The 283,958-nt window shown below is 36.5% G+C and overlaps 3 protein-coding genes and 1 pseudogene across 9 annotated transcripts; 2 read left to right on the forward strand and 2 right to left on the reverse strand.

Moving 5' to 3' along the window:
• Positions 1 to 2,542: 2,542 nt before the first annotated feature.
• Galk2 (galactokinase 2) lies at positions 2,543 to 122,631 on the reverse strand. 5 transcript variants are annotated; one of them, XM_047538482.1, is made up of 10 exons: positions 122,421 to 122,631; positions 105,111 to 105,199; positions 95,793 to 95,916; positions 85,790 to 85,880; positions 82,688 to 82,834; positions 47,582 to 47,680; positions 45,980 to 46,132; positions 35,535 to 35,745; positions 13,235 to 13,436; positions 2,544 to 4,533 (listed from the first exon to the last, which is right to left on the reverse strand). In XM_047538482.1, exons 1-10 carry the CDS (start codon positions 122,567 to 122,569, stop codon positions 4,326 to 4,328), a joined length of 1,473 nt encoding a protein of 490 aa, XP_047394438.1. In that variant the 5' UTR covers positions 122,570 to 122,631; the 3' UTR covers positions 2,544 to 4,325. The 5 variants fall into 5 exon arrangements, with proteins under 5 accessions (XP_047394440.1, XP_047394438.1, XP_047394441.1 ...); XM_047538485.1 differs by lacking the exon at positions 122,421 to 122,631 and adding an exon at positions 111,480 to 111,640; XM_047538483.1 differs by lacking the exon at positions 122,421 to 122,631 and adding an exon at positions 111,463 to 111,658 and having other exon boundaries at positions 2,545 to 4,533.
• On the reverse strand, positions 101,491 to 102,224 carry LOC124975959 (putative monooxygenase p33MONOX; annotated as a pseudogene).
• A 161-nt stretch (positions 122,632 to 122,792) lies between the features above and the next one.
• Cops2 (COP9 signalosome subunit 2) lies at positions 122,793 to 149,124 on the forward strand. Of its 3 annotated transcripts, none has more exons than XM_047541367.1 (13): positions 122,793 to 122,920; positions 132,120 to 132,233; positions 132,851 to 132,928; positions 136,822 to 136,947; positions 139,259 to 139,369; positions 139,494 to 139,571; positions 141,083 to 141,257; positions 141,726 to 141,904; positions 142,016 to 142,068; positions 144,864 to 144,961; positions 146,275 to 146,357; positions 146,869 to 146,927; positions 147,836 to 149,124. In XM_047541367.1, the coding sequence occupies exons 1-13, from the start codon at positions 122,867 to 122,869 to the stop codon at positions 147,978 to 147,980; spliced, it is 1,353 nt and encodes a 450-aa protein (XP_047397323.1). In that variant the 5' UTR covers positions 122,793 to 122,866; the 3' UTR covers positions 147,981 to 149,124. The 3 variants fall into 3 exon arrangements, with proteins under 3 accessions (XP_047397323.1, XP_047397324.1, XP_047397326.1); XM_047541368.1 differs by having other exon boundaries at positions 139,280 to 139,369; XM_047541370.1 differs by lacking the exons at positions 146,275 to 146,357; positions 146,869 to 146,927.
• Positions 149,125 to 202,786: 53,662 nt separating this feature from the next.
• On the forward strand, positions 202,787 to 248,497 carry Secisbp2l (SECIS binding protein 2 like). Its single transcript, XM_047539875.1, has 18 exons — positions 202,787 to 202,952; positions 211,438 to 211,616; positions 213,503 to 213,827; positions 215,391 to 215,526; positions 218,028 to 218,257; positions 218,536 to 218,560; positions 218,904 to 219,019; positions 224,184 to 224,318; positions 225,688 to 225,768; positions 226,486 to 226,653; positions 226,799 to 226,940; positions 231,062 to 231,231; positions 232,199 to 232,331; positions 233,757 to 233,919; positions 236,332 to 236,552; positions 237,374 to 237,528; positions 241,022 to 241,241; positions 244,703 to 248,497. The coding sequence occupies exons 1-18, from the start codon at positions 202,929 to 202,931 to the stop codon at positions 245,383 to 245,385; spliced, it is 3,306 nt and encodes a 1,101-aa protein (XP_047395831.1). The 5' UTR covers positions 202,787 to 202,928; the 3' UTR covers positions 245,386 to 248,497.
• Positions 248,498 to 283,958: the final 35,461 nt, after the last annotated feature.

Raw genomic sequence — 283,958 nt, forward strand, 5'->3', positions numbered from 1 at the left:
TTATCATCCTCTATTTTCAGTCCTCTAACCATAGGACTTAATTCTCAAACCCTTTTAAAAATAAAACCATAACAATGCCCTTCCCTAGGAAATATATAAACTAGAAAAACAAACTTTTTAGTTGTTCTTTCTTAAGTTAGTTCTCTTTCCCCTTCTGCCCTTGCTGCTTCCCTGACACAAAAACATTTGTCCCCAATGAGACAAGGAAAATTGGGTTCATTTAATTTGTTTATTTTATAAATTAGAGTATAAAAAGGAAAACTATAAAATATTGAGACCAACTCACTTCTTCCAACACATCCACATGCAAAGAGTAAGTATCAAATGCGTATAGCCCTTCGAACGAGCCCCCTCGGGAGACTATGGCTTTGTGCTAGTCATGCTATCCCACTTCTAAATACTCTCTGAACTCACAAAGCTAGTTTCCAAGTCACATGAGAAAATCCAACATATGATTGTAGAATCTTATCTTACCTTTTGCCAAAAACCTCATCAGCTAACTTTGCCCTTTGCAACACCTTTTGGTGTTTATAATTTATTATAAAGTCTGATTCCAGATAATTCTTACAAGGTTCCAAAAAACCAAATCCACACAGGACAAGATTTCTCACCACTAAGAACAAGCAGAAGAATGTAGAATGGTTCTCAGAGTAACTCCAAAGAAGCACTCACATGGTTTATGCAATGGCACATTGTTAGAGAAAGTAAAGGGGAACCTGCTCATTTGAATATTTAAACCCCATGTGCCTGTTAAGTGTATAGACACAGCATAGTAGCTCTCTTCTATAATCTTCAAAGAGATTGATAAAGGGGAAGGGCAATCAGAAAGAGGGAGATTAGATAGTGATGATGGTTGTAAAACTTTGTGAGTATACTAAAATGTTTAATTGTATACTCGAAAAACTGTTTATTTTTGAGAGAGGACAGTAATTTTAAAGAGTTGGAAAAGTGAGTTGATTTTCACAAAGTCAGATGAAACTGAGTCAGAGAATAACTTGGAACCCAAGGAGATTCTAAGAGGGTATCAATGAGAAAGGCAGCAGAGATATTTAGGAGTATGTCTAACTAGAATTATGAACTGTAAAAGTCAGATTTGAGACATGCAGAGAAAGACAGATGAGAGACTAAGAAGGTAATAACTGAGAAGAAAACCCAGGTTGAGGAGATTAAGTAGGCAGAGATAGACAATGCAGGGTGCGGTGGGGTGGTTATTCAGTCACAGAGTACTAGTGCAAGTCCTCTAGCTAGGTGGCCATGCTGTGTTCTTAGGTTTACCCTAAACAATGAAGAAACCTAGAACTTGCCTTGCTAGAGGATAGCTAACCAAACTTTATTTCAGAAAAGTGTATCTTGAATTGTCAAAAAACTGTACCTCCTACCAGTTTTATAGAAAAATATTTTAAAGTGTTTCACATGAAAATTGTAGTGAAATTAATAACCTTATATGCCCTTTTCACTCTTTGTCTCATCTGTTTCTCTTACATGTTCTCTTAATGTTTCACTTTTGTCCCAAGTCCCTACTTTTCCTTTCCTGGCCTACCTCTGCTTTTCCCCTCACTCTAAGATTTCTGGAAGGGTTCCTACTGCCTCCTGAATTGAACCATTCAACGCCTTCATAAATATTTCTCAGATGAATACTTGGTGACAGAAACCATGATATATTCCTAGACCCCTACCCTCAGTGAACTTAGTCCAGTAAGCACCCTTGACTTTTCCATTTCTCTTTTTTTCTTGCTCACATTCTTCCCTTGAGAGTTCTCTTACTCTTCTCTTCCCACCTTCACTCCTTAAAGTTCAAGCTGAGCCTGGTGGGTTCAGTTAAGGAAGGTAATGCTGTGTGTACCATCTGCCTGAAGAGGGTGCTCCACTGCTAGAAGGAAAGTCACACAGTGGTTGGAACTGGGCCTGAGTGCTTGGGTCCACATCATCTAATTTCTAGCTCTATGAATATGGGGGAACTGGGGTTACTTTACCTATCTCAACCCATTTCTTCAATGATAAAATAGGATAAAAGTAGTTCTTACTTCATAAAATTGTCATAAGGATAACTGAATTAATATATGTAAAGTGCTTAACAAATGCACAGCATATTAAACTCTTGATAAATGTTGGCTATTAGATAGTATAAAGACAATTAGTATGGTTACTGATTTTCCTTATTCCATAGACTCAAAAAAAAGGCTGTCAAGGAACCTTTAGAAGTTAAGAAGGATTTGGAGAAGTTCCTACATGATCTGGTATGTTTTCTTCCTGAAAATAACCAAGAATTCTCTATTTCCTCTTCTACAGACCTGACAATATTTCCTAAGCAATTTACAGTCACACTCCAGTTACAGAGGCAGAACAGATCACACTCCTGTTATTTAATCATTCATATGCACATGTAAGATAGTCTCTATTTTACACATTTAGGGAAATCTCATGCTGCTTTCACCATTCCTTGCTTCTGATCAGGGACAATTTATGCAACTAAAAATCTCTTGAGTGCAGTATGAATTACAAAGTAATAGAAAATTATTGGTGTTTGAAATTATATTTTATTTTTCATTAGTAATCCAACAAAGGCAAATTGGTTGACAACTGCCACATTAAATGAAAGGCCCCTGCCCTCAGTTAACACAAACATAAGGCAGAATGTGATAAGGTTCTAAAAAGGAGTCATATGTAGGAGGAAAGAAAAGAAGGAGACTCCTCCATCTTTTTTGTTTTCCTTGACCCCTCCTCATCTGCTCCTCCTTCCCTTCTGGGAGATTCTGTTAAGTGTGAAGGGACTTTTTCCAAAACACAGAGACCCTTGTACAAGAAATCAGAAAGTTGGACAATCTGAGGACAGGAATGGAACAGAGCCCTATTTTCACCATATCAGGTTTCCACTAAATCTAGAGCAATCCCATTGGTGACCAGTATAATGGGTCAAAAATGGTTCAAATAATCAAATTTTTACTTGGGACAATAAAGTGATAGAAAATAAATGAAACAGTTGCATGTTTTATATTAAACGGATGGAATGAGGCTTTACTCCCACACACACACAAAAAATCTTTCTCCCATTTTTCTTCGTCTGTCTTTCCTATTACTGACAGATATGGGCACAGAGAAATACTTATATAAGAAAATAACAGTGCATATGTGCTGGTAAGGAGCAAGTGCCTGTGGAAAGGTAAATGGTGAATGGTCTGAGCAGGAGGGAAACCAGCACAGGGGGGCTGTGCCTCACCCAGCAAGGCGGTGCTGCCTCAGCCCTCACTCACTGTTGCCCTGCAGGAATGGAGGCCCAAGTGTTATCAATCTCCCACTGGTAATCCAAGTTCTTTATAAAATCTCTTGATTTAATCCCCAAAGTTTTAAACATGCAGTGGGCCAAACTACATTTGAAGACCAGATGTGGCCTGTGGGCTGCCTGCTTGCAACTCTGATCTAAATTCTGCCTGGATTTGGAGCTTTTCAAAAGCTGGTTCCAGCCACTACAGCCAATATTATTCTTCAGTACATCCCCAAACAAACCCTTCACTCCCACTGAGCATTCCGCCCACCCCGTGTCTGCAGGTTACACTATGCCATGTTGATCTGCAACACATACTCCCTAGCTTTCCAACTCTACTCATTCATTAGGGTCAAACTTCATTTTCTTCATAAAGCTTTTTTCCAGTGGTCCCAGCCTTATCCTTTCCAGACAAGTTTGATATCTTTCATAATTTCTAGACCACTTAGTGATGGCAGGATTTCTTCTTTTCAAGTCAGAAATCAGAATGGAACAAAATCACATTTGAGTAAAGAATGTCCAGGAAAATCTGTGAATCCTTAACCATGTATTATTTTCATAGGATGCTGAGGCTAAAATTGAGGGAGAATTGGTGGCATCACTATCATCATCATCATCATCATCATCATCAACAGAAGACTACACCTTTGAGGAAAGACGCTTATGGAGAACAGAAAAGAACTTCATTTAAGAATAATGCACAGGATTCAATTGTATCAGTTTAATTTTAGTGGTGTGTTTAATTCAAGTCCAACCCATGTATTAACAGTGTGTTTCACCATTCATCTTTAAAATCTTCAAACCAATAAATTTTAGTAAATCATTCATAAAAGATCTGTCCAAGCACAATCTTGGTTTTTACTGGTTAAAAAAATATTTTAAAATGGAAAAATAATCATTATGAAGTATAGAGAGATTTGAACCATTTCTTTGGAAATACATCTTGATAATAGCAAGCATTCATCATAATATAAAACAGAAAGAGGATTAATTTACTGTGGCATAGGAAGTCCTGCCAGTTCTTAAATGCCCTAAATAGTTTCTCTGAGTTATTTTACATTGTTTAGGCCTCAAGGAAAACCAAAGCTCCGCCTCCAGGTTTGGTAGCAAACAAACTCTGCTTCTCTGGGGCTAAGCTGCGATCGCTCCTCTGGTAATAAGCCTCCTGCACGTTTGCTAGGAAGCTGGGCAACTTGTCAGCAGGCACTATTGATACCGTGCAGCCTCCCCATCCAGCTCCAGTCAGTCGTGACCCAGGAGCCCCAGACTTCCTAAAAGAGTGAGAAAGAAAAAGATTAGCACATATAAATGAAAACAGTGATTTTCATCACTGTTTGATGCTTACAAAACACACAATCCAAGTTCTGAGGAGGGAATAATGGGGAGCTTGCGGGGTACTGCCAAAAGTTTTAGGACATTAATTAAGAAATATTAGGACACTGAAAAATTTATACTGTTTCAGAAGACTGTAAGAATAGCCCACTGGAGTCTTGAGTTCATAAAGTAGCCACCTAACAATGTGTGTGCAAGCCTATAGGTAAAACGGGAAAAGTGAGTAAAAAGAAGACAGGCAATCAGCATGGTTGACATAATGAATCAGAAGGTCACTACCAGGGAAGGCAGGTCAAAATCAAATGTGCACAGTCTTATACAAGTCAGAACTGTTTACTTCAATTGTACTCTTAAGGCTTTGCTATTCAACATAGGAGAATCAGACTCCTGGGGCTGGAGACATAACTCCACTTCCCTAGCATATGTGAGGCCCTAGGTTCAATTCCCAGCACTGGAGAAAAAAAAAAAGAAAAGAATCAGACCCTTAGAATTGATAGACTAGACATGTTCTACACAAATCTATCAACACAGAACTCATCACTGAACTCTAGATTGATTGGTTGGCTGGTTTGATCTCTAATGGAAAATTATACAATCTTTCCACACAGAAAATGGTGCCTGTGCATATCCACACCATTTTCCCACACCTTCTGGAGCTGGTCTGACAACTGAACTAAGAATTTGCCATCAGATGAGATGTGTCTGATTAGGATAGAAATGACTATATAAACTACCACACAGCAAAAGGCAATTTTCGTTACCATCAACCAGGTACAGTTTCAAACCTCAAATTGAACTAAAGTGAAAGACCTTACACAAAGCACAAGGATCTCACAACTTTAAAAGATGCAATTTATCTTGACAATAAAAGTTAACATATACTTTCAATTTATTCTTCCTAATATAATTTACTCCAAATTAGTCACAGATTAAAAACTCCATAATTAACTTAGCACAATTCTGTCTCTTTTTTCCATCTAAATGAGCTATTTTACTTCCTGGAAAATATCAATAGATTACCCCACCTCTAGGACATCAGAATTACTGCACAGCAGTAATTCATTTTCCCCCTCAATGATTTTCTCAATTGATTTCTTTTCATCATGTTTTATTCATTAAAATATGTTTTTCAGATGAAAATAGATGTTTAGGGAAAAAATAATACTTAAAAAGAAAGAAAGATTACTAATTTTCTGTCCTGCAAACATTCAGTTTATGGCCCAATAATTTAACTGAGACCAATCTCTAACATCCAGACTGAAAATTTCTTTGACCCTGGAATTCTGGATTCTGACTTCCTAGGCTGACAAAGGGCCCATTTGCAGTATGTTGATTTAAAACAAACAAACAAAAAAGTCACATACAGTCACATCAAAAACTCAATGTAGAAGACGTTGGGAAAAACTGAGGTGTCCCTGAAGCATCTCTAAAGACCTTAAAATGTTAGTGTTTTGGTCAACCATGGCAAGGTCTCTAGAGGACAACATGCCCTCTCGATTTTCTGACCCCAACTATGCCATTTTGCTGAACTCAATTCACCAAGGCTTTAATGGTCTTCAATAGACTTTGAGGCATGTTTCCTTACACTTTCTCATTTGAACAGTTTTTGAAAGCTGTGGTTTCAAAAATTGAACTTAAACTGAGAGTATTGTTTTTAATCTGGCTGCAAAAACCATAGGAATTGTGCCAGAAGGCCCAAAGAGCAAAAGCTAGAAGACTTATTTTATTTCTATGTATTATTATTTTGTGGGGGAAGGGTACTAGGGGTTGAACCAAGGGCTGCACACATGTGAAGCAAGTGCTCTACTACTGAGCTACATCCCCAGCCCTAGCTAGAAGTCTTTCTAGGTAAACACCTTCACTTCTGAGTCTACAGAACCATTCGGTTACCACCTTGCCTACCACAGAGGAAAAGGGTCTAGATGGTATCAACCACATGGTCCCAATTATCAGAGCTCAAATTTCCCAAATAAAGAATAAGTGCTATTATGAATGGCCTTCTGCCCCTGAGTCAATGGCACTCCTGATCACAAGCCAGAGGCTACCTAGCAATAGTCTGCAGCCTGTCTAGCTGCACCTACCCTGAGGTGGAAAGGAGCCATCTATAGTGCTTCCCGCTAATGCTTAACATGCCCATTAGTCTATATCATTGAAATTCCAAGGGAGGCCCGAAGTTACAAAACCATATAGGCTTTGAATTAAGAAAGAAAGGTAGGTGAGCTGAGGGTATTTAATAAATTTTTCACATTTAAATTTTTTTCTAGAACAACAAAACATTAAAAATATATCACCTGAGCTATTATACATCAGATAGGCCATACAAGAGTTATGAAAAACAATCCCAAATCCCCCAAATACCACTTTGATGATCATGCTGATGGGTGGGAATGATGGAAAGGGCTTGACAAAGCAACCAAAGCAGTCTCTGCCTTATAAAGCATGATTCACATAACAAATGCCAAGGCCATGAGGGCTGTAGATTAAAAAGAATTTCCCTTTGATCCTTTTATTACTAAAAAGAATGTTCATATAATTATTCATGCACCCAATACAGCCTATCTAAAATTTCCAACTTTTAAACGAACTGGTTTACCATAAAGCCAAGTTGCAAGACGCAGGGCAACGAAGAACAAATGTAGGGAATCCAGAAAAACCCAACTGTGCTACAAACTAGAAAGGGGGGAATAAGGCATCATGCTTTGCATTTCAATCAATTTCATTTATTTCAAAATAAGTAAGTATTTACATATTAAACAAATGGATATTAAATTACTTTAGCAAACGATGAATTTAAGGACAGGGCATATCCATCACTCTAACCCCAGCTCAGCATAATTCCAGGCATTAGGTAGGTTCTAATAAATGCTGGGCTATTTGTTTAAAAATATAAAAATACATATTATATATAGATATAAACAGGCAATAGTATATTCTTCATATGGAAAGACTTCTAGTTTCTGTTCTCCAAAAACTGGCAAGTCCTCAGGAAAACAGACCTTCTAGCACAATTTCTATGATTTTTGGTCAGGTTAAGAAACAGCACTTTCCAATCTTCACAGCAAAGGAAGCAATCAAGAATGTGAAAAGAGAGCCCACAGAATGGGAGAAAATCTTGACCACCTGCACCTCAGATAGAGCATTAATCTTCAGAATACATAAAGAACTCAAAAAATTTAACACCAAAACAACTCACCCACTCAATAAATGGGTTAAGGAACTGAACAAACACTTCACAGAAGAAGAAATATAGTTGATGAACAAATAAATGAAAAAATGTTCAACATCTCTATTAATTAGGAAAATGCAAATCAAAACTACACTGAGATTTTACCTCACTCCAGCTAGAATGGCAATTATCAAGAATACAAGCAACAATAAATACTGGCTAGGATGTGGGGTTAAAAATACACTCATACATTGCTGGTGGGAATGCAAATTGGGGCAGTCACTCTGGAAAGCAGTGTGGAGATTCCTCAGAAAACCTGGGATGGAACCACCATTTGACCCAGCTATCCTACTCTTTGGTTTATACCCAAAGGACTTAAAATCAGCATACTATAGTGATACAGCCACATTGAGTTGTTTAGAGCAGCTCATTTCACAATAGCTAAACTATGGAACCAAACTAGATGCCCTTCAATAGATGAATGGATAAAGAAAATGTGGAATGTTACAATGGAATGTTACTAAGCCTTAAAGAAGAAAGAAATAGCATTTGCCGGTAAATGGATGGAGCTGGAGAATGTCACGCTAAGTGAAATAAACCAATCCCAAAAACCAAAGGCAAAATGTGTTCTCCAATATGTGGATGCTAATTCACAATGGGAGGGAGGGGCTAGGGAAGAACAGAGGTACTTTGGATTAGACAGAGGGGAGTGAAGGGAGGGGAGGGGGTGTGGTGGTGGGAAGGACAGTGGAATGAATCAGACATTATTACCCTATGTGCATGTATGATTACACAACTGGTAGAAGAATGAGAAGTTATACTCCATTTATGTATGATGTGTAAAATGCATTCTACTGTCATGTATAACTAATTAGAACAACACCAACAAAAAAAGAAACAGCACTTTCAGATTGTTTTAGATTCAAGAAACCACAGTCTTCAAATACTGCTCAAAAAATAAAGCATAAGAATATGTGCATACAAATCTATTTAGAAATGTAAGCCACTAAAGGCTACTGAAGAACAGTTGCTTTGATTTGAGTAAAAGACAGAGTAGAACACAGAAGTCCAAAGAGAAAGTTCCTAAGGACAGCTAGAGTGTCACTGTTCCTTTTTCTTGGTAGAGTATGCAGATTAGGATCTAAATTTACAGGTTAAAGAGCACATAACTAGGATTCATACTTCATTCTTCCCCATTTGGACCTGGTCAGGAGAATGGGCACAAGAGGCTGAGAAGCTTAGCCATGGAATAAAGTTAAGAAAAGACTTCTGAGGAAGACAAAGCAAATTAACTTTGTACCTATTGTTCATCCATTAAAATCTGTCATTCATCTTTCTTAACAGTTTGGGCAATAGTACAGCAATGAATTGTCTCTAGTTTCAACAAGTGTCAAAACAGAAATAAAAGGCATTAACTGTTTTTTCTTAAGTAAAATCAGGGACCCGATAACAAATGAGCTGTCTCACATTTAATTGACTCGGTTTCAAAATTGTTCTGTGCTCCTCAGTAAGTCTGCTTTAAAATTTAACCATTTTTTAAAAATTTACATTTTGTTCATTTGAAAGAGATATTTTATAATTGGGAAAACATCATCTTTTTCCTTCATCATTTTGTTTCACATAATTAAAGTTCTAACATTAATTTAATAAAAAAATAAACAGTTTAACTACGTAAGTGCAGTTTCCTTCTTCCTCCCTGGTCCTTTCTTTGGATTCTAAATGGATTTTCTCTTGAAGAGCAGTAAATAGCTCCATTAGAAAAAGAAAAACCCTCAAACATTGGTGATCTCTTTTACTTTTTTTCTGTCTCTCTCCTTTCTGATCGGGTCATAAAATTGCTTGCCCTATACATTGTCCTATAGGGTAACTACCTACAGACACCTATTCAAATAGGTCTAGGTCAGATCAGGCAAGGTTTTCACGTGTATATAGTATCTTGGGTAGTCTTAAGTATTCAAGTCCTTCATTCAATCATTCAGTTAGTTATTTTTTTCATGCAAAGTTTCCAAAAAGTTTTCAGAACACAAAAGGAATTTTATGAAGTGCTGCAGGTGGGCCCAGGGAGGGTGACCTAAAGATTACCTTTGGCAGGGCTCCTCCTGGAACCCATTTCCTCTTCCCTCCTCCCTCTTCTCATCTCCAAAGACAACCAGGGGCTCAGGCTCTCAAGCCTCAGTCACAACTTCTGATGTTAACATTTGTCAAGGTGTCAGGAAAGTCTAGAGGTGGTGTGATCCTCCAAACGATGTTCTATCCAAGGTTGAGATTATGGCACCAGTGGCCACACCAGGCCTTGCTGGGGCCCTTTCCAGCACATCCAACATCTCCCCTTCCTGGCCCAGAAATACTCATGGGGCCTCAGAAGGAACTAGGTCTTAAGTGTTTCCACTGTCCTTCTGAATCTTTCCCATTTTTACTACCTATTACTCTTCCATCGTCTGTCTTCCCCAGTTTTTAACCATCCTTTATCTTATTACCATCTTTTACAGTCTTCTGAACAGCTCCTTCCTTCTTGTCTTATCACTTCTCAAATATCCCCACAAAAGAAAGTACCAGTTTTTGAGATGAAGATTAGACTTCAACTTCACATGGTCTACAAATATCCATGTAAAAAACATGTGTAGACTGCAGGGAGGAAAGGCAACAATGACTGTGTCTATTTAATTCTTCCTTCGAGTTTGTTCTGCTACTTAGGACCTTTAGTACTAATACCCACTGGAATATTTGGCTGGAATATTCCCAGATATTATGTGCTAGTCACAGCAACAGCAAAGAAAATATTAATTAAAAAACTTAAAGGACCAGACAACTCTTCTGGTCGATATTTTCTTCACTATGCCAGAAGATAATATTTCAATATGGGAAATTCAGACCTATATGGTCCTAGAATAAATATAAACTCATTTTGATACTTAGTCAGTGGCTTCCAAAGAAAGTCTGCCATGAAAAAAGAAATGGTGCTCCTTCTATTCGAGACACGGCTGATTTTTTCCTCAGAAAATCAACACAGCAAGTGTAGGCCATATAGTCCACCTCGTAGAGTGCCTGACTGTCATACTGGAGGCCCGGGTTTGAGTCCCCAGCACTGTGGGATTGTGGAAATAGCAAAAATCAACACAGCAGATGGAATATGTAGTCAGAAACACTTGAGTTGCCATTTAAAAAGGAATTGCTCAAATAAATTTTTAAAATAAATAAAAGGTGCACTTCCAAACCCATTTAAGACATAGCCACAAAGTCTTTCACTAGAACCATATTTTTAAAAATGTAGACCTGTAGATTGCTAGAACAGAAAAAGACAAGGGAGATCATAAAGCAAGGCAACAGTCTAAAGTTACAGGGCACAGAATAAAAAGAAACAAAGTTAGAACCCAACCTGTCCAGTTATGGTCCAGTCTTACCTAGTCTACTGCCTGCCTCTCTGCTCAGCATGGATTTGCTCAATATTCAAATGCTGGAAACTATAACAACCAAGACTTCCCATCATACAGCTTCAAAACGAGGCAAGAAAATAGGTTTTGAAGGTTCACATTTGAATGTAACCAAGTGGTAGAGAGGCGGGAGCAGCAAAACACTGGTCTGAGAGCCAGTCTTTCCCACTAACTTATTTTGGAATTTGTTCAAATCACTTCACCCCTTAGTGCCTTCTCAGATCTCTAATAAAGGATGGTAATATGAGATGAATCCTGACCCAGAATTGTGAAGAATGGCTGCCAAAGATGTGGCTTTTAGTGAAACAAAAAATGTTTCTCAAGGCAAAAACCTAGGAGTCATCTTGATTCCTCTGTTTCTCCTATACAGCAATTATCTAGAATCTTCCTTGAAAGTGCATGTGGTAGCACTGAATCACTTAGCACTTGCACTGCTGCTTTTCTCTTCTCAAAGCTAGAGTTCTTCCCTGGCCTAGCCTCATAAGGCCCATGGGGTATGGCTCCCCACCACCTATCTACTTCCTCACCTGCTACTCTTTCCTTCCTTTACTGCCTTCCACCATACTGGTGCTCTCACTATGCCTTGCCCATCATGGCCACATGCCCACCTCCAGGCCTATTCACTTGCTGTCCTCACTTCTTCATGTCTTCAGGTCTCTGCTTAAATGTCACTTCCTCAGAGAGGCTTTATTCAACCATTCCATATAAAGAATAACCAGTCAACCCAGCAGTTTCTATCCTAATTTCTGTTCACAGTCACATATCACTAACAAACTACAGTTAACTGTCATTTCTCTCTTTTCTCACAAGAATGTACATTCCATAAAAGCAAGTGCTGGCTGACCATCCCAGGAAAAGAAAGCATGTTAGAGAATTTCAGAAGAATAGCAAATGCTCCTCTATGGCTTTTCAGGTAGGAGTCAAATCATCCCACTTCTTTCCTCATTTCTGCACATATCATTTCACTTCCTTTTATTTCCAGAACTGAACAATATCTGTCCCTTCCATTTACTGGGCCCTTGATATTTTCAGAAAAGAACACTTATAATGAAACAAGCTCTGGAAGGCTTTAGGGCAATTAGTGAGCAAATACTGACGTCAGCAGAGTGGTTCTCATCAATGCTGGGTGCAAGTCTCTCAACAAGTTGGGTTATACATGCCATTTGTGATCACTAGAGCTACTTGGTTTAAAATTTTCAGGCTGGGAGTATGGCATGAGTGAAGCAAGCCACAGGCGCCAAGTGATTAATTATATTTCCATTACTAATTGCATGCAGCTCTATATTATCTTCTCCCACTGAAATAACATCAAGACATTTGAGAGTTCTTCCAATTTCCCTTTCAGTTCTCCCAAGGTCAGTAAGATCCCTCTGGGGAAAGGAGATCACTCTATTATCACAATTCTTTGACAATTATAAGGAAGTTGTTTTCAGGTTTGGTGAAAGAATTTCCCTTTTTACACTTCTGTTTCAATCCTCCATTTATAAACTGCACTTTCTTCAATCCTTATTTCCCCAAATTGCCTAAACTAAACCTAGAAAGCAGAAAATGCTGGCCGTCTTTCAGCAATCTCCCCACATGCTCCTATCAATCTTGAGACCTTCTTTTGGCTGTCTCCCTGCTTTTGAATAAAACTAGTAAACTTAATTAGGACACCTAATAGGAGTTTCTGGCACAGTAACAGTGTAATAATTAAAATATCATGAGAAAGTAATGACAAAGCCCATGTCTGAGAAAAGCTACTTTCCCAAAAGGTGGCATCGTCCAAAGAAGGGAAAGTCTTTCTTATAACATCATAAAGCACTGATTACAAACTAAGACTCTCATAAAACTATCAGGCTAGGTCTCAAAGCTTTCATCCTATAGATATATATAAGGGAATAAGGTTGGGCTCTATATTACGTGAGGACCCTTATAGGAAGGAAAGAAGAATCTTCTTTCATGTAAAAGATTATGAAAATCTTGCATTTTTTTCCCACTGATTTGAACACTATTCTTTGGTGGTATCCTTTGGTCCCCACCACGCTGCTCTCTCAGCCTCACCGACAGATGTCCACCAGCTGGTCCAGCTCAGGGCAACTGCACTCGTACATGTCCCGGCAGCTCCTGTGGCTCTGGTTCATTAACTCTCCTAGCAGCTGGACTATGTTGTCAGGTGCTTCTTCACATATCTTCTTAAACTGGAGCACTCTCGCAGCCTCGCTGTACACGTGCTTTGCCCGCTGGTAGAGTTTGAAGATGAGCACTAAGGAAGCAAAGGCATGGGGAAGATTAGAAAGACTGACTGTACTACTCTGCACAAAGACAGTTTTGAGGCTTCCCTTTTGCCTTCATTATCAAAACTTAGACTTTTAATAGGTCTCTATTTTATGGAAAGATTTCCTCATAGTCAAAATATGCCTATTTGCAAGTCAGTTTTACTTCTTAATTTTGAATAAAATCCTGTAATAATACTTTCTTCATTCAATGCAGAAAAATGTATACAGGTGTGTGCCAGCTAAACCATTCCATAGGAAGGGAGGGTGACAGGTATTGAGTACTCCCTACAAATCAGGGGCTCTAAAAGCACTACCTCATGTGTTTCTCAATAGCACAGGGAGGCAAGCAATATTATTCCTGTTTAACAGAGAAGCAGGCTCAGTGGAGCAAACTGACATGCCTAAGGTCACACATCCAGAAAGCAACAGAAGCAGGACAAATCAGGGATGTATGGCCCTAGAGCATGTTCTTTTCACTGTACCCTCACCTCCCAGAAAGGAAAACTTAAAATGCTCATGCAACTATGTTTATAAAAATGTGTTTAAAGAAACATAGAAACACAATTCTTTATACATGTGTAAATATTTATGAATACATATATCTGTACAATATATACTGCAGCCTTATTTATATTAGCAAAAAAATAAGAAACAATCCAAACTTTAATGACAGGGGACTTCTTAAAAAATATACTATACCCATTAAAATATGTATATTATTGGAGCTGGGGTTGTAGCTCCGTGGTGGTAGAGCACTTGCATAGCAAATTCAGTTCTCAGCACCACATATAAATAAATAAAATAAAGGTCCATGGACAACTAAAAAAATTTTAATTTTAAAAAATTAGAATTATATATACAATTTATATGTATATTATAACATATATATTATATAGATATTATATGGATCTAAATAGATAGAGCCTATAGAATGGAAGAAAATCTTCATCAACTATTCTTCCAATGGAGGAATAATATCCAGAATATGTATGAAGGACTCAAAAAACTTAATACCAAAAGCACAAATAACCCACTCAATAAATGGGCAAAAGAACTAAACAGACACATATCAAAAGAAGGTCCAATGACCAACATATATATTTAAAGTTTTTTCAACATCAATAGCAATCAGGGAAATACAAATCAAAACCACACTGAGATTTCATCTGACTCCAGTTAGAATGGCAATCATCAAGAATACAAATAACAAATGCTGGCAAGAACACAGAATGGGAGGAATAGACCACCATATGATCCAGCGATAGCACTCTGTGTTATTTACCTAGAAGAATTAAAGTCATCATACTATAGGTGATACATCCATACCCATATGTATAGCAGCATAATTCACAAGAGCCAAGTTATGGAACCAGTCTAGGCAGACGAACTATTACAGAAAATGTGGCATAACTACATGATGGGGTTTTACTCAGTCATAAAGAAGAATGAAATTATGTCATTTTCAGGAAAATGGATGGAACTGGAGAACATCAAGTTAAGGAAATTAAGTCAGGTTCAGAAATACAAGGGTCATATGTTTTCTCCTATATATGGAAGCTAAAGAGAAAAGGGGGGGGGGCTTTGAAAATAGAAGGGAGACTAATGGGGTAGTGAAATGAGATCAGGGGAGGAAGGAGGGGAGAAAAAGACAAGGTACTGAGGAATGAAATTCATTATTGGGGAATGAAAAAAGGAGGGCAGACAGTAGGCTCAGAGGATTTATTCCCCAGCTCCTCCACGGAAGGACACTGATCTTCCTTCCATGACTCTCCTTCTCCTGGGTCTGCCTCAAGGTCCCTTCTCCCCTAAACCATAATTACTTTCTCAGAAGTACTTTTACATTTTTATTTATGAAGCAATAAATTCTATTACAGTTTCAGGTTACATTCTTTCTCCTCCACAGCACCATTCTCATAACTCTGCGAGGTGAATAAAAAGGCGGCCCAGGCTAGAAGAAGGAAAGTCAGGATTAGGAACTGCATGTCTGTGTCTTCTCAGAATTCATATGTTGAAATCCTAACCCCTAACTGGATAGAATTAGGGGCTGAGGTCTTTGAGGGGTAATTACATTTAGATGAGGTCATGAGAATGGAGTCCCACAATGTGATTTATTGTTCTTATAAGAAGAGAAAGAAACTAGAGTTCACTTTCTCCACCTTATGAGGATACAACAAGAACACAGTCAACTGTATCCCAGGGAGAGGGACTTCATCAGAGACTGAATCTGCTGACCCCTGGATCTTGAACTTCTCAGGCTCCAGAACTGTAAGAAATAAATTTCTGTTGTTTAAGCCACCTAGCATGTCATATTTTTGTTATAGTAGCCCAAATTAATACACTACTCACGGGACTTGTGCAAAAGTTTAGTGATTATAAGGATGGGGCTAAATTTATTAAAAATTAACAATGGAGAATTAATTTTTCTTTCAAATATTCTCAAATGAGTAATATGAGATATAACAACTATTTGCATCAATGAAATGATGCAAATTCATGTAAACTTTCCTACTCTCTTTACTCTCTTTCAAGGACCTATATTTAGTCTCTAAATCTAATCAGTTCCTCTTTACTAATATATGTCTTCTAATCTACTCTTTTATTCCCACATCTTCAAATTTGTACTGTGTTCTCTTGCCTAGGGACTATTTCTCAGTTATCTGCTAATTGATATCCCTGTCTTGATATTCTTTTCTGCAACCTATCTTCCAGTCAATACTGCCAGATTGAGCTCCCCAAACACAGCCTTTTTCATATCACTACTCAAAACCCTGTCTCCCCAGTAGTCCAAAATCCTGCCCTCACTATGTTCAGCCTCAGTAGGATCTCTTCCCTTCAGCCAAAATGGCCTGTGTTACCCTAACACTCCTTGTTTCTGGATATACTCATTAGTCCCACAGGGAAATAGTTTCTTGACCTTTCTCTGTGTCAAAATTTTACCTCTTTCTGCAGGTTCAAATTACATTTTATATCATCCATGAAGCCATGAGGGCCTCAGCTGGAAACAATTTCTTGACCCTGAACTTGTACCACACTTGCAGTCCGTGGCACTCATGTGGTGCTTATCAAACATTTTCCATAGTAATTATTTCTCATATCTCAACAAAGAATTCAAAATCTGCTGTACCTGCCCCCCAGGACAGTCTCGCCCCAGAGCACTGCCACAGTGCCTTACATGACAGTTCAATGAGTGTTTATAGTCGATGATCATATAGTAAGGGTTTTATTTTTAATCTTAGTTTGAAATCAAAATACTTCCATCTGGTCATTGTTGCTTTAAAAATGAAAGCGAGTTTCCACTATTCACAGCTTAAGGAGCTATTAAGACTGAGGAAAGGGGATAGCAGGATTCCCTTTGCTATTAAATCTGCAATTGCTGACACCAAGTATGGGTGAAAAATAAGAAATGGGGGAGGGAGAGAGAAATTACAAGTTAAATGTAGGTAAGGGAAAAAACCCACCCACACACAACAACAACATGTTTTGTTCCATCAGTAGCAGGTCATGTGAATCAGCCCACACTGCAATGTGAATTTGTTGTTTCCATCAGGCAGTTCCATTGAAATGGGAATATGATTTATTTTAGAGTCTGGGTGTCAAAACATCCCAAAGGAAAAAAGTCTTACCAATACCCAATGCTGGCATATACCCTCTACAAAAATGGACCGTATGAGGAAACAGCACATGAGGATGTGGCAACAACTCCTCGAAATCTCTGAATAGGAAAGGACAAAGAAGTACAATTGATTGAGGTTACGTGCCTGAGACAGTGCCAATCATGTCATACATGTTAATATATTCCAGGTTGTAGAATATTTTTGAGAGGAAAGCTAATGACTTTGGTAACAGTAGTTTTAAGATGATTCTTTTCTAAACCTTGAAGTTGAAATAAAATGTTTAAAATACCAGCTTTGGGATTCCATATGTTTCAGTTTTACTTCTGAACTACTTTACCCTCCACAATCACCAACCAAGTTACAAAATCAGAGTCTGGGGAGGGAAGAGTATTGTTTCATTTTTACTGCAGTGTTCCATGGATAAAGAAATCACCTGGTTTCCCCGTCCACTGTCATTTATGTCTGCAGGACAAGGGGCACAATAAAGTGACGTCCTGTATGATCATAAAACAGTGCTATTTAGCTCACAAATCACAGCACCATGCTTTAATGGGTTAACTCTGAATAATAAAAAAATTTCAAACAGATTGGACTCTGGTGAAAATACTATAGCAAACTCCACAAGCCATCACCTATACTGAACGATTACTAACATTTTCCATATTGGCTTTAATTGATATTTTGCTGAAGTATTTTCAAATTAATTATAGACCACTTACATATTTTCCTCCTTCTCTATTTGAGTATGCCCTCCTATGAAATACTTTTCTTATATAAATACTATATCATCATTACACCAAACACAATAACCACTGATTCCTTATCACACAAAGTCCATATTTAAATTTTCTGAGTTGTCCCAAGTTTAAATTTCAGTTGGTTCATGCCAAGACCCAAAGTTCACACATATATCCAGTTAAATCAGAAATTTACAGTAATTTTGATATTCTGGATTCCCAATATCATATCCAAGCACATTTCAGGGCCATATCCTATAATAAAACTCAATTAAAACTCCATTACATATTCCTTTAGGATTAAAGGTTCTGAAGTAGAAACTGTCTAGAAAGATGTTTTCTGTTAAACCTTCAGACTTGGTGCTTTGCTTTGTGACAAGAAATATTCAGACGGTACTGAGCAGATTACCAGAACTTCACAATCCTGGCAGCTCCTTGTATCTATTCTGTCCCTGCAGAGGAAGTGTTGGACAGCAAGCTTTCTGCATAGGAACGTCTAATGAGGGCTCTTGCTGGGCACTCTGAAGTTGCGTGAGAGATCACCACTGCTCATACTCCCCAACGGTAGAAACTGAGACAACAAGGGGAAAGGGCAGAAAGGGCATCTGGTTTCAATTGTGATATAAAGGTCTTGCCAAAGGCTAAAATAGATTTAGAGACCACCCTTTGGGAGGGAAAGCAGTTCTGTGTTGGCTAGATATCACAAATGCTCTCCGGATCCAGGATTCTGGCTTATTATATGCTGGCAACTCCTCTGAATCCAAGAAAAGATCCAAGAAAATCTGAAACTTTGTCCATAACAGCTTTCTTCCCTGTCCAGTTAACTTTATAACCAGATGTTCTATCTGCCTATAAGTTCTTGTAATCCTTGAGAGCAATTATTATATTAAAGGATGAAGGAAACAGTTTCTTTCTATGTTCACTGCATGTGTGACTATGTCCAAGGCAAATTCAATTCAAGAATACAACACTAGATGTTATTTTCCGTCAATACTACAAGTGGCCTGTCCTACCCAAGGGAAATCCAAGGCTTCAAAGCAGGGATGTACCACATGGATTTTGGAACACTGTTTTTCTCCAACGTGGATCTTAGATAATTACTGAATCTAATCCTAAAACCATGCATCAATTCTGAAATCTAAATGTTCATGACCACATACATTTAAACAGCAAAATTTGTTATATGATTTTCATTTGTATAGTAAATTCCATTGCTATACTTTCTCTTCCTCTGACTTCATCCCTCATCACCTACTCTTTTCCCAGACATTGTGGTCTTGCCACTGTGCCTCCAGAATACAATATGGGCTTCTGCCTTCGGCCCAGTGCAGCAGCTGCTTTGTTGATATGAAATACTCTTCCCCGTGATCTTTGCATAGCTGGCCCCTTCTTGTCATGCAAGACTCAGATGCTATAGTTTTAGAAGCTACCCTCAATTCCAATCTAGAGTAGCACCTCCCCCCACACACACACCACATACACACTCTTCATCCTATTTTATTTTCCCAAAACTTGTCACCATCAATATTTTCTTGTATATTCCTTTTTTCATTGATTTGTACAACTTTCCACAACTAGAAAGTCAGCTCCAAGAAAGCCAGGATCTTGTCTGATATCTTTATTACTGTATCTCCAGCAGTTAGACTAAGATCTGGCACATAGCATGGGCTCAATAAATGTTTGTTAAAGGAGTGGTTCATCTCCCTATCTAATACAACTGCACCAAAAGTAGGCTAAGTGAAGAGTTGCAGGACAAATACAACTGGAACTATGGAGAAGACCTCCTATTTTTAGAATTTATACTTACTAGAATCTTTACCAATCAGTGGGGAAAGTTGGCTAAAATAAGGCTTAGAGGTCATTGACAAACTTCAGTGTCCAAAGTGTATCTTAATATCCCTTATCACAGATAACTGATAATTGTTTTTATTGTATTTTGCTTCATAGATATGGTAGAGATTTCTAAAACAAATAAAATGTGTTTTGAATAAAAGGGAAGAAATAGAAAATAGATAATTATAACCAGTTAAAAGAGACTGGTTTTTGTTTTCCTTTTAGGCAATCTTTGCAACAAAGAAGTGCTTACTAACTTCTGCCTTAAAAAAGGTAGAAGGCTACATATCATCTTATGATCACAACCCATCTCTAATCAATGAATATAAATCAGGGCACAAATAATTGGTTATTTTCTTTCATCTTTGGTGAAGAAGGGTGAGGGAAAGTCTCTGACAAATGAAACACACTGAACACCATTTTCCTCACACAAGTTCTGGGGACAGCAGGTCAACAGTAGATGAAGAACATACCTATTCAAACTCTGAAAGAGTCCTACTGGTTAATTTTAAATTCTGTATGCAAGAGCTGGTGGCCTCTTCTTTATTACCTCCTTTTCTACTAAAGCGATGCCAAAAGCCCTGGGTAAGATGGCCATTTAGCAAGTCACCCAATAGTTCTTACTGAGTACCTGCCACGTGCCCCATCTCATGTTCAAAATGACATGAAAGATACATGAAGTAGAAATCCCTGCTTTAAGGATCTCAGCTAAATAGGGAAAAATATGAGACCTTTGGACAGTGGCCAACTTCAGTATCTATCCAAGTGCTGGAAATGCTAAAGGTATGCTAAGAATACAGGACTTGGTGCAGGAGGACCAGTAATAGGAGATGACATAGGAGAGTGGTCTAAACTACGGAGCTTCTCTGCTGCAAAGATAGAATGGCCAAAGGCCCAAGTTGGGAATTATTATGTATTAGATATTAGGTGTCCCCAAAAAGCTCTCGTGTGAGACAATGCAAAAAATCTAATAGGTGAAATAATTGGGTTATGAGAGCCTTAATGTAATCAGTGCATTAATCTTCTGATAGGGATTAAATGGGTGGTAACTGTACACAGGTAAGGTATGGCAGGAGGAGGGAGGTCATTGGGGTTATACCATTGGGGTATATATTTTGTTCATGGTGATGGAAATCTCTCTCTTTCTTTCTCTCTCTCTCTCCTGGTGCCATGTCCTGAGTCACTTTCCTCCACCATACTTTCCACCATGATGTTCTCCCTCACCTCAGGCCCTAAACAATGGAGTCAGCCATCTATGGACTGAGACCTCTGAAACATGACTGCTAAATAAACTGTCCTCCTTTAAAAATGTTCTTGTCAGGTCTTTGATCACAGCAATGAAAAGGGTGACTAAAATAGGAACAAACAGTGTGTTCATGAGCCTGAAGAGAGCAAGCTGGTTGGAACCTGGGGCAACCTCTTCAGGAAGCTGTTCTCACATCTAAAACTTTAATATCCTCTGCTGCACCAGGCCACACAAAGACTACAAATTAATAACTCATGCTCTATAGTGGGTCTTAATGAGGCTTTCTTGAGTCATATAATACTTAATTTGGGGAAATTTTATGTAAGAATCTAGATTTTTGCTTTCTCTTGAAAACACTGAAAAGTCTGGCTGGGCTGGACCTGCATCCCTGCACAGCAACAGTTGGCTAGAACTGAGGAACAGCTACTTCTTGGAAACTTTATTCCACCCAGACCCACCATTCCCACCATCTGAGATTCAGCCTACCTCACTAGCTTATGTCTTCATGGTTCCCATAGGTATCATGTGGATCTTGTTCCATAAAACTCTCTAAACCAAGAATTCATTGCAGAGAGGAGTATGTCAGCAAAACTCTTTCCCAAGTGGGTCAGCATATCATAATTAGCCAACTTAAGTGTCATAATCAAATGTTCCCTCCTTAGGTGCATCGGTAGCTCCATATTGAATTATAGTCTGTCTTCCTATAACTTTTACTCTTTTGTCTTAGCTCTGTCCCCCAGATATGTAAATGTCAAGTAGTCCTTCAAATACCTAAAGATAACTCCTGTGTCTTATGTCTTATACACACTGATGAAGATCCACCATGTGCCAGTTTTAAAACTGAGGGACCAACAATAATTAATAAGATATTCTCTTCACTCTCAAAAAATAATGGTCTACTAGAGAGCAATCATTGTTAAGAACAATAAAGAGCAACAGATGCTGCCCTCACAGTTGAAGTTGAGGCCCAAAACCAAGAGGGGATAACCTGAAAGTACAGGTGACAGGACTCTAGGAAGCAGGAATCAAGAATAAGGAAAGTGAGTCAGGAAACGAAAAAAGGTAAGAGAGGGAGCTTAATTAGCACACTATCAGTATGGACAACCTGGACTCAGTGTGGACAATGTGGACTCAGTTGTTTGGGGTCTCTCTGAAGAACCTTGTAGAATGTGCCTTAGAACTGGCCCAGAGATAATAGGAAGATAAGCACTAACTCAATGAGACTTCCACTGTTTGAATGTGGCCCCTAAAAGGGTTAACTTCTCCAGAAAGATGTGCCTGGGAAGCAGAGCTGCCTTCAGTGACTTTGGGAAATGCCCCAAGGTCACAAGGAAGAGGCACTCACACCAGCAGCTAGCTTGACTTGGGCTACCGGCAATGTTGGAATTAGGTGGGCTGATGGGACATGCACAGAGATCACAACCTTCACCAGGGAGATGAAACAGCAGAGTACAGAAAGATGAGTAGGTGTTCAGCATACCAATTAAAGGCTGAGTAGGGAGAAAAGAAAAGGACTGAGAACTTAAAGCAGAGAGAACACCATAAGCAAAGACATGGGAATTAGAAACCATGAAGAGCTTCTACAGGACCCATTGTAGTCTGATTTGAATGAAGCATGAAATAAGATAAAGAAACAGATGCAGCAAAGTACATGTTGAAAGAGAATTTAAAGCAGTAGGCAGAGGTCAGAAAATGAGGCCTTGTATATCATGGTAAAGTATATAAATTATAACCTATAGATAAGTGGTTCTGGTTTTTTTTGTTGGCTTGTTTGTTTGTTTGTTTTTAGGGTTATAGAACCTTTTGAGAACAAAATAAAGGCGAATGCGTAGTGCAAAAGGAAGGTCAGGACACGGATATCTGGAAGCAACACTATTAGTGGTGCCATGATCCAGAGGGATAATTTCCAAAATCTGAGCCCCAAGCACAGCAGGGCTTTTACTTTTTATACATAAGCAAGTTTGAAGTACATTTAAGGCAAGCAAGTTGGTGCAATTCTATTTGAGGGTGTATTCTACATTCCTTATTTGGGTGCAAACTTGTCAATAGCCTAGGGACTCAGCTCATACAGCTTGGGGACTTTGATGCACTAAGCCTAAAGAGGAATTGTTCTGTCCCTGTTGCTTTGTTTCTTGCTTCTGCTACTACAGTTATCTTTTACAGGTACCTGTTAGTCACTGAAAGCCTCTATGGTTAAACTAAGCAGAGCTGCTCTGTGTCAGCATGCAAAACCACAATCTATCAACTCTTCTAAAAAGATGAGTAGTAAAGTTCCCATTTTGTTCTACGAAAAATGAACCCTCTCTCTAACATGAGTGTGTGCACAAATAACTAAAATTCTGCATACAGTGCAATACTCACAAAGATGCCATAAAGCTATGATTGTATCCAGATTAAGAGTTCCAGCTAGACATAAGAAAGCACTGTAGGTTTTAACCATTGTATCAGTTAGGATTCTTGTTTGTAAACAACAGACAGCTATAATAATTATGTCAAAAAGGAACTTATTTCAAAGGTATTAGGGAGCTCACTAAATCTACAAGGACTCATGACATAGTTCTGTTCTCTATTAGGATGTGAGAAAACCAGGAGGGAGATGATCAGAAGCCAAGGGAAGCAGGCAGTTAGGACACTCCACAGGAGCAGTCTAGATATGACACTCAACTCTAGATACTTTATCAGCTGATTCATGCCTGCTAGACCCAAAGCCCCAGAAATAAAAACAACCCAGAATGGCAAGAGGAGTCTGGTACCATTGTTCATATCCAGGTTTCAATTGACCTGAGACAAAACTGAGGTTGGTTTCCACCACAGGAAACTGTGTATGTTGGTGAGAGGCACTCACACCACCAGCTAGTTAACCAACATAAACAGTAGGGATTCCCTGATATGAAAAAGGGGCTCAAATGCTAGGGAACACCTGCCATTTGCTCCCTGTAGAATGAATGCCATTACTATTAGCTTTTGAGTCTTCTCTCCAGAACAACCACTCAGCTTCCCTCAAACGATTGAATTTCAGGTCTCCTTTGCCTGCTTCTTCCTATGATACAGCTTAGTCTTTATCTACACTTCTTAAAGTGTGGCTACCTGTCCTGGGAGTCAGTTCAGTTGTGTGTAAGAGAGAGTTGAACCCCTCATCTCCAGGGAGTGAGCCTCTCCATGTAGCCGCATATCACCAAACTGCATAAAGTTTTATAAATACAGAAGAATGCAGAGCATTGGTTTCAGCTAATAAGCTAAAAAGTGATAAATATCTTGGAAATCAGACTTCGTTTCAGGACAATTAATCAAAACAAAATAAGTATGCAAGTCTGAGAGAGTTGGAAATCTTTACCATGTGAGTATATAATTAATCGTTCTGAGACTCTCTTGCTCCAAAATACTTTCTCATTGTTTGGGTGAGGGGCTAAAAGCAGTTGTGGCTTTAGCTGCCTTTGTACAATCATGTAGCTGCCTGCTACAGGCCAATTTCTCTGCAAAGTAGAAAGCTCCAGTGGGCTCAACCCACCATGGGTTTCCAAGAACAGCAATCCAGAGATGGATGGGGAAAACCACTTCAGAATCCACTCTGGAGTCCTCTGTTTTCCTATGCAGCAAAGTTATAATAAGTCCCTGTTCTGAGGCATAGACTCTTTGGAGTATTTAAGCAGTATAATGGAAAAATCACTATACAATCCTCATTGAAGTTGGACTGTGGTTTCAAATTTATTTTCCTAGTAATAATATTTTTCATAAATGTGAAGTTTCTGAAATGGTCAAACCCACAAAAAATAAACTGCTGTTTTCAGCCACATTAGTGTCCCATTCCCATGCTGCAAAAGACTAAATTAAATTAGCATTCTACATTTAAAGGGAAAAAATCTTTAACTACCTGCTTTTAAAAGCAAAACCACCAACAAAAAAATACATATACACTTTCAACACAAACCACATTAATTCATGGAAAACTACATTCCAAGAGGCATTTGTGAGTATTTTAAAATCCACAGTATAATACCATTTTGTCCAGGAAGAGTAGCAGACCCACATGTTTATAGCTTCCCTTTCTCAGATTCCAAAGAAGCAAGAGCCAGCACTGTTGGTTTATAATAAATTTTACTGCTCTGATCTTAAAACTGTTGCTCTAGTCACCCTCACCTGCATTTTACACTCTGGCACTATGCTAAGCTCCTATGAGTAACTCTGGGGTTATTCACATGATAAAACAGCCTATCTCTCCCTTCCCTTCCATTCTACATTCTAATCTTCCTAGTTTGGAATTTTATCATCCCTTGTCTGAACTATTTCACCACCTTCCAAGCACTTTCCCTCCCACCTCTAATCAACCTGTACACAGCTGACATAATAAATTTCCCAAATCACTATTTTATGGCCTTCCTGAATATTTCATGCATTTCAGTGCATGAAAATTCAGCACATTTTTCCACTGTCCAACAAAATGAAGGCCCCTCAATGCACTCAATCCTTCCACACCCCACATGAAATGTCCTGTTCCATTGCTACCTGTCCACTGACAGCACAGAGTCCCAGAGGGAAGTCCCAACATCAGCATCCCACACAGATTGTGCATTCCTCAACATCTCTTTAAGTATCAGCTGGATCCACCTCTTCCATGAAGCTCTCCAAAAATGTAACAGTCAAAGGTATCTGTCTTCCCAACTGTATACATCTTTAACATCTGTGCATTCCTTTCTAATTATAGTTATCACACACTGCTTTATGAGGGCAGGAACTGTGCCCTCCTTACCTTTATAACCCAGATTCTCAATAAATGTCATTTTGCTCCCATCCATCAGCCAGGGAAGAATCTGAAGCTACTCCCTGCATGAACCACATTTTTGTGTTTCCTTCTCTTTCTTGGAGAAGTATTTTCCTACTAACTTCCCAGAATTTCACTACAACTTTGTTCTTGGAAAAAGTGAAAGAAGGAGACAATCTCAAATGAAAAGGAGCCTAGAGAGTTGGAAAGGAGTCTTGGTCAATGCAGAGCTGAATGAAGAACTATGGGAACAATGTCACGCTTGCCTACAGCTAGCCTGTCCTGATATTTTGACATAAAAGGGAATGAGTTCCTGTCTTAGCTTTCTTCTATTAATTGAATTATAGGAAAAAAGAAAAGGAAGAGGAAAAAAGGGATGAAAGAGAAGCAAAAGAAAAATCAGTGCTTATCTGAGAAGTAGAATATTTCCGTCAGAACACTTTAGTAATTATTGTTGTCTTTCCACAAAATGCTCAAGTAAATGAAGGCAAGTATTATGCTGGCCTTGCTGATTATGAATGCATAATATTTAGCACAGTGCTCAAAGAGTTGGCCTGCAATCAAATATCTGTTGAATAAAGGAAGAAAGTCTTCTTCTATTTAATAACCAATGTGATCAAAAAGTAATCATTGAACTGATTACAAGAACAGTTTAAGCAAGTGTGAAGCTGTCATGCAAAAGGGCTTACCTAAAACACATAGGCTGTTGCCCCAAACTTTCTTTTGAGAGGGATGCACTGGAGCACACCAGGAAGAGTGATCTGAGCACTGGATGAGGGTGAGTAGGAGTGAAGGAGCTTTGACTCATGTGCTAAATGTGGTCCTCCTCTGAATTTCCTCATGACAAGTATTCAAAGACAGTACACCCAGCTAGGAGTGTAGCTCAGTGGTAGAGCATGTGTTTAGCATGCTCAAGGCTCTGGGTTTGATTTCCAGAATGGAAGGAAGGAAGCCAGGTAGGCAGGTAGGCAGGCAAGCAAGAAGACAATACCTGAACTTTTCAAAATGCAGTGAAATATTAGGAAGATAAAAATGTTTCACTTGCATAACCATCAAACATCTAATGAGATGTTCCAGTCCTCGAGGAGATGTTTATAATATAACTGGCAATATCCTGAAAGGATAAATGAGGATGCTGCTATTTTACAGTATTCTGTGATGACACATGTGTTTATGTTGCTCTCCGGGGGCAAAGGTGGGAAGTGAGTGCACACAAGGATGAGTTTGTTTGTGGTTTCTCTGAATTTGTGTTTATGTGCTTTTCCATAAGCAAGCTCTGTGTATACATAGCAGCCTCTCTCCAATTATCAGATTCTTTTTCCCTTTTCTTTGTCCCTTTTCATCTTCATCCTCTCTACCACCTTTCCCTCATAAGTCTAAAAGTCAGAAATGAAGTATAAATCTTGCTATTTCTTGTGCTAATTATGCAAAATTTTATATTCCTTCTTCATGGAACACTTTAGAATTTCTCAATTATATTATGTTAAATTATACTGCTTTCCTATGTAGGTGGTCTTTGGTCATTTTGCTGCTATATCAGTGGCCCTTGACAAAACAGGTCAATCTTTGTGTTCTCTCCCACTCCAATATTTCCAAAAGACAACAGGAGGAATCATCTTCCTCAATATTTATTTATTTACTTATTTATTATTATATATATATATATATATATTTTTTTTTTTTTTTTTTTTTTTTTTTTTGCGGTGCTGGGGATTGAACCCAGGGCCTGGTTCATGCAAGACAAGCATGCTACCGACTGAGCTATCCCCCCGGCCCTCAATATTTTTTTAAACTATACATTGCCTCTGTCCAGAATGTAGAGTGGTGGCCTATGACATTTTTATCTGAAACCTACAGCCTAAATGACCATCAATTGAGACTCTCATATAGTTAAAACTATTAATGTCTATACAGATACAATGGATCATTACTTTTGTTGCTGTTCCTTTTTGACATTTGGCAATAATCTGCTAAAAGTCACCAGATCTACTCGTAGTTACTCACATGGAAACAAATGGCACAGTGGGTAGGAACTGGTATATAATTCCTAATTTAGAAGTTCTTGCTAGGAAACTTTTCCTAAATACTTTACAAAAGAAAAAAGGCTAGAGGAAGTAAGTGACTAATATCAAAGATGTTTTTCTGAATCATGCCCTAGACTATTAGAATAACAGACTGCTGAAAAGATACTGTGTGAACTCTATAATACAGGGAATGAAGTGACAAGCCACAAGGTCTAAAAAGACTTTCACCAGACCAATATACATAAAAAGTCAGTATGAGAGAAATACACAACATAATTAGAGATCTATCTAATTCCTGAGTGAAAATAACTTGGAATTTAGACTAGAACAATATTCATTGACCCAGATGTCTGGAAAGAAAGAGAAAAATCATATTTTATATGAGAAAGTAAATTGGTTCTCATTGGTATCATGAATTTGATGGGATAAGACCCAGCTACACAGCATGAGCAGTATGGTTGTCATTAGGGTTGTTTCCAAATATTCCAATTATTCTTACACAGTTAGGACTGTACTCTTCTCTGCTCAGACCCCAACAAAGTTCATTACATCCATGTGATTTGCTTTGGCCAATCAAATTAGAATAGGGGTGAAGTAGGCCACACTGTGGTAGACATTAAGAGACAATGAGCAATGAACAACATTCCCTTCCTTCTGCCACAGTGATTGTACAGTTATGATAGAGCCCCTTGCCCACAAAGCCTAGTCCCTGAGTTTCTCAGAGGAATTGATTCCTTCACTGACTTGTTTTAGATATGCAGAGTAAGGAAGAAATGCATTGTTGGATCAAAACACTGTGACTTTGGAATTGCTACTGAAGCACAATCTGTTCGAACACACCAACAGAGGAGAGAATCAGTATGACCAAAATAAAAGCACTTAACTATACAAAAAGTTGCTTTGTCTACCAAAAAAAAATTGTCTGTATAGAAACATAAAGATGTGAAAATAAAATAAAAGGTAGCAGAAAAAGGAAAAAAAAAAAGATATAATGTTAGCTTACTAGGAAGATAATAGTAGAAGACAGTATTCTATAGAAAATGTTTCCAAACCAGCAGAGGAGTAGCAGAGTAGAGGCATCATTCTTCCTCATACCTGCAGAAGTCTCATTCAACTCACAGCAGTGTTCAATAAGCTACCAACTGACCTTTAGATAGTTTCATCTCCCAAGAGGTAGAGACAAGGCCATGATAACTGCAAGCAAAGTGAATACTGAGTAACATATCTTTAGACTTAAAAACATATATTTCCAAGTTTAAAAATTACAAATGTTCTTCTTTTCTTTCTTGAGGCAGCCATGGATGTCAGGGCCACAAGTACAGAGCCAAAGAAGCAGCTGAGCTGAGGAGGAGCAGGAACTACACCAAGGAAGCAGGTAGAGCCAGACCAGAGTAGTCAGAGCAGAGGAGCCCAAGGGGACAGGTGATACCCAGGCAAGAAGGCAGCAGTGGTGAAGAAGATAAATGGCAGAGTCAGGAAACCAGGTAGATACAGGCAAATCAATACATACACAATGAATGATGAGAGACATGTTTTATGCTTCAAAGATCTATGCAGGGATATCTGGTGCCATTGCAGCTCACATACATTGTTACTTATCTGTTGGCCTCAGGAACCAGAACAACTTCCATTTTTAACCTTATGGGATAAAAGGTAGACCCTAATGCTGGCCTAACTGCCAGTGGTTTAAGTAATGAACAATACACAGCACACATCACTGGTGCTCTTCCTACAGAAGCCAAAAGTGTTAAGATACTCAGTCTTTAAAATCATATTAATATATTCACATTCATCTTTAGTGCCTTCAGTATTTGAAGAAAGAAGATGAGCTAGGGAAAAGGGGTATGTCATACACATCTGGAAGAGGAAAGGAAACCCCAAGAAGGAAGCACCATTCCAAAGCTATCGGAGATATTAGTTCAACCCCTATTTCCCCTTGAATATAAAGTAGGAACCTTTACTCCCAGCAAAAACCTGCCCTCCATGGCCAGACAACTGAGGAATCAATAAAAGCTGAAGAACAAAAAGAAAATACCAGGCAGAGTGGGAAAGGAATAAGGCTAAATGAAAGCAAATTTTCCCCAGGCTTGACTTCCAAAACAACCTAAAGCATAATATCTTTTTTTGTATAACAAAAATAGTTATTATTTGATTTATTCTTTTATATCTTGTTTTACAAAAATATATTAGTTTATTTCATCTGTTAAAAATGAAAACAGATAAAATCAAAAGACACTTTTTGTTTGGCATTATCGTTAGAAGTTCATCATGTAAATTTTGAGGATTTCTCTTCAACCAATATGTATAAACTCTAGAAGGATTTATAATTTCATTTGGGGCTTCTTCTAGCTTTTTATGGAAAAGATTTCCCCCCAAATTCTTACAGGAAAAGCAACTGAATCTGTTGAGATCATAGAGTTTGGTGGTGAATATTTTACAAACTATTTTTAAATCAATTTCCTTAATACCTAAAAACAGTAAATTAAGCATTTAAATTACTGAGCTGATAATTTTTATTCTGAGAATACCTTTATAACTTTCTGTTATATAAAAACAAACTATTATTCTTAAACCTAACCTAAATGGACAATTTATGAGAACTGAAAAAGTTCCTAGAATTTCTCATGGTTTTACAACACAAAAGTCCATGCTCATTATCGTCACATTGAATTGTTCCTTAAATACAGCAAGCTGCTGGATGCCACAGTCTTATCACTTCTAAAACCAAGGTATCAGAATGAGAGTCAAAAGGAAGCTCTTCATCCACAAAATAACCAATCTTCATCACCTTCCTTTAGTCTCAAGAAAAAATCAGAGTCAAGAAAGTCAAGATAAAACATCATCTTCCTCACTTAGAGCAAGATTGCTAAAAACAGCCTACAAGAATGCCAAGATAATGTAATTTCAGAAAAAGTATGGGATTGAGTCAGAAGGCTAGGATTTGGGCTCCAAATACCTACATGGTGTTGACAATCACATAACTCTCTCATCTCCACTTCCTTGTCTATGTGATAGGGATAACCCCATATCAAGCGCTGTGAGTTCAAATCAGATAGGAGTGAAAAGTGTAATGAATAAGCCATAAAGTAAATAAAATAACAAGATGTCTTCTTGTTGTTTAGGGTTGTTTGTTTGGTGTATGTGTTTGTGTGTGTGTTTGTGCTTTACCATCAACTCTAGGTGTCTTCCTAAAAAGCAATCTATGCCAATGCCTTGTACTTGATCAAAGCCATGATTATCACTTAAGATTCTGGAAATCCAAACGGACTGATCAGAAACTGGCCAGCACTTTGTCAGAATATGGTCACAGTCAAAGTTGATAATCCAAGCAATAAAATTTGTGCCCAGTTCAACACAGTGCAGCTAAGCCGCCAGCTGGGTCACCCCAACCTGAAACAGTATGGACATGCTCAAAAATGAAAGTTTTCAATATATTCTCCCTTTTTTAAACTAACATCCGAAGTATCTGCCAATTGTTTTAATTCCCATTTCTTTCATGAATTTCCATGTTTGTCTCTAATGTGTGCCCTTCACTTGCATCCTGTGATTGATACATGTGCCTAACTCTCCTGCCTCTAATCACAGCTTCACCTTTTCCTTTGTCTTAAAAAACACCCTCTCTTGATTAAGTCTGGCCCCTGCATGCACTCTGAGCTTGTAGGATCCCAGACCAGTAGACCACACACTTAAACAGTTCCTACCTGTAGGCAGTGTTAGGCAAATAATTTTTAAACTATTCATAATTGGTTCTTCACAATGGTTTGTAGTCAGTCATTCAAAACATCTAAAAGATTTGAGGATTTTTCTTGGAGTGTGTGTTTAATTTTAATGGTCTCTGAGCATTTCTAAATCTATTTATTAGAAATTTGGAAAGAGAAAATGAAAATTGCACACAGGCCTTTGGGAGTCTGGTTGGTTTAGCAGAAGCTGCAAACCACAGTCTTATTGTACACATCTCTCCCTACCCTGTCCCCTCAAGGTCAACATCTCACAATTCACACTTATATCCAAGTGGAAAGTAATCTTGCCAAAATGAGACATAGGGAGCCTCTGCATCCCTAAAAGTCATGGGTTTCCATGATGGAAAAATTAGTTCAATCAAAACTAAGCATGTTAAAATGTAGGCACCTAGAGTAAAGGGGCAGTGGTACCCTTCAGAGTCCTCTGCTAGGAAAATCTGTCATCTTTCCCTCCAGTAATTTAACCTAAATACAGTGTCATCTTCAGCAAGAGTCACATCTTCTTTAAGGAAAAACATTTGTTTCAAGTCTAAAATCACACAAGTCAAAATTTCAGAAAGGATCAAATGAAAGAGATTTTAAAAAAAGATTTTGATCCTTAAAATTCAGCTGGAAATTTGGCTGGGGCTAGATGGCTAGATTTAGAAAGTAAATTAAGTAACATTAATCAAGGCAACTCCAGAATTCACAGACTAATTTATGTTCATAGTTTTTTAAAATTAATTTTTTCAAAAAGTAAAAGGAAACCCTTTGAGGATGACAGGATTACAAAATGGATACACTCATTCAATATAGATTTATTGAGTACAAAACAAAGTAAATTATAGTGATAAAAGTGGAGCAATATTTTAGATAAAGAGGTAAGGTGAAGCATGCATCATTTTTACAAAAACAATGAAGTTACTATAGAAAAAAACTTGAAAAATTACATAGCAACACATGTCCTACAATTAGCAAAGTATTCTTTGTATTTTCCAAGTTATTCTGGGTAATTAACTTAGTCCAAAAAAATGCAAAAAGAAGCAGGGAAGGAAAGATAGGTAGATGCAGAAATATGTTAGAGAAAGAGAATGGTTTGTGGGTGGAGAAGTATAAAAGAAAGATAAAGCACATTGAGCTTTACAGACAGGTATAAACTACATTTCAGAAAAATGGACAAGTCCAGTCAGAAAATAACTGTGTTTAGTATTAAAAGTCCAAGGTGCCCACATGCCTATGTGTAGACTCAAAAGGCAGATAGGACAGAACAGAGTTATGGCCTGACTGAGAAGAAACCTAACACATTAAGGCATGTGGGAAATTAGGTGATGGTGAACCTTATAAGGCATTACACAATTCTGCTTTAAGAATGTCACTTGATAGTAAATATTGTTAACAACTGTTAAGACTTCCTCACCTCTTCATTATCTCTTCGTTTTTTATTTAGATATTGTGCCATTGCACCAAACTTAAAGATAGATAGAAAACTCTTGCCCTATAACCACTTCCAAAGCTGTAATTCCCTAATTTTCCTAGTTATCCATACCTTGACTTTACTTACCTTCTATTTTTTCTTTCCACTTTCCTCCCTCCCTCCTTCCTACTTTTCCTTCCTCCCTGGACATAGGAAGTCACCAATTCCAACTGAATTCTTCTTTATAATCTTAAGAATCTACCAAATGACTCATCCACCAAAACTTCCCTATCCCCAGCCCTTGTTACCAGCATAGAGTAGTGCAATGGTCTCCAAGGTGGCAGCCATTGAGTCAGTCTTTCTGTCATCACACAGCACACCACACCTCTTGGTACACATTCTCCAATACTTTGATCCTGTGTTTCTGTCTTCACTCAGGCTGTACTATCTGCCTGGAATGGCCTATACCCCTCTCAGTCTGGGAACTCCATAACGTTCTTTCAAGATCCAGCTTAGTCACTCTCTCCTCCATACTCTCAGGGTTCTTGACCAATACCTGTATTTTAGTAGGTATTTGTTACCATGATTGTTGCAGGGCACTTGCAGGGCACTCTCCCCCATTAGACACTAAGTTACCAGAAGGTAGAGACCATGTTCTACTTATCTTCATATCCCAGCATTCATTGTGATACCTAGTCAGAAGTAATTGATGCATATTCGCTGAATTAAAGAAATTGTCTTAGGTCAAAGCAGAAAATGCTGTTTTTCTGGAAGATCTTCCTATCCAGTTCCCTACCCAACCTCTTCATTTAATGAACAGTTTATTAATTCTCATTACTTATGCACATACACACACAACACACAAACACACACACACACAGTATTTAGCAAGTCCTTTGGTGATGCGGGTCTATTTACAACCTCAGTCTGAAACCACCTCACTCGACATTACAGACATTTTGGAGATAAACACTCAACTCTCTGTACTTCTCTGGTCATGTTATTTTCTCTTACTCCTCTCTGCTCTGTACCTGCTGTTTTGTCTGCCTGGAATTCTTTCTGACTGCTTTTCTGCCTGGGAAACTCCTATCTATTATTTAACTTTTGGCTCACTGCTATCTCCTTAGTAAAGCTGACTTTGACTTCTCCTTTCTTATCTCCAAAGTACTCTCCATCACCACACTCATCACTGCATGAGCACCTCCATTACCAAGCATGAATCTTAGCACATTACATGATTACTCCCTTAAGGGAAGTACTCCTATTATGTCTATTTTCATGGCAAAACTGAGGCCACCTTTAGTTTACTGCTTTTGTGGAGCAAGAATTTTAGGTTTTGTGGGCTATCTAGGCTCTATAACAACTATTCTACTTTGCTCTTATAGTGAAAAATCAACTACAGCAAATATACAGCTGTGTTCTAGTGAAAGCTTATTTTACAAAAATAGGTGAAAGGCCTCAGTTGGTCAGTTCTGGAAACTTAATCAAGTTCATCAAATTAAAATCAATCTGGCAATGTTAAAAACAAAAATGCAATCCCTGTCCTCAAATGATTCCCTTATCTTATCCCAAATTGGTCAATAGTGGCAGCCTTAAAGACTATTTCACAGACAAATCCACAATAGGAACTCAATAACCAGTCATAGAAACAAACTGAATGGGATAGAAATGGGGGTTTGAGGCTTGTCTTTTTGCCAAAATCCCACCCTTCCTAACCTCACCCTAAAGGGAAATTAAATCTTAACTTAATGTCCTTGTCACTAATACTGACCTCCCACAAATAGACAACCTTTACTTCTAAGAGGAACAACTACTCGAAGACTCCATACTGTACCTCCAACTTGAACTTGGGCTTCATCTCAGCTTCTGATGTTATCTGTTTAAAAACAAAACTACCGGACTGGGGATATGGCTCAGTTGATAGAGTGCTTGCCTTGCAAGCACAAGGCCCTGGGTTCAATCCCCAGCACTGCAAGAAAATTTAAAAAATTAAATAAAAATAAATAAATAAAAACAAAACTACCTCAAAGCAGCAGGCAAATAGAAATAAACTTCCACTCTAAAGTGGGCCATGGGTTTCAACCTGAGCACTGAAGAAGGCTGGTGTTCCACAGCAGTTCTGAGTACTACTCTAACCTAGATCCTTTTATATAAATAACATAATAACCAGGAAAATGAATAAGGAAAAAATAAGATGAAAAGAGAGAGACTTACTAAGTTACAAACCTCTTGAGGCAGGAATCATGTCTTATTCACCTTCACCTAAACCAAATACCTGGCATATACCAAGAAATGTTTGGTAATGAACGAATTTATGAACCTACAGACCTACGTAATTTAGTTTGTCAAAACACACAAAACTATGCTTAGCAGAATCCTTGGGGAAGTTTGAAAAACTTCCAGTTGTAAGTGGGGGAATAATCCATGCCTTCCTTTCTCCAGCAGACTTACCATCTTTTTTTTTTTATAGACTGCATTTTGATTCATTGTACACAAATGGGGTACAACATTTCATTTCTATGGTTGTACACAATGTAGATTCATACCATTCGTGTAATCATACATGTACATAGGGTAATGATGTCTGTCTCATTCCACCATTTTTCATACTCCCCCTCCCTCCCTTTCATTTCCTTCTACATAAACTAAAGTTCCTCCATTCTTCTCTCACCACCCCCAACCCCCAGATTGTGGAAAGAACCTAGATGCCCTTCAACAGATGAACGAATGAAGACTTACCATCTTGAGTGTTCGGACTCAGGATTTGTGTTCGGAGTTCCTCCAGGCTAATTCCCAGACACCTACAGATCTCCTCAGGGCTATAGGGTTCAGAATGAAGGGCATCCTCTGTGACCAACAGCATTTCTTCCAGACTAATCCCTAGTTCCGTCTGTACCTCCTCCAGTCGCAGAACTTTGTCCCATTGCAAGCTTTTGTACTTAGCCAGGAGCTGTAAGTTCAAACCATGATAATAGTTAGTAATCATTCCACAATCCAATGTATACTATACTAATTAGTTACATTCAACTTTCAGCTGTTCAAGATTTTGTTGTTGTTGTTGTTCTTTGTTTTCTATTCAACCTATCCAAATTTCCCACCCTTGCTTGGAAGTGCAAAGTAGGATCAGATGTTTGGAATTAAATATGACTATATGACACTCACAGGTTAAATACCTGTACTAAAACACATATATACACATGCATGTGCACACATGTGTGCATGTGTACACACACAAAACTAAACCCCCACTGAATTTTTTTTTTTTTTTGGCCTATCACCACTTTACCCCAGGACTATTTATTTGAATAATTTCATTCTTTTATCCCTATTCAGTTCATCTCTACAACATCTCTTTATAAAGTCTAGAGAAAACTACTCAACTCTCATGTGACCTGAGATGAACACTGTATGCCTGATTTCATTAGAGCACTTCCTGTTTACTACATGCCTCTTTGAAAATGCCTAATGAGTTTAAGTATCTGGGCGTTTGGAGTAAAGTCCCAGATTTTAAATGAAAACCTCATTGGTGACCTTATGAAAAATCCTTTCATTAGGTCGCTGGTAGTAGTAGGGCTGTATGTTTCTCCACCCTCAAGAAAAAGAGCCTGGCTTTCAATTGTGTCCTGAGGCAGATCCACAATCTGATGGAGAGGGTAGAATACAAATCAAGTCTTTCTAACCAGATCCATTTATGGGAACCCCAGTCCACAATATATTTCTCTAATTTTCCCCAAACCACTGACATTCCTTCAGAGCAGGTGACAATCAAAACAATGAAGATTTCACTCCCCGGATATCTAAACAATTCATTGCCTGGGTGTGAGGACAACAGGTGCTAAAAGAAGCAAGCAAGCAAGCAAGAGAAGGGGAAATTAGTCTTCAAGGAAATGTGCATCTGATTTGCTCTTCTATTTTGTTAATGATTTGATTTTCTCTCTTTTAGAGAGGAAGCAGGATTTACCAAAAGACCATTGTAGTTTGGTTAGGGCCACTCACTTCTGAAGAATGTTAATAACAGAAGTTCTTATATTTATTAATCATCTTTTTTAAAACTCTGGCTCATACATTTGAAAGGAGTTAATGATTTTAAGGCAGAACTGGAAAAAGAGACAATAGAACTATGTTTTTCTACTCAATTATTTTACAGAACATGGTGCCATTTTTAAAGCAAAGACATAAGCTAAGACCTTTCTTCTGGCTTGTTTGCTTAGCACATTTAATTAGTGTTTATTAGCAGTGATGGGTTGATAGCTCTACAGACTCATTCATTCATTAAACTCAATCATTCATATTCTATATGACAATGTATTATAAAAATACTCTGACAAAACTTATAAACAAAAGAACAAATATACAATACATTTATTTTATGTGGAAAAAGAGCTGAAGTCAGTGATCTCCTACAATAATGCTTTTTGTGAAATGTATCCAGAATCCAACCACGATAAGTAAAGAAGCTAACAAATTTGGTTTCAATGTGCTTTTCATTTCTTAAAATGTTCGACAAACTTAGCTGGGCAGCAGCTTGGGAGGCTGAGGCAGAAGAATCTTGAGTTCAAAGTCAGACTCAGCAATGGCAAGGCACTAAGCAACTCAGTGATTGAGTGCCCTGGTTCAAACCCCAGTACCCCCTCTAAAAAAAAAAAAATCTTCAACAAACTTATGAGATAGGTATTATTACACTATTTGAGAGATGAAAGAAACTTGTTCAAAGTCACCTAACTAGTAAATATTAGAGTTAGAAATTAAACTCAGGTCCTAGACCTCTTTCTTGCTTCCCCCCGGCCACATTCTCAATGAGATATTCATATTAGTTCAAATCACCACCTAAGTATTAGAAAGGCATTTCTAAGCATAAACTAAGGTTTGTGTTAGACCTGAACATTCCAGTAATTTACAAACACTTTAACAAATGGATTTCTTTGAAAATAAAGAAAAAGGAAAAACATCAGACAACATTTCCCTATGATAAAAGAGGGCACTTTCTAAGAAATTTTCAGTCACAAGTTCCCATCTTCATTCTCACTTGAACTAGTCACATTACCCTAGACACTTGATTTTTAAAAACAAAAAACAAAGAAAAACTGGGCCAGTGATGTATAGGAAGAAAGCCTATTAGGGATGCCTGAAGCCCACGATTCCATTTTCACAGGACCCCACTATATCCTTTTCCCTAAAGACAAGAGGTACTAACATACAGCTGTTCACATTCACTCCAGCAATATCTCAGTTTTCTGTTAGCCCAATCGTCCACTTAGTCCTCACTGAAGGGTCTACACAGCCAAGTTGGTGTGTATTTCAATTAAGGATGAAATCTACCACATGTCCTCAACAACAGCTGCACAGTCCATCATCTGTTGAATTGCACTATACTGGGAGGGTAAAATAGGAAAGCCGCTTAAGCCTGTTAAAATTTGGCTCAGGAATCAGAGAGATGACTTGCAGATGAGGGAAGTGGGTGGGTAAGATTGCTGTTACTCAAAGACAGAACTTCATGAGGGAATTCATCACTTGCAGCCCTGATGACTGGCCTACTTCACATTTGTGGGGCAGGGCTACAGGTCATTTTGTCACAAGTCCTCACTCAATAGCAGGGTGGGGAAATAAGAAAAAGCAGTTCTTTGTCAACATTTACCATTTTCTTTTTTCCATAGCAAACTCATTAGGTGTTCACATCAGAAACTATTTCTGGGAGGTTCCTAGCTCTGTTTCATGATCCATGGACATAAAAGCAGGCAATAAGTGTTTTGTTTGGTCATGGAAAGAAGCACTGATATACAGTGATAGGACAATGTCTCAGGCTGCTTTCTCTCAGAAGCAGACCTTCAGACAAGAATCTGGGGCAAGAAGTTGGGGGAAGGTGATCCTAAAGACCACTGGTAGAAAAGTGGAAAGCAAGATGAAAAGAAACCAATAGGAAGGGCACTGATTGACAGATGAGGTTAAGTCTGCTGGGCCCTCTGGGGACCTGCATGTATAAACCTCAGCTGGGACTTACACAAAGGGCAAGAGAGCTGAGGTGTTTGCCACGAGCTCTCAATTATGACTGGTTGAGGATACTCTCAAGGGAATGAACTCCCTAGCACTTCCACGTTGTCTCAGATTCAAAGTAAAGTACTAAGCACTCTCCTACAGCCAGAAAAAGTTCTCAGCCCCAAAAATGGTTCCATTAAGCAAAGTTCAAAGATATTGACCCTATCAGAATCTACCTCTATTCAGTTATCTCATTGTATTAACCCATAAATGGAAAAAGTACCAAGTTTTCTCCTCACCAGGTCAGCAAAAGGAAAAATTACCTATAAAAACAGCAATTCATTCAACAGGCTGTTTTCCAGACAACATATATGTTTATGATAAAAATTTCAAACAATACATAAAAGTTCAAAGTACAAAGAAATGAAATAAAATCATTATAAAATCATTTGTAATCACCCTTAATGAACTAACCATCAACTGCCTTTTTTTTTTTTTTTTTTTTTTTTGGAATCAGGGATTGAACTCAGGGGTGCTTAACCACTGAGCCACATCCCTAATCCTTTTTATCTTTTATTTTGAGATAGGATCTCACTAAGTTGCTTAGGGTCTTGGTAAATTGCTGAGATTGGCTTTGAACTCGCAAAGCTCTTGTCTCAGCCTCCTGAGCTGCTGGAATTACAGGTATGTGCCACCATACCCAACTGCCATTTTGATAACCATCCTATCTTACTTTTCTTTCTTCATGCCTACATATAAAGTCTGACATAAATGGAATCATACATAGCTGCTTTTATTGTGGATACTTTTTAAAAATCATTCTCCTCAGCCCTCTTCCAACTACACAGAGCCTTCCCAATGTTCCACACTACATGGTGACTTCTGTGTTCATGTACTACCATGTACTACTTCTGTGCTCATAACTACCAAGAACACATTGACCACATTGACCTTCCCCAATCTTAGTCATCCCCATTTTCATGTTTTCCATATTAGTTTGCAGGCCACAGAATAATTCTGGTCCTGCAAATGGACCTACTACAATCCTATCCACACCCTCCCTCAACACGACCTCTCTTCTCTAAGGCAACCCTCAGCATCATGCTCAGGATCCCATTTATACTTAATTCCTAAGCGGATACAATGGAAAGAACAGAGGCTAAGACAGACTTGGACTCTTCCACTCACTTAAAAGAAGTCACCACAATACTTGGCCTGAAATTCCAAGTATGTAAAGTGAGGCATTCACAAGCAATTGTGAAGATTAAATAATAATTAAAACACAAGTAACACCTTTCCTGGCTCAGAAGAGGTACTCTGGGAGGATTAAATTTTCTTTCCTCTGTACATTCTTCTGACTTTTAGCTGGTTCTTTTCCATCTGACTCCTTCTTCAATATACAAATGTTTTCTATCTTAAAATTCCTTATTCTTTATTTTTCCACTGCTTTTGCCATCCAACAACTAGAATAAGTGGCCATTCTCACCACTTCCAGGCCTTCTCTGGCTATTTTAAGCACTATGGCCTCACAAAGACTTCCTAATCTCCAAAACCACTTGCAAATCCATTGGTCTTTTCTCAGACCCCCTTAATATTTATTTACTTGTTTATTTATGTTGTGTGTGTGTGTGTGTGTGTGTGTATGTGTGTGGTGTGGTACTGGGGATTGAACCCAGGGCCTCATGCATCTAGGCAAGCCACCAAGATATTTCCCCCCTTTTGAAACTTTATTTTGAGATAAGTCTTACCAAGGGAGAACCTGCAAATCTCCTGCCTCAGTCTCCTAAATAGCTGGTATTACAGGCATACACTGCAGGGTCTGGAAGTTCTCTTAATTTTTCATTAATCCATGATCTTAGATACTCTTTAGTACCCACTTTTGAATTCCCCATTGCATTGGTTTCTATAGCATTAAATTTTCCTGGTTTCCCTCTTGCCTCCGATGCATATACCATTTCCTTCCATGACTCACCTTTTTTTTTCCTTTTCTTATTTAACTGAAGTCATCTCCAAGCTTATCCTGACCTTCTGAGCTTCTCTTTCCATATTCTTCCCCTCAGCAAACCGAATTTAGCTGTTGGTTTCAACTACAACCTTAAAACAACTATATCTGAAGGTTATATCCCTGACCAGTAGGTACTTTCAAAGCTGAAATTACCAAATACTTGTAAGAACATCCCAGTCACCTTCGATCCTACCTTCATCAAACCTCACAGCAGCAGCACCATACTTTTCATTCGTCATTTCAACTTGAAATTGCAGCCCTTATGAACTCATTGCTTTTCCTTCATGCATGCACATCTACATGCAGTGAGTGTTTACTGAGTGCCTGCCACTTCCCAGGTCCCGGGCAGACAGGCAGCAATGAATAAGGCACATATGCCTCCTGACCATAGGGAGCTTACAGCTACCAGAGGAGAGAAAATGTTAAATAAACATTACACAGCGAAAAACTTAATCCAACTGTGATAAACTGTATAATTGAAAAATATAAGATGTGCTTAGAGTATATACAAAAGTGTCAAATCTAATGAGAATGTCCTAGAAAACTTTTTAGAGTTATAGCAGGCATACAAAAAGGAAAACAGAAACACAATCAGGAGATCTTGGATTCAACCCCTTACGAGGTCCAGTAATAGTTTCTTTCATCTCTCTTTGTATCCCACCCAAAACTGTTAAGACACACTTCTCTTCAATCAAGTCAAAAGTTTCTGCTGTTCAATTAATATTTCTCAAATCCCCTGCTAACAACATTAATGGTTCCCTGTTATTTCCAGGACCAAACCTGGGTGATCCTTAATATATTCAGCACTGCCACAGTCTGTTTCCACTGTACATATCACCAGTTTCCCAGTATGTAGACCCCCCTGCCATGCAGCTTGGACTCACCATTCTCTGAAAACTCCATGCTAGAGTCTTGGCAGTGTGCTCTACTAAATCAACAGAATGAGGGAAATTGGCTACATTCTTAGGTATTTGGTTTTTCTCTGCTCAAATTAAGAAAACTGCCAAGGACCTGAGAATATTATGCCAACTCCTACTCACATTCTATCAGACAAAGAATAAGTTCCATATTGATTGCTAAGTGAAAAAAGCTGAAAAACTGGGTGAGGGATGGTCCCTGACCAGACAGGCCCTCAAAAGAATCGCTGGAAATATTCCCTGAAGTGTCAAAGGACCACATGAAACTCTCTCCTTCATTGCTCCACATGTTGCCACAAAGAGTTCAGGATATGCAAAAAGCAACTGTATAATTTCTCTTCCCTACTTAACTTCCCATAATGCTTATTATTGCCATCACAATTTTATCCCTCAATGTAACTAAAGGATATTCTCTTTTAGAGACATAAAATATTTCTGGAAAAATTTAAGCCACTAAATACATGAAAAATATGAAGAATTTTGTGCCCATTAAAGATTCCTACCACTTTAATTTAAGAACATAAAAATGTGCCTCACTTAAAAGTATCATTTACGCAAGTAATAATTATAAATCTCTACTGAGTTTTCTTTGAAATGTTTTTAATTTTAGTCCAAATGCTCTATAAGACTCTGACTTTTAATGAATCTAAATCAATTAGTTTTTGAAAGCTGGTGGAGAGAGGCAGAGACAAAGAGAGACAGAGAAAGGAAACAAGAATAAAAGAAACTGTCAATATTAAAGCAAAACAAATAAAAATCACCTTTATTGGTTTAGTGTACTTCCCTGTGCTAAAGAGATATGAAAGATATTCAATATCAAAAAAAAGGAGTTTAGGAAGATAGGAGAAGAAAAATAAGTGTTATTCATTACATCTTTGCCCTGTGGTGCTCTAAAACTATCCTAACTAGCCATTCTCCACTGACACATTATTATTGTCTACAAACACAAAAGTTTGTTCTGATTGAGATAAGTTTCTTTACCTTTTAACATGAGTTTATTTTCTTATCTGATAAGACTATTTTCAAACAAAAATTAAATCTACTCATCTCCTACCAAAAAAATGAAAGAATGGAACCATAAACCATATTGGCAGGAAAATATGCTTTACAGGATCTCAGTCTATCTTCCTAAGCAAAAGCATATTCCTAACATCAACATCTCTGGATGCAGCTCATATCAGCAGTCTTATCTTCACTTCCCTATTATACAAAACCTTCAAGTATAATTATTTTCTACATCCTGATATAGAAAAATTTCTCCAGTGTGATAGTCTTCTACTTTTCTTCACATTTGAGAGAGAGAAAATATTACAGTATTTAAAACAAGTGTTTTATCTACATCATTTGGGGAAAATAGGTAGCCAGAATCCAATTTCACTGATCAAAATACCTTTAGAATGAATATGGAGATATGTGTTAAACTCAAAAGACATCTTCCAGAATAGGAGGTTGTGTAGTGGATTAAGATCTTCAGTTACTACTGTTTCCAAGTGATTTCCTTTTTCTAGTAAACTTTCAAGAGACATTTCCCCCATATCACAATTTTATTCCTCATTTTCTTCTTGCTTCTTTGGACTACAGTAGTGATAACATGGACCTTTTTAAACATCACCTTTGGCTCTAGTAGAGGATATCTAATTTCGTGATAGAACTTTTAAAATAATATTGTGTATGTCTGAGGTCTCCTGAGGAAGACAACACTTACTCATCAACCTCAAGATAAAAAGTCAACAAGAGTAAACCTCAAACAAATAAGACTAATTTCTTCCATCTCCCTAAAAAGGAAGAATGTCCTAAGGGAGAAAAAGTTCATTGACCCCTTGATATTAAAAAATTATCATACTCCTTCTGCATATATATACTGATCAGATGCTATGAATACACCAATGTTAAAACATTTTTCTACATAGGCTTTAGAAATTATCCTAACAAACTTCAAAGATAAAACATTTAAATCTTGATTTGTTTAGGAACAAGGCATTAACACTAAAAAAAAAACTTTTATTTTTCTGGCTTATCATATCTCTTCTCTTCCCAACTTCACAACCTTGTAAGGTAGGAGTAAGAAGAGAAGTGTGAAGTAGGTCACCTTATACATCCACACAGGATCACAGGATCTAGGTCAGTGCTGGGCACACAAAAGGCACTTATAAAAGAAAAATTTTGAAACAGAGTGAAATAAGTGGGACAGAACAGGTAAAATAGGAAGTAGTCATTCATTTATTCAGCAAACGTTTATCCTGTACCTATTTCAGCTTAAGCGCCACATTGAACATTAGAGATATAGGAGTTAACAACATGGATACTGATTCAGTTCTCAGGCAAAATCAAATCTGAAAAATGAGACATACATTAAAAAAATAATTGTGATATGTACCATAAATGACATGCAAAATATAAAGGAAACTTACCTTAGTCTAGGACTAAGAAAGTCAAGGAAGTTTTCCTTCAGGAACATTTAAACTGAGACTTCAGAGAGGATTGGGAGAAGAGTACCCTGGATGTGTGCAAAGTCCCTGAGCTGAGAATGAACCTCATGACTGGAATATAATGAAAGTAGGAGATACAAGAAGATGAAGAAGATGAGGTATACAGGACTCAGGCATTTTAGCTTTCCAGTTCATCAACAAGGATTTTTTATCTTATTCCAATGAAATGGTAAGCTTCTGAAAGGTGGTAAGCAAGGAAACTGCCAAATCAGATATAATTTTCTAAATCATCATTCTCACTGTTATTCTTGAGAGGTCTTTACTTATTTATTTATTTATTTACATGTGGTGCTGAGAATTGAACCCAGTGCCTCACACATGCCAGGCCAAGTGCTCTACCACTGAGCCACAACCCCAGCCCTCTCACCGTTAAGTGAAGAATGAATGGGAGAGAGACAAGCATGGATTTAATAAATAGTGAAAAGTCTAATGCCATAAGTAATGAATGATGATAGGGCAAAAGATAGAAGAAAAGGTTTGTGAGAGAAAGATGGAGATCGGTTTGAACATTCTCAGTTTCAGAGGTCTATGATTTATTCAAGTACAGATATTAAATAAAGTGTTGAATATACAGGTTTGGAGCTCACCCAAGAAAGCCTGTATCAAAGATGTTCACTGGGAATTCATCAGCATAGAGATGGAAGTTGAAACTCTGAAAGGGCATGAGATTATTTGGAGGAAAGACCAAAAGAAATAAGAAAGCCAAGGCAAAGTCCTAAAGAACTCTAAACAGAGAGAGGCATGTAGATATTACAGCAAGAAGACAAAGCCTGTGTGACCACATCTGTTTACAACAGAAAACAGAATAAAATCACTTTTAGAACTAGTCAGGCTGGGGTGGGGAATGAGAGTTCAAGAGGAGTGAAGAAGGTATGAAATTGTTACTATAGACAGAATAGAACCTGGTAAAGGTTGGTGATCATTAATCTTAGGTAATATCCATCAGCTCAGAAGGAAAGAAATCAAAGGAAGAGTAGAAAAAAACACAGCTTCTGACTCATGATCCATTCTTTAGCCTCCAGCCTCAGGTTTCTCCACCTTTCTATTCATATTACATGCCACTGTGGATTCTCCATAAAGTTTAATTCCTGTGTCCCTTTAAAGAGGACTAGATTACTTACTACCTGATCACATAGTAAACATTGCCTATTGGCTATCCCCCTAACTTTAAATCCCTACTTTATTCTCTACTCTCTCTAACACTATGTCCTGGATGAACTCTTGTTTATCATCTTCATACTGCTATGTGTACAACAGCTACTCAATGAACACTTCATAAATAGATTTAAGGTTTGACTGGCAAGGATCTTCTAAACTATGAAACTGAGAACTGCCAAAACTCCCTTCTGGTTTGTGTTTCCCTGATAGACATGAGGAACTCTTCCTTCTAGTCACAGGAAATTTGCACCAAGTCTGTATTTCTGGAGTGCCCAGTACAGAAATGGTGCAACTGAGAGGACCAGGAGGGGTGAAGCTGCCCAGAATTCTTTTGAGGAAACAAGACCAGGTGTTGTCACTTCCATCCTATGCACAACTGTCTTTCTCCACCTATAGATTCAACTCAGTGCCACCCCAGAAGATTTCACTATGAAGTTTATATAACTTCCAAAGAGCTAGAGGGCAGAGGGCACACCTATTGACTTATCCATTTCCTAAGTCTGCAGTCCAGTTGCTCTGTACCCAAACATCTTCAGTTAGAATGTTGCCCTAAAATGTGTGAAAAGCTACCAACTAAGAGGGAATAAGCAGAAAAAGAAAGAAAAGCCTACAAAGAGTTTCACTAGTTTTCCATGTTCATACCTTTGCAGCCAGTCGACACTCCATCACTCTGGTATTGAAATGGGAAGTTGCTGCCTTATTCATTTCCACACAACTGTTGGCAATCACAAATACTGCTCCACTTGGGAGTTTCACATCAGTTGCCCTCAGAGGACTAAATTCTATCAACTTGGCCTATTGGAAGAAAAATGACAGATGAGATATAATTGATTAGGATTCAGAAAATGCTTAAACATTTATGTATTTATTTATTTTACCAAAGTCTTCTCTCAAAATACATTCATTTAAATAGCATGTATTGGCATCCAGTCACTGTACCAAGCACTGGAGATAGAACAGTGAACAAGACAGATAGTGTCCCTCCCCTCACAGAGCCTACAATATAGTAGGAAAGATAGTCAAGTTGACTGACAAATACATTTCCAAGTTGTGTTACAGTGGTGGCAAAGCACACGATACTATATACTTAGTTGAAGCACCTGATCAGATACATCCTAGTGTAACTCCTTTAAAACAGGAAAATCTAAACTGAGAAGTAAAAGATGAGCAAGAGTAGGGCAGAAAGAGATTTCTTTCCTCAAATGGGACGTCAAGAAGAAGAAAAAGTTTATGCAAGTCCAGAGGCAACAAACAATGTAGGGTATTAAGAGTTTTGAATATTGAAAGTTGGCTGGAGTTTAGAGTTTGAGGAGTGAAAGGTGGTGAGAAGTTACAATGAAGGGGTAAAGTAGGGGTCAGAGGATGAAGTACTTTGCCAAAGTCCAAAGAATCTGGACTTTGTTCAGACTCTATACCTAATTTACATTAACATCAGTACTCTTGTCATCGTGTCTCTTGTCATGTCTCATCCAAAACACCTAGAGTATTTTTTTAGCATTAAGCCAAATTTCCTCATGCCTCATGTCTTTGGCTTAGGAAAATCAACAACAAATATTCTTAACAAGAAGGAATCCAGGTGTTCTCTTGGAAGATAGCCAAGCCTGTAGGAATGTGACGAAAAACTAAGAAAATATCTTAAAGAAATGTCTGCTTCTATTTTGGAAATGGGCAGTTTATGGGTAACAACAAAAACCTCTGTCTTGCCTAAAGGAGTTGATGGCCAAGGGGAAGTAATATCCAGTGAAGGAATTCATTCCTGGCTTACTGTCAACATTCTTTTTCCCACCACTGAAACCCCAAAAATGTTGACAGAGAAAAATGATACCAAAGAGTAAATTATAAAAAGAGGAGTTGTGAATACATGTGGTAAGAAAACTAACATTTAGGTTTAAAGCCAACATGAGACTATGAAAATGCCATGAAATGAAGTGATTTAGGACAGGAGCAGGAAAGGAGGTTTCAGTAAGTAGGAGTTGGGAAACCTCATCTTAAGAATGAAGACACGGGTCAGGGAAAAACCCACAGGAGAAAAATAGACTTGAGATATGATTCTGGAGGAGACAGAGGCTATCAACATGAAACGGAGTAAATTAACCAGTGATACAAAGCAGTTGGGAAAGAACATTCTATAATATAGCCTAAAAGAAAATGTTGCTTATAACTAAGCATGCTGGGAAGTTCAAGGCCTTCTTCTCCTATGGATTTTTCCCTGTTGATATTTCCAAATAATACAATGACACCTACAGTTCCTTCTTCTGCAAGAAATGATATGGACTGGTCCATGCCTCCTCCTTCAGTTCCAATATAACGCTCACTCTTGGCACAGATTTCTGCAAGCTCCACCTGGAAAAGTAAAAAACTGATTTAAACTGTAAATCATTTTTTATTCCAGACATGGCATATAGGTTTGAATTTCAGTGCCAACTCTGATCAATTAATAGCAGCTACCTGGAGCAATGTGTTAACAAGAGCTCCAGAGTACCATTGAGTCCAATATGAAAACATATCAACATCATTTAACAACTGTGCTATGGATATGGAATGAAATATTGACTGTGTATATTGTTCTTACTCTCTCTAAAAGATTCAGTTTCTCCCATCTTTCTCTTTACTCCATATCTCTCTAGACTGGTATTACTGAAAATCTCATATTCATTTATGCCTCAGCTTCCTTTGTCTCCCAACAGTGAACTATTCCAGTCTTGCCAAAGTCAAAGTGGGATCAAATGGGTCCCTAGTTGCTAGTATAAAAGTAATGCCATTTCTTTGACATCTCCATTAAATGTAAGAATATAACTTCCAAACAAGATGAAGAGGTCCTACAGACGAACATAGTTCTAATCTAAACTGAAATCTCAAAATATCTATTTAAGAATTTTCAATGACTTCCTACTGATTAATTAGTAAGTCCAAACTCCTCAACCTAGCATTTCAAAGCCTTCCAAACTCTGGAACCAATCTGCATATGAAAGTGTATTATCTACCGTTCTTTTCCCATTAGCTATGTCTCTTGGATCACTCACATATTTATACAACCTAGTATCACTTCCCATCCTCTTCTTTATAAATCCTGTTTCTCCTCAATATCCAGCTATAGGCGAGTCACTGTGCTGGCTGCTCAAGTCTTCTTCCATCATGAAGTCTTCCTGAAATATTATTTGCACGATGGTGTCTACTTTCTATGAACTCCTACAACACTCATAGTCACTATAATCTATTTACTCACATTACTACTCATTCATTCACCCTTTTAATACTTGATCCAGTCCTTTATTTCTCATATATGAATTGCAAGATGTTTACGGTGACCATCCTGAAACACTAACAGTGCAGTGCTTGCCTGCTTGCTTGCCAACATCTTAATGCTCATACCTCTCAGTCTGGTCTTTAATGACTTAACCCCTGCTCATTTCTCCAACTCACTCTCCCACCACGATTCCCCATAACCCTAAGCTCCAGCTATGAGAAATACTGAACAAATGCTCTTCTTTCTCACCACCAGGCTCTCTCACTTCTCAGTGTCTTTTCAAGTATGATTTTTTGTCCTCCTCATTCAATCCTCCTCTATCCCCCAATCAGCTCCCCAAACATCATCTCCCTCAGGAACTGACACCACCACCCACACTTACACATACCACATAATTCTTCCTCTTTACCCCTTATTTATAACTCTATCATCATTTTTGAACTACTCTTTAAATGTTGGTTTACTTATCTCTATCTACCAGGCTATGAAAGCCCATATGAAAACACCTATTCCAGAGTGCTCTAGACTGGATCACAGTATTTATTATTGTTCTTTAATTGTGTCACTTTTCTATTACATCTGCTTTCCCCAGAAAATTCTGAGTCTTGTGAAAGACAGAGAATGTACCCTTTTGTATCACCTACTTCACACAAGGCCAAGCATGTAGCAAATACTCAGCAAACACCTGCTACCGAAATTTTCTGAGAATAGCTACCCAAACATCATCTGACAGATTCCACAAGTGTCATAGTTCTTGCTGGTCATGTGGATTCACTAACATTAACTCTGTCTTGTGACATGAAGTAAACTTGGAATTTTGACGTAAGGGGCATTACACATGGCCTGCTGACCCACAGAGCCAGTGACCTGTCCATAAAGGACAAACTCAAAATAAATTAGTAACCTAAATGTCAAAACTTGGATTTAAAATATAGAGAAAACATACCCAGATGAAGCAATGTATGCAGCATTCAGTGAGGTCTGGGTACCCACCTAACTGTGACCCTGAGCCAGTATGAAAAGTCACCTCCTTCTGAGCATGGTGCATGCCTGTAATTCCAGCAACTAGGTAGGCTGAGGCAGGAGGATTCCTAGTTCAAGGCCAGCCTCAGCAACTTAGCAAGGCCCTAAGCAACTTAGGAAAACCCTGTCTCAAAATAAAAAAATAAAAAGGGCTGGGGATGTGGCTCAGTGATTAAGTGCCACTAGGTTCAAACCCTGGTACCAAAAAAAAAAAATGTCATCTCCTGCTCAACAGTAATAATAGCCATATTTACTGAGTATCAGGTGTGTGTCAAGTATGCTAACCGTCTCCTTTAAACCTCCAAACAATATTCTGCTTCTCACCATTATACAGACGAGGACAGTTTAGAGACACATAATGGACACAGAGGAGCCAGGACCTGAATTTCATCTGTATGACTCTAAAGCCTGTGTTCTTTTAACACTGAACTTCAATTACTTTCCCCCAAAATGGAGCTAATATAAACCATTTTTTCACTATTTCAAAGGGATATGAAACAACATATGAGAGTCACCAAAATTTAAATATTCTTCCTCTTTAAAAGGAAAGAAACTAGAGCATTGAGAGGTTTATACTTATTAATTACTTTTTTTAAAAAATCTCTTGATGTATGGCAAAAATTAAATGCTTTAATAGAAAGAAGATGTTAATTTCTCAAAACGATTTATCTGGGCAGAATTCAGAGGGCAATCAGGGGATATCCCTGCACCTTAGTGTTAACTCTTCTGCTGAATTCTAACAAATCAATCCCATAACTGGAAAGACAATATTCAACAGGTATAAATGGGGAGAACACAAAGAAAGTGAAGATAAAGAAGTTAAAAGATGGAAGACAGGATGAATTCAATTATAGCGCCCCCCCCCCGAATGTGTAAGGAATTTAGATGTAAAATCAGTGCCAGAAATCTCCCAATCTCAGTTCAAACTCTAACTCTCCTGTTTACTAGCTGTGTGACCTTAAATTGCTCCACTTTTTTGAGCTTCCATTTCTTTGTATATTTTTACCAATAATAATAATATTAATTATAATAAGACTCGTTGAGCACTACTACATGCTAGGTACTATTTCATTTGCATTGCCTGAATTATTTACCTCTCATACAACCATGTAAAATAGGTATCCATATTACAGATAAGGAAACCAGGCAGGTTAGTGTAGGTAGGTAGTGTCAGTTAATACTGACACTAGGCTAGAAATTACAAAAGCTAAAATTCAAATTCAAATTATCTAACTCCAGGACTCATACTCTTAATCATTATGCTATACTACCTGCCATTTGTAATATGGAGAAAAAGATCCACCTCACCAGTCATGGAATTATTTTGATAATTCAAAGAATTAAATAAACAACTTCAAATAAGAGTAACTCATAGTGCTCTAAAATACTATTCAATTGTTAACATTATTTTTACAAATGTAAAAGGAATCATTTGATTTAGGCAAGAAAGTAGTTAAATCTCAAACCAAATAAATGTGAAGACATTATAACTACATGGAATACAGATCCATTTTTTAAGTGTTTAAGGAAAAATAGAATTTAAAAGATTCTGGATGCCCCTAAAAAAGTCAATTCAATGAAAGGGAATAATGAAACCTGAGGTAAACAGAAAAATTTGTGTCCTCCTTAAAGCATTTTGGTTCAACTGAGGCAAATATCTAAAATTCCTTAATCCCACTAAGCAAAACATGCCCATACTAAAAAATTCAACTACAGGGTCATTGGCTGACTTTCCCAGTGCCCTGACCCCTCAACCCAGTATTAAAGCAGAAAGGTCAAATCCTAAATGGTCAAGAGATGTGAAGAAACTAGAAACATTTTTTTTAATCTCAAATTCTATTTAAGGAAAACACTTGCTCACTTTGGACAGTAGTCAACAATTAGTTAGACCCAGAGCCTAAGCCAGAGAGGGTATGACCTGAACTCAAAGAATCATTAATGGAGGGACCTTAACAGCACTATGTTGTAAATGGAAGCAGAGAATGCCTGTCATTCTGGATGATGTGAAGGAGGCATGTGAGCCTAACCACGCCTTTGCAGTCTTTTGGGACACTAGAAATAGAACCATAAAATATCCTCCAGGAATTATACTCAGAGTGACTTGCAAAGGCACTAAATCAATACTCCACACTGAACTTATATTGTGCAAAATCTTCACAGGAATAAGAAGGAGCTGTCAAAACACATTAATGAAGTGTATGCAAAATAAGTCTAAGGGAAGCTAACCACAGAAAAAACTGAAATGAATTCAGGGACCCAATTATGTTTGGCAAAAGGCACAGTCATCTTTGCACCTGATAGCTGAGGAATCCTGAGACTTTTCCACTTCTTCCCACCTCCCAAACATGCACAACCTGAAAACCCTCAAGCAGGAAGAGCATAGCTCTAACCAGAGGGCTTCCTTCCCCTTTCCACCAACCTATTTTTTTTGCTCTTATACTGATCACCTCAAGAACCTCAAGGACCTCCAAACCAGTCACTGTAGTATTTGACTCTCTATCCTTCCTTCAAAATGCTAATTTCTGAGAATCATCAGGGAAGAAATGTGACTGCCTGAGAAATCGCCAACATTTGTGCCCAGTAAGTAGTATCTGTTTTGACTTTTGCCCTCTGGACAATTATAAGAAACCTTACGTTGTTCACAGACATCACTTAAAACTACTGAAGATGGTTAATAGGGCCAGTTTAGTCCTTTGAGTGATATTATGATTTAGATATGAAGTGTCCCCCAAAAACTCATTTGTAAGACAATGCAAGAATTTTCAGAGGTGAAACGAGTGGATTATGAGAGCCTTAACCTAATCAGTGGATTAATCCACTGATATGGATTAACTGGGTGGTAACTACAGGCAGGTAAGGTATGACTGGAGGAGATAGGGAATGTGCTTTTGGGGTTTATATTTTGTATATAGTCAGCGGAACTCTTTCTCTGCTTCCTGCCTGCCATGTCTTGAGCTGCTTTCCCTCACCACACCCTTCTACATGATGTTCTGCCTCATTTCTGGTCCAAAGCAATAGTGTTGACCATCTGTGGACTGAGACCTCTGAGACTATGAAGCCCAAATAAACTTTTGGTCACAGTGACAAAAAAGCTGACTAAAACAAGTGGTTTTCTCAAAGCAGCCTGGGAAGGAACTAAAAGTCATGTGGGCTCCCTAAATAAACAGCTTACCCATTTGCTGGCCTGAGAGACTCTGGGTAAAAGGAGAAATAACAAGGTTAGATTTAATAGTCACTGAGAAGGGCCAAAGATTCATGAATATTTTGCCTAGCTAAACCTGAATATTTATACAAACAATAATAATTTTAAACAACTCAAGATAATACAATGAACTCAACTTTGTTTAGCAGTTCTGCTAATAAGATTGTCAAAAATAGAATTACATAGAAAGGAACATTAATCTCTTTGAGTTAGTTAACCAAGCCTATGAGAAGCCTAACTATTTAGAACAGAACCTTAATCAAGACAGAATCTGCTAATGTCACAAGGTTGAAAAGTTCCCAATAAGTAATGTAGGAAATAAAAAAGGAGTTCAAACATTAAAACAATCAAAAACTGGGAAGAAACAGTGAGGAAGTTCTCAAAAGTAAATCTGAAAAATCTGCTAAAACCTGGAATCACTGGAGTACTTATTAAGCACTCATGAGTGATGATATCACAAAAGAACAGAAGTGGACACTTTCTGTAACAGGATTTAGTGAAACTGGAAAAGGCAGTAGTTGCAACATGTGGCTCTAAAACTCTCTGAGATACTCAGTGAGAGCAAAGTCGTAGTCTTTGATTTCCTCCAAACCCGAAAGACACAGAGGGACACCACTTCTCTAACCTACTGAACTGCAACTGAAGTTGTTAAGGGATCCACATTCTGAAATGGGGCCTTCGCCAAGGCAAGACACAGCATTTTATGGGAACTAATTTGGGATTCTTGTCCATGGAGATCCTGAGAAAATACCTATGACAGGCTTCTTCTAGACTTCAACCATCCCTGCCTGTACTACATGAAAAGGAACCTTCTTGGTAGATAGATGACAATGTACAACCTTTGATATTTCTACAGATATGATCTGGATAGGCAAGGGTGTGTGGCAAAATTATTAAAATATTAATATGAATCTAATAGGCAAAAATGAGATGCAAAGGAAAGCAAGAGTATAGTACATTTTTTGTTCCTCCAAATATGATCTTGAGATGAAGTGTCAGTGTCTGCTGGGAACTGTTTAGAAGTACACAATCTCAGTCCCCTCCCCAGACCTGCTGAATCAGAATCTATAATTTAACAAGATCCCCAAGTGATTTGTAATCACAATGAATTAAAAAACACTCCTTTAAATGATTTCTTGCACTGTGAGTCTTTCTTGATAAACTGAACAGAGAGGAAAGAATCATATGAAAAAAGAGAGGAAAGCTAACAAATGACAAATATTTTCCAAGGGTAGACACTATAGAGGGTATTTTCTATATGCTATCTTATTTAATTTCCAAAATAACCCTGAAATGTCAGAACTATTGCTATTTCATAGAGAAGGAATTGAAGCTCAAAAAAGTCAATAAACTAGCCTAAGGTAAGACTCAATTCCAGATAGGACTGACTCCAAAGTCTACCAGGCTACTTTATCACTCTGCTTCATAGAACAGAGACTGTGCCCAGACACCAGGCTCTAGTGAGCTGATGGTACATAATTTTGGCATACTCACATTTAACTACCTTTCATTAGAATAAACAAAATTGATCATGAGCCCTAAAATACAGACATTGTTGAGTTATTACAATTTCACTTTGTTTTCTCCTTGGGTTAAAAGAAAATTACCTCACTGGATGGTTTGAGGCATGGAGGACTTTCCCATCATCCACACCCAAACACAATCCCAAACAAGTCATTCCCAAAGAGCCCAGTGTTTTTCATTGTCCCATATCCCACAGTGATCTCAATATGAGGTTGATATCTTGGTGTGATTTCAGTGGCCTGGAAGTGACAGCAGTTTATATGTTGACCCAGACTCCATTCTAAGCATTTTTCATGTACCAACTCCTTCAAATTCTTGAGAGAAGTTTCTTTACTAAATGGATTTTATAATGAAGAAATTGAGGCAAAGAGAGGTCAAGTAAGCTGCCCAAGATCATTCATTAGTAAGAGGCAGGGCCAGGACTTGAACTCAGATTCTTGGCTCTATGCTTCCAAGTACAATAATAGAACTTATCCCTAACAGGAGAGAGATTTTGGGGGTGGGCCAGGTACCCCAAAATTGGAACCCAAAAAAGCTTCCTTCCTTATTTATCTCTCACTAGTACAGCTAATTTATTCCCTTTCATTGTTGAAATTCTAAAAGAAATTTTATAAAGGTGGGAAGTGGGGAGGCAGCAAATACACATCAGGGGTAACTATTATAGGGAAGAGGGGAGGGAGAAATGCCAAGAAAAAAAAATTTATTGTGGGAAGACAGCAGGAGGCAGATGCCTGACCAGACTGATGGAATCAGACAAGAATATGACTCAAGTCACTGCTACTAAATACGAATGGGCCTCTAACGCCTGTGGTAAAGGCTGGTGTCGCTTCCGTGGCTGGTAGATTGCTTATTTTGGCTCTGACCTTCCAAAAACGCTAAATAATGATGATAACAGTAGATGGGTGGCAGGCCTACAATATCTGTGGTTTGGCAAATGTGTCTTGGAACTGCATGTCCCTTCCCATGGGACCCTCCCACTTCCAAGGGAGTGCTCTTCATACTGTGCTTTGAACAGCACAGTTCTGTCTCACCCTTGAAAATCAAGCTGCAGGAATTCTGATAGTAAACCAATCTGGACCCTATGGGAGAAGGCAAAGAAAAGAGGGGACATTCAGTAATCGATTATTGTTTTTCCTCCAGTATAAGAATTATTATTAGAAATAACACCTGATAATTTTCCTAATAGGGATCTAATAAAATATACACAGACACAACCAAAGAGAAAAAATAACTACTGTGAATCATCATTTGAATCAGTCAAATACAAAATGTAGTCCTCACATTCACCTAAGGATTCTATGTAAGTAGCAGTCAAATCATAGATTTTGACACAAAGAGGGAAAACTCTTTAAAGAAAAGGCAAGGTTGTTCAAAGATTGTTACTCAAAATAGATTTTACTGGTTTATGCTCAGATGTTATACCAAAAGAATCTACCAAATGTCATCATAAGAAATAGTTGTGTGAATACAACTTCTGCATTTTTTTTCAGATTGTTACAGAGGTCGTTTTCATTATTAATAAGGTTTTAATATGGCTTGTCCCTACCAAAACTCATATTGAAGCTTGGTTCCCAATGGAAAGGTATTGAGAAGTGCTAGCGACTTTGAGAGACATCTGGAATCATGAGGGATATACTCTTATGAGTAGATTAAGGCTTTCCTTGTGGGAATGGGTTATATATCACAGGAGTTTGGTCCCCATTGTGATGCCATCCACCAAGATTGGATATAGCATGAGGCCCATACCAGATAAAGCTAGCCAATCTTGAACTTTCCTGCCTTCAGAACTGTTAGCTAAATAAACCTCTTTTCCTTATAGATTACTTAGTCTTGGGCACTCTGTTATTGCAATAGAAAACATACTAAGACAATTGCGTTTTGTATGCTCTAAAAAATTCATGTAAGAAATGCCTTTTAAAATTTAGCACACCTGGGGTTAGGATTGTGGCTCAGTGGTAGAGTGCTTGCCTAGTATGTGTAAGGCACTGGGTTGAATTCTCAGCATCACATACAAATAAATAAATAAAGGTTCATCAACAACTAAAAATTTTTTTTTTTAATTTAGCACACCTAAACATATTGCCTCTTCTGAAGAATCTGAATGATTCCCCCAACTTTGCAATTTCCCTTTTCACCTTGTCTTCTAGAAATCTTAGTAAATAATATTAAACAGAACAATTACATCAAGTAATTAACAGAGTGTCTGTATTCCTCTTTCTTTTGCCCTGGCTTACTACTTCTAATTTATTGACCTTATTGAACATACATTCTCGATCATACAATCTTGAACTTTTGTTAAAGTAAACAAATAGGCAGTTGGCAATAGGAAGAGAAAAAAGTGAGACAAAACAGGCATAAAGTGAAATAGTTGTTAAGAGATGCAATGATAATGGAGAATACTTTTTAACAAGGGAGAATAAGAATGGTGAAGAGATTTGGTAACCATATTTCATAAGAAACAGTGAATGTGTGACCTAAAAAAGAATAAAAGGAGCCAGAAGAGGTTCCCTCAAACTCTGAAGGATCAATATCAAAAGAAGAAAAAAAATGGGGATTTAGGTAAAAAGGGTAAATTTTGATTAAATATAAGAAAAATCTTTCCAACGACTACAGTGGTCCACAAATGAAAGGAACTAATTTGTCAAGCAATGAGATCCCTAGAATTCTCAAACAGAGGCTAGAAAATTATCTCTTGTGAATGTTGAAGAGCAGAATTCTGCTAGGGTTGGGATGTGACTAGAGTAAATATGCATACAGGGAGAGAATCCTGAGATCTGGGGTTCAGATCTGGGGCCTCTTAACTGCAGGGAAAACTGTACATTGCTGACAGCCATCTATGAACCATGTATGTGAATTGAGCCATGTTCAAGTCATAGGCAGGAAAGTTGCTGTCTTGGGAACTTCCAGGCGGAAATCCACTGGTTCAAGACCTTCCACTTCATGCTGGCACCCTGACCTGCTCACCACTCAAGTTCAAGCATAGGTGTAGCTTGCCAAACACAATCAACCATTTACTGCAAGACCCCTGCCACACCAGCAAACAAACACTGAAACAAAACTCCTCCCACTGAAACCTTATCCCTGCCTTTGATGTATTCCTCCTTAAATAAAGAATTGGAAACTTTTTCAGCTGTTCAGTTCTGGTTCCTATTAGGACTGGAACACTCATCAGGTACTCCACTTTTTTAATATAATCTTTGGTTTTGTCTCTTTTACTGATTATTTCACACTTTTCATTTTCTCAGGCAGCTCACACCTCTGAGCAGGAATCTGCTCTGTCCAGGTACTGGCCACTCTGTCATAGTACATTTTCTTGCTCTCTCCCAAAGTTTAAAATCTTATAAATATTGTGCTCAACTAAGGATAAAGGTGAATGTAGACACGCTAGAGACAAAAGGATCAAATTCTCTGCCCTTTATGGGCCCGGTAAGTTAAAAGAGAAATTCATGAAACAGGAAATTTTCATTTTGCCCTCTCCCCCAAAATGTGGATTATTGGGGACTCTTGTCCATGTCATTGCCTCAGGCACATGCTGAGATGAAGCTTCCTTCACCCTCCATGCATTCCACCAGGTCCCCCTTTCTGCACTGCACAATGTTCCCCAATGAAGGGCAGCTCCGGACAGATTCATTTGGTCTTTCAGGCAGCATTTCTGTATATGTACTCAGAGCTCTACACCACACACATGGGAGGACCAAAGTGCCAAGACCCATATCCACTTTCATGAATGGGCACTCTTACTACAAGTCCCAGCCCAAAGAGAATCTAATGTAGAGGTTAAAAAGCTGTTGGAGAAAACTTATCCTTTGGAAAATTGTCTCATTGCAATCTCTTACTCTAGAATTTCATTCCTTGTTGAGTACCTACATGTAGTGTAACACTCTCCAAAATATAAGTGTTATAAATACTGTATTCAACAAGAGATTAATGTGGAGAAACAATATTGCAAATGGCATTGCATAATCACTCTTGGATGTAAATATAGAAATGTGAGGCAACCGTTTAACAGACTATTGATAGAAAAGCTCAAAGGAAGGGAAAATAATTTCTATGAAACAGGAATTAACCAAGATCAGAAGATGTGCCCAAATGGAGCTAATAAGACAAGGGGTTAGGCCCAGTGGTACACTCCTGTAATCCCAGCAACTCTGGAAACTGAGGCAGGAGGCCGGCAAGTTCGAGGCCAGTCTCAGCAACTTAGCAAGATTCTGTATCAAAATAAAAAATAAAAAGGACTGGGGATATAGGTCCATGGTAAAGCACCCTGGATTCAGTCCCCAGTATCAAAAATAATAATAATAATAATGAAAAAGAAAAAGAAAAGGGAAAAACTCCAAGGGGGAATTGATGATCATTTCCAATAGACACCAGTCAGGGCAGGGCCCTGGCTATTCTGAGAGGTGGCTGTGGGCTCTACTATGGACTAAACATCACCCTGCATCAGCCACTGTCCAGATATTACCTGTGCCTCAGAATGCAGCTCTGCTCACTTTCCTTCTTCCCCTCACGATTCTGTCCTTCTACTCCTTTTGGGAAGATAAAAATTGCTTATTTCTACAGAGGAAGTTTTAATTCTACATAGCGTTCTGGAATACTTGTGTTTTGTGTTAACACATGACATAGTAACTTTTAAAAATTAGTAAATTTTTGCCTGGCACCTCCTACATGGCTTTTGCATCTCAACTTACTGCGTAACGCCTTCCCCCAAAACTACCCCTTCCCATATGAATGGGATTCTCCCCATTTTTCTCAATGTCTGTTTCCTTCATAGCATTTATCACCCTCTGTATATAAAAATTTACATGGTTACTTAATATTGGTCTCCCCTATTAATCTAAGCTCCAGGAAGGGAGGAAGTATTCTGTTCACCTCTGTATCTCTATACCTAATCTAGTTGTTAACAAATAAATGTTGAGTGAAAGAATCAATGAGCATACAATGTGAATTTCCTGTCCTCTTACTAATCTCCCATATATAGAGATAAAAATTTGCACCTTATAAATGAATATGTACCAAACAGAAACCCTGGGACTATTTATTACTCAGTCATTGCATGACGTTGGCACATCTTGGAAAGTGGAAATCTAGAATCTGGTTTTTGCCTTCAGTCAGGTACCTGCCCCTGGATCTACAAACTGTGGTGGGGTATGTGTTTGGGTAAGTCAATGGGAGATATGGGATTATTTGTGTGAACCGGGCAATCAAGAGATAAATTGTTAAAACCTTGTAGTAATTGGAAGGGATGGGAAAGAGGACAGTGTTCCCAGAAAACGTTAGAGATGGGAAGGGAGTAGCCAGACACAGGAGTTCATTATACTGAGTTTTATAAATAATGTACTAATTTAAGGAGACTGAGAGTAGTGGCTAGCATGAGATATGATGAGAGACATATGCTGCAGTCATCTCCATTATCCCAATTAACAACCAGCCAATCTAGAACCAGCACTGCCTAACGGACCAGCAGCTGAGAGAAGATATCTTAGCCTAGCCAAGATAAAAAGAACTACTATAAAGCTAAAACCAGTTCAAATGGTTGTTATTTTAAGCCACAAAGTTTAGGGGAGGTTTGATACCTCAGCAAAAGCTAACTAATATAATTAATACCTGCCTTTTTATTTCAGGACATACACCTAAAGTAAATATCCCTTTTTTTGTTGTTGTTTTTTGTTTGTTTGGGTGGTTGTTTTTGTTTTTATGGGTTGTTTTTGGCAGGGGGTTTGGTACTGGGAATTGAAACCAGAGGCCTTAATCACTGAAAGACATCACCCACCCTTTTTTTTATATTTTATTTAGAAACAGGGTCTCAGTGAATTGCCTAAGGCCTCGCTAAGGCTCTGAGGCTGGCTTGGTGATCCTCCTACTTCAGCTTCCAGAGCTGCTGGGATTATAGGTATGTGGCACCGGCACCGCACCTGGTGCTAAACATTCCTTTTTAATCAAGTGAGCTTCAATGGCCTATCTTCCCTTGCCAGCAAAAACATTAATAATTCACATTTGCATTTGAAAATATTTTATTTTCACAGAAGCCCAAAGAATATTCAATTTTAAACATTTTGGGTTTAAGAAAATGAGACTATTCACACAATTACATATGTGCTGGACACTTGGTCTCCACTATGTCAGTGTTGAAGTTGTGGAACCCCTTGTAGGGTTTAGTGGGAGATAATTAGGTCACTAGGGACACAACCTTGAAAGAGGTTAATATAATTATCTTGGGACTCTGGTTAGTTCCCATGAGAGTGGATTGTTTTAAGAAGAGTGAACCTGGTCCTTGGATCTCTCCACCTTCTGTCTTGCCATGTGATCTCTCGCTCTCACATGTGCTCCTACCATGATGCCATCTGCCATGTTGTGATGTGAGCAGATTCTGGTGATATACTCTTGAACCTTCAGAACTGTGAGTTATGTATCTTATCTCTATGTACCTAGCCTCAGGTATTTGGTTACAGCAACACAAAATGCACCAAGACACATATTACACTTTCCAAGGCTCCAGGGTCATCTCTTCTATAGTACATCAATTTTTAGATTATATTTACTACCAAATAAGTATTCCATTGCTTTTCACAAAAATAGATTTATGGCCTAACACCTGCTTACCTCTACCAGATGTCTACATTTGATTTTATCACATAAGCAGTGATCCTGTCAAAATGAACTAATTTAAACTTTCTGATTATGCCATGTTCTACTCTGCCTCTTATCTTTGTAAATATTCTTGCTGTATTTGTTCAATAAATATAAAGGGCCAACCATAGGCAAAGCATTGTTATAGTTTCTAAGGGTACGGTAGGGGAACGGGGAACAAAAAATAATTCTAAACCTTTCTGCCCTTGTAAATGCTCTGTAATAAACTAAATTTAAGCAATGACTATTCTAGGAAGTTTTCCTGATTGCCTGGAATCTGAGTTACTCTCTCTACTCCATCATAGCAGTTATCAGGATAGCACAGTAGTTAAAGCATGTGTTTCCTCATCTGCAAAGTGGGAGTTGTGATAATTACTCAACTTCCTTGGGTCACTGTAAGGATTTTAAAACCCTAGCACATTATTAGTGCATAATTAACATTAACTATAATTATTGGCCAATCAGGAATCAATGTCCCACTGCCTCCGGATCTTTACACCTACTGTTCTCTGAATCTGAAATGCTCTTGTCTCAAAATTTCTGCTCAAATATCACCTCATTAGATGGAATATCCCTGATGTCCCCAAAATATCTTAATACCCCATGCCACTCTCCATCTCATACCTGGCTTTTTCTTTGAACAACTTATATTATCTCTTTTTTGTTTTTGGTCTCTCTTCCACCCCACTCAAATGTAAGTTCTATGAAAGAAGGCACTTCATTATAATCACTGTTCTATCCCAATGCCTAGAATGGAATCTGGCACAAAATAGATATTCTATAAAAATTTAATTGAACGCATGTGAGACAAATGTAGTTTCCTTGAATTGTAGGATTTAAAGAAGGTACACATATTTTATTTTCATCCCAATACTCAAGGTGATAATAAATCCAATCTTTGGTTAAGATTATGGGTTATTTTTAAATTTAATTTTAAATATATTTTTAAATTCCGTAATGTTCTATGATGAGAGAACATTACTTTTCTGGTACTAAAAATGACTTTTAAGGAATCTTTAATCATTCCTGATGATATTTAAAAATTCAATTTTTTAAGAAATATATTTTTACCCTTTTAAGATGTTACACTGTATTTCCTATTTCTACTCATGGCTTTGAGAACCCCCAGCTCATGAACTAGCCCTCAAGACTAAAACTGACACTTGAAAATGCTTCTCATGCCATTACTTTCTGTCGATAGGTATGTTTTTTAACTAAAACATCCTAATTAGAAACTACTTGATTTTAAATTTCTGGTTAACAAGTAAAAAACACTCACTGTACTACTTTGTATCGGCTATATAATGCCCATCTCCTTTCTCCAAAGGAAAGAAAATTAGAAAGCAGAAAATAGGAGAGCATGAATCTTTACACTCAAAAAGATTATAATTGGGGTAACAAAGAAAGTTTCCTCATTGCCGAGCAGTGTACATCTTTATGAACTTCTTCATTTTTGGTAGCCTATTATGTACCAGAGGTGCTTATTCTGTGACACTGCATCTCCTGCTCAATTACTTCCTCCATATGTAATAACTCCTTCATCTAAGAACATAAGAGGTAAGATAAAATTCAGGAAATTCAAGTGAGGAGCCCAAGAGCGTCTTTACTAGTACCATTACTATGACAGCTCTACTAATTCACATGTTTGGATTTATGGGACACACGTTCATATCTGTACATAACAAAGCCTATTAACAACTAGGAAGAACCCAACACCCTGTACAAATGCCTGAAACTAGGTACATTTTTAACAACTATGATGGCATACAGTATGGCATGTAGCCATAGGAGAGAAGGTGGAGATATGGGTGTATCAGCTCTATCTGGAACAGAACTCTTCAATAAATGTGAACAAATGAGTAAATTCTCTTAATTAATTAAATAAAAGCCAAAATCATTATTAATGTCATCAGGAAATTATGTTGCAAACAAAACCACATTTTTATCTTATTCAGTTAGGGACCATACTGCCTATTTGAATCAATTATGATTTGGGTCCATGGGGATCCAAAGATTTAAAAAGGGATAGTCTCGATGATTAAAAATTTCACCAGTTTTGCAATTGCAATCTAAAATGAGAAGCACTAAAGTGAGGTCCTACAGGCCAAGGAACTTTAATTTAGTAGGGGGAAATCCATTAAGTCATTGTACAACTATGGACTTAGCCACAGTCCGAGTTTGCCATCTCACAAAAGCATGCTAGTAACAAAGATGATACAAAATGAGCAAACACATGTGAATGGTTCAGTGCCTAACAATACAGGATCTGCCTACTATGGATGAGGCGTCACCTCATTAGCAAAGGCTGGCACTATTTATATTTTCTTTCTTATAACACACTAACAACATGACTAAAGAAACCTAAAAAGATCAGATGACAGCCCTGACTTCTATCAAATCCACCCACCTGGAAAGAAAAAAAAAAAAAAAACAGTCAATACATAAGAACGCATGCAGATGACAGGCAGCCTTTGCCCTTGTCAGGCACCCTCAAGTTCACCTGTTCCCTGCAGAAACTCTGGTTTACACCAACATTTATCCAGACAGACTGCAGTATCATTTTTACAGTTATATATACTACTGATCAACTTCTTTTAATCTAACATAAAGCTTTAAAGAATTAAGCCTTGTAGTATAAACCCCTTAAAAGATTATAATAATTAGAGATTCAGAGACACGTAAATATTTGTTAGTCAAACCAAATTCATGTTGCCTGGTATTTTCTTTGGAGCCTGCCCATGTCATTATGCTGAAATGTGATATATACAAACCCTGAGTGACTGCAAGTGAAACAATGTGACCCTATATATACAGTGACAGCTTAAAATTACATTTGCTTTGGTTATTTTTATGTTAGATATCTCAAGCAGTTTATACCAAGCTTAGTACATTTGTTTCCTAAACAAAACAATGGAGGAAAACATGAAAATACTTAAATAGCATTACAACAATAAAGAATTTTTAAATTTTTTGACAAAGTTGAGAATTTGAGACTTTTAAGTCATCAGTATTTTCATTCATTCAACAAATATGCATTGAGCATTGGATTTATTAAAACACACAAGAAGAACTAAACACAGTATCTCTGACACTTCTAACCATTTTTTTCATAATTGTTATTAATAGAAAGTCCACCTTTATGAAAGAGAATTTGTCATATACCTAAACTAAGACAGTCTTTTGGATAGGCAGCAGATCTCTACCTAGCAATTTGTGTTTTTTAAAAAAATTAATATTTCAAGAAACAGAACCCATATAATATGATTCACTAAGAAGGTCATTCATTATAGTATTCTTCAGTGGGGAAAAAGTCTCACTCCAGTTATAAGGCAACCATTTAACAAACCCAAATTGAGAAAATGTTACCCCACCTCCAAAAAAATTGGTCTGGACTCTTAAAAATGTCAACATCAGGCTGGGGCTATAGCTCAGTGGTAAAGCACCTGCCTGGCATGTGTGAAACTGTGGGGTCATTCCCAGCATTGCAATACATACATATATAAATTCAACATCATAGAGGAAGACTGAGGAACTGGAATAAAGGAATGAAGGAAAACTAAAAAAAAAATTAAAGAAATACGGTTATTAAATGCAATGATTGATGCTTGAATAAATTGTGGGTCATAAATTTTTAAAAGGAAAAAATAACAGGAAAAATTGTAAAGGATATTATTCAGGTAACTGGGGAATTGAATATATAGCTATAGGATAACAGTATTGTACCAATGTTAAATTTTCCAAATATGACAATTAGATTTCAATTTTGTGGAAGAGTGCCTTGCTCTAAAGAGATGTATGTAAACTGAAATATTTAGGGGTGGTGTCTATAATTAATATAATTAAGGAAAAAAGTAAGAAGATAAAGACAACGTGACAAGATGTTTATGTGGTTTTAGATGAAAGATATGTGAGTTCATTGCCTGTCCTTGAACATTTCGGGTATGTTTAAAATTTTTGCATAATAAAAAAATATAAGTGGTATATTAAGTCATTTAAATTGTGTTTGTGTGCATGTGTGCAAATGCACAGGTGTGAGAGAAAGAGAAAGAGAAAGGAGAAAGACAGAAGAGAGATTTAACACTGTTGTCAATAATTTCCCCAAATACTGAAGCAAATCAATGAAAATTTCTAAATAGAAAGACATTCTGCATTAAGTCATAATTTTCTATGAATTGTTCCAAAAAGAAGTTTACATCTTCTAAATTTTTCTGATAAATTTTTTGTCCTATCATTAAATTTTCTTTTCCAAGTTTTATAAAACTTTTACCACCAAATTTAATCATCACAATCTATTTGAAGAATTAAAATATTAAATCTGACAATTATAATATTTGTAGTCATGAAAGTAAACTTAAATATAACATGTTATAAAATTAAAAGGAGCATTTTCATTTTCTTTACAATGAAGAGTCCACAGCACGTAAAGTCCTAATTGCTTGAATTTTTGCATATATTTTACAAAGCAATAACACAATTTTTCAGAAGAAACCCTAATCAGTTATTCTCTGGATGCCCTGAAACCACAGGAATCATGACCCATTTTACCTTCCCTGTAACTTGCTTAAATCATAGGAGATTATAGGCTTTAATGACCACACATACTGTTCCACAGGCCCTGCTTCCACTTGATTTAAATAAACACTGTCAAAATTAACAAGTGGTTAATAGCCCAGAATGTCTTCTTATGTGGGATATTACCCAAGATCTTTGAAACAATTGTTATTTTATTTGCATGCTTAAAAGAATTAAATCAGCATATTGGTCAAAGAGTAACCTGGGTGGTACTCATTAAAACCTATTATTTGAAAGTGATACCAAAAAAAGCCAACCTACTCTATATGTTGTAAGATCAGACTGGAGTTGATACAAAGCAGGGGACACACGTGTGTTAACAGCACATCCTGGGTTTCTAGAAGACGAGTTTTATAAACTCTCCCTGTTCGTTATGGAAAATAAAATGAAATAGGATCCTTATTCCTGCTTCTACTATTGCTCCAAGATGTTCCATGGAAAAGAGGTTAATTACAGATAAAGACTTTCACAGGGTAAATTATTTGAATATGTCAAATAAAGTGAATAGTCTACACATATGGAATGAAATTTACAAAACATTAATTTTGTCACTCACCCAGAAAACTAAACCTTCCTATTCTGAAAGATCTGTTCTTTAAAAAAGATTAATTATTGAAGAAAATTAACAAGAAAAACAGTCTAACAACTCAGGCTTTTACATTATTCGTTTTAGTAATTTATCATGGGATCTTTTATCATGTAACATTGAAACAATGGCTGGCAAAATTCGAAGTTGTGAGATAAGAGTTAAAAGCATATGGTATACCACACTGTACAAAATAAAATATTTTATCATAAAAATCAAGCAACTCAAGGTAATTAGCAATATTCATGCACCTTTAACCAGAGTCAAAGACCTGGAATTTTGTCAGGCCAGTTCTCCAGAAGAGTAGCTTCATAATCTAGTATTTTACTAATGACTTGATTGAAACATTCAATAGGCACAATATTTCCTTTTTGATATTTTTCCCCTGAATGTTAATGCTATAGCCTAATGATGACCATCTTTGATTTCCTAGGATACATGAGGGAAATGGTATTCCTCATATGGTTCAGTTCCAAGCAAAAATTCTATGAAAAGTGGGAAGGGAAAACAACAAAGCAAATTTGGAAATCGACTAGAAGATTCTAGTCCCAAAACATGGAAGACTGCCCTTGAGGCTACCATTCCTACGGACTCTACTTTGCTACCATTCCTACGGACTCTACTTTGATCCAAGCTCAGATATCCCTCAAGATGGAGAAAGAAGCCCACCACCAGGACCTTGAAGTATTGTCACTCTGCCCTGGGGTTCTGTGCACCAAGATGACACGGGGGTCAGTAGAAACAAGACTATATCCAAAGAATAGCACCAATTTCCTCAAAAGGAAAATTTTGGCAAGTCAGCAAAGTAGATGTTATCAGAGAAGAAGGTTCAAAGTAGCTAATAGTTGAATATTTAATAAAATAATTCAACCCAAATGACATTTCCTACATCCTCATGTTATCAGCTACCTGTAACAATACTTGATTTTGAGAATAATTGATGATTGCTTTAATTTGTAATATTTTTTCATCTAAATTTCTTTTCCTTTAATTCTTTGTACTAATCACATAACCTAAAAGTAGCCTTTCACTAAGTCTTTCTTCATCATTTCTAGGCTTCATTCTCCTAAATAAACTAACCCCATGTAAAAGTATCTGCCCATCTGTTTGGTTATTTTATCTGTCTCTCCCATCCAGAATATAAGCTCTTTGTCTACCTTACACTTTCAGCCCCAATTTCTAGAACAGTGCATGCTTCAATAAACAGTGCTGATTAAAGGAATGGAAAGTAAAGTTCTTTTTACTATCTAATCCATTTCACTTTGTGGTACCCCTAAATCTCAGGATTAGAAGGAAAATAAAAAGGTTTTCAGTGAAACTAGCCTACTCATTTTCCAGTGAATCAGAACGTCTCACCTGCAGAGGAAATCTACCTTTTAATAATTGGAATGAGAATTATAGATTGTTATTACTATCATCAACATCAGCATTGTAATAATAATGTGGTCATGACAATAATGATCATTACCATTTACAGTGAGCTGGGGGCCCTGTGCTTTATAAACATTATCCTCACAACGAAGTTACCAAGTAAGCATCATTATACCAATTTTGCAAAGAAACATGTTCATAGAGATTGAGTAATATACCCAAGATCACACAGTTCTTGAGGCAATGAGTGAGGAGATCAGGGTCTTTTTGACTCCACAAGCCCTGTTCTTCCCACCATTCTGAGCCATGAATTAGTGAGTAAAATCAACTCCTTTAAATTATGTCCTTTAGACTTTATGATCAGACCAAGCTGCTTTCCTGTCTCCTGATCCTTACCACTGTGGCTATTATTAAAATTAAGAATTATATCCATACACCCAAATTCTAAATAATCTCTAATAGTACTTCTTAAATATCTGGTATATTCAACAACCAAGGAAAACTTAATTTGTAAAATACTTCTTTCTCTTGGTCATTGATTTGGGGGCTATCTACATAAAATACAATTAAATTACTTTTATGTACCTATATTATCCATTAGGCACTAGTAAATAATGTAGGCACTGACTTCATTAAAGTCTTTCATGAGGGGCCAGGGTTGTGGCTCTTTGGTAGAGCACTTGCCTAGCACATGTGAGGCACTGTGTTTGATCTTCAGCACCACATAAAAATAAATAAATAAAATAAAAGTATTGTATTCATCTACAACTAAAAAAGTTTTTTTAAGTCTTCTATAAATACATTGTTTTTCTAGCATCAGTCCTCAGCATTATCACCTAGGAGTGCACCCAGTCTCTTACTTTCAAAGACATCAAAGCCCCGAGAATATTAGAGTTGGAAAAAGTCACAATATACTAGTAAAATACTTCCCAACTCTGAAAACATATCAATACTTATAAATTGCTCAATGCTTTTGAGAGTAAACTACTAAAAACTTAATAGAAAAAATACTCAAAAAAAGAAAATAGAAATTATGTCTATAAAGACTAACCCTAAAAATTAAATTTGAGAAACAGGAAAATTTGATAAATGAAATGTTCTTAGATTTTTCAAAGATAATAAATTAAATATAATCATTTCAAGGAATGTGGATATTTGTAAATTAGGTCAATGTACTTAGTCTTTTTATTGTTGCAAAACATTTTAATTAATGCATGTTTGTTACAAATGCCATTAGAGTTGATAGTAGCAGTGTCATACAAGTGTAAGACAAAGTTTCCACATTATATTCAAGTGGAATTATACTGATTGAATTTAAACTTTATTAACTTGAGGAGTATACGTTTGAAAAATAAAACATTTCTAATCATCTGAAGTTTCCCTAAGTATTTGAGGTGATGCATATGTTAACAAGTTTTATTTAATTATTCCACATTGTATTCATAAATGTATTTAGTTTTAGTGGCAGGAAATATGCAGTGCAGCTTTGAAAGGCTTTGCAATGATTTATAGTGTACAGTATTTGAATCTGTCCTCAGAGCCATGGGAATCTGGGTTTCACTCTCAGTCCTCACACCCTCACTTTTTTTGTTCCTCTCTTTTTCTTTCTCTTTTTCATTTATTCAGTTATTTTAATTAAAACTAAGAGCACAGTGCCCAGAAGTAAAAATATGTGTGGTCAATTCAAAGTGTGCTCAGTTACCCCAGTATCCCCATCTAGTGGGCATTGTAGTTTATTTCATCCAATAAATTCCAAATGGTCAAGTTTATTAAACAAAATAACTGTGAGCAAAAAAACAGAAGAAAGGTAGTAGGTATCTTCCTGGGGATGGAACTCTCAATCAGCATGACCAAGTGAGTTGAATTACATCATTAAACTATGACAAGTACCTATACTCACAGTGTTTCAATTTTATTTAAAATTGCATATAGCTTTTCATTGGTTTGGTTTTGTTTCCAATAAGATCTAGAATCTTGAAATATTTATTAGAAGATTTAGAGGCAAACACAAGTTTAACTAACATACAGTTCTTCAAAAAAATGTAGCCTTAAAAATGGCTTCACCTCTTAGATCACAGAACCTTAGTACTAAAAGGGACTTACTAATAATAGTCTAAATTTGTTTATTTTATTGTAAGAAAACTGCAATTTAGAGACAGGAAGAGACATCACTTCAGTTATAAAACTGGAGAATAATGGAGCCAAAATTCAGACAGCTCTGTTTTGTAGTCCCACAGTTTCACAACAAAACTAGAAGACACTACTTCTGTGGAACAAAGTATTCATTTTGTGTGTTCTTTAATTAATCAAAATATAGTATATAGAAGGAAATGGCTGTTTCATAGATGATGATAGTGATGATAATTTAATCCAATCTAATTGCCCCCTTTATACCAGGCAAGATGCCCATAAGTAAGTGATGTAATCATTTCTTTCTTCAGGGAGAGAAGTCTGTGAATGTATTTATTATTTACCAGACTTGTTGCATTTGTTCTAATCTTAATGGATATATATATCCCTCAAGATTAAAAAGTCATCCCCATTATCAGTTACTGGTGGTTTGCCTGAGCACTGGAAAGGTTGAATGAACTTGAGTCTGTCCACCAATTGCTGTACTTTCCAAATAGTTTTATGTAGTTTTGTTGTTGATGATGGTTGGAGGTTTTAGGCCATAAGGGCAAGTGAGGGCAAAAGAAGTGAAATCTGCATATCTATTTGATATAATGTACAATCCAGAGTTCCAAGTAAACAATCCTGTAACTAGGCTCCATGAAGTCTCTGAGAGGCAGAATTCTGGTCTAAAAAGCTGGCAGTCATTCCTCATTTTACAGAGTTGAAGTGGCCTACCATATGGATCATGGTAAACTCTGAGATTTTCCAAGTGCTAAACAGATGCTAGGTTGCATTATCCATGATTCAAAAGTGTATATCTTATGGCACAAATGCAACTAGAAAAACATTCCTATTTAAAATACAAAATAGTACCAATTTTGGTTCCATTAAGTAAGCTTCTGAAGATACAAAATCAAACATGGTAGTTGAGAGAGCCATGGAGTCCATTTAAAGGAGAAGGTAGCTCTGAGAAATCTTTACCAAAATCTTTGAGTCTATCAGGCTTTTTTGTGAGCAAGTCCTTCATTTCAATATGAAATGAAAAGATGTAGAGCATGTTCGACTCAATGAAAATAAGATTGAATCCATCCTATGTATTTACTCAAATATGACTGAAATGACTTTGGCTTCAGAATTATTAGTTTAAAAGAAACAAAACAGAAATGTGGTTTGAAGAAGGATGAATATTTGCAACATATAATAGACTAATGGCTAATATGTGATGAGCTTATAACAAGATGTTTAATGACTATTCCAAGAGAAAATGAGCTGAGTAGATAAACATTCAAATCAAATAAATGCAAGTGACCATTAAAAGATATGGAAAAAGAGCCTGGGGATATAGCTCAGACTTTGCATGCACAAGGCCTGGTGTTCAATCCCCAGCACTAAAAAAAAAAAAAAAAAAAAAAAAAAAAAAAAAAAAAAAAAAAGGAAGGAAGGAAGGGAGGGAGGGGAAAAGATGTTTATGCCCATAATAGCATCTATCAGATTATAAAATATTTTTAAATCAATAGAGTGTTAATGAGGATGTAGGGAAATATATACTTTCATACAATGTCTCTAAATATTAATAAAATCTTTCTAGATGGCAATTTGGCCATGTATTTCAAAAGTTCAAGTGAGAATATCCTTTAATCCAATCATTTTATGTCCCAGGATTTATGATAAGGAAAGAACTGAATAAGTGTGAAAATAATCATGTACAAGAATACTTATTACAGGGCATTTTTTTTAATAATAGTGGAAAACTGGAAACAACCTAAATTTCTAATTTAGATTGACGCAAAACTAGAAATACAAAAGTAGCAGTCTAGTTAAATAAGGTACATCCATAAAAAGAAAAATTATTAATTATTAAAACTAATGTCATACAAAACTCTAGAAATAACTGATAAGTCTAATAATAGCATCAAATGAATTATATTATGATCATGTATCAGAAAACAACGCATCCATTAAAGATAATTCAGCAAATGTATATGTGCTAACATAGACAGATTTTTGATATATAGTTTTAAGTTAAAAACAAATGAGGGAGAAAAGCATATAAATATAGATATATTTATGTACAAAAATATATGTATATATAATTTTCTTATGTGTATCACAAAAGGGGGAAATACATATATATTACATTGGATAGAATACTTTTGCAAGGATTCATTGAAAAAAAACTTAAAAGTGGTAAATTGTGAAATTAAAGGAAATCTTACTATTTTTTCTTTTATTGGAATGTAACACATTAGAGAAAAAGTGTATTAAGCATAAAAATAAAACTCAATAATTTATTACAAAGGGACCCTCCTATATCTACCATCAAGGTCTTACTTTACTGAATTTTTTTAATTTTCTAAAGAGCTTTATCCTGTTAAATCTTATCACAATTTCCTTTATCTATCAAGATGACCACGTTTTAGTCTGTTAATATGGTAAACTACATAGATTTTTAAATGATAAGCCAAACTTTAATTCTTAGAATTACAATATTATATTATCCTATTATATTCCTGGATTAAATTTGTGAATACTTTGCTTCAAATTTTTTTCATATAAGTTTATGAAAGAGATTTATCTGTGGTTTTCTTTTTTGTTATGTACTTGGCAAGTTTGGTATTAAGATATTACATTTCATTTTGTATCAAAATTATACTGGCCTCATAAAAGAAGTTGGAAACAATTCTTTTCATGTCCTTTGGAGGAAATTGCATATGCTACTTTTGTATGACATTTCTAGATTTATGTTAATCTAATTTCTCCACCTAAATTATAAATTCCTTAAACCCCAGGATAATACCTAGGTAGGGTTTTTTGTGTCCTTATTACAATCTTTTGCTTTTGATGCAGCAGGATTTCAACAAATAATCATTATTACCTTAACAAGGAATATAAAATCTGTCACCTATAAAATATTAAAATCACATTATTAACCATATGCATAGAAATTTGTGATTTACTTCCTCCATTTTTAGGACATCAGAAAGACCCTAGAATGTTAGGACTGAATCTCACCTTCAGGGTGTTCCCCAGTGTCTATAATACTGGTAAATTACAGAATGTCATATAATTACATTATACTAGGCAATAGTGTGGCTGAGTAGAAAAAACAACTATTGGGGGTAGGGGTTGGTTGGTTTTGTTTTTGTTTTTGTTTTCTTTTCCTTTTTTGGTGCACTATAATTATACATATAAGTAGAATGCATTGTTACATATTTGCACATGTTCACAAAATAAAAATATACTTTGGTCAATTTTGTTCCCTCCTATCTCCCCTTTCCCTCTCCTTCTACCTCCCTCTGGTCCCTGCCCTCTATTCTACTGATCTCTCTTCTATATTTTCATGAGATACCCTCTACACTGTTTTCCTTTCCTTTTTTTTTCTATCTTCCATATATAAGATAAAACATATGACCCTTGACCTTCTGAGTTTGGTTTATTTCACTTAATATAATGGTCTCTAATTCTGTGCATGTTCCTGAAAATGACACAATTTTACTCTTCTTTATGGCTGAATAAAATCTTATTTTGTATACATACTACATTTTCTTTATTCATTCATCCATTGTTCTATAGTTTGCTATTGTGAATTGCGCTGCTATAAACATAGGTATGCATGTATGGCTATAGTATGCTTAGAATACTGACTTTCATTTGTTAGGATAAACACCAACAGATGGTATAGTTTGGGGGTTCCTAGTCTTTATAGTAACCTCCATACTGATTTCCATAGTGGTTGTACTAATTTATAATCCCACCAACTCTGAAAAAGTGTTCCTTTTTTCCTACATCCTGTCCAATTTTTTTTTTCCCCCTGAGGCTAGCCTAGAACTTGCAATCCTCCTGCCTAGTCTCCCAAGTTGCTGGGATTATAGGCATGTGCCACCATGCCTGTGGAGCATTTATTATTGGTATAATTGATGGTCATCATTCTAACTGGAATGAGATGAAATCTCAGTTTAGTTTCAATTTGAATTTCCCTAATTGCTAAAGATGTTGAACATTTTTTTTATGTATTTGTTGGTCATTTGTATTTCTTCTTTTGAGAAATATCTGCTTAGTTCATTTGCCCATTTATTGATTGGGTTATTTGGGGTTTTGGTGATTTTTTTGAGTTCTTTAAATATTCTAGATATTAATCATCTGTCAGAAGAATAGCTAGCAAAGATTTTTCTCCCATTCTGTAGGTTCTCACACTCTTGTTTCCTTTGATGTGCAGAAGATTTTTTATTTGAGGCCATCCCATTTATTAATTTTTGGTATTATTTCCTGAGCTTTAGAAACTCTGTTGAGGAAGTAGTTTTCTGCACCTATATGTTGGAGTGTCCTCTGGCAGAAAAATAAAACCATTTTTGGATCAAACACATCTGAGCTAGAATTCAGACAACTCCACTCTAAGTGATTTGTCTTGGTCACATTATATAAATACTCTAGCCTCAATATTTTCCTCTGGAAAAAAATTAAAATAATAAAATATGCTTTACAAAGCTACTATGGGTTAGAAATTATGTGTTTAAAACATCTAGGTGATTAATTGGAGGGGAAAGGGCATCTTTTAGGGCCCATAAATTCTAACACAGAACCTTAAATTCTAATACAGAACCTTTTCAGTAGCAACCTCCAAATTTTGTCTCTAAAACTGTAGTGCATACCTTAAATAGTCTCCAGTTGTTAACCTTTTCCATTTGAGTTCCTTTCTTCTTCACATGATAGTTTGACTTCTTACTTTTCCCACAATCAATACACTTAGAAAAGTTCACATAGTTACAAAAACTTCACTGCTAATTTATTTTCCTACCTTATCTATGGTCTTGATAAACACTTTCCCTAAACTTTTCTAAAAATCTCCTACCAGGAAGGTCAGAGAACTGGAGGTATTGAGCCAATTTAACTGACTTTCCCCTGTGAAGTTAAAAGAAGTGTTAATCTTACTCTCATTTTAGAAATGAAAATGAGGCATAGGAAGATCATCACAAGTTACAGATAAAAATGGTCACAACAGAGGACAAGGTCTAGACAGTCTTTCATCATCCTCCTTACACTATCAAATATCAGTCTGGGGTCAGTATAGGGTAACACTTGACCAAGATGGCTCCCAACACCCCTGTGAAACATAAATGTAGGGAAAGAGATGACAGGAACTTCTGAATTTGGTAGGGGGATTACGTGTCCTTGTATTTTCATCATTTAGGTATTTTCAATGCTCATAATAAATGTAAAGGTAAGGGCTATCCACATATGTGGTGTACTGAATTCCACCTGCATTGTTCCAGTTAAATTTTTAACACTAAATAATATTCAACTTTATTGCTGGGTGCAAGTCAAAGTTTGGACTCAAAAAACAGTGACCTATTAATAATACAGATCTATGATCACAACAAAAATTCAAAACACAGCCAGACATGCACATGAATTTGCTGCAATACTCATTTCATTTGAAACCACTCAGAAACATTTTGAAACCACTCCTCCAATCTGCTATACCCTAATTCATCTTGTTTGCCTTGGTTTATGCTAAAGGTAAACATGTGTTTATCCTAGCAAAGGAAATGGAAAAAAAACAAAGGTGACCTAAACAATCTCTGCAGAGCAAGCCTTCTAATACGCAGATAGCTTAGTCACATCACCCAAGTGAATCCAAATTGCTCAAAATTCTTAAATAAATGATTCAGTCCCCAATCCTACCTACTTTTTTTAAAAAAAGAATCCACCCAGAGATACCAACACCATCCACATAACTGAAAGAAATATGATTCTCTTTTTATTGATAAAATTATGTGAATGGTTTTGTATATACAATACTAACTTAAAATTTCAAACATATTGAAACACAGGCCACCCAGGGCTAACACTGAAGCTTCCTGGGTTTTGTACCAGTGAGCACATGGCTTTAGTCCATGTTCAACACTTAATTAAGAGATTCTTTTCAAAGATTATATTCTGGATTTACCATCTTCTCAGAGGCTGGCTGCTGCAGTTCATTAGCAGCCAACATCTGGCTGGAATGTTTTAAACTACTATTTTCCTTAACTATAATATGGATGAAGTTTTTGTTATTCTAAGAAAACTTAAACAATGTCCTTGTATGGACTTCTAAACATAATAATTAGTGACAGTGCAAATTGGTTTCTGATTTTTCTTATACCATGTAGCAAACTGCTATTAAAACATTGAAGTTACACTTTAAACCTTTGGATAATTGTGAAATTCTTTTCATTTTATAAAGTAGATGTTATATATTTTATAATGTAGTTATAGTCTTTAGTTTTTAAGTACAAGGTTAACAAATATTTCATTCTGAAGGTTAACAAATATCTCACTTAAGTGCAGCTATATACAAAGAAAAACATAATCTTAAACTTTCTCAAGAAATTGGCCATTATAAACTCAAGAAAGGGAAAACTTGGACTTATTTGGCACAGAACTTTGAACATTCCATGTATTCTGCTTCTGAACCTCAGAGGTCCCCTGCACAGTATGGATTTCAACTTCAAAAACACTTCTTTGAAAAGAGTATCAACTCATGTCTATACAACTAATTTGCCCCTGAAATTAAGTTAACCAAATCTGTTCAGGGACTTAAGCAACTAGAAAAATACATACATATTTACATCCCAAATCTTCAGTATAGCAATGTTAAGAAAACAGTAGGTTTAGTACTGGGATACTAGGGGTCAACAGAGAAGACATAGATATTACTATGTAATTGCTTGTTAACAACCTTATTGTTATTGTTCAAGAAAATTAGTGTTTTTCATATAACATCTGTGTTACTTACATAGAGAAAATTTTACTGTGTTTTTTTTAACTGTAGAAAACTAGAGGTTTTAAGTTGTGCTATACTTTTTCCTATTGAAAATAATAGTAAGTCTCTGCTTAATAATTTTGTGCACAGCATTTGTCTTTCAGAATGAACTACTGCCATTAAATGGATTATGCCTGTATTTTCTTGAAATGTTTCACCCAAAACCCATCAACAAGCTTCTCCCTAGTACTTTCCGATTTGCTCACATTCCAGCAGCTCCTCTATTCTCAACTTCTATCCATGATTCATGAAATCCCTTCTTGCCTCCTCATCTTCCAATTCCCCTGACTCTGGTCACTCAGGTCATCTGCCTCTCTCATCCTATTCATTTCTCCTTTCTATTCTTGCTTTATTTTACTTTTTCCAAAAAAATATTATACATAATCTACAAGAATAAATGGAGCTAAAAGCCTTAAAACAACAATAAAAACAGTCCCTAGTTTGGAACCTCTCATCCTATCCCCAGTGTGGGGTGCAAAGAGGCAAATATTTTCAACTCTTCACTTTCATCTCAAGTTACCAAATAATCTGAGTACGTTATTTCCTGGTTGATCCATTTACACTTCATCTACTGCTTTCTTATTATGGTATGAGGTTTTGGGCTCTCTTACAGCCACCCTTCCCCTACCAGTCCCAGTTTTCTCGACAAAATGATGTCAAAAATTTTGTTTAAAACTTTATTCAGTGTGTTAGTTATTGAACTATTATTCACATATGAGCCAGATACTGGAAATTTTATTTTTATTTCTAGCAGAAATGTTTTCCTATATTTAATAGTTACCTTATTTACTTACCATTATTTGTATATCTAGCTAAGCCTTCCATACCCTATGACAGTTCTATAAAAGCACTCTTAATCCATTTTTCCACATGGTTGAATATGTTTATTTACTTATCAGTTCTTTCTTTTTTAACTGATAAGATTTATTAGTTAGTTCCATTTTTCCCCTCCCTCTTTTCATTTTAATCTGCATTGTTTTCTAAATTGCTGAATGTTATGGGTATTGTGTTGGGATTTCCCTTAACCAGTATTCTATAAATAACCAATTATTCTTTCTCTTGCATAGGATTTTCCATTTCCTAGTTTCAATATCATTTTCCTTCTTGGTTTTCTCTCTGATTATGGTAGATTATGTCCCTTTCAACTTTCAGACTTTCCATCTTAAAAATGTCTTACTGTAGCCTCACATTTGATTAGTTCATTTAAACAGATATTCTAAACTAAAATTCATTGAAATTTTAAAGACATTACTGTTGCCTTCTTCTATCTTCCAAAGCTGTTTTTGACAAATTAATTTTCATTCCTGATTCATTTGTAATCTCTTTTCCTTCTGTTCTTTTGCTTTTCAATCAGCTTTTAGTGTGTTTTCTATTAACACTTGAGTTTCAAAATTCTCAGAGGGTATACTTTGGTTTAGACTTTTTCATTTATTATGCAAACACCCATGGCCCTTTCAATCTAAGGAGTCACATTCTCACTTTGGAGACATACTATTTTAAAAAAAATTCTAATGACTGTTTCCTCTGTTTCTCCTAACTAGTTGGAGATTTTCTGGAACTGATCCATAAAAAAAAAAAAACTCCTATTTTTCTCTCTTATTGTCCATCTCTTCTTTTTCCCTACTTTACCAGATCTTCCAATCCTTTTATGTTTTGGCTATCATATTTGTAATATCTAAAAGCTCCATCTCACTGCTCTTTTTTTTAAAATTACACTGTTTTTAAGGATTTAACATTTTCTTTTATCTCTATGAGGACATTGTCTTCTTTGAAGCATCCTTCTACCCTCAGCATTGTCTGTTTCCTCTGAATTCCTGTTTTTTCTTTGTTTCTTCATTTGTTCATTTAATTTTGGAAGACTTCTTCCAAAAACTGATTAATCTTGCTGCCCTATCATATTTAAGAATGAGTCACTAAACAGCTGATTAGAAGCTTTGAAAAATGAGCTTATAACAGGTCACAGAGTAGCTGGAGAGTTTTTATGGTGGAGGAGGGGGTGGCAGTCACCAAATGTCAGTATCTACATCAAATATCAGATTTTTCTCTGGGATAGCTCCATTTCTTCCAAGAAGGATCCTCCAACGATCCTGGTGGGATGTAGGGTAGTAAGACTGTCAGTGTGCTGGAGTTAAAAAAAGAAAGGAAGAATCTTCTGTTCAGATGCAGCATGTCCTATAATTCCCCAGTTTTCACAATCTATGTATTGTCCTGCCTTTCTCAGTGTTCAGTGTTTCCAAGTACAGAAGATCTCTGGTTGTTTCTCCAGGGATTCCTGCATAGACAGAAGGAAATGGTCCCAGGTAGGAGAGGACTTTGAAGGTCTAACTAATCCTCAAAAGGACTTTCCAATAAAAACCCATTGACCAAATTACCCTCCTTTCTTCCTACGCCTTCCAGAGAGCTGTGGGATGAGTCAGCTGCTTCCATCTATATCTCCTTCCACAGGCACTTGGCTTTGACCTTTCTCCATCCTGCCAAGTCATGCACCATTCTTCCATCCACTTTCCATCTTTGTGTTTTGTGGTTAAGGGTTATTTATGTCTCCTTGGTTTATCAAAGACAGAGCTTGTACTCTCTTTTCTTAATTTTCCCTGTTGTTTGGAGATAACTTTTTAGAAAAAAAAGATTTGAGTAAAGGACAGAGAAAGAAAGAACAGATATGACTTCATTTTGAAATCTTGAAGCCAGAAATCTCTAGTTTTTTGTTTTTGTTTTTTTTTTTTTTCATAAGTATTTTGCCACTTCATACTCTTTTCTACCAATATCATTCTGGTTCCTAATTCTGGCTTCTGGATCTCAATGTGGCTAGACATTTTGTTAGGCTGATTTCAGACATGTGACATTTAGTTTGTTAATGAATTAACAATTTCTACATCTTCTTATCATATCCTATTTGCAATAATTGTCATCTGCAACTAAATGAGGTCCACTGAATATAAACTAATTGAGAGGCTATTAGTCATCAATCTCCCGCAGGACTTAGTATACATGTCAAACAGAAGATTATTCCCTGTTTGTTCCCTGGCCCCTGCATTCTCACATTTCTGTTACCCCAGGAGGTTGACTTCTTTGAACAACTCCCTCAACCATTTCCATTTATTGCCATTTCCATCCATGTCATTGTTTTTCCCCCTGTCCTGCTGGGAAAATGTAGAGAGAGATTATTCCAGAGCCTCAGCTCTTAAAGTTTAATGGCTTCCAGCTTCACAAGGAAACCTTTCCCAATTGGTTCTCTTGACCATGCCACATCTATAAATAATCTCTTTATTAAGCTCTCTTCAGTTATGCCCTATGTGCCATTTGTTTCCTGATGGGGCACTAACTGATACATAAATGAGAAAGAAGATTTTAAACTAGCTCATCTCTAAAATTCCTTGAGTCTTATGCTCTATGATTTTTACAAGTCACAAATACAATTGGCACTTAATTAAAGACTATAAATAACAGGCCTCCTTTTGATCAGGATTCTGTCTCTCTCCAGGAAAAAAAAAAATACTCTCCATAAAATTATGCTCAGTCCATAGAAAATATTAGTATGGTTAGTATAACTTAAACTAGCAGGGAAATCCAGGATATACATATCATTTCTTTTATGCTGTAGGCATTTTAGTTACATAGCTCCAATAAAAATATATTTGCTATTTTTTTTGCTTGGAAAATAGAGACTATCAGAACTAATTCCAAGAGTTCAAGTGTTTGTTTATCTTTTTTTTTTCTTTTCTTTTAGCCATTCATATTATCAAGTCAGAAAATGCAAAAAAATAAGTTTCACCAATCCTCCCATTAAAAAAGAAGTGAATTCCTTGACTTCAAATCTCTCTCCAGTTATCAGATTATCTCTTTCCATGAATAGTCAGGAATTTTTGATTCAACAAACTTTTCCACTTTTTTGCCTCTCACAGATCCTTCAACCCAGTCCTGTCTTAAATTATTCTTGTCAAGGTTTTATTCAACTTCTTTGTTGCTATATTAAATGACTAGTTCTCAGGCCTGTCTTGTTTAACCTCTTGATAGCAGTGAACAACACTGCCATTCATTTCATGAAACATTCTCTTTCTTGCCTTTGCAGTGGCTTCACCTTTCCAGTTTTCCTACCTCTTGGACTATGCCTCAGTCTCTTCAGTGAACATCTCTTCTTCTGCCCATCTCATTTGCTCATGATTCTTGTGGTTCTGTCCTTGTCTTCCTTATCCTTCCATCTATACTCCACCACTGGACGTTCTCATCCCCTCCTGTGGCTTCAAAAGTCAATTATACATTTAATGATTCTTAAATTGATCATCTCAGGTCCAGATCTCTCTCCTCACCTTCAGAGTTTGTTTGTTCATTTGTTTGTTTGTTCCGTTCTTTCTTTCTTTTTGCAGTACTGGGGTTTGAACCCAGGGCCTTGAACATGTAGGCAAATGCCCTACCTCTGAGTTACATCCCCAGCACCTCCTAGATTGTTTTTAATTAACTAAATACTAAAAAGCTCCATTAGTATGCACACAAGATTCCTCACACAATGTTTCAGCTTGCCCTCAAACCTAATTTCCATCTATATTCCTTATTCCAAAGAATCACACCAAGCCAGAAACCTGAATATAATCCTTGATTCTTTGCTGTCCCCTATTCCCATACCCAATGACCAAGTCCTACTGATTCTGTCTAAAATATACTTTGATTCTATTATCCAGTTCTCTCCACTCTCACTACCATTTTCCCGGACCAATCATCTCCCTACTGTTAATAGTTACCCTCAAATCCAGACTTTATAACACACTAGCATGATCTTTCAAAAAAATAGATGTGATTATGTTACCCTCTTCCTAAAACCCTAAAGTGGTTTCCTACTACTATCAGATGAAGCCCAAATTCCTCAACATGGTTCACAAAGCCCAACACCTGATCTCAAAACCAGTACCCAATTATCATATGCTCCAGCCATAATGAGCCCATTTTAGTTCCTCCAACAAGCCCATGAACATTCTTACTCTAGATAATTTACATTCTTTTCCCTCAACCTAATAAATGCTTACCTAATGTTATCAGTGTTATGCCAGCAGTATTTCCTACAACTCTTTGAATTCTTGGTACCTTAGCTTAGATCCTATTCTAAAATGGGGTAGATTTGCTTCCACAGCATACTAATTATTCACTTATCACATTCTATTATAATTATCTATTTACTTGTCTCTTTTAGATCCTTAGTTTGGTGAGGGTTAAGATTATGCCTATTACATCTCCAATATTTTGAATGTTACATAACACAAAGTTGTCACCAAACAATGGTTGAATAATGAACAAACCAACCATCAGATTAAAAGTTGTACCCAGGAAGGCATATTTTACATAGACTTCCTTTCCCTCCCTTTCTCTCCTCATAAAACAAATAATAAATAAGCTATCCTTTCTCCAAATAAATTATTACTTACAAATGGATAATAATGGATATCTACACATGAAAATTAAATAGAATTCTGTCTGGGTCTTTACTTTCTCCTTCATTTCTCCCTGTCTGATGACATATAAATTTTTCAAGCTGAAAATTTAAACATGCTTAAAAGAAACTAAGCTGTGGTTGACGTTCTCTTGATCTGCCTGGTGCCCAGTCTGTTCCCAAACCATCTGTAAACTTGATAGTTTATACATGGAATAAAAAGAATCTATGAGAACACTTTATTTGAACCAGAACACCAAGTGTTAATTAAAGCTGAGCACACCTGCTCTGAACGGCAAAGTCAGAGATTTATGTGAACTTGTAAAGTTAAGGCTTTCTGACCTCTTGTAGGATTTATATTTCCTTTAAATAAGCATTTCCCCTTTGAAATGCAATTTTTTTAAGTTTATTTCAGTGACTAACCTACTCACATAAACAAATATGCTGCTCACTTCCTTTATTTCCTATTCTTTACCCTTCTTACCCACTGCTTGTCAAATATTTAATTTAAGGTTTTGGGTGAAAATAAGCAGGCCCAACCATGAGGCCTACAATTTCTTGCTCTAAATTAACTTGTTAATGAGGTAATCTTTTTTAAAAGATATTCTTGCATTCAAACTTCATATTTAATCCAAGAGCGTTTTAATACAGTAATTCACAGACCTGTTCACCTAGTTTAGAAAGTATCAGTTACCTTTTAGTATTTTATCACAAGCAAGACTTGTTAGGCTGCAATGCTTGCCCATGTACATAGTCCTTTCGAGTAAGATAAAGTTGTTCAATCAAGGAAGACATTCTGATTTTGAGATTTGAATGCTAATGCCTTCAAAGGGATTCTGTGAGTTTGACTATGAAAGGCAGTTACCTTGGATAGGTTCATTCCCAGCACTGTAAGTGTCACTAAGCCAGCACAACAGACCAAAGCACTAGAGCTGGAGAGGCCTGAACTTGGTGGGATATTTCCGTCTACCAGACAGTTCATTCCAGTCAGGTTACTAAGACCAAAGTGTTCCTAAAAATATAAGGAAAAACAGTAATAATAATTTCATAGTTGGATTCAAAATCTTCTTTCAAAAGTTCAAACAAATTTACTATCATATTTGTAAAATTAGTTATGTACTCAAATTAGTGGAGACTACACATGTTATTTGATTTAATGACTCTTGTCCTTAGACTAAGGTAATCTGAAGATTACTTTTTACTTTGTTCAACAAAAAAGCTACTGGTTCATTTCCTAAAATTGCCATGAATGTTCTGTTTCTTGACTATTGATTTAAACAATATGGAAAAAACATAAAAAATAGTTATAATTCAGCTTACCAAAGACAAGAAAATACACGATTATTAGCAAGGTAGGTTAAAAATTGTGAAACACATCAGCAGCACTGTTATTATAAAAGTCTAACCCCTATGCAGTGGCATGTTTCCATGGAGTATCTTGCTTCAGAAAGACCTCTGAAGAAAATAGCTCCAAATTTTCTCAGTCCTGTTTTACTTGTTTAAAAGAGAGAGAGAGAAGAAAGAGAGAGAGAGAGAGAAAAGGAAAAAAAAGAAAAAAGAAACCTAAGCATCAACGAATTCAGAGACTTTTCCAAGATCATACATACAGACCTGGCAATAGGGCCCAGGTCTCTGATTTTCAGTTCAGAACTTCTCCCCCACAATTAGAAACCTAGGCCAGAATACTGTAACTATGATTTAATATAAATCAGCTATATGAGGAAATCCAGATTTTTTACTAGAGTTTATAGATATAATTTAGCCATATGGTTGCTATAAAGACAGTCAAATTATAATTCAGCCTTAAATGAAAATGCAGACTCCAAGGAGGTAGGGAAACTCTGTTTCTACAAATAGGAAAGACCAAATTAGTAATCAGGCTGATTCAAAGGTGGAAAGTTCTAACATACTTACATGAAGATCTAAGACTAGGACACTTTGAATGGTATCATAACCTCTGTAAAGTAGGATTAAAAACAAATTCAAGGCCAACACCTTCTTAAGAAAAAGTACCATCATCTTCACACATTACTCAAACAACTCAAGACCAAAGTATGAAATACTATTATATTGCCTAATTATGCATTTCATCATACATATTATTCTAGGGAGAAATTTCAATAAACTAGTTAGAATAACCAAAGTAACAAAAAACTGCAAATAAAAGACCATTTTTCCTTAATTTTTTGTCCTTTTTTCTTAGTTGGCAAAACTCATGCACCACAAAAGAAAAGATTCACTTGGATGTACTTCTCTTCTTGATTTCAAGTCATCTAAAAATTTCTTTCCAGAAATACAAACAAATTATAAACTGAAACACTGCTGTTGCCAATGCCCTTTCATACCAAACATCAGACAGTTTGTTTTAAAAGAGTAATCCTTGGGGAATACTATATATTTAACTATAAACTAATCCACAGGGTGTCTTGAATGTGAATCGTACTTACTAACTTATCACGCAATGTTTAAATTAAAATGTACAACAGATTCAAAAACGCAAATGAGTTGTGCCAAATTCTGTGATAGCTCTATCCCAAAAGGATAACATGTTCAATTTCATATAAACAGATTATCCTCTGGAACTTTCTAGTATTAAGATTTCTGAACAGGCTAACATTTAAATTATTCTTCTGCCAAAAGTTCATTGTACAACTCAGCTTTTCTGCACATAAGTTGTCAAACCAAAGAGGAAGGCTTTAAGCCCTACAAGGCTCAAAAGCAACACAAAACATCATACATTATTTAGGCCTCTTTATCCATCTCTACAAAAAAGCATGTTGTTATAAGGAAGACCATATTGCATTTACCAGGCAAATGCTTCCAAATACTGTAATCCCCACTAATGTATATGATAAACCAGATGATTTTTAAGATATAAAATCCACCAATAATTTTTTCCATAATTTATTACCTTGTGTCTGGGAGAAAGACACATACACTACAAAGAAATAAATGAATGTGGTAACTTTAAGACCAGAATTAGAGTACAGGACTATACATCAGATAAAATTTTGATACATTTCTGTAATGGGTCACTAAGTTCTAGGCTATTCATGACAAAGTTTCAGAAAAGACCATCAGGCAGTTAGGAACACAAGGTCTCTAAAATACAGGTTAGGTTGTTTGTTACTGACTCACTTCTTAATATCATTTACCTAAACAAGAGTTTCACTATATTTGAAACACATACTGAAATATGAAAGTGGTTCTAAAAACAGCAAATATTGATTTTTCTGTTTATCTTCATTCTTTTTTTAATTACAAGAGAAAATGGAGGTATCTTTCATAATTTTTTAATTATGAGAGAAAATGGAGATATTACATTTTCCTGTTCTTGCACATGGCATTAGAGATATTCAAGGTAATTATGCAATGTTTCTAGGAAACTACTTGTACTAATACATTTCACTATGTCTTTTTTTTTTTTTTAATCCCAGCTGGAGTAGCAATAACAATACTAGTTACCATATACTGAAGGCCTACCAGTATCAAGCACTGTGTCATCCTTGTAACAACTCTTTTGAGGTAGCAATGACATCATTTTACACGTAAATCTGAGACTTAGGTTAAATTAACACAGCTGGATAGAACCCAGATTCAAACCTGGGGCTGTTCAACCCTAAATCCTTACGGTATACTCCTATATAGTCAAAGAGCAAAATATAAATAATTTATTAGAATGTATCCTTAACAGAAACATGATTCAAAGATTTAAAAACCAAAGAGATGTTTGTCAGATGCACCTGATTTATGAACAGTCAGCTGCATGAAAGCCCACTGTTGCCCTCTGTGAATACTACTAGAAACAGTCATATTTTCCCACGCTTTGAAGCATAAGTGAGCAAAATAGAAGAGAAACATCAGTTAGCATTGAAAGGAGACCAAAATGATACAGTAAATAAAATAAATCTGACATAATACACCCCATAATCTCAACGGCTAGCAGTTACCTTATAAACCAATTTACCTGAATTCCTTTAAATCCACATAGGAAATAGTTGTGCCAGAAAGGTTTTGTTTTGTCAATCTGAATGTTATTCGCACTAGTACTGAAGTCCCTGCAAAAACAAAAGGCCCTGTTAATTTAAACCTTAGGCCTCGAACTACAAAATCAATGGCTGACTGCTGCCATCTTGTGCCAACACAGTGATACTGACATCTCCTTTTCCCTTTACTTTGAATCTATGTACTACAGTCTACCCCAAAACAATGAACATCTCCAGCTGCTAAAAGTTAAGGAGGAAGTTGTAGTAGCCTTAATGACTACACTGCCTTTAACTGACCCCTCTTATTTCCTGAAACCAGAAAGGAACCAATATATTTTAGTATAATCTACAACCATTTTCTCTTTCATGTTGGTCCTTGTTAAGCTGGTGTAAACCACATGAATGCTTTATCCTCTGGGCCTGCAGTTTGGCAGACCCCCAAATGAAACAGGAGTACTCAAAGCCCTCTTTCCCCACACTCTCTGCCACCCATCCTATTTGACCATCTGTGGTGTTTAAGAAAAAGAAATAACAATCAAAACAAATAATTATTCTAATGGATCATAACCCATTGAGGGAATAATATTCTGTGAATCTATACTGATATAAATTAACAAAAGAATAAATAGATAAATGATAGAGAATGGAAAAACTCTTCCCTGTAGCAAAATGCCAACCAATAAATGTAGAAGAAATTATAGAAATAAAAAAATCACTACATGCTGAATTCCAGGATAACTGATTCAGGAAAGACTCATCAATGGATGCTAAAATTAAAGTAAAAGTCTGATGAGAAAAAAAATATTTACACAAAATTTAAGTACTTCCCTGACAAATTTTTTTTTATTTATTTATTTTTTTTTATTTTATTTTATTTTTTTACGTTTACATAGGGTAATGATGTTTATTTTATTTTTCCCCTCCCCCCCACCCCTCCCACCCCTCCCACCCCTCTTTTCCCTCTACACAGTCCTTCTTTCCTTCATTCTTACCGCTCTCCTTAGCCTAACTCTAAACCTAACCCTAAACCTAATGCTAGCCCCTCCCACCCCCCATTATATGTCCTCATCCGCTTATCAGCGAGATCATTCGTCCTTTAGTTTTTTGAGATTGGCTTATCTCACTTAGCATGATATTCTCCAATTTCGACCATTTGCCTACAAATGCCATAATTTTATCATTCTTCATTGCGGAGTAATATTCCATTGTATAAATATGCCACAGTTTCTTTATCCATTCATCAACTGAAGGGCATCTAGGTTGGTTCCACAATCTGGCTATGGTGAATTGAGCAGCAATGAACATTGATGTTGCTGTATCTCTGTAGTATGCTGATTTTAAGTCCTTTGGGTATAGGCCAAGGAGTGGGATAGCTGGGTCAAATGGTGTTTCCATTCCAAGCTTTCTGAGGAATCTCCACACTGCTTTCCAGAGTGGCTGCACTAATTTGCAACCCCACCAGCAATGTATGAGTGTTCCTTTTTCACCACATCCTCGCCAACACCTATTGTTGCTTATATTCTTGATAATCGCCATTCTAATTGGGGTGAGATGAAATCTTAGGGTAGTTTTGATTTGCATTTCTCTTATTACTAGGGATGTTGAACATTTTTTCATATATCTGTTGATTACTTGTACATCTTCTTCTGTGAAGTGTCTGTTCATTTCCTTAGCCCATTTGTTGATTGGATTATTTGTATTCTTCGTGTAGAGTTTTTTGAGTTCTTTATAGATTCTGGAAATTAGCGCTCTATCTGAGGTATGGTTGGCAAAAATATTCTCCCACTCTGTAGGCTCTCTCTTCACATTTCTGATAGTTTCCTTTGCTGAGAGAAAGCTTTTTAGTTTGAATCCATCCCAGTTGTTGATTCTTGCTTTTATTTCTTGTGCTATGGGAGTCCTGTTAAGGAAGTCTGATCCTAAGCCAACAAGTTGAAGATTTGGACCTACTTTTTCTTCTATAAGATGCAGGTTCTCTGATCTGATTCCGAGGTCCTTGATCCATTTTGAGTTGAGTTTTGTGTAGGGTGAGAGATAGGGGTTTAATTTCATTCTATTGCATATAGTTTTCCAGTTTTCCCAGCACCATTTGTTGAAGAGGCTATCTTTTCTCCATTGCATATTGTTGGAACCTTTGTCTAGTATGAGAAAATTGTATTTATTTGGGTTTGTGTCCATGTCCTCTATTCTGTACCATTGATCTACCTGTCTATTTTGGTACCAATACCATGCCGTTTTTGTTACTATTGCTTTGTAGTAGAGTTGAAGATCTGGTATTGCAATACCCCCTGCTTCGCTCTTGCTACTGAGGATTGCTTTAGCTATTCTAGGTTTTTTATTCTTCCAGATGAATTTCATAATTGCTTGCTCTATTTCTGCAAGGTACATCATTGGGATTTTAATTGGAATTGCATTGAATCTGTATAGCACTTTAGGTAGTATAGCCATTTTGACGATATTAATTCTGCCTATCCAGGAACATGGGAGATCTTTCCATCTTCTAAGGTTTTCTTGAATTTCTTTCTTTAGTGTTCTGTAGTTCTCATTGTAGAGGTCTTTCACCTCTTTTGTGAGATTGATTCCCAAGTATTTTATTTTTTTCGATGCTATTGTGAATGGGGTAGTTTTCCTAATTTCTCTTTCTGAAGATTCATCACTTATGTATAAAAATGCATTGGATTTATGAGCATTGATCTTGTAACCTGCTACTTTACTGAATTCACTTATGAGTTCTAAAAGTTTTCTGGTGGAATTTCCAGGTTCCTCTAAATATATAATCATGTCATCAGCGAACAGGGATAGTTTGAGTTCTTTTCCTATTCGTATCCCTTTAATTTCTTTGGTTTGTCTGATTGCTCTGGCTAGAGTCTCAAGGACGATGTTGAATAGAAGCGGTGAAAGAGGGCATCCCTGCCTTGTTCCAGTTTTTAGGGGGAACGCTTTCAGTTTTTCACCATTTAGAATGATATTAGCCATGGGTTTAGCGTAGATTGCCTTTATAATGTTTAGGAATGTTCCCACTACCCCAATTTTTTCTAGTGTTTTGAGCATGAAGGGATGCTGTATTTTATCAAATGCTTTTTCTGCATCTATTGAAATAATCATGTGATTCTTAACTTTAAGTCTGTTGATATGGTGAATGACATTTATTGATTTCCGAATGTTGAACCAACCTTGCATCCCTGGGATAAAACCCACTTGATCGTGGTGTACTATCTTTTTAATATATATTTGTATGCGATTTGCTAAAATTTTGTTGAGAATTTTTGCATCGATGTTCATTAAGGATATTGGTCTGAAATTTTCTTTCCTCGATGTGTCTCTGTCTGGTTTAGGTATCAGGGTGATATTGGCTTTATAGAATGAGTTTGGTAGGGTTCCCTCCTCTTCTATTTCATGGAATAGTTTGAGGAGTATTGGAATGAGCTCTTCTTTAAAGGTTTTGTAGAACTCGGCTGAGAACCCATCTGGTCCTGGACTTTTCTTTGTTGGTAGGCTTTTGATGACCTCTTCTATTTCATTGCTTGAAATTGGTTTATTTAAGTTGTGTATGTCCTCCTCGTTCAGTTTAGGTAGTTCATATGTCTCTAGAAATTTGTTGATGTCTTCGAGGTTTTCTGTTTTGTTGGAGTATAGATTTTCGAAATAGCTTCTAATTATGTTTTGTATTTCACTTGTGTCTGTTGTGATGTTTCCTTGTTCATTCCGAATTTTAGTAATTTGAGTTTTCTCCCTCTTTCTCTTTGTTAGTGTGGCTAAGGGTTTATCAATTTTATTTATTTTTTCAAAGAACCAACTATTTATTTTGTTAATTTTTCCGATTGTTTCTTTTGTTTCGATTTCGTTGATTTCGGCTCTGATTTTAACTATTTCCTGTCTTCTACTACTTTTGGTATTGGTCTGCTCTTCTTTTTCTAGCGCTTTGAGCTGTAGTGTTAAGTTGTTTATTTGTTGATTTCTACTTCTTTTTTTGAATGCACCCCATGAAATAAATCTTCCTCTAAGTACTGCTTTCATAGTGTCCCAGAGATTTTGATATGATGTGTCTTTGTTCTCGTTTACTTCTAAGAATTTTTTTATTTCCCTCCTGATGTCTTCTGTTATCCATTCATCATATAATAGTGTATTATTTAGTCTCCAGGTATTGGAGAAGTTTCTGTTTTTTATTCTGTCATTTATTTCTAATTTCAATCCATTATGATCTGATAGAGTACAAGGTAGTATCTCTATCTTCTTGTATTTGCTAACAGTAGCTTTGTGGCATAAAATATGGTCTATTTTAGAGAAGGATCCATGTGCTGCTGAGAAGAAAGTGTATTCGTTCTTTGTTGGATGGTATATTCTATATATGTCCGTTAAGTCTAAATTGCTGATTGTGTTGTTGAGATCTATAGTTTCTTTATTCAATTTTTGTTTGGACGATCTATCCAGTGGTGAGAGAGGTGTGTTAAAATCGCCTAGTATTATTGTGTTGTGGTCTATTTGATTTCTGGAATTGAGAAGGATTTGTTTGACGTACGTGGATGAGCCAATGTTCGGGGCATAGATATTTATGATTGTTATGTCTTGCTGATTTATGCTTCCCTTAAGCAGCATGTAATGTCCTTCTTTATCCCTTCTGACTAGTTTTGGTTTGAAGTCCACATTATCTGAGATGAGGATGGATACTCCAGCTTTTTTGCTGTGTCCGTGTGCATGGTATGTTTTTCCCCATCCTTTCACCTTTAGTCTATGGGTGTCTCTTTCTATGAGATGAGTCTCTTGCAGGCAGCATATTGTTGGATTTTTCTTTTTAATCCAATCTGCCAGTCTGTGTCTTTTGATTGATGAATTCAGGCCATTAACATTCAGGGTTATTATTGTGATATGATTTGTATTCCCAGTCAATTGACTCATATTTGTTTTTGACATGATTTGGTTTCTCCTTTATTTGGCTATTCCTTTAGGCTAGCGCCTCCTGTTGCTGATTTGCATCGTTGTTTTTCATCTCTTCCTCATGGAATATTTTGCTGAGAATGTTCTGTAATCCTGGCTTTCTTTTTGTAAATTCCTTTAGCTTTTGTTTATCATGGAAGGATCTTATTTCATCGTCTAATTTGAAGGTAAGTTTTGCTGGGTATAAGATTCTTGGTTGGCATCCGTTTTCTTTCAGGGCTTGGTATATGTTGCTCCAGGCCCTTCTAGCTTTTAGGGTCTGGATTGAAAAATCTGCTGATATTCTTATTGGTTTCCCCCTGAATGTAATTTGATTCTTTTCTCTCGCAGCCTTTAAAATTCTGTCTTTATTTTGTATGTTAGGTATTTTCATAATAATGTGCCTTGGTGTGGGTCTGTTGTAATTTTGTATGTTTGGAGTTCTATAAGCCTCTTGTACTTGGTTTTCCATTTCATTCTTCAGATTTGGGAAATTTTCTGTTATTATTTCATTGAATAGATTGTTCATTCCTTTGGTTTGTTTCTCTAAGCCTTCCTCAATCCCAATAATTCTTAAATTTGGCCTTTTCATGATATCCCATAATTCTTGTAGATTCTGTTCATGATTTCTTACCATCTTTTCTGTTTGGCCAACTTTACTTTCAAGATTAAATAATTTGTCTTCAATGTCTGAGGTTCTGTCTTCCAGGTGTTCTATCCTATTGGTTATGCTTTCTATGGAGTTTTTAACTTGGTTTATTGTTTCCTTCATTTCAAGGATTTCAGTTTGGTTTTTTTTTCAGTATCTCTAACTCTTTATTGAAATGATCTCTTGCTTCCCGTATTTGGTCTTTTAACTGTTGATTGGTGCGATCATTTAATGCCTGCATTTGCTCTTTCATCTCCTCCTTCAATGCCTGCATTTGCTCTTTCATCTCCTCATTAGCTTCCCTGATCGTTTTAATTACGTACATTCTGAACTCCCTTTCTGACATTCCTTCTGCTGTGCTGTCATTGGGTTTTATTGATGTAGTATCTAGGTTTGTTTGGGACATTTTCTTCCCTTGTTTTCTCATATTGGTCAGTTGTCAGTGGGACCCTGAGATATTGCAGTTTTCTGCTATTGGCTTATAGTGTCCCAGTAGATTTCCAGTGTATCACCTCCCAGCCTTCAGTAGCCTGATGGAGGAATCTGATAAAGCAGCTCATCCGAAGAAAACTGCCCCTAGCCCCCTACTGGTTCCACGGTTTGGAACTGGCTCTGTGCAGAAATGCTCTCACTGTGGGCCTGCACCGTGCAGCTGGCCGTGTGGGAAGAGCCCACTGCCGGAGTGTGGAAGGCTACCTTGGGAAGACTCTAGCTGCCCTGCCCGGCTCCAATAAGCCACCTCTATCTGGGCCTGCCACCCGGGCTGAGCTTTACCCAGTGGGCAGACTCACCCGTGGCTCTATTTCAGTCCGAGTCTCTCTGTGCCTCCCCCTCTTAACTCCTGGGTTCTGGAGCGACTGGGGGTGCAGTCTCCCTCTAGGCCACCATCTTGGATCGCCCCGTGAAGAGAGCCCGCAGCCGGAGTGGGCAGAGCCGCCTAAAGAGGTCTCCGGCTGCCCTGCCCTGATCCCTGAGGCTGCTTGCAGATCGAGGCTCTCCGCTGGTTCTTTGCAGGAGTACACTGCACTGCAGCGGCTCCAGGACTCGGAGCCTGCTCTGTTCAGACAGGCTCTCACTAGCGGGCCAGTTCCGTTCCGAGAACCTGGAGAAGCTGGCTGTGTGGGCGGGGCCCACCGCCGGAGTGCGCAGGACTGCCTGTGTATGACTCTAGCTGCCCTGCCCGGCTCCGATAAGCCACCTCTATCTGGGCCTGCCACCCGGGCCGAGCTTTACCCAGTGGGCAGACTCACCCGTGGCTTCACTTCAGTCCGAGTCTCTCAATGCCTCCCCTTCTTAACTCCTGGGTTCTGGAGCGACTGGGGGTGCAGTCTCCCTCTAGGCCGCCATCTTGGATCCCCAAATATTTTTAATTAAAAAAAATAATAACTTTATGGTAGAAAAATCTGGCAGACACCACTTTAACCAAATATTCAGACTTAACACCACCAATAAAAGGACATCATGTGCCTCCTTGATATGATGCATTGAGGATATATATTCAAGGATATGTGTGAATTCTTTGTGCTATTTTGTGACTTCTTTGATGAAGAAAACTTGAAAACTAAAGATAAATAGATAAGACAGACTCCTAAATCAGTCAAAGAATAAAATCTATGAACTTGGCAAGGAGCAACAGAAAAGGGGAAAGCAAGGCAACATCCCCCATGTTTTAATTAAAATTTTTTATTTGTTCTAATTTGTTTTATATGACAGTAGAATGCATTTATACATTTTGATAGATCATACATAAATGGAGTATAATTTCTCACTTTTCTGATTATACATATTGTAGGATCACATTGGTCATGCAGTCATATATGTACATGAGGTAATTAATGTTGGTTTCACTCTATATCCTTCCTACCCCCATACCCTTTCCCCTCCTCTCCCTCCCCTCTACCTATTATAAAGTACCTCTATTCTTCCCTATCCTCCCCTCTTATTGTGAATTAACATCCACATATCAGAGAAAACATTTGACCTTTGGTTTTTTGGGTTTAGCTTATTTCACTTAGTATGATATTCCCCATCTCCATCCATTTACCAGCAAATGCCATAATTTGATTCTTCTTTAAAAAGCTGAGTAAAATTCCATCATATATATATGGCACATTTTCTTCATCCATTCATCCATTGAAGGACTTCTAGGTTGGCTCCACAGCTTAGCTATTGTGAATTGAGCTGCTATAAACATAGATGTGGCTGCATCACTATAATATGCTGATTTTTAAGTCCTTTGGATATAAACCAAGGAGTGGGAGAGCTGGGTCAGATGGTGGTTCCATTCCAAGTTTTCTGAGGAATCTCCATACTGCTTTCCATAATGGTTGCACCATTTTGCAATCCCACCAGCAATATATGAGTATACCTTTTTCCCCACATCCTCACCAACATTTATGTTGCTTGTATTCTTGATAATTGCCATTCTGATTGGAGTGAGATGAAAATGTTTTCCATATAATTTACTAAATATCTACTATGTACCAGTTATTGAAATCTATACCTTCCATGTCTTTCTTAACTCAGTAATGTGGATACATAATCTCTATCAAAAAATATTTAGTGACTGATCACTTAAGTGCACAAGATATGCAGAGGAATATAAAGGCAAATGGCAGAGGACTTGTCTTTTAAGAATTTGTAATCTAGCCAAGATGACATAAACACAAATCACTACAAAACAGTAAAGTTATGTGATAATGTGTAATATGAAGTGGGACATGAGGCTGAGAGGGTACTGTTTCCATAGACCAGCAGTGGGTGAAGAGGAAAGACCTTTCAGGAGACTCAGAAAGGTTTAGTGTCTTTCCAAGGATACAGCCTGATTCCAGCTCACAAATATTTCATTCTGTTGTTAACTATGGAAGTTAAATATGCTATCTACAGTCAACAAAGGGTTACAGAATTTGGAAGCAGATAAAATATATTAGCAAATCTGATGGGTTATGTTCCTAGTTAAGAGAGGATCTTGTAAGTCATTAAAAAAAAAGAGAAGAAAAGGTGTGTATTCAGAAAAAAAGAGGAGGAAATTTGCCTAGAGGTAGAAAGCAAGATAAGCAACATAAAGGGAAAAGGTGAACAGTGCCAATTCCTACAGAATCAGAGGTACAGGCTAAACCTTCATAAGAAAAAAAAATCTGTTCTTTAATTAGCTATTTATGTTCACTCTTTCTAGTATTCTTATCTGGCCTTTCTGCTTAGTTGTTTCCTAAATTTCAAAAGCAGTCACTCATTTTTCTCACCAACCTCATTCCTGCATTTTATCACCTATATGTTTTCTCTACTCCTACCCCCACATTGTAGAATTCTGAGAATAAAATTCCTGAAAATAAGTCTACAGGAGTGACTACCTAATACATTTCACTTACACACTTTATTCATTCATTCACTTGTTCCTCCAACATTTTCCCAGTGTCTATCCTGTGTATATCTGGTATAGGGCTAGAAAATGTACAGTAACAATAGTGTCAAAAATGTGAAATATTTAGAAATTTGACAAAAGATGTAAAAGACATGTATTCCAAAAACTACAAAATATTTCTGAGAGAAACTAAAGACTTAAATAAATGGGGAGAAAGATTCAAGGACTGAAAGATTCAAGATTGCTAAGATCCAATTCTTCCCAAATTATACATTCAATACAACTCTAATCATAATCTTGGCATACTTTCTCATTGAATTTGAATAGCCAATTCTAAAATTACTAAGCAAACACCATGAATTAGAATAATCAAAATCACTTTGAAAAAGACAACATTAGGGGACTTATACTATCTGATTTCAGGATGTGTTATAAAGCTACAATTATCAGATAGTATGTTAATGGAATTAAGATAAGTCAATGGAACCATCAAATGTTTTAATCTTAGTAAACTAGAAATTTAAAAAAAAACAACTTCCTTATCTTAACAAAGTACATATACTAGAAACCCCTATTATGCATCAAATTGTCTCATACTGAGGCTAGAACATGAAAGAAAACAACAATAAAGTCAAAAACCTTATACTCTACTGAGAGATACAGGTAAATAAACAGAAAATCATAATACCTTCTAATTAGATGTTCTCACAAGAGAATTAAAGGATGTCATAGTAACAAAGGAAAGACAACACAACAGCCTTTGCTGGAGACTGTTACTTCAGTAGATGATAAGTACCTTCTGGGCAAGGAGAGATTGCCCAGTATCTAAGACAATGTGTAGTACATGGTTAAGTCTTCAGTAAATGTTTCTTAAATGAATGAACAAAATGAACAAACATTAAATAGTAGCCTTAAATAGTAAATATCAGGTAAAAATATCAATAAATTACATAACTTTCTATAAATTTGATATCTTCTAAAGAGTCCATTTGGGTACAAATACACCACTATACTTCACAAACACAGATTATACACACATCAGGCAATCATAAATACTCACGGATACAAGGGATTTGTGTTGGCCAATTGGAGAATGTGTGTTTTCACGGGTTCCACAGCTATTAACATATCTTGTTCTACAGCCATAGGAAGAACAGAATATCCACAGTAATCTATGTGCTCTCCTAGAAAAGAGATGGCATTTTTTAAAATCATTGCTACCATATGAAATAAACAATGCCCAAGTTAAGTTGACATACAGGAAAAACTTGACCACAAGTCATGTTTTAACAGGAAGTAAACATACTATAGGAAGAAAGTTATTTGGTTTTCTTTTTACCCCACACATCTGAGCTAGGAACTTCTACCAGCCATAAGTATATTAGTTAGTTTCTGTCAATGTTTTAAATTCCTTTAATTTTAAGCTTTTCTTCCAATTTCTAATTCGTAATGACCATTTTCAAAATTTATATTATGTGACTAGCTATATGAGCATCAAGAAAAGTATATCTCCACCAAAAAATCAAGTGACCCAAGTAATATATGGGCAAATGAATTAAACAGATACTTTTAAAAGAAGAAATACAAATGACCAACAAATAAATGAAAAACTGTTCAACATCATTAGCAATTAGGGAAATGCAAACCAAAACTACCCTGAAATTTCATCTCATACCAATCAGAATGGCAGTCATCAAGAATACAAGTAATGATAAATGCTGGAGAAGATGTAGAGAAAAAGGAACATTTTTACATTATTAATGGGGCTGTAAATTAGTACAACCACTAAGGAAATCAGTATGGAGATTTCTCAAAAGACTAGACATGGAACCACCATATGATCCAGCTATACCACTCCTCAGTATTTATCCTAAAATAAATATGAGTATGTACATGCATACTCATGTTTATAGCAGCACAATTCACAGTAGCCAAACTATAGAGCCAACCTAGGTATCCATCAACCGATAAAAGAATAAAGAAATTGTGGTATATATACACAGTGAAGTTTTACTCAGCCATAAAGAAAAATGAAATTATGTCATTTGCAGGAAAATGAATGAAACTAGATAGAGACTATTATGTTAAGCGAAATAAGTCAAACTCAAGGTTAAGGGTCATATGTCATCTCCAGTATGTGGAAGCTAGAGGTAAAAGGAAAAGAAAGGTGTGAGCAAATCTCATTAAATCAAAAGAAGATCAGTAGAAGAAAGGGACCAAGGTGTGGGAGGTGGTGAGGGAGAGGGAAAGTGTTGGGGAGATCTATTGGCCAAATTATATTGTTATATTGTATGCATGTACAAATATGTAACACCAAAACCCATCATTATGTGCAAGTATAATGCACAAACAAAAAAATGTGAAAAAAAGAATGAAACAAAAAAAGTAGTATCTCCTTTTCTGTTGCTTTTTTTGTATTAACTTTTAAAATATGAACAATGAAGCCTTAAGTACATTCTCCCTTATATTAGCATTATTTGAGTTCCAGCCTCTTCCTTATCAGCCAATGAGCTCTCCAAATAAGGATTATGGTTATCACTGTGACCTAACCAAATGTTTAGCAATTAGATCAGCTCTGATAAGTTGTGTTTAATGTGCTAGACAAGGCTAAGAAAAAGAAAAGGAAACTATAAAAAGATATTTAAACTGTACTTGCAACAGGAAACAAACTATTCTTTTCATTCAAATTCTTGTATGAATCACCAGCAGGAATTTTTTTTCCTATTATAGTATAATATTTTACCCAAATTACCACTTAAACTCAAGGTCATTATACATAAGACTTAAACGCAAAACAGCAAATTCAAGAAAGATGAGTTAAGCAAGTTCATTTATTTCCCTGGTTACAAATTTTTTATATCTGATTGCTTCAGATATAAATCAACTTCAGATAATAATCAACTAAGAAACACAAATTTAATAAAAGACAATTCAATTGCATAATTATATTATTATTCTACGTATTATTACAGGGAATAAGTATTTTCTTTCCACATTAATTTGCTCTTTAAAATGACATAAAAAAGTTTTGTGGGGGATTAACAATGATAACTGTAGAGCTGGTTTTCAAAGTTATCTTTCTCCAATTACCTTCAAAAGGACAACAATATAAAACAAGTAGAAAACACATATTCAAATAAACAGAACTCTAGGGAGGCATCATTCTGTTGGGAAGGTGGCAGCATGAATGGTAGCCTTCTGAAAATTAACAATTTCTCCCTTTGTCAAAACTGATTAAAAAAAAAAAAAAAAGAAATCACCCCAGTTGAAGGGGTGGGGAAGGAGCAGAAACTACTAGAAAGGAAGTATAACAAAACTATTATGAGGTACAAAAATATTATTGATGGAAAGTATAATAGTGTTTTTAAGAAAAACTGAAATTCACTTTATCCCATGTACTAACTACTTATGTTAGAATCATTTACAAACCTCCTACACCTTTTTAAATCAGAAAATAGTCAACAAATTTACAAGAATATGAATTATTTTTTCAGGAAAATCCTACCCCCAAAACCAAGTGAAACTTGGTTCTTCTCTGAGGATACTGCTTCTTAACAATCTTCTGGCAATTGAGAGAAGTTGATGTCCTCCTCCTACTCTGCATTTCCAGACCCTTTCCCTGTATTTCTTCTGAGGCTTATGCCACATTCTCTCCTCCTCACGACTTTCATCTATGACTTCTTAGCCACACCAATCCTCACTAAAGACCTCAGCAAGTGGTTCCATTTCCCTCTTCTTCACCATCCTGCAACAAACTGGGTAACATCCACGCAAATCTTAGTCCAAGACCCCAGCTTCTCAATTTCTTGGCCTCCAGAGAGTCTGACCTCCTCTCTACCTCAGCCATCTACTCCCATGGCCTTGACAAATCCAATAATGACTGTAGACTTTCTTATCACTTGGAATTTTTTACCTATGAAAATTATTTCAAATCTCATACTTTTTACTAAAACTTCCATCCTACCATTTCTCACTCAGTTTCTCCCATTCACCTGCCTTTCACATTTAGTTCTTTGCCTTCTCTACTTCATAAGTTCCTACTTTCCTTTCTTTTTCTGCTCAGCATAGATTCCAAGGTTTACCTGCTCTCCTACCAATATTATTAACTTCTTCAGTCTACTGTCATTCTCTTGTAACCTTTATCTATCTTGTATCTCCAGCTTTTAACTAGATCTCGGTCGTATTCAGCAAACCTTTCATTTATACAATCATTTCCCTCTCCCATTCTTCACAAGAACTATTTATAATTTTTTGCCTTCCTAAATTTCCAGTTCCTTCCTTCTACTACCCCTCACACAAACTCCCTCAATCTTCTATACTAAAATTATTCATTTACCGACTTCCACAGACATACTTTTCTTTCTTGTCTTCTGTTAAAAGTCAAAGTGGACTTCTTCCTATGCTCTGGACACCAGTCCTTCTTGCCTTCATGGGCATTCTGCTTTACCTGTTCCTCAGTTATCTTCACCCTTTCCCTTGACTTTACTCCATTGTGACCCTTTCCCCAGTAACTATACCAAATATCCTATATTTTTAAGTTTTCAATAATTGGCTTCAAAATAAAATAAGATTACCTGAATTGATAATAATTGAAGCTAGATGATAAATACATGGGAGTTCACTACACTATTGCAATTTTTTATATATTTGTATTTTTCATTATGAAAAAGATTTACTTTTAGTTCTCCCCTGACACCTGGATTTTTTTTTTCAGCTCTCAATTCCATTTTCTCATGATAAAACTTATTCATCCTAGAGTCACGACTTATAACTTCCTCCAAGAGACTTCTCTAGCTCTTCAATTCTGGATTGGATGACCTTCCTATGAACTTCTATTGTACCCTGCACTTCCCTATCAAAAATTTTAAGAAGTATTTTAGCTGTAGATATTCTTGTTCAAATGGAATTTTACATGGATGTGAAAAAAGTGAAAATGTTAAACAAGAGGTTCTTCTTGTTGAGCTGTTTGCATGGGTGGCCTCCCTACTCAATAGTAGCCCCGGAGGAAACCCCAATGAATTCCGAGGGCTCTGCTGGACACAGTCTGAAGGCAACGCTATCAAAGTGCTTAAGAACTCCATCATAATTGCCATTAGAGGACTGGGGCTCAGTAATAGAGAGTTTGCCTAGCATATGTGAGGCACTGGATTCGATACCTAGCAACACATGAAACTAAATAAACCAAATAAAGGTATTGTGTCCACCTGCAACTAAAAATATTTTTTTAAAAAATAATGCCATTAGATTGTTCTATGAGGGTAGAACTATGCCTTTTAATTTTCACCAAGGCTATTCTCATGCCTGCCACATAGAGGATACATAACAAATCTTTAGCTTCAACCCCACATTTCCCTCAATGAACTTCAGAAGGTCATATCCTAGTGCTTTTCCTGGCTTGCCAAAGGCATTTCAAGCTGAAAAATAAGTTCTTAACTTCCTCCCCTTCCCTCACTTAGAAAACAGTACCACTCAGTTGTCCAAACATGGAGTTCATCACTTAGACCTTAAAGTTAACCATCTTGTAACAGAGGACTATAGTGAAATTTAAAAAAAAAAAAAAAAAATGCTTGCTGCTTTCTTCCTTAGCACTGCCCCTACTCTAGTACACGTTTCCATGAGACTCGGTTGTCTTTTGGCTTCTGTTTTTGTTTTTTGTTTGTTTGTTTGTTTGTTTGTTTTGTTTTGTTTTAGGAAAATACTAAGGATTTTTATTATTAATACAAGAGATCATAAGTGAAGGCACAAATAAGCTAATTGTTCTTGATAATTTTAGACTCTAGAGTCTCTCTATGGAAAAGTCAGCTCCTTAAGTAGACAAAATACTATCCAAAACAAACAAAAAAGAAAAAATAGCAGATATTCAAGACAGTGGTCAAGACAATAACTGAACATAAACACAATAAGGTGAAACAGAAATGTACTGTTTCCTTTTCTCAGTAAGGTATGTGTTGCATAAAGATATAAACCTTGTTTTGGTGGGAAATGCTTTTGTATAGGACAATTTTGAATTCTTCTACCTGTCATACAAAACAATGCCTGAAGAACTGGCTGCAGGATAAAGTGATACATTATGTCTACCAGGAAGCAAGGAGACTCCAGTTTCAGCCTAAAAGATGGTCCCCTCCCAAATCTGGTTTTTAGCTATACCCAGACCTATCTGACAAGGCAGGAGCACAGCAGTCAAGAGGGCCAGAACCACTCAAACTCATCAGAAGGCACCTCTATACTGTGATATGTCAATGCTCATATTGATGGTGGTAAAAGAATCAAGAAGCCTAGGTTTCAGAGTAGCACAAACATTCTTTAAATAGTAAGAAATAATTGAAGTTCTTGTCTAGTGTAAATGATATGAAAATAGGTAATGAGGTCAACCACATATCACTGCTGAGATTATTTAGTCTGACTTTAAAGCAGTATAAAATGTTATCTTCCACACAAGTATAAGCTTTGTATTGAAATTTCTGAGAAACCAATCATGTCTTCATGTCTAGCCTAAGTTTAAATGTTTTCAATTTGGATACTTTTCTGTGAAATTTGAATAGAAATTGCACCTATTTCTTCAGGTTTTTATGAAAATACAATGTCTTATTTGTAAATTCTTACTTGAAAGCCCTTTATTCAAGATTTATTTAACAAATATTTCAATAAAAGATAAATATATGTGTGTGTATATATATATATTTCCTACATCAGAGACAAGGTAAAGCAAGTGAGGTGCAAGAAACCCTCTACACAGAGTCCCTGGGATAGAAAGAGCTCTAAAAGCCAATGAGCATGAGCACGTTTAAATTACAAGTTTGAGATTGTGGGTCCATGGCAGTTGCTTCTTCCCTCTTATCACTGGGATGTCCATCTTAGGCCATTCTAAGGTTGCTGGACTTATAGCCACTCAGATAGACCAGACACAAATCTAATCCCTTGGAGAAAGCTCCGGGCTCCTCTGTAGACCTGGATGGTAAAATCTCCAGAATCAGACTTCTACAGGGATCTTAATCCAAAAAAGGCCCCATTTATCTGATGGGTTTCTTTCCTTATCCCCATTTAGAGAATACATGGTGCTAGGACTTGGACCAGGGAAAGCTATGGGGGAACCACAAATAAACAAGCCTCTGGACTTTTTTACTTAGGGAAAGAAAGGAGGGTGATGCTTGAGGTAGACTGGGTTGATACAGGCTGCTCCTCTCCTTTTTTACCTCTTCACTCTGTAGCTTTAGTTTATGGAATGCTTCTGCCACTCAAAAGTACTTGGTCTCCACGGGAATATGTAGCCAACATCTCTCAATATACTCAATACTCAAAATGCTGAATGCTTTAATGGATCTGTTTTGAGGTCAGAGAATTCACAAAGACATGAGTAGTTTTAGCCTTCACACCAAGACCTTGTCTATATTGTCAATGGCTGATAACAGAATCATGGAAGAGGAGGATACACTGGAATTTCCTTCCTCCACAGTTCCTTCAGAACCACTGGCTTCCAGGGAATGCTTCCCATGACCAATGGAGGAAAAATCATGAGTGTAGGGTCTTTGAAGGCATTATCAAAACTGAATGTCCAAGTAGGCAGGACATCTTACTGAAAAGACCACTAGGCTCAAGAACAGGCATTTCTGATTGTCTTGAAGCCACCAAAAGACTGGGTTCCTGTTGCTTTTTTTCCATAGAATTCCAGATGAGTTCCGGCCATCACAGTGAAATGAAGTGACAACTATGCTGACAAATAGATGTTAATAAGAAATCATTGTCCAACTGCTGCAAATTAGAAAACAACTCAAGAAGTACCCATTCCAAGGGTTCTATTCTCCCACTGTGGCAAAGCATGTGTGGCCTGAACTACAACAATAAATAGGCTCAGAGGACCTACATCTCCCAGGGAGTTCTGACAGTCTAGACCCAAGTTATGTGGAGAGTAACAACAAAGGTTTTCATCATGTACCAGGGAGCACTATCACTGACCTTCGGTTTTTGTTTTTTATCATCATCATCATCATCATCATCATCATCATCATCATCATTATTGTTATTTTGTTGTTGATTGTGGTACCAGGGACTGAAACTAAGACCTCAGTTTGCTGAGTAAGTGCTCTACCACTGAATCACATACCCAGACCCTTGTTGCTGTTCTTGTGAGACCTTCTCCTTCCTTATTGCTACATATACTTAAACATTAATTCTTTTTTACTTAAACTAACCATATAAGTTATTTTGTTCTTGTTGGGGTCAAAGAGAAAAAAAAAACTTACACAAGGCTGATTTCTATATGGTTAATTTCCTTTAACAGCCTTCAAACAGATCATAAAACCAAATTGCACAATTTAATAAAGCAATTCTAGTAAAAGCCAATGGTGCATTTATTATATGAAACTCTCTAATGATCTGGCTTAATACAACAATGAAGTCTATGCTATGAAAATGAGTGCACAGCATAACTTTCAGGACATATTTTATGATGGGGTCATTTTAACAGAATCTTAAAGAATGGGCAGAAATTAGGCATGGCCTGGATATGGGGTAAAGGTATTCCAGATAGAAAAAAGGGAAAAAGGAAAGTCAAAGATGGACTGACAAAACACATGAGATTCAACTCAACCTCTCAAGCATTAACTATGTCCTAAATAGGTAAAAATATAAATGAGACCGATATCCTTCAAAGTTTTAAGAGTTAGCTGGCAGCCACAGTTCCTTATGCTCTAGACCTAGAGAGGAACTAGCCACCCAGGTCAGTTTCAAGGACCACACAAGTGATACAAACTCAAGATTGATCAGAGGTAGCTTCATTCCTGACTTTTCTGGCAACCAAAACAAACTTTTAGAATGTCAATACAGTTTATAGAATGTTCAGGAATATGAAAATGTTCTATGTCTGTGCTATCTGATATAGTAACCACTAGCCACACATGGTTACTGGGCATTGAAAGGTAACTCGTGCAAGTCAATTTAAATTCTATTTTACTTTAATTAATTTAAATTTAAACAGTCAAATGTGGTTAGTGGGTACTTAGCAGATAGTACAGACATATATAATTCATATCCTTAGCAATACAAAATTTCTCCTTTGTATCTTCAAAGAAAGGCTAGTGACATCACAACCAATATCCTATATAATGTCTTTACAATAACCTTGATAATGAATCTCACAAAATTATAGATTAATAAGAAGGTAAAACCTGTTGAAAACAATTCTATACATGAAGATATATATTTCTGAAATCTACCTTGATTTTGAATAAATTTAGAAACCAGCAAAATAGGTTCCACATATCCTCAAAATAATGTTCCACAAATAATATCTATCTCAACAAGGCTTATGATAAAAATTCAAGTGATAACAATTTTGCTTATCAAAGTAAAAACAAGTACTTAAAAGTTCAATATTCTTTTGTGAAAATGAACAGCTTAAGTTCCATGAAAGAGGGTACATCCTCTATTCTACCTATTTCTCCTTTCCACCTGAAAAATCTCACCAGAAATTAAAAAAGAGAAAAGACAGAATGAGTAATGCCATTCTCCTCTGTTTCTTTTCTATCAAATGGTTATAATACTGAAAAACTAGAAATAACTTTATATACAACGGAAGAAAGTTGTTAATTAAATTATAAAATATCAACTTAGTAGGCTATTATGAAGTTATTAAAGTAATAATTATGACCTCTATAGAAAGAGGAAAATATTTATGACATATTAAACCAAAAGAATAAAAATTATATGCTATATATTAAAACTATACCTATTATTATATGTATACATGGAGGTGGACAGAAAGACAGTAGATGAAATTGTTAAAAGGCTATAATTGACTACTAAAATGTACTAAAATTCAAAAGCATTTCAGAGAAGAAACATAAAATAAAAATACACCTGGAAAACCTGAAAAATCTGGGCACTTTTAAAAGCAATGAATTATAAGATTTCCGAGCATCTCTCTAAAATGAGAAAATGTACAGTCATCAAAATTACTCACCAGAGTTTAAAAATATAACCTATGGCACAGAAAAAAAAATCATCTTCCATTCAAATAATAAAAACAACTGGGTTTCAACAAATTTATAGATTTAAAAAATGAATGGAAAAGGGCTGGGGTTATAGTAGCTCAGTATTAGGGCACTTGCCTAGCATGTGTGAGGTACTGGTTTCAATCTTCAGTAACATCTACAACTAAGAAAGAAAAAAAAATTTTAAATATGAACAGAAAAAAAGCAACATTAATTATATGAATTGGGAAGGATGAAAGTAAGGAATTGGGTAAAAGTGTATCTTAATAGATATCTGTGTAAAATATGTAAAATATTCAGTATGGGGCAAAATTAAGAAAGAAATATATCAACAAAATTTGTATCTTATTAAAGGATGAGCAAAAAATTAAAAGGAATGTTTAAAATACCTATTATGTTGACTCTTCCTGGTGCTCGAACATAAAACTTGGGAATGGATCCAAATTTAGAGTTAAACATCTCCTTTAGCTTCAGTAATCTGAAAACAAGAGTAGAACATTTCAAAATATCATATATTAGAAACTCATAGTGGGGGTGTAGCCCAGTGATAGAGCCTGTCCTTAGCATGTGTAAAGCCCTGGGTTCAATTCTCAGCACTGCAAAAAAGGAGAAAAAAAAAAAAAGACCCATAAAAGGCACAGTCACTCATCCATGCACACATTTCATGTAACTGCCACCACTGCCACCACTAATTCCTCAAAAGAAAAAAAAAAGAAAAGAAAAGGGGTAAGCTTTTCTGGTAGCATACTACCTTTAAAACTCCAGGACAACAGGATGCAAAGTATGGTGAAGTTCACTTAAGAATTCCCAATAAAGTCACATTCCAAGGTTCTAATGGACAAGAATTTGGGAGGATACACCATTCAACTCAATACAGGAAGTCATATGAAAACTATCAGGAGACCACAATACTAATCTAATGGGTCCTCTGATTTAATGCCAAAGTTTGGCAAATCATTTTCCCTTGGTCCCTGGTTCTCTAAAGAATTTGAACTAGATATTCCTCCTAGGTCCCTTCCAGATCCGAAATTCTTATAATAGATTTAATATTCTGATACTGTCAAAGTATCTCAGGTTAATTCTGTGAATAGCTCCACTGTTTATAGTCTCACATCGTATTGTGCCTAAATAATAATACCAGGACAGTAAACATTTATTAAACCTACCATATTCAGGAAATTGAGTAAAATTAAGTAATTGGTATTAGGGATTAATTAGTTGTAAGAAACAAACACACAAAAAAAGTTCAATAAGGAAATTTATTATAATGATAGATATGTTGAATATTTTCAGAAATTATTCAAGCTAACCTCCGGGAGAGTCATCAGAAACTGCTTATATTCATGTCTTTGGCCCTCTCTCTTCCTTACTCATCCCCTTATACCTCCAAAGATACCATCACTGTTCTGCTTTTCTCAGAGCTTTTTGCATTTTGCCTGCCTATCTGAGCTCCTCCACATCTTCAGTTTCCATGACACTGTGGCCTTGATGCTACATGACTTAATAGCTCTAGTGTCTTCTACTATCTATCCTTTACATCTCTATGTCCTTGAGTTCAAATTCTCAAAAGATATAATGTGTTTGGCAGAGTTTAAATGTAGTATCTATCCTGGTCCCCATAATCTATGGCCAAAGGGATAAGGCATTTGTTACAAACAAGACTGTATGTTTTAGTTACAAATATGATCACTTGGGTCCACTTCTTCAGAAGAGGCTATGGATGACAACAGACCTCAGCAGGAGACAATAACTGGTTCTCTAACATTTTAAGAAGCATTTACTTGACTATCATGTATGTGTAGACAATGGTGACTGCCTAATTCTGAGTCTCCCTCTATATCCTCCAAAAGCAATCAGAACAAGAACAAATAAAACTATACAAAAAAAAAATGTCTCCAGTGTGACTAGAAGACAGAGACTATTAAACTTTAAGTTATAAGTAGAACAAAAAGGGAAAGATGAAGAAAGACCACCATGAGCTACTGGAAAAATAATAAGTGAAAGAGCCAGCAAAACGAAGATTAATATAAAACAACCACCAGGAAGAAAAGCTCACTCATTGAAAAATAGAAGGTGTGAGGAGGAAGAAGTGAAAGTGCAAAGAGCTCATAGACTGTTAAATGGGCAACAGGTAAAAATAAAAAATAAATTAAAAACTGACAAAGCAGTGATTTTTTTTTTTTTTTAAGTTCTGGTGCAGGCATTATGAGGATACTACTAAATCACTTTTTTAAAAGTTATAGAAAGGGCTGGAGTTGTAGCTCAGTGGTAGAGTGCTTGCCTAGCATGCGTGAGGCACTGGGTTCACATATAAATAAATATAATAAAGGTATTATGTCCATCTACAATTTAAAAATTTATTTTTAAAAAGTTATAGAAAGACCATGGCTTGTGTAGTCAGGCATACCTGGGCTTACATGTCTTTACCATACATAATGAAATTCATTAACCTCACTCACCTTTACGTGGGGTGAAGACATACATCCATGGAGTTGTCAAGATTAAATAAAGTAATGTAGGCACAGTGTCTAGCCTAGCGTTAGCATGAAATACATGTTTAATAAATGGTAGTTACTATTCCTGATTCCTAGGTTCACTATCATTTCTATTCTGTAGCATATAAATAAGAATTTTTTAGAAGAAATTAAAGATAATAGATAATTAAATGTTTATCTTGTGTCAGAACTGGAAGTATTATTAGGGCATTCAGTAATTTTGATGATGCCGTTGATAAACTTTGGTGCTTTCTACCCACTTCTTTTCATATTATAGAGGATGAGAAAACTCAGGTTGTTCATCCAGATTCTAGATTGAATGATTTAAAATGCTAGTGTTTTTCAATAGAAAATAGGAAGATGAAGAAGGAAGAAGAGGAGAAATAACTGACATAGATAGTAAAACAGGAAAACAGTCCCCTATTTCTTAAGGGCGCTAAAAAAGATAAAAGTACAAAAGTAACCAGTAGAAAAAAATTATGTTTTCTTAAATACCAAAAAAATTTAAAAAATAAAGAAGCAAAGAAAAATTTAAAGGAAAACAAAACACAGAAAACATATTATAACATGGTTATCAAATACTATGACAGAATTAAAATCAAACATATCACTATAGTTCTAACTATAACTATAGTTATTTCACTATAGTTCTCTGTTACAAGATGGTTAACCAAGGACTGAGTAAAGTTACATCAACAAATGTGACCAGGCCTAACATATCTCTTTAAAGAAAAAGATTTGCAATTTGGATCCTAAATCAAAACTGAACTACATGTTGTATACAAAAACACAACTAATGTCTAATAATTTTAGATATTTTAACTTAGAGTGATTCAAAAAAGCTAAATATCAAGGAATGGGTAGAAATATTTCAGGAAAACAGAAATAAGAAAACAATGGGAATATCCTGATATCAGACATTGCAGAATTTACGCCAAATACCATCAAATGTGCATAAAAGAATCCTTAATCCTGAGAGCCACAACTCAAAATAAAGATATGATTATTAAGTAATGCCCCAAATGAAACAGCAATAATAATTTTATAAGGCAAAAACTACACTACAGGCAATGTAAGAAAATATGAATAGAAATACATCAATAGTGACGAACTATATGATACCTTCTCATATCATATAGACAAAAAATGAAGAGAAAAATGCAATATTGATAAAGAACATTTTATGGATGTATACCATATATCAAACATTACACCATGATAATTTGTGCACAACAGCATAAGTATTGACCATATATTAGATCACAATAAAATGCTACTGAATTTCATAAGGTGAAAATACTATAAACAACACTGAACTCGATGCAACAAAACTTGAAATTATTAACTGATAATAAGTCACAAAAAGGGTCTCCTATACCTACTGCAATGGCCCATGCCTGTAACTCCAGCTAAAAAATGGTAACAATTATATTATATGGATTCACTGATATTACACGGATTTGAACCAAATGAATAATTTCTAAGAAGAGAAGTCGGAACTGGGCAGCTCAGGGTAAAAACCAGAAGCAATAACAAAGAAAGTAACTGTGGGATTTTTCAGCTTTTACTGATTATACTTTTGACTTTTATTTTTTTCTATTTGTTCTTTTCAGATATATATGACAGTGGAGTGTAATTTGACATATTATATATACATGGAGAATAATTTATTCTAATCAGGATCCCATTCTTGGGTTGTACATGATGTGAAGTTTCAGTGGTTGTGTATTCATACTGAATAAACTTTTAAATAACCCAAATCTTTAATATTAAGAGTGTGTTCAGGATCACCTAGTTGAGTTGGCAGAACATTGAGACTTTAAAGGTGGTCATATGGCATCATATACAGCAGCACTATTCATAAGAGACAAAAGATGGAAGCAACCAAAAAGTCCATCAACTGATAAATGGATAAACAAAATGTAGTAATCCATAGGATAGAATATATTTGATGATAAAAAGGAATGACATGGGGCTGTAGCTGTAGCTCAGTGGCAGAGCACTTGCCTAGCATATGTGAGGCACTGGGTTCCATCCTTAGCACCACATAAAAATAAACAAATAAAGGCATTCTGTCCATCAACAAAAAAACAAATTTTAAAAAAAAGAAATGACATACTAACACATTTTACAAAATTGATGAAACTTGAAAACAGGCTATATTTTTTAAAAAGACAATCCAAAAAACTCAAACATGTTTTATGATTGCATTTATTTTAAAGTCCAGAATAACCAAATCTATAGAGACAGAAAATACATGAGTAGTTGCTTAGGGTTAGTGGGGAAGCAGGAGGGGAGGGTATGGGGTATCTGAGGTGATACCTAATGGGATACTGGGTTCTTTTTGAGTGAAGAAATGTTCTAAATTTAATTATGGTAATGATTTAACGACTCTGAAAATACTAAAAACCACTTCATTGCAAACTTTAAATGGGTGAATTATATGGTATATGAAAAATTAACAAAGCTATTGCAAAAATAATAATCCAACAATTTAAAACTTAATCCAAAGAAAGGGAAAAGAGAAGAGATACTGCTGTTTAGAAGGGAAAGAAAGATAAAACAATGGAATTTGGCACCTTCCAGTAAAGGGAGGAAGCATGAATGAGACGCAGAAATAAAATCTTAGAGTTTCTATTTGTAATTGATTTTTATATAAGAAGAATACAAAAGAAATTATTTTTATAATGTGGTTATATTTGTATAATGTGGTTCACTAATGTCTTTACTCAGAGGATCTCCTGTCCTGTGAGGTTGATAAGGCATCTTAAGGAAAGAGTAGGAGTTACAGTAGGAGACAGGCTCCCACGGGGGCCCTCAGGAATTGCAACATGTGACCAGTTAATTAGATTTATAGATCACACTACCAAGATTTAAGAAAACTATGCTTCCTAAAATGACTATGTGGTTTCAAAAGATTCCTATGAACAAAATGTTGCTTGAAGTTAATCATCACAGTGCACACACAAGTGAAAAACAATAGCAGAATTTGACCACTTTTATGATGTCCTCTGTGGCTAGCAAAGAAAAAGAAATATTAATATTAAATATATTTTGCATGAATAAATACTATAAAATCAGGAAATACAAGAAAGAACACTAAAGAAATTTGGTAAACAATTCCTCATTTCTAGTGCATGTAGTTGTATTAGTTACCACCTCCCCATTGCAGGGTTAACTATAGAAATTGATTTTTGTGATTTAAACCATATAAAATGGAAACATTGAAATACACAATGGATATATTTTACAAAATAAAAAGTTTAAATTACAAGGGGATGGATTTATTTTCATGTAACAAATTCCTCCTTACTCTTATATGAAGCATGCCTTTAACGATGTGTCCTAATTCAATCATATATATCAGAGCAACATTAAAACACTCAAAGTCAAAGACATTCAGAGGTAATCCAAAACTGTGCTGGTCTCCAGAATTAAACATTAAGTTTCTTTCTGGTAATTAAAGACACAGAGTTGGTTTAAGCATGAAAGAACATCTTCAAGTTATGGTAAAGTATAAAATGATCAACTGACCCACAATAGTAAATAAACAAGGAAATAGAGGAGCTTAAAGACTTGATGTTAGAGAACACAATCAGAGGGGGGAAAGAGTTAAGAACAGCAAAGTGGGAAAGAAGTCAAACTCAGACAAGCCCTTAGATTAATGCAGCAAGTGAAAGACATCATTCAATGAGATTTTAGCCCTACAAGTCAGAACAAAGTGTTTCTACACAAAGTATCTGTAATTTAAAATATCCTCCACTAGTCATCACCAAATTACCAGTTATTCTGTAGCAAGCGATTGGCAACAAATTCCCTAAGTGACAATTCGGATATTCTGGGTTTTTTTTAAGATGCAGAGACCAAGGAGGTTTCTGTGTTTGCTTTCAATGAATATTTAGAAAGACGACTTTTAAAAGCAATTATCAACTGGCAGGCAAGGCAAAGGAGGAGTTTTAATTTATTTTTCTGAAGCCAGGTAGAAAGAAAGGCTCTAACACCTTCAGCCAGAAACGGAAAGAAAAATCTGCAGGAATAAAGCAATACACAATCCTTAGGAGCAGCGAAGGAGTGACGTGTTTGACGCAGGTTCTTTCTTGCAAGCCCGGCCTTAGAGAATTACAAGAGTTCTGTCTGCTCCCTTGGGACAAAAGCAGCGCCTCAAGGAAGCAGCCAAAAGCCGTGGGCCCTATCTGCAACCAGTCAACCTATGAGATCCCCAAAAGTGGCTTCTCCTCTCCCCCACCTGGGATGTTCTGCCACCTGGACTCGACGCGTGGGAGGACCCTCCGTAGTCATATTTCGCTAGATCCTTTTTTCTTCTGCAGTTTCGAGTTGCGAAGAAAAGCTTCTAAGGCAATCACGAGATAACCGCCTGTCAGTTGCCCCTTTCTTCCGGACAACACTAGCTCTCACCCTGCGGAAATCCTGCAGCTTCGCTGAGGTGGCTGCTTCCAGTCGGCGCCGCCTCCAGCTCCTCCTTCTGGGCTCTGAGCCAGAGTTCCCTTCCAGTCACTGACAAGTGCAACCACAGTCCTACACTAAGCTCACAGGCACTGGGGCTCTGAAGCCCCTGCACAAGCAAGTGCCAAGCTAAGGAGGTTTTCTTTCTGCGACCTATGGATAAGTCTGAGTACAGGGTGATAACCTGGAGACCAGCACACACCTTGGTCATCTGATCTAACTGGGGCTACAATTTTTCTTCTAGGTTAGGGATTTTGTTTTTGTTTTTGTGTTTTCTTTAACGTCTAGCAGCTACTTCCAAACAATACTGAAACGTTCACCAAATTTCCTCTTATGTGTATTATTTCCAAATCAAGCAGCAAAAAATTGATGCAGCATCTGATGCAAACGTATTTGCATTTATTTCCAGAAAAAGCCTTTCAAGAATACAATTAACAGGAAAAGAAACATATTTTTTAGTCTACATCAGCCCTTAGCAACCCCTTAGACTTCCTATTGCCTAGAAAAATCCCAGATGCCCTATCTATAGGTGCACAACATTCCCAACACATCACCCTACATTATTGCTGTTCTTAGGTCTCAAAATTATCAAAAAAAAAATTACCCTAGATATTTATTTTCTTATGTGTTTATTGTCTGTCTCACCACCTCCACCATCACTATCACTAGAGAGTAAGTAAGCAATTTGAGGGAAAGGGCAGAGTATCCCTGGCACCTAGAATAGTGCCTGGTAGATTAGTTTTTAATAACTAGGTAAGATAAACTGACTGATGACTGAAAGGTGAGATGATATTCTTAAGTTCACACTGTTCATCAGCCCCAAAACCAAGTTAAAATTTAGCTCTCTTAATTCTCAATCTAGCACATCTTGTACCTCAGAACACTAAGATTAAACTCAGTAATATTCCAAGATATTGGACTGGGATGTAGCTAAGTGGCAAAGTATCTGCCTTGTATTCCCAAAGCCCTGGGTTTGACCTCCAGTTTAAAAAAAAAAAAAAAAAAAAAAAAAAACCACCAAAATATAAGATAAAATATAAATATATGTATTCCAAGATACTCCAATTGAGGAAGTTTGAGACAACATGCTTGTATTACACAATTTTCTTTTGCTATAACAAAATACCTAAGAATACAGAAAGAAAATCTTAGAGATGGATATTTTATAAAGGTTTATTTCAGTTTTTGTTTTATTTTTGTGGTGCTGGGAATAGAAGCAGTGCCTTGTGTGTGCTAGGCAAGCACTATGCCACTGAGCTACACATTAACTCCCAGCCCAGAAATGAGGTTTATTTAACTTAAAAGTTTGGAGGCTCATGGCAGATGTCATCATAATGGTAGAAGTGTGTGTACAAAAGATCACATGGTAAGACAAGAAGCCAAGAATATTCTGGGTCAGGATCCCTCTTTTATAACAATCAGTTCTCTCAACAACTAACTCACTCTGAGAGACCAGTGTTAATTCCTTCCCAGGACAATGCCCCTAATGACCTCCCACCAGGCCCACCTCTGGAAGGTTCCAACACCTGAGCCTTTGGGGAACACTCTCAAACCTGAAATACAAGTGTTAGTAGAATAATTAGGAGAATCAATGCCTGACATACTAGGGATGGGATGATAGCATAACTTAAGAGAAATCTAGTATGTTGCTGTTCTACAATTGTGTCATTCTATATGTGTATGTAAGAAGGGGAAAAGGAAATAGAAGCTAACATACATACACATGGATGGTATCAGTTTAGCCCAAGGGTGGAAGACCATTGGCATCCCCTTGAGTTATTACTGTAAATGGCACAAAATGGAAAGTTATTCTGTTTTCAGAGCTGCTTTTTTATTGTTAAGGTTTTGATCTCTAATGTTCCCCAAAGGCCATGTCTTAAAAGCATGGTTACTAGTCCATGGCTCTATTGGAAGGTGATAGGACCTTTAGGAGGTGGGGCCTAGTGGAAGGGTGTGTCCTTAAAGGGTGGGTTAGTCAATTTTTCATCGTTATAATCAAAGTAACTGACAAGAATAACGTAGAGGAAAAAAGTTTATTTTTGTTCACAGTTAGCATACTCCACTGCTCTGGGCCTGAAGGGAGGTGGAACATCATAAGAGTGCTACTTACCTCATGGCAGCCAGGAAACAAAGAGAGAAGGGAAGAGACTGCAAGGAAGATGAACCCTTTTAAGGCATGCCCCCAGTGGCCCACCTCCTCCAGCCACACACCACTTCCCTACAGTTACTGCTCATTTAGCCCATTCAAACAAGGAAGGACTGACTGGTTGCAATGCTCATGATCCAATCAGTTAACTTCTAATAATTCCTGCATTAACACAGGAACTTTTCGGGGACACCTCATATCCAACCATAGCAAAGGGGATATTGGGACCCCAGCTTCTTGCCCTGTTCTCTCTTTACTTCCTGGTTGCCATGGGATGAGCACCTTTGCTCCAACAGGTGCTCCCCACCACCCTTTTCTGTCTCACCACAGGTCCCCAAACAAAAGAGTCAACCAATCATGAACTGAAAACTCTGGAACCATGAATCAGCATAAATCTTTCCTCCTTATAAGTTGATTATCTCATTATTTTGTCACAGTAATAGAAACCTAACACATTCACAATCATACAGTCCTTTCTAATCATTTCTAATAAATTAATCATAACTTCTTTTTTGAACCCCAATAAAAATAATATTGTGGCTTATTCTTGAGTAAGGGACAATATCATTGTCACTTCCTGTAAATAGCTTTGGATAAGGAGAGAATCTAAGTAAGAAAAAAATATAAACTTTTTAGGAACATCAGTAAATATGGAAATGGACAGAACATTTTTTATTCAGATGTTTGTAATATATCCTTTTAGATCAACTGAAAAATAATCAAATTGTAAAACTTTGAAAACATTGTTTCTTAAAAAGTAGTACAAAATAAACTCATTTTATAATGGGTAAAATTAGTGATAAAGGAAATTGTTTCATAAAAGAATATTTCCTACTGAATGTATATTTCAGGACCAAACATTAACTTTGCTAAATGAAATGCAGTGTGAAATGATTAGCTTGGGTCTTGGATGCATTCCTATTACAGTCTTATCAAAACTGATACAGATTGGAAAGACCTTATAATGCAATTATTTAAAACATTCTTTTTTGAAATAACTGTCCCAAACTAAAAAGAGTATAGTGGAACTAGAATTAAAACCTACATACAGCTCTGTATTTGTAGCCCAGAAATCACACTACTTCTGAGTATTTTACCTTTCATGAGATCTCAGCAAAGTGTGTTTTAAAACAAATTATTGAAACAATTAGAATTCTTGTCCCAAAGCTGAAATATGCACATAATTTTCATAAAGTATTACTCTTAACCTACTATCAAACTTCTAGAGACTCCTACCAGACACACACACACACACACACACACACACACACACACACAATTAACATTACTTTCTATGCCAAGCATCTTGCAAGGAAAAACTTTGTGTATTATATTATCTCTTTAGATTTTCTCAATAATCCTTAAGGGATAGAAAAAATACTATTTCTCTGTCAGTTTTAAGGAGGTATTCCTTTGGTTTTTATTAGACATAGCTGGCAGTGAAATATTTAAAAACATAAATTTTATATTATTTTTATATCCACAAATCTCAAACCTTTCATCTTTACTTTTCTGCATATGGGCATACTTACACTGAGGCTTAAAGTCTAAATTATAAACTAATAGGTGATGAATCATGATAAGTTCTTAAACAGAGACCTAATTGATAAGTTAAAATCATTTTTCTTTCAATGGTATTAGCCCTTGCTCAGATAAAATAGCAAACCAAATACAAATAAAATAAACACCAAATGGAGTAATTTTTTTAAAAATTGACCCAAAATAAAATAGGGTTGCTAGAGTCACATGAATGTGGCTATCTGGCTGATATCTACAGATGTTTATTAGGTCTTACCTTAGAATCACTTCCTGTGGGAAGTTTCACTGTTCCTAATGCCTATCTTGACCTTCAAAATGAAGAATGTAAGGCCACAAAGAGACCAATCATTTACCTGATTTGTTACTCCTGTGACTTAGTCTATTTAAACAACTTCTGAGAAATATTTCCTATTTTGAATTTAATAAAAAAGTGTTATTTGAAATTAGGAGAATTAACTGGTGAATTATTCTGGTGATTTTCCCATTATGGTAAATAGTAAATTTCTTTAATGTCTCCTTTAAAATGATTATTCTTCTGAATATATCTCTACCATGTAATTATTTAAGCCAAAAGGTAAAAGATAAACTCATGAATCAGAAAATACATATTTAAATAGTTAAATATAGTATTATAACCTTTTAAAAATCAGTATGCAAGGAAAAGAAATCGTGCAACAAGGCTTTAATAGAATATAGATTGCTTTTAGAATGAAAAATAAAACAAAAGTATCTCTAAGCACCCTCTGATTGTCCATTCATAGTAATTATCACACCAGCACTGGGATTACTTGTGTTTTTTCTTGACTAACAAGTCTAAAACCTTGCTATTCAAAATGTGCTCCTCAAACCAGCAGCATCAACATCACCTGGAAGATTTTTATAAGTACAGAATCTTGGAACTAGATCTATGGAATCCTAACCTATAATGAAAGCCAAATATATAATTAAAATATTTAGAAGCCACTTTAAAAAGATAAGATTTTTACTAATAAATTTTTATAGTAATACAAATTATCATTTCAAATATAATAAAATGTAAAATCATTCAACTATTTTACTTTTTCGCAATAAATTTCTAAAATCCAGTGTATATTTTACATTTAAATTAACTAAATGTTAACTCCAACTAAAAACATGTGGTTGTTATGTTGGACAACATGAATCTAAACTGTAAGTTCCCTGAAGGCAAGGACCATTCTAAAACCCTTTTAGGGTTTTAGAGTCTCTGGCTCAGTGTGTAGCAGGCACTCAGGGAATGTTTAATGAAGAAATTAATGAATGACCCTGCATTAGAATGGCCCAACCGCTTACTAACTTTGTAACTGGAGGCAAATCTAAGATCTCTGCTCCATAAAAACCATCCCAATATTCTCTCTGGTCATTCTCTTTGCCTTAAATATGATTTTTTGTCTTTGTGGCTATTTAAAATTACATTATTTATTGATTTTTATGTGTTTATTATCCATCTCCTCCATTAGAATTAGCATTCCAGGTTTCATCCATTGTTCTATCATCATTCATTTATTTAACAAATGTTTATCTGTGCCACCATGTTCTCATTTTTTTTTTTTTTCTTTTTAAGACAGAGATCTTGCTGTTTCCCAGCCTAGTCTCAAACTACAGGGCTCACGGGATCCTCCCACCTCAGGTTCCTGTGAAGCTGGTACAACAGACATGGGCCACTACCCTGGTCTGTGCAACTAAGTTAAGTTTTAAACACTATTCCAGGTACAGTGGTGGATACAGTGATAAATTTTTTTTAAGTTTCTGCTATTATGGCAAGTAAATTAGTTGAATAAATGAACTGATTATAAAAACTGATGTGAACTCTGCGCTATAATATACATTCCATCATTACAATGAAACAAGAATTTATAATAACTTTATTTTACAATTAGAAGTTTGCATGTCACACTAACCAAATTGCAGACGAATTGCTACAATTTAAAACTATATGCTTTTTCCTTTTACTTCTTGATCGAGAAACTGAGTATAATACAAGCTTTTCAAAGTAGACAATATTTTTCCTCACTCTGTCACAACAATCCAATTGTGCCTAGCTCAATAAGGGGTTGATTATTAAACAAATTTTGTCTTTTTCTTTTTCTTTCTGGATTACTTTGGCAAGGGATCTTAGGTGACTAATGTAATTTAAGGACTTGTTTTTCTAGGAAAGCAATTGAGATAGTCAAAACAATCTACAATATCTAAGCACACTGCACTCTAGAGAAGCTTTTTTTTTTTTAAGTTCTGATTCTCAGATCAATCCATGAAAGTAAATACAAGCTACAATACAGAAATAATAGTATTAGTATCTCACCCAGAATGCAAAGCCCTGAACTAAGTCCTTAACTGGGGGTGGGGATGAGGTGGAGGCACGGATCAGGATAGTGAAAAGACAGGTACAGACTCTGAGAAGTAAGTAAAAACTGGGAGAAAGTAGGAAAACTTTGTTTTAAAAGGAACCAACAGGGAAAACAGGAGTTTGTAGGATCTGAAACAGACTTGGTTAAATAGCAAAAGTCTGGTAATCTCTAAGACCAGGAGGAGATGGAATGGAGAGTAGCAAAGGGAATTTGGGTACAGTATTCCTTCCTATGTAAGAATGGTTCCTGTCAATTCCCATTTGAGAACTGAGTACACAGAGGAATCATAAGAAGATTGTTAAAAGCACTGAAAAAACTTATTAATTACAGTAAAGAAATAAAGACAGTTTGGAATTACACTATGTCAGTCCCTTGCTTTATCGCCACACTACATTTTACTGAAAGACTGGTTTGTTTCACAAAACTTGCAAGGTGCAGCCACCACTCTGGGTGGCAATAAAAACAATTGGGCATTAGAAATACCAAGATGGCAAATAACAAAATTGCTAAAGTTGGGTAATTGCAATTTCAAAAAAATAGATATATTTTTACAATATCAAAGTCTATGTAAAGAATGAAACTTGGAGCATTCTGTAGAGGAGAAAAATTTTTTCCTGTATTCTCTTAAATTTAGTAGCTGGGGACTTATATTAGTCAGCTTTCTGATACTGTAACAAATAATCATAATAAAATAATAACCAAATAATATAACTAATAAAAAGTTTATTTTGGCTCACTGTTTCAGAGGTTTTAGTCGATGATGAATTGGTTCTATTGCTTTGCGCCTGGATAAGGTCCCTCATCATGGATGATGCACATAGTGGAACAAAACTACTCATGTCATGGCCAGGAAACCAGAGAAGAAGAGGAAGGATTTTGGGTCCACTATTCCCTTTTAGGGTATATTCCCAATGACCTGTGACTTCCTACTAGGCCCCATCTCTTAAAGGTTCCATCACCTGCCAGTAACACCAGGCTGGGAACCACTTATCCAAATCTTAACAGGACCACAACTCCAACTGACAAAAGAGATTAGCAGGAGAAAAAGCATAGAAATTTTACAAATGTTTTTAGTTTTATGTGAATGGAGTCTTCATAAAAAGACATGAAAAACCCAAAGAAGCAGCTGCACTTAGGGGCATAAGAAAGGGCAGTACATTGTGGAGAGGTGACTAGGAATATAAGAAGGAACTAATGGAACATAAGGGTTGTTTTAGTCAGCTTTTTCACCGCTGTGACTAAATGACTCAACCAGCACAACTGTAGAGGAGGAATAGTTGATTTGAGGGCTCACAGATTCAGAAGTCTCAATTCATAGACAGCAGGCTCCATTCCTTGAGGCTCAAGGTAAGGCAGAACATCCTGGCAGAGGAAAGACATGGAAGGAAATGGCTCACATCAGGATCAGGAAGCAGCAGTCTCCACTTGCCAGATACAAATATGTATACCCCAAAGCCACGCCCCCAATGTCCCACCTCCAGTTACCACTCAGCTAATCCCATCAGGATTTTGAGTTAAGGCCCTCACATCCCAATCAGTTTTTCTCTGAACTTTCTTGCATTGTCTCACTCGTGAGCTTTTGGGGAACCCTCACATCCAAGCCATAACAAGGGTTTAGAATAGTTTGTTTATGCAAATTCAGTACTACTGCTCATCTTCCTGGTATAGAAGGGGAGTATTTATACCAACTTCACAAAAGGAAATTTATAACCTATTTTCAGGCAAGTAAGGAATCTTTGCCCTTGATTGTAGGCAAAACTCTTACAACTCAATGGTAATAAGACAAACAACCCAGTTTAAAAACAGGCAAAATAAGTAAAGAGATATTTCACCAAAGAACTACACAGAATCCATGTAAGTACACAAAAATATGTTTAACTTTAATCATTAAGGAAATGCAAACCAAAACTACATTTAGCAGAAGTACTAAAATACTCCTGCTACAGTGGCTAAAATTAAAAAGACCACACTAAGTATTGGCAGGTACATGGAACTACTAACACTCTTATACACTACTAGTGAGTGTACAAAATGGTAAAACCATTTAGGAAAACAAATTAAAAGTTTCTTTAAAACTTAAACACACATCTACCATAATATCCAACCACCAACACTAGGCTTTTATCTTTATGTGTACCCATAGATGAATAACAATATTATCGCCAACTTAGTGGTAAAATTCAATACATATTATCCCATAATTTCTATGACTAGGGAGTAGATGCATCCACTACTTTAGAGACTCGCAAGGCTCAACTAGAGAAGGATTCAGATTCAAGTGGCTTTAAACAGCAGTCATTTCCTTGTGGGTTTTCAGACTAAGGCCACAGTTAATTGCTGGCTATTGGTCAAATGCTACCCTCAGCTCCCTGCCACATGTTCCTTCACAACATGGGTGACTGCCTTCCTCTAAGTCATTAAGGGAGATAATCATTGCTAGTCAGGTGAACTTTACAATCTTGCATAATGTAATCATGTACACATAATCTTGAACATTAACTTTTCTATCAACTCTTCTTGATTATTAGCTATAATCAAGTCACAGACCTCACCCAAACTCCAAGAACAAAGAGTTATCTAAGAGCATGTATAATGGAGGAAACACTTTAGAATCAACCTAACATTACCCAGGATCAATGAAACATATACACATTAAAAACTCCTACACAAGTGTTCTTAGAAGCTTTATTTATATTAGTCACAAAACAAAACAAAACTCAAATATCCATCAACAGGCACATGGGTAAGAAAAATTGTAGTATATACATATAATGGAACACTGATGGGTAAAAGAAACCACAATGCTGCATGAAACAACGTGAATGAATCTCAAAATAATTATACTGTGTTAAGCCAGGCAAATGAGAGTACACGGTGTATGGTTCCACTTATATAAAACTGCTGAAAATGTAAGCTAATCTACAGTGACAAAAAGTAGATCAGTGATTGCCTAGGAAAAGTAAAAGAGAGAAGAGATAGATTACCAAGAATCTACAAGGAATCTAAAAAGAAACTTTTGCAGTGAGAAATATGCTCATTATCTTAGTATGGTGCTGGTTTCACAGGTGTACATATATGATAAATTTCATCAGATTGTGTACTTTATGTGCCACTTAATGTACCCCAATAAATCTGCTACATTGTACTTTAATAATGCTAGTTTTTAAAAGCATTTTTCAAAACATAAGATTTACTTGCAATAAGGACACTATGTTGCACCAATACATCCTGTTAAATAAAAACTTTTCAGCTATTTACCACTGAATAAAATTGATTTCAAGAAAAATTTAAAAATATCTTAGCTGCACAAAGTACTCAGGATAGACTATGTGAACCAGGTAACAAAAATGGACTTTTATGGACAAAAACTATTTGATGTGCAGAGATGGATACAAGCACATTCACTAAACAGAAAGATCTATTTATAACATATTTATTTACTCAACAAGTATTCATTAACATCTGTGTATCCAAGTAGTATGCTAAGAGCTGTGAAGTCCTCAATTTCTCTTAGCAAACTTTCAGACTGGGCTTAATAAATTTAGATACGATGAAGGAAAAATTATGATCAAATTTGAGTTGTCATTTTTCTAGTGATATCTAGTCATCTATTTATTTGAGTAATTCTTTTCCCATAAGGAATAAGGTATTTCATTGAAAAGCAGCAAAACATGTAAATAAATTCAATGTAAATCAACATGTGGTTTTATACATGCAATCAGCATTCACAAGGTTAATAATCACTTTCAGAATTGGTATCTTGACTAAGAAGCAAAAATATAAGCAAATGAACCTCTTAAACCTTGGGGTTCTATAATACATTATTTTGAAGAATTATGAATTACAGGTAGAGTCACCATGTGATTTATAGTTCTAATTTATGAGTTATGAGTGCTGTTAATTACAATGCTGGGTCACTGTACTAAATCAGCTCTGTCCCAGGAGTACTAGGATGTAGTCATTCACCCTAGTTATAGGGAGGTTTTGCTTTGTTTTAAAGTTTCAAGTACAGACTCCTGAGCTCCACCCCAGAAACACTGAATCAGAATCTCTAGTGTGAGATTCAGGAAGCTTTGGGTTCTAAAATGATATCATTAAAGGCTCTTCCAATTCTAAAATTTTATGTTTCACAGAGTAATTTTGAATATGCACTCGATATTAATATGAAGAAAGTATTAATCTTATATGTAATGATAATGTTATTATTGTATGGAATTCCTAAATTTTAGGAAATACACATAACTGCATTTAGGGGTGATGTCATGATATCTGCATCTTCCTTTCACTTGATTCAGGGAATACACACACACACACACACACACACACACACACACGAGTAAAGCTCATAGTGCAAATACACATGTCCACTATACTATTCTTTCAATTTTATATGTTTGAAATTTCTCATAATAAAATGGTAAAAGAAAAAGGCTATTAAGGAAAATATCTGTTACTCTATGACAGAACAGATGAGGCAGGATTATTGTTACAAACACGACATACAAGAACTGGGCCTTAATCGATTGAAGCATACCTAATTTGGGATATCCAGGGAACTGTTTTGCCAACTACAAATAGAACAAACATTACGTGTAAATCGTGTTGCTGAAAAGATCTCCAAACATCACAGGACCACTCATAGTAACGTGTGGCCTAAGTACACATAGATAACGGTGGCAGAAACACTACCTGTCACATAGGACTGGCATGTCAGCCTTTTCTCCGCGAAAGGCTTCTGGTCCTAGGCTGACCTTACTTTCACCAGAATGAGATGGTTCCAGAGTCCCAAGCAAGGGAGGAGACTGCTCCCCGACCCAAGAGGCTAGAAACTGTTCCATCTGAGAGCAGAGTTCCTGAGACCCTTAGATGGAGATCGGTAGCAACAGATTCCCCAGTTGCTATGTTTAGTTGCTAAGGCACAAATCGTCTCGCAGGAAGAGTGGGGTGGTGCACTCTCTTTTAACGTCGTAGCAAATCCTCTAGGTGCTGAAAGCATTGGTTCCGGAAAGAAACTCAGCTCCTCTAAGAGCGACGAGCAGACGAGGAGACGCTGGGAGTGACGCCTCTGAGCCGCGGAGGATTGTGGGAAGAGGTTGTCTCCAATTTCTCCTCCCCTCCCCCCCCTCCCGGCCAAGATGTCTGACATGGAGGATGATTTCATGTGCGATGATGAGGAAGACTACGACCTGGTGAGGCGCAGGGAACGGAATTCTGGGGCTGGAGATGGTGCCTGCCTTTCAGGAGGAGGCTGAGGAGGCTACAGCGTCTCCCTGTAAAGCATGTGTCCCTTTGAACCTCTCCGAGTGCAGTGACAGGACGGGTTTACCTCCTCCCCCTTCCCGCACCGGTCCTGGGCCCTGCTTCTCCAGCTTGGGGGAGGGGAGGGTGAAGGAGGCCGAGTAGGGGGTCCTGGGCTTTTACGCTCCAAGTCCAAACGCCTTCTTGGTTTACACGGACGTCCCTGGTCCGGCGCGTCCGGTTCTCGGTGCCTCCTACCTCCTTTACCGCGCGAGCCGCCTCGGGGACCGTGCAGCGGTCTAGGCCCTAGCTTTCCGCTTTGGGGCCCAGCATTCCGAGCCCTTCTTCACTCTTGAACTGAGCGGGTGCGAAATGCCAGAAGACCCTGAAAACTGGGGACTATACTATTCCTAGACCCGACCGCGAAACGCTGCTTGCGACTTTCCTGGAAACAGCTTAAATGTTTTTGTCCGGGGTCAGTTTTGGTCAAAGGTAGGGGTAGAGTGGAGAGTTCAGAGCAAGGATAAGCTGAAAAAAAAGTTGAACTACTTTTTCAGTTCTTGAAAGAGAAAGCTGGGGTAGGGGGTAGGTTTTGCTTGTTGTTGTTGTTGGGGCGTTTTTCTTAGAGGGGGAAAGGGAAATTAAACCACGGGCCTTTTCCTTCATTTAAGAAATTTCCCAGTATTCAACGTTTAAAACGTAAACAGCATAGAAATAAACGAATTTATCTAGTTCAGTGGTGATTTTTTTAAAGATTCAAGGTTTAATTTATTGATGGATTTACAGGTTTTTAAAAAATTACCAACGTTTCAGGTTCATATTCAAAAACAAATGTATGGAAACTAAGAAAAATTATCATGACTAAGAATTAGCATCAGCTTTATTTGGGGGCGTTTTGTTTGGTTCTTGTTTTGAGAGCGGGGTTTGTTTTGTTGTTGCAGTGCTGGGGATTGAACCCCACAATTGGCAAGTGCTCTACCACTGAGCTACATCCACATCCCCGACCCTGGTTTTTTTATATTATGATGATGGCGCATTATGGTAAAGTTGTGAAGTAGGTGATTTGGGAAGTCTGGCTCATCTTTTTAAGTGTCAGAGATTCTCAAGATATTTTTTTTTTTTTTTTTTTTTTAGTTTATATATAAAACTTATTTGTATACAGGAATCTAGAAGTCATTTCCAGTTAGTCTTTGCATTTTAGAAGAAGGTACATTTTGCAAAAGGGAGAAGGATATGCTTGCTATTTCTTGAAAGCCATAGTGGTGATTTTGATAATTATTGAAGTTAATTGAAGGATATTGCTAATAGTTATGGTTTATGCCTGACAGGTTTGCAAGACCAGCGGTAGGCAGTGCCTTCAGTTCTTTACGAATGTAACTTGTGGTATCTATGTATTTTTATTACATGTTTATTCATATTACAGGTGTTAAAGTGTTGTTTAAATGCGTTTATATTTTTAGTTGATGTTTTTAAATATTTCTACTCATCTTTCCGAAGTAATAATATTTAAATACACTACTTGTTAGCCTAAGATTAACTTAAAGATGATCATTGAAAATGGAAGGTTGCAGCGATGAGAACCTTATCATCCCATGAAGTGCTTGATTAATTTTTGCAAGATTTTAAATTAAACATGTAATGTTTGAACTGTTTGCCCAACCTTTAAGGGCCTAGTCTACATGAACAGTAGAATAAGGTTGAATGTGTAATTGTTTTAACTTTTTTTAAAATTTTCTTTTAAAAAACAAAACTACATAATTAAATGAAATTTGGGGGTCTTTCTTTTCCAGCATTCTGTTAAATAACTCCTCTTCTTCACCCATCTCTGATGTAGATACCATTCTAGATCCCCAATCATGTCAAATAGAAGTTGTTACACTTTGTCTACTAACAGTTAAAACTTTGGTTACATTATTTTACCTAGGTCCTTTTTCTATTTCTTCATATTCATAAATCCTGCAGAATTGATTTGCTGCCTTAGGAAGATTTCTTTTTTTAAAAAAAGGTATTGTTTGTTGGAAAATTGGTTATCATTTCATTTTAGTTAAAATATTAACTAGTGCTATGCATTTCTGACAGCTCATTGATTGATGCTCATCATATCTTTATAGGCTATTCATTGATACATTTTAACATCTGAAATCACTTTTTGTTCTTGCCCAGTGGAACAGAAATAGGTGATTAACCTGAAAAATTTAAAGTTCAGTTTCTGTACTGTTTTATCCAAGAAAGTAAATAATTTGTGCCCAAGGTCTGAAAGAAAAGAGAAAAAATTAAAAGAAAGTCAATATACTTTACCTCTTATTTTTAAGATGTTTGGTTTTTATTACAGGCAGAAGCAGGCATTTTCTAAGGATAATAATCCGTATAGTAGTAAAGGAGACACAGGATATAGTACTAGTAGATACCTTTTAATCTAGTATAAGTGTTATAGATTTATGGGTTATTTGCTGATCTCATAATACTAATAACAGTGCTGTTTATTAAGTTGATAAGGCAGTTTATAGGTTATTTGCTATAATTGTTCAGCCATTGTAGCATGAAGTAACTTAGTACTTCTAATATTTTTAGAAAAGATTTAAGACAGACTGACTTTATACCAAAAATATTTTTTAGTAAGTTCTTCTATATAGGTAGCATGTTATATATTTGAATATAATTGAATTAAAAGGAAATCACTGTCTAAAACAATAGAATAATTCCACTTGGTATATATATTACCAAACTGTGAGCCTCATTATATTCCCCTAGTCTAGTTTTTAGTTGGAATTAGTGAATGAATATTTATTAGTGTTATTTTTCTTTTCTAATTAGTTATACATAACAGTAGAATGTACTTTGACACATCATGCATAAATGGAGTATAACTTCTTCTGCTTGTGCATGATGTAGAATGACACTGGTCATGTAGTCATATATGCACGTAGGGTAATAATGTCCAATTCATTCTACTGTCCTTCCTTCCCTATCCCTCCTCCCCTCCCTTCACTCCTCTCTGCCTATTCCAAAGTACCTCTATTCTTCCCTAGCCCCCACCTTATTGTGATTAGTGAATGAATATTTATTAGTATTACCCTTCTTGTCTTTTTTTTTTTTTTTTTTTTTAGTTGTAGATAATACCTTTATTTTGTCTATATTTTATGTGGTGCTAAGGATTGAACCTAGTGCCTCACACATGCTAGGCAAGCACTGTACCACTGAACTACAACCCCAGCCCATTTTTCTTGTCTTAACATATGACAATTGTAATATCCTAAAGTTTTGCTTTTATCCACTTTTTTGAGGGGAGAAGTGTGGAGATGAGTCTTAGCTACAGGGTATCTTACAGAATTTCTTACTTATCTCCATTTTAATAAAATCAGAGAAGCGAAGGGTCCGTCACCAGAGCTGTACACGCAGTGCACACATATCCACTGTACCTTTTGAATTTTTAAAATATTGAAGACCTGATAATGTAATCATTACTGTCCCAATTTTGTTATATTGGGGGAAAATATAGAAAATGTCTAGAAGAAATTATTTGTGATTTTAATTTTTAAAAATTGTTTTTTATTGCAAACATTCACAGCTTCTTAAAAACATTCACAGCAAACTATAGTACTTTTATTTCTGGGAGTAGGGTAGATAGCAGGGAGCAAATGATGAATAAAATTGTTACTTTGGGGAGTAGGAATATAGCTTAGTGGTAGGGCACTTGCCTAGCAATGTACTCAATCCTGGGTTTAATCCCTAGCACCACACATGCACACAAACATTATTTGGTCTTCGGAGACTAAGCAGTGATTCTGTCATTGCTCAAAATTGTTTTAGAGTTCCTCTTAGAAAATTGTCTTCAGAGCCTTCAACATGTTTAGCTTTTTAAAATAGGTAATACATAATAAGCATGATTCAAAACCAGAAATAAATACATTAAAATTTCCTTTCTATTTGTGTTCCTCTCCTACTGCCCAGTTCCCATCCCCCACCCACCCAACCAAATATATATCCTTATCTGCCTCCTCTTTTTAAAGCCCAGGTATAGAATATTTTAGTTCTATACAATGCATTAATTTACATATATATTTATATTATATATATATTTCTGAGATTTTTCCCCTAAGTATACAAAGAGCTTCCTCTTTTCTACAGCTTTCTTTTATAGATTGCATGGTATACTATATTTTGTTGACAGAAACACCTGTCTGATGAAGTTTCCTTGCAAATTTCAGAAGTATTACTATAGTCCATGTATTTATTATTGTAAAAAATTTTACTGCCTTGGGGTCGGGGGTAAAGGGAATTAAACCCAGGGGAGCTTTACTACTAAGCTACATCCCCAGCCCTTTTTATTTTTTATTTTGAGACAGGGTCTCACTAAGTTGGTTAGAGCCTCCCCAAGTTGCTGAGGCTGACCTGGAACTTGCCATCCTCCTGCCTCAGCCTACTGAGTTGCTGGGATTACAGACATTTGCCATCATATCCAGCATTATTTTACTGCCTTTTAAAGCTACTACTTCAAAGAAAAATATTGATTTGGAATATAAGTTTTGGTGAATTTTTTAAAAGGTCTGTTGCTTTACCTCATTGGTATATCTTATATAGTGAAATTAGAAGTTTTCAAACAAAGATAGCTAAAATAAATGGGAGACACCTTTTATATGCCAAGAACAAAATAAAATGCTTCTAAATATATGTAAAAAAGTTAATAAATTTAAGATTTTTCACAATAACTTAAATCTCCAACAAATCTGTAAGCTATAAAGTGTATTTTAGAATATACAGTATTCTAAAATGAATGCACATACCTCGGTGGGAATTAGAAACTTCCCACAGGGTTCAATCCCAAAACTGACAGAAGAGAAACTAAACCATCAAGGGTGAGTGACATTCTTAAATTTGCAGGACAAATTAGTGGGAGAGTCAGGTCTAATGATTTTTATGATGTCTCTCCTTGAAAATTTTGATTTGACAGCTGAAAGTTTGGGACAAATAAAAGAACATCCCAATGTACATCATAGAACTTTAGTGAAATTTTTTAAAGTTTACATAATTTTACAAATAGCTAAACCACAAATAGCTACTGAGGATGTGTATTATATATGATATTTAAGGATAATGAGGCATTCCCCAGACATCTCAGTGTACCTACCATTTGGTACAGCTGCCTAGATATGATCAAGTCTCAGAAAGCATTATTAATGAGTCTTGTTTTCCTAAAGTACATTTCTTAGGTCCTGTATTGGCAGCAGACACAAGAGTAAGTTAAAAGTAGATGAATTATGGAAGCAGGAACTACATTCCAGAATGTAGTCAAAATTTACCGTAGCTATTATGTTATTATTTTGGAATAATCACTCTCTTTTCATATTATTTAATTTTGCAATATCCCAAGTTCTGGGAATGTAAAAGATGAGTGTGAAAATTCCTGCTTTTACGACGTTCACAATTGGAGCCAGGTGCAGTAGCCCATGTCCTAGCCACTCAGAAGACTGAGGTAGGAAAATCAGAGTTCAAGGCCAACCTCAGCAACTTAGCAAAATCCTATCTCAAAATAAAAAATTAAAAGGGGCTGGAGATGTAGCTCAGTGTCAAAGCACCTCTGGGTTCAGACCCCAGCATCCCTTCCCGCCCCCCACAACAAGAGAAGTTCACAGATGAAAACTGTGGAGAGGCGGGTGGGAATAACATATACACAAAAGTTCTGTTAGTTACATGTCATGTAACTGCATAACCGTAGACAAACTGATTTTGCCGAGAAGAATTGAGGAATCACAAAGGTAAGCATTGATGAATACGTTTCCCAGAACTAGGCTGGGGAGCACTATAGGAGAAAAGCACAAATGTTTAAAGGTGGGGAGGTGATTTAGAATTCCTAGCAAAAATAATAGTTTATGCTAAAGACTTTAAATTTTGTGGCATATTTGGGGAAAGAGGAATAGATTTGAACAGTATGTATGGGGCAGAGATGGCTTTGGGGAAATGTTGGGACATGATTTATTGAATAAGTAGGTTGAAACTATTATTGAACTTTAAGGTTTTTAAATTCCTTTTATAGCGTTCATGTGTTTGTTTATTTTACATAAATTGCTTAATTCTTTTTTTTAAAGCACTCTGCTTATATTGGTTAAAATTTCAGTTTGTTTTCTATTAAAAAATTTTAAACTTGCAAATTGGAATCTCAGTCAACATAAGTGTGATTTAGTTTAACAATTTATTAATATATCTCTTATATTCCCTATTCTGATTAATGGCACCTTTTGATACTAAGCCATTGATGGTTATTATTGATAACTTTATTTTCCTTTATCCTGTGCCCATGTGGTCTCTATTTTTATTCTATTCATATTCTCTTTCTTTCTCTCTCTCTCTCTCTCTCTCTCTCTCTCTCTCTCTCTTTCTCTCTCTCTCTCTTCTCTCTCTCTTTTTGTACCAGGGATTGAACTCAAGGGCACTTAACTAGTGAGCCACATCCCCAGCCCTTTTTACTTTTTTATTTTGAGAAAGAGTATCTCTAAGTTGTTAGATCCTCACTAAGTTGCTGAGACTAACTTTGAACTGGATCCTCCAGCCACGACCTCCCCAGTTGCTGGGATTACAGGCATGTGCCACTACACCCAGCATTCTCTTTCTTTTCTCCTCATTCTACTACTTGGGATCAAACTTCTGTCATGTCTTGTCCAGACAGTTGTGTGAGTAGCCAACAGGGCTACTCTTTGCTACCAGAATGCTCTTCTTAAAATACAAATCTGATTATTTCTTTATAAAATCTTTTAGTAGCTCTTCTTTGGATCTAAACTCTTTGCTAGATTTCTGTTGTCCTGTTCCTCTGTCCAATACCAATTCATCTCTCCTCAGCCCTTTGCATACATCCTATGTTTTAGCCCAAACTATTCATGATTCTTCCAAATGTGTATAGTTTTTAAGCTTACTTACCTTTGCACCTTTTAATTATTTTATTTTAGCTGGCAAATTATTTCTCACTGCTGGCACTTTTATACTTGACTCAGGTATCTTTTCCTTCCTCCAGCTCTAGAATAGTTAATACTCCTTTTTTGAGATGTCACTGAACCTAGTATTTGTCTGTTACTATTTCTATTGTGTTATAATTCAGTTTCATTTGCATATCTCTTAAATAAACCCTGAGTTCCTTGAAGGGAAGGACTTAATTTGCATTTGTGTGTACTAAATTGCTGGCATATACAGTCATGTGCCACATTATGACATTTGGATCAATGATGAACGATAGATATTATTGGGGGCCATATGATTATATCCCTTAGCAATGTAGTAGTTTTCTTAGTATAAGTACACTCTAGTTCACACAATGAGGAATTCCTCTAATGACTCATTTCTCAGAATATGTTCCCATTGTTAAGTGAAGCATGACTGTATTAAAGGTCATGATTGTTAAATATAAACAATAAAAGCATCTGAACAATATAGTGTTCTTCTAAAGACTTTAAATTGTCGGTTTAAAAAATCAGGCCTATGTAATAACTGAAGAATAGTTTTGCTTTCATGAATAGCTTGAAGAGATGATTTGACTCACTGAGCTGCAGTTGACAGGTTAGTGATGTGATGATGACTGGTTCAAACCATATGAACATGGTATTAAAGATCATAAGGGGCTGCCTATTCTATAACCATATATGACAAACAAAGAATATATCCATAAAATGTTGAAGACTGGGTGAAGTCTATTGTCAGTCATGATTTTTCTGGAGTTACACAGTGTAGAATTTAGAGATTGCACTAATCTGAAATCAGTCAGGTTCCAGAAGTTGGAGGTAACCAGTCTTGTACTATAATTATTATTTGGTGAAATGGTATGCCTTGACTCCATGTACAAATAGAGAAACAACATGTATCCCATTTGTATACAATAATAATAATTAAAAAAAAAAAAAAGGCACCATATGAGCCATGGCGGGAAATTTAAAGGATTTTGTTTTCAACAATGTTGTAGTTGGTTCAGTAACTTATAGATAATTGAAATTAATCCCCTTCAATTCATAAAATATTTTCAGTTTCCTCTTTGCAGGGGAACTCCATATTCCAGTCCTGCTGTTATATGTAACTTTCAACTTCTGCCTCCCTCTTGTGTCCTGGCCTACTTGTTTTTTCTAATATGCACAAGGAAATAATTATCCTCCAGAGGGCGCACATTACAAAGCTACTTTTGATTATTGAAAAATTCATCCCATGTTCATGATATATTTTGAACTTTCTAAACAAGTACTACACTCAATATACCTTTCTGCACTCCTCTGCCGTTCTAAGGCTTTACAGAATTTTCCATAAATCTCTCATGAAGAAATTAACTGTATTCAGATTTTAAAATAACTTAATATTTTTCTTGTCTTTTTTTAAGTAATACTTAATCTTTCACTGTACTATTTTTAATTTAACATAAACTTGCTGCTCATGGCTGAGGAGGAAATAATCTTTATCTTGTGACTTCCTAAAATAATAATTTTCATTGTACTAATGTATGTTTATTTTGTAGTTCTCATTATTAGATTGAATACCTTGAAATTACTTAAAACTTATTTATACTTCACATGATGTTCATTTTGTTTTCCATTCTGCCTTATTATTTTTCACTGAGGATCGAATTTATATGATGGAAAAAAATTCATAAGTTAAATTACATTAATAGAAATAATTTGTAACATGAATGCACATAAAACAAATATTATAATTTTTTTAATGTCAATTATATTTGGCATTAGACTACTCTACCATATATAGATTACCATCCTACCTAGATAGGATATGTTAGAACAATGAAATTTAGACTTAAGAGAGTTGAAAAAAATTAGATTTCTAAAGCAAAGATTAATAATTAGAACTAATTTACATTAGATTTTTGTCAGGTTGAAATAGGGGGTCATTGATGCATATTCTTTGCATTCTACTTTTGTGTTGATTCTATGGAAATTGTAGTTTTGATCTGAAAGGAAGAATTCTGTTTTACTATTTATTTGATTCCTCCCCCATTTAAAAATATTGGTTAAATATCAGTGTCATTTTATTTATGTTCAAGGTAGTTTTCTTTTTGTGTGAATATATGAAATTTCCTATTCTAACAGTATTCACTTTTTACAGTGCAATGTGTGTGTTCCTTTTTTTCCCCCTAATTCATTTAACTATTTCTTTCTTACCACACAGGAATACTCTGAAGATAGTAACTCTGAGCCAAATGTGGATTTGGAAAATCAGTACTATAATTCCAAAGCGTTAAAAGAAGATGATCCAAAAGCAGCATTAAGCAGCTTTCAAAAGGTTTATATTTTTTTCCAGTCAACTCTATCTCTTCAAGTTTGATATGTTAGACCAAACTAAGTCCAAAGTGATTTTATCTCAGAAATCTGTTTTGAATATTTGGTGATAATCCTTAAGATAAGTTTGTGTGAGGGAGTATATCTTTCAAAAGGGCCTGCCCTATTGTTTTTCCCAATCAAGCTGCCTCTGAAGCAGAGTTATTGTCCCGAAAAGCACACTAGCATACTGGCAGAAGGAGAACCAACTTGATGGTCCTTAGGTGTTATCACTAAAATCTTGTTCTTTTTGGAGACAGATCATATTGTTTTCTTGACTTTATAGAACACTTTTGGGTCACTCTTATCAAAGGTTATTCAGGAGAAATATTCTAGGCCCATATAATCAAGTAGTAGTTCTTAATTTTTTGACCAAAGAACTTCAAAATAAGCACATTATACATAAAAAGCATCTTAAGATTTATCTCTATTATAAGCCTTTTAAAAATGACATTGAGGAAAGGTGGAATTCTTGGGGAAATGTTCGTAAGTATGATGTAAAATAAATTCCAAACTTAGTGGTTGTCATTTTAAAATAATGTGTTAATATTAAGTTAAACTAAACTTCCTTCCCTTTTTTAGGTTTTGGAACTTGAAGGTGAAAAAGGAGAATGGGGATTTAAAGCACTGAAACAAATGATTAAGATTAACTTCAAGTTGGTAAGAATTGTTTTGAGGAGAATTAAACTAATAATGAGTGAATTCTGCAGGTGAAAACCTCATTGTGACAAAATGCCATTTTATCTACTTCTCTAAAATGGTTCTATGACATTACCATATTTAGTCTGCTTGGAAGTTTATAATACTAATATTCATTAAAAAAAATTCTGCATAGGATACAAAAACTTACCTTTTAGGTAGCAACCACATTTGCTACATTTTTTTATAGAGTGACTTTTCCACAAAATATTATTTTGGAAGTTTATCTTGGAGCTTTAAAATCCTTCCACTGACTAAGACCAAAACCATTAGTGTTGTGCCTACCACCTTTTTCTGTCTTTCAATCCACAAATAATCCATTGGTAAATCCAGGTGATTTCATATATCTTCAGAATATATCCAGTGTCTAACTGCTCTTTACTGTTTCTACCTTCTTTGCTCTGGTCCAAAGATAGCATCATCATTCACCTAGATTATTGCAGTAGCCTCTTGTCTCCTTACTTCCCATTCTTAGTCTGCTATAGTCTGTTTTTTACAAGTTGACTGCGTGATTCTTTTAAAATGTAAATCAGATTATGTCATTCCTTCGCTCCTAATTTTTTAATGTTACCCCATCTCCTCAATGAAATCCAAAGTCATTAACATGGCCTACAAGACATTATAAATACTGTCTTTCTGGTCTTGTTTTCTTTTCACTCCCTTACTAACCTTGCTGTTTCTCAAGTCATCCTAAGCCTACTCCTGTAAAGGCTTGCTCTTGCTGTTTCCTCTGCATCAGAGATTCCTAGATAACCACTGGCTTTTTGTTTGATTCAAGTCTCTGTTCAAACGGTACCACACATCAGGATGGCCTTCCCCTGACTACCTGATATAAACGCATTTTCCCCCTCATCACTTAATTACCCTGCTGTTTTTCTCCTTTGTAATTTACTTATTTATTAACTCTCTCTGCACCTTTCTCCCCCAGTAAGTTGTAAGTTCCATGAGAGTAGGACTTTATTTTATTCACAGTCATATTCCTAGCAACTGTGATAGTGGCTGGCATTTAGTATATACTCAGAATTTTTGTTGAATGAACTCAAAAATAAACTGGTATTGCCATGACATACCTTTATAGAATGCCAAACCTCAAATTTCTTTAAACTGACCAAACAAAATTCAAGAGTACAGGGTAGAAATGGGGCGGCGGGGGAGAAGTTTGGAGATGAGTACTGGGTGTAGACATGAATCTTAGATTGCTAAGGGTAGAAAAACTTTTAAGAGAAAGATAGCAGAGTTCAGGATAGCAGAGGGGCAAGCACCTGGAAGATACAGGAGCGTGGAAAGTAGAAAGATAACTGGTAATCTGCGACTTTCCACTATTTATGTCCTATAACCTTCTCTCTCATTAGCTTCTCTCTCCCATCTGAAATTGAGCTTTCTGATTAGTACTATAATTTATCCAGTTAACTTCTGCTATTCTTACGTTTCCTGTTTTAACATATTCTTAGTCTGGTATATAGACTACCCCCTTTAATGGGGATGGCCCTCCATAGCATCTTCTACAAAAACTATCCGTAAAATGTTTTAGCTCATCTCTTACCCCCAAATATCAGGACTATTCAAAATATGTTAAAATGTTATTAAGTTTTTTGTATGTTATATTTAAATCTAGTTGAAGAAGGAAAAGCATCTACATTGCATTTGCCCTTTCAATTTCTGCTCTAGCATTCTCAAAGCATTTTTATGTTGCACAAAGCTACTGTGCTTTCTTGCCATTTACTGATTTTGAAAATATTAAATATTTTCTATATTGAAATTAATAACTTTGAAGACTATGGAAGCAGCCCTAAGTGTCTTAGGAGGAAGAGATTTTTTGATTAAACAATTATAGTGCCTTAAGAGCTAAGTGTTCAACTCTTAAGTTTCTATGATTTGAGATATTATCAAAAGTTCCTGTAAAAATCTGCTCTTAACATACCAGAAGTACTGTAGTTTTTAGTCCTTTTAAACTGAACGCTTCCCTTTAGACTTGGTTTGTTAGCTTTCTGTCATGTGATAAAATACCTGAGAAAATCACCTTAAAAGGAGGTAAGATTTATTTTAGCTCATAATTTCAGAGGTTTCAATTCATAGTCAGTTGACTTTGTTGCTTTTCAGCCTGTGGTAAGGCAGAACTTCATGGTGGAAGTGTGTGGAGAAGCAAAGCTGCTTACCTCGAAGCAGCCAAAAAGCTTAGAGAAAGGAAGCATCTGGGGCCCCAATATCCCCTTCAAGACCACACACACCCCTGCCTTCCTTCCACTAGGTTTGATCTCCCAAAAGTTTCCAGTAGTGCCACCAACTGTTAACGAAGCCTTTAACACTTGAGGCTTTGGGGAACATTTAAGATGCAAACCATAATGCTTGGGTTTTGCCATTTTACCATGAAGGAAGTAAAGGAAAGGGTTATTCGAACTTTGTTATTTTGTCTGTCTATCTTTTATTTATTCTAACAGCATCTGAATAAGCTGTGGTTCACAAGTGGTGTTTCTAGCTTCCATCCTTTCTCCCTAGTTTTCTAGTTAGATTCAAAGCAGAGATTACATTGCTGTATAATTTAGACAGTAAAAAGTTGGAAGGTTCATTATCAATTACTTTGTGTATTCACCATGCCTATAAGATCAGTTTACTTAATCTTCTCTTAATCTTCAATTACAATAACTTAATTTTCAAAAAATGAGCTTTAGAGTTATAGCATAAGGAGATTAATTCAAAATGTGCTTTTTTTGCTATAATACTGTTTTAATACCAATATATTATATCAAAGTTGGGATAGCCTTATTTCTCTGATCTGTCTTTTCTATATATTGTTCTAAAGGGATTTTTGCACATCACCAATAGGATGTTACCTGTTACTTATTCCCACGTGAAACTTGCATATCTAGAGACAAAAAATAGTTTAATATATATAGGTATCATCGTTTATTCCTCACCCTAATAAACACATGTTCAATTAGTCAAGGAAATAAACACTTATATCTGCCAATGCTCCATCTCCCCAATTAAAAGAATAGAAGTAGAAATTATTAAAATATGGAATTAATGACAGTTGGAGATTGTGGAGGCTGGATGCAAATTATAAGGTTAGACTCATGAAATGACTGAGTAAATCTCCCATCCAATATTTAGCTGCTGAACATTTCACTAGCACTCCATTTTTTCTTCAGATCTTTCATGCTTCTTGAAATAACCCACAGAAGAATAAATAGACATGCAAAGAATAGCAACATTAACTATGTCTGCTATTGAGTTGGAGCCTTAGTTAGGAGGACTTATTTGACATGAAACGAGTACTGTGGCTTGAAATTCTTTTACTTTATATTTTTATGTAGAGCTGGCTAACTAGGGAGAAAAAGCACATATGACTCTTGTTAGAGAACTTCCTAAAAAAGGGTTAAATCTTCAGGGTAAGATATATGTGCCCTACAATGAGGAATAATATCTGAAATTTGGAAAATGAAAAAGTTATATTTGTCTTGTATGCTGTCTGGATAAATTTCATTTGTATGTCTGAGTAATATAGTCATTTGAGTAAATTTTAAGATAAAATAGCTATAGCATTCTGGCCATTATATGTGGTCCCTCTTTTAAAAGTGTATTATATGGGCTGGGTTGTAGCTCAGTGGTAGAGCACTTGCCTAGCACGTGTGAGGCACTGAGTTCGATTCTCAGCACAATAGATAGATAGATAGATAGATAGATAGATAGATAGATAGATAGATAAATGTCCATTGACAACTAAATTTTTTTAAAGGTATATTATGAATTATATGAAGTGTATTTCAATTAGGCATAGCATATACTGTATCTTAATCATGTGTACATGTTTTAGTACATAAATATGTGTCTAATACATTTATCTTCCCTCACAGACAAACTTTCCAGAAATGATGAATAGATATAAACAACTATTGACCTATATTCGGAGTGCAGTCACAAGAAATTATTCTGAAAAATCCATTAATTCTATACTTGATTATATCTCCACTTCTAAACAGGTTAGACTCAATTTTTTCCTCTTGGTACTATCATTGTGTTTATTATTTATAGTAAGAGCTTTGTTCTTTATAGAAGAAAAGGCCTAGAGATTACGTCAAAGCAATTATGCCAGTTATTAGTATACTTCAAAAAAAAGTACTATTTTCTTGATAAGAGTACTAATTACGTTAACACTAAAAGGTATTGACTCCCACTTAATCTCTTTAAATATTATCTTCAGGTACAAAAATAATCTGTAAACAACTTTTGCAGATTTATATTTAGACTCCCGTACAGTTACTATCATGGTTCTTACATTTCCTTCTGCTTTATTTTGTTTTCTCTAGAGCTAAGAGCTCAAGCCCAGGGCCTTGCACATATTGGGCAAGTAACTCTACCACTGAGCTACCCAGCCCTCATGGTTTCTTCTAACAAACTATTGCTGCCTTAGCTAACCTTTGGGAAGCATTTAATACAGATTGTATGTGCAGACTTGATTAGCATTCTGGCCATTATATGTGGTCCCTCTTTTAAAAGTGTATTATATGGGCTGGGTTGTAGCTCAGTGGTAGAGCACTTGCCTAGCACGTGTGAGGCACTGGGTTCAATTCTCGGCACAATAGATAGATAGATAGATAGATAGATAAGATAATAAGGTCCTTGTGAAGAGCCTTTTCTTATATCAGTTATTGCTTAGTAGGTGATATGAACCTTTTCTCATATCAATTATTGCTCAGTAGGTGCTCAAAAATAAATGCTTCTCCAAAGGATGGGTGACTGATAGTTAATGAAAGAAAAGGCTGATGAAAAAAATGGAAAAAAAAAAAGTGGGTGTTGGGAGCGATAGTACTTTCATTATTCTAGATTTTGGTTGTTAAGAAAAGCAGTGACTTTGTGTGTGTGTGTGTGTGTTTTGGTTTTTTTTGTTTTTTTGTTTTTTTTTTTAAGAACAATTTTGTTTCATTTATTTTTATGTGGTGCTGCTGAGGATTGAACCCAGAATCTCGCATGTGCTAGGCACGCACTCTGCCACTGAGTTACAGCCCCAGTCCTTGTTCATGTACTTTTAAGCAATATAATCTTAAGTTTTAGCTTTCTTTGATATTTGAATACAAGATGTATTCACTATATCATTTGTATTTCATAGAACATTTGATACTTTTGTTTTTAGAAAAAAAAGTAATCTCAGAATCAGTTTCCTGTCTTTGCTATTACATGTCATTTTTATTTCTTGAGTTAGTTTATTTCTCTTTTTCATGTTTAAAATGTGATGGGAGTAGAAAAGGCAAATTTGTGTTTTGTTGAAACATTAGCACTTAATGGTGCTAAATCTGGAATTAAGTTATATATCAAGAGCCTTTTCTTAAGTGGAAAAGTGTTTTCCAAGTCTTATACAAACAAGTGTCATCAAAACATTCTTGGTACACTATTTATGCCAAGTTTTGGGGGGAGGGAAATTAAGTGCTTTTAAAAATTGAAAATCATGTGCTTCTGTCTGCTATTATACATAAGCTTTTTTGCCTTTTGAAAATAAGAAATGGGTAAGTGGCACTCTGGTTTATTCCATATTCCAATAGTAGTCATGAAAAAATAGCCTTTCCTGAACCTGTCAAACTTGCCAGTTCTCATAGAGGTCCTCTTTCTCTTGATCCTGCTAAGTAGAGATTGTTCAAACAAAGGTAGAGCCCAAAGTAGAACAAGAAGGTGAGCAGAGGAGCTTATGATAAAAAACAAAAAGTGATTTTCATGAAAACAAATTACACTCAGATTGGTGAATTAGTGAATTGGTGGTGATCAGACACAGCTAAATTATACTAAACTTTCTTTCCACCTAGCTCCAAGGTTTACCAGTGACTTAGAAGCTATGCAGTTCAGTTAGTTAATCAGATACATTTTAAGAGAAGAATTCTGAGGGAAGGAGCTTATTCTTTGTTAACCTAGCAGCTTGCTTAGTGTTTGCCATATAGAATATATCAAATAAGGGTTGAGTGAATAAAATGCACACTACTAATAACAGTGCAGCACATCATTTACTTATGTTAATATAAAATGAGTTATTAGATTGGGAAAGAGACCTATACTGTTATAGCATCAGAGCTTATAGCAATAGAGTTTATATAGTAAAATGTTTTCTTGGTGTTATAAAACAAACATAAAAACAGATCAAGGCACTTATCTTTTTATAAGTTTGGTCTGTGTTTTTTGGACTATAGAAGACATTTGGTAAGATACAAATAGTGTATCTTATGTGTATTAAAGTTCAAAGATGCACTTTTAGGTTGTTCAAATTAACTTTATTAACAGGTACAAATTTGCTGTTTACAATTATAGAATTCTGATTTTTTATGTCAGATGGATTTACTGCAGGAATTCTATGAAACAACACTGGAAGCTTTGAAAGATGCTAAGAATGATAGACTGTGGTTTAAAACAAACACAAAGGTAACAATTACAATTAGATTTCTTTTCTTTTGAAGAGTGGGTGGGTGTCCTTAATAATCTCTCCTAAAGCTATACATCTTTTCATGTTGAAATCTTTTTATTTAATAAGTTTACTTTTTTACAGCTTGGAAAATTATATTTAGAACGAGAGGAATATGGAAAACTTCAAAAGATTTTACGCCAGTTACATCAGTCATGCCAGGTAGCATTCCCTTATTTATTTTTAATGTTTCTTTCTTCATAATTAAAAGCATAACAAATAATTGTATTTAAAATATTGTTTAGGGATTTTTTGTTTAAGCATCATCCCAAAAATAAAATTGGGAAATAAGTTTTGAAATACTAATTTCAATTCTTAATCTTTGGTGGAATGAGGTATAGAAATCAGAAAACAAATAGGCCTGTTATAAAACTTAGTAAGAATAAGCCTTGAAAATTTGAGAAGCAATATGGTCAGGACAGCACATCTCTAAGTTTAACTGGGCTCCCATTTTATACTCCTTTTCTCTTCATCAAATAAGTCATTTTGAGATTAATTTATATTCTACATAGAAGTTCTGTTTCAAATATTTTTAGCTCTTCTGATACTGATACTATGTACTGTTATTTAAATATTACATAAGTCATTTCTGTGAATGGGGACTTTCAGGAAACTACTTTAATTATCTGCAGATATTTTAATAGTTTTGCATATCAGTCATTTATATATGTTTGTTATATACATCTTGTCTTCTAAGTTTAGTCTGATACATAGCTGTAGGTCCAAATTCATGTTAGATGAAAATGATAAGAGAAACCATTTCTGAATAGAGAAGAGTCTTTCGATATGTTTGTAAAGAATAGGGGGGGAATGTTGGAAATGTTGTGCTTGTCTTGTTTGTTTTGATTTGGTTTTTTGTTTTTGTTTTTAATTGCAGTACTGGAGGTTGAACCCAGGGCCTCTTGAATGTTAAGCCAAGTGCTCTACCACTGACTTATATCCCTAGCTCTTTGCTTGGTTTCTATAGGAACATAGCAGAAATGCTGTCTGGATTATAAATAGCATTATAATACTTTGTATTTGATGGAATTAATATTGAGTTAGATACATGATAATCTGGACATACACATTGTTTTGCATATCATGTCTGATTATGATTCATTAGTGAATTTTAAATGGAATTTTAAGTTGAAAGACCCAACAAGCAATAAATTCTGGCTTAGTGTATATTAATGTTTGATAACTCTTCAAGTTGAAAATATAAACATCAAACCAGGTCCAGTGGCACACACCTGTAATCACAGCTACTCAGGGGGCTGAGGCAGGGGAAATCATAAGATTGAGGCCAACCTGGGCAACTTGGTGATACCCCTGGCTCGATGAAAAATAAAAAGGGCTGAGATGTAGCTTAGTATTAAGGACCCCTCAATACTGGGTTTCAATCCCCAGTACCAAAAAATAAACAAAAAAAACAAATACCAAAGTATTCATACATACAAAAAACTTGTGATCACTTTTTACTTTTCCAGTAACTAGAAAGTAAAAAGGTTATGTTGATCCCTTTTGGCCATTAAAAGTCATTTTCTGAATATGGTACTTCTCCATTAAAATGTGTACTGCTTTTTTAACACAAAAATAGTATTATAAATGTCACACTCACTGACTGATTCAAATGAAAATGATTAGGTTGCCTGAATTCTATCTTGACTAAAGTAAAGTATTTGCTTTCCTAGACTGATGATGGAGAAGATGACCTGAAAAAAGGTACACAGTTATTAGAAATTTATGCTTTGGAAATTCAAATGTACACAGCACAGAAAAATAACAAAAAACTTAAAGCACTCTATGAACAGTCCCTTCACATCAAGTCTGCCATCCCTCATCCACTGATCATGGGAGTTATCAGAGGTAAGTTTGGTTTGGAGAAAGTGGGTGGTAACATGGGAAGATATTCAGGTGTCATTGCTTATGACTGAATGACTAAAGGTTTTTTCTGTTTTTCTGAAACTAAATGGCAAAATATTGAAGTCAATGAAATGGTCTAGTCTTAGAAATTAAGATAATTCTTTTCTTGTCAAAGTTTTAACAGTAAAGATTTTATTAGAAAACTCAGATTATCAGAAGTTCTTTTCCTGTGTTGTAATGATATAGAAAATTACATTCATCTGAGGATAAAGATTTGCAAATGATTGTTTGACTGATGTTTAATGAAGAGCTTGTTCTTTATAAAGCATATATCCTGGGGACAGTGCTAATCAGCTATAGAATTAAAAACTGAAAATCAATGAAATAGTTTTCATTTGATCTTTAAAATTGATTAATCTTGTTATTATAGAACTGCAAATGTTCTTTTTCCTCTTGTTTCATCCTTTACAGAATGTGGTGGTAAAATGCACTTGAGAGAAGGTGAATTTGAAAAGGCACACACTGATTTTTTCGAAGCCTTCAAGAATTATGATGAATCAGGAAGTCCCAGACGAACCACTTGCTTAAAATATTTGGTCTTAGCAAACATGCTAATGAAATCGGGTATAAATCCATTTGACTCACAGGAGGTGTGTGTACTTTGTTAGTTTCTCTTACCAGATATTTTTTTGTGGAAATAAATGGTATTCTCTCTTTGTATGTATACATAATTTATTTGTTTTGTTTTAACTTGTGTTTAGGCCAAGCCGTACAAAAATGATCCAGAAATTCTAGCAATGACGAATTTAGTAAGGTAAGATTTAATGTTTCAGTTAAGGTAAATTTCTTTACAATTCATAAAGGACAAAAAACTTCAGAATTCCATTAGTATTCAGCATTTTATTTTGTACTTTTATGTGAAATATACAAAGTTCATGAAACTTTTATCTTCCTTTTTTTTTTTAATTTTTATCTTCTGAAATCAATTGTGCTATTTCTGTCAGTTAGAAAATTTTATAAATTATCAGCTGTTTGGTTTTCTTGTTAGCCATGTTTGTGTGTGTGCTCATGCTTGCTGTTTTTCAGTGGAAAAGTAATTGTGGATATCTTAAAACGTTATTTCATAATGTATACCCCTGGCTACCTTAATCCAAACTAAAATTGTGTATTAATTCATGATGAGTTTTTCAGTAAGGAAAAACTACATAAACATACTTCCTTATTCATCTTTTTTCTTAATTACAAAATGAAAATATTTTTAAAGAATGTTCCATGGGTAATTTTCTGAGGTGGAGGTTAAGGAGGCAAAGGGGTCCTAGTGATAAGAAACCCAAGAATTTTTTGAGTACTTCTGTGGAGAGAAATAAATGATAATGGTTTGCCACTGAAGAACTTGCCATAATCAATTAATATTAAAGTTGTAGAAGACAAGACCAAACAAAAAGCCTAAAAGAACAGGTATGTTTTTGCAAAAGAAATCAGGTAGCAAGAGAAACTTTCCTCTGGGCCTGGAATAAATGGAACTGTAGGCTTCTGTGGACTTTCTTTGTAAAAAAAGGGATAAGAAACATACTGTTTCTTCAAGTCCTTTGTTTTAGGTTGTATCAAGCCTGAAAAAATATGGTTAGGGCAAGAGGGCAGGGTTTTTTAATATATACATTTAGATAATTTAGATAACAGCTGTTTCTTAGTAGTCTTTTTTCATTAAAAAATAACATAAGTTGTAAGTCATCTGTATATAAATTTTGTTTATGGAGAAGACAGTTTATTTCATCACATTAAGTTTGTAAAATGTTCCCATTTATTCTGTCTTCATTTAACTATGACTTCAAGTTTTTTGTTTTGTTTTTAAAAATTCTCAGTGTAGCCGTAACAAATAAGAATCAGATTTTTTCAAGGGAACTAAGAATGTCCGGGGGATAAAAACCCTAAATTGTCACATTAGAAATCAATTCCTTTATTGTTTGCTACTTTAGTCTATTTTAATATCTGTGTGGTGAATCAGGTTTAGGAGAGTTACGTATTTCAAGCAGTTTATTTCATCTACATTTAGCCACATAGTTAACTAAGAGCTGATTTTGTTAGAGATTAACTTCAAAATACTTTTAAAATATTTTGTTCATAACATTAAATTGCTAAACAGCTGCTTTATCTTTTAAATAGTAAGAAGTTTGCCATCGACTTTAATATTTTATATAAATTAGGTTGGTTAGATATAGTAAAATGAAATAAAGGACTGATTTTTTCAGAACTGTAAGAAGTATTGATTGTATTTATGTATTTGTTAATCTTACTCTATTCCAGTGAAGCCTCTGTGTTGGTAGATTTTTACCCAAACAAGTGACAAATAGTGTCCCACAATTTTGTACAAGATTTTTTTTAAATCTACTTAAGTAATGGAAAAATGTCTTATAGTTTAAAAATATATATGCAGATATAATTATTGTGTGCAAATGTTTTCACTATTTGAATATATCCTCCTATAATATATTTACAGTATTATATTGGGTAGGTAAGAAAGTAATGCTTCCTAATTTTATCTTCCTAGTCAGTTGCCAGCAGACTAGAGGAAAATAATTCCTGTTGAAGCACTTGAATCACCTGTCCCTAACATGAAGTTACATTGCGACCCAACAGATGGAAGCACAGCAGAGGGCGTGCAGAATGGTTGATGATATGTCTTACATATAAAGCACACAGTGGTGCCATATCCAGAAGGTTGGCTTCTTCCTTCTCAGCACCTTTAGCAATCCCCATAGTGCCTTACAGAATTATTTCAAGAGTAGATGCTAGATTCCTCAGAGAATTATGAACATAAATCAGCCTTTGACCTTCTGCAACAGGGGATTCCATCACTCTCTATTTTGTGTGTATGCTCATCTGGCACTAATTATCGCCACTGATATTTCTGCTGAATAGTTCAGTGGAACTTTTAAGGCTGGAGAGACTAGAGAATCACATTTTCCTTAAAGTTTTGGCAGTTGCTGGTAGCTTTCTAGAAGATAAAAATTAGGAAGCTGCATTTTCCAAATAACCTTGAGAGAAGGTATACTTTCTTATTTGGAAGATAAGCCAAACTCCACCCTTAGTGTGCATGAAACCTGATTTCTTTCATTAAGAACAATTAGGAATTAAATGCACAATTTAATTTGAAAATATCAAACATTAGTTATTAAATGTTTTATTGTCACCTTTAAACCAAACTCAGATTTTGAGATTACTGTAATTAGCTATGTATAAATAAGTACATAAACCCCAAAAGATTTATTTACTCTTGCCTTTAAAAAAAAAAAAATGAAATCATTAGAAAAAATATTTTGTGTGTGTCTGTGTCTGCATGTGTGTGCCCGCACATACGTGTGTGTGCTGGGGATTGAACTCAGGGCTTGCACGTGCTTAAGTATGCAATCTACCTCTGAGCTATATATTCCCAGCCCAGAAATTCAGTTATTTGCAGAAGGATATGAGTTTAATTCTGATTTGCGTGGTAGAATCAGTAACGTAATTTAGATTTTTCCATGTGAATTTGAGAAACAGGCTCTGGATTATCTGATTTAATACTTGATTTCTTCACATTTGACAAAATTACACCTTATTTTTTTCTATCAGTGCCTATCAGAATAATGACATCACTGAATTTGAAAAGATTCTGAAAACAAATCACAGCAACATCATGGATGATCCTTTCATAAGAGAACACATTGAAGGTATGTTCTTTCTGCTAACTGAATCCTGTTGCTTTCTTTGCTGCTATTAAATATTTCTTAATGGAATTAAGCTGTTATTGCAAAGTACAGAAATTTTTCTGAATGCTGTCATGGAACAGAGAACTCCTTAAAATTATAAAACTATAGTCAGGCACGGTGGCACATGCCTATAATCCCAGCAACTCAGGAGCCTAAGGCAGAAGGATTTTGAGATCGAGACCAACCTCAGCAACTTAGCAAGGCCTTAAGGACTTAGCAAGACCCTGTCTCAAAATGAAAAATAAAAAGGGCTGGGGATGTGGCTCAGTGGTTAAACGCCCCTGGGTTTAATCCCTGGTATCAAAATAAATAAATTAGCTGATTTTATAAGAATATAATCAGGTTCTTACATGATACCGTTTTGTTTGGAGTGGCTGTCACATTTAACTTTTTATTCTAATTAGGTACTGTTTCTTGTTTATTGATGCGTAGGTTCAAAGTTAATTTTTATGATTTATTTATCAAAAAGCTTTAAAAATATCCTGCTATAGCTAATCCTGAGATGCATTTACTATAAAAGGTAAGATAACATTGGGAAGTTTTCATACCATTAAGTGAATGAGATTTTTAATCAATTCCATTGAATTACCAAGAGCAAAAATCATCTGTTTGTTCTGGGGTCTCTTTTAGCTCCAGTGTACCCACCTGTATGGAGCTTTTGAGGACCTTTAAATGACTATTTGGAACAACTTATTTAAGTAGTTAAATTCCAGATGCATCAGGAAAATTTTTTTCTTTCTTTTATTCAGTAGACATTTTTTAGAAGTTCTTTCATGAACCTGGAATGGGACTGTGCTTTATAGATATAGAAAAATGTAGAAGCATTGTCCACGAACTCCAGACTAGTTTTAAAAAATTAAAAAGACAATTTTATGTGAAGAAACTAGGGGAAATTGTGAATGTCGTATATAAAATACAGTTTTTGAGAACTATACAAAACAAGGAACTTGGCAGGTATAAATCAGAACTTGTTGAAAGATTAGTTACTCTTGAGAAAATGATGGACAGAATGTGAAGGCAAGAGCATGTTTTAGAAGAGTAAGACATAAGCATAATAAGAAAGATGGGAACAAGAAATTATGGGAAAGGCAGCCTCTAAATATACTGTGCATCTATTGGATACATGTATTTTTAGATCTAAATACTTTATATCCTTGCAAAGCAGAATTCTGTGTTTTGAGAAGATATGTATTAATAAATATGATTTAGAAGCATATGATTCATAAAGATATACAAACAACTATGATTGTATTAATTTTTGTCTTTTCTTTCAGAGCTTTTACGAAACATCAGAACACAAGTGCTCATAAAATTAATTAAGCCTTACACAAGAATACATATTCCTTTTATTTCTAAGGTACTTATATTCATTGATTTTAATGATGTGTACAATTTGTACTTATAAATGTAGCGTATCTTCCTTTTAAAAGACTAATTCTAACTAGAATGTAACATTATATAGTGTTACATTTTTAAAATTAAACATAACTTGGAACTTTGATTTTAATGTGAATTGTGTTTTTGGGTTTTTTTTTGTCTTGTTTTGCTGGGGTTTTTTTTGCATAAAATTGATATCAGAAAAGACCTTTAACATTGTAGCAGATTACTTTCAACCTCAGAAAACTGTAGAAAAGGAATAGTAGCTGAAATATATCAAGACCAAACTCAACCACAATAAAATTGTAGTAGGAATATTCTTCAAAAGTTAAATTGTTATCAGACCTGTGTTTAAAGTGATAATGAATTTACAAATCTTCACTAATTTTCCTTCATGTTGTAGAAATGACTTTAAATCAAAATGATTATATAAAATCATGAAGTCTTCAAAAACGTTAATTAGTAGAATTATAATGAATCTTTTGTCTTAGGAGTTAAACATAGATGTAGCTGATGTGGAAAGCTTGCTGGTGCAGTGCATATTGGATAAGTAAGTACTTTGCATTTTTTTTTTATAATCACAAGGTGTTTGAAACTATCTTAATAATGGTGACAAAGGTAGCAGTAAAATTCTTGATTTTTCATAAAAAGCATTGTGGCTTCAATTTTCTATTAGAAGAGGGGTGTTTATGTGTATGATTTTTTTTGATAAATGAACATATTAAACATAATTTCTGAAAAAGTTCTAAATTGAAAGATTTTTCATTCAGCATATTATCTATGTATAGCAAAGAAATTATTTAATGAATAGTTTTTTTATATGCTTTAAGTATAAGATATATGGTACAAAACAGTTTCCATATACCTTAAAAGCAGTATGGTATTTAAAGCTTCACAAATAACAGTTTTATTTTGTAAATCTATGCCTAGTGATTCTTTTAAGTAAGACTGATGAAAGATAATCAAAATTCAGTTTCATTCTAGGTTTGAATGAGGCAATAAATATTATAACTAACACTAAATTTACTCAATATAGGCAGCAGGGTTTTTTGTTTTTAAGTGTTTTTTTGTGTGTGTGTGGGTTATTTTTGTTGTTGTTTGGTGATTTTTGTTGAGTCAGGCAAGTATGGGAATTGAACCCAGGGCCACTTTACCACTGAGCTACCTCCCCAACCCCTTTATTTTTTATTTTGAGACAGGGTCTTGCTTAGTTGCCGAGTCTTAGTTAGTTGCTTAGTTGCTTAGTCTTACAAACTTACTGAGGCTGACCTTGAACTTGGGATCCTCCTGCCTCAGCCTCCCCAGTTGCTGGGATTACAGGCGTGCACCACCACGCCTGACAGTTTTTTCTTTACAATATTGATATTGTGGCTATCTAATGAAATGTTAGTACAGGAACTTTTCTTAGTGAAAATGATTTGTAGACACATTTTCTTTCATTTATTTATTTATTTCCAGCACTATTCATGGCCGAATTGATCAAGTCAACCAACTCCTTGAACTGGATCATCAGAAGAGGGGTGGAGCACGATATACTGCACTAGATAAATGGACCAACCAACTAAATTCTCTCAACCAGGCTGTAGTCAGTAAACTGGCTTAACAGAGAACATGCTTTTACAGACATACTTAAGGCAACAGTGCAGAGATGTAATCCTTAAAAGAACTGGGAATGGCAAAACTACTGTCGGTTGATGTGTCCTGAAAATTATTGGAGTTATGGCAGAAGTGCTTTTTTGATCAACTGGTTTGTGTTTTGCTGCTGCATTTATCCCAAGAAAAACAGCTTTAATCTCCAGAAGAAAACCAAAATACCATGGGATTTATGCTGTATTGACATCTTGCCCTAAACATACAACATCATAGTAATTTGTCATGGGCAACATGACCAGAGAGAAGATTTTTGTCATGATTTTAAATACACTGACACGCTACTGTTGGTTAAATTTAAACATGTTTTACCTGCAGAAATTCTCTCACAAATAACCTGCAATAACTTGAAATGCATACCCTTTTGAACACTTCCTTTTCTCATGTATAAATGAAAATGTTTGCTGCATTTTGCAAAATGTCAATTCTCCAAAAATGTGTCCGTATATTTCTGTACCTGCAGTGTAGTAAAGGTTTAGATGAAACCCCATAATTATAGTGGCATACTGTCACTTAGGTTTCAAGCAGCAAAATAAACAGTGCAGCTCAGAAATTGTAGTTTGGTTCTTGATGTGTTTTTATTACATTTGGGGTTGTTGTTTTATTTTTTAGAGATTTCAAATTATTTTATCTTCAGTTAATGATTTAAAAACCTGGAGGCAAATAAGTTGGTTATTTGCTTTCAAGTTTTTAAAAGTGGTCTTATTGGTAAAGTAAGGAGAACTACTTTCTAACAAAACACTTGCATAGTATTTACTTTGATAGTGATGCTTTAAAGGAATACAATTCTTTTTTCTTTTTTTTTAAGAATGATATTCCTTTTTAAAAGAGTAAATTTTAATTCTCAGAATGTCACTTTAAACAAATATGCCAGAACATAGACAGCTAAATGAATGTTACCCTGCTTAGTGATCATGCTGGAAGGTTATTTTCTAATGCCAGCAATCTACCATTGCCCAAAACCTCATGGGTGTGCTCTTTTAGAATTGCATTCAAAGTTAATTTAAGTCATACATTGTTAACTTTATGATTATACATTGTTTAAAAAAAAAACAAAAAACAAAAAAAACAACTATTTCCAAGCCTGATTGTTTTTAGTTACTATTATTTGGCACCAAATGACAGTTTCCAAAAATTAAAACTAACTTTGAGGTAATGCAGAAAGTGTGCAATTGGCTTTGAAAGCAATACCAAAAGGGTTTTAAAGGTATTTTGTGCAGTGGCAGTATAGGTAAGAGAATGAACTGTGGCCTTCCAAGGTGACTACCTTAAAGGAACTCAGCTCATTTGAATGTATTGAGTTTTGGATATGTTTGTTTCATTTTTTTAAAAAGCTCACATTATTTTATAGTGTCAAAAGGAAGAACTAAGATTAACATAATTTCTTTGGTTTTTCTATTGCTTGTTATTATGTAAAAAGTGAGTGGCAGTTCAGAAGGAAGACTGTTGTAACTGAAGAGTGACAACCAAGAATTTTTGATCATTAAATCAGATTTTATAAACAGTAGAAGGAGCATGGACTTCACATAAGGCATGCTTATTCGGTTTTGTCAAAATTTTACAAAAATATGTGATATATATTTATACTAAAACTATATAATCCTTAGATTTAGGAAAGCAATCAGTTAATGTCTTTAGCAGATTAAAGCAGTATTAAATACAGGTATAAGTTGGAAATTGTAGAAACCTGAAAGAAACGAAAGACAAAATTAATGTCTATGATAGGGAATAAAAAGTTTAAGATATTATAAAATCATGTGTATTTTCTTCTCTTTTACTTAAGTCATTTGTGAAAAGTGTGCTAAAAATTTTTTACAGGAGTGATATTAATTAGGATTTATTTTTCAATATAATTTGGAGACCCTTTGTTACCTAAATAAAAATGACAAGTTTCTGTGCCTGTATTCAAATATGTATGCATGTGATAACCCTGAGAAGCTAAAGCCCTGCTTAACTTTGAATTGATAGAATTAGAATTCAAAGAATTTGAATGATATAACGTTTACCCTCCAAATGCCCAGTTTTACTGTGATATCTTTGCTGCTTGCAATGTTGCATCTTCTGGTTTCTAGAAAGAATGCTTGTGCCTGTAGTTCATTGGAACACTGGGTCAAGTATATAATAATATTTAATGTTATACCATAACCTTTAATTTAATGTAATGGTATGTGTATCACACAGGCTTTACTTACTGTATAATTCCCCAGACACAGGTTTTTTGCTGTTTTCTTTTGGGTTTGTTTGGTTGGTTAGTTGTATTTTGTCATTGTTGTTGTCACTCATTTGTCACTTTTCTTCTAGAACACAGTTTTTGACCTATCTTAACAGTCTAACTTGATATTTTTTTCTCTAAACATTTTTCTTTTTTGTGAGCATCAGATATCTTACCAAAATATAATTAAGGGAACTAAAAAGTTGATCAGTAGATTTTGCATTTATCCATTGATTTAATCTTCCACACTTTTGTGAAAATGACAATGTCATGTTGCAATATGTTCGTCTCATTTTTCTTTTTATCTCTATAAACATGTTAAACTTATTCCACAGCAATCATTGGCTGCCCCAAGTAGCTGTAGTCTACTATCAGAGCTGTATATTCTATTATTCTTGCCCTTAGATTAATTTAAAGTTGTTGATTTAAAATTTTTTTCTTTTCACATCTTAACGTAACATAACTGGGATTTTTTAAAAGATGAGATGAATATATACGTACAAAATTTTGCTTTCCTTATATTAGTTCCTTCTATCTAACTAAAGATGGTAGTGACAATATATCTTTTAAGACTGTTAAGAACCTCATGGGAGTTTAATTTGTGAAGCCTGTTTTAGGTGGGCTATTATGGGTGATGTGATACTCTCTGTTACGTAAGATACAGGTTTGTCTCAGACTAAAAACACCTATTCTTACTATTTTTAATAGCCATGTTACTAGAAATTTTCTTTTTAAATTGATAGTTTTTATAATTTTTCAGGTAAGTATTCTTTTCTTTTGGTTTAAAGATGTCTAAATCAGCATATGAAGCAGATTAATGATGATATAAAGCTCTAGTCAAATAGTCCAAAAGATATAGTATTTGCCTAGTGAATTCCTCTTATCTATTAAGGAGTTCAAAAGTCCTCTAATTTATTTACCAAGGTCTTTTTTTTTTTTTGTACCAGGGATTGAACCCAGTGGCACTTAACTACTGAGCCACATCCCCAGCCCTTTTTATTTTTTATTTTGAAAACAGGGTCATGGTAAGTTTCTGAAGCTGGCCTCCAACTTGTGATCCTCCTGCCTCAGCCTCCTGAGTTGCTGTATTTGCAGGCATGCACCACTGAGTCCAGCTTACTGAGGCTTTTTTTTTTTAAATATCTTTTAGTCACTGACTTAAATAAACCTTAAAAGTTTTTATTTAATCCAGATCCTTTTTAGTATCATGTATTTTCTAAAAACCTGAAATAATTAAAGATCTTATAGTCATCAAATCTTAGAGTAAGAAGATAGATGCCAGCTCCCTGTGACAGGCAAGGGAAAAAGTATTTCTTAAATACTTTTCTTACTATTGGAAGCCAACTTTGTTTCATGCTGACAAAATTGTAAACCTTGGTAGAAATTTCCACATAAGTGACTGGCCAGTACTATATTTAGTGGGTATGTTTGTGTGTATACATATATAGAGAGAACATTGTAAAAGTACTAAATTCACTTCCTGGTCTATCATAGTAAATTTTTTTTCTGGTCTCCATTACTCAATATCACTTTTTTCTGATTCAGGCAAGTGTCAATGCCATGAAAGTAATTGCCAGTGTACCAGTAACTTCTGTGTTGAGTTAAGTTTTACATGAAAGACTGTTCAACTTTACATAGTAATCTAAAAGAATTTTTCATTTTAATTCTGAAATCAGATCATTTTTTAAATAGTTTGTAAAGGCTGTTTTATTGAACATTTATGTGAGTTTGAGAGATTTAAAAATGTGATCTTTTTTTTTTATTCATCCCATGAAGCTGTCAAAAGTTTTAGCATGCTTAATTTTTAACAGCATATTTTAGTGCTGCATGATGAATACCTAATATTTGTTTAAATGTTTGCCTCTCCCTAGTTACTACTAAGTTAAACACTTTGAGGATAATATTGTCAATTATACTTCAACCAAGAAATTGAGCAATGATATGGAAAATGCAATGGATTTTGCAATGTGTTACATAATTGGTTGTTAGAAGTTTTCTCAATTTTGCTTAAACTAATGATAAAAATTGACAAATTCCTTGAGTTCACACTAACTAGATGGTAAGAAGTAGGTGACTAGGAATGTAGCAGGTGTTTACCTGGAATTGGTAGGTCTACAAGTCAATACTTGAGAATCAACTAACAGGTGCAGGGGTGAATGATAAGATGCTATGAGGCTTAGGTGTTCAAGAGTTTTTGATTCATCTGGAAGTACGAATTCCTTATTGGTAATAAAGATTACATAATCTGCTTGTGAAATATTTACTATGTAAATATTAGTTACAATTAGTTTAAGACCAGAACAGTGACTTTGAACAGTACAATTATATATACTTAATGAAGTATTTCAAGAATGCACCTCTGTAAAATAGCTTGCATATTTTAAGAATGTTTCTCGGGAAATACTATCAAAAATCTTAGCCATTTGGTTTGAAAATCAGTTTTAGTGTTCTTTTTTAAGATTACCTTCTTATTCTTCTTTGAAGCAGTCATGGAGGAGTTAACCTCTCCTGAACCCAGTTTAATTATCTGCCCTGGCATAATTCATGTTGCAAACCAATGTCTCTTAGAAATTATTCCTTCTATATAAAACTAAATATTTCCAAAACAGGAAATTCAGCCAAAGGAAAAAGTAAGGGAACAAATGTACTCTTCCAAATCCCTAGTATGGTTCTTTAAAGTGAACAATTTAAAAGCTGTAACATCTTAGAAACCACTTGTGAATTTGTTTTGTGTGTAAAAATAATACTGCTTTCAATAACCTTCAACCCAGTGAAATGGGCCAAATCTTATCTCAAAGTATAATGATAATGCAATCAGATAGCTTTTGAAAGTCAAAAGAACTTTCATATTGATAGTTATATGACCCAAGTTACAATGTAAACTTCTAAAATGAATTTTTTTGTGTGCCGCAAATCCTTTGGCCTTCCAAGTTGGGGGACTGGAAGAGGAGTGAAACAGGTTAGCCACTTCCTATTTCATAAAACTGCATTCCAAAATGCAATGGTAGGTGGTATTATGTTCATATCATTAGTCCAGCAAGGAACTACATATGCAGTATACATCTAACATTTTGAGTTGTGTTATTTATTGTATTTATTGTTTTATATTCACAACTTCTAATTTTTAGAGTACTAAGTAGAAATTTTAGTTTTCTTTCTGGAATCCTGTTTTAAGTTTTGTATTGTGTTTGATCCTCCGTAGATTAGTGGTTTTCAACTGAAGAAGGGTTACCTGTCTTCGTCTTGTTAAAGTAAGCTGTTTCATGAATAAATATAGATTACAAACTGATGTAATTTATTGGATAGGGTGAGATTGTTTAAGCTTGGTCACTTTCCGTTCTCATTATTGTTGTTTTAACTACCATGGTAGTTAGGGAAGGAATCCAAACATGCTAGCATACTAAAAGATACATGCCCTTTCTCTACCCACCTTCATCTTTTTGTATAACATTGAGTGCTTTCCATGTGCTAAGGACTATTCAAAAGCTGAAGAATACCAGGTAAAACAAACTGTCCTTTTGCTTAAATTGTGCTATAGAAAACAATGGAAAAGATTTTACCAGTCAGCAAATAAATTGATTTCACACAATGAAGGAAAGAAATAGACAGACCAGTGAAAGAGAATTTTCAACAGAAGTTAAGTGCATCTGAGTTGTGATGGGTGTATGTAATATTAAAACTGCAGAAGTGAGCAGGAACCAGATCATGTAACCTTAGTTTGAGGTAATGAGTTGTGACTTTATCCAGATGCAATGGGAAGCTTTTGGAAAATTGAAAGATAATTTTGATTATTATGTGAAGAAAGTATTGTGTGGGGCAGGAATGTCACAGAAAACAGCAACCATTGAAGAAGTGTGAATGAAAGATGATGGAGATTTTGGACTAAGATTTGCAAGGGACTGCACACAATTAGGATAGGGCCAAAATCTGCTTATCTGAGGTGAAATCATGAGTTAAAGGAAAGTGACATCTAGTATGGATTTTAGGTTTCTTACTAAATAACTGGTAGATGGGTGTTTGTCATTAAATGAAATGTGAAGACTGGGAAAGCATTTTTTTAAAAAGGCAGCAAAAAACAGTGAACTACAAGTTTGACAATAACAGTGGTCTCAGAAGCTAGGCAATTTAAATGGAAAATAATGATTGGCAATGCTGCTGAAAGGTTAAATGAGGGCAAAGAAGAACCCTAGGATTTTGTAAAATGCAAGTCTTTTGGTTTATTAATGATTGTGTTCATGGAGTGATGTCCCAACCCTTCTATTTGACTTTGAGGAACTTTATTTAAATAGTCACTGAATTTCCCATTATAAATCGAAGGTCTAAAAAAAAATGCATCCTGCCTCCCAAGTCACTGGGATTATAGGTGTGCACCACCACACCCAGCCTCTTAACAGATTTTTAAGTGTACAAAACAGTTTTGTTTACTATAAACATGGTCTTGTACAGCAGATCTCTGGAACTAATCTTGCTTAATGAAACTTAGTCATTATTAACAATTCTATTTTTCCCCTTAGCCTCTAGTGGCCATTTTACTCTCTTGTATGAGTTTGACTGTTTTTCATAACTCATACAAGTGGAAGCTTGCAGTATTTGCCCCTCTGTAAAACTTCATCCTTTTACCCCTACTAAGTGTTAAACAGGACTTGGAAAATTTTGAAAGTGAGCACTCTATAACTTCAAACATTAAATATTAAAAATACAAAATATTTTAATGTTTTCCCCTTCCAATACTACATGTTTATAAAATTTTAACTTTTAAAATTTTCTTCGATACCTATTAACTATTGTATGAAATCCATGGTTTTAATCAACATTTTTATATCCCCACAAAAGCTGTCACTCCTTTCTAGTGCTTATGAAGAATGAATTACTTATATGTGAAAATAAGTTCTTTTAGCCTTACCAACTTTTATTATATCTGAGAAAATCGGTATAGTCGGAAGTCAGTAATTTCAATATCATGAATTTTTTTGTTTTCCAGCTAGTTCAAATATAAGCATTACTATAACATTTAGAAGTTAATATTTTGAACAATATACCTTCATCTGATACCAATTTTTATCTGAATGTGCACACTTACATACTTGAATGCCCCTGAATTAAGTAATAATTAATATATACAGATCATCATATATCACAAGGATATGGCCATTTTTATCCAATCAATTCAGGAAACAAGAAGTGGAGTTGGATATCTGAGGGCAAAACTACATGAACTCTTAAGAACAGGCTGCCATCTTAAAACTTTTTAATCCATGTTATTTTTTAATTTAGTCCATTACTTCCATCGTCACTTTCATCTCATACCTGTTTACTTGATCATTTCTCTAGTGACAAATCTGTTTCAAGTTGCATATCCTTACTCCACTAAATAATTCTGTGGTGAATATTTTATACATATTTCCTTAATTTTACCAAGTGCTATTGGATAACTCATCAAAGTGACTATCATTTATTTCCTAGCCAGTAGCACTTGAAGTTTCCAACTTTCTCCTATCCATGACAACCCTTGATGATATCCAACTTTCTATAGTGGCATGTTAATTCACATTTTTCGCAATCACTAATAAACTTGAACATCTCCTTATAAGCTACTCAGTTGTCTCCTGTGAACTATCTATTTGTGTTAGCTTTCCATCACTGTAGTTTACATAGAGGAAAAGTTTAATTGGGGTCACACTTTCAGAGGTTTCCAGTCCATGGTTGGTTGGTCCATTTGATTTGGGGCCTGTGGTGAGGCAGTACATCCTGGCATAAATGCATGGTGGAAGAAGATGCTCACCTCATGGCAGCCAAAAAGTGAAAGAGAAATAAGAGGGGCCAGGCAGGGTACGGACATCCCCTTTAAAGGCATGCTCCCAATGACCTGACTTCCTCCTAAGAAGACCTTACATTCTCAAGGTTCCACCACCTCCCGATAACTCCACAGACTGGAGAACAAACTTTCAACAGTAGGGCCTTTGGGGAACATAACAGATCCAAATTATGGCACTACTGTTCAGTCTTTATTGTTTTCTTTTTAGTTATTTGTGGTAGGTCATTGTATATTCTACATATCAACTTCTTATCTCTTCTATTTTAGACATGCAAATTTCTGAAGCATTGTTTCTTAGATCCTTTATAGAACGTAAAGCTTTCATTTTGATTTTAAATCAATTCTTTTTTTCTCATCACCCATGCTTTTTGGTGACTCTTGTTTAAGAAATCTCTCCCTACACAAAAATCTTCTTTTTCAGTTTTATGGTTTCCCCTTTTATATAAGTCTTTACTTGAAGTTCATTTGGGAACATGATTTGCAGTAAGAATCAAGTTATCTGCGTTAGAAAATTATTTTGGTATTCTTGGACCTTTATTTTTCTTTATCAATTTAAGAATTAGTTTGACAGGTTTCTTTAAAGTCCTTTAGTTTTAATTAATTAGAATTGTATTGAATTTGGAGATGAATTTAAATCTTTTATGTTATTTAAGATAGTTTTTTAGTTTTTCTCCATAAAGATTTTGAGTGGTCTTAATTTCCAGATATTTATAGTTTATAGTCTCTTATTTTCTAAAATAATTTCTAGTTGGTTATTATTGGACTAGAAGAATGTTATTAATATTTGCATACTGGTATTTGCATTACCAACTTTGCTGAACACTCTACTACTAGTTGTTCTGTTGATTTACCTGTATTTTCTATATAGATAATTATCAATCAAATGATTATTTTTTATCTTTTTTTTTTTTTTCTGTCCTGGGAATCGAGCTCAAAGGTACTCTTACCACTGAGTCATATCCCTAGTCTTTTTTTTTTTTTAATTTTTTATTTTGAAACAGAGTCTTGCTTAATTGCTGAAACTGGCCTTGAATTTGCAATTCTCCAGTCACTGGGATTACAGGTGTGTGCCCAGCCCTCAGATTTCTTTGTCTTACTGCATTGCATTGCAGAGGATCTCCAGTAAGTGAAAATAGTATCCTTGCCTTGTCCCAGCCTCCAAGATAAATTGTTTCTCCGTTAGGCATGAGGTTTAGCTTTCATTAAATTAAAAGCATTCCTTCTATTTCTAGTCTTCTAAGAAGTTTTCTTTTTTTTTTTAATCACAGTGTGTTGCTTTATTAAGTGTTCCTAAAACTAGGAAGATGAACAATTTTTTTCTTTTGGTCTCTTCATATAGTGAGTTACACTTGGGTGTTCTGATGTTAAATCATCCTTACATTCTGGAATAAATTCAGACTAATTATATATCCCTTTGTAATGTTGGATTTATTAACCAACATCTTATTTAAAGGTTTTTCACTTTTTTTCCCTTTCTTTTCTGAACTGGGGTTTGATCCTAAGGCCTCACACATAATACACAAGCACTCTACCACTAAACTACATTCCCAACATTCATCTGTGTTCTTAATTGGCTATCTTTATGGTCAATTTAGCTATCAGTAAACCTTAGTTACAAATAATCTTGAACAGGTTTTATTTTATAAAATGAATAGACAGCCTTCACACTTTCTATTTTTAGACCAATATGTAGCACATGAAAATAATCTGCTCAGAATCTGGCCTGACGTTTTACAGATAGAAAGATTTTTAGATTACTACATCAATTCCTTTAATGATAATTCATCACTCAAATGTGGTTATTCATCTATTCAAGTGTTCTTTCATCTTATGCTATTTTGGCTGGTTGTTTTCAAAAATCTATTTTGTCTAGGTCTTATTAAGATATAGTTTGTAACAGCCTTTTGATTTTTAATATCCATTACAGTCATGGTTATTCCTCATTTTTGTTCTGTGTTCGTTAGGGCTATCTTATTAACCTTTTCAAACTACCAGGTTTTGGTTTGTCTTTACTTTTTGTTACTGTCATTGTTATTTTTTGCTTGATCTGCATTATTGTCTTTATTCTCATCTCTGTCAATGTATATTCTGTGTCTTGTTCGCTTCTTGAGTCATTTTTAAGCTTCATTATAATAAATTTTCTCAAAACTATATAAGGGGCTAGGGTTGTGGCTCAGTAGTAAAGTGCTTGCCTAATATGTGTGAGGCACTGGGTTCAATCCTTAGCACCACGTATAAAATAGAATAAAGGTATTGGGTCCACCTACAACTAAAAAAAAGTATTAAATAAACTATACAAGTACTGGTCTATTTGCCATAATTTAATGTGTAAAGTTTTAGTTGACATTGTAAGGAATTTATTACTCATCATTGTGGGTTTTGTTTTTAATTTCCAAACATAGGAAATTTTTAGCTACCATCTTTTTATTGCATTTTCATTTTAATACACTATTTAGAGAATATATTATATATGACATGGGTTCTTTAGAATGTACCAACCACAGTTTGCTTTTTGGCTTAATATAGATAATTTTTGTGACTGTTCCATTTATGCATTAAAAGAACTTTTTGAGTTTTGCATAATAGCCTCCAAACTATTTGGTCAAGCATTTTAGCTATAATTCAAATCTTCAAGTTTTTTGGTTTTGTTTTGTTTTTCTGCTTTGATATATTCCTTTTATAGAAGAATTTACTTAAATCTTCAACTCTAAACTCTTTTTTTAATCTATTTCTTCCTGTAAGTCTATCACGTCTTGCTTTATATATTTTAAGACATAATTGTCAGTTGCATATATGTTCATGGTTGTTATATCTTTGTTTTTTTAATAGTAAATGTATCCTTCTTCATCCCTTATGGTTTTTGTCCTTATGATCTGTTTTGTGTCCCATTAAAATCTTCAACTTCTATTGTTTTTATTTACCTGGTATCTCTCCCTTTTATCTTCAACCTTTTCATATATATATGATTTTTTTTTCAGTACTGGGTGTTGAATCCAGGGCCTCATTCACACTAGTCAATTGCTGTATCACTGATAAAACTTATCTCAATATTTGTCTATGGCTTTTCAACAACAAAATAACCTCATTCCCCATCTCCCACTGTTCTAACCATCTAACCATCTATTGGAATCTTTTAGAATTTGTTTCAGAGGCTGTTACTGTATTTGAATATTTTGATCATTGCTTCTTTAGGTTGTAAGAAACAATCTGAATTCATTTCTGAGCCTGAGTGCATTCAGAGAGGTCTTTGATAAATTTTCTGAGTCCTTGATATGCCTGTGGATACCTTGCTTCATCTTTATATATAAATTAAATTTAGCTTAAAAATAAAATCCTATTTTCAGTTTTTTCCCTCAAAACTCCAAACACATGACTCCCATTGTCTTTGCATCCAGTATTGCAATAGGGCAATATGAATTGGTCTATTGTTCCTTTACAAACAATCTTTACACCCAGAAAGTGAGAGTATTTTTCATGTTTATTCTAATTCTTATATTGATAAAGTTCATCAGTTCTCTTGCTCTGGTATAGACTTGTTTCTGCTTCATTTATTTTGAGGCCATGTTTTTAAAACATATAAACTTAAAATGTTTTTCTTCCTGATGAATTAAGTCTTTTTATGAAATATCTCTTTTTATCTCTAATAATGCCTTTTGCCTTAAAGTTTATGCTTCTATCTCCTTTTATTAGTATTTACATATTATGTATGTGTGTGTTTCTGTTCCTTCCAATGTTTTTACATGTTCATGTCTTACGTGTGTCTTATAGGCTGCATATAACATGATTTTTATCAGTCTGATAATCTTTGTCTTTTAATTGGAGTATTTAGTCCATTTATATTTAATATAATTAACTATATATTTAAATTTAGTACCATTCCAATATATACTTTCTACTTTCCACCTTATCTTTATTCCTTTTTCTGTATTTAATTGCCTACCTTTGGTCTTATTTTTCTTTTTAGTGTGTTGATTACCTTCTATTATTGTGGAAATTATATACTGTTAACATTTTTAGCAGCTATTCTAGAAATTACAACAGATTTTTGATGTATCAAATTTTAAAGTTCCCAAACATTGCAAAGAACTTTATATTCCCTGTCTTAGTTAATTCAATATTCTCTAACAGAATACTACAGAGTAGGTGGCTTAGATAACAGAAATTTATTTTGCACAGTTCTGGAGATTGGGTACTCCAAGATCAAGATGCAAGCTGATCTAGTGTCTGGTGAGGACCCACTTTCTGGCTTGTAGATGGCTATTTTCTCTTTGGTGCCTCACATGGTGGAGAACAGAGAGGTAGGAAGCTAGTTCTTTTGTACTTTTAGTAAGGGCATTATGAAGACTCTTCATTCATGATCTAAGTACAGCCAAAAGACCCCCAACTTCCTAATATCATCACATTATGGGTTAGGATTTCATCATATTATTGGGAGGGAGGAGGTACAAACATTCAGGCTGTGGCATTCCCTCTCCCCATAACTTACTTGCTATTGTCACATTTTTAATAGTCTTTTCCTCCCTTCTCTAATATCCTTAGATGGGCATACACATATATAGCCCCATAAGACATTGTTATTATTTTTATGTAGTCCAGTATTTATTTTTATTTACCCACATACTTACTAATAGTCTGTCTGAGATTATTTTTCCTTAAATTCCAGCCTGAGTTGTGTTATTTGACTTTTTTTTTTTTTTAAGGATAGATCAGCTGGTGATGAATTCTCTTGGTTTTTCTTTCTCTAAAAATACATTTATTTCACCTTAATTTTTTGAAGGATATTTTCATTAGATAGAAACATCTAACTTTGATGTCATTTCATCACATTGATGATATATCATTGTCTTGTGATTTTTATTACTTCTATTAGGAGTCAACTGTCAGTGTTTTGCCTTTGAAGATTATCTGTCCTTTTGTCTTTGTTTTTAAGATGTTCTCTTTGTCTTTGGTTTCTACAGCTTTACTATGATGTATCTTGATGTGAAAGTTATGTTTGGCATCTGTTGGCTCTTTATATAACCCAACTTTTACAAAGTTTTAACAAAATCCTCCCTTCAACTTTGTGTATTCCATTGTTAAGCCCATTATAGTGAGTTGAATAGTGTTCCCCAAAAACGTAGACCTCAGATATGACTTCATTTAGAAACAGGGTCTTTGCAAATGTTATTAGTTAAATATCTCAAGATGAAAAACAGATATAGATATAGGATGGGCTCTAAATCTAATGGTGTCTAGAGAGAAAGGAGAGCAAGATTTAGGCACAGAGTCTCAAAGAAGGGGGACATATAAAGACAGGCAAAATTGATAATGCTGCCACAAACCACGGACTGCAAAGAGTCACCAGAAGTTAGGAGAGAAAAAAGAAAGGATTTTCCCATAAAACCTCTGAGGAAAGTGTGGTACTGCCAGTACCTTGATTTTGGACTTCTGCCTCTAGAACCATGAAAATTAATTTCTGTTATTTTCAGCTACCAAGTTTGTGATAATTTGTTATGGTAGCCCAGTGAAACTAATATGCCCATCTATTCAGTTATTCTCCAAGAATAAAGGAAAATTCCTGAGTCGGTTTGCCAACCAACCAATCATGCATAATCTTGTTTTATATATATTCCTGTTTTCAAAAAAAACTTATTTAATGTATATTATTGATTCATTAGCATTAAACTCATGGCCAGTGGCACTATAATTCATGTCCCAACAAAGCTTATCTAGTACATACATTTTCTTTGAAGAATCATTGCAGTTTTTGTGCTTAGTAACACTAGACAGCACTTCAGCATTCTGCTTGAGAGCTATTTTAAACAGCAAAGTCCCTAACAACACAAAAATGCAAAAAAAAAAAAAAATGGCACTAAGTAAATTACAAAAAGAACACTTGTTTATATAGTCTGAGAGCTAAAGCAAGAAAGCAGAGCATCAACCCCAACTAGGAAAAAGCACTTTGAATGACTCAACTTTTTCATTAGTCTGCAATGTATGTCCATAAAAGACCATGAAATCACTGGCGAGTATTGATTTTCAAGTTACAAATACATTTTACATGAATAGGTGAGTTTGCAAATTTGAAATCTGCCAATATTGAAGACTGACTGTTCAAAGAAATTCAGGTAAGCATTAACTTGCCACTAGAGAACTCAAGGTAAAGAGCTAATTAATATAACTTCACATATGAAGCTACAGTATTACACAGGGTTCGAATACCACTCATTGCAATTAGTGGTCTATTCTCAATAGACTGACTAACCTTTCCATGGTCCCAATGCTAAAAATTCCCATTCTAATTCATCTTCCACATTGTGGTAACCAAATACAAGCAAAATAAACCTCCATTTTTCCCTTCCTGTTTCTCTTCCCTTCCAAGTTATTCCCTTACCTTTCCCCCTTTTCTTTTGCAGAATCACCAGTTCTCCCCTCCTTGTCTCCTGATTTCCCAGTGACAAACTTGGGGTCTCCCATCCATCCCCACCACCATTATAATTTATTTGCAAATAATGTGGCAAAAGAAATCTGAGCAGATAACTTGGCTTAGACTATCTGTTATCAGAAGAGTCAAAAACTGAAACTAATCCTGTTCAATCACCATACCATTGGTCTTCTCTCTTGTTTTCTCTTGGGGTACTACTTGTTAATATATATTTTGCACTTAGGCCAGGGGCAGAATTTAGCCATTTTCCTCTTTCCTGTGTCTTTGATTTAAATATTTAAGGGTTCGTTTTTTGGCTTTGTTTGTTTGTTTTTTGCAGTTTTGCTATCTGGGAAATCAGGCTTAGAGGACTGACTGGTTTATGTGACAGTTTTGGAAACTGCAGAGAGGCTCAAATGCAACCCAGGAGTTCACAGTGATTAAAGGCATATTTTTGCTACTTTCTTGTGAATCTCCTTTGCAGAAAGTTCTATACTTATTCAGCCCAAATCAACCAAATAGGAAAAGATTCAACACACAGTGTCCTGCAAAGAAAATGCCGGAAATTCATATTGGCCAGGTAGTCTCTTTCTGTAAACATGAACTGAGTTCATGTCCCATAACTTCTTTTCACACTACCGGGTATAGACTCCCTCACTATCCTGAAAGCAGTTTACAAAAAAAAAAAAAAAAAAACAAAAAACAGTAGAGGGGCCATAAATTTCTGAATTATTTGGTAGGGCAAAATATTTACTGAGGACATTTACAAAAGAGGTTATATCACTTCTGCTTACTTTAGAAGGACTCTATCCCCCAAGATTGGCATTTTGTCTTTACCAACGCTACTCCTTTCTGAAAGGTTTTATATTTGATCACTTATTGCTGTACCCCCAAATCAAAAGACTTTTTACCAGGACATTTTAAATTTTCATTATCTAAATGTGTAAGAATGCAGGAATTTTTAGCCATACACAAGTTATTTGGTTTTTCTATCACAATGCTGAAGAGTTGGAATGAAGGTACAAGATAAAAATCAAAGTACTTAGAAATATGCTTGTGAATTCCCCTTATGATACAGCTACAACCCTTAAAGTAATTTTTTTTGGTGGGGGGCGGGGGAGAGTACTGAGGCTTGAACTCAGGGGCACTCAACCACTGAGCCACATCCCTAGCCCTATTTTGTATTTTATTTAGAGGCAGGGTCTCACTGAGTTGCTTAGTGCTTCACTTTTGCTGAGGCTGGCTTTGAACTCACAATCCTCCTGCCTCAGCCTCCCGAGCTGCTGAGATTACAGGCATGTGCCACTGCACCAGATGCTTAATGTAATTTTGACTCAATAAGGAAAGAGTGCCACACACATTTCAACAAGGCAGCAAAGATTCATCCAGATTGCTATGGTTTGGAAGTAGTTTGTTCCTGAGGGGTCCCTGTGTTAGAAGCTTGGACACCAATGTGGCAGTATTGAGGTGGTGAAACATTTAAGAAATGGGGCTTAATGTAAAACAATCTGGTCTTGTAGATACCACCCTGGGAGGAAATCAATACTGGTCTCTCAAGTGATTAGTTCCTATAAGAATGAGTTGTTATATAAAAGCAAGCCTACTGGGCCCAGTGGCACACTCTGTAATCCCAGTGACTTGGGAGGCTCGTGCAGGAAGATCATAAGTTTGAGGCCAGCCTCAGCAACTTAGCAAGACCCTGTCTGAGAATAAAATAACTGGGGCTGTAATTCAGTGGTACACCCTGGGTTCAATGTCCAGTTCCAAAAAGCAACAACAAAACGTAACAAGCCTGACCCCTGAATCTCTCAGGCATTTTGTCTTGCCATGTGATCTCTCCCTTTTGCACATGCTCCCCCATGGTATGCACCAAGTCACAATGCAGCCACAGGCACTGTATCACCAGAGGCAAGCAGAGGCTGGTGGTATGTTCTTCAGCCTCCAGAACTGTGAACTAAAAAGCTGCTTTTCTTTATGAAGTATCCAACCTCAAGTATTGTGTTAAAGCAATAAATGAACAAATATACTAGTGGACAACTAAGCATAGCTGGTAACTATACCAGTAGAGTTCCTTCTGGACTGAATTCAGTAGGTTAACTCATTTTTGCAAAAATGCAGGGGTTAGACCCTTACATTTAGAGAGTAACCCTGGGAATGCTTGAATGTCATTGTTAATGAGAATTCCTTCTTCTTAGCATGAATTAGGTTATAGGTAATATAATATTTATGCACACACATTTATTTTATTTATGCTGGTCTTTCATCTTGAATGACAAACTATTTCAGATGACAATTTTTTTTTTTTTGGGTGCTAGAGATCGAACTCAGGGCCTTGTGCTTACAAGGCAAGCACTCTACCAGCTGAGCTATCTCCCCAGCCCCCTCAGATGACAATTTTTTAAGTCTTCTTCCTAAATTCTTATTATTCATAGAACTGTGTAATCTACGTAAGTATAAATTTTTTCTGTGTGCATTTTCATATGACTTAGAAAGCCATTCTGTAAATAATTCATTTGTTATTAAAAAACTAAACTCAAGAGTACCCAGGGGGATATATAGTAAAAAGAGAAAAATTTCTGATCTCAGATATAAAGTTATATCAACAGATTACTGTCTCTTCTTCCAGAAATTACGCATCTAAAGGCGTATAAATTTTGCATCATCAAGGTCTGACTAAATGTTCTGCAACTTACTTTGTAACTAATGTGTATATTTTAAGCTGATATAAAAATGGCATTGCAAGTCAAGGTTCACAATGCAGTATGACATTTCATAGCTTTTGTTCTTGACTACCACATAAGTGCCTTTAGAGTGAACTTTTGTTTTAGTATGTATGGCAGGAGCACAAGGGTTGACAATAAACAATATCTCACAATAATGACTCATTATTTGGAGAAAAAAAAAATCCAGCAAATGTCTTGGGAAAATGTCATCATGCATCTGGTGGTCAGCAAACTTGAAGTGGGATTCCTGTCTAGTTCTACTACATTCCATATCCAGTCTCACAAAGAATGGGATTGTGAGAAAACTCATTTTACCAGTGGGATGTTTGACTAAAATTTTTTCCACCACGATACTCCTACTATTCTCAAGACCTCTAAGACCTCATTTCTTTTAAATGAGTTCCGCAAAAAGTGTGCATTATTTTTAGCACCGTAAATGCCTTTACTTCAAGCTCTTAAAAAGCAACCTCTACCAGTTAATTATTTTAATGCCTACTCCATGCCAAGCAACTATAAATATTTTAGGCATATAATCTTCTTTAATCCTCACAGCCACCTTTGGCCTAAGCACTGTTCTTTTCTGGTTTCCTCTCAGTTAAAGAAATAGGCACACAACAGTTTTTAAAAAAACATGTTCTAGACCACACCTGTATATGGAGAATCTGAGATTTAGAGGGAGGGCAGTCTGACTCCAGAAACCACATATTAACATCTGGGCTATCTGACTTCTCTTTCTATGTAAGCCCTGTCCCTTCTCTTCCTACCTAGTGCCCTTGTTCTGCTGGTATACCTCAATCAGCATATCTTCTGTGTTAGCTTAAACAGTGTATTGCCTTTATTTTTAAACTGTTATTATTATTTTTTAACTCCCTTCAAGGAATTCTTTTCCAAATACAGCCCAGACTACCTTAGCAGAAAGTTCAGCAGACACTGCCCATTGAAGTGAAAGCAGGGATTTCACGTGGGCAGGTGGCCTCCTTCTGAAACCTGGATCAGGATGATGCAACAACTCTATGCCACACGTACCTGTTCCCCAAACACTGGTATTTAGTGTGACCTATATCTACAGAGCGATGGAGTTTAACTTGGTGAGCAGAACAAGTTAGGAGAAATTCATTGCATCTGGTCATGAATCCTCTCCTGGGCTTCAGGAATCGTGAGTCACTATTCTCTTTCTTAACTGGCGTGCATGAGCTTGGCCCTCCCTCTGAACCACCCAGTCTTTTTCTCTCACAGACTTATATTGTGAGTTTATTCTTTTTCTTCTGAATTTTTGTCCTTGCATTATTGTCATAGATTAACACAGATAAGCAAATGGGTATGAGCGAGTTAAAGTGATGGGTGTGCATGGGTAAATGTATTTGTATGCCTGATGCACACGCTGATATATATAGTCTGGCATATACTCCATAAATGTGATAAATGAATGGGAATAAGGATGTAAAATTCCTTTTCCATAACAAAAACATGGTAATAGAGCTAGGGAATTCCTCTCACTCTCTTCCTGGCTAACTAACTTCTCTATTTACTAGCCATGACTTGTTACATTTTTATCTTGATCTTCAAAATATTTCCATATTGATCCTTACAAATAGCTTTCATATTAGTCCCCTAAACTTTTCTCTCTCAATTTACCCTGGTATCCAATTTCAGATTCATCTTCCTAAAGCTCACTACCTAAGAACCTAGATATTATAGACAGAACAACACTGCCATGTGAATGAATGTATTTGGAGATAAGACTTTTAAGGAGGTAGTTAAGGTTCAAAGAAGTAACGAGGGGGCCCCCCATCCAATAGTATTGGTGCCATCATAAGAAAAGCAAGAGAAACAGTGCTTTTCTCTCCATGCCAGCACAGAGGAAAAGCCTTACTGTGAAGACACAGTAAGAAGGAAGGGGGCTATCAGCCAGGAAGGGAGTCCTCACACTAGGAAACAAATCAGCTGACACCTAGATATGGGATTTTGTGAACCAAATAACTTCTTATGGCATTTTCTTGTGGCAGCCCTAGCAGACTAATATATAAGGGTAACTCCCTATTTTTCTGACTCAGGACTCCTTAACACCCTCTACCAAATTCAGTCTCAGCATAATTACCCATCATCTCCAACCTCTCCCCACTTGGCATTGTCTGCACCAAACTCTTCCAGGGGTCCCTGAATACCTCTGTCTTTAATTCATGGTGACTCCCTGCTTCAAAACACACTGAAGCCAACTATTTTTCATCACCTCTGCTGCAATCACCCTGGTTCAAGCCTCCATTGCCTTCAAAGATGAGGTCAATAGCCTCCCAAGTGATCCCTGTGCCTTCACCCTTCAGTCTACTCTATTCCTAGCATAACTGCCATGGTGATTTTGTTAAAGTGTGTCCAGCTATCTTACCCCGCTGCCTGAAACCTTCCATGGGATTTCCATCTTCACAGGGTAGAAGACCATGTTCTTAAAATAGCCTCTAAAGCCCTACCCAAACTGCTCCCTCATTGTGTTTGTGATCTGCCCACCTGGTACTCATGTCCTTGCTCACTGCAGCTATGCTATCTCCTTGTAGCTTCTCCAAACAGATAGGCATATCCCTCCTCTGGTCATTGCACTTACTGTTCCTATGGCCAGAACACTATTTCCACTGAATAACCGGTGATTGATTCCTTTACTTCCTCAGGTCTTTGTGCATATATATCATCTTCTAAAAGACATAGTCTTTGACCATGCTACTGTAATTTACATCCACCCAACTTCTTATCTCACTTTCTGGCTTTAGTTTTCCACTGCCACTATGTAACATACTATGTATATTGCTTTTTTGCTTATTGTCATATCCTTCTGGAATATAAGCTCTCTAGGGGTAGGGAGTTCGTTTACTTTGTTCTTTCTTTATATGACTAGAACAGTTCCTGACACAAAGTGAGTGCTTCTTCAAAACAAATAAATCCCAGGGCCTCTGCTTTCCTGTCTAATATTATATTTCTAGTTCACTACCCCAAACCACAGTACTATCATGCCAGACCTGTTACATGGTTTTAGTTTTGTCTTTCCAGCCAGGTTGTAAGTTTCTTGAGGGAGAAAACAATACAGGGTTTCTTTTCCATAATGCACAATTCCTTGAAGAGCACTGGGCATGTGCTTGATTAGATTGATTGATTCTTGATTCTATCTAAAGTCAATCAGAGTCTTTCAAGGTGAGACTGCCTATTGGATAACTATAAAAATTTTCCAAAGGAGGCAATTGGGCAAAAGGTACACTTCCTTCTTGGATAGTGAGATCCATTGTGATAGAAATTTCCACAACTCAGAAAAAACAAGTGAGAGTCTTGTTTATTGGGAGTTTAAGGAAATATGGAGGCTGTATAGGAATCATTAATAATGATTCCTATAATAATGATATACAAGCATGGTCATAATTTTTATAATAGTTTGTCTCCTCATTCACCAAATAATCTGCTGAGGAGATGGAAAAGCCAGATCCAGGTGTATATCTAAATGCTAAGAGGTAAATTCTAAATCCTGGACAGAGTCTATAAAATTTAATGTAGTCTCTTTGGAAAACAGTTTGACAGTTTCTCAAAATGTTAACATAAAGCTTCCTGTATGAGCATACATTTCATTCCTACCTATCTACCTAACTATTCACATGTAAGTCTTTATGTGGACATATGTTTTCATATCTGTAAAGTACACTTCAGGGGAGGCAGGAGTAGAGGTTCACCATATTGAAACGGTAGCGGGGAATGGGGGAAAGTGTTGGGGGATGGAAATGGGAAAGGCAGTAGAATATATTGGACATAACTTTCCTATGTTCATATATGAATACACAACCAGTGTAACTCCAAAGTTAATGTACTTTTTCTGGTTGTATTAGAAAGTACAGAAAAGCTTTGAAGAGAAAATAATCAGCACCTAAGAAGAAATTAAAACTTAGTGTACTTCCTTCTGGTATTTTTTTTTCTTTTTGTTGTTTCAGTGCATGTGTTTTACGTAGTTGAGATCGTTCTCAGTAAGCAATTTTAAAATTTTATTTATTTTCACCAGGTGCAATGGCACATGCCTATAATCCCAGCAGCTTGGGAGGCTGAGGCAGGAGGATCATGAGTTCAAAGCCAACTTCAGCAACTTAGCAAGGCCCTAAGCAACTCAGTGAGACCTGTCTCTAAATAAAATATAAAAAAGGACTGGGGATGTGACTCAGTGGTTAAGTGCCCCTGACTCCAATCCCTAGTACCACCCCCCCAAAAAAATTTCTTTTCCACATTATTTATTGGTGCATTATAGTTGTACACAATGATGGGATTTTTATTGTTACATATTTGTACAAGCACACAATATACAATATAACAATATAATTTGGCCAGTATCACTCCCTAGCACTACCCCCCAACCCCCTGCCATCCCTTGGTTTTTTTTCCTCTACTGATCTCCCTTCGATTTTCATGAGATCCACCCCCACCTTTTCCTTTTTCCTCCCTCGCTTCCACATATGAGAGAAAAATATGTCCCTTGACCTTCTTTCTGAGTTTGACTTGTTTTACTCAACATAATGGTCTCTAGTTCCATACATTTTCCTGCAAACGATCTAATTTCATTTTTCTTTATGACTGAATAAAACTCCATTGTGCATATGTACCACATTTTCCTAATCCATTCATTGATTAATGGACACCCAGGCTGGTTCCATAGTTTCGCTATAGTGAATTGTGCTGTGATAAACATAGGTATGCGTGTTATCATTGTAGTACGATGACTTCAGTTCTTTAAGATAAATACTGAGGAGTGGTATAGCTGGGTCATATAGTGGTTCCAGGCCTCAGCAGGCAAGTTTATATCCTTATTTTCTGAACAAATTTTACGCTATAAGTATTTAAATTCATCATCGAAGCCTTTTAATAAATATCAATGGCTACATAATATTTTGTCATGGAAAAATATCATAATTCATTTAACCACCCTCCTTTTTGGATATTTTCATTTTATAATTACTGAATATCCTTTACAAAAAAAATTACAAAAGTTTTTTTTTTTTTTTTTTTTTTTTTTTTTTTTGCGGTACTGGGGATCGAACTCAGGGCCTTGTGCTTGTGAGGCAAGCACTCTACCAGTTGAGCTATATCCCCAGCCCTCAAAAGTTTCTTTTTCAATTTAGATTATTCCCCTGTTCTTAGTCTATTTTTCAAATCCTTAATTTGGAAACATGACCTTTGAAATAAGGACTTTCTTATCCTTAATTGGTGAAGTGAACCCTGTTTAAGTATAGAAAATCACTCATGATTTCAAATTATTCAGCATATGAGTTAGATCTAAATAAAGCTGTTGAAACTGTAAGAGGGAAGAAAGATAAAGAATTGACCATGAGGGGCTTCTCTTTAACATCCAGAACAGGGGGCCTATGAATATCTCCCCATGTTCAAAATCTCTACATCTGCTTACCAGTGACCCTAAGTTTTCAATACCAAAGACTGATTCCTTTGGGTCATTCCCTTGCTTCATTCTACTCTTAAAATACTCTGGGAGACTCAACTTAAAGGAATGATGGTCAAGCAAACTATGCCTCTTGGCTCTGGGGATTAGGGCATGGCCACTAAAGGCTGTGTAAAAACATTGAAAAACAAGAGGAGGAATTCACACACTGTATTACAACCAAATGGGAAAAACCTATGCAAAAAAAAAAAAAAAGAGTTTAGAAGAAATTAAATTAAAATGCTAACAGCAGTATAAAAGAGAGAATGATACTTTTTGCTAACAATTTGCATTTTAATGTTTCTTTGTCTGTCAAGAAATAACATTCTGTAGTTCTTAATGATGAATTATTCTAGAGAAACAACAGTACATCCAGTTCTGCTCATAGAACTTGCTTCATGAGACCTGGCTTTCTTCATGACAAAAGAAGTCTAAGGAATTATGGAAACACATGGGGCTATCAGTGCTTCTAGGGCAGAAAAGACAGAGCAGGGGTGGGGGAAAGAAAGGGAGCAGATAAACTCACCTTTTGTTTTTCTTGTTTAGAGTTCATATTTGTTTTTATCCATGTACCAAAAAAAAAAAAAAAAAAACAGTTTTTAAGATTATAGATATATAGAACAACCTGGTTTATCTTCTCTTGACCTCTTCTACTTCAAAATGTTTTCTTTATGAAGATACCAAATACCAGCTACTAATCTCCCTTTCTTAGACAACTTGTACTGGGTTAGGTGGAGTGAATTCAACCTTGTCTTATTTGCAATGAGAATAGCAAAATAAAATACAAATAACCACCTTTATCTAGACACCTTGACTAACTTAATGTGAAAGATAAATGTTAGCCTGTGCTCTGGCTCGCTACAGGTTCCATCCATATCAGGAAAGGTCTGTGCTGGTATGAGGTGATTTATTCAGTTCTGATTTGACAGGTGGTTTCACATCTGCTAAAAAAGAGCAGGTCGTTCAATGGGAGGGGTCTTGAACATAGTCTAGTTGAACTGTTATTTGAATTAAAGCCCAGAGAAGTGATAATCTATCCAAGGCTACATCAATGGCAGAGCCAAAATCTTATGCTGTCACCTGCCATGTAGCCCAGTGCCAGGCTTTTCTAAAGCAAACTTAAACCTGACTCTAGAAAGAGCTAAATGTGCCCTGTCCTATCTCATGATCCTTTGAAGCCAAACTGCTTCTTTAAAATTGGAACATTCACTCTGAATGGTTTCTGCAAAAAGTGTTAGCATGGTTTATGAAAATCCCCAAACAGACAGACTCTTCACAACTTAAAGATAGATGCAAGTCTTATTTCAAAGCCAGGATATAGTGTGACTATTTCAAATAAAATTTGTACCACTGGAAAATTGAATCTTTCATTATTCTAACCAAAGTCATGTTTACAGAATTATAAGAAATCATCTCTAATTCATGAGCTTAATCTGATTATTCAGGAAATATTTTCATACAGTAAAACATTCATTACTGTTTACATTTTCTAATTTCATACATTAGGTTAAAATGTGTTTCAGATATTTAAAAAAAGAGAAATGCATGCATGTGTATAATTATTTTGTGTACCATTTTAAAATGAAAGTTAAATATTTCTAAGGAGTCCACATGAGGAGTTTTAAAGGTGAATTGAATAATTTTTCATCACCATCCTATTTTTCATGAACTGAAGAATAAAGATGTCTGCTACTTTTATCATTTGAATTGTCCTCTCAGTGTATTTCAAAGGCAGGAAGACAAACTTGGAGAAATATCTAATGTAATGAATTCCAGAATAAATATTTGGAATAAAGCAAAGTAATTGAGGAAAGCAAGGCAGGGAAACTTAACAGTAATTGATAGCTGGGTTAGAGAAAGAGAGTTGCATTATTTGGAATTTTTAGCTTAGTTCCAAGAATGAGGCATCGGCCTGGCTTGGTATTGCTCTAGAAGTCAGAACTAGGAGGCCAGTGGGAGGGAGATATTGGACTATGGTGAAAAATAATTTCTTTCGATTACAGTTGAAGGTAGAGGAACGTGCTGCCCTGTTAATGGCAAGTTCCTGCTGCAGAGATTTTAAGCAATAGTTGTAAAAGTATCTAAATCGCTATGATTTGAGGAAAATAAGCTAACCATTACATCCACCCCCCACTCAACCCTGCTTCTTCCTAAGGCCAGCATGATGGTTACACATGACAAACCCTCCATTAATTTTTTTTTGAGTAAGTAAAGTCCTAAATATGGCTTAATGCTTATTGCTGCATAACAGTAAACTTGTGGAGATATAAGAAATTAAAATCAAAGTATGTAGTATCAAAAACCAATGAAACATTTATAATCCTTTTTAAGTTTTTAAGCATTCTGCTAACAATGAAAAATTTTTGACTTTTTTCTCCTCTGCATTGCTTTGAACTCAAGGCTGTGCAAGATATTAAATAAAAGCCTCATAGCAGAGTGCCTTCTGGACTACAAAAGAATCCATTTCTTTCACAACAAAATCATATTTAGTTTTAGGCCACTAAGAAAGCAGTCAACCCACAGCATCACATGATACAACTTAAGCTATTTGTAGGTAGGGATGATATTGTTACTACTGGGAAGAAAAAAACCATAGCTATAACCTGTGTGCATTTTCTAAAAGCAGCATTATTCCCCCAGTCATAGAGAAGGGACCAGTAAAACAGGTTCACTACTACACACAGACATACAGGTCATTCATATATTCTTAAATAAATAAATAGAGAAAATTGAGAAGAAATAAAAAGAAGCTAAGTTCTGAAATTCTCCCACAGTATGTGGAGGTCTTCACTATAAATTTTCATATTTGAAATAAGCAAACCAAATAGGCATTATGTTATATATTCACTTTGACTCCTGTTCCTTTTTCACTTTATGTTATATTCTGGTTGGGTCTTTGATGTTTTATAAAAAGAATTCTTTCCCCTACTTCATCCCCATGTGTCACCACTTTGAATATAAAGATTTGAAGGCATTTGTCCATCTGATTTGAATGTCATTGTTCGACATTACAGACTGAAGAATTTGCAAATTCCTTAAAGAGGAATTTAAGAAAGTCTTAAACGTTTCATAAGTCATATCCTATTCAATGTCCTATTTTCAGTCTATTTTCCAGAGCAGACAAATTCCCCAGAGTTATGCAGCGTTCCAGAGCATCCTCCTTTTTATTTAATTATTTTGGAGGATGAAAAGCTTTTTCATAGCACCCCCACAAAATCTGTTATACCAAGCACCACAAGAAGTCACACATAGCATTGAGCCCAACACAATGCCTGTGATTGTCACGCTCCTCCTCAGCATCCTGTCTCTCCATTCTTTGGGCTTGTCATCTGTACACGTTATCTCTTCTGAATGCAGGCTTAACACTAACACCCAGTCATCACACACATCTTCCTGAGGCAACCCCCAGGAGTTGGAGAGTTGTTCTTTCAGCATACCCTACCTTGGAAGACAGAAGATTAAATTGTCTTTGATCACATATGAGCCAGGTCTGGTGTGAGATGGTGGCGGGGGGGCACCTTACTTGCAAATCACTAACAACTACTCTCAAGCTAAAACTGTCCATCGTGGCAGCTACCTCCCATTAGACAACAGACTTCAGGACTACATTCAGCTATACTTTTGTCAAAGAATTTTATCCAGAAACTTCCCAAGAAAGTATGCTGCTCATAGACTTTCTGTGGAGAGCCATTAGTGTGTGCGTGTGTGTGTGTGCGCGCACTCACTTTTGTGGTTTTGGGGAAACCTGTTTTAAAAATGTTTCTCACTGATCTTATTTCTTCTGTGCTGCTATGGCGCAGGTTAGGACTCGGATCACTGATTTGTCCCAGTATTGAGGGAAAGCCAGGTCTCAAGTGAGATAAACCTCCCCAGCATGTCTGAGGGACTTCACCAGTTTCTCTCCCACAGTCCTATGAACCCTGGTAAATGACTACACCCCCCTTAGCTGCCAGAAAGATCAGACTCATGTTTGTGGCCCCTCTCTAGCAAGTATGTAGGACTTTGAGACAAATGTACTAATCTCATGGCTTGTCTAATTTTTTCCACTGTATTAATTTGTGATAACTATTATAAGAATGTCATATATTTTTAAAACAACCTAATATTCTTTCCAGAAGTGGTAGGCAATAAATAATTTTAAATAAACTTCTCATACCATATAGCATAGAAAGAGTTCTGATTGATTTTTCTCATCTTGAAGAAGCATTTTTATTCATTGGTATTTAAACGTCAAATAGACTACCACTATTTGGAAGTTGCCTTTATTTATTTACTTAATTTTATTTTATCTTGGCACTGGGAATTGAACTCAGGGACACTTCACCACTGAGCCATATCATATCCCCAGTCACTTCTGTTTTTTATTTTGAAACAGGGGCTCACTAAGTTGCCAAGGCTGGCCTCAAATTTGTGATCCTCCTGCCTCAGCCTCCTGTTTTACTGGTAATAGAGGCATGTGCTACCACACTTGGCACAAGGAAGTTGACCGTATTTAAAATCCATTATCTTCCTTGCAATTCCTTCCCTGCTTCTTGTAGCAGAATTGAAAAGATGATCAGGACAGACAATGTTAAAAAGAAAAAGGGGAGAATATTAAATGTACAAACTCAAATTCACTTAAGTTTATTCATAAATGTCAGATATATTTAAAAGAATATGCACATTGTTTTACTGAGCTAAGATTGTATTATTCTGAATGAACTCCTATAATTCTAACAAGTAGATAGGTGCTAGAGGCTAAGCAGATATGATACAGTATCTATTTAATAAATTAAAGACACTAAATTATCTTAAACATATGGAAGACATATATATAACATAGGTTATATCCCATACACAATTTGATGTCAATTAAACAGTTTAATTGCCTGGAAAGTTTAGGGCAATATTTTGTTTGGTGGATGTTTAAGAGTCTAGCTCTGTTTTTGGTTAGGATGTGACTGAGATGTTCAGTGGAGTCAGGGGAAAGAGTTAACAAGTCACTGTTCATCTTTGGTGGCAAAACAAAAAAATGGTGAAAAGCTCATCTCATCAGACAAGTTTAGTATAGAATAGAAATTCTTTTGTAAGATAATCTGCTACCAAAGTTGTGATTGAAGAGAATTTATTTCACTAGATCAACAGAATAGTATTATCCAAGACAGTAACAGTTATCCTTTGTATATAGAAGCCAACAGTTCTTTTTTTCTTCTTTCTTTTTTTTTTTTTGGTGGGGGGGTACTGGAGATTGAACTCAAGGGCACCTGACCACTGAGCCACATTCCCAGCTCTAATTTATATTTTATTTAGAAACAGAGTCTCATAGAGTTGCTTAGTGCCTCTCTTTTGCCGAGGCTGACTTTGAACTCGCAATCCTCCTGCCTCAGCTTCCCGAGCTGCTAGGATTACAGGTGTGCGCCACCACGCCCAGCATTAAGCAACATTTCTTTTTTTGTTTGTTTGTTTTAGTTGTAGGTGGACATAATACCTTCATTTTATTTTTATGTGGTGCTGAGAATTAAAACCAGTGCCTCTGCTGAGAATCGAACCCAGAACCTCACATATGCTAGGTGAGTGCTCCACCACTAAGCCACAACCCCAGTCCCTAAGCCAACATTTCTTATAACATATACACATATACATTTTTTTACAATACACTCATATATATTATATATTTCCATGAACTCAGATATATAATTAACATATCTTTACTTCTATTGATAAATGCAGAGAAACTTAAATAAATAGAGTGAGAGTCTGATGGAGAATAAAAACTGAAGGTTAATCTCAATCTTTCTCCACCATAGCCAACTTTACTAGCTGAATTGAATGATGAGGACCTGGAGAGATTTAATTTAAAATGAGCTATTTGTTGACTCTCTTCAACTACTTTGAAACATTTATAGTCTTTACAATCCTTTGAGTAACTGTAATCTATCTGGTTCACATTGGGTACATGTAACAAAGCTAAAACTAGAATATATTAATCTTGAATATTGTTGCTTTCTGTTCTTGACTAACTATCCGTCTGCAGGGAGCATATTTTGATTTTCCACATTACTCTTTCTTACCAAACACTTTTTTTCCAGCTTCACTCTGGTTTTCTATGATTTATCTGATCCAACTACTTTAGTTTTCCTCTCATTTCTTGCATAGGGTAAAAAGTTTTGTCAGGCAGGACACGGTGGTGCACGCCAGTAATCCAAGTGATTTGGGAGGCTAGGGAAAGAGGATTGCAACTTCAAGACCAGCCTCAGCAATTTAGTGAGGCCCTAAGCAACTTAGAGAAACCCTGTCCCCAAAAATAAAAAGGTTGGTGACATAGCTCAGTTATAAAGTGCCCTTGGGTTCAATCCCCAGTACCAAAAGAGGAAAAAAAATAAATAAAAGCTTTGTCAGTTGTGTGAATAAACATTGTGCAATTTTTTTTCGATTTCACAAATAAATTCTCTATAATCTTACCTTAATATCTATTACAAACTTTGCTAAAAGTAAAACAAACAGCTTAACAAAGTGCTTGAAGTGCAATGCTCAGTATCCTTCATGCAGTTTGATTCACTCTAATTTTATTAGCAACAAAATTTTACGCAAAATTTCAACTTCTATTTCTCAATAATCTCTAGTTGTTCTTTCATCCAGAAAGAACCTGCATTTTCTTTCAATAAAAAGGCAGCATTTTGTTGGGTCTAATTAGTTTGGCACAACCCATTAGCTCCACTAACAATAGACTAATTGTCAGTGAAATTAGCCTTTTATCTGTCACTCTTCCCCTCCTCCATTTTCTAGCTGACGGTAGTGGCAAGAGCAGGCTCTGCTGGCTTGAGATACAAGATTCCATCCCTCTGAGCCTCAGTTTTCTCATTCGCAGAACAAGTACAGCGATACACACATTTTAGGGTTGCTGGGAAAATGGGTCCAATTCCTTCAATAGCGTCAGCACTCAATAAATGTGAATTTCTCTACCCTCAAAGAAGCTTATAGGGGTACTGGGGTTGTGGCTCAGTGGTAGATCACTTGCCTGGCATATGTGAGGCACAAGGTTTGATTCTCAGCACCACATGTAAATAAATAAATAAATGAATAAATAAATAAAGGTCTATCAACATCTAAAAAATATTTTTTAAAAACATTTTTTTCTGTTTGTTTTACAGAAGACACTTGTAGGGAATTATACAAGCAAAGCCAAGACACTGAGAAGCAAGAAGTTACTCTTAGTTTTTCACAATATATGTGTTTTTTAAAAAAACCACTCTCCTGAACAACTTTCAAAAATTTGTTCAAACTGGAACTTGGAAAAGACAGCTTTTAAATCTGACCCCTCACTTAAGAGTAACATCCAATTTAACATCACAATTATAATACATTCATTTTCAAAGCACTTTGTACTATTCCTTTGTAGTATTTACCAAGAGGGTGATTAAATGCCTTTGGGCCCTGGTAGTTGATGAGTTCTATCTGGAAGGGAGGGACTGGGTCTTGGCCACCTTTAAATCCCCCAATGACATACAGTGGGTGATTTTATAAACATTGGGAAGTCAATGAGTGACTGTTTCTTTTTAACACAGCCTGTTTCTTTTTAATGCAGTGCTTTTAAAAGACTGTAAATTAATCCTTTTTTGGGGGTGGGTACTGGGGATTGAACTCAGGGGCACTCAACCACTGAGCCATACCCCCAGCCCTATTTTGTATTGTTTTTTAGAGACAGGGTCTCACTGAGTTGCTCAACACCTCACTTTTGCTGAGGCTGGCTTTGAACTCGGGATCCTCCTGCCTCAGCCTCCCAAACTGCTGGGATTATAGGCATGCACCACCACACCCAGCAGGTGAATCCATTTTTAAACCATTTTATTTATCTCCCAGGGACTTTTGGTGAAAAAATTGCTAATGCTTTCTCCCCATTTCAGACTGCTCTTCACTTGGCCTTATCTCATTAAAAGAATCTATTGATCTCCTTCATGCTCTGTAAATACATGTTTTACTACTTGGAGGAGATAGGCTAAGAAGCAGAGGCTTCTCTCTGAAGAAAGGCCATCACAGGATCGTTTTATTAAATGAAAGTTTTACCATGTGAAAAATTGGTCTTCACATTTTTGCATAGTGATATTTCTATATATTTTCTTGTAGTAATGTGTGGTAATTTTGGTAAAAAGACAGCATTTTGCACCTGTTGCAACCTCATTTAAAAAAATGTGCACTGATGTTTCCTCAAGACATTCAGTAAGTGTTCTTAAATTCTTAAAACATTTTCATAAAAGAGCAAGAAAACATAGTTTTAGGCAAATTCCATTTTAGTTTCTTATTCTAAGCCAAAAATCTATTAGTTACAACTACTCTTAATTTCCATTTGTCTTTTAACTAAAAGTGCATTGGAAAATCCATCTCAAAATCCATCAGTAGAAAAGGGGAAAGGATTTAATATTTCCATGAAACTGGGGACTGGGAATGGAAATGTTGTAATGAATTTAAAATCTCCAACTGCTTTTTTCCTAAAGGTGGGGGCTGGAGGGGGTTGGGGAGAAGAGAACTTTCTGCAAGAATTATTGTGATGTGATCTTTTGGCAAAGGCAAGATCTTTTGTGATTGTTTTTCAGACCTGAATGGGTTGGGATAAGGACCCATGGGGATGGAACATACGCAGACTAAACCTGGGCTTTTTATATTGCGCAGGAATCTCTGAAGAACATGAGATACTTTTGCTTTGCGAAACACAGTTTGAAAAACACTCTTCTAAATCTGAATATAAGTAGTTCCCATCTTACCCCAGCCCTTAAAGCAAGGCTCTCTATGTACTTAAGAATCACCTTGGCATCTGTGAAGGGTGCACGTTCAGTAGGTGTGGGGCTGGGCTCAGGCGCTGCACGTTAACCGGCATGCTTTGAAAAATGGTGATGTTAACATAGAAGAAGGCAACTGGTTTTAACTGACCTCTGCCATTTTCCTGGTTTTTCTTCTAATGAGTCAATGCCTCACATGACTTTCCCACACATTCTGCATCTGTTTCTCATCAAGATCCTATCCAGGGGAGGTCCATGATAGGTTGTGGTCTCTCCTACTCCCAACCTGGTCCTCACTCCATGGTCCTACCCTGCACTTCCCTTTAAAGCCCATTTGCTTACCATAACCTTAAAATATGTGTTGTTATTGTTTTGTGCCTGTGTGTTCGGCAACAGGGGTAGAATCCAGAGGTGCTCTACCACTGAGCTACATCCCCAGCCCTTTTGATTTTTTATTTTAAGCTGGTCTCAAACTTTCAATCCTCCTAACTCAGCCTCCTGAATAGTTGAGATTACAGACCTGCACCACCCACACCCAGCTCAGAATGGTCCTCCATTTCATTCGTTCATTCATCTACAAGCTTGCCATTAATATTTCCCCAGTCATTTCATCCTGGACCTCTGTGAAGATAAGAATGCATCCAGGGTGAGGTAACCATGGAAGCCACATCCATGTGGGACAATATAGGAACTGAGGTGTTAGAGAGGATTTAGATGGTCTGTGATGTTATCACTGAGGGGATGGATGTTTGGTGGAAGTTGGCTTAGAATCATTCTGTGCAGTTCTATGACTCCTAAACAGAGCAGCTTAACAGAAATTACACAAAAGCAGATTTTGACTAAGTACAAAGAAAAACTTCCCAAGAAAAGACAGCCTTACAAAGTTATAAAAATCTAGTCACTAAGACTGTTTAAGCAGAAGCTGGAGAATTTTCTATTTCACGAAGGAAGACATTCTCTTAGTAAGGGTCAGAAGATATTCCTTTGTTTGAAATTCAGTGAACGTTTATGGAGCAGCCACTCTGCAATGGTGCCCCAAACAATGGTGATGCAAAGACAAATAGGATGTTTCATGTTCTGGGGCCTCAAAGTCCAGCAGATTTGTTTGGACGTTGAACAAATATACTGCAATATAGTTTATTGACTGCAATAGAAGATAGCTGGCATCTATCGCATGTGAATGAGCAAGCTCCAGAGGTTGTGCCTCTCAAACTCTGAGCTGTCCTAGGTAACACAAAGTGGGGCAGCAACAATCTCCTTGCAGCCCCCAACCCTCACCCAAGCTGCAGGTTTGGAAGCAAAATATGTATTGTTGTTGTTGTTGTTTCCTAACTGAAATTTTGTGTCTTTTTATTTTTTTACTTTTTAATTGATTTTTTAAATTTGTTCTAATTTGTTGTAAGTGACAATAGAGCATTTGCCATGAAATAACAGAAAACTGGAATAAGGATGAAGTGATTTCATCTATGTAAGGAGCAGAGAACAGTTGCCCAGCACGTGGCAAACAATCATTAAATATTTAATGTGGCTATTATTTTCCTACTACTTATAATTGATATAAACATTATTTTTAAAAGCATTATATATTATGAGCTATATCAAGTTATTCAACTTTATCATCCCATGAGCTGTCTGCTCACATTTTCTGCCTTTTTCACATGCCTTTTTCCTCCTTCTTCTTTCCATTGTCTGCATAGCTCATGACCTCACGGGGTATATTGGCAAGGAGCTAAGTATTTCACATTTACCATTTACCTGACCTAGACTATTGCAGTAATCACTTTCCTGGTCAAGCCACTTGGAGCTTATTCTTTCTGATCCATTCTCTTACATAGCTACCAAATATATATACATATATGCATGTATAATACATATATACACATATAAACATTTATAGATTTATATAAATATCAATTTTTTATTTACCTATATGTGGTGCTGGGAATTGAACCCAGTGCCTCACACATGCAAGGCAAGCACTCTGCCTCTGAGCCACAACCCCAGCCCTAAATATCAATTTTTTAAATTCAAATCTGACAATACACTCTCCTACTTTAAATCTTTCAGTGGCTTCCACCATTCTTAGAGTACAATCTCCAACCCTAACCTTGCTTCACACCCTCTGTGGTCTGCCCTTCACTCACCTCCCCAGTCTTATCACCTTAGCTCACTGTGCCCCAACCAGCCTGGCCTGCCTGTACTTCCTCTCTTGAATGCTTCTAGGTCCTGGAACACTCTGTTCTCTCTCTGGTCCTGAGGCTCTTTGAAGAGCCTTTCAACTGGGTTAACTCCTCCCTATCTTTCAGGCACCATCTTAAGTTTCACTTTCTCATAGCAGACCGAATGCTCTATAGCATTTCTTAAATGATAAATAAAAGATAATAGCAACAATCACTCTTGGTGTCATATGACCTATAGGTTTGAACAAATATATAATGACATACATCCACCATTATAGTACCATACAGCACAATTTCACCACCCTAAAAAACTCCCACACTCTGCGTGTCCATCTCTACCTCCCCCCCACTCCTAGCAACTACTAATCATCTTCCTTCCTTCATAGCTGTGCCTTTTCCAGAATGTCCTTGAGTTAGAACCATACGGTATGAAAGACTCCTAGTTTTAACTAAACTCATCTCTTCCTGGACTTTATGCCAATAAACTTTTTTTTTAAACCAGCAGACATCATCCTAGTCCTCAAAGAGTTCATCATTAACTAGTGCAGAATCCAACAAGAAAGAAGAAAGAGAGGAAGAGGGAGAAGGAGTGGAAGAAAAAGAAGGAGAAAGGGGAGGTGGAGAGAGGAAAAGAACCGTAAACTGTGTAGCAGCTTATCCTGGCAGGGGTACAAAGAGGTAGATGGATCAAGGAGACTTTCTTGAAGGAGCTGGAACCTCAACTGGGGTTTTAAAATGAGTAGGATTTAACCAGTTGAAGATGTTTTCGCTTTGTTTCTAAGCAAAGAAAATAACACAAGGAATAATATGGGAGTTAGAAAATATATAAACATTTTCTGGGGTACTGGGGTTCGAACTCAGAGGCACAACATCCCAGGCCTTTTTATTTTTTATTTTAAGACAGGGTCCAACCAGCCTCAAAGTTGCCATCCTCTTGCCTTAACCTCCCAAATCACTGGGATTACAGGCCTGTAGAGCCACACTGGTAAGTAACATCTTTAAAAACCAGGAACTGTGCTAAGTGCTCTGTTAAGTTTGTTACCTTTAGCCCTCACAACCACCTTGGCACAGAGAAGTCACTAAGCTCATAAGAAACAAGCTGGGATTTAGACCCAGCGACTTTAGGAAAGAGGTATTTAGCAGTTGCCCTAAAAGCAGAATCTTCAAAATCTGTTGTATTTCAGGTGAAGTTAAATTGACCTAGAACAAGGGCAGAGGGATTGAGAAAAGTGAACAGATTTAAGGACTATTAAGAAAATAGAGTAAAAGAAGTTGGTGGAGAAAGAAGTAAGAGAGCATCATCGGTCAGGATGCTTTGAACAGCAAGGAAAAAGAGGACTCAACTATAAAGGGCAAAAAACAGGAGCAGGGCAGCTGGGAAAAGATTTGGGGCCTCTAAGACATCATTAAGGGTCATCCTCAGCATGCTGGTGCTGGGCAAGAGTACAAGCAGGCCAGGGACCATAGGGACCCTTCTTTACACACATGCAATGTGGACCCCCCAGTGCATCTCCTCCTGCATGCAGCCACCTCTGGGGTCCAGGGATGGGCATGTCAACCAGCCATGTGGGCCCCCACCAGAGGATAGTTGTGAAGGGTCACTCTCAGGGCCCTGGGGGCTCTGGCAAAGAGCTAGGGAGTTTGGAGAACAGGGTGCTCTGAGAATAGTATGGAAGAAAGCTACAAGCTCTGGAAGGAAATGTCCCCTCTATACCAAACTCTACAACAAGGAGCACCAAGGAGTCCTTCTGTTACATCCTCAGAATTCTACCCACCTTCTCATTCCCTGCTGGCTCTTCAGGCCCTCACAGCCAGGTGGAGCCACATGTCCTGGTCATAGATGCAAAAGTAGCTGGGAGAGCAAATGTCATCTTTTTAACCCTGCAGAGGAAGAGGCAGTAAAGAGTAAGGGGTGGAATATGAGATAGATGGTAGACTGGACACCAACCGTCACTGCTACGGAGTCAAAAGTCACACTTAGAAGTTTCTTTAGAATGTAATGTATAAAAACATGTCTACCATATTACCCAGATATCCCCCTTCTAAAAATTTAACCAAGAGAAATAACAGTATATGTTCATACAAAGGCTTGTGCATGAAATACTAATTTTATTTGCAATAGCCCAAAACTGGAAAAAATCCAATGGTCATGAATGAATGAACAAATTAGGTTATGTCCATACAGTAGCTTGATACTCCTTAATAAAATTAATGTACTATTAATACACACAATTATGCTTAGTGCAAAAATCAGACAAAAAGGATTATATGCTATATCATTCCATTTATATAAAATTGTAAAAACAGAGAAATATCTTCATTACCATGTTGATTTCAGCACTATTCACAATAGCCAAGAATCAACTTAAGTGTCCTTCAATGAATGAATGGATAAAGAATATGTGGTACATATATACAATGGAATACTATTCAGTCATTAAAACAGAATGAAATTCTGTCACTTGCAGTAACACAGATGGAACTAGAGAATATTATGCTAAATGAAATCAATCAGGCACAGAAAGACAAATGTCACGTGTTTCCACTCATTTGTGGGAGCTAAAAATGTTGATTTCATAGAAATAAAAAGTAGAATAGTGGTCACTAGAGAGAGGCTAAAAAGGGAAAAATGGGGAGCAAGGGTAAAAGGGAACTACATAAAAGTAACCAAAATACATTTAGATTAGAGGAATAAGAATCAAGATATTGTATGGATATAGCCTAACTAGTGGGGTGACTATAGTTTATAACAATTTTATATATTTATAAAGAAATAAAAGAAGAGAGATAAAGATTCCCAACACAAAGAAATGATAAGTTTTAAAGAGGTGGAAATGCTAATTTCGCTGATTTGATTATTGCACTTGTATATATGTGTTGAATTATCACAATATACCCTACAAATATGTACAATGATTTTGTATCAAACATTTAAATAATTCTACAAACTCAGAATTATTCTGTACTGACAGAAAAGCAGATCAGTAAATATGTGCAACTTACTGAGGTGCGTCAAGTATGCTTCAATAAAGTTGTTTAAAAATAAAACAAAATATATTGCCTGAGTGATTCTTATTTGGGTAATTTGATGGTTCATCAAAATGGGAGACCACAGGTCTGGAGGAAAATTATGAGTTTGGGGCAACCATAGAATATCCAACTAGAAATGTCAATAAATATGGGGGTATAGAGTTTCTCAAAGGAGGAATACCTGGGCTGGAGCCTGTTTTGTTTACATGTTTGTTGACTGGGGATTGAATTCATGCCAACGCTTTTTATCTTTTATTTTGAGTTAGGGTTTTACTAAGTTGCTGAGACTGGCCTTGAACCTGTGATCCTCCTGCCTCAGTCTCCTGAGTCACTGGGATTACAGGTGTGTAGCACCACACCGACTTGGAGTCATTCTTTTACATTGAATTTTGTGACATCAACCATTAAGGTAGAATAATGAAGACAGAAACCAGACTGTAGTCAACTAAAGAAGCAAAGAAATGTAGAGAGAAAAATAGGCAGTTACTTTGGTTTCTTCTGTTGTAACTCCTGGGTTCATATGCAAGGGACATGTGCTCAGGAATTGAAGGCAGGTAAGACAACATGCTATGCTTATTGGGAGGGCATCTGCTGCTGACCTAAAAAGATTTTAAGAAGAGGGAATAATATGATCATTATCTTATTCTTTAAAAACAGGAGCTCAATACACTCATTAGGAGTCTGGTGCACTCATGGTTCAACTTCAACAGTTATCAACTGATATAGCCCATCTTCCTTCATCTATCCCACCAGTCTCCAACTCCCCATCCAGATGAATTTGAAGCAAATTCTAGATTCTTTCAAAAAATATTTATAATTACTTTACCATTACTCAAACTAAATAAAAATTAACAACTCCTTAATATCTTCCAGGATTTAGTTGGTGTAGCACCAGACTGTTGACCCCACCTACAGAGCGGTTATAGGTAGCATCCTTTGGAAGAAAAGAACAGAGATTCACACTGACATGCGCATTGGCCCCTCACTGCAGTACTGTCATGAGTGCCTCCCCAAAGCCGATGAGCCCTGGGCACAAAACAGGGCCATACCTAAAACCCTGGGTGATCAGAAAGCTCAAGTCCCAGAGCTTGACCTGTGGCAAGTCCAGAGCTGCAGTCTCGGCAGGATTTATCCAACCTACTCATTCATTAAGTATTTGCTAAGCACTTCCTTTGTGCCAGGCACTGTTTAAGGCATTGGCATATAGAAGCTGGCAAACCAGACAAGGTCCTTGGCTTCTCAGAGCTTTTAGCCTACTCTCATTGCCTCCTAGGGAGAATCCATACCTCATTCCTCCCATTTTAGCTCACATGACATTATCCTATATTCCAATTTGCCAATTTGTAGTCTTTTTTCTTTTTTTTTTTTTGGTACTAGGGATTGAACCCAGGGGCATTTAACCACGAGCTACATCCTAGTCTTTTTAGATTTTGAGTTTGAGACATGGTCTTGTTAAGTTCCTTAGGGTCTTGCTAAGTTGCTGAGGCTGGCCTTGAGCTTGCAATCCTTCTGCCTCAGCTTCCTGAATTGCTGGAATTACAGGTATCCACTACCATGCCTCAAATTACATTCACTGTTAAACAATTAATGATATTAAAGAAATTTTTTAAAAAGTTTCATCTAAAATTGCCACGTTTTTCTCATAATTGTATTTTTTCACATTTTCTTTTAGAGTTTGGTTTCATATTAAAATCAGAAGCAATCTATATGTTCATCAGTATGGAATCATTATATTTATACAACCATTAAAGATGATGAAGTAGATCTGAATATGTATACACATTACAAATGTGTATATATACTCAAAGTTTGCTGAAGTCAGGGGTCTCAAACTTCAGCATGCCTCAGAATTGTGAAAGGCTTGGAGCTAGTGATGTAGCTCAGCGGTAGAGCATTTGCCTAGCCTATGTGAGGTCCTGAGTTCTGTCTCCAACACTGGTGGGGGGGGGGCGGATAAAAAGTCTTATCTGGAGGGTTTGTGGATGGTCTTCATACCAAAAAGGTCTATGGTGGGACCTGACATTGCAATTTAACCCAGGCAATGCCAATGCTGATAGTTTGGGAACTACACTCTGAGAATCATTGCCTGCTGATCTGATTCTATTAAGGACAAGGTTTATTCACTTTGATTTTGAGGAGCTGGGGACTGAACCCAGGGTCTCACACATGCTAGGAAAGTGCTCTACCACTGAGCTACATCCCCAACCAATGAAGGCATGTTTCAGAGTCTTTATTGCTTTGTGCTAAGTGTAGTGTTTTAAAGCAAATGCCTATTTATTTATAAGTACCAAAGTAGGCCAGGAGCTGAGTTTGGAGTAGAAGCAAAAGGTACCTCACCCTGCATAATGATAAAAAAAAAAAAGGAGCATATTTTGAATTCTGAGGAAAATTGGGGGAGAGAAAAAAAGAGGTGAGAAAAAAATGACTAGTGAAAAATGGTCAAGGGAACTTGAGAACAAACTGAAATATTCAATTTTAAGTTATTCGTTCTCCTATACTACCAATAGTTGTCTTGAAATATTTGGATATTACTTTGTCAATAGTATTTGGGGGAGTAGGGGAATCAGATATGTCCGATATAGAATGATGTGGTACAGAAAGGGGGATACAAGGGTCAGATCAGAGCCAGGATCAAAGAATTCAGCCAAAGAGAATGATAAAATCAAAATTGACTGGGAGAAATGCAAACCCTGAAAGTGTCTGGGAGGAAAGATGAGAGATAGTGCTCAGAGCTATTTGTGCTTAATATTATGAAAACGGGTGTGTCCAGAATGCTTGGCGATACCATCAGCTGGTACTCAGCTGGAGGTTGATATTGAGCATCAACAACAAGGCCAAGTGTGACAACGTGTGTATGTTGCAAACAGTGGAGGCAGAGTCATGATTGTGGCAGAGAATTGAGACAGAACATCATTAACAGAATACTTAACCCCAGAACAGAGTCCCGCCCAAACCATGATAAGTTTAAATTGTTGATGTTTAGTTAGAGAAAACAACTCCCTCATCCCAGCTATGGTCAACAACTATGTGGCTCCAAACAATAAGATTGTATCTTTAGGTACAATCTGTAGCTTGGTGCCAAGTGGCATTAATGGCCAAACATAATACCAGTAATGTAAGGAGAAGCAATCGTGATAACAGAGCTCTCTCTTTTTTAAAAATTATTTATTTATTTTTTTAATTTTTTACAGACTGCATTTTGATTCATTGTACACAAGTGGGGTACATCATTTCGTTTCTATGGTTGTACATGATGTAGATTCATACCATTTGTGTAATCATACATATGCATAATAAATTAGCATGGGCTGTGAAATCCACCACTGCTTAACATTCTGAAAAGTATTGCCTTTGCATAAAAATTTTCATTTCCACTAGCAATACAATAACTTAACCTTTTGTGGAAGACAGAATGAGAATAATGAGCACCCCTCCAAAGCTTCCTTCAGTTGGACTGATTCAAAACCTATGCCTGTTCTTAATGACTCTGAGAAAAAAATTGATGCAGTTCATGGTGGTACATGCACCTGATTCAAAGAGAACTTGTTTAACAAGACAACCATGCTCTTTATAGGTTTTTCTAATTGCAAAAGTATACCCATCTAGGTTTCAAGCAAATGAGTGCAGCAACAAGGTCTAGTTGGCGAGCAGCAACCACAAAGGAGATGCCAAACTTAACCCAATTAAAGGGAATGAAACTACAGTGAGTTGTATAAGCTCCAGGTGTCTTAGGAAAAACTGTGGGGAATCTGGTGATAATGTGTTCAGTAAGACTTTCCAATGGCATAGCTGCTCTGAACCCAGGTCCCTATATTTCTAGAAAGGACAGGCAATTCCCTCTCCATAACGGAGTCTTTGGCAAGATCAGCTATATGAGAGCTGGAATGTTGAAGGAATCCTGGCTTATTTGGTAATTTTGACAAAACACCTCACAAAAAAAATCATGAGAAAAACTTTTATTGATTATTGCAATGTTATGCCATGCTTCATCCATTCACTCATTTATTCACTCATTAATCCTGTTGTACACTCCAAAGTATCCTAAGGTATGTATCCTCAACCTTCTGATATGATGTAACCCTTGGATCTTAGTGTCCTGTGAATAATCCAGATCATCTGATATCAGGTGATGTGACCCTGTGGCATAAATTCTGGGCTTCCATTCAGCAGCATTTAAAATAGTATGCTCTTTCAAGGTGGTCTTTCCTCATCCAGAATCCACACTCCACATCTTAAGATCTGTGACTCACCACATCTTCCAAGATGTTAGCACGCCTGAAACATCTACACTTCTTACAGAACATGCACTCCTTTTTCTCAGCTGTCTCCATCAGTCAGTGTTTCTACCTACGCATGAACTGAACAACCTTTAAGGAACACATGGTCTCACTAATTGAGTCCCTTCTTAAGTGTCAAATTTTAATTGCTCAGGTGCCACTATTGCAGGATCGTGAACTCCACAAATCTGGTGATCCCTTAACATATCATCTAACTCACCCCAGCTGTAGCATTGAAACAGCCATCAGAGCTCTGCAAGATGGAGTACAGTGCCCTCACTAGGGAATGAATTTCTATTTTGAAATTCGAATCTCTAACTACTTACTGACCAGTGGTGGTGATTAGTAAGTGTCATGACACATCATCTTTCAATGAGCTCCAGACTTGCTTTACAGCTGCCTACTTGGATATCTTAGGGCATCTCAATGTGTCCCAAACTGAACACTGGATTTATTACCTTTCTCCCAAACCTCTAGGTTTTTGCTCAGGCTGAAAACCTAGAGGTGATATTGAATCTTCTCTTTCCCTCACATTCAAATTATCATCATGTCCTTTTGTTTCTATCTACAAAATATATCACAAACATGAAAGCCTGTTCTCTCTTACCTTGATGACTCCAATAGCCTTCTAGCTAGCTTTCCCTTTCCTACCCCTGTTCTCCTATATCTAAAATTTAACCAGAGTGATCTTTCTGAAACATAAGTCAGATCATGTCACTCTTCTGCTCAGATCCTACCATGTTTTCTCATCACATTGACAATACAATCCAAACTACCCTTCCCTTGGACTGGGGATATAGCTCAGTGTCAGAGCACTTGCTTAGCACACATGAGGCCCTGGGTTCAATTCCCAGTGCTGCAAACAAACAAATGCCAAGCTGTAGCCTGCAAGGCTCTGCATAGCTTTGTGGCCATAGGGGTTTGGCTTTCTTCCTAGTCTGTTCTAACCTGACTACCTTATTGTTCGATACTCTCCAAGTTACTGCCATCTCAGGACCATTGCACTTACTATTCTTTCTATCTGGAACATAGTTTTTCCCTACTTGTTTGCCTAGCTAACTACCTCACTCCTTTCAGGGTTCTGCTTAAATGTCACTTTTTTAGTGAGGCCATTCCTGACTATCTAAAATAGCCTTCGGACATTTTTTATCCTTTTGCCATGCTTAATTTTTATTCAGAGGAGATTATCACTTCTGACTTATTTAACTGTGATTTACCAATGGTGCTAAAGGTGAATTTTTATGACCTAATGTTGTCCAACTTTGTGCATAATATCCCTGCATATTTTCCCTCTGAATATAGCATGTTACCCTTAGAATGTAATTTTCCCCTGGCAATGTACTTTAATGTTTTTAAAACTGTATCCAAACTAATCACATCAGCTTATAATTTCAGGAACACAAAACTGAAAAAAAAAATCCATCTAGATCTTAAGAAGGAATAAGAGAAACAGCACTTATGGGGATCACAGATTCCCATAACTTGCAAACATCTTTCCTCCGCAGCAAGCAGTAGAATTGCAAAATGTTATACATCAAAGGTTGCCACAGGGTCCGGGGTGGAGTAGGCAAGGACTCAGGACTAAGTTACACCACTGAAAGTACTGCAGTGTTATCAAATTTGGACCCATGGAACTTGACCTCAGTGAGAACAAGGACACTGAATGCTTTGGAGTTCAATGTCTCACTGAATTCTTTTCCTAGTGTAGTATTGTAGTAAGTCATACTGCAGATCCAGAATAAGGGCTAGCAACTCTTTTTATTTATTTAATTATTTGATACTAGGGATTGAACCCAGGGGGCTCTTAACCACTGAACCACATCCCCAACCCTTTTTTGTATTTTGTTTAGAGACAGGCTCTCACTGAGTTGCTTAGGGCCTCGCTAAGTTGCTGAGGCTGGCTTTGAATTCAAAATTCTCTTGCCTCAGCCTCCCCAGTAGTTGGGATTACAGGCGTGCACCACGGTGCCCAGCCAGGGGGCTAGCAAGTCTTTTGGTGCTGCCATCCTGGAGAAGGGTATTTATAGAGTGAGAAAAGTGAGAAGAAAGGGTGAATGATAAAGAGATGGATAAAAGAGAGCGGTAGAATGGAGAAGGTTGGGAGGGAGAGAAACAAAGTGATACTTGAGCAGAGGTGGAACAGCAGGGAAGGGTAGGTGTGCATGGGGTTCTATTAGAACCCCCACCCTCAGCCACTGTAGACAATCCTGGTGTGGGCTCTGTGGTCAAGCTTTGGAACCAGGTATGTTGAGAATCAGGAGCACTTCACATCCAGGGCCCAGGGTGTATCCTGAGGCTTCTCTTTTTACTCTACACTTGAGCTTCTTATTTCTCCTCTCCTTTCTTTGTTTTCTGGGCAAACCCCTTGCCCCTCAACTTTTTTTCCTCACAAAACAGCCTGTTTTTCCATCATTTGGAGTGCAGACATTAACTTCCTGCAGAGGAGACTGAGTTTTTTTTAACTCCCTAGGAAAACATATGAACAGATACACAGATGTGGTGCCTCTTTAACAGCTTTGCTACCATGGCTGCTGCTGCTCTCTAATTCCAGTTGATTGGGCATCAAAAACCACTTCCTCGTGCTGTGAAGGGTTTGTGAACTTGTCAGAATGACTTTTCCCCTAGATCCTTAGTTCCTCTTTCTGTCCCAGTTTGAACGTGTCACTAGTTTGTCTTCTATGCCTGGGCAATTCCTGCTGGCATCAGGAGTAAGCAGGACACCTCAAATCCTGAACGGTACTGTCAGGCAGCTGTCTGGTCAGAGCACATGGGACAAGGTGAAGCATTTCAGAGGTCTTGCTGAGCTCAGGGCATAATAGCCCATGATTTCCAAGGCAACCTGCTGTGTCCCTGGCATTCGTCTCACCATCAGGAAAGAGCGGTCCCCTTCTGTATAAGACCCTTTGCTTGCCATATTCAAATTACGGTTTTGACACTACTTTTATTTATTTATTTTTTTAGTTAGACACCAATATCTGTATTAGGTATTTTTATGTGGTGCTGAGAATCAAAACCCAGTACCTCACACGTGCTCGGCAAGTGCTCTACCATTGCACTACAGCCCCAGCCCCTAGTTTTGCCACTACTAACTGAAAAGGAGTTTGTGTATACCAATTAAGATATATAAGCGTCAGTTTGTCCCTTCTGGGAATAAAAAAGGACAATGATTCCTACCTCAAGGAGTGTTGTGAAGGTTAAGTGAGATACTTTCTACAAAGATCTCAGCACTGTTTCTGACAGAATTGGTGAAAGGTACGGTTATTGTTACTACTTGGTAAGAGGTCATTGTGAACAATCTCTACCATTTGCTGTTCTTGACTGCCAGGTGCTGCAGTTCCTATTGTTTCTCTTTCAGAGATCTTGACCACCTCAAAGCTTGTGAATTTTAACCTGGTGGAACTGGGAATCCAGAGATCCCAGGGTCATCTAGCAAGTGAACGGCTCCCCTGCCACCAGTCAACATGAAGAAAGAGGGCAGGTCAGCCAGAAGCAACAAGCCAGTATTGCTACAGGAGTGTCTTTCTTAAGAGTTCTGCCAACTCAGATTGTAGAAGGACTGGGGAAGAGGCTGGGGTTTTATAAGCAGGTGTAGTTTCTTGTTGACTTTTGTTGTTGATGGGTCTTGGATGAAAACACAACACGGAAGTTTTGATGTCCTTCTCTGTTATCTTCAACACAATTTCAGAATTTTATATTATTACCTTCTTCTCCTCTCAATATTTATCTAATACTACCTTCTACCCCCAGACCCAGATAATGCAGTGCCTAGATAGTAAGGACTTTATAGAATGGTCAACATGAGAGCCCAGTTGCTCTTTAAGTGGATGGAAATCCTGTTCTGTTCTGGGGTCAAGACTGGTCTCTGTTCTCCCAAGTCATGTATCAGGCTGAGTGAAGCATACTTTGGGGTCCATTGTAGGTCTCATCTCTCAGATTTCCCTAGGCTGTTTCAAGTTCTTCCCAAGTTCCAAGATCTTATTTATACAGGCCCCAGAGTTAGATGCCACAGCTTCTTCCTACCCCATTTCTAGAGAGCAGATACTTTGTTGTACAATAGGCCTGAGCATGTCTGTGTTACATGGAGAAAAACTAAGTCATGTAGGTATCTATTCATAGAGATGAACAGAAACCAAGAAGGGAGAGGAGAGTTAGCCTCCTATTTGTTACAAAAATGAGTTGTGAGTGATTTTCTCTCTTTTTTATTTTTACTGCTTTGAAGTTATTTATGTAAAAACATTTAAAACTCAAGAAAAGGAAAAATCACAATGTCATCTATACTGTATGCTTTTTTTTTGATGGTATTCTTTGGAGTGGGGATTTTTTCAGAGGAGTTAGTTCTGCTGATTTGAGTTGTTTAACTGGCACTGCTTATTTTCCCTCTGAAGCCAATGCTCAGTCAGGTTGCTTGGAAGCCTTGGGGAAATCTGGTGATATGCCAAGGCTAACAAGAGTTACATATTCACAGGTAGGTGCAACTTCGTAAGTTCCTGGTTCTGAAAATCAGGTCCTGCTGATGAAGTAAGTTCCTGTTAGTTCAGAAAGGACATTCCAGAAAGTACCTAGATTTGGGGGGCTGTGGACATGAGTCAATGACTTGAAAAATCTCAATGGATTGTTTACAAAGGTTTTTAATAACAAAGTGAAAAAACATTGACTTGAAAGAGATTTTTTCAAGTCAGATTATATGACACTTCCAAATGAAGGGCAACCATCAGTGATTTACTGTTTTCACTATCATAAAAGTAGTTTCCTATAAAGAAAGATTGAGATTTAGAATAGTTCATGAAAATAATCCAAAGGCATAATAATAAATCTTAGAAGTTATTTCCTGTGTTTAGTTGGTGTGGCTTGATGACCTCGCTGTCATAAAAAAAATGAATGCCATGTTTAACTTTTCAACCTGGGTCACAGAGTCAGTCCATTTATGTAATAAATCCATTCTTTTCCAACTCACTCTTACCTAAACTAGATTATTCACAAGACTTCTTTGTGGTTGATCTTCACGCAATATTTCCACCCACAAATCAGTTTTTGGATGGTATCTTCTGTGTTAGTTAGCTTTTCATCACTGTGACCAAAATACATGATAAGAACAATTTTGAGAAAGAAAGATTTATTTTGAATCATGGTTTCAGAGGTCTTAGGCCATGGTCAACTGACTCCATTGCAGAAACATCACAGCAGAAGGGAGTGGTGGAGGAAAGCTACTCGGCTCAAGGCTGCTGGGAAGCAGGGCCAGGAGGGCAGGGAAAGCATATACCTTTTCAGGGCATGCCCCCATTGACCTACTTCCTCCAACTAGGTCCCACTTCCCAGTAATCCATTCAGTTATCCACTGATGGGGTCAGAGCCCTCATGATCCATCACTGCCTAAAAGACCCACCTCTGAACCTTGCACCATTGGAGACCATGCTTTCGACACATGAGCTTTTGGGGTGACATTCCATAACAGCTTTTTTTCTTTTTTTAATTTACTCACATGCAACTTGTATTCTCAAAAAAGAGTCAGAGGGTTTTTCATTTAAATCCACCATTTAATTACATCTCTTCCTTCTTTCAGTGAATCCATGTCAGCTATCAAGGCAAGCTTATTCATTCATTCAACACTGTTGAGTAACACTGTTCTCAAGGGTGTACACTCTTAGACAGGAAAAAAATTATATATATAATTATACACAATACATAATTTAAGACAGTATGTGACGCAACAAGCTAGAGGAATTTTGAGGATCCTTTTCATGCAGGAAATGGAGGAAATAATTTTCAATGTGGGAAGGCCATACTAAGTAGGAAGAACGTCAAAAACAGAGTCAAGGAGAGTCAAGCACATTTAAGGTAGGCAGCAATCCATCACTGAAGTTTTCAGATTGAGAAGGGTGTATGCTCAGAGATTCCATGTGGAACAGCAACAAGAAATATATAGTAAAAACTTCCTGTACCAGGCAGTGATCAGGCAGTGATCTAACCTCTGGGAGTACCCAGCAGTGGGTAAAACAAAATACAGAGTCCCTGCCCTCATGGAGCTTACATTCAAGTAGACATTGATAGTCAATAAACAAAACAAAATACATAGTATTTAGATGGTGATAAGTACCATAGAGAAAAAGCTGTAGAGGGAGGAGTGCATGTTTATCTGCTGTTTTAAAGATGGTGGTCAGGGAGGGTCTCCCTCATAGTCACATTCAAGCAAAGGCCTCAAGTCATGACAGAGCCAGCAAGACCAATGGCTCGTAGGTGGGAGAGTTCTGGAATGATAGGGGAATAGCAAGGAGGTTAGCCTAGCTGAAGCCAAGTGAGAGAGGGGAAGAAGCAGGAAATGAAGCCAGAGCAGGGTGTGAGCCCCATCATGGTGGCCTCAATGACTAATCTAAGGACTTTGGCTTTTACACTGAGATGGGAATCTCTATTGGAAGGTTTGAAGACAAGAATGACATAACCTGATCTAAGATTTTATGGCTTACTCTGTTTGATTGGGAGATTTTTCACCTAAGGGATTCTGACTTAGTTTAAGGAAAGGCCTGAGCATCTTACTTTTAAAAGTGTTCCAGATTGGACTGGGGATGTAGCTCAGTGGTAGAGTGCTTGCCTAGCATGCACAAAGATATAGATTTGATTCCCAGCACCTGGGAAAAGAAGTACCCCAGATCTAAAGTCATGCCTCTAGAGCTTGCAACGTGATCTCAAATTCATTATCTCATCTTGAACTTCTCAACAACCCAATGCAATGTGTGGATGAGGAAACAGGCCCAAGGAGGCTCAAGTGACTTTCAAGCTTGCATGACCTCTAAGGGGTATAACTAAGATTTAAACCCAAGTTGTACACTCTTTGTCTAATAGTGCTCTTTCCTTCACTATGATGATATCATCAGTGGGACCTTCATTCCAATCAGTTTGCCACTGATATAAAGGAATTTTGTGATTTATTTTATACACTGAAATCATGCAGGTATTAAGTATTTTTCCTTATTTCATATTTTTATTTCATTTTATTATAGTTGTACATAATGGTAGAATTTGTTGTTATATATTTGTACATGCACACAATATGACAATGTAATTTGGCCAATATCATTTTCCATTTCTCTTCCCTCATCCCTCTCCCTGGTCCCTTTACTCTACTTTACTGATCTCCCTTTGATTCTCATGAGCTCCCCACAAGCATACAACCTGTGACTTTCTGAGTTTATCTTATTTTGCTTAAGGATATTCTCAAGTTCCATCCATTTTCTTGCAACTGATATAATTTCATTCTTCTTTATGGCTGAATAAAACTCCATTGTGTATACATGTATCACAGTTTCTTTATCCTTCATCCATTGATAGACACCTCGGTAGGTTCAGTTTGGCTACTATGAATTGTGCTGCTATAAACCTCGGTATGCATGTGTTACTCTAGTACTCCAGTATAACGACTTTAATTTTGGGGGGCGGGTACTGGGGATTGAATTTAGGGTTACTCAACCACTGAGACACATCCCCAAGCCGTATTTTGTATTTTATTTAGAGACAGAGTCTCACTGAGTCGCGTAGTGCCTATCTTTTGCTGAGGCTGGCTTTGAACTTGCAATCCTCTTGTCTCAGCCTGGCGAGCTGCTGGGATTACAGGTGTGCACCACTGCACCTGGCAGTGATGACTTTAATTCTTTTTTTGGTGGTGCTGGGGATCAGACCCAGGGCCTTGTGCATGAAAGGCAAGTGCTCTACCAACTGAGCTATATCCCCAGCCCCGATGACTTTAATTCTTTAAGATAAAAACCCAGGAGTGGTATAGCTGGGTTATATGGTGGCTCCATTCCTAGTGTTTTGTACCTCTAGTAATTTTTGATTAACATTATCTTTACTCATCTTTGATTTCATGGTCCATCACCCTTAATTACCCTCTTTAGATCATTTTCTTCTCCTACCAAAAAAAAAAAAAATAAGAAATATATATCTTGTTTATATATATATATATATATATATATATATATATATATATATATATGAAATCAAGTTCAACTGTGTTTTGGCATTTGTGATTAGCCAAAATCTAATCTTTCCAGTTTCAACTTCAGCCTTGACCTTTGGAAGGCTACATTGTTAAATTCCTATTTCACCTTCTGGAAACTCTAAACTTGGTATGGCCCCATGCCCCCACATCAGGTAATCTCACTGGATAATCCTTACATCTAATTAGTGTGACTAAATAAGTTATAAGAACAAAGTATGTCAGTCAGAGTTAGTGAATCTATGAATATGCACTTACAAATAAGTAAGCATTTTGGAAGTAGCTCCTTTTATTGAAATTCCATTATTGTTTAAATATAGAGTAAGTTGCAATAATAATGGTGGTCATAAAAATTATTATTTTAAGGAAAAATTTCCAAATAGTTAAATAGAGAAATAATTGAAAGGCAATACAATTATAAGAAAGTTTGACTAAATAAATTTAGGATGAAAATTATATCCTTTTGAGTCACAAAGATACACACTATAATTAATAATGAAAGGCATGCCGAAATATATACATATTAAATGTTAATTCACTAAATGAGAATAATAATCTTAAGTCTTCATCTGAAAATATTTATAAAGTATCTTCAATCACAGCATTAGCTTTAGATTCTAGTGGCTTCAGTGAAATTAAATCACCTCCATTAGTCAAACCTTCACATACAGGGATTGAAGAGCAGATCAAATTTTACCTTATTCAATTTCTATTAGCAAGGAAGGGAAGAACAATAAGTAGTAACATCACTATCAGAAGTATTCTATACTTAGCAGAGCTAGCCAAAAAATATCTTGCTCCTTATTTGACTTTAGTTGAAAGTAGACTTTTATTAAGATCACAGTGTGTAGTATCTGGTTATAGGAACACCTATGAATCAACAATGCTAACAAGTTGTTTGCACTACTTCAAATTTCTAAAGTTTGACCACTAAAATTTTTAACAATAAAATTATAATAATGACCCAATTCTTAAATAAACATTCAGACTTATTTTTATATCCTAGAAGCATTAATTTTAACATTTGGTTCTTCAGTATTCAGACAAAATTTGAATTCAATGCACCTCTTCAAAATCCTCCAAATGAGCCAGGTGCAGTGGCCCTTACCTGTAATCACAGTTACTTGGGAGGCTGAGGCAGAAGGATCACAAGTTTGAGGCCAGCCTCTACAATTTAATGAACTTTGTCTCAAAATCAAATAAAAAAGTGTTGAGGACATAGGTTAGTGGTAAAGTGATCCTGGGTTCAATCCCCAGTACCAAACAACAACAAAAATCCTCCAAATGACTTTTTACTTAAAATTAAATTCAAAGCCCTTATCATGGTCTACAAATTCCTATATGATCTAGTTTACACCAGTCTAGTTTAGACTTGTCTCCAGTTACATCTATTCTTTTCCCACCACTTTTTCTTTTGTGTGTGATACTGGGGATTGAACACAGGGCCTTGTACATGCTAGGCTAACGTTCTACCACTGAGTTACATCCCCAGACCTTTGCATTTATTTTGAGTCAGTTTCACTAAGGGCCTAGGCAGGACTTGAACGTACAATCCTTCTGCCTCGGCTTCCTGAGAAGCTGGGATTAAAGCCATGCACTACCTTGCCTGGCCCCCACCATTCTTTATTCACACTGTCTCTTCTTTCTGTTCCTCCCATGCAAGATTTTTCCCCTCCTGGGGTCTATGCTTTGTCTTTTCTCTCTTTTTTCCTTTTATATTATTCAAATTAGGTATCATCTTCTCAGAGGTCAAACCATTAAAAGTATTCCACCTCCCTCTCCATCTGCAGTTATTGCATTAGCATATTTTATTTCCTTCATGGCATTCATCTTATCTGAAATCATCTTTTTTTATATGCTCATTGTATATCTCCCAGACTACATTGTAAATTCCATGCGAGCAGGAATGTTGTCTTGTTCACAGCTGTATCCTCACTACCTAGACCTATGCCTAGTAGAAAACAGATAATCCAGGTATTTGTTAATTAAATGACCATGTAATATGATATTCAATAAGGATCATCTCAATTTTGAGCAGGTACTCAAAAGACAACGCATAGGTACCACATGTTTATATCCTAAGCCAAATGTTAGCATACCATGCAAGATAAGCTAAGAAATTGTGATGTGGTATTAATCATCACTCACTTCCAGTCCATGGTAACTAGTGGGGAGTGGACCTGATGACTTCTGAAGAGCATGACTTTGGGGGCTATCTGATACTTACCAATACCCCACCCCACCCCCGCAACACACGTACCATGGGAAAAAAAGAGATGCCTCTTCTTACCTCAAGCTATATGAGAGCAGTTTTCATGGAAGCATTTGGAGAACTTGATAATATATATTCTGGAGGCTGGGAGAATATAGGGACCAGGGATCTGATACTTCTCTGAGAAAACCAAAGGAGGTATAAACATAAAAGACAGAAAACAAAATTAAAAAGGTAGGCATGGTGGTGCACACCTGTAATCTCAGCACCTTGGGAGACTGAGGTAGGAGAATTGGAAGTTCAAGACCAGTCTCAGCAACTTAGTGAGACCCGGCCTTAAAATAAAAAACAAAAATGGCTAGGAATATAGCTCAGTGGTAGAAGACAAAACAAAAGCAGACATGCCATATCCCTTACTTCAGACTTCTAGTTTAAAGCAGAGCTAAACTGGAGAAAAAGAAAAACTTTGACCTGGAATGAAGTTTGTGTGCCCTTCATTAGATTTCATCCAGGGCAGGAAAAAAAAAAAAAAAAATTAGCATTCAGAGATTGAGAAGCTGCAGTAAAAAATAATATCTTGTTTATACCTAGTTGAATCCTTATTCAGTAAAATGCACATGCCTAATAAAACCCCAACTCTGGGTGAAAAAGCCCTGAGTTGATATTATATCACATGATAATTTATTCAGCAACTAGTAATTCAGCACCTGCTACATGCTAGGCATTGGTACAGGTAGTAAGAATACAAATGTTTGTAGAAGACAAACATTTGCTGTAAGAAGAGAAGTTTTTAAAATCACTGGGGGTAATAGTAACATTTTGTGTCTTAATGGAAAAGATTTGAATTATATAGGTGTATGCATTTGTTAAAACTAGAGTTGGTTATGTTTTTTTTTCTTTTCTTGTAAAATTGCACATTATGACATATATAAGCCTTAAATATGTCTGCTGAGTTTTAACAAGTGCATGATCACAACGCTGCCTCCTTTCACTGTAGCAGATAGCATTGCTTCCCGCTTCCCTGAGAACACAGAAGCCATCAAACAGGCACTCCTTCAACTCTCAGCATCACACCTGTAAATGTATCTGCAGCCATAGCTATCTTTTATTTCTTCCCTTCTGTTACAGGGGATTCTATGTCCCTACTTTTATAAGAGACCAATTTCTTCTCCTGACTTTTGTATCCCACCACCTCCAAATTTCTCAGAGGACTTGCTCTATGGCATCCTAACACAGGTCATTTTCTCTTCCTGAAACAACGTTCCTACCGCTTCTCTTTCACCCATCGCAACTCCCATTCCATATCTTTGTTTAGATGCTATTTATTCAGATGTGCCTTCTCTGACCTTCTCTCTCTATACCTATTAAACTTCTTTTTTCATGATACTCACTCACTTCTAATTACTTGCTGTATGTGTGTCTTGCCCACAAGACAAACATGGCCTTTGCCCTTAGAGTGTCTCCTTAACTGCTGTACCTCCAGAACCTGGCATAGTACCTGGCACATTAAATGTAATAAATATATGTTGCTAAATAAAATAATTATTTTAAATTCATTTATATGATTTGTAAAATGTATTATTAATGGCTTCATTTTCTTAATAGATTTAATTTTTAATAGCTATTTTTTGACATCCTTTTCAGGATTATATTAATAAAGGCATTATAACATTGTTTCTATAATAATTAATACATATATATATTTTGGAACTGGGGATTGAACCCAGGGCTGCTTTACCACTGAGCCACATCCCTAGATCTTTTTTATTTTTTATTTTGAAACAGGTATTCACTAAGTTGCTAAGGCTGGCCTTGAACTTGTGATTCTCCTTACCTCAGCCTTCCAAGTAGCTGGGATTACAGGCGTGTGCCACTGTATCCATCTTAATTACTATAATTTCTTATGATTCTCTTCTTATAATTTAAATGAATGTCTTATACATAAAAGATTCTCTTTGAAGAAAAGTTCAGTCCTAAAAAGGCTATAACAAGAAAGATTCTTGGATATTCTATATTTAAATGTCCTCAGATCATTCCTCAGAAGAAAGAAAAACCTCAAAGTATTGTAGTAGTACTGTAGTATTTTCATAACTGCATTATTATTATGCTTTTATTCAGATGGGGGTATTTTATGGCTATAAATCACCAAATTCAGAGTTAGTTTTATCTTTTAGTTGTGGAGGATGATCATCTGTTAGTTTACATAACTGCACCTTATAAATAGCTTAGTTTTTCTGAGCAACCCTAAATGCATTCAGCATTCATTGAATCACGACTAGGTGTGTAGAAGGCACTAAGGACTTAACATTACATTAAATATACATTTGTAACATTCATGCATATATGTGTGATTTAAATATACATGCAAATAGATATAGTTATAATTCTTCTGCCTCCTCCTAAATTTAAGAAGACAGAATTAATATAACCAAATGAGAGATCTCTATGTACAAGTACAAATGTTTCTCCTTAAAAACCATTTCTACTGCCAGCCTTGATATAAATCTTATTGACACACTATAACTCCTTTCAATAGGCCAAAATAAAGTATCAACACAATTACAGTTGGGGACTTTACAGACCAGCCTCATTTTGAAGTGTTATTCAAATAAAACCAGACCAACAACCTAGACAAACTGAAAAGGCAATTCCAGTCTTTACTGACATTTCCTGAAGCATGACAGAGCAAATTTTTAAAAATTCTCTTCCCCTTTCCCAGTCATGGATTACTTCAACAGTACCCCAAACAGCAGTCACTCTACCCTTTTTTTCTCTTAGGTCTAATTTAGCTTATTCTGTTTATCTGTTTATATTTCTTCCTCCTCCCAGAGCTTACCAGAAAGCAAGAACTCTTCAGGGAGGTCGTGTGTGTGTGTGTGTGTGTGTGTGTGTGTGTGTTGGAGGCTGTGTCTGAAGAGATGCCCAGAAGGAACAGGCCATCCTAAGGGAAGTGGTCAGTTCAAAGGCAGGCTCTGTCTTCAAGGAGCTAATGATCTACATATTAAAAGGAATAATTAACACGTGTAGTGGTGAAAGCAGCATACTTGAGTATGTAATTACTTGCTGGGTAGTATTACATAGATTCTGGGTACAATTAGGGTTCTGAGATGGTGAAAATCAGCCTGGAAGCAAGCCTAGAGGTGGGGCTGGATCCGGACAAGGAATTAATTAATCAATAAGTATTTGTGGAGTTTTCTAACAGGGTTTCTTTCTGATAGCTACTCTGCGTATGCATTTTTCTGGGGCAAGATTCCGTTGTTTTCATTCCTTTCTAGTCATGACTTCTTTTATCTGGATAACACGAAGGATCACGTGTACAGTGGGCAGCTAAAATCTCTTCTAACATCACTTAAAAGTGGTTTTGGACCTGAGGTCCCTGACCACTGGCATCGAGTGTCCTGGGTCCCTAGTGGCCTGACACTTCTCCGGCTCAAGGAAAAGGAGCGTGGCTGGAGTCATCTGCTTCTGAGCATCTCCATCTGGCTTCAGCCTGTAGGCCAGCCAGCGTTCCAGCCGCCCCAGCTCCCTCCATTTACGGCCACTCGGCCCACTGCCTCGCTCTGCCTTCCCCCCTCCTCCCTGCCCTTCCGCGCGCCTCCATTTCCGACTACGCCTCCATCCCGTTTCGGCCCTCCTCGGCTTCCGTCCCAGATGATCCCTCCCCGAGCTTGCCACCGCCTCCTCCATCCCCCGGAGCTGGAGCCGCCTCGGCCAGTGGCGTAGCCGACTTGGTGTCGCGGATAGCTAGACAGTGGCGGAGGTCCGGAGCACAACCTGGACCCGAGCGGGGGGCCATGGAGAAAGCGGCCCGAGGCGCTCTTCATATCTACTAGAGCAGGCGTGTTGCGGCTGCAGGCGCCATGGACCGAGCCCCAACAGACCAGGTACGCGGGCTTAGGCTGGGCCCGTCTGGCCACCGGTTGAGGGTCGCCGCTTCCTTTCAGGCCAGGCTCTAGCCTCCGAGCGTGAGGCCCGGTGGCCGGAGACCTCGGGCTCCTGCGGGAACCCACCCGGTCTCTGGCAGCCCGGCTGCGCCGCGCTCTTCTGCATTGTTGCAGCTGCTGCTTCGGCTCGGGGCTTTCCAACCCTGCTCACCCGTCGGGTTTGGCGAGTCCCCCCTGCCCTCCTGAGGAGGGGGGGCTGTAACTTCCAGCTAACCCCGCTCCTTTGCCTTCAGTTCTGGAATGCGTTTTCCAAGGTGGAAAGGCTTTTGAAGGCTTCCTACCCTGGAAGTCAGAGAAATGTGCGGTAACTACAAATGAAGAGGGTCATGGGCCTTTTACATCTATGCTCAGTTGAGCAAAGCATTGTTTTTGTTATGGCTTAGGGAGGTATTCCTTTTTAAGAAACGATAGCTACGGTTTCCCCACGTTCTCCTGTATGATTCTTTTGCAAAAAATTGTAATTAGTGTTTTTTTTTTTTAAATCGAGCTCATATTTTTAAGGCTATAGGAGCATGAGTTCATTTCCAAGGCCGTTTTCACAGTCGCAAAATAGTACCATTAGTGTTGTTTTATTTTTAATTGCATCAGATTCTCGATAATCCGTGCTAGTAGGTGCTGGTAGTCAGGAACAATGATAATGTAAAAAATAATCAAAGATAATAGTCGCCCCCCCCGCCCCCCAGTATTTTCCAGTCTTAGGATCACTTCGAAACCACTTAATCTGACGAAGTCTTAACGTTTATTCACTGTCCATTCCCTCTTCCAAGGCCTAGCGCAAGGATGAATTAGGCAAATGGATGAAGGAAGAGAGGCTAGTGATTTGCTGTTTAATTTAGAAATTTATAATTAGCACTTGAATAAATGAGACAAGATTTCCTAAATTCCTGGTATATGTCTATACCTAGTAAGAGCCAGTTGGATTTTGAAGTCGAATTCTTAACAGGCAAAACACAGCTTCCTAATTGTGCATTTTTTATTTCACACAAACTTTAATGTTTTTTTTTTAAAAAAGCTTCATGTGAAGACAACTCTGAAAGCCCAAGAGTTTCACAAAACACTACATGAGTTACCAAAGCAAAATTGATGATGTGCTCTTTGCAAATGCAACCTTTCCTGTGACCCAGAGTTTTTTTTTTTTTTTTTAATACAGCCTGTATCCAATTTAAGGATTGTTTTTGAAGATATCAGAAATACCTGACATTTCAAAGTTCAACTGACAAATAGGAAAATTTCCGTGAACCATTTCCTTGTATGTCACTAATGAAAGGGTCCTACATTTTGGTCCTTCACCAAGATGCTAGAACTGTAACCAGTAATGCCACCATAAGTATACTTATGGTTCCTTTCATCCTAGAGGAAATGTAATTAACTATTTAGATGGTAACTTTTGACTTAGCTGTTTGTGTTTTATCTTAACAGCAGGTGTTGTGAGGAAATTGTTTAGAGAGTCTCTTCCTTTTTCATCCTACTTTCTTCCAAAGCCCCCAACCTTTTAAAACCTTGTAGAAATTTAAGAACTAGAGAGAAGAAAAACAAAAAAAAAACAACAACAACAAAAAAAAAACCAAGTCATGAATGAGATAAAAATCTTCTTTTGAAGATTTTTTTCCTCTGGCATCTCTTGGCTCTTCCCCAACCTAACCCTAAATGAGACAATAATTTGAACTCTCCCACTTTCCCAAATACAAAACAGATCCAGAAAAGTGATGTGTCTTTATCTAGCTAATGCATTAGGCAGTTAATTCCAGGATCTATGGTTGACCTAGAAGGAGCACACTTCATTTTTTATGCACTTTTCTGTGTAAGAGTCCATTCTTTTCACCATATTCTCAAAAGGGTCTGTTCTTGGAAAAAGGGCTAAGAACCATTAATTGTAGATGAGAGGCTGAGATTTTTCAGCTTTATGGAATTCTTGATTCTTCTTACTGTACCAGAGTAATGTGATGGCTATTCCGGGTTATTTAGAGTATACTGTTACGTTCCTACAATTTTAAAAGAATTTTTGGTACCTTTATTTAATTTATTTATTTATAAGTGGTGCTGAGAATTGAACCCAGTGACTCACACATGCCAGGCAAGCACTCTACCACTGAGTCACAACCCCAGTGCATGTTCCTACTATTGAAATGAATTTAAATAGGTACAAAACATTAAAAAGTTTATGTGGTATGTGCTGAATTCCCTGCCCCCTCCCCCACAAATTTTTTTTCCCTTTTAAACTAGTGTTGACTTGTAGTGGTTAGCAATTTATAAAGCTTTATTATCTTTTTAAAAAATTTCTTGTGGTTTTGGGTGTTGAACCAGGGCTTCATGCATGCTAAGCAAGTACTCTACCACTGAGCTACACCTCCAGCTAGAAGTTTGATTTTTAAAAATAGTACTTAATAGAGACTTTCTGCATTTCATCTTAATCTAATTAAGTCCTTGAAGAATTATACAAATAAGACTTTAAAAAGTCTGTTTTGTGTATGAGGCATTCATGTTGCTGTTCTTGCAGATTGCCTTTTTATATAAAATGTTTATAAAAAGATACATTTTGTATAAATTGATCATGATTATAAAAAGTAACTCACTGGGAATGCAGTGCTAGATGGATAATCTTAATTGCAATAATGACCATTTGAAAGAATGTTATAACTAATCAAGAGAATTTTGGGAGTATTCTCTTTTAGCAAGACTATTAAATCGAAACAGGTAGTTAAATTTTAACTGCTAGAGTTAGATGTTTTAAAAAGGGACGTTACTTGGTATAATGCATTTTGTTTTTCTAAAAAAGAAAGTTATGTGAAAGGATGTGAAGAATAAATCATGAAGTTCATTTTGTTTATGAAGGTTTAGTGTCTCTGCTTTTAGGAAATTTAGAACAGTGGTTGGAGATTTAATAAACAATGGGCTTAGAAGTGATAGAACACTTGCAGTTCTCTTCCCCCTGACTCTCTCTCGTTCTCTGGGTATTGTGAATTGAACCTAGGGCCTTACACATGATAGGCATCTTTCTTTCTTTCTTTCTTTCTTTCTTTCTTTCTTTCTTTCTTTTTTTGCTGGTGCATTATGGTTGTACATAATGGTGAGATTTGTTGTTATATATTTGTACATGCACATAGTATGACAGTATAATTTGGTCACTATCACTCCTCAGCACTTCATCCCTTCCTTCTCACCTCCCATTCTATAGTCCCTTCCTCTAGTGAGCTCTCGCCTTTCCCTTACTCCTTTTTGGAACAGTTTTATTTTGAGACAGGGTCTTGCTGAGTTGCCCTGGCTGGTCTCAAACTTGTGATCCTCCTGCCTCTGCCTTCCAAGTAACTGGGATTACAGCCACGTGCTTCCACATCTGGCTCACAGTCTCTTTTGCATTATTGCAAACAATTTAAATGTTGGCTTAACTTTTAGTATATTAACATTAGATAATTTTTAAAAAATAAATACAGAATTGCTGATATTTCTTACATCTTTCTTAGAAGAACAAACATAATGAATACATGTCATGCTATGTTGTTTACCAATAAGAATACAAAATTGTTTGACTTACAACTGTTCCTTTTAAATAATTTATAGACTTCGAATAATATCAGTACTCCAAACTTGATATACAATTAGTCCTCTTATCTGCAAGTTTTGTGTCCAACTATGGACTGAAAAAATTGGGGGGGAAATTATATGCGTATACGGAACATGTAGAGACATTTTTCCTTGTCCTTATTCCCTAAACTGTTTAACAGCTATTTACATAGCATTTGCATTTGTATTAGATGTTATACATTATCTAGGGATGGTTTAAAATATACAGGAGAATGTCCATAGGTTATATGCAAATACTATGTCATTTTATATAAGGGACCTGAGTATCCACAGATTTTAGTATCTGTGGTGAGGATCCTGAAACAAATCCCCCTTGAGTATTAAGGGATAACTGTATTCTAAATAAGTTGCTGCAGGGAGTGGTGGCACATGCCTGTAATGCCAGCAACTTGGGAGACTGAGGAGTATTTCAAGTTTGAGGCCAGCCTCAGCAACTTTGCTGTCTCAAATAATAGGAAGGACTGGGAATATGCTCAGGGGTAAAACTCCTCTGGGTTTAATCCCCAGTATCAAATAAATAAGTTACTATAAAATGTTTATTATTCAGTAATACTTACACACTGTATATGGGTATATATAGGTAAATAAATAATTGACCTATCTTAATAGATTTTAAAAAAAATACTAACAGGGCATGATGGTGCACACTTGTAATCCCAGCAACTGGGGAAGCAGAGACAGAAGGATTACAAATTCAAGAGCAACCTCAGCAACTTAGTGAAGCTTTAAGCAACTTAGCAAGATCCTGTCTCAAAATAAAAAATAGAAACCACCGGTGAAATGGGTTAAATCCCTGGTACCAAAAAAAAAAAACAAAAAAACAACTTTTGTGATTGGAGAGTAAATACATGCTAATTTAGAGAAAATACCTGTTTTGAAATTTAAAAAGATATTTTCAAGCCTTAGGTCAAAGAACAAATAAAAATATATTTATTGAGAAAGTTTTACAATGAAGTACCATGTATGAAAACCTTTGAGATATGGCTGAAGCTATACTCTGAGGCAAATGCATAGTCATAAAATACTTTCATTGTTCAGCAGTTTAAAAGAAAAATAAGAATTATCCATCCACAGCAAGAAATTAGAAGGAAAGCTCCATTAAAACAAGAGAAAATAATAAATATAAAAACAAATTAATAAATTAGATAATCTGAAAACTAATATTATATCTAGAAAGCTGGTTGTTAGAAAGAAACCATCAGATTTTAACAGGATTAGATTTGCTGTGTTAAGGAAAAGGGCAAAAATATGTGAGTAACAAAGCAAATGAGCAGAGTCTGTTAAATTCTTTGATTTTTTTTTCCTTAGTATTTTCTGAAGTCTTAACAAACTGCACTTTGGTTTGGCAAGTGATTTACTTTCAGTACGAGCCAATGTAATCATAAAACAACGTAACTAACAGGTTTCTCTTAAGCATTAATCCTTTTCCTTCAGAAAACATTTATTTATCTTTGACTATGGGATATAAAATATTTTAATGTTTGATATTTTTACCTTAACATAGAATATGGAGGGTTTTTATGATCATATTTTTTTCTGTGGGTGTCTGGTACATACTCTGAAGTTTCACTGTGGGAGAGTGTTGCATTATGTTCTACTTCAGTTTTAAGTGGGTGTCTTTTTTTTTGTTGTTGCTTAATCTGGGAAAATTATTTACATTCTCTTGGAGGTTCTGTGTCTGAGAAGTTTAGTGTGCATTGTCTACTGATGTGTGCTTCTTAGTAATGTTTGCCCATTTCCCTTAAACTGGTTCAGTGCAGTTTTCTTTCCAGAACATGTGGTCAATGCATATTTGTTGAATTATATAATCTCTTGGTGATCTAGAATGCATTTGTCTAATAATCTCTTCTAAGCAAGGTTTTTATAGTTTCATGTTCTAAAACAGTTTATTGGATTTTTAGATTATTCACATTAAAGACATTTTATTTATTGCCATTTGCTTGGATATATACAGAACTAAAATGAGTGAAACTGCTTAAATATGTTTTCAAAGATAGGTTTCTGGAAATACTTTAATTTTTCATTAATTTGGAAATTTCTGAAATAATTTCTAGAAGATAAATTTACCATGTAGATAGTTGAAGCAAGATGGGAGTACAAGAATGTCTAGACTATATTCAGTGTAGTTTAGACTTACTCCATATTTACATCCTCTTTTCTTTTTGGAGCTCCTGATATAACATTTCTGAAACCTAAGAAAATAGTTCATGGGAAAGATAGACTAAACATGGAAATTCAAACTGAGGAATAACATGATACTAAGTAACTATCTTAATTTTTTCAAAACATTTTGTTGCCCACTATGCAAAACATTTTTCTTTGATATCTGTTCAAATGTCAAAATATTACCAGAATCTGTCATTTACCTAACATTATCTAAATGGGTTTTATTATATGGAATTTTAATACTCATTTGGGATCTTACCATTGCTTTTCAGGACCAAGAATAACAGATGGTGCATTTTGATGTTTTATAAATACTGAAGGTCTCAAAGTCAAAATAAACAACTTTTGAGACCATACAGAGCTATAACTATAGAGAAAGTTTGTCAGTCTGTTCCTATTAGTGACATCTTCTGTTTGTTCAGCTGTTGACTGTAGCAGCTTCTCTCTCTCCCTCTCTCTCTGTCTCTCTTTCTCTCTCTCAAAACAAAGGATCATTTCAGTGTTTGTTTTATTGTTGAACTCTAGTATCTAGAATTGCACTTAGAACAGAAACCAATACAAACTTTAAAAATAATATGCTATGTATATGTACAGACATTAGTTACAATGTTACACATTTCACTTTTTGAACAGTGGATTGCCTAAGATCATAGAACACTTTTTTTTTTTTATCAAGTGTAAATGAAGTGGGGTGTAAAAGTTTGTTACAACTTATGACCTGAATGAGAATTGGCATTTATTGTTACCAAAGTAATTGATAAATTGGGGATTTTTTGGGAAAGGGGGCCAGGAAAAGTGTTATTAAAAAAAAATTATATTTCTGTGGTTCTTTTTCATTTCAGACTATTTGATGTACCCACGTTCCTTGCTTAAAAAAATGAATATAGTCCAGATACTAGTCCAGATTTATAAAACTGTTCAGAGAGTTTTCATATGTTAAAAAGGACTACTTGATTTTTATAAGAAATTCTAAAAATTACATTTTAATACAGTTAAAATGTGACTTAAATTTCTTCCTTTTTTATGCATATGTGTGAACTATATATAGCAAGTTTCCATTAACTATGTGTTATTGAAGCCTTCTTCTCAAATTGGGGAAGCATTTACTAGTTTGATATAATATACTCTATGTAAATGAATCTTGAGTTCTAATGAATATCACAGTGAGAATTACTAATTTATTAGCATTAGAAGGTTTTTTTTTTGTCTCTTTTTAAAATTCAAGGAACCAACTTAATTTCACAAATGTTAAAACTTAACTACTTCAGGTTTGGTTAATAGTAGAAATGTAGATTTCAAAGTTAAATCTGGTAAGGAGGAGGTATGTTGAATTAATACTGCTTTATCGTTCAGATATCCATCTCTTCCCTCTACCTCCTTTTTTTTACAAGCATTTCTACATATACAGTGAACTCTTTAGATAATTTAATTTTTCTGAACAAAGGCTACATATTAAACATAACAAGACTTGTCTTTAGTTTTCATGGATTTATTACTATTTTTTTGTGAAAAATGAGAGTTATGCTTTGGTGGGAGCCTCTAATAAATATCACCCTAGTGAGTTTTTTTGAGGAAAGTTCTGATTAGGACTTAATTGCTTTTAAGGCAATTATTTTATGTAGTTAAAACACTGGCTTATATTTCACTAACTTGTTTCACTAAAAAGTATTTAATATTTTTCTAGTATTTACTTGGTTTTTAACATTCTTATAATTCAAAATTTTAAATTTGTTAAAAATCTCCTGCAGAAAACTACTTAAAACCCTTATACAACTACTTGAAACCCTTGTACGGCTTAATAAATCATTATAAGATGAACACTTTGTAAGTTTCACCCCATTTAAGATACAGAACTTTGCTAGGCACTCCAGAAACTCTCTAGCTCCCTTTTTCCTAAGAGTAGTTCCAGTTCTGACATTTATGGATCTTATTTACTCTTCTTCACATAGTTTTGTCACTCATATGTGCATCCCTAAATACCATAGTTCTTATTTTAAGTTTTTAAAAACTCTATAGATTTATAAAAAAAAAAAAAAAAAAAAAAAAAAAAAGTAGGAAGGAAACCAAAATGGAGTACATGTCATGGATTACTTTAGTTTGCTCAGATGTCTACTGGGAAACTGAAATTGTTCTCATTTTTTCCCCTGCTTAACTATGAACCAGAAATTGTTCCCCTTGTGTTAAGGTTTCTTTTGTTTGTTTCATTTTAGACATTTTCCTTCCTTTTATTTTAGGGATACTAATCTATAATTTCCTGAAATGGACAGAAACATTTTTAGACTATTGAAACAAATATAATTATCCTTCCCAAAACTATTTAGTGATTTCTTTCCCCAAACAAAATTAGTTAAAACCATATTGTCTAAAGATTTAAGATTCTTACTACAAGTTTTGTTTTTTGATACAGAAGTATGACTTCCTTGCACTCTTGATTGTTTAATGGCTTTAATTATATAAGAAAGTATTTCATTGAAACATAGTAACCTTTGATACAGAATTTTTCCTTATTTTATTGATCACTTTGTCTAAATAACTTCATCATTATTCAGTTATTTTAAATTGACTTTGCTGTTCCTTTCTGATTACTGTTTGTAAAGAGAAACTGTTCTGTTAAATTGTGAATTTGCATTAAGTTGTTTGCTTATTTGTAATAACATATTCTACCTTTTCTTTGAAGAATGTCAAGCTTTCAGCTGAGGTAGAGCCGTTTATTCCCCAGAAGAAGAATCCTGATACGTTTATGATCCCTATGGCTCTCCCAAACGATAACGGAAGTGTTTCTGGTGTAGAACCAACTCCAATTCCCAGCTACTTGATTACGTGTTATCCATTTGTTCAGGAAAACCAGTCCAATAGGTAATTTATTTATTTCTTTATTGTGTGTGTGGTTTGGAGTCTAGAACTTGGCAAAACATTGTAACTTTTAAACATTAATCCTTTGTTCATTTTTAAGAGGAGTAAATGAAACCAAATGATGTAGAAATTTGAAAATGGTTAACATGAATTATTTCTCATTCTTTCTGTGAGAAAATGGAGTTTTTTGGTATGTTCCCTTTATTAAGTCATGAAATTTATTTGAAATAAATTGACCAGAGGGAGGAATTGAAATATTGAGAGATCTGATTTTGAGATTAGATGTCTAAACCCATAATTTCAGGAATAATCTCTGGCAAAATACAAGTTTTCATAGTTAGTTAGCATGTATTTCTAGATGCTTTTGGTTTAAACTCAGTGTTTGTGCTATAGTCACAGGATGGTTTAGCAAAATGCCTGCAGTTCAGACAATGTGTGATATAGTGGTTAGGACGTAATTTGTGGGTACTCATGATAGCCTTGCTAGCCCTTCTGTGATGGTGATTATCACTTCATTGGCACATCAGTTCATTTTATTGCTGTTTAGAAGTATTTTTAGTCTTTTTCAAGTTGTGTAACACACAGAAAATGGTATTTCCCCAGTACAGTGGGATAAATGGGTGAGGAGCTGGTGGCTATGGGCTCTGCCTAGCTTTCATTTAAATGGTTACAGGTACATGATGATCTCTGATGATAGCAGAGAAATTGATTGCCTCAGCAATCAAAATTTCCACACATCTATAACCCATGTGGCATACTAGTGTGCCAACGCACAGTGTTTGAGAAATTCTGGATGTATATGAGGCCACTGAACTACCTTTTCAGATATTAGACATTCATGTTAATATTCTGAGATCTTAATAAAAAGTTTTGAGGGTTAGATAAACAGAAAATAAAGGATCACTGTTGATTGAAGTTAGAATTATATTAAAATTATTGACCTACTAAATAATGTGTAAGTGGATTGTAAACTAATAATATTTTTCTGTTTGACAACCTAGTTGTATACAGTATGATAAATTTAATTTGATTTCTTTTCTTGCCTTAGCAAGTAATTTGAGAAATCATGAGTAAGCCAGGCAGCATATTTTAAATATTTTTAGAATTATGTTAGTGAACATTTTTTCATTTTTCTTTGCCTTGACAGTAGTGAGTGAGGAAAAGCCTATGTTTCAGTTCTCCACTCCCAAGGTCCTCCTCATTCATCCATAGTGCTAGGGAGGCTGTTGAGACAGGAAGAATTCTTGCTGGTTCTTTATAGCAATTGCTCTAGAAGAAGCTCTAATGTTGAGGATAATATGTCAGTGGAGAGTCTTGCCTTTTCTATTTTTTGTTCCTGGATCCTGCTTCTTTTGACAGAGAGAAAAGCTAGGAAGAGCTGAACTTAACCAAGTAGTTAGGGGATTGTAGGAGAGGAGTAAGAGGCCCTGGAATGGACATGAAGAATGAGAAGTAGAGAAAATCACCCTATGTAATTATCACCTTACACAATGATCACCTTACTCTGCATCTTACAGAAAGCTGTCACAGTTGTTAGCACTGGATAGAAACTTTGGACTGACATTGTTTACAAACCCAGCAGCTGAATGTTTCACTTTTAAGCAGAAATATCTTGAAGGAGTTGAGAGCAGAGGTACAAATAATGATATGTGGAATGTCATAAAACTATCAGCATGATTTCTTTATACTGTCATTTAAATGGTTACAGGTACATGATGATCTCTGATGATAGCAGAGAAATTTGTAAGATAATGTTAAATTTGTCCCCTTTCCCATAATTAATATGAAGCCACATTTTTTTCTTTAATTGAAAAAGAGATGAAAGATTTGCTTTAGCATTGCTTTTATACTTGTCAATAGACTTGTTCCTTTTTGATTTGGTTTTGCAGGCAATTTCCTTTATATAATAATGATATACGATGGCAACAGCCCAACCCAAATCCTACTGGACCATACCTTGCCTACCCCATTATATCTGCTCAGCCACCTGTTTCTACAGAGTATACGTATTATCAGCTGATGCCAGCACCATGCGCCCAAGTTATGGGTTTCTATCATCCTTTTCCTACACCTTACTCCAACACCTTTCAGGCTGCAAATACTGTAAATGCTATCACCACAGAATGCACTGAGCGTCCAAATCAGCTTGGACAGGTCTTTCCGTTGTCCAGTCATCGAAGCAGAAACAGTAACAGAGGACCAGTAGTACCAAAAGTAAGTGACTTTCTCTGCTGGCTTTTAAATTTGATATTTGTGTTGCTAATACTAGTATAAGTAATTTATTACTTGGATTGCTTGTCCTTTAATGCTGAATTTACTAATATAAAATGTAAATGAAGTCACTAATATAAAATGTAAAAGGTTCGTGGTTTAAAAATTTATTTCTCCTGTGATAATTTTTCCTTAGTCTTATAGTTGTCTTCATGTTCCTTCAGAGTGTTTTATGTAAACATAATGCACAGTTATTTCCAGATTATTTCAATTTAGTGATAACAATTACATAGTGACATCAATAATAATAAATGGATTTTATAGTGTTGAATGGCTAATACAGTTCAAGATATTCTAGTCTTTAGAAATCAGGAGACATGGAAAAGAACATTTGTGATTCATTATATTCCTTCAACTTCATTGTTTCTATTCTGTGAATTTTTAGTACAAATAACACTTTGTTATTAAAGAGGTACTTTGCTATTATATGAACAAAGGATATCCTAGGACTGAAGAAACTGAAAGAAACATGTGAAACCACTTTTATTCAGGACCAGCCATTTGACTAAGTTAAAAAAAAAAAAAATTAAGACCTTGAAACTACAAGAGAATTAAGGTTCATTCTAGGCAGCTTTTCCACTGAGGTCTTAAATATGGAAACTAAAAAACTAATAATAAGAAAAAAACTTTGTAGTCAGCATTGTAAGCTGATGGAAGACACATCTTGTGACTGTTGTCAGGGAGTTGTTGCTTTCCCTAAATTCCCTTAGCCCAGCTTCTTCAGTGAAGTCTTTACTGCTTCCTGCCATAATTTTTACAAATTAAAAAACAAACAAGCAGCAGAGGTTACTTTGAAAAGCTTTTTGTCTTTGTTCATGGAAATAGTGTGGGCCAAGGGAAATCCTTTTGGAACCTCTGAGAATGAAAAGAAATAAGTATTGAAAATAAGATAATAGTATATAATTTCCAGATGTTGAAAGAATATGATTTCTCAGAATGCATTCCCAGTGGTTCAACTTAGAAAGTTAAAGAAGTTAAATTCGGAGTTCTATTTATTGCTATTAGACAATAAATACGCAAACTTTAAAAAGTGTAAAAAGGGATCATCTTTTTAATGTTTTCTTTTTGAACTCCAAAGCAGAATTTTTTGCTCATCATTGCTATCATGAAACTAAATTTTAGCCTTGAAGTAAGTTACCATGCTTACTTCAAAAGCAAAAATTTACAACCCTTTATATGATATGTTTATACCCTTGTTATTTATTAATTGTTGATTGATGAAATAAAAAAATTCAAGTAGTAGTTACAAATGAATTAAAAATGAAAAGTGAATGAATAAAGTAGTGTTAGTAGTTATTTGAAAGTAGTATGTAAATGTGTATAAAGTAAATTATTTGGCCTATTATGCTTAACAGTAGATAATTTCATGAAAACCCCCTAGTACAGAACCTTTCCTCATGGGTTTAGAGCCACTAATTTGTTGTATACATTTAGGTGTTTTATAATGAATGTATATTCTGTGTTTAATAAATTGAATAGATTTTTTTTTTTTTTAACTTAAATCAGCAACAGCTTTTACAGCAGCACATAAAAAGCAAAAGACCACTGGTGAAAAATGTAGCTACTCAGAAAGAAACAAATGCAGCAGGTCCTGATAATCGATCAAAAATTGTGCTTCTGGTAGATGCTTCACAACAAACTGGTAAGGCAGGGGTTCTATACATCACTGAGTTTTCTGTTTTCATGCATGGACTTTATAATTGCAGACTATACTCCCTTCAGGGTTCTAGACTTTCATCCTTCCATTTTGTTCTGCCACTTTGTTAAAGTCTATTGAAGCATAAAACAATCCGTGTTCTTAATGTTCTTTGGAGCTTATGTACATCTTTGAACAGGGCTTACATTTCCCTTGCCCCTTGTCTTGTACTAGTGGAACAGTTCAGAGATGGGATTTTGCAGGTACTATAGAAATTCGAGGAATTCGTTTTGCTAGAAATCAAAATTGTACATGTTTTTACAACTGGATTAAAGCTCTTTTTGAAATATTCTAATGTCTTATAACATCTTCACATCAAGTTTTCTGTGCCATTTAAGCATAGATCTGAACCAAATCTGTACGTGATACTTATATTCTATCAAAAAGTAAATATTTTAGTCAGATTTTTAAACTAATTAGTTGAAAATTTCTTAAAGTACTATGTAAGCATTAAATAAAACAGCTTTATCTTGACAATAATATCCTTTTTGTTCCCCCCTGATACTGGGGATTCAGCCTGGGGTGCTGTACCCCTGAGCTACATTTACATCCCCAGTCCTTTTTAATTTTGAGACAGGGTCTTACTAAATTGCTGAGACTGGCCTTAAACTTGTCCTGCTTCAGCCTCCCAAATTACTGGGATTACAGATGTGCCACTGCATTCAGCTAAGAATTAATATCTTGTAATGTTCTATTTTCCAGTTTATATCAAGAAATTCTAGTTTATATCTCTGAACTCAGCTTATTGTCTGCAGAGTAGATATGTATCTCTTTTCACCCATTGTCACTGACACTGGTTAAAAAAAAAAAAAAAAAAAGATCCTTGTAAAGGATCCCAGGCCAAGAAAGATTTATATCTCTTCAAGGCACGGTAGCTTTTTTTCCTCTTTCTTTCTTTTTTTTTTTTTGGTGGCAATACTGGGAATTGTGCATGATAGGCAAGTGCTTTACCACTGAGCTACATCCTTAGCCTCCAGTTACTTTTTAATCTCTCTATTATCTCTATTTAATAAAATTGAAATGAACAGGATGGCTTACTTTTCTTTTTTTCATTTGGGCTATACTTTTTTTTTTTAATTGGATATCTATTCATAATGTCCTTTTAAAATTGCTTAGATCCTTTACCAGAGAAAGGATCTGGGGATTGGTTAAAAGTATCGCTCTTGGGATTGTTGATAGTATAATTGTAGGGTTTGTAGGGCATAAAGTTGTGAGATTGATTAACAGACCCCAACAAATGCTTGGAGTTGCCAAGGAAAAGAATCATTGAGTAATATATCCTAAAGTTTTCTGTTTTAGTTGTTCCTAGTCATAGTGATCCATTTCTACATTCTTTCAACTCTGGGAAGGCTTTTAAAAACAAATTATTCTGCTTCTTTAGTTTGCTCATTTGGTCACCATAAAGGCAACCTTTTGAAGCTTAACAATTAGAAAATGAGAAGATAAAGGCATCTATCAAACATTTTTATTCTTTGGTTTGTTTTTAATTTCTGAAAGTTAATTGGTATTAATAAGAGTCGAATATTATAATTTGATAGGAAAATGTCTTTATAGTTGTAACAAATATTTACTTTTGAACACAAGCTTGTATTATCTAGGAAAAGTTTAATATGGGTAAGTATATACAAAAGTTAAATGCATTTCAGTATACCACTAAAATTTAAGAAAAGATATCATTTATAATAGCAAGAAAAATATAGAGTTTCTGGGAATAAATCTTAAGAGATGCATGAGACGTATGCAGAAACTATAAAGCTTTATTGTAAACTCTTTAAAAAAACCGTGAATAATCCTATTTATGAAGAATGATATTGCAAATGTCATTTTTCTCATAATTAGTCTGTAGATTCAGTACAGTTCCAGTAAATATTCCCACAGGAAATTTTGGGGAATTGACAAACTAATTTGAAAATAAAGGAACAGTGGTCTGAGAAGAGGCAAGATTTGCCTGGAAAACATCTTTTCCTCTAGATTTTAAGACTTAAAATGTCATCTTAATTTCTGTAGGTTTATGTTATCAGTGTAGTGTACAAGAACCTTCAAAAAAGAGGCTAGAAAGGAACCCCACGTGTGGAAATACATATGTAGAAAACAACAGAGATAACTTTGCAGATCCCTAATTTATAGTCCACTCAAATCTATTCCAGGTAGATTAAGAACTTAAGTGAGAAAACTAATGGTAGAATAAAATATAGGCAGATCTTTAGACTGTAGGGAGTGAACTATTACTAAAATTAAGAATTTTTAATTTTTTTAAAGTGAGTAAAAGAGCCAGGTGCAATGGTGACACATGCCTATAGTCCTGGCTTCTCAGGAGGCTTAGGCAAAAGGATCGCAAATTCAAAGCCACCCTGTTTCTCATTTTTGTTTTCTTAAAACATATGGATGATTTAATGAGAATTTATTCAGTCATCACAAAGAGTTGTCCCCCTTTCCTTGCTTTGTAGATTTTCCTTCAGATATTGCTAACAAGTCTCTCTCAGAGAGCACTGCCACAATGCTTTGGAAGTCCAAAGGCAGGAGGAGAAGAACTTCCCACCCCACTGCTGAATCCTCTAGTGAACAGGGGGCGAGCGAAGCCGACATTGACAGTGATAGTGGTTACTGCAGTCCCAAACACAACAACAACCAGCCTGCTGCAGGGGCTTTGAGAAATCCTGATTCTGGGACCATAAATGTATGTAACATTGCCTTGATTTATCTATCATCAACATCATTATTATTCTTGTGTCCTTTGGTAAAGTTTAAGTATCTATTACCATTACCAATTTATATAATAGTGAGATGTTTAAAATGTATTTGTGTATTTTATTAATAATAAAAGAATTTATGGAGTAGTATTCTAAGATTGTAATAAGTATGCTTCTAACTAGAGTAAATTGTGAAAGATATTGCAAAGTATAATGCTCACTTTTAAGGAGAAAATAATTGCCTTTTTTTGTTTCTTTTTTTTAGCATGTGGAATCATCTGTATGTGCAGGTACTCATTTCTGTATATTATTTTTGCTGTATTTTCTTCTTTTGACCATGTCAGAGTTTTCCTTTCAAACATGAAGCTTGCTGATGCTGAACAAATACAAAGCAACAACAACAAAACTATAAATCTTTCAGATTCAGGTTAATTTGAAAGTATAGTTTAGCCAAAAGAATTGGGAAAATGCCAACTGGAGATATTTTGCAAGATACAATTTGTGTTATTGGAATACCATTAAAATTTTCAGTGTTAAATTTATATTGCCTTAATTTTAGTATGTGAAGTTAGGGGGCAATTTAGATTTTGACTTCTTTTATAAGCAAATCATATTGTTACATTTTTGTTGCAGGTGGTGTAAATTGGTCCAGTGTAACTTGCCAGGCAACTCAGAAGAAACCCTGGTTGGAAAAAAATCAGGCGTTTTCCAGAGGTGGAAGGCAAACGGAACAAAGAAATAATTCACAGGTAATTTGAATTAGTTGGGAGAAATTTGATTGTGAGATGAATTTTTTTCCATTTGTTTTAATAATGGTATAGTGATTATGGAGGACAGTATCCTTAATTTTTGAAAATGCATAATAAGTTATTTAGAAATGAACTAGTGGTGTCTAGTGGCTTAGCCAATAAGACTTACTTAAATAATGAAACAAAATGGTAAAATGTTGAATGAATGTAGTGCGTATATGGGTATATTTTGTACCATTTTTCTACTTTCCTGTATAGTTAAATATTTCATAATTTAAAAAAGAATGCCCTCCAGTACTGATTCATCTGCCATGATTTTCCTATCCATGTTAACATGTTAAAAACATTTTTGACTTAAATATTCTTTGACTATAAGGACTGGAACTTTGTTCATGTTTATGTTTATTTGACCATTAACACCCTTCCGTGTTATGGCATTGCCATAGTTCTTGCTGCATTGTGCCATAAGGGAGAAGCTGCAGACTGGGTTGCTTCCGGAAGGTCTTGAGGAGCAAGATTAAGCTTCAGTACAGCAGAATATGCTATAAATGAACTTCCAGTAACTTACATTGGTTGGTTACGAAATTAGGAAGTTGTTTATTGGTTGCTATTTTCCATTTTGTTTTTAGATAATTTTCCTGGATCCCCTAAGTTAAGGATTTAAACCATCATATAAGTAGATCTACAGATGGGATCAAAGTAAGGAGCAACTTTCTAGTGGATTAAGTATGCCACCCACTTGCCTATTCTTTGCCTCCCTGAAATGGAGTACTTTAGAAATGCCTTAACATTAATTGGTCTGTCAGGAAAACAGGCAGAATAATGTCCTCCTTCTCTGTGGTTATTGCAAAAATGACTTGTTCATTACTGGCTTGTGTGGCTATCTAGCTATATTTGATTAAAAACAGAAGAACTACAGTGGTAGGTTGCGCAAGCCCCTGGTTTTCAATCCCCAGTACTGCACAAAACAAAACAAAACAAAACAAAAACAAAAAAAACTAAAACATTTGTTTATATGGATTAGATAAAATCTACAAAATGTTTGTTTATGTGAGGAAATTTTTTGTTGAAACTGCAGACTGCTAATCTTGCCAAGTATGTAGCACTGTTATTTTTGGTACCAGTAGCCCACTGGAGTAGAAATAATCCTGAGATGAAAAACATGAACCTTTGAGGGGACAAACAACATCCAAACCAATCAGCATGCCAATTAGGTAGAAATTTTATCTTAGTATAGTTGAGCATCTTTCCATGTGCTGAAAGGCCATTTGAATTTCTCTTTCTGTGAACTTACTTGATCATGTCTTGAATATTTTTTGAATGTCATCTATTTCTTTTCCCCTTTTTTGGTACATTTAAAAATTCATTTGGACAAATTTCTTTCAAATTCTTAAAGTTTCTAGGAGCCTTTAATCTGTAATATGAGTTAGAAATATTTTATTAGATTTTCATCTTTATTTTTTACTTTACTCTGTATCACTGTCATGCACAATTTATATTTTAAATAACATTAAAAGGTTAGTTTTATAAATTGACTTTTTAGTCTTTTTTTTAAATGGCTTCTGAATATTTATTTATTTTTGATGTACTGGGGCTCAAACCTAGGGACACTCTGCCTTTGAACTACATCCTCAACCCTTTGTATTTCAAGACAAAGTCTCACAGAGGTGCTGAGGCTGAGCTCAAACTTAACCATTCTCCTGCCTTAGGCTCCCAAGTGTCTGGGATTGCAAGTGTGTACCACCATGCCTGACTGGCTCCTGGTTTTAAATCAGCTGAAAAGCCTTGTTCTAACATCAGGTTTATGAAGAAATATGCCTGTGTTTTTCTCTTAAGTTGTTGGGTGTCTCATTTTCTTACCTTTAAAGCTAGCTAGCATGTTGACAGACACTTGTAAATTTCAGCTCCTAGAAGGCTAAGGCAGGAGGATTGCAAATTGGAGTCAGTTTGGGCAACTTAGCAAGACCCTGTCTCAAAAATAAAAATTTTAAAAAGGAAATGAGGCTGGGAATGTAGTTCAGTGGTAGAGTACTTAACCTAGTGTGTGCAAGGCTCTGGGTGCCATCTCCAATACTGGGGAGAAAAAAAAGAAAAGAAAAGAAAGCTTTATTCCATTTGGAGTCTTTCCATGTATATGGTGTGATGTATGGATCCTATTTTGTATTCCTGGTAGCACCCAAATCTGCCAACATCATTTATTGAAAGATTCGTCTTTTTCTCTTTTTCAGAGATATGAGACCACCACCTGTCACTTACTAAATTCCCACATGTATTGGAATCTACTCTGGTGTTTTCTGTTCCATCAGTTTTTCAATTAATCTATAAATTTAGGGAGAATGAACTACCTTAGTGATGTAGCTTCTTTCTATACAAAAACAGTATGTCTTCCTGTTTTTTGAGTTGTCTTTTTGTGTTCTTCAAGAGTGTCAAAGTTTTTCTAAAATAAGTTGGTATATATTCTTCAAACATCATTTCCTGTATTTTTTTAATTAATTACTTATTTATTTATTTTTTACAGACTGCATTTTGATTTATTGTACACAAATGGGGTACATCATTTCATTTCTATGGTTGTGTACGATGTAGATTCATACCATTTGTGTAATCATACATGTACATAGAGTAATGACGTCTGTCTCATTCCACCATTTTTCATACCCCACTCAGATCCTTCTACATAATCTAAAGTTTCTCATTCTTCTCAGTATTTTTGTTGTTGTTGTTATTTGTGTTAATGGCATATGAAAATAATCTTTTTTTTTTCAGTGCTGGGGATTTGAACCCAGGGCCTTGTGCTTGCGTGAGGGAAAATAATCTTAGAAGTTGTAATAGGTATTTGAAGCCATAGCTTCTGCTTTGCTTTGTTCAGTATGCCCACTTTTCTATCAACAGAACTCTTTCTTAGAAGTGACTAAGTATTTAGACATCATGAGGTTATTGGAATACTTGCACATTTATTCAGGAGGTTATTGGATACTCGCATATCAGGTTCTCATGAACTTTGTTAGTACCATTAGTTTGGGTGTTTTAATTTAAAATCTGGCACTTTTGTCTCTAAGAATCAAGTTGTATTTGTTTTTAAAGAAAATTGTTATGCCCATTTATGCTTATGTACTAACTCCAATTTATAGTAATAAAAATAGGAATAGCCAGGTTGTTGTAGGTCTTTGCATGTATGAGTTTGATTTCAGAATCAAAGGCTTATGTACTAACACCTACTCTCTAGGTCTGCTACAAATTCTATTTATTGTTAGAATTTTGGGGTAACTCTTAATGAAGATGATATTTTTGCATCTTTTCAATTCTTCAAGTTAAGAGAGTCATTTATTATCAGGTATAATGGGTATTTAAGAGAAAGGCCTTAAAATGTCTTTTAAGATTCTTAGAACAGTTAATATAATTTATTTTGCGGTATTGGGAATTGAAACCAGGGATACTTTACCACTGAGCTATACTCCCAGTTCTTTTTTATGTTTTTATTTTGAGATAGGCTCTGAGTTGCAAGACTGGTCTCCAACTTATGATCTTCCTTCCTCAGCCTCCCCAGTTTGCTGAGATTAGTCGTGTGCCACCACACCTGGCTTAATTTTTTTTTTTTCTTGACCTTATGACAGTTACACAATTCAAAAAATTTCTTAGTAAGATATTTCATTGCACTTGGGCAGCTATCAAAATGTACTGTAGACAAAGCGACTTATAAAGAGAAATTTATTTCTCATGATTCTCGAGGCTAGGAAATCCAGGATCAAGGCACTGGTAGAGTCAGTATCTGGTGAGGGCCTACTTCCTGGTTCATCAGTGGCTGTGTTCTATGTCCTCACATGGTGGAAGGGGTGAGGGAGCTCTCTGGAGTCAATTTATTTTTTTGTTTATTTTTCCAGTACTGGAAGTTGAACCCGTGGTCTTTTGCGTGCCAAGCAAGTTCTTTTACCACGGAGTTACACCCCCACCCACTGGAACCCCATTAGGTCACTTTTGTAAGGTCACTAGTTTGTTTCATAATGGCTCTGCTCTCATGACCAAATCACCTACCAAATCTCCACCTCCAAATGACATCACATTGGGGGTTAAGATTCAACACATGAATTTGGAGGATACAATAATAGTTTATGTGATTAAATGAGAATATTATTTTTGCACATCTGTTTTCTTAGAAACAAAAATTTTATTAACTACTTTTCCTTAGGAAATAAAAAATAAATAAATGGTAGGTATCAGAAGACTTACTTAAATAAGAAAGTAGAGTCTGGGATTATAGCTCATTTGTGGCTCAGTATTAGAGCACTTGCCTAGCACGTGTGAGGCACTGGGTTTGATCCTCAGCACCACATAAAAATAAATAAAGTTATTTTAAAAAGTCATCTAAAAAAAAAAAAAAAAGAAAGTAACCTGCAATTTCTTGAAGTGTTAATAACATCTTGCAAAACTGTAGTACAATATTATAACCTGGATATTAACATTGAAACAGTTAAGTTATAGAAGCAATCCAACACAGAATCTCACTTTCTGTTATTTTGTTTCAAGAATGTTTTATAGCTGGGCATGGTGGTGCATGTCTATAATCCTAGTAGCTTGGGAGGCTGAGGCAGGGGAATCACAAGTTCAAGGCCAGCCTCAGCAACTTAGTGAGACCCTGTCTCAAGATAAAAAATAAGAAAGTTTGGGGGATATAGTTCAGTGGTTAAACACCTCTGGGTTAAAAGAATATTTTATGATTGTACTTGTGTAATCCTTTTGGGATTGGCTTTTTTCACTCATCTGGTTCTCTGGGGATCCATCCAGGTTGTTGGGCTTATTAGTAGTTCATACTTTTACGACTGACTACTGACTAACCATACTTTAGTGTGGATGTAGCAGTTAGTTTAACTGTTCACTCATTGAAGAACATCTGGCTTATTTCCAGTTTTTGGCTTTTGTAAATAAAGCTGATATAAATATTCATATACAGGAAAAGGAAAGGTAAGGTGTGTTAATTGTCACATTTTTTATTTTCCTTGTAATTACCTTATTTGTCAGAAATTTTTTAACTTTTTAAAATAAATTATGCATTTCAAACATTCTTTGCATTGTATATTTTTGTGTAGTTTTCTGTAAGTATGTTATATTTACATAAAATATATACTTAAAAATAATATTTTCTTTTCCCCTTCGGCATTTATTTAAGGTTGGATTCAGATGCCGAGGCCACAGTACTTCCTCAGAAAGAAGACAGAATTTGCAAAAGAGACAAGATAATAAGCATTTAAATCCTAGTCAGACCCATAGAAGTGACCCGAATTCTGAGTCTTTATATTTTGAGGTATACTTTCCAAAATCTATATATATACTGTTATAGAAGATTTCTCATTAAGAAATTAATTTGTCATACTGTAAACATTTTTTAACATGTGACTCTACTATTAAACTGTAAATTATCCAGAAATATTGACTCATTTTTGTCTTAGTTATATATATTTAGTCTAACATTAACTTCACTGATGTTTGTTTTTATAAATTTTTGCCTGTGTGTTCATTTTGAGATAGTATATCAAAGTAGAACTCAATTTCATGTGGACTTCATCCAGTATGAAACTTTTTCTTATTAACTTTGTTGTTGTTCAGTCCATTTGTAAGATTTTTCATATTTGAATAGTCTAGTTAATTTGTGCTGCTATTCAGGTGTGTCTTGGAGAAGGAAGAAAAATGTACTCTCTAGTACTACTAGTATATGGTAACCTTCCTGTGGAGAGCATCCACTCACCTAGTAGAATGTGGAAATGTGCATACCTAATGCTTGGTTGGGTGTGGTTAGACTTGAAAGTAGCCACAAGTCACATTGGGTTTTGGGCAGGTTAGGACTAACATTTGAAATGGATTTTAAGGAATTAGTAGAATTTGCTTATGTCAAACATCCCTGATGATTTGTATAACTTATTTTGGTTGGATCATAGATTCTGTAAAATAGGCTAATAGATGGAGATTAAACTGGAATTCTTGAGGGTCAGAGGATACAGATGAAAAATATGTTAGATAAGCTTAGTAATTTCCCCAAAGTACTTGAGAGTACATCTCAATTATTCTATGAAAAATAGTTTTAATACCTACAAATGTGGCAGCTTTTAAATACGCACTTAACTATATGATTGGTTGCATCCTTATGTTTAGTTAAAGATATTAGATACATATTTTCAATGTAAAAATATATATTAGATATGTATTTTTCAATGTAAAAGATGATATTGGTTAAGAAATTAATTTGAATAGAAAAGATTTAAAAATTTTTAAACTTTTAATCTTATAGTTGTATATGCGGGATAGGGAATATATTAATAAAATTCATATTAAACTGCTTCAGATCTTTTCTAAATGATCTGAATGTGATAAAATCCAATTTAATTTTTTTCAATTACCTACCTGTTTGGGATATAATTAGTAGTCAAAATGGAAAATAGGTGCAGAAATCCAAAGGATGAACTTAATGTGGCTATGCTCCCATGCTTTAATAATTAAATTGGGTGGGATTTAGCATGTAAGAAATGTGGTTTCCTTTTTAAGACTAATTTTAATTAGTTCAGCAGTAGAATATGGAAAATTATTTCCTCATTTGTCATTACTCTTAGACAGTATAAAAAAATTTTCTTAGAAGTTTTCTCTGAATCATTTTTACTAAAAATGTGAAATTATTTTAGGATGAAGGTGGATTTCAAGAACTACATGAAAATGGAAATGCTAAGGATGAGAATATTCAACAGAAACTTTCTTCAAAAGTAGTAAGTGATTCTTTTTAAAAAGATAAGCAAAATAGAGCATCTTTTAAACTATGGCTATGTGAAAAGAAATGTTAAAGATCAATATAAGGAGACATGGGGCAAGGTACTGTACAGGAAACAGTATGTTTGGTATTTAACTTTTTGTATTTTGTTTTTGTTTTTGGTACTAAGGGTTAAACCCAAGGTTGCTTTACCCTTGAGCAATATCCTTAGTCCTTTTTAAAATTTTTATTTGTTTAATTTATCTAAAAATTATATTTAGCCTTTGCTAAGTTGCCAAGTCAGGTCTTGAATTTGAGATCTTCCTGCCTCAGCCTTCTGCATCATTGGGATTACACATGTGGGCCCCCACACCCAGCCTGAATGTTTCTTTTTAACGTAGCCAAAACACTTTCTTTGAAATCCATAGTTTCATTACAAGACCAGAAAATACATTTAATTACATAAATGAAACATGTAACATTCTGTACAGAAATTTTCCCAATTAGTGAAAAATTTTACTTTGGAGATATTTTGTTTTATTTCAGAGATCAAAGGTCAAAACATGTCCACCTATTGCAGTAGGCTGTTGTCCTTTTTTTCCAGGCTGAAATGATCCACTTTCTTCTTTACGACATCAAATCCTTGTGTTACAGAGCATGCCTTATTCTGGATTTCTTTCTTTATGATTAGACTTTCATGAGATCACTAACAAATGTTTTTCTCTGGTTATCATAGTTGGATGATTTACCTGAAAACTCACCAATCAATATAGTTCAGACTCCAATTCCCATTACCACTTCAGTTCCTAAACGTGCAAAAAGTCAGAAGAAGAAAGCTTTAGCAGCAGCTCTTGCCACAGCTCAAGAATATTCAGAAATAAGTATGGAGCAAAAAAAATTACAGGTATATAGTCATTTGTATGAACAATTATGATAATTTATTTGCTAGGTTTGATGGGATAGATAGGAGTGATAAGCATATAATCATGGTAACTTGTTATACTTTCATACTACATCAAAAAATAAATATTTTCATATTCACCTTGCAGGAAGCTTTATCAAAAGCAGCTGGAAAAAAGAATAAAACACCTGTGCAGCTAGATTTAGGGGACATGTTAGCTGCTCTGGAAAAACAACAAGCAGCAATGAAAGCGCGGCAGATTACTAATACCCGACCTCTGTCATATACAGGTAATGATATCATTCGTCTGGGTAATTTGTATTTGGCTTTGGCAGTATATTTTGGATATTGTTAATATAAATTTATATTTGTATAGATGTATCTGTACATGTATGTGTGATCTAACTTAAATTGTGTATATATGTAAATATATGGATACATATATATTAGATATATATGCATTTTAGATATATATGCAATTTAAGTTAGCTCAAACCACAAGCCTCGAAATTGTCCATGTCTCTTCACTTTCCATGTCAAGCCAAGTTCTTCAGCATATCCTCTCTATCTTACCTTCAAAATATATCCATAGCCCGGCATGGTGGCACACACCTGTAATCTCAGTGGCTCAGGAGGCCGAGGCAAGATCATGCATTCAAAGCCAGCCTCAGCAAAAGTGAGGCACTAAGCAACTCAGTGAGACCCTGTCTCTAAATAAAAATATAATATAGGGCAGGGGATGTGGCTTAGAGGTTGAGTGCCCCTGAGTTCAATCCCTGGTACCCACCCCTACAAAAAAATATAGGTATATATCCATAATGTACTCACCAGGTCCTTTCCTGTCACCCTAAGACTGCCCATCATTATATTATACTACAGTAGTTCCTGACTGCTATCTACCCTTCCCTCCCCCAGTTTTTTTTTCTCTCTCTCTTTTCAGTACTGGGGATTGAACACAGTGGTGCTCTTCCACTGAGCTATATTCCTAGAAATTTTTATTTTTATTTTGAGACAAGTCTTGCTAAGTTGCCCAGGCTGCCCTCGAACTTACTATGCTCTTACCTCAGCATCCTGAGTCACTAGGATCACAGTTGAACACCACCATGCCTGGGCCCCCCAATTTATTTTAAAAGAAGTGATCTGTTTAAGATATAAGCTAGATTATATTGTTCCATGACTCAGAACCCTCTAGTACCCCTTCATCTCACTTGAAATAAAGCTTCATTCTGCCCCTCTTACCTCTTCACCTTTATTACCATTCTCTCCTGACACTCAGTATCTTTGGACTTGCTGTTCCCTTTTCCTAGAATGCTGTTTTCCTGGATGTCAGTATTGTTTGTTTCCTCAGGTCCTTCAGATCTCTGCTAAAATGTCAATTGTGCATTTTGAACCAACCAAATTTTTTTCTTCAGTGGTTAAAATAAAAATCACAAGTAATTTGGTTCTCCCATTCTGTTACCCAGTTTAAGTAGCAAACAAGTTTTGATCCAATTTTGTGTGCATATGAGAAAATGGTCTTACTTCCTACTGAAACAGTAATTTCTGTTTTAACAAACCTTGTCAGTTTTAGAACTCTCAGCAGTTCTAATGTGCTCCCTCATTTCTTTTTTATAGTGTTTGTTTTAGCGGGTGCAGAATAGGACAAAGGGAAGGGAAAGGCATTAATAAAAAGTACTAGTGCTGAATGATGGAATGAATTCTATTGGTTCTGTTCCAGTGTTGCTTATTAGAAGACAAAAAGATAAGTAACAGTGCATAACTGTCATCTGTATGAAGAATGTTTAAACCTATAGCTAGTTACCCATCCAGTATACAACTTTGCTTTGAGTCACTATTAGTAAAAGTAATATTGGATGTGTACAAAGCTTTAGAGTCACATGTTATTGAGATGGAGAGAGTGGCAGTAACAACTTCCTGTAGTCTTTTCCAGAACACAGCAGTGTTGGGGAAGAGGTATGAACTTGTAGCTAAAAGCAGGGTCTCTGAAGTCAAGCTGTGTTTGAATATTGCTCTTCTATGTATTTATTTGTGAAGTTACTGTGCTTCAATTTCTTTACATTAAAATGAGGGTAATGATAGTACTTACTTCAAGATTGGGGGAATAAAGAGATGATGCATGTAAAGTGCTTAGAGACTTTGGGTTATAATCACTAAATAAATGTTAACTAGTATTATTATGAAGAAGAAATTGTTAACCTGTGACATTTCAAATGAGTTATCATTACAACTTTGATTCATTTAGCAAATGTTAATCAAAAGTAAATAACTGCAAAATATGCTGTCAGGATCTATTGGAATTGCAGAAATGATTGAGATACACTTTTGTTCAAGAAGTTTAGTCTGGTGAGATTAGAAAGACATACATAGCTAATCAAGGTTTTGTGAACCTGTGGAAGAGAGAGTGAGTGATGTATGTCAACATGAGGCTATAGTAACAGTGTTATAAATTATTTCATTTAAGATAGCATTTGAACAGAGCTTAAAGAGGGAATAGGATTCTCTGTTTTTACACTCTATTGATTTAGTTATTTATTTTTTTGATAGTGGGGATTGAGCCCAAGGGCACTGTACCATTGAGCCATACCCCCAGCCTTTTTTTACTTTTTATATTGAGACAGCGTCTCACTAAATTGCCCAGGCTGACCTCCAACTTTTTATTGTCCTGCCTTGGCCCTGGAGTTGCTGGAATTATAGGCGTGTACTATCACACCCAGCCAGGAGTAGACATCTTGATAGATAGAAATGAGATTAACTTCTAACCAGTCACAGGGTTTAAATTGGAAAGTGTTGATTACAAAGAATGCTGCTGGAAAGTTCAAGAAAAGAATGAGACTGTGGTAGGGATGAAAAAAAAGAATTGTAAGGAATTGATAGACTTTTTTAATGGTAGGATGTAGAAATGGGTATGGGTCAAAGATGACTCTACTCTGGCACAGACTGTGTGGTGAAAAGAACTATGATGGTACTACACAAAGATCGTGGAAGATTTTTCTTGGGAAGAACAGACAGGGGCCTTGATTTCAAATGCAAGCAATGAAATTCCTGTGGTTCCTATTTGACATGTAGTTATGAATGTATAGTTTAGGTTAGAAGTTATTGAGTTTCAAATAGAATTGTTGAACCTATGGAAGTAAGATTGTTAGAGGAAGGGAAAATTGGAAAAAAGATGCTCTGGGATAGAACTTTTGGAATGTGCAAATTTCTAGGACAAAAGAAAGAAGAACCAGAAAAATACAATTTAAAAAGAGTTTAAAAAGTCGAAATCACAGAAGGCACAGAAAGATTTTCGAGGAAAAGGATAGAGTGTCAAATGCCAAAGAAAATTAGAAGAGAGTAAAAGCAGAATTTTATTCGGCAATTGCAAGGTTATGTGTGATCTTTACAATAACAGTTTCAAGAGAGTGGGTAGGACAGAGACCAGATTGTAATGATTTGGGAAGTGAAGATGGGAGAAAGACTATTCAGAAATTTAACAGGAAAGGAAAGAGTAACTGTGGCACCTTAGCTTGAAGGGAAGCCAGTCAAAGGAAGGACTCTGTCACCTTCAGCCCCCTTTCTTTTGCTTATTGTGAGGGGTCAGGGAAAAGAATCAAGGATTAGGGAGGAAATTGAAAAATGTAAGGGGAAAGGGGAAAGCGATAGAGCAAGATCCTAGAGGAACTGAGATGGGAGTAAGAGCAGAGGTAAGGATAGGAGTAAGTTGTAGAAAAGCTCTGACGGAATAAAAGGATGAGGTTATCATTCTTTAGGAATATTAAAGGGTTGGAGATAACCATTGGAAAATGAGAGTATTGTCCAGTCATAAAAGAGCTCTGATAGTTTTACACAAAGATCATGGAAGATTTTTCTTGGGAAGGACAGGCAGGGACCTTGATTTCAAATGCAGTGAAGTTCCTGTGTTTCCTATTTGACATGTAGTTATGAATGTATAGTTTAGCGCTATATGGTACCTAGAGTATAGCTGATGGGGGGAAATCAGCATTTTTACTGACATTAAAATAAGGAAAGGAGTGATAGGTTTCATAAGTTTCTTATGTAAGAATGAATAGGTGATTAGGAACAAGGAAAGGTGCAGTTTTGAAAATTCAGGTGAAATGTTTCTGACTGAAGACTGCTTGTAAGGAAATGCCAAGCTTAAAGGTTGCTACAGTAAAATAGAACTAATTTATCCCTTCTTTGGACCTCTAAATTGGCTAGTGGCTTTGGCTTTGTAATTTTTATCTTATGGAGGCTAAAAATTTGGAGATTTATCATAGGGACACTGTATCTGAGGGACACCACTCCTACGGTTATGATGTCTGATTTTTCTAGTGGAAAAGGATGTTCTTGTTTTTGTAGATTTATCATTGGAAATTTTGAAAGTATGTGAAATTGACCATAATAGTAAAACTAGTTTCTTTTTTGTTTTTAGTGGTTACTGCAACTTCTTTTCACACTAAAGACTCTACTAACAGAAAACCTTTAACAAAAAGCCAACCCTGCTTGACATCTTTTAACTCTTTGGATATTACTTCCTCTAAAACAAAAAAAGGAAAAGAGAAGGAAATTGCAAAACTAAAACGACCTACAGCACTTAAAAAGGTAAAACAAAATCTGGGGATGTTTATTTTATAGGATGAATAAGGGTTTTAATCTGTTTTGCAAAACTAATTGTGGTGTTTTAACCAACACATTTTTGGGAAGTATTCATAAACATGCATTTTTATGATAACTGGTTAATTTGAAGCTTGGGATATCATGATTGTCTGTGAGGAACAAGGCCTTAGAGAATGATTCTTTTTTTCCCATAAGGAAGATTTAAAAAAAAAAAAAACAGAAAATAGTTAAACATTTAATATCCAAAAGTATTAGACCCTAAGAATCAAAATCTTTGTGGATTTTTTTTTATTGTTGTTTTATATTGTGTGTGTGTGTGCGCACATCTGTGGCAATGCTGGGGATTGAATTCAGGTCTTTATGCATGCTAGGCAAGCTCTCTACCACTGAGCTATGCCCCTAACCCCAACACTGAACCTTAATACTAACTTTGTCTTAGTACTAACTTAAGTGCTTGCTCTGTACATAGTTTTAGGTAATTGTTTTTTTAACCTTCATTTTCCTCATCTATAAGTTGAAGGTGATATTTGCTTTGGTTAGCTCATAGTTCATATCAGAAGAATTAGAATGACATAATCCATGTACAAATAATTAAAAATGGTGAAATGTAAATCAGTTATATGGTTTCCAGACTTTTAAACTTAAGTCACTTTTTTGTAAACTCCAATTTATCACCCAGGATTTAAAGAATGAAGCAGATATAGTTTGATAAATATTCTCAAGCACAATCGCTTTCCTTTATTTTTATGTACAGTATTTCTTTCAATCTACAGTGCCTAAAATTCTATTTACCTTTTTCCATTTAGTTTGTATTTTAGCCACATAAACACATAACCTATTAAAATCCTCGTGTCCACATGTAAGCAAACTATATACCTCTGTTTTAGTGTACATTGTAATCATTGTAATCAGTACATAGTTGATTAGTAAAGACTGGCATAATGACTTTTAGGTTATTTTGAAAGAAAGAGAGGAAAAGAAGGGACGTTTAACTGTGGACCACAATCTTTTGGGATCTGAGGAGCCAACAGAAATGCATTTAGATTTTATTGATGATTTGCCACAGGAGATCATTTCCCAGGAAGGTAAGGAGGTCTTTTTTCTCCTCTTCTCATGGAATGGTCTAGAGCATTCTAATTGATAGATGAACTATTGCTGGTTATGCTCCTATGTGGAAGAAGTGCTCCATATTTTGGATAAATTTGATTTTGAGAGTGGTTTCTTTTGAAGATGCTTTTAGATGGAGACAGCTGGAGGATGGGACAAACATTATAGTAAATCTGTGACATTTTTGAGGCTTACATTTAGAATTTGTAATAAACCCTCAAAATTAAGATCTCACTGGTTCCTCTGGAAGTGGCAGATTTTTCCCCCATTTTCTCTTCTTTTATATATGAAACTCTCTTGGTTATTTTTCTTCATGAGGGTATTTTTAATTGAGTTATTTTTGTTGATTTTCTTTCTTGCTTTTAGGAAATTGATACTTATGTGTGATGGGTAGAGAATTGCAGAGCAGAGCCCAATTAGTCAATAAGATTCAGTTCCATATAATAAATACCCACCACATAAGATTTTGCCACACATTTAAGTCTAATTGATACACAGATTAAGTATCAGGGTTTCCTTGTTTTTGGAAAAATGAATTTGCTTCCAAGGATTATTCACCTAGGCCATATTTGGTTAGGATTCCCTTTATTCTCAATTTAATATGACTCCCTTTGTGTTTAGGGTTATTCATCCATCCATTCATGCAGCAAATGTTTATTGAATACCTACCACACATATTTTATTTACTAGTGGGAGTAGAGAGGTTGGAGAATGTAAAGAAGATATATAGTGGGCAGGTCCTGCTATCAAAGAGCTGATGATCCAATAGGGAGATAAGATAGATATTTGTGCAACTTTGTTAATTATTGAACTGGATGTACAACATGAACTCATTTCCTGAGCTATTTAGGGAAGAAGCCATAATCGAACAAAGGAAATGGTAGAGTCAAGGGATAGCATCTAAAAACGTGGCTTCCTGAGCACTGAAGCAAATGCCACATTAGAGAATCAGGAGTGGGTATGGAGAGAGTGAGATAGAATTTATCATTGCCAGCAACAATTGGAACTTCAAAAAGAAAGAAATATTTCTAAGAAATAGTGGACAAGTAGAGATGTAGGAGATAGGTAATATCTGAAAATAGGTGCAGATCTTTGTTCTTTAATTTAAATCCCCTGAGAATTCATGTTTTGGATAATTTGGCCTCTCATTTCTTTTGTGGAGACTTTAAGACTGGGCTTGATTTTTAAGAGCATATTTTTTATAGATAATGAGAAGATTTAATTTTTGTAGTATATGAGGAGAAATGTTTATTTGTGAAAGGAAAAATGCCCAACTTATTAGCTTGCAGAGAGTTAGGAAATAGCCCAAAAGACAACTGCCATTCTAGATTGTAGAGAGCAGTATAGAACTTTTCAGCATTTGAGGTTTCTAAATTATTTTCCCTCATTTGAAATTTCCACAGATACTGGACTGAGCGTGCCCAGTGATACTTCACTTTCTCCAGCAAGTCAGAATTCTCCATACTGCATGACACCTGTGTCACAAGGCTCTCCTGCCAGTTCTGGGATAGGCAGTCCAATGGCATCATCAACAATAACCAAAATCCATAGCAAAAGATTTAGAGAGTAAGTTTTTATCTCTTTACTGAGGTTGAATAGTTTAGGATCTTTATTGTGGTTCCGAATTTAGTATTGTCATTATTACTCCATGAGTTGAGCATGCAAAACACCAAAAATATTTTTTTCCAATTTTGTTTAACAGCTAGTTTTGCTATATTTGAAGCATTCCCTTGCCAGTGTTCATGGAGAGTGATTTGACCGTAAATATATTCTATTTATATCAAATAATGTTTCTACCCTAGAATCTTGGCCTCTTACATCTTATACCAAATGTTTTTGATTTTATATATGTATTATTAACCCTTCAAAAATTTCTCTCTTCATTTAATATGTAATAAAGTTGTAGGACCCTATTATGTGAAATTAATCTATTACATAAAGCTAATATTTTATTTTTTTTCATTGCTGGAAATTGAACCCTGTGTCTTGTGCATAGTGAGCAAGCACTCTACCACTGAGATACACATTCAACACCAGCTATTTGTCCTTTGTTTGTTTTTAAATTCTTTTACATATATATTTTTAGTTGTTGATAGACCTTTATTTTATGTATTTATATGTGGTGCTGAGACTCAAACCCAGTGCTTCTCACATGCTAGGCAAGTTCTCTACCACTGAGCCACAACCCCAGCTCTAGCTATTTGTTTTTAAGCAGATATTTATAGGTTTTAGAATTGAAACATTTAGTGAATCACAAAATGATAACCTTGTCTGTGAATAACCTTAAACTGACAGTTATTGCTGTGAAGCATTTTAGGATTTTAACATTTGCTTAGATGAATTACACAACCTTAACTGCCTTTATTTATTTAATTATTTTTTTGTGGTACTGGGGATCAAACCCAGGACTTCACACATAGTAGGCAAATGCTCTATCAGCAAGCTGCATCCCCAGCCCTCTTAATTTCCTTTAAAGATGGCATATGGAAGAATCCCAGACTGAAAGTATAGTCTTTGAGAGGCCAAACCATATCAGTTTGTTTTGTTCCTTTTTCTTATTCCATTGTTTTTGAGCAAATATTTTGAGAAGTTAATTAAATGTCAAATAACAGATGTGGAGCAAAAGAACCATTTAGGGAATAAAATGTTGCATATGTATGAAATAACAGTTTGAAAGAAAAAACAAATGAAGAAAATTGCATTTTCAATATTCTATTCAATTGTCTCTTTAATTTTGAATATTTTATGACATTTAATCTTCCTACAGTGTGTCCAGTTTTCTCTTCTGAAGTAATGTCGTATTTACTTAAACATTTTTTACATACATCATAAAATTCCCAACACACAAAAAAATTTTTTTTCCACTAAAGAAGGGCAGGCCTGAATTTTTCCACTGTATAACTTTAAAATAGAAGTCTTCTATTTTCCTTGCCTAGTCATTACTAGATTAGAATTTATACCAATTCTCATTGTTAAATGCCTGCTTATAGTAGAGATGAGGGATGAGAACTAGAAAAGATGGAAAGGGTATATAAAAAATATGCTTGGATGATTTTCTTATCCTAGAAGTTAAGTACTATAGTGACATTACATTTTTTCCTGTTTTCCATATGATAACCATACATGATCTCACAAAGAGCCTCATTCAGTTGCTTTGTCTGATATAAAGGTATATGACTTCTACCTCAAGGCCTCTTTGATTTTGACCTCAGTTTAACTATTGAGTTCATTCTCCATAGTTGTAGATTTTCAGAGCTAACAAGGCCATGAAGGTCATCTCACCTGACTCATTTTTGTGGTTGAGAAATACCCAAAGACTTAATCCAAACTCAGGATAAATTGTTAAGACATTCATTTAAAAGTTAGATTTATTTTTTCCTTGTGGAAGCACCTGTAGTATTCACTGGACTGAAATAACTTTGTATCTCTTTACTAGAAATATTTCATCTGTTTTCACCTCATGGCAAGCTAACATTTGATTTGTATCTTTAGGAATTTAATAATTGGAGTTCATATAGTACTTCATAGAGGTTATGAACCTATCCTTCACTAAAAGCCAGTTTGTTGAAATTCAGTATCAAAGACAGTCTATATCACTCTTGTTTCTAGTTGACTGAGGGATTTAGAGGCTTTATTTATTTATTTATTTAATGGTACTGGAGATTAAACCCAGGGATGATTTATCACTGAACTACATCCTCAGCCCCCAATTCCTATTTTTGAACAGGGTTTTGCTAAGTTGCTAAATCTGGTCTCCAATTTGTAATCCCCCTGCCTCAGCCTCCCAAGTCACTGAGATTACAAGTATGCACTACCATGTCCAGCTAAGGATTTAAAAGTTTTAAAGACTTGACTTTTCATGAAAACCTTTTATTGAATGTAGTTTCTTAAAGATGTTTTCCTAATATATTTTTTAATTACAGAAAAATAGGATGCAGTTCCTATTGTTTTTTATGTTTGTTTGTCTTTCCTTTATAGGTATTGTAATCAGGTTCTTTGTAAAGAGATTGATGAATGTGTGACCCTTCTTCTCCAAGAACTTGTCAGTTTTCAGGAACGCATCTACCAAAAGGATCCTGTAAGAGCAAAAGCACGAAGACGGCTGGTTATGGGTCTAAGGGAGGTCACCAAACATATGAAGTTAAATAAGATCAAGTGTGTTATAATATCTCCAAACTGTGAAAAAATACAGTCAAAAGGTATCTACACTTAGATTTTGAAGTGTTTTGATATTTATTTGGTATAATTGTAGGGTTTTTTAAACATTAGTCTTTCTCGTAAAGCATAATATAAAACAAAACATTGAGCATGAGAATAGAATGAAATATTTCAGTGACTAAAATTAACTAGGATAATTGGAATTGGGTTATAAAGGAAATCCCCATGTATGAATAGTGGTAAGGGGAGATACTAAGTGTCCCCACTGTTGTGATCAGAGTGGAGACTAGTCAAAGTGTATTGTGCCTTGTCATGCATCCTTACTTGTCCTTTTTTGATGGAGGAGCTACTTTAGATTGGAGTAGACACATCTGTCAGGTAGCAGTGGTAGCAAATGCATACATAGGATAGAAAAACCAATAAAATCAATAATATGTTATCTGTCTCACTGCATTGTGATAGGTCATTACTTGAACTGAAAGATTGAATAAAGGGGTTAGCCACTATTAACAATTTTAAATAATTTCTTCATTATAAATGTCTGTGAAATTGAAATTTCATTCTTGCTCTGCTAATCTGTATGAAGAGACAAAAATACTGGGTTTGAAGGAATTTAGAATTTAATTGGTGAGAAAGAAAATTGTGTGTGTGTGTGTGTGTGTGTGTGTGTGTGTATTTAAAATATACATGTACCCATACGTAATATAAACTCAAATAGGATAATGTGTGTAACAGTGTAAGTGCTATGAGAATTTTCATAGAATCCTTTGCTCCATGTTTTATGCTTTAACTGTTGGGTGCTAGATTAGCTCCATTTAGGAAATAACTAAATTAATACCTCCCTATGTGTTGATTTTCATAGGTGGACTGGATGAGGCTCTCTACAATGTCATAGCTATGGCACGGGAACAAGAAATTCCTTTCGTGTTTGCTCTTGGAAGAAAAGCTCTAGGACGCTGTGTGAACAAGCTGGTTCCTGTTAGTGTAGTGGGAATCTTCAACTACTTTGGTGCTGAGGTAGGAATTTGGGCAACACACTCTCTTGTTCCTTCCAATCCCCACAACCCCCAGATCGTACATTTTCTGTGGACACATACCTGAGTTATGTTTAAACATTTAAAGGGGAGTGAGTTGATGACTCTTAAAGAATAAGTGGAAATTCTTAAATATTACGTTTTCCTTTGAAAGCAGTGAAAACATTTATGTAGGTTAAACTCACAATAGTTTGAGAAGATTTTAGTTTCTCTTTTGCCAAGATGTTTTTTTTTTTAAATTTTGAACTCAGCTGTTTAGTACTTGATAGTTTATTTAACTGCTAGTTGAAGATATCCAGTATTATGCAATGTGAAATAATTTCTTCAGACTCTATAATGACTATATTTTGTATACTAGGAGTTAGAAGAAAAGAATCCTTTAATTGAAGGAATTTTCCTTTAGAAAATGAAATACCTTAAAAAAAATAAAATGAAATACCTAAAACAGTTGTCAGAATAGTTCTGCATACATGATACCTTCACCTCTGGCAGTTTGCTAATACAGAGCTTACAATACAACTGATAAAATGAAGGTTATTAGTTTAGAAAATGCTTGTCAACTAATGGCATTTTAAGACTTTTTTTTTAGTGGAGTTGACTCTTAAGTAATTTGTGATATCATGAGCAGATCATTTTCTCTTGCCAACCATACTATTTTTATATATTTAAGTGTCTCTCCCTGTCTTTTCACTATGTTTGCATACATCCCATTCCCCCATCCATTAAGTTTCTTTTCCATTGCCCTCAAAATTATCTACCCACCCACTTTTTATGAATATAATTTGTGCTCTCACAATTGCCCTTGCTTTTCTCATTTATAGCTTATCACATTGCTTTGCTATAGTTTATGTGTGTTTCTTTCTCTTTCACTGACTTCTTTGAAGGCCGATAGGCCCCTTGTCTTTGTGTGCCTGATACCTTTCACACAAGGGAGCATGAACAGGTGACAAATGTTTGTTGAATGAATTGTGATAGATGTTATCTGCTCTATTAAACTATATGTGGGAATTTGGGTGCCAAAAAAGAAGGGTCACATATAGATATTTGATAAAAATGTCCTCTTTTTAAATTCACTGTTAGAGTTTATCAAATAGGAATAGGGTCAGGATTCAGAAAAGTGGATTTTTTTTTAATTGTATCAGCTTCTTCATGAATTATGTGTGTTAACTTATATAATTTTATATTATAAAATATTTGTCAGCTTTGCACATTTTTTTACTTGTCCTCTATAATATTAAGGTAGGTAAATTATTATTTAAACCAAGTTTCTTAAAAGAAATTTTTAAAAAATATTAGTATATTGTCAAGTATATCCATTTGTGGTAATGTTATTTAAGTGGTAATGTTATGTAAGTTATTTTTATCATCTGATAAAACCTTTGATTTAACTTCTTGTCCTTACTCTCACATTTAATACTTTCATTCCACGTTCCTAGCTACTCTCCTTAGTTTTTCTTCTCTTTCCTTATATTCTTTTATTCCTAATAATCTTTTTATGTGTAAAACCAATATGAATCTCAAAATCATTTATCTTTTTGCCTATTTTCTTGTTATTGGTTGCACTCTAAATGCATTATTTGTTAAACACTGCACAAATATTTGTCATGTCTGTTGCATGTTACACATAGAGGCTGTTTTAATCATCTTCCTTTTTAAAAACAAAGTCTTAATACTGCTAGTTGTTAGCACCTGCCTTCTTCAAAAAGCAGCACAATTAGTAACATTGTTTATTGCACCTACTCCTTTAAATAGTTTAAAAAGCATGGTACTTAACATTTTTTCTATTTTGGGGGTGCTGGGGAATAAACCCAGAGCTTTACCTATGCTAGGAAAGTGCTCTACCACAAAGGTACATCACCAACCCTTTTTAAATTTTTGAGATAAAGTCTTCCTAAATTACCCAGGGTGCCTTTGAACTTGTGATCCTTCTGCCTTAGCCTCCAAGTAGCAGGCCTAGCTACATTTTCTTTCTTGAAGTTAATTTTTGGACATTTTAGTTGCACAGTAATGTGGTACCTTTTGTCATGCTTTTATCTTGTTAAGGTTTATTATACTTAAAGGACCAGTACCATGATAAGAAGAAAAAGAATCTTGGAATACTTTTCCTTCATGTCTGAAAGTATAATTTTATGTAAAATTAAACATATTCTTATAAATATCCAGATCGTGTTTACCAGTTGAAATTCTGTATTTAATATTGTGAGTATGTTTTGTTGTGCTACTAAATCAAGACATTTAACAGGAATAGGTTATTGTGTTATATGGCATAGGAACCACTGGAAGTTGTCCTGCTCGTGGCTATAGACACTTGAGTTTTCTTTGAACATCATTATATACAGTTACTGAAGTATAACTTTAGTACTGTGTTATTTGCCATTTTATTAAAATTCAAGTATGTTCTTTGTACCTGCCATTTCACTGGAATTATTCTATTCATACCAACTTTTGTTCACTGGTATAGGAAATTCAATTATTTAGCTTGATGTTCTACATTCAGGTTCTATATTCTGGTGGTGTTTTTGTTGTTGTTAGTTTTTATTCATAATTATAAATTTAACTGTAATCCAGCTAGATTAAGGAAAATATGGGAAGTTTTGTTATTCATTTTTATTCATAATCATAAACTTAGTCCAGCCGGGTATACTGCTTTTATAATTTGCCTTTGACTCAATAATCGTGCTTACCTCTTTTGTAAGAGTCATATTTTTATCATTTTCAAAACCCTGGCTGACTTCCTTTTGGTCTTCTTCATGTTCTTCCAACAAGTGAAATTATTGGGAATTTTTAATTCATGTGGAGACTGCCGTCTTCTACATCTGTCTGTAAATGTCTGCCTGCATATAGTCATCCCTTATTTCCTAATCCATGTATGATTCCTCATTGCTCTCCAAATAAGCCCCCTACTTTTTTTATGTCTCTACCCTTATTTATGATTTTGTTTGTTTAGCTAAGAATGCCCTATCTTTACCCCTCAAAAATGTGTAGATATCAGATGTCATCTTCCTTCATGAATTCCAGCAGTTAGAGCTGATGTCTCACCTAAAAGCCACAACATGTTGTACCTCTCAAGGCATTTAAGCTATCATGCCTTGAATTACAGCTGTCTCTTGTCTTTTTACAGCCACATAGAAGGTTCCACTAAAGCAAAGTTGGTTTTCCAGTCTTTGTAGTCTCTGTGATGCCAGACAAGACACGAAATGAACTGCATTTAACTTGTTTTGTTGTTGTTGAATTGATAAACTTTGGAAGAACTTTAAATATGTATCACAATTGGTGGCTAGTGTTAGAATCAAGGAATTTCTTCAGAGTTGTATGGTTCTGTGGTTTGCATACCATTCAGATTTTGTCCTGATTGAAAGTGTATCTGATCCTAAAATAAAAAGATATTTATTGCTGAAAGTAGAAATAAAAAGTATAATAAAAAAATTGACTAATTTGAATCTTTAAGGATTAAAAGAATCTTTATTTCTTTCTAGAGCCTGTTTAATAAATTAGTAGAACTCACTGAGGAAGCCAGGAAAGCATATAAAGATATGGTTGCAGCAATGGAACAAGAACAGGCTGAAGAAGCCTTAAAAAATGTGAAAAAGGTACCACACCACATGGGGCATTCTCGGAACCCCTCTGCAGCAAGTGCTATTTCTTTTTGCAGTGTTATTTCTGAACCTATCTCTGAAGTAAATGAAAAGGAATATGGTAAGTTGTTGCATACCATTTGAATGACTTAAACTTTGAAATAATTTAATTAAAATAATTTTGTGCGTAACTTTCCATTCTACCTTCTGTTCTTACCTTTATTTTTATAACTTTTTTAAAATTTTTATGTGGTGCTGAGAATCAAACCCAGTACCTCACACATGCTAGGCATGCACTCTACCACTGAGCTACAACCACAGCCCACCTTTATTTTTGATTATCCAAATTTTGCTTGAAATTTTGGCTTAAAAAATTGTATCAAACATTCCACTAACCCATAAAATTCCAAGTTTTCAATTCTGTATAGAACAGTGGGACATAATGGGTTAAAAACCAAGAGAATTTTTGTGACAAACTTTCTATGAGACCCTGGAATTTAATCACAGTTCCAAAAACTTAAAATAGCCAAGGTGGATCTTGAAAGCAGAATGTACCATACATGTGACCTATCACTAAGTAAATATTAGGAAGTTTTATTCTAATAATTTATACTCACTTATTGAAATTCTGTATTTACTAAGTAAACTAAAGAACTGAATACTACTGAGTCTAATCTTATAAAACCTAGACATATGACATTTACTTTGAGTTTAATCTGATTGAGGTAAAAAAGAAATACAGACCCATGGTATTTGTGTTTAATGTTTAACATTATTTACTACAGTCTACATTTTAGTAATATCTTTGCCTTGTTTCTGTAATACTTTGAACGCTCTAACTTCTCTTCCTTGAACTAGTTTCTGATTCATCTCCCATATCTTGCTTTTTCTTTCTCTCTTTTTTTAAAATAACACCCTCCTTCCTTTTGGCATCTTGTTCTTCTTTTCTTTTCTCATGTTAATCTTATCTGGGAATTTATCAAATAGCTTGTTAACCACCTAAAATTTAATATATAGACATCTGAGTTCCCATTTTCTTCCCATAGTCCCTTCCTTGGTCTCCCTGTCTGTGATTGTAGCTAAGTGTTATAAATGCCTTTGATAAATATCCAGGCCAGAGGCAATTAGCAAGTTGTTTTCAGCCTTTAGGAAACTGTTGGTCATGGACAAATGTCCCTGGCCAAAGGGAGCCATGTTTCTTTTGCTGGATGATAGTTAGTTGAAAATAAAATGAATTAAATAAGTTCACTCTTCTCTCTATCTATATTTAGTAAAAGACTAGATCTCAAAAGCAGTTTGCAAAATAAATCTATAAAGCAAAGGGTTTGGGCTAATGAACAGATTGATAAATAATCTTCATGTGAGGATGTATGGTGAAAAACAGCATGAAAAGAAACTCTCAGATTTAGTATCAGATTTAAACTGTTCAAAGATTGAAAACTTGGTTTTTCACCCTCTGCCTAGGGGATTTAGGTATACTCAACTAATCTCTGAACCTCAAATTTCTCTTTAGGAAAAAATTGCTTGAAGGAAATGTAAATATGCCCTAAAATTTTAAGAAATATAATGCCTTTACAGTTTTTTTGCATAACTAAACATATATGTGAACTTTTTCATTTTAAGTCTCCCCACCACCAGTACTTAGTACATGGCAACCATAGGGGCATGGGAGTGGGAGTAAGGAGGATTGATGGTGGAACAGCAAACAGAACAAATGCTTTTTGAACTGTGTAAAAATTGTGGGAGTTCAGGTTAGTGAATGCCTCACAAAGGAACTGACATTTGGGGTGGTTATCAAGGATGAGAAAGAATCTGAGGGGTAAAAGAAAACACGAATTGAACAGAAAGAACATTGTATACTAAAGCATAGCTTATGCTATAACTTCAGGTAGCATTGAGAATCCAGTGATACAGGATGACATGCATGGCTGGGGTCAGGATGAAATGGGACTGGAAATATAGATAAGGGTCTGTTTTAGTCAACTTTTTTTTGCTGCTGTGACTGAAAGATCTGACCAGAACAACTTTAGAAGAGGAAAAGTTTATTTGGGGATTCACAGTTTCAGAGGTCTTAGTCCATAGCAGCGGGCTTTCTTCCTCAGGGCTCAAGGTGAGGCTAAACATCATGGCAAAAGAGTGGCAGAGGGAAGTGGCTCATATAATAATCAGGAAGCAGAGAGAGTAACTTGCCAGATACAAAATACATAAGCCTAAGACATGCTCCAATGCCCACCTCCTCCAGCCACACCCTACCTGCCTTCAGTTACCACTCAGTTAATTCCATCAGGGGATTCATTCATTGATTGGGTTAAGACTCTCAAAACCCAGTCATTTCTCCTCTAAACTTTGCATGGTCTCACACATGAACTTTGGGGGATAACTTACATCCAAACCATAACAGGGTCAGATTACAAAGGACTTGGCTGTGCCAAGCTGAGGGATTTGAATCCTGTCGTAGGGTGATGGAAAACCAGTTAGATGATGATAGAATCAATTCACAGAACCAGTTAGGAAGATATAAGACATGAGCTAAGGCAGTAGTGATCAAATTAAGTAATTTTTGAGCTTGTAGTGACAGGATGAGTTCAGGGGAATGAAGGTGTATACTAAGGGAGAAAGAAGACAAGGATTAGTGTGAGGTTTCTTCAGCTTCAAGATTAGCTGAGAATGAGAATATAGGAGAAAATTTTGTTTTCATTTGTAAAAATGGGAAGGACTTGTTCTTATATTGAAGTAGTTAACAGGAAAGCCATTTTTTTTTTATAAACCATGTACCTGACTCAAAGTGTCACAAATATGTCTATATGAATGTATAGTCCATGGATGATAATCTTATTGAATACATTAATATGAGTTGGTTTCTTATTTCACTACAACTTGATGAAAATATACCTATAAAATATAAGCCAGAATTGGAGTGTAATTAAATATTTTAATTTAAATAATAAAATAGAGGGATGGGAGAACTGTGTTTTATCTACTGATTCCTGGAACATTTTTTGCTCTATACTGATTTCCTGATACTAAAAATAATTTAGATTGTATGATATTGTATGATAACTATATTGTATGATAACATTTTTGGCACTCCAGAAGCACTGTATAAGCCCAGCTACATATATTATTAAATAAATCTTCAGAAATATTAGGAATGCAAGGACAGATTCATTGCTTATAAATGGAAATACATCCCCCAAAATATTTTAGTAACTTGCTGACCAAATGTGGTATAAACTCATGAAATCAGAATATTTTTGCTGGATATCTTGGTTCTGCCATCTGTAAGTTGTGAGTACTTGAGCTCAGTACAACCCTAACCTGCCAACTGCCCCCTTCAAAAAGAAAAGAAAAAAAAAAAAAAAAACTTTAGATAATCCATTGATTTTTATGAATATATGGATTTTATATATGAATGTCAGTGGGTTCCTATTGGTGTAAGAGCTTTTGCTTTAATTTATAGTTTTTCAGTCAGTTTCTGAAGACAACAAATTTCAGTATTTTGTTTGCACTCTTTTTGCATTTTTAGGCTCCATGATTTTGAAACAGTATTTTAGCTTTTAAAAATCTGTTTGCTATTTGTAGAAACAAATTGGAGAAACATGGTGGAAACTTCAGATGGACTGGAAACATCAGAAAATGAGAGAGAGGTTTCCTGTAAGCACAGCAGTTCTGAAAAACCCATTAAACTTCCACTTGACACAACTCATGTTGGTAAGCAACCATCATTAGTGTCTGCAGGCAGTACTACCTCAGCTACAGATCCTGGGAAATCTACAGCAGGCGATAAAGAGGAAGTGAAGCCAGATGACCTGGAATGGGCCTCACAACAGAGTACAGAGACAGGCTCTTTGGATGGCAGTTGCCGAGATCTTTTAAATTCCTCTATCACCAGCACCACCAGCACTCTTGTACCTGGCATGCTTGAAGAAGAGGATGATGAAGATGAGGAAGAGGAGGAAGATTATACTCAAGAACCCATATCAGTAGAAGTGCAGCTTAATAGTAGAATTGAGTCATGGGTCTCAGAGACCCAGAGAACTATGGAAACCCTTCAGCTTGGAAAAACCCTTAATGGTTCTGAGGAAGACAATGTAGAGCTAGGTGGAGAAGAGGAAGCAGAAGCATCTGAAATGTTGGAGCCAGGGATGGACAATGAAGCATGGACTCCTGACCAACAAGCCAATCCTGAGCAGGAGAAGTCCAGCAACTGCAGCTCCATGAACAAAGAACAGTCTGATTCTAATTCTACACCCCAAAATATATAACTCAGGAAATGTCAGCTATCTCCCAGCCATGTAAGGGTTGCAGCCATTACCTTTTATGCTTCATCTCAACATTTAGCACTGTCTAGTAGTTATATGTGTTTAATACCCAACAAATATTTTTGTAGCTTTTATGTGTTCATTATGATCTATAGCTTAACTTTTAATTAGCATCAAAGTGTATTTCTAAGGACTGTGCAGAAAATTCAGATCTGTTTCACCTTATTTTATAATGAAAAATGATTTTAAAAAAAAGACAACCAAGTTTTAAAGAAAATAAATTAAAAATGCCTATTTAAGGTCATTTTGAAAGCTTAAGATGAAAGTTCTAAGGATAAAAGCGGTTGCCAATGTTTGTTTCATGACTACAACTCCTTTACTCAATATGTCTGATTAAAAAGTTTAAAAAAAAAAAAAAAAAAAAAAGAGGTGAAGTTAGACTCAAACTTAAAGACTGAAGTTAACAAGTCCACAAAATGTATACATTAAAAAATTGATGAAGCTATCATTTGACCCACAAATGCTTACTTTAGAGGTCACTGGTCATTATAATCCATTAAAGGGATGGGCTAAAACAGAGCCTCCAGAATTTAGCAGTGGCGCCACTCAGATAGATTAGAACTGGCTGGCCTCATTTGTAGAAAATGATAAATGTCATTTATGATAGTGAACAGTCACCCATGATAGGACCTGTCAGGTTCTATCTTGTATTTGCTTCTTACTTACCTCAGGAATGCTTTTGTACATAGTCTTATTTACATAAAGTTAGACAAATTTTGACAGGTGAATAACTGTAACTGATTGTATGACTGCAGCACTTACATGTAAGCTATCCTGAAAAGTCTATTCTGGTATGTTCTCTTGCATGCTTCTGGTTCAGGACACTCTTGATTTGAGATATGGATTTGATTGGGCATTCAAACTTGTCCTGAGTGCAAAACCATTTCATCTTTTTTTAAATATACATTTCAAGCCTAGCCTTGAGAACCTTCCACATAGCAACCACCATAGTTACTGAAAGGAAAAGGAATTTTGCACAATTCATAACATGTATCCTAATAATCAAGGCTCAGAAGAGGAAGTTTTAGAAGAACAGAGAAAGTTGTTCTAATTGTGCTGAACCTATTAGATGACTTATATACAGGTATTTTTTATTCACTATTATTTATCTCTGCCCTTCTCTAAGAGTGTGTGTACTTGCTTGGGAGAAATTAAACTTACTGAGCTTAATGTTTTATTTGCTAGCCCATCATCACCTGAACTTTAGTGATATCTACAAGTTTATGAAATGGTAAGAAAATTACAAATTATCCATTTCTCTGTCTTCCCTCTACCACCTCCTCCATCTCCAGCTGACCAACATGCATGTGCTTGATCAGCTTTCCACTTATAAGCTCCCATAAGCAGATGCAAAATTGAGGAGGGAGTGTTATTTCCTTGCCCTGATTATATGGGGCAGGGTATTGCCTCACAGAGGCAGAAGAGAAGAGTTGGGCAGATTCTTTACTGAACTTATTGGGACTACTGTGCTAATTTTGATGTTTTATGATGCTGGCACTTAATTACTGGAGAGATTAGATTCTTGGTTGGTAATATAGTACTTGTGACTTAGGAAAGTTTAGGAGCGTTGCTGTATAGAAAACGTCAGTCTGTCAGCTTTATTAGTGTTCTAAATGGAGACATTATTATGCTGTCCTGTCAGCACTGTTCTCCAGTGTAGACTTCCTAGGCACTAATTATCCAATACTTAAAGGAACACAGCATGTAAGGAATGAAGCCTCTGAAATAGTTATCATGGATTTATATGTGGCAGATCTTACTGTCTCTACACATTTGGAAGTGTTAGTTTGTTTAAAGAAATGATAGAGGTTTTGAACTACTGACAGTCTTAAAAGTGAATTGAAAAACTTTACATACTTTTTATGGTGTTAATTTCCTTTACTCCATGTCAGTGATTCAGATAACTCTTGATCTTGAGGTAATGGCTTTTCAAAGGTTTCTTATATTTTGTATCTCTTCTGAACATGAATCACCATTTTAGATTTTTGACATTTGTATCAAAAGAGAAGTTGGGGAAATCTTCAAAACACCAATAATTTAATTTTGCTATAGACTTTGGAAGTATTTGATTATGTTTGATAAATGCTCTCACGCATGCAGTACCTCTTCTGCCAGCAAAACCAAGGGACCATAGCCTTTTTTATATGAGACAGGTCACTTCTAGAGGACAACCCAAGATTTATTAAAGAAAATGCTATTATGTTGAGAGTATACTTAAATATGTATTAATGATGTCTTTATAATTTGTTTCTTTAGTTAAATTTTGGAATTTGTGTATATTGAACTATAGGCTTTGGGTGAGGTATGAGAAATATAAAAGTTTTATTTTTGGAAGTTGTGTGGTTCACTCTTTGGAGACCCAAAAAGAGATCTCTTGGTAAGAGTAAGGGTTCATCAGCACAAGAAGTAAAAACGTGGTGATTTTTTTCTTAGTGTATAGTTGTTTTACTGGCAATTCGTAATGTTAGATTTCTATTTCAGTACATAGGTATATCAATTACGGTATGAATTACACTCCCCAAATTAGATTTCTGCTTCAGTAGATTTGTTTGCTGTGAAGATTACTTCTCAAAAGACAAATGTTCATATTAGCTTAATTTTTTGGTTTAAATATGTTTGTAAATGATGTAATATATTTCTTTTGACTAAACATGGAAAAATAATGTGTGTTATATTGAAAAGTTTTTACAGGCTTTGACTGGAGGTCATTTTTGCAGAGATGGTATTTTATATGCTTCCAGTATTTGGAAAAGAATTAGTCAAAAGGAATTCACATAGTTTAAATATTGATAAATTAATATCCAAATAATGTACTTGTTTGATTTCTTAATGAACTGGGGGAGGTGGGTGGGGTGGGAATTATAATGTGCAAATGAGTAGTGATCTCTACATTAATTTTCAACTCTTAACATAAAACTGCTAAACCGTAACACATTGTTACTTTAATATATGTATAAAGAAGTATTACTGTTTGTAAAGCTGCCGTTGGCTTTAAAAAAAAAAAAAAGAACTCATCATATAAGTATTTTCTGTATGTTGTGCCAACAGGATAGAATATTAATCTGCTAAAAACTTAATTATCTTCTTTTGGTTTAAAAAAATTTTTCTGTCAAGTAATTTATTTATCTTCTTCTTCTTCCCTTGTCCTTTCAACCTTTACTATACACACCACAAAATCAACCAAACTTTTTCTAATCTGAAACTGAAACCTAAATCTTAATGATAAAAATTTAAAATTTGTTGGCACATCACATCTTTAAAGTATGTGTATTATTTTGTAATTTAATTTCCAGATATACCATATGAGTTTATAATTTAATGTCTTAATTGTAATGCTCTAATAAAAACTAGCAACATTAGTTGAATTATAACATGAAGGGATTTTCATCTTGCTCTTTTGCTGTATGAAGAATAATTGTTATGTTGGGGGTAATAACAGCTTTTTTGCACTATGTAAATTCTAGTGGGGGTTCTTCTGTACTAATAAAATGATATTGAAATGTAGTCTTATCATTTCAGAATAGATACTCATCCAACATGTAGAATAGTGAAAAAAGAGGTTTAGCTCTTGGTAATGTTCAGTACTCACCTATGTTTGCCAAAGAATATTGTAAAATCTCCATATGGTTGGTGTGAGCTATGGCAAGGGCCTAGGCCTCTAACCAGAGACCATCTTGTTGTTAGAAGACTCCTGTAGAGTCGTCCTTTTTCTGAGTTCCTCTGTGCCAGACCCTGTTCTAAGCCAAGTCCCAATATTAACATATTTAGTCCTCACAACAGCCCTGTAAGGTAGATGCCATTACTGCTTCTCACTTTTCAGGTGGTGAAACAGTCATGTTGACACTAACTTGTCCAGGATCCCACAGCTGGTCAGTAGCAGAACTGGAAACTAAATTCCATTCCAGAGTGCTTGATTTTAATCACCACTTTGTTGTGTCTCGGCACAAAGTGCTGAGGATGTCCAAACTGAGCATACTCCTTCACCTTCTTTAGGTGTCCACTCAGTGTGAAACAGGAATGAACTGATTGCTTTGGAGACTGGATTTATTGGCCCTTACCTGTCACTTTACCTAGAGCACTCCCAGACATTGCCACTGTCACAATGAAATGCAGGGAATCTGAAAGATTAGAGTCTTCTCTATTAAAAACAGTAAGACACTTAAACTTCATTTCTTTTATGAAAATTTTGTTGATCACAAAGGAGGGGTACATCATCAATGTATCAGAAATTTCCTTATTTTCAGTTATACATGACAGTAGAATGTATTTTGACATATACATACATGGAGTGTAACCTCCTATTCTTGTGGCTGTACATGATATGGAGTTACACAGGTCATATATTCACATATGAACATAGGAATGTTATGTGTGTCTGATTCATTTCCCTGTCTTTCCCATTCCCATCCTTTCCTTCTTCCCTCCATTTTCCCCTGTCCGATCAGGTGAAACACTACTCTTCTCCCCCACCCCCACCCCGCCTATTGTGAGTCAGCATCTGAATATCAGAACATTAAGCCTTTGGTTTTGGGGGATTGGCTTATTTCGTTTGGCATGGTAGCCTCCAGTTCCATCCATTTACCAGCAAATGCCATGATTTCATTCTTCTTCATGGCTGAGTAATATTCCATTGTGTATATTGTACCATGTTGTCTTTACCCATTCATCTGTTGAAGGGCACTGAGGTGGTTCCATGGTTTAGCTGTTATAAATTAAGCTGCTATGAACATTGATGTGTCCACATCATTATAGTATACTGATTTTAAGTCCTTTGGGTATATACTGAGAAGTGGGATAACTGGGTCAAATGGTGGTTCCATTCCAAGTTTTCTGAGGAATCTCCGTACTGCTTTCCAGAGTGGTTACTCCAATTTTCAGTCCCACCAGCAATGTGTGAGTATATCTTTTCCCCTGCATACTTACCAACATTTATTGTTACTTGTATTCTTGATAATTGCCATTCTGACTGAAGTGAGATGAAATCTCAGCATACTTTTAATTTGCAAGAAACGACCTTATTCTTAATGCTTGTACTACTCCCTATGCTTTTTTTTCCCCGTTATGATTGTTTTTTCTTCTAACTGACCAGAAGAGGGTGTGCATGGCACCTGAAAACAGTCAAAAGCTACCACATAACATTAATTTTTTAATGTGCGGAGAGAAGGTATCCTGAACTATAGATCTTGCCATAAAAGGTGCTTAGTTCTAAGTTTATACTCAAGAACTTGGGGAGCATGTCTACCAAATTTCTTTTTAGAAACTTTTTCTAAAACTATCAAAAGACATTTAGAGTAGTCAAGTTGTATGACATTTCTAAATTACTTTAGCAATTCAAATCACTAATTTTGGCTCAACTTGGGTCCTGATGTTAATGACAAATGACACCTGACTTATTCCATAATAGGCCTCAGTGGCAGCCTGTGGATTGCCAAGCCGAGGCGTGCGTGCTCCATTAGAACTCCCGCAGCAGATTTGGAGAACTGGGAGATGGTTCAGTTCGGGATGCAGTCTCAGTCCTATATTCCTTCCCATCCTACTCTTTCCATTTTGACACTTTGAGTAATTCCGTGTCAGCCCTGAGGCAAGCAAAGAAGTGTTTACTCTTGCAAAATGGGTTGTGTAATTGACTATAACCAGGCTGTGACTCTATAAGCTTCTAGTCTGGAAACAGGACTGGAGCAGGTAGGAATGAGCTGCATAAAAGTTGGAGGTCATAGCAAGTATGGTGTTCTTTATAACACTGCCGAGAGCCAAACAGAATGGAATTGCAACATGACAAGCTGTGCTGGAGGCTGGCATAGTATAAGCTGCTGTGGAAGGACAGGATGCTTTATCTCCTTGAAAGCATCAGGCATGGCTATGGCCTTGAATGACACAGAGGGGAAAGGTAACTACCACAGCCTTCCCTGGGTGGGACTCTTGATCTGAGGCAGTGTCCTTCACACCCTTATTTACCAGGGGTGAGGTGGTGTCAGTGAGCATGGTACTTGCCATGAAGATTCTTCAGGTTATTGTTTCTCTGTTTTCTCTGCTTGGAGAGTTTAACTGTTTGTAAACCTTCAGCTTGAGAAAGGGATAATGAATTGAACTTTAAGCAGTTCATTTTGTTCATTAACTCTGGATAAAGAGAAATGAGAAAAGTTTGAAAATACAGGAGAAATGTCAGAGGTTCTTGTCAGTATTCTTTTTCCTAGCGTCCCCTTTTAAAGCCAATATTGTAAGGCAAATGGTGAGTTTCTAAGTGATGGAGTGAGTTGTAAACAGGAAGGTAAGAGAACACTGCATTCCTACTTTACAAATATTTAAACACAATGATGACCAAGAAGATGGATACGACTATTCTTTAATTTCTACAGTGTTCAATAGATTTAATTATCTTTCAGGTAAGTTGATCAGTAGACTACAGTATACGGGCCAAGTCAGCTAGCAGCCTGCTTTTGTAAGTAAATTTTTGTTGGAGCACAACCATGCCCATTATTTTACCTGCTGTCTTCAAGCGCCAATGGCAGAGTTGAGTAGTTGGAACAGACCACATGGCCCACAAAGTCAAAAATATTTACTCTTTGACCTTGTACTGAAAAGTCTGTGAACCACTGAAGTTGAGATGATGTCCACAACGCTTTACATTCAAGTGTTTCCCTTCCAGTTCTTTTGTTTCTGGAGATGACACATCTGTTGTGAATTTTCATATTTTCAATCACATTGGGCTCTGCCGTGGTAGGTGTGTGGACGTGTGGGAGGAGTGCCATCTGAAGCCAGCCTGGATGCCGGCTGTGATGTACTAAGACTTGGGAAGGGAAGCCTGGGATCTTGTTTCTCCGTTCTTGCATTAGCTTGAATGTGAATAAAACACCTGACAAAAGCAACTTAGAGGAGGAAAAGTTTTATTTTGGCTCACAGTTTCAGAGGTTCAATCCGTGTTTAGCTGAGCCTATTGCTCAGGACCTGAGGCAAGGCAAAACATTATAGGGGAAGGGAGCGACAGAGGACAGCTGCTCAGATGAGGGCAGCCAGAAAGCAGACAGGGGAAGGAGCTGTGGGAAGATGAACCCTCCCAGGGCACGGCCCCAGTGACCCATCTCCTCCAGTCATACACACATGCCTACAGTTACCACCCAGTTCATTCAAACTAGGATGGACGATTAGGTTACAGCTCTCCACCCAATCTCTCACCTGTGAATATTCCTGCATTAACACAGGAGTCTTAGGGGGACAGCCCATATCCAAACCATAAACATTCTCTATTCATTCTAACATTGGGCAAGTCTTTTGAATCTCTGGTTCTTGATTTCCTCCTTTATCAACAAGAAATGTACAAATGCTTGGCTTCTCCTTAGAGAAACAGGCCATTCTTTGGCCATGGGTGCTTATAAGTTGGACCAGGGCTGGGCACTTCCCTAAGGCCATCAGCACATTCAGGGTGAACCTAGTACCCAGATCATGGTAATGAGGCCCATCACTCTAGTTCCCTCAAAAAATTGAACTGGAAGCCACTGAAAGCAGAATGGAGTGGTATGCAGAGAAAGCAGGCTCTGAGGAACAGCAAGGAGCTGCCTTCTACCACAGTGGTTTTGTATTTTTAGTCCATTCCCATGTCTCTGACCAATACTTTTCTAAATTGTGTTCCTGGATTTTCTAAATTTTTATGTTCCTGGATTATTTACTAAGAGTAGCTAAGAGGAACCAGCCAAACACAAATGGAATACAACTGACTTCACAAACTGCTCTAAGTCTGACTTTGATACATTGCCAAAGAAAACTAGTGGTAGAAGTGGAACCAGAAGCCAGGCTTAACCTCCTATCCTGACTATTAAGCAAATTGCTACCATTTGTTAAGTAGCCAAAAGCTACAAATACTATTTCTTCCCATAAACTAGAAACTGTCTCCCTTCTTCCTTCACCTTGCCACTCTTTATGTGACCTAACCCTCTACCCCAGAATGAGAATGAGTCCCATCTATGACTCCTCCATCTGCTCATTAGCTAGGGCAAGGTGCTTTAATTTCATAGAAAGATTGAAGATTGTATTAACAACCTTCTTGTTTGGTTTCCTTAGCAACCAGAACACAGTATTTAAACTGATGGCCTCCTTGGCTCAGAATAGAAAGTGAATAAGCTTGATTGTGTGTCTCTGGTCTGCTCACGACTGCTTTACCTCTTCAAAGACTTTCTCACATGGCTATTCATAAAGGGGCTATATCCTGGAGTACAATCTTAGCAAAAACTCTGGACCTGCATCCAAAGCCAGCTTCATCCTTGCCAGTTATAGTGGCCTTTATCTTCAAGCCATGGAAATATTGACCTAGTTGTCTCTTTTAATTCCAGTATTTAGGAAAAATTTTCCATGTCTTTGTAACTTTGTAGACATTTCAGTAAATTACCACCAGTTTCCATGAAACCTGAGCAAGAATCTAGGTGATGGAGTTGCCCAGCCATTTAGAAAAAAAAACTTTTAAAGGAAATTACTATTATGGAACTATTAAGTAGGCATCTGTTGTTTTGTCTGTTTAGTTTATCCCTTCTCTGGGAAACTGATTCCTGTTCCTAATATCCCAATCAGTATACAATCTCTTAATTAGAACTGGAACAATAAGTTAACTGATCCAGAAACCATTGATTAGTTTGGAAATCCTGAAATAGTTTGGAAATCCTGAAACAGTTTAATCATATTGTGCCAATGGGTTTTCTTCCTTGGGAATCTCAGACCTGGGACTGTGAAAGAGCGTCTGAGTTTGTTTTAGATACCTGGATTTTTTTTTTCTTTCTTTTTTTTTTTTTTAATGTACTGGGGATTGAACCCAGCGCCTCCCATGTGCTAGGAAAGAGCTCTACCACTGAGCCACAACCCCAGCCCTGGATAGCTGGATTTTAAGAGAGAAAACTCTAGAGTCATTAGTGGCCATGAGAAAGCAAAGTCTCTATCCCATAGTGTTGAGCAGGTTTCCTTACTGTCAAACATTTCTGAACTTCCAACATCCTAATGTATTTTTTTTCCCTAATGCATTTTGACTTTCCGCAAAGGGAAAGATTTATTATCTGTCGGGCAGCATTTCTCAAAACATGTTAAGGGGATGGGGGTGTGACTAAGAGAGTGTGTGATTAGCATGTTTGAGGCCCTGGGTTCAATCTCCAGCACCAAAATAAAATGGAAAAAAAAAAAACCCCTCCAAACCCCCCCCCCAACCAACCAAACAACAACAACCCAACAAAACCAACCAACCAAACAAACAAAAACCAAAAAAGCCCACAGTGAACCATGGAAATGAAGTTCTCCATGGAGCACTTTTTCTGTGCAACAAGTGTGAGCATCCAGGGAACTAGTTTTTCATGTGTGCATCCAAACGTGTTTCTTAGACTGTGAAGGTCCAGAAGGCCCAGATGAAAAAGGGACACCTACAAAGCTGTAAATCAGAGCTTCTCAATCAGGAGCACCCCATTCCCCTCCCCCCACACACACTCAGCACATTTGGCAATGTCTGGAACTACTTTTACTGTTTCCACAACTGGAGAAGTTGTGGCTGTCCTCTAGTGGGTTGAGACAACAGATATGGCTAAACATCTTAGGATTCACGAGACAGTGTCACCCTCCCCAGCAACAAAGAATCATCTGGCCTGAAGTGTCTACGGTGCAGAGGTCGAGGCGCCCTGCACTGACACAATGTCAGGATGCTGCATTGGACCTGTACAGGTTCAGGACCCCAAGGAGGGGGCCACGTGTTCATATGGCGTTATCAAACACTCTTGCATCATTTCTGCCGTGTGGTTAGACCTTCTTTAATGTTCCATAGTGGGTTTAGCCAGACACATCCAGATCTTCTGGATAACACAGCCCCCCTCCACATACATGCTTACTGGGGAAAAGAATGAGGAAAGTTTGACCCGGAGCTTCTGTTCGCTTGCCGGTGTCTCTTCCCACATCTCCCATCTAATTTCTCCCATTGCAAGGGCAGGTGCGTAAAGAGAAGGCTGCCAAGGGAATGCTCCAAGAAAATTGCCAGTCAAGTGCTAAGAGGAGGCCTGGGGAATGAGCTGGTCTGGCCTTGACCACACAACTGAAGCAAGTGTGGCAAGGACTGCATTTTATAGAATCATGATGTAGAATTCAGCCACTTGCCCTGGTAAGCAGAATCCCTGGAACAGATTCCAATCATTGGACTGGTACTTGGAAAGGCCTGAGCAGTTCCAATATTTCTGGAGAGAAACTAGAGCACAGAGCCCTGCCTATTAAGGATTAGCTGTCTTAAAGTCATCAACATCCTGATCTGCCTGGGAGGGAAGGGCTCCTGATGCACTGGGACTTAGCTTTAAAACCAAGACAGCCCTGGGTAGTCTGGGAAGAGTTGGACACCCTACTGTTCAAAGACATGGGGAGACTTGCTATCACAAAATGAGGACCCTCTATTTCATTTTAATTGAATTGATGTTGGTTGGTGCTGATGATGAGCCCATGGTTGAGTGAGGCCCCTGGCAGAATCAAGACACACTCACACATGGCTGTGTGCTAACACGTAGGAAGCCATTGCTAGGGATGTGAAATGTTTTCTCAGAAAAATGTTCATCTTGGGCTAGGGATGTAGCTGAGTAGTAGAGCCCTTGCCTAGCATATATGAGGTACTGGGCTCAATTCCCCCTTCTTATACCTCCAAACCTGGCAATCCTTCAACACAGCTCACGTAGGATTTAAAATGATAGGAGAAATTCCCACAACTTTAAGAAATGATGCTACTGCAAGTCATGTTTCAGCTTCATGGGTTGAAATTGCTGTTGTGGGTTCCTTTGTTTCTAGGAGAAAACGTGTAACTCAGGACAACAGTCCCACATTTGAAATCTCCTGGCCTCTTAGTGCACACTGTCTCTTACTCCCACCCCAGAGGGGCAGTGTGCCAATCACGACTTCCCAGCTGCACTTTCCCCTGCTGGGTGCTGACCTCTTTGGATAGACCATCACCTGTCTATGGCCTCCAGACACTGATGACAGGGATGAGAAAACAGCACAATCCCCCAGTCTAGCAAACAGACAAAGGGCAGGCAGCATGTGGGTAGGGACCTATGTGAGCTGCACCCAAGGCAGGCTTCCTAGGATGTAGGAATTTTAGTATGAAGAGAACCACAGAGATGACTCAGTTCAAGTTCCAATTTGGGGATAATGGATGGGAAAACGGAGACCTAGGGAAGTGATGGGACTTGCCCAGAATCGCTTAACTTTTTGGAGGAATATTAGGCTGGTATCCCAGACCCCCTCAGTCCCCAAGCTGTCCTCTTGCCACTCCATCTCAGAGACTTAGAAACTAAGTATCTCCATTCCTAATTCCACTCTCAAAAAATACATTCTCCACTTATCATGTGGGGGTGTGGGGTGTGAGAGAAGAATGGGGGAACTTTAGATTATGTAGAAGAAATGAGAGGGAGGGGAGGTATGAAAGATGGTGGAATGAGACAGACGTCATTACCCTACGTACATGTATGATTACACGAATGTATGAATCTACATCGTGCACAACCATAGAAATGAAATGATGTACCCCATTTGTGTACAATGCATCAAAACGCAGTCTGTAGAAAATTAAAAAATAAATAAATAACTAAAAAAATACTATTGAAATTAAAGAACAATAATGATAAAAAAAACTTTAAATAAATGGCATTGTGCTCTATATTCAGCCGCATGCTCTTTCTGTTCAACTCCAGCTATTGTAGGATCTACTCTCATTCATTAACTTAAACTGCTGTATGTTTTCCTTTTTATGGCCATATCATGGTTTACTTACCATTCTCCTGTTGATGTACACTACATAGTTCAGTATTTTGCTGTTCTTAATAATGCTGCAGTGAACATTATTGTACATATCTTCCTGTTTTGTGAATGTGTGAGTTGTTGGCTTAGCCATTTGAAATAAAATAGAAAAGAAAAAAAAAAACACATTCTCTAAGAAAATCTTTATTTTCAGGCTAAAATAGCTATACCTACTAAGTCGGGGTCATAGACATGGGTTTACAAACTTTGCCACCCATGACTCTACAGTGTCCCTGCACCTGGAATCTCCATTTTGTCTGTTTTTGTTGTGAAGGCATTTTTTCCCTCTTTTTTCTTTCTTTTTCTTTTCTTTCTCTCTTTTTTGATGCATTATAGTTGTACACAATGGTGGGATCATTGATCTATATATCTATATCTATATCTAAATCTATATCTATATCTATACACACACACACACAATATAACTATGCTTTGGCCAATATTGTCCCCCAGCGTTTCCCCTTTCCCTCTCCTCCTCCCTCCCCCTGGTTCCTTTCCCCTTCTATTTTCACAAGATCCCCACCTCTTTCTTTTCCTTTTTTCCTCTCTAACTTTCCCATATGAGAGAACACATACAACACTTAACTTTCTGATTTTGGATTATTTCCCTTAACGTAGTGCTCTCAAATTCCATTCATTTTCCACCTGCACCCGAAATTTCCTACTGAACAGAAACCAGTGAGAGCAGTACCAACCAACACCAAAATCTGTCCCATTCTCATTAGATTTCCCTCCACTAGTGGGAGAGGGGCTGCTTCACTTCTGGCTATCTTCTGACCTCTGCAAATGTTCTTAAGTCCCCAAAGGAGAAAGATCACTGCAAGTAGGTGCATGATGGTGACAGAAACAGAGATCTGCTTCACCAAAAGATTTAATACTTGGTGCTTCAAACTGCTCTGTGCACAGATGTCCAGGCAAATAGTCAAACTTTACTTCTAATCTAGAAATGCCAGTTATCTCCCTCCAGGTCATGCTGCTTTCCCCAAGGTACTTAGGCTGTCAGAGGACATGGATAGAGTTCACCTTAATGACACAACTAGGATCTAGTAATGTATCTTACACGGAGGGTTGTTTGTACCTTTCAAATGCTTTCTCACAGAAAATCTTTGCCACTCATACTTCAGATAGAGCAATAATTTCCAGAATATATAAAGAACTTGAAAAACTCTACACCAAGAATATAAATAACCCAATCAACAAATGGGCTAAGGAAATGAACAGACACTTTACAGAAGAAGATGTACAAGCAATCAACAGATATATGAAAAAATGTTCAAAATCCCTAGTAATAAGAGAAATGCAAATCAAAACTACCCTAAGATTCCATCTCACCCCAATTAGAATGGCGATTATCAAGAATACAAGCAAAAATAGGTGTCGGAGAGGATGTGGGGAAAAAGGTACACTCATACATTGCTGGTGGGGTTGCAAATTAGTGCAGCCACTCTGGAAAGCAGCGTGGAGATTCCTCAGAAAGCTTGGAATGGAACCACCATTTGACCCAGCTATTCCACTCCTTGGCCTATACCCAAAGGACTTAAAATCAGCATACTACAGAGATGCAGTCACATCAATGTTCATAGTTGCTCAATTCACAATAGCCAGACTGTGGAACCAACCTAGATGTCCTTCAATTGATGAATGGATAAAGAAACTGTGGTATATATACACAATGGAATATTACTCAGCTATAAAGAATAATAAAATTATGGCATTTGCAGGCAAATGAATGAAATTGGAGGATATCATGCTAAGTGAGATAAGCCAATCTCAAAAAACCAAAGGACGAATGATCTCGCTGATAAGCAGATGATGACACATAGTGGGGGTGGGAGAGGGCAAGAATGGAGGAAGGAGGGACTGTATAGAGGGAAAAGAGGGGTGGGGGATGGGGGGAGGAAGAAATAACAGAACGAATCAAACACCATTACCCTATGTAGATGTATGATTACACAAATGGCATGCCTTTACTCTATGTACAGAGAAACAACATGTATCCCATTAGTTTACAATAAAAATAAATTTAAAAAATGCTTTCTCACAGATGATCTCATCTGACCGTGTGAAAAGATAGGGTATTTGGTATTCTTATACCAATTTTATGGATAAAGGAACTGGAAGTAAATTTGCCTCTTCTTCAAAGTCATTCAGTAGCAGAATCCAGTATCTTTCCACCAAAAATATAAGTCATTTGACCCTCACTACAAATATATTTTGGGATAGGGCCTAACAAGCATTATCCAATAGGTCTGGGATCCTTATAAGAAGAGAGGAAACACAGACATCTCACCCTCTGAGCATGTGTAGAAGAAAGGTCATTGTGAAGACACAGCAAGGAGGTGGCTGTCCACAAGCTAGGAAGGAAAACCCTCATCAAGAACCTCGCTTGGCACCCTGATCTTGAACTTGTGGCTTCCAGAAATGTAAGAAAATTAATTTATTTTGTTATAAGCCACCCGGTCTATGTTTTTTTATGGCAGTTTGAGAAGTAACTAACCATATTAGTTCCCATGATCTAAGTTTCCAACCTCTACCTCCACCTTCAGGCAATGAGCCTAGGTGAGTTACCCAACCATTCCCTCCGGCATTCTTCTGAATTACAGATATTCCTCAGAGTTTGGGTCCAGACCACTAAAATAATATTACAATAAAACAAGTCACACAAAATTTTTGGTTTCGCAGTGCATATGAAGTTACATTTATCCTATATTATAGTCTATTAAGTGTTCAATAGCATTATGTCTAAAAAAAAGTATGTACCTTAATTTAAAAATACTTAAATGCTAAAAAGAATGCTAATGATCTTCTGAGTTGCAGTCACAAAAAGCTGGTGGAAGGTCTTGCCTTGATGTCTGTCAATGGCTGCTGACTGATCGGAGTGGTGATTGCTAAGGGTGGGGTACCTGTGGAAATTTTTAAAAATAAGACAATGAGGTTTGCTCCATCAGTTGATGCTTCCTTTCACAAAAGATTTCTCTCTAGTGGATGATGTTGTTTGACAGCATTTTACCCACTATAGAACCTCTTTCCAAATCCTCTCAAATCCTGCTGCTGCTTTTCCAACTAAGTTTATGTCATATTCTAAATAGTTTTAGTAGTATTGTCATGAGAACAATGTTCAGAGCATCTTCACCAGGAGTAAATGCCATCTCAGGAAGCTATCATCTTTGCTTATTCTTAAGAAGCAACTACTTATCCGTTGAAGTTTTACCATGTGATTGTACAATTCAGCCACATCTTCAGGCTCCATTTCTAATTCTAGTTCTCTTGCTATTTCCACCACATCTGCAATTATGTCTCCACTGAAGTCTTGACCCCCTCAAAGGCATGACTGTTGCAGTCAACTTCTTTCTAACTCCTGTTAATGCTGATCTTTTGAACTTTTCTGAGAATTGAACCCAGGGCCTTGTGCAAGAACTCTAACATTAAGCCACATCCCTAACCCTTTTTAGTTTTTATTTTGAGACAGGTTCTTACTAAGTTGCCCTTTAGGGCCTTGCTAAGTCACTGAGGCTGTTTTTGAACCTGCAAAATCCTCCTGCCTCAGCCTCCTGAGCCACTGTGATTACAGGTGTGTGCCACCACACCCAGTCCTATGAATATTCTTAAGGACATCTGGAATGGTGAGTTCTTTCTAGAAGACTTTCTTACTTTACCCAGATCCAGAGGAATCACTATCTGTGCTTTAGGAAATATATGTATTAGTCATCTTTTTGTCACTATAATGAATCACCTAACACAGGTTACTTATGAGGAGAGGTTTATATTTTCTCACAGTTCTGGAATTTCAAGTACAAGATGGGGTGGCTCCATTAGTTTGGGCCTCTGGTTATAGTGGCACATCTGGTAAGAGAGCACAGCTGAGCAAACCATTCATCTCTCCAATCAGAGGGGAGAAGAAGAGAGCTCCCTCTTGAGGGCACTCCCAATAACTTTAGGACCTTCCATGAGGCCCTACCTCTTAAAGGTCCACAACAACTCCCAATTAACTGGGGATCAAGTCTTTGCATGTCGACCTTTGGCGACACTCATCCAAACCATTGCATTGTATTTCTTAAATGAGACTCGAAAGTTGAAATTAGTCCTTTGTCTTTGGGTGCAGAATGAACATTGTGCTAGAAGGCATGAAAACAACATTAATCTCATTGCACATCTCCACAGAGCTCTTGGGTGACCAAGTGCATGTCAATGAGCAGTCATATTTTGAAGGGAATCTTTTCTCTCTTTTTTTTCTGAGCAGTGCACCTCCACATAGTAAGCCATGTTGTAAACAGATGTTCTTTCAGCCAGACTGCAATGTACCATTTACAGGTAGAGTAGCTTTAGTAAAATTCTTAAGGGTCCTAGGATTTTTGGAATAGTAAATGAGCATTGGCTTCAACTTAAAGTCACCAGTTGTATTAACCCTTAATAAGAAAGTCGGCCTGTCCTTTGAAGCCTTGAAACTATGCGATGACTTCTTCTTTCTAGCTAGGAAAGTTCTAGATAGCATCCTCTCTCAGTAGAAGCTGTCCTGTCTGTATTGAAAATCTGTTCAGTGTAACCACTTTCATTAATTATCTTAGTTAGATCTTCTGGATAACTTGCTGCAGCTTCTGCATCAATACTTGGGGCTTCACCTGGCACTTTCGCATTAGGGAGATAGCTTCTTTTGGCAAACCTCAGGAACCAACTTCTGTTAGTTGCAAATTTTTCTTGGGCAGCTTCCTCACTTCTCAGCTTTCATGGAAATGAAGAGATAGAGCCTGGATTTGGCTTTACCCTAAGGGAATAGTGTGGCTAATTTGGTCTTCTATCCACACCTATCAGCAATAATGCTGTCTTGCTTTCTTATCATTTGTGTTTTCAGTGGAGAAGCACCTTTAATTTCTAAGAACTTTCCCTTTGAATTCACAGCTTGGCTAACTATAGAGACCTGGCTTTCAGCTTGTCTTGGCTTTTGACATGCTTTCTTCACTAGGAAGCATGATTTCTAGTTTTTGAATTAAAGCGAGAGATGTGGGCCTATTCCTTTCATTTCAACACTTAGAGATCATGGCAGGGGCACTAACTGGCCTAATTTCAATATTGTTGTGTTTCAGGGAACAGGGAGACCCTGGAGAAGAAGAGAGACAGTAATGACTGATTGGTATAGTCAGAAAACACACATTTATCCATGTGAAGTTCTCTGTCTTGTATGGTCACAGTTCATGGTGCCCCAAAACAATTACAATAGCAACATCAAAGATCACAGATCACCATTACAATATAATAATAATGGAAACATTTGAACTATTGGGAAAATTAACAAAATGTGACCCAGAGACACGAGTGAACACAAGCTGTTGGGAAAATGGCACCAGTAGACTTACCAAGCAAAGGGTTGCTGCAGAGTGGTCTTCAATTTGTAAAAAAAAAAAGTCCATTATCAGCAGAGTAAAGTGAAAGGCAATAAAATGAGGTATGTTCATAACCCCTTATACCCTTTTGCCTCCTTCACTACTGTCTCAGCTCAAATCCTTCACCTAGGACGACCTAAGGTGCTCTTGTTTCTTATCGACTTTTTAATGGCCCATTAAATATTATCATTATAAGGTAATAGGTCTCTTATCTTCTCTGTGTCTCTTTATATTTACCCATGAGTTGCTCAGTGTTGGTGGGGCCACGTATACAGGTGTGGAAACTTTCGGTTCAGAGTCTTGGCTCTGCCATCTTCTAGCAGTGGGCCTTGATGAAGTCACAGGACTGTCAGAGAGTAAATTAATTAGTGCCAATTGTAAAGAGTTAACTAAGCAGAGAGCAGTGCTGTTGTAATGATGGTCGTGGTTGTTGCTGACAGTGTTCAGTGGCTTGGAGGCATGCCCACACTGAGCCGTGTACCAGTGTTACACCATCGTGAAGGAGCATTAGGAAAAGGAACTCTATTCACAGTACCACCAGGAAGAAAGAAAGAAAAAGTAATTCTGTGAAACTCATTCTATTAAAGAAGGAGCATTGCTGATTGCTGGTGTTCACCATGCAGTGTTTGTCTTCACAAAAACTTTCAAACTAAATTTCTAAAAAATAGCTGGTGATCCTGAGAAACAGTTTTGTTTTCATCAGTAAACTATGAATTATGAAAACGATCATGTTCCCTCTTTGTCAGGCCTGCTTGGGAGATCAGAATTAAGTTGACAGTCTACTTCTGGAACATTTACTTGTCCTCTGCCAAATACTTCATATTCTCTTACTACGCTCACTACAGCTTTCTCAATTTTCTTTTTTTTTTTCCCCCTTCACTTGGTTCTTAAATTCATTTATTTCATAAATTAAAGGATGAATGCATTCTTACTGTAAAAGAAGAAAGGAGTTTAGTATTAAAGCAAAACTCAAAAGCATTCTTGTTTATTGTGGTACTCTATATTTGAGTAAGTAGCCTCAAATTCATTTGGGACATTCTTAGGGAAAAACTCAAATTTCTAAAATCATAAGTAAATGGCTTTATTGGAATTTTTACTGCTGTGCTAGGAACATTCACACAGGCTTTCTTTTTTAATTCTCACTGCAACTCTGTAAGGCAGATATCATATGCCCATTTTAGAGATGAGGCAGTAGAAGGAGACTAAGCTAGATGTCCAAAGTTATAGCTAGTAAGTGGCAAAGCTGAAATGACACTCTGGGATTCAGACTGTTAGTTCAGGTCCTTGGTTGTTTGTTTGCTTGTGTTTTAACTGTCTTCGTTGTCTATAACAAAGAGCAGGATTACAAGCCACGTGTGGGGGATGCATGTCTGTTGGGGGGGGGGGAGTGATTTGGTCTTCATCACAGATACTCTGCTACAAGTCATTGGGCTTACTTAGGTAATGCAGCCAAGACCTCCTTCCCTTCTTTCTTCTTTTTCTTTCTTTCTTCCCTCCCTCCCTTCTTTCCTCCCTCCCTCCCTCCCTTCCTTCCTTCCTTCCTTCTCTTTTTCTTTTTGTCCTTAGGTGCCAACAGAAGTCTGGCCCAAGACAGCTGATCTTGTGCCAACTTCAGGACAAGACTCACCAAAGGCCAAGTGTAAGGATAGTAGCTTACTTCCATCATTGACCTTCCCTGCTGGCTGGTGGGCTGCAGCTATTAGGATAGGGCACAGCATGGCCACATTTTGGGGAAGAGGCAGGGACAGCATGTGAGAGCTGAAGGCTGATTAGGATCTGGTGAGAAGTAATCTGCACACCCCTTTTCCCCCTTTCCCCCTTTCCACGCCCCAACAAGGGCAAATTCTCATTGCTGTGTACCACATGTGCATGGGCCCCTTCTAGACAGAAGGCAGTCATCTGTACTGGCTTCCCCCTTCTCCCAGGGCCCTGGCCAGAGGACACGCCATTGACATAACACTGCCCACTGTCCCAGCTAGCAGGCAAGCACATTTCTATTTTCATCCGAATTCCCAGCATCGTGGGGAAAAAAACTTGGCTCTTCCTACTCACCAGACCTCTGGACAAGGGAGGCGAGCCTGCGGGCTCCTTCCGTAACCTTCCTTTGACTTGGACTCCGAAGACAAGGGTGAACTTGAGTGCTGCGGAGACACAGCTCCCCTTTATGCTCCCACCGGGCCCCGGGGTCGCCTTCTCTGCAGCACTGAGGCCCTTTTGTCCTGGCAGGGGACCCACGGCTTGACTGCCCACACTGTTCAAGCGCGGTTTCGACGCCCTCTCCCCCTCCCCCGTGAGTCGTTGTGCCTGGAGAAAGACTTTGGAGTTTCTCGAACGCACACTGGCCCTTTTCTTCTCCGGGTGCCTGCAGCTTTGATGCTGTGCGCCTGGCGGCCTGGTGCTCCGAGGGTCTTATACGGGGAGATCGAGTCAAAGTGCGGAGTAGATGCTCTCCTTGCCCGAGCGTCCGCCGGGGCTGCATCGGAGGGTCGTAGCCGCGGGCAGCAGCTCTGGCTGCCGTGCCCAGGGGGCGCTGCGGGGAACCGCAGCTACCCGGGGCTATAGGGAAGCTGATCGCAGCTGTGCCCTTCAGTTCCCAAACCTGCAGCCTCTGGTCTAGTCATGCTGCTTGTAGGGTCATTCTAAAAATACGCCTGGGGATCTCTGCGAGGATATTTCAAAAATTTTTCATCCAGATCTTATTGCAAAAAATTTCAAACATGCAGAAAAGTCGAAAGAATGGTATAGTGGACACTAGAATCCGAAATTAGCGTTTTGTAAGGAAAGATTCAGCTACAAGGGCTGTAACTGTTGTGTGTGTGTGTGTGTGTGTGTGTGTGTGTGTAAAGTTAAATCCCCCCATTTATTAAATTGTGCCACATTTGCACAATAATACTACATAGTCATTAAAATAACAGCATACCTTTAGTGACATGGAAAAAAATGTCATCTTTTTGCTAAGTGAAAAAAAAACAGGTAGAAAACTGTAATACAATATTGTTATTTTTTGTTTGAAAGAATTATTTATGCATGTTTGTGTAGATGGTGGCGGGGTGGACATCCTGATTTTTTTTTTTTTTTTTTTTTTTCCCTGTGGGGATTAGAACCCAGGGGCACTCAACCACCTAGCCATAGTTCAAGCCCCTCTCCTCTTTTAAAAATTTTTTATTTTGAGACAGGGTCTCACTAAGTTGCTGAGGCTGGGTTTGAACTTGTGATCCTTATGCCTCATTCTCCCCCGAATCTCTGGGATTGCAGGCATGCACCACCAAGCTCAGCTGCTGATGTTTTTTTTGTTGTTGTTGCAAAAATATTTGCAAGGATTGTGTCTAAATTTGGGTACAGGCAAATTGAATTTTCATCTCTAGATTATTATTATGATTTCTCTCAGTGAGGTACTTGTATATAAAATGCAGAAAGAGACTTGAAATGAACAGTTAGCTCAAGAGGCCAAAAGAGCTTCCTGGGATTATTCCATCAGATTTTACTTATCTTGGAGAAGTCCTGAGTTCTTCGAATCTGCCTGCAAGCATGACTACATCTCTTTCCTGGCCATTAGCAGCTCCACCAGACCCACCCAGATCCTGAATCTGAGGACCAGATCCTCCTTTCTCTTGTCCCTCTTCTTCAGCACAAAACTGGATTTCTCCCTCTTGCTGTTATACCTGGAGGATCCTTAGTGTCTGCAGGTGGTTTTGGGGGTTTGACCATGGGACTTTCCCTACTGGAAATAAGTCTTGTAGGATGGAATTTCTCTCCTAAAGTTCTCTGACTCAACCCAGGTGCAGCACTGAGTGGGCCCTGAGTTCTCTCTTTGTGAGGGGACTGTCCCTGTTAGACTCCCAGGTGGAGCCTTCACTTAAATGCAGGTTCTTCCAGAACATTTGGGACTGGCAGGATGATATTTTCATCACCAAACAAGCAATGGCACTCTGGGAGACCACAGTAATAATAGCTCATTTTGCACACATATTTTTATTTTTATTTATTTTTAAAAATTTTTTCTTTTTAGTTCTATATAACATTAGGATTCATTTTGACACAATTATGAAAGTATGGAATGTAATTTGCTCTAATTCAGTTCCCAGTATTTCCCCTTCTCCTCCCGTCCTCCCTCCCCCGTTCCCTTCCTTCTACTCTACTGATCCTTGAGTTTCTTGTTTTGTTTTGTTAGTGGTGTATATACATGATGGTGAGATTCACTGTGGTATATTCATATTTGTACACAGGAAATTTAGGTCAGATTCATTCCACTGTTGTTCCCTTGTCCCGCCCTTTATCCCTCCTCTTCAATTCCTTTAATCTAGTCTACTGATCTTTCTTCTATTTTAATAGAATTCCCTCTCCTTTCCTCTCTCCACCTTCCCCCTTATTTTGGACTGGCTTCTGCATATCAAAGAAAACATTCAACTTTTGACTTTCTGAATCTGGCTTATTTCACTTGGCATGATAGTCTCTAGTTCCATCCATTTACCAACAAATAGTATAATTTCATTCTTCTTTATGGCTAAGTAAAACTCCATTGTGTGTGTGTGTGTGTGTGTGTGTGTGTGTGACATTTTCTTTATCCATCCATCTGTTGAAGAACACCTCGGTTGGCTCCATAGCTTGGCTATTGTGAATTGTGCTGCTATAAGCATTGATATGGATGTATTCCTATAATATGGTGACTTTAGATCTTTTGGATATATTGAGGAATCTCCATACTTCTTTCCAGAGTTGTTGCATTAATTTGCAGTCCCACCAACAATATACAAGTGTACCTTTTCCCCCACACCCTTGCCAATAATTGCCATTCTTTCTGGAGTGAGATGAAATCTCAGTGTAGTTTTAATTTGCATTTCTCTAATTACTAGAGATGTTGAATGTGTTTTTCATGTATTTCTTGGCTATTTGAATTTCTTTTTTGAAGAAGTGTCTGTTTAGTTCTTTTGCCCATTTGTTAATTGGGTTTTTTTTTTTGGTACTAAGCTTTTTGAGTTCTTTATATATTCTGGATATTAATGCCCTTTCTGAGGAGCAGGTGGCAAAGATCGCCCACTCTGTAGGCTCTCTCTTCACACTCTTGTTTCCTTTGCTGCATGCACATAATTTTAGTTCACAAAGTAAATCCACACACTCTCTTATAGTGGTTCCCAAAGCAGTATCAAAATTCATTTGTAAATGGATATAGGGTAACCAACTTTTTAAAAAAAAAGTTTTTTAGTTGTTGATGGACCTTTATTTTTATTAATTTATATGTGGTGCTAAGAACACATGCTAGGTGAGTGCTTTACCACTGAGTCACAACCCCAGCCCCACGGTAACCAACTTTTATTTTTCCTAGTAAAACCATTTAAAACATTACCACTGGGCACAGTGGATCATATCTATATGCCAGTGGCTTAGGAGGCTGAGGTAGGAGGATCTCAAATTCAAAGTCAGCCTCAGTAACTTATAGAGTGTTTAAGCAACTTTGCGAGACCCTGTCGCAAAATTTAAAAAGCCCTGGGGACTTGGCTTAGTGGTTAAGCACCCCCTCAGTCTAATCTCTGGTACCAAAAAGAAAAAAAAAATCTCGAAATAAAAATTTAAATATAATTTATAAAATGCTCAGTATAAGTCCCTCCTTTCTCCCCCATATACTTTTAAAAATATTACTAATTCTTTTTGGGGGAGCATACTGGGAATTGAACTCACGTGCTCCCAGCCCTATTTTGTATTTTATTTAGAGACAGGGTCTCACTGAGTTTTTAGTGCCTTGCTTCTGCTAAGGCTGTCTTTGAACTCGCAATCCTCCTACCTCAGCCTCCCAAGTCACTGGGATTACAGGTGTGGGCCACCACACCTGGTGGGATTACTATTTCTATATATATTGATGAAAACTTTTTACAGACAAGCACTTGCCAGTAAGGAAACTGAGGTTCAAAGACCATGAGCTGAAAATGATTGAATTAGAAATAAAATTCAAATTTATCTGCTCCAGAACCAGTGGTTTTCCCCTATTCCAGATTGTCTCTGTGATTCTACCCAAGATTGTTAACATTAAATAGGCCTGATCTGCTTTTCCAAGTCTTGTCTAGATTTGGGTCACCAGAGTATACCCAGTGGATCAAATTTTATTTTTGACCCAAAATCACTGAGCTCATCAGCTGGTATTAGCCGTTCAGGGAAGTTCTTTCCTAATTTCATTATTTGTTTTATTAGAAAAGCTATCTTTATAGGTGATTCCAAAGGGAGAAGTATATATTAGAATTCTAATCTACCCCTGTACATCTATTGACCAATGCCTGAAATTCCTTCAGTTTGATCTCTGTGCCTGGATTTACAGGTGTGCTCTACTGTTCCTGGCTCCTTCGTTGATGTTTTTTTTGAACATCATTAAAAACTTGGAATAAGACACAAGTAGAGAGCATATCCTTTCTTTTTTTTAAGTTTATGGTACCATGCAACAAAACATTATTCACATTTCAAACAGGTTCAGCTATTATCAAAACTGATAATATCTAAACTTAAATTGGGGCAAATGGTTATAGTACATAGTAATCCCACCATTGGCACTCTGAATGCAGACTGAAGAATTAAAGCCATCCCTCAGGTGCAAGACCAGGTACAGGGTCAACTTTTTGTGGATGTCATAGTCAGGAAGAGTATGGTTGACCTCTAGCTGCTTCTCTGAGAAGATGAGCCTCCATTGGCCAGAGGGTTCTTCTTCATCCTGGACTTCACATTCTCGGTGGTATCACTGGACTCTACCTCCAGGCTGACAGTCTTGCTGGTCAGGGTCTTCAGGATGACCTGCATTTTGGCCTATTATCAAATGCAAAGAAGCTGCAAATCACTAGTTACATGGAGTCACCCAAAAACCACTGCAGTGCCACTCTACAAAGCCACTGGTCACTGAATCAGTGGGTTCTTTCAGTGTTACACGGAAGCATTGACAGGCTTAGTGAAAAACTACTTAACTATTCAGGGGGAATATCACTGTGTTTGACTTTGGTTTTTACTATAATTGAGTTAAGACTCTGAAGTTACATGTTAACTTGTAGATGTTGTCTGGAATAGAGACAAATAATTTCTGTCTAGTAGAAAAGATAACTACCAGGTTATAGGGTTTTTTTTGTTTTGTTTTGTTTTGTTTTGTTTTGCTCTGTATAACATTAACCAGTATGGTCTGTAACTTGGCAAACATATTTCATAATGACTTTCCTGGTAGGCTGTATAAACTCTTGTTTCTTTAATTCCCATTTAAACTAGGCTTACCAGAGCACTGGTTCGTTCACACTTTGATGAATTGAATAAAATCTATTTAAAGAAAGTCATGGACGATGCCACTATAATATGTTATCAATCATTTGAGTTGGTGTGAATGAAGAATCCCAGAACAGATCTTTAGAAGCTAAAAGAGATAATATTTGGGATTTGAGAAAGAGGAGGGAGAGAATGCATGGGCTGAGAGTGAGGAGGATTAACCAAACTTTTCAGGGCAGTTGTATAAAAACACCTTCAATTTTGTCACATAGTTCCTTTGTCCTTGATCAGTGGCCAGTGGCATGGTTTACTTGGTATGGTTTAATTATTCCTTGAAATAGGATTTTCAAGGAATGATGGGGGAAGAGATTGAAAAGCTATTTGGGGCTAGCCTTGGTGAAGGATTAGAATTTTATCCTATAAATCTCAGGAGTCATTAAAAGTTTTAATCCAGGAACGGATGTGATCATATTTTTGAATGAGAAGCAAAGATAATTCTGAGAAATGTATTGGATATGTGAAGTCTCACTGGGAGATTACCAGGGCCAGACCTGTAAATGGGAAGTTGAGGATAAGATCAAAAGACAATTCAAAGGTACAATGGACAGGTTTGATGAGTGATCATATATGGGACATGAAGAGAGAGGCATCTGGGGTGACAGCTGGATGGGGGGAGGGGAAGTAATGCTCTTAGTCAACCGCAGAATGTCAAGGAGGAAAGCTCTAGTTTTGACCCTCTGTGTTTGAAGATTGCCAGAAATTTGAATCTGGAACTTAAGAGTTTGGATTACAAAGAAAATTCAAGGCTTAGCAATACATTGGTTTTTCTTTCTTAATTCACATTTTTCTCTGTGGTTCTTGGATAGAACCAGGTCTGGAGTATGCTAGGCAAACATTCTATCAGTGAACTTCACTCCCAGCCTAGTGTATCAGTTATAAATAAAAGATATGGATATGTGTTTGATGGCTGCAGACAAACGTATCATGGGAAAATCTCCCCACGACTTTACTGACTAGGGAACAGTGGTGTGGTTTACCAGTAGGTATCTTCTTCAATTATAGTACATTACAGCCAAAAATAATACCTCAGCTGTATCCATTCTCCATGCCTATTTCACTTTTATCAAAATGGAGTTTCAGAAAGGCAAAGAAAATTTCTTAAATGTACGTTGCAGGAATGGAAGATTATATGGGGAACATCTGGAAGCAAATTTTGCAGCCTTGACAAATACAGATAAGCTGACCCAAATGTCATGCCTCTACCCCCATGTCCTCCTTTCTACTGACATGACTGACAAGTGCCAAACTGAGTGTGGCACGATTGGCCTGCTTTATGGTATGCCCCTCCCCCACCCTACTTTTCTGCAGTGCCTTTTTTTTTTTTTTTAATTTGTTGCTTGACCTCCATGTGGCATCTGCAGGAGCAACATTATTCCAAAGTTCTAAGAAAGAGGACAGCTAGGTGCAATTCATCCTCATGCCTCCACCTTCCACCTTCAACAATTATCCACGTGCCACCCATCTTACTTGCTTCATTTGTGTCCCATTTCCCCCAAATTTTTCTCCCCTGCTTGATTACTGTAAATTCCCATGATCACATTGCTTCATCCCTAAATAGTTCTGTATGTATCTCTAAAAGATAAAGAACTCTTTCTCAACACATAACTGGGGGACACATTTAAAATGTTCTAGATCAGAAAGTGTGGATTTGGTATCCATTCGCCCTGGTGTTGGTTAGTTCTGCCCCTTCCTTGGGCCTCTGTGCTAATGTTATGGTTTGGATGTCAGATATCTCCCAAATGCTCAAGTGTGAGACAATGCAAGAAGGTTTAGAGGAGAAATGTTTGGGTTATGAGAGTCTTAACTCAATCAGTGATCAAAGGGGATTAAGTGAGTGGTAATTGAAGGCAGGTAGAGTGTGGCTAGAGATGGTAGATCATTAGGACCTTGCCTTTGCGGTATGTACTTGTGTCTGCTGAGTGAAGTCTCTCTGTTTTCTGATCATCATGGGAGCCACTTCCCTCTGCCACACTCTTCTGCCATGATGTTCAGCCTCACCTCAAGCCCTGAGGAATAGAGCCGGTTATCTATGGGCTGAAACCTCTGAAACTGAGTCCCCAAATAAACCCTTCCTCCTTTACAATTGTTCTCATCAGGTCTTTTAGTCCCAACAGAGAGAAAGCTAATTAAAACAGCTAATAATCTTGGCTGCCTCATAATGATGGCCTACTGTGTGTCCTGTACTCATTTATTTCTTATAGTCATACTACATAGACATTGTTATCTTCATTGTACAGGTGAAGAGAAACTGGGGCTCAGAGAGGTGCAATAATTTGCCAAAATGACATAAATGATGTGAAGGGAAGGCTCAGGAAAAAAATTTGTAAAGGAAAGTTGTTGACCTCATATGGAGGTTCTTCAAGGAAGCTCATGCTTTAGAAAAAGATCAGCTCACCATACAGTTGGTATTTAAAGGAAAAGCGCAAGGTCACCAGGGTTACTACATGTGCAGTTAGTCTAGCTATGGCAGAAAAACAGCGATTTTTCTCTCCTGATTGTCACATTTGTAGAGGTCAGCACATATTTTCAGTTCAGCATTGTAAAAGCTGTTTGTGTAAGGAGTTTGTAAGTTTTGAGGGAGCTGGAGATGTCATTTTTGGGGGGACTAAAATGAGCTGGAGCAGATTTATTCCCTAGTTATCAATTCCCTTTTTAATTTTAGTTGCTATTGCTGCTTTATTATCTCAAGGTGCAATTTGTAATAGAGAGTGCCTGTGTTGGTCACTACGTTGACCATTTTTTTAAAAAAAGTCATAAATTTAGCAACTTAAACAACAATACAAATTTATTATCTTAATTTTGCATAGGCCAGTCCATCCTCTGGCCTCCAAAGATTCACATCTCTTTCATATGCAAAATACGTTCTCCTCATCCTAAGGTCCTCAGAATTCCCAATTTATTATAGCAACGACTCAAAGTCCAAAATCCCATCTAAATCTTATCCGCTCAGATGTCCCAAATCTCATTATCTCAAGCATCTAAATTAGGTATGGGCAGAGCACTGAGAATGTTCCATGTTCCATCATGGGACAAAGTATTCTCTATCTGCGGATCTGTGAAACTAAAACAAATTATCTGCTCTCAAAATATAATGGCAGGACAGGCATGCAGTAACAGTTACAGATATTTCAGTTCCCAAAGGGAGAAAATTGAAAGCAAAACTTGTTCAGGCAAATTGTTCTAGGTTTCAAGGCCTGGAATAATCTTTTGTGGCTCAGAGTTCTGTACCCAGACTCCTGGGTCTGCCCTGAGTCATCCCCACTTTCCCATGAAGGGTAGCATGTGGTTGCAGCTGAGTATTTCTTCGACCTGTTTTCTGCCTGTAGGAGTTTGGGGGTTTGACAGCCTTCTTTGGTTTCATGCTCTTACTGCCCATTTCAATCCAAGCTACTGGAGTTTCTGCTGACTTAACATTCAAGTACCTAATGGGTCTCCCGTGTATGTCATGGCAATTTACTCCATTATACAAGAGGTGTGTGCACAGATCTTTCCTAGATATTTTGATCTCCATTTTTGGTTTTTGTTCCTGTAGCTAAGAAACAGGTACTCTTTTTAGTTTTATTGAGGGTATTTGTGCACCGTTCCTGTAATATCTTCTAAGAGCCTTTTTTGTGACTTATACATTTTGATTTTTCTGAGGTGCCACGCCCATGGATTTTTCCTGTAGTGCAAACTAGCCTTGACTCTTTCAATTTTAGCATCTTTCACCATCTGGATATTATGAGAGTTTTCAAAACCATCAAATCCTACTTCTGTTTTAAAAAAACAAAAAACAAAAAACATGTTTTCCTTCAATTTATCTTTATCTCCCATTTTACTAAAACCAGCAAGAAGAAACAAGACCTTACTTTCAAAACTTTTCTAGGAACTTTCTTCTGCTAAATGTCAAATTTTATGTTGTACAAATTCTGCTTTCCACACAACCGCAGGACACGATTCCACTAAGCTTTCTGCCACTGATTATCAAGGATCCACTTTCCTCCAGTTTCTAATGACATGTTTCTCAGGTTTTCTGAGACCTCACTTGACAGTACTTGACAGTAAGGGAGGATATTAGGTATCCCCCCTTAAAACTCCTGTTTTAATGCAGGAATATTCAGAGGTGAAATGATTACATTATGAGAACTATAACCTAATTGGTCCATCCTAATTTGAATGAACTGACTGGGCAGGTGGGTATGGCCGGAAGGGGTGGGTCTCCAGGCACGTGCCCTGGAAGGATGCGTCCTCCCTTGGGCCCCCTCCCCTTCTCTGCTTCCTAGCTGCCATGAACAGAACAGCAATCTGTTACACCCTTCTCGCTCTGGGTCCAGAGCAATGGAGTCAGCCACCATGGACTAAAAAACTGTGAGGCAAAATAAACTGTTCCTCCTCCATGTTGTTCTTGTTGGGTATTTTGGTCATAGTGACAAAAAGTTGACTAACACAATACATTCAATGTCCATATTTCTATTAATAGTCCACTCAGGGGAATCTAGGCTTTCCCCGTTGTGCTCCTCAGAATTCTAGCTACAGCCTACTGACCAATTTCAAAGCCATTGCACATTTTGTATCTGTTATAGCAGCATCACATTCCTGATGCCAAAATTTATATTCATTTCCTACTGCTGCTGTAGCAAATTACTATCAATGTAGCTTCGAGGACACAAACTTATTACCTTCTTATGCTATAGATTAGAGTAGAAGTCTCATAAAGGTCTCAGTGAGCTGAAATCAAAGAGCAGGCTAGGCTGCATTCCTTTCTGCAAACTATCGGGAAGGATCCAAGGTCTTGCTCACTCAGGTGGTTAGTGGAATCCAGTCAGTTTTATGGTTTAGATGTCAGCTGTCACCCAAAGGCTCATGTGTGAGACAAAGCAAGAAGGTTTAGAGGTAAAATGATTGTGTTATGAGAGACTTAATCCGATCAAGTGAATTAATCCCCTGATAGGGATTAATTGGTAAGGTGTGGCTGAAAGAGGTGGATCCCTGGGAGGGTGCCTTTGGAGTTTATATTTATTTTGTCCTTGGAAAGGGAAGTTCCTCCTCATCTCTGCTTCCTGATGTGATGTCCTGAGCTGCTTTCCTTCGCCATGATGTTCTGCCTCACCTTGAGTCCCAAAGAATGAAGACAGCCTTCTATGGACTGAGACCTCTGAATCTGTGAGCCCCCAGAATAAAATTTTCCTTGTCAGATCTTTTGGTCACAGCAGTGAAAAAAGCTGACCGAAACAGTGGAGACCCCTGTTCCTTTATTAGCTGTGAGCTGAGGGCTTTTCCCAGTGTCTTCGCTGCGTGACCTGCTACCTCCATCTTCAAAGCCAGAAACAGCAGGTTGAGCTTTCTCTTCTTCAAATCTCCCATTCCTTTTTTCCTGCCTCAAATCTCCCAGCTCTTACTGCAACTGGGAAATGTTCTCTGCTCTGAAGGACTCCTGCAATTAGATTGGGCCCAATCAGTTCATCATCTCAGTGTCTGTGGTTGAATGACATCTGTAGTGTCTTTTTTTATCATGTTCCTGGGATTAGGACATGGACGATTTCTAGGGCCTTTACTCTGCCTTCCATACTGCTGGCATCCTGATTTGAACTCTAGACAATCTGACTCCATTTGGACTCTTCCTTCCAGGGTTCATAACCCCTCTCATAACTAGGCTTTATCTCTTGTCTGGAGGTCCCACTCATCTTGTTCTTGCCACTGTATTTGTGTCAGATTAGTAACGCTTTGGGCTGTAAGTAATAGCAAAACGCTAAGATCTCCTTGAGCTCTTTGATGAAATAGAAGTTTATTTTTCTCGCATAACAACATGTCCAGAGATGGTTGCTGGGCTCAGTTTAGTGATTCAATGATGTCAAATCTTTGGATTGATATTGTTGGTCTTTCTATCATGGTCGCAATGTGGCTGCCAGAGCTCCAACTAGCACATCCACATTCAAGACAAGAAGACATGGGGGAAAGGCAGTGAGCTCTGGTTTTGTCTGTCTCTTTTATCAGGAAAGCAGATGTTTTTCTGAAACTCCCCATCAGGCTTTCACTTGCATCTCATATGTCAAAACTATGTTACATTCCCCCATCCCATGCAGTTGCAAGGAAGTCTGAGAAAGTGAATCTTCTGCTTCTCCTAGTGGAGGTAGGTAAAGGAACAGAAAATTGGAAATGAGGATTGGACCAGCTAACTCATTGTGCCAGCATTCCAATCTGTCCAGGATTCTGTCTTGGCTTTTTTTTTTTAAACCAATTTACATTGGAATTGCCATCTTGCTCCTGGTGATTGTGCTCGGACCTGCTGTCTGACACCCACTGACTCTTCTGGCAAGATAGTCTTGACCCCAGTCCTTTGGTTAAACTGCCAAAATGTGCTTCCTGTCATTTCTTGCTGGCCCCTGTAAGCACCTAACCATCTTCCAGAGGTCAAGAGACTGCGGGTCCCAGTGACCACGTAGAGGCAAGCTTGGATTCTGGCAGCACCTGCTTTCCCTTGGGTCTGTTTTAAACATTGTGTATGTGTGTGCGCACACAGGGAAAACAGTGGTGGTGGTGGATTTAGGTCACATTGCCCAAGGACATTCTTATCCTAACCTAATTTTAAATTCTGAGTAGAAGTTCTGAAAATATCAACTTGGTAGAGGTTACCATTTTCTACCAAAATATGTAGCCTCCTCCTCTTCCCCAGAGACAGAACTGTGGTTTTATGTGCAATAGCCATGCACCCAGACAAAAGATTTCTTTATTTTCAGGTGAAGAAGATATCTTTTCTGGGCTGGGGAGATAGCTCAGCTGGTAGAGTGCTTGCCTTGCAAGCACAAGGCCCTGAATTTGATCCCCAGTACCGCAAAAAAAAAAAAAAAAAAAAAAGAAGACGTCTTTTTTTACAACTAGATACAGTCATGTAACTAAGTTCTGACTAATGTGACACAAATGGATGATTCCTTAAAGAAAGGGCATGGCCTTTATTCTTTAATTCATTTGCTGTTTAGAGTACAGATGAAATGACTGGAGCTCCATTAACCACTTTGGGATATGAAGAGGAAGGAATATATATTAGGATGGCCAAGAGCTGACATTAGCCCTGTGTAAATAAACTTTGTATTTAAGCCACCGTGCTTTTAGATGTTTGTGTTATTTGCAATCGAACCATAAGTACTGTTTCTTCTGTGTGATATCTAATGCTTTACAAGGCTCTGTCAGGTACATTATCTCATTTTCAATAGATGAAAAGATAGACTTTTTTTTTCATTTCTAGGTGGTCATCATTTCAGGAGAGCTTGTTAGGGCCAGCAGCAGCCATCAGAAATGACCACCTACCAGGGCTGAAGACTGGAAAACAGAAAACGTCTGGTTCAAGAGGCAAAGGACAAGGTTGCTTCCAGAGTCAATGACAAACCCGAGAGAGAAATGGTCCTGCCTCCGCCTTTGTGAGGCGAGGGCCTGACTCTCAGAGAGTCAACCCTTCTTCCCATCTCACTTCCCCAACCTTAAAATGGTATTTTGGTCTCTGTTGTGGGAGTGTAAAATATTCCACCTCACATACGTTCCCTTGGTATATTCTGAATTGGTTATTCAGAGAAACTACAGTCACCGGAGTAGCTCTGAAAAACTGTCCTTTTGTCAAAGAAATTGACATCTCTGTACGTGTCAGATGCAGACAGAGCATGTCTTTTCTTTTTTTTAAAGTTGTGGATGGACACAATACCTTTATTTTATTTATTTTTATGCGGTGCTGAGGATGGAACCCAGTGCCTCCCACGTGCTAGGCAAGCGCTCTACCACTGAGCCGCAGACAGAGAGTTTCCATCTGATGTTCCTCTGGCTGCTTCAGAGGAATCTTTCCAAGCACAAGAAGCAGAGACCAGGGGTCTGACACCTGACCCAGACAGGGGGCTGCAGCAGGTGGCTGTTCCCTGGGAGACTTTGCACACAAGGCCATCCTTGCTCGCTGCTACAGCCTCCTCCCTGGAAAAGGGGTGGATTAAGTTTTGGACTAGTATGAAGTAGGTGGGTAGTCACACCCTGTGATTTCCCCTCGTGCCATGGCTTCCTCCCTCTGCATGTTAGTGAATGTGTGGCCTTTCATCTTATTTCATGGTCGTCAGTTTATTCCAGTGAATCTTGAGAGGGTGGGGGCAGGTTTTTCTTCACACCGCCAATGACTTTATGTAAATATTGTCTCCAGGAATTCTTCGCTCCTGAACTAAAGCTTCAGTCATGTTGCCACTGCTTGCTTGGGCTCATCTTGCATAAGGCTCGCTGTGGGTATGTGGGGGGAGAATTCTCCAGGGTAGGTCTGCATTGTGATGAAAATGCTGGTGGTGGGCTGGAGTGGATGTCTTTGAGCTATCACATTCTGATGTTCCTTGTTCTATCTCATTCCAAAGTAGCAATCAGCTCACAGTCCCCCAGAGTTCTTTCTTTTTTTAATTTGTTATTTGTTCTAGTTAGTTATACATGACAGTAGAATGCACTTTGATACATCATCTATAGATGGAGTATAATATCTCATTCTGGATGTACATGATGTATGTAAGGGAAATTCCATGGAACCATGCCGGACACGGGAAATCACATAAAGGAGTTTATTAAGCAAACAGGGTAAGAGAGAAAATGAGAGGAAGAGAAAGGAAAAGAAAGGGCACATGCTAGAGAGTGGAAAGCCAGGAGGATAGAGAAAAGTGAGGAGGACAGACAGAAGGATGGGAAAAGATGGCGGGGAAGCTACAGTAAACAGTTGAATTCCGCTGGGCTAACAGGGGACCAATATCGGAGAAGGATACTTGCAAGCTGACTGATGAACCAATAGCTAGCTAGGATGTTCACAGATTGACAAGTGGTTGGGAGGCGGGAAAATGGCTGCATATGATGGGCGGGGAGCAGCTTTATACATTACAATGTAGAATCCCACTGGTCGTGTAGTCATATATGCACATAGGGTAATAATGTCTGATTCATTCTACTGTCCTTCCTGCCCCCATACCCTCTCCCATCCCTTCAATCCCCTCTACCTAATCTAAAGTAACTATTCTTCTCTAGCCCTCACCCCTCTTATTGTGAGTCAGTATCCGCGTATCAGAGAAAATATTTGGGTTTTGTTTTTTTGGGGGGATTGGCTTATTTCACTTAGCATGATATTCTCCATCTTCATCCATTTACCAGCAAATGCCATAATTTCATTCTTATTTTTGGCTGAGTAATATTCCATCATGTATCTATACCACATTTTCTTTATCCATTCGTCTGCTGAAGGGTACCTAGGTTGGTTCCATTGTTTAGCTATTGTGAATTGAACTGCTATAAACATTGATGTGGCTCCCCAGAGTTATTTCTGCTTTATTTTGCCTATACCTCCCCACACCCTCTAATGCACCCTTCTTCCACCCCAAATTCCACACTGGATTATCTTCGAGAGCTGGATGGCATTTTTTTTTTTTTTTTTTTTTTTTTTTTTTTTTTGCCAGGTCCTCTTCTCTCCCACTCCTCCAAGAAGTTCTATGGGGTCCTGGCTAATTCTAGCAAGGCCCCTCCTGACCCAGCTCTACTCACCAGAGCAGACTGACCCTTAGGAAGCTGGTGCACAGGAAAGGGATGTCTCAGAGCAAAGAAGGCACACCATGTGGCCTGAGCAAAACTGTCGCTGAGGGTGACGATGAGAGGGGTTCATGGTTCTTTGATGGTTTAATGACAAACATGGTTTTTCTTATCTGTGATTCATATTTTTCCTTTTGAGGTATTTAGGGTGAATTTTTTTCAGTCTGAGCTGCAAGGAGGGGAAGAACAAAAATTAACATTTAGTGAGCATGGAGCAGGACTGACGTCCTTGCAAACCCTGGACTGTAAACAGAGGTTAAGGGCCTGGGGTTGGAATGAGTCGGTGCTCACATCTGCCCAGGTCTGCTACTCACTGACTCTGTGACTTAGACAAGTCAGTGAATGATAAACAGCATCTGCTGCCAGGAGTTGCTGGGAGGCTCAAATATGAAGTGATTAGTTCAGACCCAGCAGGTATTCTCTCTTACCATGCCCATTTTACAGATGAGAAAACTGTCTCAGAGAGGTCAGGTAACTGACTGAACCTGCTCTGTACCGCCCAAGCTCATGCTCTTTCTACTACACTAGGCTGCTAAGAACACAAGTTTGTGGGTAGTATTCCAGAGTTTCTTGAGTCATCAAGTCTAGTATCATCTTCACTTTGAGAAGTTGCCTTTGGGCTAAATACACTTTCCCTTGGTAATTGTGTGTGTATGTGTGTGTGGGGAGACAGAAGAAACGGTAAGTGGGGGAATCTTCTGTTAGGCCCCTCTCTCGTTGATCTCTGAGGGCAGTGTTAAGGCTTCTCAACAATTTTAGAACCTCCAAGAATCCTCCAACTCTGTTCCTGCTCGATTGTGTCCCAGAGCTTTGGGGAGCAGCAAGAGGCCTGTGGTTCTCAACATAGGCCCAGAACCCAGTCTTGGGCTCTCTGTCCCCCTGGGAGGCAGTGGAGAGCAGAGGTTAGGACTCTGGCTTTACAATAAGGCAGAGCTGCTAGAGGGGTCTTGGCACCATTGTTCAGCAATGGGGGGATGTGGAGCAAGCACTTCTGTCAGCCTCGTTTCCACATCTGTAGCTGAACACAGTCACAGCCTCCAAGAGTTAGTTGACTATGAATACAGGTATGTGGTCAGGTGTTTCATAGATAGTAGCTCTAATCAATATTATGTTTGTTATTACTGTTGAAAAGGATGGTTTAATGTCCTGGGGGAAAAGTACACCATACCTTGTATCCCAGCTACCTGGAATAGCAATCTGCTCAATAAACAAGCATACTCTTGGGCTCTTAAGATATCTTTTCAGCCCTGTGTTTGGGTTGAGAGCTGCCCAGCCACACTGGCTGGCCTTGCAGGCTTGTCCCACTGCACAGATGCAGATCTGGGCTCTTTCACTCTCATGAGAAGCCCTGGTTGAGTTGCTAGGAGAGTCAAGGTCTCCAGGGTTCATGGGCAGTGGCCTGCCTGCTTTCTTACTGCCTGGTTGCCCTGGGACCGTGCCCGCCCCCCCTGCCACTCCACCTCTCCCAAGACTCACTCCTTCTGAGGAATGGAGGGGTTGTTTTGGGCCCTGGGAGTCACACTGAGACCTGCAGAAATGAAGGCCTCTGAGAGGATTCACAACCAGCAGCCCCCTAACCACTGTTCTCAGGCCCATATGATGGTTGGGAAAATGTTTCCTTGGACAATGTTGGCTCTTTTGTCTTTTCCTACTTTGTGCTTTTTAATTGCCTAGGATGGTGTAGGGTTAAAGGTACCAGCGTTGGTGGAGGCACCTGATTCCAATAGCCTTAAAATACTCTGCAGCGAGTGGGAGAATATCTTTGCCACTCATACTTCAGATAGAGCACTAATTTCCAGAATATATAAAGAACTCAAAAAACTCTACACCAAGAATACAAATAACCCAATCAACAAATGGGCTAAGGATATGAACAGACGCTGCACAGAAGATCTATAAGCAATCAACAAACATATGAAAAAAACGTTCACCATCTTTAGTTATAAGAGAAATACAAATGAAAACTACCCTAAGATTCCATCTCACCCCAATTAGAATGGCGATTATCAAGAATACAAGCAAAAATAGGTGTTAGAGAGGATGTGGGGAAAAAGGTACACTCATACATTGCTGGTGGGGCTGCAAATTAGTGCAGCCACTCTGGAAAGCAGTGTGGAGATTCCTTAGAAAACTTGGAATGGACCCACCATTTGACCCAGCTATCCCACTCCTCCGCCTATACCCAAAGGACTTAAAATCAGCATACTGCAGAGATACAACCACATCAATGTTCATAGCTGCTCAATTCACAATAGCCAGACTGTGGAACCAACCTAGATGTCCTTCAATTGATGAATGGATAAAGAAACTGTGGTATATATACACAATGGAATATTACTCCGCTATAAAGAATAATAAAATTATGGCATTTGCAGGCAAATGGATGAAATTGGAGAATATCATGCTAAGTGAGATAAGCCAATCTCAAAAATCCAAAAGACGAACGATCTCACTGATAAGCGGATGATGACACATAATGAGGGGTGGGAGGGGGGCAAGAATGGAGTCAGGAGGGACTGTATAGAGGGAAGAGAGAGAGAGAGGTGGGAGGGGTTGGGGGAATGAAAAAATAATGGAATGAATCAAATATCATTACCCTATGTAAATGTATGATTATGCAAATGGTATGCTGTTACTCCATGTACAAACAGAGAAACAACATGTATCCCATTTGTTTACAATAAAAATAAATTTAAAAAAAATACTCTGCAGCATGTACTTAGAGAGGCAGCCATTCTCTGGAGCACTGTGCCAAGACCTCTCAGGGATTAGGATTACATCATAAACCCTCCTAACATCTCCATTAGATAGCTGCTCCTAATGATGAGGACATTCAGGCACAGAGAGGTAAAGTAACTTTCTCAAGGCAGTACAGAATGGGATAGTCACGACCTAGTGTCAGCAAGGAAGCAGCCCAGGGGAGGACAAGGCAGAGAAGGCAAAGACAGAAAAAGGAACTGGGAGGAATAAGAGATAACAATCTTACCCAGGAATAGATAACAATCTATTTCCTCAGCCCCAGGGATATGAGTTTTGACTGATTTACCACCAGTTTTGCCAGGAGGAGGTTTGTGGATGGGTGAAGGTCAGCAAGGATTGAAAAGGAAGAGTCATGAAGATGCAGAAGGCATTCCCAGGGAAAAAACATATCCTAACACACTCAGCAGCAGACAGGATGCCAAAAGGTTCATTCTTTCCAGGGAGGAGTAAGAAGCCAGAGGATGTCTTTCCCAAGGGTCACCAGCAACCATTTAATTCCAAACCTGTGTTTGCAACCCCAGGGAGCTCAGGCTGTTAAAGTCATGAATACCGATGAGCCTATAGCAGTCCATGGTCAGGGAGAGAATCAGGGCACATCCCTGACTCCCTGAGTTGCTAGCTTGCTTTAATTTTTGAATTAATGAACAATTTCAGCGCCCAAGCCTTGGTCTACAGAGAAATGCAACATTTAGCTGTTTTCTTATCTCTTCCACTACCAGATTCTCACCCCCTCCCCACTGGCACCCCAGTGTTTCAGCACTTTCCTCTTCTCTGTTCCTGAAAGAACCTGCATTTCCTCTGCCCTGCTGGGGTTCTGGCTTCCTGTATGCTAAGCCTCTTGCAGTTGTCATCATGTCTTCAGATACATTTGATAGGTTCAGGAAGCTGCACCAGACGGAAGATGGAACCAGCGATCAATTAAAAAAAAAAAAAAAAAAAAAACCTATGTTTCTAAGAAAACTGCATCACTGCTTCCCACAGGAGTTGTTTGTGTACCATATGCCCTAATATCCGGGACAATGTATCTAATTTTTATCTTTTGTGCTTGGCTTTCCCCACACATCTCAACAAGAAAGAAAATAGATCTTTTAACCTGCTGTTACCAGCTTTCTGATGTTCTGTAGTAGAGATTGTCTTTATTTTAACCCATTCATTCATCAGACAGCACAAAATAAAATCTTTCCCTCCTCTCTCCCCCAGCTCTATTTCTCCTGGCTACTAGTTTAGTATATTTATGGTGCATGAGTCATCAAGCTGCTGCCTGATTGGATAAAAACCAAGCACCCCTGAGACCGTCAGTCAATTACAGCTATTCTCAGCTTCATTCACAGATTTATTAGCTTGCACACACGGAGAGAAATTCATTCGGCAAAGTTCATTCATAAAAATTTCAACACTCTGCTTATCATTCTGCACATCTCAGCCTTCTGCTGCGAATGGGTTCCTGAAAGAAGCTCCGAGAGTCCGGGAGGGAGGGAAGCTCTGAGCCAGGGTGGGCAGGCTGGAAGGGAATCTAAGGAACACGGCGGGGTGGGGTGGGGGAGAAGGGAGGGATCGGGAGTCAGTGAAACAATGCAGAACAGCGCCTGTCGCTAGTATTCCTGGCTTGTGGCCCAGAATGGGAGGCAAGACAAGATCTTCCAAGAGAGGGCAGCCATCAGAATCAACGAACCCAAACAGAAGGGGCTTTGACTCATATATACATTATATTTTTCCTTTTTAAATGAACAATCATTG

This window comes from Sciurus carolinensis, chromosome 2 (genome assembly GCF_902686445.1).
Source record: "Sciurus carolinensis chromosome 2, mSciCar1.2, whole genome shotgun sequence".
Lineage (NCBI taxonomy): Eukaryota > Metazoa > Chordata > Mammalia > Rodentia > Sciuridae > Sciurus > Sciurus carolinensis.

Coding starts and splice junctions, on each gene's coding strand:
- Galk2 (XM_047538482.1), bottom strand. CDS start 122,569: ATGGAACAGTTTCTAGCCTCTTGGGTCGGGGAGCAGTCTCCTCCCTTG. Junction 105,200..122,420: donor ATGCCAGTCCTATGTGACAG/GTAGTGTTTCTG, acceptor TCTTGTTTTCAG/ATTACTGAAGCTAAAGGAGA. Junction 4,534..13,234: donor CAGCTGGTGGACATCTGTCG/GTGAGGCTGAGA, acceptor TCACTCTTTTAG/GAAGTCTGGGGCTCCTGGGT.
- Cops2 (XM_047541367.1), top strand. CDS start 122,867: ATGTCTGACATGGAGGATGATTTCATGTGCGATGATGAGGAAGACTAC. Junction 136,948..139,258: donor ATATCTCCACTTCTAAACAG/GTTAGACTCAAT, acceptor TTACAATTATAG/AATTCTGATTTTTTATGTCA. Junction 139,370..139,493: donor GGTTTAAAACAAACACAAAG/GTAACAATTACA, acceptor ACTTTTTTACAG/CTTGGAAAATTATATTTAGA.
- Secisbp2l (XM_047539875.1), top strand. CDS start 202,929: ATGGACCGAGCCCCAACAGACCAG. Junction 211,617..213,502: donor CAGGAAAACCAGTCCAATAG/GTAATTTATTTA, acceptor TTGGTTTTGCAG/GCAATTTCCTTTATATAATA. Junction 233,920..236,331: donor CATAGCAAAAGATTTAGAGA/GTAAGTTTTTAT, acceptor TTTCCTTTATAG/GTATTGTAATCAGGTTCTTT.